Source organism: Mustela lutreola, chromosome 9 (assembly GCF_030435805.1).
Source record: "Mustela lutreola isolate mMusLut2 chromosome 9, mMusLut2.pri, whole genome shotgun sequence".
Lineage (NCBI taxonomy): Eukaryota > Metazoa > Chordata > Mammalia > Carnivora > Mustelidae > Mustela > Mustela lutreola.
Genome location: NC_081298.1, coordinates 166747 through 407588, shown reverse-complemented (window position 1 = coordinate 407588; position 240842 = coordinate 166747). Strand labels below are relative to the sequence as shown.

General features: G+C 60.1%; 13 protein-coding genes and 1 long non-coding RNA gene across 56 annotated transcripts; 7 read left to right on the top strand and 7 right to left on the bottom strand.

Annotated features, from left to right (window-relative positions):
* The first annotated feature begins 21241 nt into the window (after nucleotides 1-21241).
* On the top strand, nucleotides 21242-23035 carry ABHD16B (abhydrolase domain containing 16B). The gene has a single exon (XM_059133950.1). The coding sequence runs from the start codon at nucleotides 21623-21625 to the stop codon at nucleotides 23033-23035; it is 1413 nt and encodes a 470-aa protein (XP_058989933.1). The 5' UTR covers nucleotides 21242-21622.
* A 1653-nt stretch (nucleotides 23036-24688) lies between these two features.
* Nucleotides 24689-41837, top strand: TPD52L2 (TPD52 like 2). Of its 12 annotated transcripts, XR_009344663.1 has the most exons (10): nucleotides 24689-24847; nucleotides 27105-27250; nucleotides 29030-29178; nucleotides 29838-29897; nucleotides 34444-34545; nucleotides 37660-37686; nucleotides 38129-38208; nucleotides 38592-38633; nucleotides 39696-39744; nucleotides 39878-41837. XR_009344663.1 is itself a non-coding variant. In XM_059133951.1 (9 exons), the coding sequence occupies exons 1-9, from the start codon at nucleotides 24829-24831 to the stop codon at nucleotides 40405-40407; spliced, it is 690 nt and encodes a 229-aa protein (XP_058989934.1). In that variant the 5' UTR covers nucleotides 24689-24828; the 3' UTR covers nucleotides 40408-41837. The 12 variants fall into 12 exon arrangements, 11 of the variants coding, with proteins under 11 accessions (XP_058989934.1, XP_058989938.1, XP_058989940.1 ...); XM_059133951.1 differs by lacking the exon at nucleotides 38129-38208 and having other exon boundaries at nucleotides 40312-41837; XM_059133955.1 differs by lacking the exon at nucleotides 38129-38208.
* LOC131808058 (uncharacterized) lies at nucleotides 41254-46267 on the bottom strand. Its single transcript, XR_009344664.1, has 2 exons — nucleotides 45333-46267; nucleotides 41254-42531 (listed from the first exon to the last, which is right to left on the bottom strand). It is a non-coding gene; the product is annotated as an uncharacterized LOC131808058 (long non-coding RNA).
* A 157-nt stretch (nucleotides 46268-46424) lies between these two features.
* DNAJC5 (DnaJ heat shock protein family (Hsp40) member C5) lies at nucleotides 46425-83620 on the top strand. Of its 3 annotated transcripts, XM_059133965.1 has the most exons (8): nucleotides 46426-46561; nucleotides 69984-70138; nucleotides 79384-79501; nucleotides 80204-80417; nucleotides 81093-81264; nucleotides 81348-81419; nucleotides 81689-82195; nucleotides 82230-83620. In XM_059133965.1, the coding sequence occupies exons 3-6, from the start codon at nucleotides 79395-79397 to the stop codon at nucleotides 81356-81358; spliced, it is 504 nt and encodes a 167-aa protein (XP_058989948.1). In that variant the 5' UTR covers nucleotides 46426-46561; nucleotides 69984-70138; nucleotides 79384-79394; the 3' UTR covers nucleotides 81359-81419; nucleotides 81689-82195; nucleotides 82230-83620. The 3 variants fall into 3 exon arrangements, with proteins under 3 accessions (XP_058989947.1, XP_058989948.1, XP_058989945.1); XM_059133962.1 differs by lacking the exon at nucleotides 81348-81419; XM_059133964.1 differs by lacking the exons at nucleotides 69984-70138; nucleotides 81348-81419 and having other exon boundaries at nucleotides 46425-46561.
* A 7328-nt stretch (nucleotides 83621-90948) lies between these two features.
* Nucleotides 90949-102547, bottom strand: UCKL1 (uridine-cytidine kinase 1 like 1). 9 transcript variants are annotated; one of them, XM_059133934.1, is made up of 15 exons: nucleotides 102279-102544; nucleotides 96741-96931; nucleotides 96438-96544; nucleotides 96150-96320; nucleotides 95993-96064; nucleotides 94863-95052; nucleotides 94713-94774; nucleotides 92912-92931; nucleotides 92225-92323; nucleotides 92047-92140; nucleotides 91900-91962; nucleotides 91682-91804; nucleotides 91491-91598; nucleotides 91266-91422; nucleotides 90949-91181 (listed from the first exon to the last, which is right to left on the bottom strand). In XM_059133934.1, the coding sequence occupies exons 1-15, from the start codon at nucleotides 102389-102391 to the stop codon at nucleotides 91102-91104; spliced, it is 1650 nt and encodes a 549-aa protein (XP_058989917.1). In that variant the 5' UTR covers nucleotides 102392-102544; the 3' UTR covers nucleotides 90949-91101. The 9 variants fall into 9 exon arrangements, with proteins under 9 accessions (XP_058989917.1, XP_058989918.1, XP_058989919.1 ...); XM_059133935.1 differs by lacking the exon at nucleotides 92912-92931 and adding an exon at nucleotides 94009-94025 and having other exon boundaries at nucleotides 102279-102543; XM_059133936.1 differs by lacking the exon at nucleotides 102279-102544 and adding an exon at nucleotides 99521-100182.
* A 102-nt stretch (nucleotides 102548-102649) lies between these two features.
* Nucleotides 102650-113691, bottom strand: ZNF512B (zinc finger protein 512B). Of its 2 annotated transcripts, none has more exons than XM_059133929.1 (17): nucleotides 113584-113691; nucleotides 111599-111724; nucleotides 111138-111280; nucleotides 110664-110792; nucleotides 109759-110432; nucleotides 109450-109676; nucleotides 109265-109336; nucleotides 109019-109165; nucleotides 108730-108854; nucleotides 108566-108658; nucleotides 108263-108361; nucleotides 108012-108182; nucleotides 107676-107870; nucleotides 107327-107428; nucleotides 106981-107043; nucleotides 106424-106522; nucleotides 102650-106156 (listed from the first exon to the last, which is right to left on the bottom strand). In XM_059133929.1, exons 1-17 carry the CDS (start codon nucleotides 113687-113689, stop codon nucleotides 105905-105907), a joined length of 2823 nt encoding a protein of 940 aa, XP_058989912.1. In that variant the 5' UTR covers nucleotides 113690-113691; the 3' UTR covers nucleotides 102650-105904. The 2 variants fall into 2 exon arrangements, with proteins under 2 accessions (XP_058989912.1, XP_058989913.1); XM_059133930.1 differs by lacking the exon at nucleotides 113584-113691 and adding an exon at nucleotides 113243-113386.
* A 181-nt stretch (nucleotides 113692-113872) lies between these two features.
* Nucleotides 113873-121763, bottom strand: SAMD10 (sterile alpha motif domain containing 10). 5 transcript variants are annotated; one of them, XR_009344662.1, is made up of 6 exons: nucleotides 120252-121763; nucleotides 118200-118398; nucleotides 117951-118122; nucleotides 117570-117670; nucleotides 117196-117352; nucleotides 113873-115803 (listed from the first exon to the last, which is right to left on the bottom strand). XR_009344662.1 is itself a non-coding variant. In XM_059133941.1 (5 exons), exons 1-5 carry the CDS (start codon nucleotides 120806-120808, stop codon nucleotides 117330-117332), a joined length of 1092 nt encoding a protein of 363 aa, XP_058989924.1. In that variant the 5' UTR covers nucleotides 120809-121763; the 3' UTR covers nucleotides 115987-117329. The 5 variants fall into 5 exon arrangements, 3 of the variants coding, with proteins under 3 accessions (XP_058989924.1, XP_058989926.1, XP_058989927.1); XR_009344661.1 differs by lacking the exon at nucleotides 113873-115803 and adding an exon at nucleotides 115987-116553; XM_059133941.1 differs by lacking the exon at nucleotides 113873-115803 and having other exon boundaries at nucleotides 115987-117352; nucleotides 117530-117670.
* A 102-nt stretch (nucleotides 121764-121865) lies between these two features.
* Nucleotides 121866-161877, top strand: PRPF6 (pre-mRNA processing factor 6). Its single transcript, XM_059133928.1, has 21 exons — nucleotides 121866-122079; nucleotides 123385-123553; nucleotides 125515-125633; nucleotides 128025-128103; nucleotides 128568-128744; nucleotides 128973-129128; nucleotides 132935-133029; nucleotides 133376-133532; nucleotides 134355-134517; nucleotides 138621-138739; nucleotides 140580-140798; nucleotides 147282-147404; nucleotides 150995-151116; nucleotides 152781-152919; nucleotides 154575-154694; nucleotides 154990-155166; nucleotides 155674-155807; nucleotides 156534-156625; nucleotides 158425-158539; nucleotides 160803-160929; nucleotides 161607-161877. Exons 1-21 carry the CDS (start codon nucleotides 122009-122011, stop codon nucleotides 161757-161759), a joined length of 2826 nt encoding a protein of 941 aa, XP_058989911.1. The 5' UTR covers nucleotides 121866-122008; the 3' UTR covers nucleotides 161760-161877.
* A 140-nt stretch (nucleotides 161878-162017) lies between these two features.
* On the top strand, nucleotides 162018-166625 carry C9H20orf204 (chromosome 9 C20orf204 homolog). Of its 4 annotated transcripts, none has more exons than XM_059133945.1 (4): nucleotides 162018-164139; nucleotides 164894-164949; nucleotides 165489-166005; nucleotides 166215-166602. In XM_059133945.1, exons 3-4 carry the CDS (start codon nucleotides 165537-165539, stop codon nucleotides 166517-166519), a joined length of 774 nt encoding a protein of 257 aa, XP_058989928.1. In that variant the 5' UTR covers nucleotides 162018-164139; nucleotides 164894-164949; nucleotides 165489-165536; the 3' UTR covers nucleotides 166520-166602. The 4 variants fall into 4 exon arrangements, with proteins under 4 accessions (XP_058989928.1, XP_058989930.1, XP_058989931.1 ...); XM_059133947.1 differs by lacking the exon at nucleotides 164894-164949 and having other exon boundaries at nucleotides 165489-165764; nucleotides 165853-166005; nucleotides 166215-166448; XM_059133948.1 differs by lacking the exon at nucleotides 164894-164949 and having other exon boundaries at nucleotides 163879-164139; nucleotides 166215-166625.
* An 8659-nt stretch (nucleotides 166626-175284) lies between these two features.
* SOX18 (SRY-box transcription factor 18) lies at nucleotides 175285-177102 on the bottom strand. The gene is made up of 2 exons (XM_059133743.1): nucleotides 176620-177102; nucleotides 175285-176440 (listed from the first exon to the last, which is right to left on the bottom strand). The coding sequence occupies exons 1-2, from the start codon at nucleotides 176981-176983 to the stop codon at nucleotides 175617-175619; spliced, it is 1188 nt and encodes a 395-aa protein (XP_058989726.1). The 5' UTR covers nucleotides 176984-177102; the 3' UTR covers nucleotides 175285-175616.
* Nucleotides 177103-187911: 10809 nt separating this feature from the next.
* Nucleotides 187912-195887, top strand: TCEA2 (transcription elongation factor A2). Of its 4 annotated transcripts, none has more exons than XR_009357329.1 (10): nucleotides 187912-188153; nucleotides 191095-191157; nucleotides 191490-191595; nucleotides 192553-192643; nucleotides 193718-193848; nucleotides 194072-194128; nucleotides 194479-194633; nucleotides 194703-195234; nucleotides 195400-195471; nucleotides 195673-195887. XR_009357329.1 is itself a non-coding variant. In XM_059188214.1 (10 exons), the coding sequence occupies exons 1-10, from the start codon at nucleotides 188082-188084 to the stop codon at nucleotides 195679-195681; spliced, it is 900 nt and encodes a 299-aa protein (XP_059044197.1). In that variant the 5' UTR covers nucleotides 187912-188081; the 3' UTR covers nucleotides 195682-195887. The 4 variants fall into 4 exon arrangements, 2 of the variants coding, with proteins under 2 accessions (XP_059044197.1, XP_059044196.1); XR_009357328.1 differs by having other exon boundaries at nucleotides 194703-195280; XM_059188214.1 differs by having other exon boundaries at nucleotides 194706-194849.
* A 692-nt stretch (nucleotides 195888-196579) lies between these two features.
* RGS19 (regulator of G protein signaling 19) lies at nucleotides 196580-203828 on the bottom strand. 4 transcript variants are annotated; one of them, XM_059188226.1, is made up of 6 exons: nucleotides 203758-203779; nucleotides 200624-200721; nucleotides 200337-200458; nucleotides 197807-197881; nucleotides 197477-197711; nucleotides 196580-197387 (listed from the first exon to the last, which is right to left on the bottom strand). In XM_059188226.1, the coding sequence occupies exons 2-6, from the start codon at nucleotides 200651-200653 to the stop codon at nucleotides 197196-197198; spliced, it is 654 nt and encodes a 217-aa protein (XP_059044209.1). In that variant the 5' UTR covers nucleotides 200654-200721; nucleotides 203758-203779; the 3' UTR covers nucleotides 196580-197195. The 4 variants fall into 4 exon arrangements, with proteins under 4 accessions (XP_059044209.1, XP_059044205.1, XP_059044207.1 ...); XM_059188222.1 differs by lacking the exon at nucleotides 203758-203779 and adding an exon at nucleotides 203179-203302; XM_059188224.1 differs by lacking the exon at nucleotides 200624-200721 and having other exon boundaries at nucleotides 203758-203828.
* On the top strand, nucleotides 202875-229223 carry OPRL1 (opioid related nociceptin receptor 1). Of its 8 annotated transcripts, none has more exons than XM_059188216.1 (5): nucleotides 214338-215073; nucleotides 215304-215442; nucleotides 215594-215858; nucleotides 220348-220703; nucleotides 220801-229223. In XM_059188216.1, exons 3-5 carry the CDS (start codon nucleotides 215626-215628, stop codon nucleotides 221322-221324), a joined length of 1113 nt encoding a protein of 370 aa, XP_059044199.1. In that variant the 5' UTR covers nucleotides 214338-215073; nucleotides 215304-215442; nucleotides 215594-215625; the 3' UTR covers nucleotides 221325-229223. The 8 variants fall into 8 exon arrangements, 7 of the variants coding, with proteins under 7 accessions (XP_059044200.1, XP_059044199.1, XP_059044198.1 ...); XR_009357330.1 differs by lacking the exon at nucleotides 215304-215442 and having other exon boundaries at nucleotides 214340-215073; nucleotides 220801-223666; nucleotides 224898-229223; XM_059188215.1 differs by lacking the exon at nucleotides 215304-215442 and having other exon boundaries at nucleotides 214340-215073.
* LKAAEAR1 (LKAAEAR motif containing 1) lies at nucleotides 207230-209303 on the bottom strand. The gene is made up of 4 exons (XM_059188227.1): nucleotides 209228-209303; nucleotides 207764-208155; nucleotides 207428-207550; nucleotides 207230-207352 (listed from the first exon to the last, which is right to left on the bottom strand). The coding sequence occupies exons 2-4, from the start codon at nucleotides 208145-208147 to the stop codon at nucleotides 207293-207295; spliced, it is 567 nt and encodes a 188-aa protein (XP_059044210.1). The 5' UTR covers nucleotides 208148-208155; nucleotides 209228-209303; the 3' UTR covers nucleotides 207230-207292.
* Nucleotides 229224-240842: the final 11619 nt, after the last annotated feature.

Here is a 240842-nt window from a genome sequence, read left to right as displayed (position 1 = left end):
CCTTTCTCGGCTGCGCACCCGGCCTGGCCCACGCGCCTGTTCCTCGGGGGCGCGCGGGGCCCCGGGCCACGAGCCGTCCCCACCGCCGGATGCGCAGCCCCGCCGCGCGCGTCTCGCAAACTTCGAGACTTCCCCACCTGCTCGGGCGGCCGTGCGGACCTCGCGCCGTGCGGCGGGAAAGCGCTGTCGCGGCTCTGCCGGGGCGCGGGGCCCAGGAGGGCCGGGCGCTGCGCGCTCGCGCCGTCGGGGGACCTTGGCGCGCCCCGGGAGGGGAGCACCTCGGGGCGCGGGCCGCGCCTAACAGTGCCTGTCCCTGGGACTTTGGTTTTGCCCAACTTAGGAGCGCAGGCGGCTGCGCGCGTGGGTTCTTCCCGCCGCGCCGTCTGTCCCGTGCGGGTGCGGCCCCAGCGAAGGGCCGGGAAACAAGCTGCCTGGGCCTTACCCCACACCCATTTAAACGGTCTGGAACCGCGCTGCCCAGGATGGCCCCTGCGCGTCCCCCCTCACCGCCCGCTGTCCTCGAGCCCTCGGGCTGGCTGAATGGGAAGCGTGGCCCCGCATTCCTGGCCAGCCTGTGCGGGGCAAAGGCCACCTCGCTTCCTCTCGCGGGCGCGGCGGTGGGAAGGGAGGTGAGCCTGTGGCTGGCCGGGCGCGCAGAGGAGTCGAGCACGAGCAGGCCATCCAATGGCGAGGCCCCGCGGGCCGTCTGCGCCCTGCCTCCCCGCGGGCCCAGCGCCGCGGAATTCCTCGGGAGGTGGGAGGCGGCGGACCATTATGGATAGGCTCTCTCGGGATGTGTAAGGAGGCATTCACTGGCTGCAGCGGGAGGGCAGGCCGCGGGGGAAATTCTCCTTGAGTGAACAAGGGCGAGAGCCGCGGTCTGGCAGCCAGCGATGAAAGGCTCGGACACTCCCTCACTTCTAGCGGCGCCTGGAAATGGCTGTGCAGACACCCTCAGCCCACTCCCTTCCCGCTGCCTGCTCTGACACCGCCGGCCCGGGAGCGCCCCCCCCCCCCCAAGCCTTTCTTTGGAGGACCCTCTCAGTCACACCCGCCGGTCTGGAACCAGAGGCCGCTGCTTCCTCAGCCAGGAAGTGAAGGCTGGACACAGCCGCCCTAAGAACTGGCTGTCTCTAGGCCTCCGGGAGGGTCTGGCAGGTCGCCTGCCTCCTCCCTCTGAGGGGACAGAGGGCACTCTCTGCAGGAATCCCCCCACCTGCCTTCCTAAAACACCTTTGTTGTGGCCCATGGTGGGAAAGAGGCCAGGGAGACTGGGGAGGGCCGCCAGACTCCTGATGCGTCCCTCCCGGAGAGAGCCCCAGTCTCTCCTGAGCCGTTGCGGTTCCCTCAGACACCCTCCAAAAACAGCCTTGTAAGACACCCCAACCGCTGTCCACGCAGGAGTGGAGTGCCGCAAAGCGCGTCTCAGTCAGCGCGCAGCGGCGCTCAGTCATTGCTGAGGAGGCCTTTGTCTTGCCGGGACCACAACCCATCTCACTCGGTCTTTTGACCTTGCTAAAAAGGCTTGTTGCGTTCTGGAGTAAGTCTCTAGAGCCCTGGGACTCTGCCCAGTTCCCCTACCCAGCATCAAGGTTACTTGACCCCTGCAATCTTGCCAGTGATTGAGGGCTGAGATTCCCATCTTTTCTGCTCCAAGAACGGGCAGGGAGCCCAGTGATGAATCTGCTAACACCAAAAAGGCGACCCAAGAACAGTCCTGAAGACCCCTGACCAAGCCATGCCTGAAGCCCACCCTACCTCCAGATGGCTATTGTTCTGTGAGCTAATAACCCTTCTTACTATTTAAAAAAAAAGAAACATGGGGAGCCTGGGTGGCTCAGTCAGTTAAGCGACTGCCTTCGGCTCAGGTCATGATTCTGGACTCCCAGGATGAAGTCCCGCATCAGGCTCCTTGCTCTGCAGAGTCTGCTTCTCCCTCTGACCCTCCCCCCATCTCGTGCTCTCTCTCTCTCTCTCTCAAATAAATAAATAAAATCATTTTAAAAAATAAAAGTAAAGAAAGAAAAGAACCAACAGCAGCAAGTGTTGGTTCTCCCCTCTCCACAAGCCGGGAGAAAAAGGGAGACGAGGGGGCGCCTGGGTGGCTCAGTCGTGGAGCGTCTGGGTGGCTCAGTTGTGGAGCGTCTGCCTTCCGCTCATCGGCAGGAGGCCTGCTTCTCCCTCTCCTGCTCCCTCTGCTGCGCTCCCTCCCTCCCTGGTGTCTCTCTCTGTCAAATAAATAAATAAAATCTTAAAAAGAAAAAAAAGAAAGAAAAAGGGAGATGAAGTAGTGGATTCCCAGGAGCCCCTTCAGTGCATCAGTTCCAGGGGGACAGCCTGGCAGTCTGACCCCACTGTCACCAGTGCCCGGCACTGGCTAAGGTGCTGCCAGGGTTGGACTCCGAGTGGGCAGATGCCAGGCTGGGTTGCTCAGACCCCACTCTTGCCTGGGTGCCCTGGACCATGCAGATGGCACCTGCTGCCCCTCACCCCTGAAGCTTGCCACAGACCCTGGGACGCATCTGCTACCTGACGATCAGCTGACCCTTCCCCATGTGTGAACAGGCGGCTTCTGTGAGGGCAGCTCCGGGCCCAGGTGAGGACGAAGGCTCTGGCCTCGTCAGCATTCTGTGACCAGGGCACCCAGTATCCAGGGTCAGTGTCTGACAGGGGGCAGGGGATAGGGAGCCTTGAGCGGAAGGCTGTCCCTGGAGAAGCTGGTGGGCAAGGGAGGTTAAGAAATGGGTGATCCAGACTCTGCACTGGCCAATGCATGGAAACTCACCCACAGCCACACGTGTGAGTCGTCTGCCAGAGAGAGGCGTCAGGTCTCGTGACAGAGGGGACCTGGGAAGAATGAGCACCAGTGGGCCAGGGCTGGGGGGCTTGGGGGCCAGAGGCTAGAAGTCGGTCAGCCCCACAATACATGCCGCCCCCACCCCCCAGACCTTTGAAGGACAGCCTCAATCTGGGAGCTGTGTGGCCAGCAGGGCCCCCGCAAGGTCCTGGCACTGCCCCCCCACCCCGTGGCAGGTGCTCAGCCGGCCCCCTGCCTGTCCTCCACCCCCACTGTGTGGCTCCGGAGGGCCGAGGAGCTGGAAGGGGTCCCAGCCCCATGCCAGGTGCTCTGATGCCACCAAGAAGCAGGGACCTGCCTCCTGCAGGTTTGTTCCTGTGAGGCGTAGCCTGGAAGGAGCTTTGGGAAAGACAGGAGGGACAGCAGTATCCTTTTGCATCTCCCTTCCCAGTATCCCCTGGGCGGCCCCCTTGGCAGCGCCTTCCACACCACACCACCTGCCCCTGCCACCGCCCCATCCTCCCCGAGCTGGGTTTTCTGAGCTGTCTTCACCGCAGTCGCTAGTCGGGAGACCTTGTCTGTTTATTCCCCAACCAGTGGTGTTGCTTCACCGTCCCCATGGCAACAGCCCTGGGAGTCCTGCCCCCTCCCCCGGAACCGTCCAGAACCTGCCCCTGCCCTCTCCAAGCCCCTGCTGGAAGCCAGACAGGGAGGGAGTGAAGCAGAGGGCCAGGGCCGAGGATGCTAGGGCAGGCCCCGCCCCCTGTACGTCACCCCTGGTCCTGCGGGGGGGGGGGGGGGGAGGGGCGGGGGGGGCATGGAGCAGGCTCCAGGCTGCCGCCAGCACCACCCAGGCCAGCTCCCAGGCCTGGCTCAGCCTGTGTCTGCGGCCAGCTGGCCCTGCTCTCCTGCTGGGCCTCCCCAAGACCACCCTCCAGAGTCACCCAGGGCCAGGGGCTACCTGCCAACCCCACGGCTGCCCCACCCCAACTGTCCTCCAGGCCTGCGGCCCTGCCAAGCCCCAACTGCCGCTCCAGCTGCCACGGCCAACTGCCGCCCCATCTCCATTCCAAGTGCTCACCCCCAACCGTCCTTCCAAAACGCCACTGCCAGCTGCCAGCACCCTTCCTTCCCAAGCCCCGGCTCCCACCGCCACCCTCTGGCCGAAGACCCAGGGCTGTGAATTCCAGACCTTCCCTCCAGGACCAAGGCTGGGCCACACCTGCTGTGTTCCCTGGGAGGGGCTGGTGCCCGACAGCGGAGGCAGAGAGCCAGAGGAGCATCTGGGGGCCAAGGGCCTGGCTTACGGAGGGAAAGGCAGGGGAGAGAACAGAACCGAAGTAGAGGGAAGACAGCAGAGCCCTTGGTGCTGAGTGCCAGCTATGGCCAGACCAGCCCAAGGGTGGGTCGTCAGCCAGGGCCCGGCTGGGACAGTCCCCGGGGGCTGTCCACTGAGGGTCTGGGGACAGCTCAGCCTGACCACTGACCTTGCCCTGACCTGGCAATGGTCAGGGGGCACTTTGCCTCCCTCCCTCACCAGGCGTCTCTCTGGGGGCCACCAGCCTTCCAGAGACCCAGGTGGGCCCAGTTTCCGGGTCTCAGCTGTCGAAAGTCAGCCTGAGCTCAGAGAGGTGGCACTGGGCTCCCTCCTGCGTTCCCACCTCGGCACCCTGCACCAGCCCAGGTCCCTTTACCATCTGATTTCTGGGGGCGCCTGGGTGGCTCAGTGGGTGAAGCCTCTGCCTCTGAGTCAGGTCATGGTCTCAGGGTCCTGGGATTGAGCCCCGCATTGGGCTCTCTGCTTAGCGGGGAGCCTGCTTCCCCCACTCTCTCTGCTCATGATCTCCGCCTGTCAAATTTAAAAAAAAAAAAAAAAATCTTAAAAAAAAAAAAAAGTGTATCATCTGACTCGCAGCCCCTCCGCCAGTCGAGTCCTCCATTTCCCTGTCCCCTCTCCTTCCTGTTCATCCTGTGGTCCCTGCACCGGCGTTCTGTCCTCAGGGATGCTGCCGGGAACCCCACCCCCACGTGGGGTCGCCACAGCCCCTGCCTCCCCCCGGGGACACACAGCTAGCACCTGAGCTGACTTGGTCCTCGCCTGGCCGAGCCAGGAGGCACTCCTACCTATTGCAGGTCCAGGCTTGGGGCTGTAATTCCATCTCAGGCAGACTCTGGAAACCCAGCCTCGGGGAAGCAGCCAGCCAGCCCCGGAGCAGGGAAGGGGGCCCAAGGCCTTGGTCCCCACTGGGGAAGCGCAGCTGCTCCCTAGGGCTGCAGCCCCTGGGGCTCACATTGCAGAGGCCGCTGGCGATGCTACAGATAGCCACCTCAGCGGAAGGGGACACCTGGCTCTCTCGAGTGTCCCATCCAGGAGCTGCCAGAACAGGACACAGCGGGGGAGGTCCTGGGGAGCCGTGTTGTCTGCAGCCTGCCCAAGTTCTGTCCTAGGAGGAGAGCTGGATACCGGGCACCTTTCCTGAGCCCTGGGCGGTTGGTGGGGGGGGATTCTGCCCGGGGCCACTTGGCCCAGCAGCTGGGAGGGAAACCGGTGGCTGTGGCCCACAGGGGCCTGCAGGATGAGGGCTCTGTCCTACCTGGACAAGGTACCGGCCCCTCTCCTCCACTAGAGGAGTGTCGTCCCCTTGATGGGCGTGGAGAGGCCCCAAGCCTGCCCGCTGGCCGCCTGCTGTCCTCACCTCCCTCCTCCTCCCGTTCACTGGTCGGGCAACACTCATGGAGTATATGGAGCCCGCCGTGTGCCCAGGAGTCGGACGTCTGGGGAGCAGGACAAAGCTCCTTGGGTTCTGGGAGGGGGCAGGGCAAGGGGCGCCCCAGGGGGCTCAGTCCGTTGGGCGTCGACTCTCAGTTTTGGCTCAGGGTGTGGTCTCAGGGCGGAGAGACTGAGCCCCGCGTCAGGCTCTGTGCTCGTGCGGGGTGTGCTTGAGGCTCTGTCCATCTGCCCCTCCCCGTGCTCCCGCGCTCTCTCACATGAATGGAATTAAGTAAGAGCCTGGGTCATCTGTGCCTCGTCGGGGCTGAACCGGCTTGTACCTGTGTCTGCCCGCTGCCGTAGTCGGAGCATCCCGTACTGTTCCCTGAGGACAGACGCGGTGAGGTCGGAGCGAGCCTCCTCGGTGTCCCGTGCTGTTCCCTGAGGACGGACGCCAGAGCCTTTGTCTCCCCTCGTGCGTCCCTGTTCCCGTTTGTGTGAGTGGGCGCCGGTGGGCGTGTGCTTGTTGGGAGTGGCCGTCCAGGTCGGCGAGTGTGCGAGAGTGCCTATGAGCGCGCGTGTCCGCGAGCGCGCGTGCTGTGTGGTCTCGTGCACGTGCCTCTGTCCCCGCTGAGCAAACCCACGCGTGTGAGCCAGCCCCGTGCTGGTCGCGCGGAGCGAGAGATGGTCCGGCCCCAGCCTCAGGAGGGAGGGCAAGACGCGCGTGGGATGGGCGGGCAGGCCTGGCTGTGGCGCAGAAGAGGACAGGCTGTGGGTGACCCTCCGCGAGCCCAGCCCAGAAGCGCTCCTGGGGGGACGAAGCCATCAAAGGTCTGCCTGGGGGGCGCCTCCAGGAACTCAGTCGGTGAAGTATCAGCCTTAGGCTCAGGTCGTGGTCCTGGGGTCTTGGGATGGAGCCCAGCTCCACAGCCGGCTCCCTGCTTGTCCCTCTCCCTCTCCCCCTGTCTGTGCACCCTCTCTCAAACGGGGAAATAAAATCTTTAAAAAACTATAAAGGCCTGCCTGGGGCTCATGTGGGATGAGCCGGGCTCCAACAACCCCAGGCTGGGGCTTCTAGGCTTTCCCACAAGCTACAGGGTACCGCTGGAGACTTTTGAACAGGACACACTCGATGTACTCATGATTTCAAGAGATTTCGGGGAGGCCGAGCTGGCGTATCCTGGAGCAGGAGAGGCGATGTCTCCCCACCTGGCAGCAGGGCAGCTGCCGGCTGATGGGACAGGAAGCCAGAGGGGGCACAGACGTGGGAGCCATCTGGGGGCTGCTGGCCCAGGGTTGGGGAGAGAGGCCAGGCTGCAGGTTCCAGGAGGGGGAGGGGAGCCGTGGAGGGGAGAGGAGCTTGGTCCTTGCCAGAGGGGAAATCCCTTCCTGGCGATGACTGGGGTCAGGACAAGTCATGGGGGGGGGCGGTGGTCACCTCAGGGCACTCCCCCATCCTGTTCACTGGGGCTTGCAGTTGTGACCTGGGCTGGGCCAGGGCAGAGCCCCTTCTTCAGGGTGCCTGGGCCTGGGGCAACTCCTACAGGCTTACTTGGAGGAAAGTGAGCCCAGGCCACCGTGGTCCAGGGACCCCGTCCACTTCAGACCATCAGAGCCCATCCAGGATTCTCTCTGCAGAGTCTGTTCTCTGGGGCTCAGGGTCCCTGGCAGGATGTAGCAGGGTGCCCTCCGGCTGTGCTCAGACGGGACCAGCCCCCACCCGGAGCTGGCAAGGCTCCCTGCTGCACCCCCCGCCCCACCCCGCAGAGGCCAGCCTCCCAGTGAGTGCTCCCTGAAAGGATGAGAGGACATTTGGACATAGGGCCCCTCTGTCCATCCTTGGCGGGTCAGGCATTCTGCACCCCTGCCTGCCAGGCTGCTCGCACAGCCTCAGCCCTCCTCCCTTGCCCTCGGCCTGCAGCGGCTCTCATGACACAGGAATCCCGTGTCCACACAGCCCTGGATGAGAGAGGGCGGAGTGAGCGGGCACCCATGTGTGCGCTCGCCTCTGCCCCCACCAGCCCCACCCGCCAATGGCCCAGCCTGCAAGGGCCCGGACCTCAGGGCTCACACCCACCCCACCCCTCCGCCCCGCGCCAGGGCTCCTGAACCTGCAGGTCCCTCCACCCGACAGGCTTTCCTGCTCCTCTGCACCGGCTGGTTCTCAGCCATCCCTGCGCACTCACTCCCGATCCCGGTGGGTCCAGACGCAGCCGGCCCCTCTCCCTGGGGCAGAGGACGCTGCCCAGACAGAGCCCTGCCTCTGGGCTAATGTCTGCACTCCTCTCGGTCCCTCGGTCCCTCACGCCCTCCCTAGGCTCCATGAGGGCAGGGCCATGTTGAGGTCCCCTTATGTCCTAGAGCCTGAGGGCTCTGGGATCAGCCCAGTCAGAATGGGGATCGGCACAAGGGTCTGGTTTGGGATAAGTGCTTACTTCTCTGGGCATCAGTCTGCACCTAGAAGAACTCCCGGACAGAGCGGAGCGGGCTGAGCAGGACAGCATGGGGCCCAGAAGCAGCCGCAGAAGATGCCGTCTTGTGGGCAGCATCACCGCACAGCAGTCTAACGGACACCAGGGCAACAAGGACACGGGGTAGGGGCAGGCCAGGCAGGGGGAGCGATTGTGGGCTCTGAGGCTCCCCACCAAGGTTCAGAGTCTGGGACATCCTGTGGGCACCTCTTTCCTGCTGGGATTTGGCCTGGGGTCATCCTGGGGTGGTGTGGGAAGCCCCAAGGCTGACAGACCGGGGCGGGGGGAGAAAAGGTCATAGTGGAAGAAAGGAGTTTGCCTGGGTTCTTGCTGGGCAGTGAGGGAGAACTGTGGGTCCATATGCCTCCTCTGGGCCCCTTGCCCTCCCCCGCCCCCCCAGGTAAGCTCAGGTAGGGTCAGAGGAAAAGCCCAGGCTGAGGGGCTGCAGAGGGCTTGAGGAAAGGACCACCCCGCCTGGGGCTGGGATCCCCCTCGCTGACCGCCTCTGCCTCTGGGCCCCCAGACCCGCAGCTGTGACCACGCAGGAGGTCCCCGCCCCAGCTGCGACAGCCAGCAAGGGGCTCTGCTCCCTCCTCCCCTGGGGGTCCTAGTGCCGGGGTGGTTTTGAGAACCAGAGGCGGGAGGCCGTATCAGACCACAGGTTTTCCTGAGGAAGGAAGGGCGGGCCTGCAGGATGGAGCGCCTCCTCTGGGTGTGCCTGGCTGCTGGAGGGCGCACAGCCGCTGCCGGCCCTCCTGGGGGGAGGACAGCTTCTCCCTTGGGGGACCCTAGTCCAAGACCTAGCCTGGCCAGGACAAACGGACCCCGAAGGCTGGAGATGCCAGGGTTGGAGTTTCCGGAACCCAGGGCCAGGGCATCCCTGAAACCCTGAGCAAATTCTAGCATTTCCAAGGGAGTGTCCAGAGCGCCCCCATTGGACCCTCAGAGGCATCTGTGGCCAGCTCAAACCATAGGTCCACTCCCACGGGCACTTCAGGTTCACCAAAACTTTGTACCACAATTTGCAAAGCCCCCGTTTGTAACACTGTGAACTGGGGCGACCCAGTGGCAGTGGAGCAGGGAGGTGAAATATGGCCAGTCTGCCTTGGAACGCTGGGCAGCCACAGAGCGGAGCCACCGCAGACTCCACATGAGCAGTGCTGAGGGGCTCCCACGACACAGGGGCAGCCGGCGGAGCCAATCAGACCACGGAGCGATGGCCTTTGGAGTGGGGCCTGGGGGCTTCCCTGGGGCGGGCAACGAACGTCCTGTTTTCTTGGTCTGGGGCTAGGGACAACACGCAGCTTGTGAACGTTGATTCAGCCATACACGTCGGGTACGGGCATTTCTCTGTTTGCACATGGTACTTCAATGAAAAGTTATTAAAAAAAAAAACCCAAACCCTCTGCTGACCGCTCCCTGAGGGTGGAGTGTTCCCTGGGGCCATCTGTCCTGTCCTGCATTCCGCCTGGACCTCCAGGGACCCTCCACAGAGGGAGCAGAGAAGACAGGAGAGGGCAGCCCCTGGGGGGACATCTCGGGGTGGGGGGCACTTCCTACCCCTGGGGTCTGAGGCTCCGAGCTGGCCAGGCTCTGCCTTTCTCTAGAAGAGGGCCCACCTGGAGTAACCACAAAGGGTGGGGCCAGGCAGATGTGGGGCCCACCCTGCTGGAGCTTGACCGGCTGGCCCTGGAATGCTGGTCCGACCTAGGGCCCGCCTGCTGGGCCAGGGGTGCCTCCAGCCCCCTCCCCCCCTGCTGTGGTGCCTCTACCCCTTCCGCTTCCAGAGGCCCTGGAGCTATTTTTAACTCAGCTGAGCTGCTTCTGCAGAAGGTGGACAGAACCCCTGGCAGGGGAGTGGAGGTGGAGGCAGGAGAGAGCCAAAAGGCTGCCTTCCTCCCCCAACCCCTCCCCAGGTCTAGGCTTTCTGCGGGGCCTGGTTGTTCCTGACCTTGGAGGGAAAGCAACATTCCATTACACAAACAAGATACCCCGGAGGCCACACAGATACACACGCAGTCAGACACAGGAGCACACATGAGGACCCACGTACGGTGCTCAGGAACCTGACAGAAACGCACACAGAGACTCAGGGCACAATCTGGGGACATACAGACGTGTATCCACTCAACTGTCCCTGGAAACCTAACCCACCTGGAGATAAGCACGCGCACACGCGCACACGGCAGGCATAAGCACGATGCCCAGAGACCACTGGCTCAGGGTGCAGGGAAGTCCCAGGGGTCACGCCCATAGATCCATAGCCGGAGGAGCCAGCAGATGGGCTACTTCCCAAGTGCCGTCCCCACCCGCCTGCAGCCCACTGGGGCTCAGCCCCAGGAACCTCTTGAACCCTCCCCCAGCCTCCAGCCTAGGCCTCATTTCCCTGTGATGAATGAAGGCAGGCTCGTGGCGGTAGCTGGAGCGGAGCTGGTTCACGCCCTTCTTCCCTCACATCCTCGGCAGGGCACACACACACGCACACAGGCACACACGCGCGCGCACACACACGCACACACATGCACGCGCGCACACGCACACGCACACGCACACACGCGAGCGCTCAGGGCAGGAAACCTGTGAGCGGTGGCCTCAGAGTGAGCTCAGCCCCTTCCCCTTCCTTTTCGCTGCTCCCTGCTTCCCCTGTCCTCTCCCAGGCTTTGTTCCCCAGAGCGGCTGTCCCCCCACCCCTGCCCCGCTGGGGGAACAGAAGTCTAGTCCTGGGAAAACCCCAGGTGCTGGACTGGGGGGTCTCTGTCCCTGTAACCGTGTCCCGGGGCAGGAGGAACTGGGAGAGAAGGGGCTCAGGACCCAGTAGTGGGGGACAGCCGGCTGACTTCCAACTCCCCTCCACCCCCACACCCCCACCTCTGCCCCTAGAGGCCCCAGAGGGATGGAAGAGGGCGGGGGAGTTGGCCTGAGGACAGGACATCCTCTTGGCAGGACACAGGACGCCAGGCCGGAGGTTCCCAGCCCCCGTCAAGGCCACAGGGGGAAAAGGTCACTGGGTCCTGGGGCTCACCAGTTCCAAGACTGGCCAATGTCCTGACAGCCAGTCCAAGTTACTTCAAGTGACTCCAAGGAGAACGGCAGAGCCTGCCCCAACTGAACACCGCTGGCCCTCTGTCCAGGCCCCCCCCATAGCCAGCCAGGATGTAGAAGAGCCTATCGGCCCACCCAGGGGAGCACCAGCCCCAGGACCCCTCCTGGGGAAACCCCACAGATCACGGGGGAGACCAGCAGGCTCAGGTCGTCATTGGCACTTTCCCTGCGGGGGCTGCTGCTTTTATAGGTATGCTGCACCTCTGACCCGGGGGCCACTTCTCCAGGTGAATCCTGGGGCCCACTGCCCCACTACAGCAGAGGACTCAGCCTGGCCCTGGTCCTCCCTTGCCAGGACAGGATCCCCAGGGACAGTCTAGCCAGGGTGAAGTCCGTGGGGACCCCTTTTTCCCACACACACCCTCCTCTGAGGGCAGAAGCAGAGCCTGGTCTTCTCTGAGCTCGCCTATTGGGCTGAGATTGGCTGACGCTGTGCTCACTGCCCTGGGAGGCGAGGGTCCCAGGAGGCACCTGAGGGCAGTAGATCAGAGCACTTCCTGCCATTGGCCCACCTCAGGCCACCGGGACAGTGAGGTGGGCTGTCGCCCCAGGAGGCACCCTGGGCTTTGGCTCTCCGCCGTGGTAAATCCAGACCAGGACTCCCACCCACTGGGGGAGTCTTGGGGGGTTCTCACCACCCCTTCCACACCAGTCTCCTGGCTTCAGTCTCGTGCCCCACACAAACGCCCCTGGCCATTGCAGAGTGCTCTAGGTACCTGGGCCAGAAATGATGTCTCACCTAAAAACAGCCTATGCTTGAGTCGGGATTTGCCTCTCTTACAGAAGAGATAAAATTACCGGGGGTGCCTGGGTGGTTCAGTGGGCGAAGCCTCTGTCTTCGGCTCAAGTCATGATCTCAGGGTCCTGGGATCGAGCCCCGCATCAGGCTCTCTGCTCAGCAGGGAGCCCGGTTCCCTCTCTGCCTGCCTCTCTGCCTGCTTGTGATCTCTCTCTCTCCTTGTGTCAAAGAAATTAAAAAAAAAAAAATTCTCTTTAAAAAAAAAGTTAAAATTACCAAATGGGATTTCTTTTTAGATCTCTATCGATCAGTCTATGTATTTAGAGCTCACACGGTGGGGAGGGGCAGAGGGAGAGAGAACCTCAAGCAGACTCAGCACTGAGGATGGAACCCGAGGCGGGGCTCAATCTCAAAGCCTTGAGACCACGACCTGAGCTGAAGCCAAGACTGGGACCCTTAACCGGCAGAGCCGGTGGGCTCCTGAGCGATGGGAGGTTAAGTCTGGAGTTACCGCACGAGTAACGAGAGTTACCTCTCCCACCGAGGAAGTGATGCCTCGACCAAGAAGCCAGCCTCCCAACGCCAGCCCCTCCCACGGACCCTGCCCCATCCCCTCTGTCTCCACCTTCCTGAGGTTTTCATGGCTACACTCGGTCTTTCCATCTTTCCAAAATTTAAGCTTTACTGAAGTGTAATTTACACACACTGATATTCACCAAGTTGAAGCGGATGACTTGACGAGCTTTCACAAATGTGTGGCCGCCACCCCCGGTGTCCTGATGACATTCCCGTCATCCCGTCATCCAAAAAAGTCCTCCCCATCTCTCAGCATCCGTGGTCAACCCTCCGGCCCCGCCAGCCATCCATCTGCTTCCAACCCTAGAGTTTCTTTTATTTATTTATTTGACAGAAAGAGAGAGGGGTAGAGGGAACACAAGCAGGGGGAGTGGGAGAGGGAGAAGCAGGCTCCCCCGCAGAGCAGGGAACGTGATGTGGGGCTTGGTCCCAGGACCGAGGATCTGAACTGAAGTCAGATGCTTAACGGCTGAGCCCCCCAGGCCCCCTGTGGTTTGTTGTTTGCTGGGGGTGTGCCCGAGCCGGTCATACTTGGGCTTCTGGGCACGGCTTCTTGCAGTCCGCACAGTGCTTTCGAGATCCACTCACTCCGTGCGCATCAGGAGTTCCCACCGGTTCCTTCCATCGAAGAGGTGGACCAGAGCTTGCGTGTCCCTTTACCAGCTGACAGACATTCGGGTTTTTCTAGTTTGGGGACATTCTGAATAATGCTGCTACCAACATTTAAGGACAACGCTTCGTGTGAGCCTGTTTCGCTTCTTGTGGGTCAACTCCTAAGAGTAGGATTGCTAGGCCATTCTATGGCTCGTTTTCTGTATCTTTGTGTTTGTTTTCAGTTTGCCGCACCCAGACCGTCCGTTCCCCAAGGGCAGACACCTCGTCCACGCTGGCCACAGACAGCCGCGGACGTGAGCGGCGCTGAGCACACCTCGTGGAGAGCCTGTTCCCCACAGATGCTTGTCACTGAGCGAGGGAGGGATCGCGGATTTTGGTGACGTGATCACGGTGTTGGGTGGCAGTGATGGGAGTGGCCCTCTGGACCAGTGACGACTAGAAATGCCTCCTTTGTCCCTCTTCAGAGATGTCAGGTACCAACTCCTAAACTCACCTGGCGAGGGGTCATGGGGGCCCTCTTCAAATGCTTCATGAGCCCCTCACCTCCAAAGGTCTCCGACAGGCCATTCCCAGAGTCACACCTTGGAGCCAGCTGTCACCAAAACCCAGACCCACACTCAAGGGACTGTTTCTACCCTTCTCTCTCGGTGGCCCCCTTTCCAGCTTGCCACACAGCAGTGACATCTCATTGAGCCCCTCATTATGAGAACAGCCTTCCCCTCTCCTCGGCTTCCTTCTTATCAGGTGTGGATTTTGTACTTTCTCTCAAAAATACCAAAAGTATGAGCATTTCTGTAATCTTCCGGCATCCCCCGGAAGAGCCCCAACCACTCACTTTCTCTTTGTCCGCATGGCAGGCGCTGCTCATTGCTGGGGGAGGCCACTTGGAAGACGGCTGACACCCCAAAGTCAGGCTTGGGTGGACCCTCAGGGCTGCTGGTCCCACCATGTCCCTCCAGGGACCACTATGTACTGCCTGGTCCCCCTTCTCGGAAACTGCAGATGCCTCCGCTGGCCCTCCACAGCTCCACTGCCTTCCCCCAACATCATCTACCCACCCCACAGCCAGCCCGGGTCCACCTTCCCCAGCCCTTCCGCTACAGAGCAGTGACCTCTCTGAAATGGTTTGAGGTCATTGCCGGGACTTTCTTGCTGAGAATCTTTCAGTGACTTCTGAGAAGTGGTTTCCTTTCAAATTCCTCGCCTTAGTCTATAAAACCAGCCCTGCTCTACCCTAACCCTAGCCTCACTCCTGTTCCAGCCCTACCGCCCCCGCCCCCGTCTAAGCCACAGTGGCCTTGTCTTGCTCCTGTGATGCCAAATCCTGTCCGCCCCCAGGACCTCTCCCCGAGTCGGGTCCCCACTGAACAATCTACTTCAGCAGCTCATTCCTACCCATCTTTCTGGTCTCTACTCCTGACCCTGCTTCTGCTCCCCCCCTCCAGGTTGACAGACTGGGTGTTTGCTCCTTGAAAGGCCCTCTTTGGGTTAACCCTTTCTTTGTGCCCAGGAAACGACCTGGGAGCAAGGACGCCACAAGGGCCATGCTCAGCCCTGTTCCCACCACCGGCAAGCGGAAGACCTGTGGAATGAGTGGTTCTTGCGGGGAGGGGTGACGCCGAGAACTGCAGGGGTGAGGGTGGGGGTACAGGTCATCACCAGGTGCACAGACAGACAGATGGGAAGAACTACCTTCATCGGGCCCTCTGGTGTCCACGGCAGGAGACCAGTTCAGGCCCTGTAGGACATCGTCAGCCGGGGGAAGACGAGCCCACTCTGGTACATGAGGCCTAACCTGAGGGACCCAGAAGATTCTACCCCATGTAGGTGTGAAGGGAGCACTTGGGGCTTTCCAGGGGTCTGTGTCTGCTGACAGGAGCCTTTGCATGGGGGGTGGGGGGGAGCCATGCACCAGGGCATTTCCTGCCTAGCCTGGCTCCCCAGGGCCCAGCCCTGCAGCCCTGCTCCTTCCTCCCCCGCCCCAGGGGCTTTCCACAAAGCCTGAAGCCTGCTATTTTTAGCTGAGGGAGAAGGACCAATTCCTGGCCTCACTGGCTCCCACCACCAGAGCCTGAGTGAAACTGGGGCTAGGGTGGGGACCCCTGAGGCCAGAGAGGCAGCTTCTCCCTCCCTTGCCCCCATCAAGTCTTTGAGCCTGACTTGCACCTGAGCAACCAAGGTGCCCAGCTCGGGGAGACAGCTGAGGCCCCGGGCTCCCAGGCTGGGCTCTCTGCCCAGTGGGCAGGGGCTTGAGCCCTTGGGCGGGGTTGGCCTAGGGCCTGGGTGGGCTACTGCCCACTTCCTGGGGCCGTGCCTCATCACTTCAAAGGCTGCTGGCGGCCCTGTGGTCACTCCCTGGCTCCCACGCAGCCAGAGGGGCGGGCAGCTCACGAACCCTGGCAGCTGGGTGTCCCCCCCCACCCCCGCAGCTTCAAAGAGCTGGGGTGGGCAGCCCTGCGGTTAGTGCTGATCCCCAGGGGAGGGTGGGGGACAGGAAAGGGGGACAGCGGGGCTCTCTCTTCATCCTCCAACCCCACTGCCTTCCTGGGTGGGCTCTGTCCTGGAGCAAGGGCCGCCTGGGGGTGTGGGGTTCAGGTGGGGTCGCTCTGGAGTGCAGCCCCCATTAGAGAAACCGCAGGAACCGAGGTGGGGGGCACCTGGCTGGGTGAGGGGGGGTCACTGGGCCCTTCGTGCCCTCCCTTCTTTCCTCACTTTCTGCCTGAAGCCTGGGGGGACAGCCTGGGGGGAGGGGACAGAGGGAAACCAGGACGGCCTGTTGGGGCCAGCCCACCACAGAGGTGGGCTTGACTTCTGGCGGGCTCCCCCTGGGACAGTGGGGTAAGAGGGGTGGGCGCCTTCAGCAGACTCTGAGAACAGAGAGCGCCTTGAGCAAGGGGGGCGGGGAGGAGAGAGGAAACTTTCAGGGTCCCCTGGGGTCAGCTCCAGGACAGTTGCCGTTTTTAATCTGCGCAAGAGACTTAGAAGGAGCCCAGAGGGCTGTAACCTAGATCCGCTCACGCAGGCTCCGGAGGTGCTGACTGCGGGGGCCCAAGAACAGCCCCTCCCCCAGCTCAGAGCCACAAGGCAGAGGGCACTCTGGCCAGAGACCTGAGTTCCTGGTGGTCTTCCTTCTGCCTAGCGCACAGCGGCCTCTGACAGGGTTCTGCCCCCCCTCTGGGCTGGCCTCCCCTCACTCAACCTCCAGGCTTCCCTCCTCCTACACAGGGGTGCCAAGGTCTCCAGGGACCAGAGCTTGGCCGCAAGGGAGGGGACGGGGTTCTCCTCTCCTCTAGGGTCAGGAAAACGTCCGCTCCTGACCTGGGACCCAAGCAGAAGCCGGCTTTCAGTCCGTCCTCCTAGGCAAGTGGGAGACCCCACCACAGGAAGGCAGACCCAGGGGCCTCCCGGCAGCGCCCTCCGGCTCCCTCGGCTCCTCACCCTCGACCACCGTGACTCTTGGGGGCCAGCGACCTCCCCACCCTTTCTGTTCGCGCCCTCGGGGCGGGGGGGGGGGATAGCCCTGGCTGCCCAGGCCCCAGCCCGCACCCCACCGCGGGTCCTCCCGTCGGGGTGACTGTCGGCGACCCGGGGCGCAGGGGAGCGCTCTGCGGGGACGCCTGGACTCGCCGCAGCCCCGCTGGGAGCGGAGCCTCGCGCCCCGGGCGCGGCGGGGGGAGGGCGTCGAGCGCTCGGGCCGGGACTCGGGTCCCCCTCCGCTCTCCCGGGCCGCTGTGCGCGCGGCCGCTTCGGCTCACCGCCTCCTGGAAAACGTCCACGGGCCACGACCTGCAGGAGCCCGGAAAGGGGACCTCGGCCCCCCAGGGGAGTCCGCGAGTCGCCACAGAGGCTGGCCCCGGGAAACGCGGGCTCCGACCCCCGCGGCTTGGGGCGAGCCGGCCGGGGGGCCGTGTCCGAGCCCCCAGGCTAGGCGGTCCTTCCCCCGCCGCACTGCCGGTTTCCGGGGGCCCGCGCCGGCGAGGCAAGGTGCGGCGGACGCCGACAGCCCGAGACCCGCCTCTCAGGCGGAGGATCCCGGGGCTCTTCCGTCCATCCCACCAAGCTCGGCCCGCTTCATCGGCCCTCCCCCAGAGCCAGGGCCGGCTGGAGGAGATCCAGGCCGGAGTTTCTATCCGGCCACTACCGAGGCGGCGGGCGCCGGGGTCCCACAGGTGACGGGTCTCCAACGGGCAGCGAAAAGCAAAATGCGGGACTGGATCGCTCGACTACGGAATGGCTTCCGGCGCCGGCCTGGTCCGCGGGTCGAGATCAACCAACATTCACGAAGCTCATCTGCACGTGCGGATAAACGCTAGCAGCACAGAGCTGACCCGCGTTGCTGCAGAGACAAACTCCCTCAGCGGGCGCACAGGCCAGCACAAGCACAGAAACTCAATCTGCCCCGAGAACACACACTCCTGTCACCCAGGCAGGCAGGCTCCGGAATCACTGCGTAGGGGAAAGCACCTGGCGGCCAGGATCCCTGGACAAAGCTGCTTACAGCAGCCACCGCTGCAGAGGGGAAAGGTCTGGAAACCCACATATCCACCAACACAGGGGAGGGATACCGGGAGGAACGGGCCACCTACCAGCTAAGGGCCTATAGTGATACTCGGGAGAAAAGCAAGTTGCCTGGTAATGTATACACCATATCCACTTTTGCAAAAGCACGTGATAAAATAAGCATCCCAGTCGCGTCTGTAGGTTGTGCACATTGTAGGCAAATAGAGGAAGGTGTGCAAAGACACGTCCTGGTTAGTATCTCTGGATTCCAGGGAGGTGCCAAGGGAGGGCTAGTAACTGTCTCATATCCTGTCTCACCAGCTGCAGTGAGCCTCGTTTACATTTTGAATAACGTAACATTAACGAAATACTCACCTTACATCAACCCCGGTGCACAGGTTTGGTACAGTGGTAGAAAGCATACAGCCCTGCTCTGAGGGACTCTCCGGAGTGATACTGGGCCCATAGTGTACTATGACCCTTTCAAGTTCATGTATGCGGCCCTGGGAATCATCCCAGGCGCAGGGCCATGGCCTGCACCGTGCCAGGAGGCACTGTCCACACACTGGAGTCTGCAGAAACGGTACAGACTGGGCAGCCCCTGGAGAGCTGAGCTCCAGGGAACTCGGCCCCATCAGACCAGCCTGCTGGGCTCCTGACCCCAACCCAGACTTTACCCTGATGGTGGGGGTCCAGTGGGAGGAGAGCCCGAGAGACTGGCCCTGCTGGGAAGCAGGAAGGAGAGGGCGTGGGTGTGCACTGCTCCCCACCAACCCCACCACCCTGGAGGGCTCTGGGTAGTTCTCTGGGATTCCAGATGTTCAGCAGCTGTCTTGGCTATTTCCGCCCCTTCTCTGACCCTGTATCCGCCAGGAAGCGTCCCCTCCTGTCCTCAGGCTCTGAGCCACCCCCCACCTTCCCTGCACCCCATTTCCTGAGCAGAGGCGTTTGTGCAGACTCAGCTCCCTATCCCATCAGGGTGGCTTCGGTTTTCCCAAGGCTCAGCTCCCAGAGCCCCGGGGCTGCTGTGGTCAGCTCATGGCTGCCCCCTGGCTGGACACCCTCTGCTAGGGGCTCTGATCCCAGCCCCCACACCTCCAGCCTCTGGGACTGGTTTTTTCTCTTTCCCTCCATTCTTTCTCCAAGGTTGGCTCTGTCTGCTCCCGCAGCATAAATCAGGGCCTCCAGGGAGGCTGAGCAGAACTGGCCAGGAGGGAGCATTACCTCCGTGGGGGAGGGTGGAAGCCCTGTGGGGTGAAGGCCAGAGGTCACAGAGCCCAGCAGGCTCTGTGGGGGTGGGGGGTGTGCTCAGATGTCTGCCCGGCAGACACTGGAAGGCGAGGGGGGTTGCCTCCTCAAACTAAGACCTGATCGCTGGGATCACAGCCCCACCATCCGAGCAGATGGAGGCGGGGTAGGAGAGATCACTGCTGCTGCAGCTGGTCCAGTCTGAGGGGGCTCTTCTGGAGAGAGGAGAGCAGGAGGTCTCCCTTCCTGTCACATGCTTTCCTGGCTCAACAGGGCTGGTGGTTGGGGGCACCTGGGCTCCCATGGGCTGGAGGGCGGGGCTGGGGCAGTCAGGAGCCAGGCCAGACACAGGGCAGGGGCCCCCAGGGGCCAGCAGCTCCAGCCTGCGGATCTTTGTTCCTCAGAAGCTGGCCTCTGCTCCCCTCCAGCACAGCCACCTCCTCCAAGCTTCCCGTTCTCCTAGAGGGAGCCAAGGTCAGGTAGGCCTGACAGAAGGAAAGTCTATTTCCAAACACAAGTCTCAGAGCTCACCACACGGAGAGCCTGTCCCAGGAGGATGGGCTCCTCCAAGCCTCATTTCCCCCCGGGGTATCAAATCAAAACAAAACGGGGTGTGTCTAACGTACTTGGAGGACAATTTTCCAGGAGACCCTCGTGTTTGCCTGGATTCAGGCTGAGGACACAAGGAAGCCCTCTACTGTTGGGAGTCACTCCTATGGTCTCATGAAATGAGTCTGGAGCCTCTGGGTCTGCGCAGCCCACTCCAAGCTAGGGTAAACAGCTTTATGAAAGCTGTTCATGAGTTTATGAACGCGGTTCCTGGGAGAGTCAAGGCCCCCACCCCACTCTCTCCCAAGTTCTCCACTGCCACTCCTAACCACAGGGCCAGCGGGCACATTTCCGGACCACGACCACTAATCCCCATGGGCAACAGTTATGCCCATCCCTTGACCTAGGTGCGGTACCTTGTGGACTCCCTCCTAGGGCAGTCTCCCCACCGACCCTTCAGAGCCAAGGAAGAGGTGAGGGGGTGCAGGGCAGAGGGAACTAGAGGGGACCCTTGTCCAGGTACACCAGTGGACCCTGAGACACCCTCTTGGTCCTCAGGACCTGCTCATTGAGAAGGGCAGCCCAGCCTGGGGTAGGAGCTGGATAATCAGGAAAGTCTGGATCTCGCGGACTGGGGGGAGGGGGGCGCAGAGGGGTGACAAGGGTAGAGTCGCCAGGTTTCGCAAAAAATAACAAACCTAAAAACAGGATATCCAGTTATAGTCGAATTTCAGATAAAGATTTTTTTTTTAATATAAGTATGACCCATGCAATATCTAGGACACACTTATCCTCAAAAAGTATTTGTTTATCTGAAATTCACATATAAGTGGGCATTCTGCATTTTATCTGGAGACCCTGGTGGGAGGGACATTCAGCTCCCAATTCACTCACTCACTCAACTGACTGCTCTTGCTTCCTAACCCCCAAGGACCCTAACAGTCTCCAGCTCTGCGTCCCAAACCTGGTGGGGGCTGAGTGGGCTGACAGTGGACTCAGATGCAGAGAGGGCTTGCAGGAGCCTGGAGCTCCCTTCCCAGACTTCCAAGAACGCTCTGGGTCTCTGAGGCAGGTCTGGGGATCCAAGGGTCTGGCTAGGTTTGCTAACTCCCTGTTTCAGTTCCAGGCAACTGTTGAATGAGCCCTCAGAGCCCAGCTCTTCCCTGGCTGTAACCCTGCCCCCTTTGCCCTCAGGTGGGCTGGCCCTCTCCAGGACCCAGGAAAAAGAGGAACCTACCAAAGCCCTCCAGAAAAGAGGAAGGTACAATTTGTGGTGTGGTTTGAGTGACGAGTGGGGAGGAGGGCTTGGCCAAGGGCCAAAAATGAGGAACACTGGCCAGGCAGGACCTACCTGCAGGTCACTGCTTCTGCTGGCACCAGTGGAAAGAGGATCTAGAACAGGTGGGGAGTTTCCAGCCCGAGCTCACCCCCTCTCCTGGGAAGGAAGGTGGTGGTGGCGGCGGGGCAAGGCCATGAGCACACAGTGCCTTCGCTGCTCCAACAGCAGCCCACGGGCCAGACTCAGTTTCTCCCCTAGGCTGATAAAGCATATTGGATTTTCTGGGCCACCCCACCTTGCACTGGGAGGTCTGGAGGCACCACCCCCCAGTGGGGCCCGGGACAGGGAACTGCCACTCCCAGCCTTCTTCAGGAGACTCCCATGTCGCTGCAGACTGTCCCACAGCCTGATCCAAACAGCTGCTTCTGCCTGCTCCTAGCTCCCTTTCCCACCCACGTGGATACCTCACCAAGCGGGAAAGAGATCCACAAGTCCACGGGAAGCCCTGCGTTTTTCCCAGTGAGACCCTGGCTTCTGACCAGGAAGAGGCGAAGGCAGTAGATGTTCCAGCCTGTCCGTCCACCTTCAGTTGAGGGGGGCGGGGAGCGGTGGTTGGTAGTCAAGGTGTGATGGGAGGCAGGTGGGGTAGGGCCTGGGGAGGGTGCAGGCAGAGAAGGGTCTGGGGAGGGTGTGGCTGGGGCGGAGTCCCCTGAGTCCTGGGGGCGGGGTAGAACTTGAGGTCCACGGCGCCTGGGAGCCCTTTGTGCGCCCATCACCGGGTGTTGCCTCTTTCCCCAGCAACAATGACTCACAAAGCCAGCCCCTGCCAGGCACAGGCCGCCTCCTCTGGACCCTGGAAGGCCCAGGTCACAAAGGCCATTAGGGCCAAGCCCTGAAGAGGCATGTCCCGAGACAGCTCTGCGCGGCTCTCACCCCTGCAGCCGCCCGCGGGGCCGGGCCTGGGCCTCGAGCCGCGACCCCGGCCTGGCGACTGGGCGTCACGGCTCGCGCGGGGCGCCCCGTAGCCTCGACGCCCATGTGTGTCGTCTGCTTCGTGAAGGCGCTGGTGCACGTGTTCAAGATCTACCTGACCGCCCACTACACCTACAACTTCCGCAGCTGGCCCGTGGACTTCCGCTGGGATGACGTGCGCGCCGCCGGCGGGGGAGGCAGCGGTCACCGCGCGCTGACGTGCGCCGCGGCCGCGGCGGGCGTGTGGCTGCTGCGGGGCGCGGCTCTGGGCGGGGACGCGCCAGGGCGACCGCTGCGCGGGGCGCGCAGTCAGACGCAGTGCCTCCTGCAGCAGATCCGCGAGCTGCCGGGCCAGCTCGCCAGCTACGCGCTGGCCCACTCGCTGGGCCGCTGGCTCGTGTACCCGGGCTCCATGTTCCTGATGACTCGCGCGCTGCTGCCGCTGCTGCAGCAGGGCCAAGAGCGCCTCGTGGAGCGCTACCGCGGCCGGCGCGCCAAGCTGGTGGCCTGTGATGGCAATGAGATCGACACCATGTTCATGGATCGCCGCCAGCACCCGGGCAGCCACGGCCGCGGCCTGCGCCTGGTCATCTGCTGCGAAGGCAACGCCGGCTTCTACGAGATGGGCTGCCTGTCGGCGCCCCTGGAGGCTGGCTACTCGGTGCTGGGCTGGAACCACCCGGGCTTCGGGGGCAGCACGGGCGCGCCGTTCCCGCAGCATGACGCCAACGCGGTGGACGTGGTGGTCAAGTACGCGCTGCACCGCCTTCACTTCCCGCCCGCGCACGTGGTGGTCTACGGCTGGTCCATCGGGGGCTTCACGGCCACCTGGGCCACCATGACATACCCGGAGCTCGGTGCGCTGGTGCTCGACGCCACCTTCGACGACCTCGTGCCGCTGGCCCTGAAGGTCATGCCCCACAGCTGGAAGGGCCTCGTGGTGCGCACCGTGCGCGAGCACTTCAACCTCAACGTGGCGGAGCAGCTGTGCCGCTACCCCGGGCCGGTGCTGCTGCTGCGGCGCACGCAGGACGACGTGGTCAGCACCTCGGGCCACCTGCGCCCCCTGCCGTCCGGCGACGTGGAGGGCAACCGCGGCAACGAGCTGCTCCTGCGTCTGCTGCAGCACCGCTACCCGGTGGTGATGGCGCGGGAGGGCGTCGCGGTGGTCACGCGCTGGCTCCGCGCCGGCAGCCGGGCGCAGGAGGCCGCCTTGTATGCGCGCTACCGCGTGGACGACGAGTGGTGCCTGGCCCTGCTGCGCTCCTACCACGCGCGCCGCGAGGACGAGCGGGAGGACGGGCAGGCCTGGGGCCCGCACGGGCCCTCCTTCCCCTGGCTGGTGGGCCAGGGCCTGAGCCCGCGGCGGCGCCGGCAGCTCGCGCTGTTCCTGGCTCGCAAACACCTCAGGAATGTGGAGGCCACTCACTGCAGTCCGCTGGAGCCCGAGGACTTCCAGCTGCCCTGGAGGTTGTAGCCCTCGCCCCTGCAGCTGCTGGCAAGCGCCTCGGGGCCTTTGCGCCCCTCCAGGGCCTCGGGGCCTTTCCCTCCCGCACCCGAAAGCGGTCTAGCTGGCCCTGCCGGGGGATCCCGACCTGGTGTCTGAGGGAGGGCGAGGCAGAGCCCGGGCACCGGTGCTCGCCCTCTCCGGGGCGCCTCCCCTCCCTCCCTCCAACACTTGTGGATTCCAGCTGCTCCCAAAGAGAATGTAGACCCAGTTTATGGTAACTCTGTGTGATGGGTGCTTTGATCACTCAAAAGGATGGCGGGAACGCGGGCAGTGGGACCCCAGGAGGTGGGAGGTGCTCTTAATCCGGCCTGGGCTACAGGATGGCTCTGGGTCTGGACAGGTCACCCCTACCTGTGAAGGAACACGAGCCCTGGAAGCTTATCAGGCAAGTCTTAGCAGCCAGACCCGACCAGGAGCGTGATGCGGGGCTCTTTGCAGGGTCCCCTCTGCACCTCCACCTGCCCGGCTTCTGCAGGCAAGGACCACACGGGGAGTGACAGGGACTCACAGGGGCGTGTCCGTGTGGGCAGCCGACCCGCCGGCACGGACCGACCCTCATTTGCTCGGGGACCCTTGAGCCAGACCCGCGCCGGGCATTGCTCCTGGCTCAAGGCTGGATCCCAGAATGAGGGACAGGCCCTCGGCCCCTCTACCACCTGCCGCGAGCTGCATGAAGCGGGGACTGGGGCTCGCCCGGGTGGGCCGAGGGGGGCAGACACGGAATCGGCAGCCCCGGAGCGCACCGAGCCCAGGGCCGGCCAGAGCCAGGCAGGTGCGCGCCCGGGGGACACCGGTGCGGAGCTGAGCTCTGGGCTGCCCCCGGGGCGGAGCTCTCCGGGTTCAGGGGCTTCCCTGCCGAGGGAGGCTTGGCTGGAGAGGGGACTGCGGTCCAGCAGGGTCGGATCCTGAGGGCCGGAGCGCCATCGGAGCAGCTGCTTGCGGTGGCCGCGAGGGCCGGGCGAGGGGGGCCCGGGGGCTTGTTCCAGCGAAGCCGGGTGGCCTGGCGCCCACACACCGGTGCGTGGAGAAGCCCGGCCGACTCTTGCTCCCGCGCTGGCTGGGCGCCCCTCACCGGCTGAGGGTCGCGGACACACGACCCCCACCTCGGGGTCCTCATGTGCCAAGTGGGGGCTCCGCCTGGCTCCGCGCGCCGCCTGAGCCGGGACGGAGGAGCCCCGCGGGGCGCGGCGCGCGGGCACCGGGCGGCCTCGGGCCGGGCCGGGGACGCGCCTTTCCCCGCGTCGGCCCCACACGACTGAACGAAGAGTCCCGTGAAGCGGGCGGTCTGGGCGGCGCGTCAGCCGGGGCCCCTCTCGGCCGCGGCCGACCCCCGGCATCTCCGCGAGCGCCAACCCCACGCCCCCGCAGCGCCACGCTGGACGGTCCTCCCACTTCCCACCTTCCCCGGGCTCCCCCGAACCTTTCTACCTGGGAGTCTCGCTGGCTGAGCCGACGTGGGAGGGATTCCCTGGGAACCCGGCCGCCCTTTCCGGCCCCTCCGTCCGCAGCCTCGGCCAATCAGACCGGAGCGGCTAAGAGGGGCGGGGCCGAACAGCGCCCTCATTGGACGCCGGTGTGGGGGGCGGGAGGAAGGCGGAGCGCACGCCGGAGCGGAAGTGGGACGTCGCGTCGCTGATTACGCCACGCCGCGGCGCTGAGGCGGTTCCGCTGACGGCCGTGTACGCGGCGAGCGAGTCCCGGCGCGCCCGCTCGGCTCCGCAGCGCCGCAGGCCCCGGCCCCGACCCCGCGCGGCCCGAGCATGGACTCCGCAGGCCAAGGTACCCGCGGGCTCGGCGCCGCCGCTCCTCCGCCTGGGCCCGCCGCGTGGCTCCTCCGGCCGCCGGGCCTCGCAGCGTCCGCGGGCCGTGGCGTGCGTCGTCCGCCCCCGGCTCGGCCGCTCGGAGGACCGGCGCCCGGAAGCGGCTCCTCGTCCCCGGCGTTGCGGGTTTCGTGTCCCCGCCCGGCGCCCGCCGAGTCGGCCGGCCTCGGTCCGCACGCGGGGCCCTCGGGCGGGCGCCTGCACGGGGACGCGCCGCGGCCTCTCCCGGGGCGGGCGGCGCGCGCTCCAGGCCCGTTTCCGGAGCGGCCGGCGGGGTGGCGCGGGCCGGGTCGCGCGGGCCGGGTCGCGGCCGGGAGGGGTCCCGTCCGCCTTCGTTGCGGGCTGTTGGGGAGGGAGCCGGGCTCCTGCGTCCCGAGGGCCGCGCGGGTGACGGCGGGCCCGGTTCGTGGGCCGCCCGGGTCGGAACGCGTGGGCGCCGGTGCGTGCCGGACGCCTTTCTGCTGGCGGAGCCCGGGCTCCGGGACGCTGGGGCCTTCCCGCGGCTCGTCTGCGCGTCCGCGTTCGGTGCTCGACGGGACACCGGTGGGAGCGCGGGCGGGGCGCGGGCGGGGCGCGGGCCTGCCGGGCCCTTCTCGCTCCGAGTCACCCCTGGAGAGGGTCCCTTGTGCGGTCCGCGCGCGGACGGTCGTGCCGTGCTGGGGAGCGGGACTCGCGGGGGCGTCTGCCGCCGGCCGCGCCTCCACCCCGCTCTGTAGGCCCCTGGTGTGCGGAGGCCCCGTCCCGCGAGTGACCGTGTCTGGCCAAGCGCCCGGTCTCTGTCGGGGTCGTTTCTGTGGGCTCCGTCCGGGAGCGGTCGCCGGTGCTGTGGGAGAGAAGACCAGGCTTACGGAGAAGACGCGGCCTTGAGCGAACTGAGGAGGTTCGGCGCGGCGGGTTCGCGGGTGAAGCCGACTCATGCAGGTTGAGCTCCGCTGCTTAAAACGCAGACGTGCTTCTGCCCGAACCGGACCCAGCGCCTGGACGCGCTGACCGCCCGCCGCCTGGGGCCTGGGAGGGCAATAAGCTAGAGGGGCTCTTAGCAGATTCCAGGACTCCCGCGGTGGAGAAACGTGCCCAGAAGACACTTGACCTTCTTGACACTTTTGTGACTTTGTTTATTTTACTTACTGATTACTGATGTTTCTCACTCATTTAAGTGACCGCTACATGCGGGGCTTGAACTCATGACCCCAAGATCAAAGGCCTCATGCTCCTCGGACTGAGCCCTGGAGCTGCCCAGGCCTTTACTTGTAAACGTGCTGGACACCGTGCAGGGCCTGCTCCCGCGGCTGTGCGGCCTGTGTGTGCTGCAGGGCAGCGGTGGGTTTGCAGCTGGGACGAACTAAAGCAGACCCCTGTTTCCTTGTGCGGGATCTTGTCAACGTTTAGTGCAGACGGGAAGATGCTTCTAATTCGGAAAGAAGACGGTCACTCTGGGAACTGGAGCCTGATCTGGGTGCCGAGAAGGGGCGGAAGCAGTGTTTTCTCGGCTCCTGGCTGCGTGTTGCTGTGGAAGGAGAGTCGAGCACAGACGGTGTTTTGTTTTGTTTTGCCGGGGCTGGAGGACCAGCATGTGCTCCTTGTGTGTAATTTTAGCGTGTGCTCTGCAGATCGGTTGGTTGGAGGTGGTGCCTGTTGTGTTTACAGCTGTATTAAGTTTCTCTGCTCTAAAAATTGGGAGATCCCTTAGGTCAGACTGCTTTGTTTATAGCAAAGGTTCCAGTCTCCGGAGCGTGCGCTGTCATAGGGGGAGGCAGAGTTAGGGTCCGGCTGCCTTGTGCCAGCCTTTCTCATGCCCTGCAGTAGCACCGTGGGTGGCCTGACATGCCCTCAGCCTGATGGCGAAACCATCCCTGCAGAACCTGTTAGAGAAGAAGTGTTGGTTCTCTCCGCAGCCCCTCCATTGCCTCGTGCCCCGTCCTCTCGTCCTTGCTTTCTTCCTTGGTGGAGATCTCTTCCCTGTCGACTTCTCTGTAACTTCTTCGTTTTCTTTTTAAGATTTATTTGACAGACGGCAAGAGAGGGAACCACCAGCAGGAGGAGTGGGAGAGGGAGAAGCAGGCTTACTGCTGAGCAAGGAGCCCAGTGCGGGACTCGATCCCAGAACCCTGGGATCATGGCCTGAGCCTAAGGGAGATGCTTAACGACCGAGCCACCCAGGCGCCCCTTTCCGTAACTTCTCATTGACAATTTCTGACCTTATTTGTCTCTGGCAGATATCAACTTGAATTCTCCTAACAAAGGTCTGCTGTCCGACTCCATGACAGATGTCCCTGTCGACACAGCGGTGGCTGCCCAGACTCTTGCTGTCGAGGGTCTGACTGAGGCTGAGGAGGAGGAGCTTAGGGCTGAGCTTGCAAAGGTGCTGTGTCTTGGCCGTCTGTCTTGGGGGGACCATGAGTTCAGGCCCCCTCATTAGCCTGAGGGGGCCATAGGGCTAGCTGTGCTTTGCGGAAATTGCCCTGGGAGGTCATTCCCAGAGTCCCACAGAAACCGCTCTCTGTGGTGGCTTTGTGTGTGCTTGGCATCCCGTAGGGAGTCTGTGAGGAGAGTGTCTACACTGGGCAGCTGCTCTGAGCCCCCCATCAAGGGGAGTTTCTTTGCTGGAATTAACACTTGTTCGTTCCCAGACTCCACAAATTTATCCGTCCCTAGATCTCCATTTTCCTTTTAAAAATACTACTTCTCTAAAAAAGTGCTGCATGTGATCTTTTTAAAGTGAATCTTTTAAGAGGAAATGGTAATTAAAAGCCCAAATCTCCAAGTATAAGTTTTACTCACAGCAGCGGCCAGGAACACTTCTTTTTACCGTGTGATGCAGACTCTAATGGTGACTTGCTTGGGGTTCCTGGTCTGGTGCCTTGAATTTGCTAACATCCGAGTGTAGCCTCGGATCCGGCAGACGCTGATGCGCTGCCTGTCACAGCCCTGCTCAGTCTCCAGAGATGAGCCTGTGTTGCTGCATCCTGAGTCTAAAAAGAGCTGGCTGTGCAGATAAGCCTCACCCCCCAACCAGGTCTCAGATCAGGGGAGAGAGACCTTGCAGCTGTTTCTGAGCCGAGGGAAGGTTAGGGATTTGCCGCAAGTGGCGCAGCCAGGCTTGTGTTTAGCAGTAGGTCACTTCAGAGCTGAGCTGCAGAGTGGAGAAGCTCAGTGTCACTTAAATTCTCAGTGTGCACCTTGCCCAAGACAGCTGGATTGCACACCGTTGAGCTCTGTCGGTGGCCACACTGTGTGTGGAATGTTCTAGTCGCTGGTCGTTACTGCTGGACTAACTGGTAGCAGTCTGGCCTTAGATGACCCTGTTTATAAGTTATTTCCTGTTTCAGCTGTCTTCTGATGGAAAACCTAGTGGTGTAAGGGCTCTGAGCTACTTTTTGTTATCTTACTCCAAACCATCACTTTTTTTAAGAGAAGGACTTTTTTTTTCTTACGGCAGCTATCACACAGCAGTTGGAAATAGACCTCTGGAGCCGTTACGCTCTAGAAGACGCTGCTTTTTCAGGTCACATTTTTTTTTTATTTGAGAACCCGAGAAGGTTCAGGTCTTTATCGTCAGGATTCTTTCTGTTTCCCAATTCACACTACCTTAAGCACAAAAGAGAATTTACTTTTGGCTTGGGTGACTGCCTTTCCCAAGGCCTCAAGCAAACCTCAGGAACATACATGTGGCCATAAGGCTGTTGCTGTGTCACCTGGGTCTCTGGCCATCCGTCTGTCTGTCAGCTCTACTTATTTCCCAGTGTAGATGGAGCCTGGCTGCCAGCAGTTCTCGCTTCTGGGCCCAGACGCGGAGCCTGGAGGTAGAGGGGCCTGTCTCTTCTGACAACTGTGCCCAGTCCCAGGGGAGAGCTCTGACAGGCCTTGCCTGGTGATTCATGGGTGGGCACAGTGCCTGATAGCCCCACCAGAACCACTTGATTTGGGGGGATGGGACAGTCTTCCTGAAGAAGCTGGGGTGCTAGTACCAGATAAAAACAGAACAGTTGCGTGACGTAGCCTCTGTTCCTAAGACATTTATGTTTCTGTAAGTGGAAAGTCTGTCCACAGTTCTGGGAACCCTCTCATTGCAGTGTGTGGGGGCTGGGGCGTTCCTCACTTCCTGCAGCAGCGGTAGCTAACCAACTGTGTGCTTTTGTAGGTGGAAGAGGAAATTGTCACTTTGCGCCAGGTCCTGGCGGCCAAGGAGAGGCACTGTGCAGAGCTGAAAAGGAAGCTGGGCCTCTCTGCCTTGGAGGGCCTGAAGCAGAACCTGTCCAGGAGCTGGCATGACGTGCAGGTCTCTAACGCGTAGGTACCGGCCTGCGGCAGAGGTGCCCCTGGTGATCAGAGGGCGTTCACCAGATCGGTGCCCTTGCCACGTCAATGGGAGGTTAAGTCCTAGGGGACTCACTATGCCTGTGTGCTGGCAGCCAGCAGAGGTTCTGAGTCCTTGGTCTCGCAGCGGGTATGCGTGGGAAGAGCTCAGAGTCCACATGTTTTTAGAAGGCGGCAGGTGGATACAGTAGCTAGTCGTCCAGGCGGAAATCGAGAAGAATGTATTTCAGGGTCCAAATGTGAGAGAAAGCTCATTAGGTCCTCAATGAGACTGATTTTCCTGTGATCCCCCACCTGCTGAAGCAAACGGGAGTCCTCACGAGCAGGACGTGGTCACAGCCCCAAGACCTCTGACCAGATGTGACTCAGCTCTCTGAACTTGGGAAGTGTAGCTCCCTGGCTCTTCTGAAGTGTATCATCCAGGGTCGGACCGGCACGGTAGGAATAGGACTGGTCGGTTCTGCCGTGGGCCTCCCCGGGCCTCAAGCCGGTGCTGAGAGGAGGGGCAGACCCCGTTCTCAGGCAGGCTGGAGACCCGGCCCTCTGCCGTGCTCCGTGGGATTTCACCTGGGTTCGAAACCTTAGTTGAAATAATTGTTCTAAATAATTTACCACAGACTTTCTGTTTTTAGCTATGTGAAAACTTCTGAGAAACTTGGAGAGTGGAATGAGAAAGTGACCCAGTCAGACCTGTGAGTGCCTCTGCCGCCAGCACTTCCTCCCCTTCTCTTCCTCTTGCCGCTCCTTTCAGGGACAGGGAGGCTGTGCGCACTTGGCACAAACCTGGTTTTAGTGTTTGGGGGTATTTTATTTTTAATATACTTTTTCTTAAACACAAATGAAAGTAAAACTCTCATGAAACGGGTGCAGTCGCTGAAGGAAATCCGCTCGGCCACAGACTGCACTGAAAACCTCCATCTGGCTGGCACGGGTGCGGCCCTTAGAGGAGAGGCCTGGCGGGACTTGCGCGGCACCTCCGGCTGGTAGGCGCCCCTCAGCCTTGCGAGCGGGCAGAGTGGCTACGCACCGTTTGGGCTGATGCCGGTAGTGATTCGGGGCTTGTTTTGGTCCTCTCTGCTCTGCAGACGGGGCTCCCGCTGAGGGGGTTCTTGAGTGAGGGCTGCCATACGGGCCGTGCTGGTGGGATCTTGGGGTCGCTTTGGTCTGAGGGGCACTGAGCTCTCAGGCACGCAGAATACGAGCAGAGCAGGAAACAACACAGATGGGTCTTCGTGTCTGCTAAAGCTGTGTTTTATCTGAGCTCTTTACACAAGGAAATAGCACTTCTCTCACCTGTGCTCCAGTCGGATTCTAGTTCCTTTGAACTGAGTGGGGTCACGTTATGAGATCACGGCTTTCTGGGATTCTTTTCCATCGCTTGTCGAGGAGGAAGTGCTATGGTGTCTCCCGGAGAGACTTGGCCGGCAGGCCTTCGATCTGCCTGGAAGGGAGCAGTTGTCACAGAGCTGGTCCTCACGGCGCTGGGCTCCCAGGTCAGCTGGCTCTGTGCTCGGGGTCTCGGCAGCTTGGTGTCCCGGGGGGGGGGGGGTTGGGCGCCAGGGCACTCTGGCGGGTCCCACCGTTTGTGCGGTTTGGGGTGAGAGCAGTCCTGGGCACACTCTGCGCGCGGCGTCTTTGGGGCTGTGTCGGACGATGCCTGCTCCACGCCGCCGGCGCTCTCCAGGCTGAGGCAGCAGCTGTCACCTGTGCACTTTGGGTGCCAGGCAGGCTCATGGTGCGGACTTAACCCAAAAAGAGCCTTAGGGGACTTTGGTGCCGGTTGTAACACCAGGTGGCGTGAGGTGGCTACAGTGCTGCTTCAGATAGTTAACACCGCTGACTCCTCTGAGGAGCCTGTGGCTCTGGCATGGAAGTGGCCGGTGGGATGACCCTTCCCCTGAGGCCTCACCCCCAGCTGCGCTGGTGGAAGAGTTGGCACAGTGAAGCTCCGGGGGCTGGAGCATTTCTGCAGGGACAGCCCAGGGGGACGGTGACCCAGCTCGGGGTGGGGTGACTAAAAATATTGGCTGCTCTGCGCTCTCTGGGGCGAAGGTGCCTGGCTGGTCATCGCTGTGGGAGGCCACTGGTGGGGTATGACTGCCCCTGAGGGATCCCTGGCGACCAGACACGTGTGTGCCTCCCAAGCCGGCTGTCGTGAGGCCGTGCTGGGCAGAGGCAGTGTTGGTGCTCTCGTCCTGTCTTCCCTCGGCTGCGACACGGGCACCTCCCCGGGCTCTGTCTGCTGGGAGACAGAGCTGCAGTCATGTGCGTGTGGCACCAGGCGAACTCCATGGCCACTCGTTGGCATGTTGAGTCCTTCGGTTGCGCGTGACGGAAAGCACAGACGTAGACAGTGGCAGCTTGTCCGGCTCCTCCTTCCCGGTGTGGGGGTGCCCAGCGGTGCAGGGCTGAGTCTTTGTAGCTCACAGCCCCCCAGCAGGAGGGCCCGGTGTGGAGGACCTGGTGTGCGTCTCGCTGGACTCTCACTGTGGTCGGGGCGCTGTAAGCTTCTCTGCGGTCGGGCTCCCCCCAGAGCTGGAAGTGGGAGCAGCCCCCAAGGGAGGATCCCGGAGCGAGCACCTCCAGCAGGTGCTCCACCTGACTGATGGCGGGGCCTGGTGTTTGTCGGGATCCTGCACCTCTGGTTTCTGAAAAGGTAGGAGTGACTCTCCAGGGGGTGCTGGCCAGGGTGGCTCAGTCTAGTACTGTTGAGCAAGTCTAGGCTCGAGTTAGCTGTGTCCAGACGCAGACTCGGCCCCCGGCCCTGTCTCCGCCTGAGCGTGGCTTCCACTTCTGCATCTGCCCCGGTTTGGGGGTTCCCGTCTCCGAAGGAGTCACTTGTGACCCCTCCTTCCACCCTGTTGAGTCTCCCGCAGGGGCGCTGCCCATCACAGTGGCCCATCGCGAGGGTCCCTGCTGTCTGTCGTCTGGTGGCTGGCCCCAACCTGAGTCCCCTCAGGACCTGCTGGTCCCTGACAGTCCGCAGCCCAGGCTTGTGGTCCCTCCAGCTGCCGCTTCCCCGTGGGCACAGACACCCTGTGCCGACTTTGCCTTCAAGCCTCTGCTTCAGACTCTTGCACTGCAACAGACAGGGCCACGGGGTCTTACGTAGTCGTTGGTTCACGAGAGGTGGCTGGAAGACGTTTTCTGAGTTTGTGTTTCTGAAACTAAATAGCGCCATTAGTTACCTCGTGCTTAGTGCTTTGCCGGTAACTGCCGTGCCTGCCAGCCTGTTTCTCGCAGCAACCTGTGCTAACTCATTTTGACGTGAAAGCAGTTCGCCAGCTGGGCGTGAGGGTGAGGGGGCCCAAAGGCTCACTGCAAGGTAGGGACCCCAGAGAAGGTTCCAGAGCCCTTTATTGCCGCAGTTCCGCCGGCCCTGAGACAAAGTGTGGTACGGGTGGTGGCTCCCGGCTTAGGCTGCGTCAGGTGGGAAGGCGCCTTGGAGGGTTACAGCGGAGTGTGTGGAAACTCTCCCGAAAGGAGCATGCACTTGGGTTTCTCGTAGCGGGAACCAGCTGGGGTCGGCCCCTCTGCTGGGTGGCCTGTCCGGATCCCAGCCTCGGAGCTGTATGGGCTCCTGCATTCCTACCTGGGGTTTGTTTCCGTTCGCGCTCAGTTCTGTGAACGTTTCTGTCGCGAGCAGGTTGGGGGGGCGGGGTTTCTGGTCGTCAGATTTTGCTGAAGGTCGGATTCAGAATTAGAAGCTTTTTTAGTGTATGCCTTCAGGAAATCCAGAGCAAATCTGAGAGTAAAGATTTTATTTTATTTTAAAAATTTTTAAAGGTTTTATTTATTTGGAAGAGAGTGAGCGAGCAATGGGGAGGGGCAGCGAGAGAGAGAGAGAAGCAGGCTCCCCGCCGAGCAGGACGCCTGACGCAGGGCTCAGTCCCAGGTCCTGGGGTTAGGACCTGAGCTGAAGGCAGATGCTTAACCACTGAGCCACCCAGGTGCCCTTACAGTAAAGATTTTAGATTATTTTTTCTCCATTATTAGTATGTTTTGGGATTCATGAACCTTCTGGGAAACTAAGATAAACTCACTGTTCTAGTGACTTCAACATGTTTTCAAACTCCCTGGCTAGAAAGCACATGTTCTGAGTCCTGAGCCCTGCTGGGCACCCGAGAAGCCTGAGGCCCCACGGTGCTGTGAAGAGTGCCTGCCCAGTTGAGGGAGGCCCTCCCAGGAGTGTGCAAGGCTGGACACTCCCACACACAAGATGGGGTGGCGTGGGGGGGTCATGGCAGAACCCCACCTCGTGTGGTCAGGAGGGAGGAGAGGGAGGGGGGCAGCAGGCACTCCCAGCGGGGCGTCCCGCAGATCGCACTGGGGAGCGAATGGGAGAGGACTGCCGAGGACCTGACGTGGCCGCTGTCTGACCTTCCCCCGTGACCCGGGGACACCAGCGAGCCCTCAGAAAGTGATTTCAGACAATAGGCCGGCGTCCTGAGAGCGTGGCCATCAAGAAGCCATTTCTTTAGGGCTGCTTGGTTGGCCAGAAATGAGCCTTCGGCTTCAGGCGGCTGTGTCTGTTGTTTATGGTGGCTGGACAAGGGCTGGCAGGACCACGTATTAGCTCTCCAGGTGGCCCAGCGGTGTCCCTGCCTTCACCGTGGCCATCGCACAGACATTGAGGTCATGGACCTGTGTGTCTTCTGGGACGAACCTGCGTGCCGGTGGATGGGGCAGGAGGGCACGGAGAGGGTGGTCTGTTCTGTGATCCAAGGCTCCCCTAGGCACTGAGAACCGTGGCCTGAGGTGAAGGTCCTGCGGCGCCGAAAGGGTGTTGTGAGACCGCACGGACGGGGGTGCTCCGTGTCCACACTGTCCAGTGCACCCAGCCCCCCAGGGGCGTGGTGGAGTTTTGACATAAGAAGCTTCCCAGATTAACAGAACAAGGGGTTTTCTGTCTTCTGTCCCAGACCCAGGGCCCCTGTAGGGCTGTCTTCAGGGCGGGAGGCAGACACTCAGCGCGGCGAGAGATCAAGGGAAGTGGGCGCCTGAGCTTTAGGCGAGGTGGGAGGAGACCAGGAAACAGCTGCTTCGGATCTGGCAGGTTGAGACCTGGCCGTGCCGCTTCTGTCCCTGTGGTCCGCCCCCTCCCTGCTGGGCCAGGCACACGCTCACGAACGGCTCCTGTCTCCTTCTCTTGGGTACACTCTGGGCGCTTGGTGTTCTTGGCTTACGGTCGATGACGGCTCCTTCTTCTGGGTTGGTTCAACTGGTGTTTCTTCTCAGCTACAAGAAGACTCAAGAAACTCTCTCCCAGGCGGGACAGAAGACGTCGGCTGCCCTGTCCACCGTGGGCTCCGCCATTAGCAGAAAGCTCGGGGACATGAGGTGAGACGCTCTAGTCGCATGGGCAAGTCAGGTGAGGGTTTTAGAGCTGCTGGGGGCTCTTCAGGGGCCTAGGGCTCAGATGCATACCCCTCGGGGCCCCTTGGCAGCCACAGAGGTGGGCCCACCAGCTTGGACCAGTCGGTGCGTGGTCCCTTTTCTGTGGGCTGCCTCTTTGCCATTTCTGTGTTTCTTGGGGGAAGAGGTTGTTGTTTCTTCGGGGCAACTTCTAACGCTTGGGATCCGTGGAGTTGGGTGCTTCCCACTGAAGTTCCTCAGAGGGACGGTGGCCCCCGTTTGGTGTTAGTGTCCGGGTCGGGGGGCGTCACTCTGGGCAGGCCGGCCGGTGGGGTGGGGGTGGGGGTGGGGGTGGGGGTGGGGAAGCGTGTTGTTGCCTTGGAACGTTTGCCTGGCCCAGATCCCAGAGCGTGTGCGGCCATGGGCCAGGGGCCCCGGCTGAGTGGTCTTCCCAGGGCTGAGGAGACCTGCACGGCCATCAGAGGGCCTCTGAGCACACGTGGCAGCACCCACGCGCAGCCTGGTGGCTGTGGCTCACCCAGCCTTCCCTGGTCTGGGCTCCGGGGCTGCACCCGCCATGTCTCTGGCTCCGCTGCATTGAGCCGAGGGATTGGACCCTGGGGCCCGAGGCCACGGTGTGAATCCTGGCTCGGCCACCGCCTCGTTTGCCCTTGGCAAGGCGTCCTTCTCACGATGGTTAGAGCGAAGCGCGCACTGGCCAGCAGCTGTGCAGAGGGCTTCGTTACCGCGGCAGGCACCTGGCCGCCGCCGCCCAGCCCTGCCCTGGCCCCTGACCCACACGCAGCCCCGGTCCCCTCACTTCGGGATTCTGGACCTCGGAACGCCTCCGGGCAGCCCCCGTGCTGACAGAGCCCATGCTGAGGCCTCTGTCTTCTCACAGCGGAGAAGCACAGTGTGGTGACGCCTGTGGGCTTGGCGGGCTGAGCGCGGCATCGGGGCCTGCCCGGCTCGGAAGCCGCGCCCCTCCTACCCTCGGGTGTGCTGCCTCCCTGCCTGCTTAGGTTCGGCATTTCCTCCCCTCACAGGCCCGCCAGTTGCCTGGTGGGGCCTTGAGGTGGGGGCTGCGCGCTGGCCGCACAGCCAGGGGTGAAGGTACAGACCCTCCCCCGTTGGCTTCTGCCCGGGGCCGTGCCCCCCTTCTGTTTGTTTGATGGAATTCGTCCCCCTCTGATTTTTATTTTGAAAAATTTCAAACATTCGGAGACTCTGAACAGTCAGTCCGCGGTCCGTGTGTCTCCTCTGTGCTTGAGGAGTTCACGTGCCCACAGTGGGGGCTCTGGTCCGGCTCCTGAGTGGCTGTGGGATGGCCGGGGTTCCTCTTGGGTCAGCTTGTAGACGCAGGCCTGTCCACAGTGGCTGTGATGACTCAGGCCCCACCTGCCATGACTCCGAGCTGACGGCTGCCCGGTGGGCTTCACAGCAACCGGCCGAGACCGCGTGGGTGGGTGCCTCTAACGCACGTCGTGTGACGTTAGATGCGCCGTCACCGCTGCCCTCGGGGATGCCTGCTGTGGTTAGCCTGGGACAGACCCATCGCACGCCACTGGGGGCCAGGCCTTGCTCCCGGGGAGGGCTGCGGATTCACTGCAGGCCGTCCCCATGCCACGGGGCAAGCCATGTGCCAGGTGGTGCCTGTTCTTCGCTCAGAACGCCAGGCTGGTACCAGCACTTGAGGGAGGAGGCAGCGAGCGTCTTCGCGGCCTGCGTCAGTGCTCACTAAGCGTGTCCCCTGTCACTTCGGGCGTTGCCCTTGTTGCGTGTCCCCACTCACGGTCGAGTGCTTGCAGAGCGTTGGTGCTGCCGGGAGCCACTGTGGTGGGGCTGCCGCGGGCTCCGGCTCGGCTCGGCGTCTGTTCCTTCGTTCCCACTCTTCGTTCCCGGCATTCGCTGCTGACCCGTGGCGTGTGGCCCGTGGCCTCCCTGTTAGCACCGCGCTTCACATGCATAGGCCAGCTGGCGTGAGGGACCTGGTCCTATTCCACGTGCCCGGAGGGACTGTCCCGTTTGCTGCTGTGCCTCACCTTGGGGCTCTTTGGTTTTATTCTGCTGTGTTTTCGGGGATGCCGTGAAGTCTGGCACCTCGATGTGTCCGCTGCTTCCTTACTGTGCTGTCTCAGGTGCTGTCTGAGGCCACGGCCCGGTAGCCTCCCTGGTTTGGAGCCGAGGCTCAGAGTTTACCCCCTCCTGGAATGGAAATGAGGTGTAGGGAAGTGCCTGTGTGTTAGACGTTGGCCCCACATCGGTGTCCTCCACGGGCCTGTCTGGGAGCAGCCCTGGCCTGAGGCTTTTTGCATGCCCTGGGGCACGAGGTGGCCGGCTGGGAGAGGGCTGGACTTGGGTTCAGGCAGGGGTGGGTCTCTCTGTGGGTGACCTGTGAAGGCCCGTGCCTCCCCTAACCCTCAGACTCCCGCTCCTTCCATCTGGAGATGGCAGGCCTGCTGCCCACCCACGTGGCTGTGTTGCTTCGGAGATGATGTCCACGTTGGGGGTAAGAGGTGCTGGGCCCGGCTGCATGGAGGAGCATGTGGCCGTGTCGCCTTTGCCCATGTGTGTTTCTGGGTTGGAACCTGTCTGCGGTCCCGACGGAGCCAGAGTACAAGGTGCACGGCCCTGGGGGCGTCTCAAGTCCTGTCGCAGCACAGCGTGCAAGCCCTGGTCTGGCTGCGGCCCCAGGGAGAGCGCCGGCTGGTCTGTGGCCATGGAGGTTGTGGCGGAGCCTGGCTGACCTGAGTTCTGGGGAGTGGCACATGCAGACCCTGAGGGCGGTCCCTCAGCTCACCTCTGCCCTGCTCTGCTCTTTGTGGGTTTTCCCTCTAACTCCAGACAGAGTCACAGACACACAGTGCCTCGTCTGTGACCCAGGTGGGGTCGTGGAGGTGTGGTCATGTGCCTGTCGCGGACTTGGAGCTGGGGGAGAGGAGACAGCGTGCACGTTCTGCTCTTCCTGGTGGTGTGAGGACTGGGGGTGGTCATGGGGGTCCCTGCGTGGCCTCCCAGAACTTGATGGAGGGGCTGGGGTGGACCCTGGTCTCCCTTTCCTAACACTGCATTTCTTCTCCTCCTGCTGCTGCCTTTCAGGGTTCGTCCGTTCTCACACTCCTTTAGGTAAGACTGCTGCTGGACGTTACCTCTGGAAGGTTCTTCTCTTGATGCAGGGCAGGGTGGTGTCTGGCTGCCCGTGGGAGGCTGCGCTAGAAGGGGCAGCAGGGGGCCCGCCTGGCGTTCTGCCTGCCTGGCGCTCCTCGAGCTGTGACCGTGGGACTCCTCGCCAGCCCACAGGCCGGCCTCACTGAGCTTGTCCCGCAGCCCCCACCTCTGGGGACTCCCGAGGGGAGACCTACTCGTGCGGGAGGGTCCTGCTGACCCTCTCACTCTTGTGGTCAGTGCTGCTTTCTCCAAAATGCCGGCTCCTGGTTTCTCCTTCCCCTGAGAAGCAGTCTTGTCCCTGTGAGTTGAGACGGTCCTGTTTATCCTGGGAGAGCGGTGAGCTCACTGGGACCCCTCTGAGTGGCCCTCGCTCCGTGCCGATTCGGTCGTGCTTTTCTAGCCTGACGCCAGCGCTGCTGCCCCGTCACACCGTCATCCCGCTCGCAGGCCTGGAACCCAAATCCAGAACAACGTGTGATTGTAAATATTTTTACTTACTCGACCTGCTTGTTTCTCTTTTACCAAAAAGTCCCTTCACTTGCTGTGAGGTCAAGTAAGGACGTCTGACAGTTGTTTGTGCCGAAAGGGTTTTAAAGGCCCAGGCCTAGGTCTTCTTAGTTTCCTATTTTAAAGTTCTCCCTTAGCATTGTGTGTTTCTGGGGCAGCTTTGGAGGCCAGGGAGAGGAGCCTGGGGTTGTGTTTTCCTCCTGGTGTGGGGAGCCCTTCTGTGTGCTGTGGCCGGAGCTCACCGACCCTACAAAGGCGGGTGTCTGTGTGCACAAGCTGATGGCCGTGGTGATGGCCAGCCTGGTTCCTGTGTTAACTCCTGCTTCCTTCTCTGCTTCTCCCATGCTTCCGAGTAGCAGCTCTTCAATCCGCCACTCGATAAGTATGCCGGCCATGAGGTAACGTGCGCTCGTGCCCCGGAGCTCTCAGAGCCCGAGGGGGGCTGGGTGGGAGTGGGTGAGGCCTGCGGTTAGCCTCACACTTCCCAGATGCCTGAGCCAAGGACTGTCTTCCCCTGGCGGCCTCCTGTGGGTCAGGGGTTGCAAAGATCCCTTCTAGGCTAAAGAGCTAGTGGGGGTGAGGCCCAGAGGAGAGCATTGTACCATACGGGCTCCATCGGAAAGCTTCCAGGGCTTCCCATGGGGCTGGGCCGCGGGGGTGGGGGGCAGAGAGAATCCTGCACATATGTGGCAGCCAGGAGGCCTGAGGTCCCTCTGGGCCTATTACGGAAACTTTTATCTGCTTCTGGAGGGGAGTCCTGGTCTCCTCAGAACACCCAGAGCCGTGGCCTGTTCCTAAAACCTCCCACGGGTATGTTCTCCATGGGGAGGCAGCCGCAGAGCCCCCATCCCTGTTACGGGACACTCTGCTGTGGCTGGGGGTCCTTGCCAGGCTGCCCCTAGGGGCGCGAGATACCAGGAGGAGCTGAGCCAGAGAGGCTGGAGCTGGTTGTGGAAAGGGTGCCGGCTGGGGCTGGGGCTGGGGCTGGCCTGTTTTCTCTTCCTCTGCCGCTTCCTCGCTCCCCTGTTCCAGAATTGTCCTCGGTTTTCCTTTGCTGGACTTGTGTGGGAGGTTTGTGTCAGGAACACCTGGGACTTTTTGTGACATCTGTGTGGTACATCAGTGTGTATTTAGGGTACAGCAGAAACGCATCCCACATCCCACTTATTGCCCAGGCGAGGGGTCTGCGGTTTGCCCGTGTGAAGTCGGGGTCTCACCCGCTGGTGGCGTGCCGGTCTTCCCTTCTTGCGGTGGGCGGCTGTGGCTGGCCTTCTCTGACCTGGAGGCCTCCAGAATGACATTGTCGGGGCACATGCCCCCCTCCCTTTTGGTGTGTCCCATTGTTAATGTCTCGGGATGCAGTTGGGGGTCTTTCTGGAGGCTGGCCCTGACCCTGAGCCCTGTAGATTGAGGCACGGCCGCTTGCTCCCTACACTGACCTCTTCTCTCTCTCTTTAAAGGAACTCTGCCACCTTCAAGTCGTTTGAAGACCGAGTTGGGAACATAAAGGTAACTCTCCGGACCGTTCACTTGGCTCGTTGGGGTGGGGTGTGACGCGTCCTTTACGTAAATGAACTTGGGCACCGTAGATTCATGTGCGGTGCCAGGAACTAACGCAGGGGGTCTTGTACCTTTTCCACAGTTTCCCCAGTGATCACGTTGCGCAGTAGCACCACCGGGATAGGACAGTGACACAGTCGTGGTGCAGAGCGGTCTCATCCCCACTGCGGTCCTTCCCGGGGCTCACCTTCTGCTAGCCCTGCCCCCACCACCGCTCATCTGTCCTCCGTTGTGATGACTTGTCATTGCCAGAGTGTCCTAGGATCGGAACCATGTAGCGTGGAGCCTTGGAAGATTTGCTCTTTCTACACAGCCTAAACCCCTAGAGATACTGCCAGCCTGTTGCCCGTGTCGGGGATTTGTTCCTCTTTATTGCCCGTTGGTGTTGATGTGGTGTAGACGTCGTAGAGAGCTGAACAGCTGGGGTTCCCAGCAAGGCCTAGGGTGTGCCAGCATTGTGTGCTCTGTCTCAGGTTTTATTATTTTTTGTCTCGATTTTTTTTTCCCCACATGTAGTCTAAGGTGGTCGGTGGCAGAGCGAATGGCACTGAGAACCGGCCCTCCCCGACCGGGAGTGGCTCCAAGCCCCTGCCCGATCCCACGCCTTTCTAAGCCCATCCCAGCTTTGCCCCGCCATGGAGAAGTGCAAGCCCGCCCTCATCGCCACAGCCGAGACGCCGCAGCGGAGCCGCCCGTCAGACCCCGGGTGGATGCACCGAGCTGGCTTTGAGGAGGGTCCTGCCGTCCCATGTAGACGTGGCTGCTGTGTTCGCATGAGTTCTGCAGAACGCGGTCTTGTACGCAGATGCTTTCCACTGACGTTGGTAGATGCAGACCCCTGTGCCGCCCTTCCTGGGGTGCAGGGAGTAGACAGCGGGCCCTTTGGCGGTCTTGTTAGTTCGCGAGAGCGTGGAAGGAACGGGAGTGTGATAAGCATAAAATAAATGGTATCTCCTCAGCCTCCCCTTTCGTGACTTATAGAAGGAGTCTGCGGAAGAAAGATTCATCCAGAAAGTCATCTGATCTTCAGTTTTTATTTCAAATGCTAAATGAGAAAACTCCATTTTTTGAAACCCTCCAGCAAGAAACTGGTTATCAACAGCCGCCTAATTCTTACACTAATGATCTAGCTTTAACAAGAGCAAATTCTTTATTTTTTAAATGCAGTGAATTTTTCGACAATTTAAGCCAAGCGAAGCAGCTTTAGTCTCCGTTAGAAAACACTATTTCTTTGGACTCAAGCTGACATACAAGCCTTACATCGCAATATGCTTTATTTGTTTATAATGTTTTTTATATGAAAATAAGGGTTCTTCAGTGGGTTTTGAGCGTTATGTAGACTTCTGCGTCTAGCCCGAAGGGCAGCATGTTTGGACTGTTGGTGTGTTTTGTTCAGCTGATACACTGCATTCCAGTGTGTGAAGCTTGCTTCTCTCTCCTCAAGGACTGGGGTAGCTCCTGCCAGTCAGAGGGCTCTGGGCCTCGGGGGGTGGAGGTGGGGGTGGGCAGGAGAGGCAGAAGCCAGCACCCTCCACAGACGGCTTGGCTCCAACATGCCCGTTTGCTGCACCCTGGGGACAAGTGAGAAGCAGATGGGCCCTGCCTGCATCGGGTCGGTTGGGACTCTGCTTTCGCCTTTTCTCAGGAGCTACAAAGATCTCATTCCCATTCTGAAGCTGCCACACCCCAGCAGCCTTGTGGTCAGGGCCCCACGCATGGCGTGTGTCTGGAGGGGCAGCTCCGTGCCTTATTGGCTCCCAGCAGGCCGAGAGCGCACCGAGAGCAGAGTCCACTCCGGGAGACCGTGGTGTCCTCTGGCAAGCCGAGTGTCCGCTGGTCACTTCAGACACCCTGGGTGGACTGCGGTCTGTGCTGGCGCCATGGGAGGAACAGCATTTGGTGTTTTTTCTTCAGGGTTAGAATCACGGATGGGGTGTGGTGAGAAAGCAGGACACAACCGTAGTAACGGATTCATCTTTTCCTTCAAGTGGATAATGGGGAAATTGTCAATAAAGCATTCCTTTGGGGAAGAACCCATGTGAGCTTGTGTGGTGCGTCTCTCTCCAGTCGTGAAGGTCAGAGGAGCAGCCGATCTGCCCGCTGCGATCCTGTTGCCTTGGGCCTACGCTCTCGGGAGAGGGAGAGGCAGCCCGGAAGCAGGCGAAGCTCTTCAGTCCTGAGTGAAGACAGAGTGCGCTGAGAGAGCTGTGGTGACGGGTCTGTGGGGTGTCTGAGGAAGGGGCATAGGGAGGGTGAGAAGGAGCCGGCCAGCTTACAAGCGGGCTCAGAGCTAGGCAGCTAGAGGCCGGCAAGCCAGGCACCAGAGAGGCTGGTTGGCCGACCACATTAGCCCCGTTGAAGGGTTGGGCCTGTTCGGGAGCCACTCGGAAGTGCTGTGAGCATCGAATTTCGTTGCCTCCCACCCGAGCGGTGAGGGACAGGAAAGCTGCATGTATCCCTCAGGTGCACAGTCTCATTCAGGCGGAGGAAGGCCCCTGAGTGGGCTGCAGGCATCGTGGGAGAGTCCCGCCCCGCCCCGAGGGGCAACCTTGAGCAAACGAACCAACTGTCGGGGCAGCGCTCCTGAGTTACAGCGGCGCAGGCGCAGTGGGGACAGCAGGCGCTGGTCAGCAGGGTCGGCAAGTGGGTCAGCTGCTACAGGAGGCCTCAGTGAGTGCAGGGCTGCCGGCTAAGCGGCCTGAGCGCAGTTTGATGACTCCTTTGTTAGCACGGGGTCTGTGAGATGAACAAGTGGGTCCAGCATGTGCTCAGAAACAGGCTTGGGTTCCCCACCCGTGGCCTGCTGCCCTCTATGATGACCCTTTCTCTTTTTAAGATTTTATTTATTTGAAAGCACGAGTCGGGGAAAGGGGCAGAGGCAGAGGGAGAAGCAGACTCCCCGATGAGCAGGGAGCCAGATGATGGGGCTGATCCCGGGACCTGAGATGGTGGGGACCTGAGCCACCCAGGCGCCCCTGTGATGACTCATTACGTGTTCGTCCTACATTTCTACATGAAAAGGTGAGCAAATAAGAATGTGTATTCTCCTTCCTTTCCCCTTACTCATAAGACACAGCGCTGTGTGCTCTGCTTTCCCTTAATGCTATGCCCTGCGGTGCTCCCCACACCCACCCCTAAGGCCCTCTGGGGGAGCCCCTTTCTGCTGGCCCAGGGCTCCACATGTGTCCATTCCTGCTGTTGGGGGTGTTCTGGTGGTCAGCACTCTCACTGGGACCATCAGACTTCCCTTTGGGGTCAGAGAGCAGGCTTGCCCAGAAAAAATAGCAGGGAAGCCTAGTTACTTCACGCGGATGAGCCGCGCACCTGCACAGAGGTCCAGTCAGCTAGTGCAAAGGGTGAAAAGCACATTGACCTTCATTTACTTTGGGAATGGGTTCCATGAGGTTTTCTTGGTTTTGGCGGGGGGGTTGTTTTTTGTTTTCACGGTGTTCTTTTCTTTTTCTTTCTCTCCCCACCTTTTCTTAAAAAGTAGGCTCCATACTGGGTGTCGCAATGTGGGATTTGAACTCAAGACCCTGAGATCAAACCTGAGTTGAGAACAAGACTCGGATGCTTAGGGGCGCTGGGTGGTTCAGTGGGCTTGGGTCATGGTCCTGGGATCCTGGGACCCGAGCCCTGCATCAGGCTCTGCTCGGCAGGGAGCCTGTTTCCCTTCCTCTCTGTCTCTGCCTCTCTGCCTACTTGGGATCTCTTGTCAGGTGGATAAATAAAATCTTAAAAAAAAAAAAAAAAGATGCTTAACCAACTGAGTCACCGAGGTGCCCCACATGGTCTTCATGTATTAATATTCAAATATTCTGTGGGTAAGAATCTGTGGGGCCTTGTGAGATCAGGAATCTGATGTGGACCCAGCCCTGAAGGGCTTTGCAATTCCATTTGTTGAGGAAGACAAGGTATTGCTCTACCCAAGGGACTTGTGTGAGGTGAGCTCTGAGAGCCTGGAGGGTGGCAGCAAGTGGTGGGGTGGGTCGGAGCAAGGGCACTGCTGGGAGGAGCTGCTGTTGGAGAGGAACAGCACCTCCTTCTCCCAAGCGCCGGTTCCCTTGTCTCCGGGTGAGGATAATGAGTCGGCCTCTCCCGATCAAGGAGCGTGGACAGCACAGGGGCTGACGACAGCCACGGCCGGCATTCACAGGTACCTTTTCTGTCTTCCTTTCTCGGAACAGGTTGGTTCGCTTATTCAAAAACACACCTGTGGGGCACCTAGGTGGCTCAGTGGGTTAAGCCTTTGCCTTCGGCTCAGGTCGTGATCTCAGGGTCCTGGGATCCAGCCCCACATCAGGCTCTCTGCTCAGCGGGGAGTCTGCTCCCCACCCCCCCCCACCCCCCGCCTGCCTCTCTGCCTGCTTGTGATCTCTGTCAAATAAATAAAATCTTTAAAAATAAATAAATATACATTTTTAAAAAGATTTTATTTCTTTATTTGACAGACAGAGATCACAAGTAGGCAGAGAGGCAGAGAGAGAGAAGGAGGCAGCAGGCTCCCCGCCGAGCAGAGAATCCAATGGGGACTCCATCCCAGGATCCTGAGATCATGACCTGAGCCGAAGGCAGAGACTTATCCCACTGAGCCACCCAGGTGCCCCATAAATAAACATTTTTTAAAAAAAACTTTATTTGACTTGAGCAAGAGAGAGCACAAGCGGGGGAGAGGCAGAGGGAGAGGAAGAAGCCAGCTTACCGCCGAGGAAGGAGCCAACTCAGGGCTCTATTCCAGGACCCCCAGATCATGATCTGAGCCGAAGGCAGACGCTTAACCAAGCCCCCCAAGCGCCCCCTTTGTATACATTTAAAAAAAAAAACATTTTATTTGTTTATTTGACAGAGAAGGAACACAAGCAAGGGGAGTGAGAGAGGGAGAAGCAGGCTTCCCACTGAGCAGAGAACCTGATGTGGGGCTCAATCTCAGGACTCTGGGATAATGACCTGAGCTGCAGGCAGATGTTTAACCCACTGAGACACACAGGCACCCCCTTTGTATACATTTTTAATAACTATAGCGTTCCAGGGACGCCTGCATGGCTCTGTCGGTTAAGCAGCTGACTCGATTTTGATTGGGTCATTATTCAGGGTCACGAGATCGAGCTCCAGGTCAGGCTCTGCACTGGGCATGGAACCTGCTTAGGATTATCCCCCTCTCTCTGACCCTCCCCGCCCTTCTCTCTCCCTCTACAAAATGATTTTTTTAAAAACCCACAAAACTATACTGTTGCATTTGAGTGTGCTTACTTGTATAGTTGGGCAGGTTTTTGTTTTCACTATTATAAGAAACACCATCAAGAGCATAAACCTTTTTCTGTATCTGGGAACATTTTCTTAGGGAGGATATCCCTAAAGTGGAACTACTAGGTCAAGGTGGGGTTGGGGGAGACTCATTAAGGCCTGGCTTGCAGGCTGAAGACTGCTTCAGTCTGGTCCTGGTACCAGGTCCGTCTTATTCTCTCCTTCCGCCTGTGACTCTGGCCTGGGATCCTTCATCCTCTTGAGTGTGCAGTATTAATCTGGCCTTTTCTTACCGCCTGCTTGGTGTCCTCACCGCCGGGACACCTCCTGAGCTCTGCCACCGGCAGCCAGCCTGACGGCAGGGAGGGGTAGGAAGAGGGCCGAGGTAGCGAGGGGTCAGGCTTGTTGGCAGAGAGCCTGGGTTTTCCTCCGGTGTCTTGGGAAGCCCTGGACGTCACCAGTTTCTCGAAGAGCACGGCCAGGGGCAGGAGTGGAAGCGAGGAGGCAGAGGCGCCGACGAAAGACGTGTTCGGGTGCGTTCTGGACGGAAACTGGACACGCCCGCGGGGCCGACTCCGGGCCGGCCCCGGGTCAGCGGCAGCCCCGCTTCCGGTTACAGGGAGTGACCGCGAAAGGGGCGGGCAGGCAGCCCTCCCAGGTGGCCGACGGGGTGGCCGACGGGGTGCGCCGCGCCCCGTCCCGCCCGGGTAGGGCGCGAGGCTTGTCCACGCCGCTGTGGGGAGGCGGTTCGGGACGGCGGTCGGATGGCGGGGCGGGGAGGGGAGTCCTGTCCCGGAGCTCCCGGGACGCGCAGACGCCGGTCCCTCACGGTGGTCCGAGGAAGGGGGGCGTCGGCCTCGGGTCCCTTCCCGCCTGGCCAGGGCAGCTCCCTGTGATCAGCCTTACTACGGCGCTGAGCAAGCCCGGCGGCAGCGCGAGGCCCCGCACGCCTGCCCTCCAGGGGATCCCAGCCGCACCCGGCCGCCCCGGCGGGAGGCTCCGCCCCGCCCCTCGGCCCCGCCCCTGCCGGGCGGGAGGCTCTTCCGGCTCCGCGGAGCGAGCTCCGCCCACTGCTCCCGGGACTTCCGTTCCCGGGCTGTCACTTGGGGCTCCGCCCGCGGGCTGTCGTTCGAGGCTCCTCCCACGGAAGGCGTTGCGGGGCCTCCGCGGCTGTCAGTTTCAGCCCCGCCCCCATGTGGGCGGGGCCTCCTTCACCCCCGCCCCCGAGCCCAGCGCTCCGGGAGCGTGCGCGGCCTGCCGCGTCCGCGGCTCCGACCGCGGAGCCCACGTTCTTCCGGGGGCGCGCGCGGCCGTGCGGGTGCGTGCGTGAGCGTGCGTGAGCGTGCGCGCCCCCGCCGCCTGTGCCGGTGCTGCTCCCGCGCCCTCTGCCGCCGCAGCCGCCGCCGCTCGGGGTCCCCGAGACGCAGCCCCGGCTGAGGAGCGCGTCGGCCGGCTGCCCAGCAGCGCCGCGGAGCTGAGGAGCGGAGCCGCGGGACCGGCGGGCGGGCGGGCGGGCGGACAGGTGAGCTCGCGGCGGGCCCCGCGGGCCTCCGGTCGGGCCGGGGCGGGCCGCGCGGGCCGCCGGGTCTGCGGGGGACGCGGGGTGAGGGCCGGGGGCGCCGCGCCGGCGGCCGGAAATGGCGGCGACCCTCCCTCCGGGCCGCGGGGTGGGGGTGGGGGGCGGCCCGCAGGGCGGGGGCCGGCGAGGGCGGGGGCTTCGCGGAGCGCGGACGGTGGCGGCGGGGCCGGGTGGACGCTGCGACCCGGAGGGGGGTCGGGCGGGAAGGCGCGCCCCCCCCCCCCCCCGCCGCCGCGGTCCCGGGCCCGCGCGAGCCTCGGTCAGGGGCGACCCGAGGGGTCTGTGCGGGCCGAGCGGCCTGGAGCGGGTCGGGGCACGGCCTCCCGCAGCGGCGTGCGTTCCCCTGTGGGTGGGCAGGTGGGGCCGCATCCCGGGGGCGGGGGGGTCTCACGGGGGGCGCCGAGCTCCCTCGGTCCCTCCCCCATTCTGCCGGATCGCGGCCCGGGGGCAGGCCCGGGACGGGTGTCGCGCTTGGTTCCGCGGCGTCCTCCAGGCCCAGGAAGCCGAGTTCCCGCTTGGCTCGGACGGGGGTGTTCAACCCGCCGGTCGCGGCCCGGCGCTCCTGCGTTGCGCTAGCGCTGGACACCTTTGTCCTCAACTAGCTGCCCGTCGAGACGGACGTCCCAGCGCCAGAGATGCCGGCGCCGCGCCCTTCCCGCCGCTGCCCACCCGCGAACCCCTAGCCCGGCCTCCGGCCACTTTCCGTGGCTTTCGTGCTTCTTCCCCGTGAAGTGTCCTGCCGAGTTCAGGACGGAGCAGTGTCCGGGGCTGAAATCGGAAGCCGGACTTAAGGGCGTTGGGGACTTCATCATTTGGGGTGCGCCGTGCTCCTTCCACCTGTGTCAGGGTCCTGGGGCTCAGGGCAGCTCCTGATGGCGTGTGGCCAAAGCAACAGCTCCGGGAGCTGGTTCTGGCTGGCTGACTGTGGGGCTGATCCGTGTGATCCAGATGGCCTTGTCCCCCCAGCGGTCACTGTGGATGGTCGTTGTGGACCAGCACAGCACTGCCGGGGACATGCGTGTGGCAGGACCCTCAGAGGCCAGCCGCCTTGGCCCTGGAGTAAGCAGAGCACCGGCGCTTGTGTGGGGAGCAGACGCTCCGGCAGGCGTGTGGTGGATGCTCTGATCCTTGCCGAGGATCCCGTGTGGCCTCTGGGATGTCTGTCAGGCCTCTCCCACCCCTGCCACCAGCCTCCTACCTTTGGCCCTCTGACTCACCCTCCCCTGCCTCCGCAGCCTTCTTGCTGGTCTCTTGGCGAACTCTCCGCCCTCCCGTTGGCCGGAACACTCACTTCCTCATCCTCACACTCCGTGAAGCCAGGCCCTCCGTGACTCCGTGACTTCCCTGCATCCTCCCGTTTCCCGTCTCCCTTTCCTCCCCGATTTTCCTGCCGCGCTTGGTTATTCTGACCTTGTTTACTCTTACTGTGAGATGGGTCCGTGGGGAGGCTGCTCTGTGTAAAGAGCTGGTGCTGGCACATACCCAGGAAACACTTGTTGAAGCAATGCTGGGATGAGCCCGGTGACCACGGGGCGCTCAGTGGCTGGTCACCGGGAAGTCGTTGTGAGTGCGCACGGAGGCCCTGGGTTCTGAGGGAAGTGTGGCAAGCACCTGCCCTTTGGGAAAGGATAGCCAGGTAAACCGTCAGAGAGCTGCTCGAGACGACCCCCGAAATCTTTTTTGCAACTTCTAATTTGAATTATTTCAAAATAATTTAAATTACTTCAAATTAGATTCTTTCAAAATATTTTTAAATTTTTTAAAAAGATTTTATTTATTTGACAGAGAGCACGAGCACAAGCGGGGGAGCAGCAGGCAGAGAGAGAGGGAGAAGCAAGCTTCCGCTGAGCGGAGAGCCTGATGCGGGGCTCGATCCCAGAGACCATGACCTGAGCTGAAGGCAGAGGCTTTAACCCACGGAGCCACCCAGGCGCCCCTCAAAATAAGTTTTTAAAGTCAGATCTGGTAATAATGCTTCTAGAAATTTAGTCTTTGGTTCCTCTCTTCCCTCTTCTCCCGTACTCACCGCCCTCCACACCCCCCACCGGCAGAAGAACCCCACATGCTAGTCTTAATACTTGGTGACATTTGTTGATTAAGTGGATTGAGATGGAGTAATCTGTAAGAAGAACTCTGCGGGGTGAGCCTCAGCCCGAGACTCCTTGCTGTGAGGCTCTGCAGCAGCAGCTGAGTCCTGCCTTGTGAACTGAGGGGCTCTGCAACCCTTCTTATGCCCCTGTTAACGCAGAATGAAGGGGTTCTCTTCTTTCTAAGAGGGTGTTCCTTTTTTTTACATTCATTTATTTATTTATTTGACAGACAGAGATCACAAGCAGGCAGAGAGGCAGGCAGAGAGAGAGGAGGAAGCAGGCTCCCCACTGAGCAGAGAGCCCAACTCGGGGCTCCATGGGACCCTGAGACCATGACCTGAGCCCAAGGCAGAGGCTTAACCTGAGCCACCCAGGCGCCCCTAAGGGGGGTTGTATGAATTAAGGTGCTGTAGAGATTGAAAGGGTGCTATGTGTGTCTGAACCATTCTTGTTCTGGAGTCTTTCTGGCACGTGGGGGCACCGTGCTCAGCAGGGACCTACCCTGGAGACCAGCGCCTTGCTCAGGAACGGGAAAATTGAGGCCTTCTGTGCCAGTTACTGACAGACCGCCTACCTGCCACCACCACGGGGCACCCTAACATGCACCCCTGCTGGACGGTGCCTCTTTAGAGCCTAAACGTGAGCGGCTCACAGTGGCCCCCGGGTGCAGTGGAGGGTCAGTAGGTGTTTGTTGGGTAACAGCTAAATTGCAGTCGACTTGGGGGGTCGTGATAAGACAATTTTGTTGGGGCCCTTCAGTCGGTGAAGCGTCTGCCTTTAGCTCGGGTCATGATTCTGGGGTCCCGGGATTGAGTCCCGAATTTGGCTCACAGTCCACGGGGAGCCTGCTGCTTCCTCCCTCTGCCGCCTCTCTCCCTGCTCATGCGCACGCAAGCGTTCTCTCTGTTTCTGTCAAGTAAATAAGTAAAATCCTAGAAAAAAGAATTTTGTCTAAGGTGGGAGTTGCTCCTAAAGTCGGAGTACGGTGAGCGTGGTGCACACAGATGGGAGCACCCCTGAAAAATCCCTTAACTTCCCTGCAGCTCTGGGCTTCGCAGTGCCGCAGGCAAACAGTGGCGCACCCAGCTAGGCAGCCAGTTTTCCAGTAAAGAGACAGACCCCCGTGTCTTCTGGGGGCTGGTGTCCAGCTCCGTGACCAGTCTTTGCACAAGTGGCAAGGAGGCTCTTAGCGCTCAGTGGTGCGCTCGTGAGTCCCTGGGCACTTTGTGAGCAGCGGTTCGAGCTACAGCATTCCTCAGATGACGCCTTCGGTGCTCTGACTGGGTCGTTAGATCGGAGCCTCCTGTGCTCTAGATGTCCCCCCGTGGGTGGGCAGAGTCTGTGCTGGACTTTCCTCCTGAAGATGTAAGACTAGGGCTCACATGACAGGGGCCTCACTAAAGTGGGGGGTCACGGTACCTGCCCTGCCTGCCTTCTGGGGGAGTAGGCGGTGATAAGTGGAAAGGTGTCTCCTCAGCTCCTCCCTAATTATACGCGACAGCGGTGCTGGAAAATGGTAGCAGTTCTCTTTTATGAAAATGCTGCTCCTCGTTTACGAGCGAGAATGACTGCGCCTCTCCTGTCCCGACACCAGGGCTGCCTCTCAAATAGTGACCTCTTAGTCTGAAGAGGATTAGCCGCTGGTCGGTTACCGGTAGCTGGGAAGATTTGAGGATTAGATTGCCAGACAGCCTTCAGTTTAGATTTTGTCTCTCATCGTGCTCTGCATTGATTTTGTTTGAGAACACGGGACGTTTGCAGGCATATTGGTTAACACTGAAGCTGCAGAAATGTGTATAGCTTCTCTCTCTCTGAAGAGAGGAGGACGGAGTGAGGCCAGGTGTGGGAGGTCATCCAGTATGCCGTCTCCATCTGTTGCCTCTCTCTCTCTCGAAAGGTCTGTGTGTGCGGCACTGGGTGACTCGTTCAGTTGAGCATTGGACTCTTGATTTCGGCTTAGGTCAGGTCATGATCTCAGGGTCCTGGCATAGAGCCCCACGTCAGACTCCTCTCTCTCATCCATGAGTCTGCTGGGGATTCTCTGAGAGAGAATCAGTCTTTAAAAAAACAAAACGGGGGCGCCTGGGTGGCTCAGTGGTTAAGCCTCTGCCTTCAGCTCAGGTCATGATCTCAGGGTCCTGGGATCGAGCCCCGCATCGGGCTCTCTGCTCAGCGGGGAGCCTGTTTCCTCCTCTCTCTGCCTGCCTCTCTGCCTACTTGGGATCTCTGTCTGTCAGATAAATAAATAAAATCTTAAAAAAACAAAACAAAACACACTTATTCATTTGTTTTTTAGGGAGAGACAGAGTGTGCAGAGGGGAGGGGCAGAGAGAGAGAGAGAGAATCCTTTTTTTTTTTTTTTTTTTTTTAAAGATTTTATTTATTTGTTTGACAGAGAGAGACAGCAAGAGAGGGAACACAAGCAAGCAGGGGGAGCAGGAGAGGGGGAAGCAGGCTCCCTGCCGAGCAGGGAGCTCAATGCGGGACTCCATCCCAGAACCCTGGGACCATAACCTGAGCCGAAGGCAGAGGCTTAAGGACTGAGCCACCCAGGCGCCCCAAGAGAGAGAGAATTGTTGAACAGACTTTCCACCGAGCACAGAGCCCAGTGTGGGGCTCCATCCCAGGACCTCAGGATCATTACCTGAGCTGAAACTAAGACTCAGATGCTTAACCAGCTGAACCTCCCGGGCACCCCTTCCTTTTTAAGGACTAAACCATATACGTTAAAATTCATTTCATTCCAAAATCAGTCTGTATTGTTCATGTATCCGTAGAAATTTTTTTTAAAACTTAGTTCTGGGGGTTCTTGGCTGGCTCGGTTGGTTGCGTGTCTGCCTTTGTCTCAGGTCATGATCCTGGGGTCCTGGGATCGACACCTGTATTAGGGCTCCCTGTTCAGCAGGGGATCTGCTTCTTCCTCTCACTCTCACTCTGTGTGCTCTCTCTCTCTCTCTCTCTCAAATGAATAAATAAAATCTTTAAAAAATGAAAATAAAAAAAAACAACTTAGTCTTTGGCAGAAACCCAACTAATATTTTTAAATTATATGGTACGTTATGAGTGACTGGTGAATATTCCTTGAATCTGGATGAGTGTGATTGAACCTTACTTGTCATCATGGGCTATTTGTAATTTTATTATCTTTTTAACTTTTCTACATTGAATGTGTATCACCAGCAAATATGGTGGTTGGATGAAATGTTCAGTCAGTGTCTCCGTTGCTATGTTCTGGGAAGTTCTATGCCAAATGGCTATAAAGTTGCAGTCCTGGGAGTCAGAGGATTGGAACCTGACTTGCACCCCCATCAGCTGTGCCCGATGCTGGCTGTCTCTGGGACAGTGTCTCTGCTGCTGCCTCTTCGTGTCCCAGGGTGGTGTGGTGTAGTGAAACCTCCAGAACCCAAATCTCCTGTCCGTCTTGTAACTTTGCATTGGTTCAGGGGCTGGGGGCTGGGTTCAGTCGGTCCTGGTAGAATGGCGAGGAGGGGGCTGGAAGCGCGGAGCCCCAGCTTGCAGGCCCTGGGCGGAGAGGCTGGGCTTGGCAGAGCAGGCCTGTGCTGTCCCCTGCCTACTATGGGAGGGGATTAGCCCAGAGCAAATGTTTGGTTTTTGGCTAGGCAGTCCCACTGAATCTTTCTTATTAAATAGAGGTGTCTTGGGGCACCTGGGTGGCTCAGTTGCTGGCCCCTGTGCCTTGGGCTCAGGTCATGATATCAGGGTTCTGGGATCGAACCCTACATTGGGCTCCCTCCCTGGTGGGAAGCCTGCTGCTCCCTCTCCCACTGCTTGTTCCCTCAGTCTCTCTCTGTCAAATAAATCAGTAAAATCTTAATAAATAGTGTCTTTGGTGAGAAGGTATTTCTCTAAGATAAATAATGAAAAGTTTCTAGGTCAAAGAGTACAGACTTTGTAACTTTTGACATATGTTACAGAGTTTATATTCTCTGGGACAGTGTGTGTCTTCCTCTTCACTCACATGAGATCTTAAGGTTTTATGTTTTGGTGCTCAGTAAGCTATTGCTATAGGGTTCGATAACAGTATCTCAGTTTTTGTTTTTGTTTTTCTTTTTTTTTTTGGCCAGTTGCAATAAATTGTGCTGTGTTAAGAACTTAGTTTTAAATAAAATGAGTTTAGTTATAAAAGACCTTTTAAAAATTATGTAATTTTTTGATTTTCAAATTTAATTTTTTAATTTTAAAAAATTATGTAATTTAAAAATTATGTAAAAGCAATCAATATCTGTTTTTTAACTTAAAAAGCAGTTGTGTTCTGGCTAAAGATTTTTGCTGGGTGTATTTATCTTGTACTTTGAATCTTGAGGCTCTTCACATCTAAATCTAAAGTTCAGAATTTTCAAAAAATATATTTATTTGTTTGACAGACAGAGATCACAGGTAGGCAGAGAGGCAGGCAGAGGGAGAGGAAGAAGCAGGCTCCCCGCTGAGCAGAGAGCCTGATGCGGGGCTCGATCCCAGAACTCTGGGATCATGACCTGAGCCGAAGGCAGAGGCTTTAACCCACGGAGCCACCCAGGCGCCCCTAAAGTTCAGAATTTTTAAATGGAATCCAGTGGTCCAGTTTTATTTTGAGATGAAAATAGAAAGTCTACAACTTAAGTGTGACTGTTATCTATAAAGTTTTTCTTAACCTGTCTGAGCAAAGTTGGTACTGAAACAGTACGTTTTCTTGTGGGATTCACTTAGCGGCTCCCTTGTTCCCAAACGGCCAGTCACAAACCCTCTGTGAACAGGCCAGTTCACTGAAGGCACAGCAGCCGCAGTTCCCAGGACAGCCTTGCAAGGCAGCTGTTGCCAAATTTTATAGATAAGGAAACCGGCAGTTACGCGTGTTCTCTAGTGTAAGGTGTGCTATTGAAGACGGAGCACAAAAGATACCGTCACAAGCTAAAATAACATACACAGTTTACACCTCTTGTTTTTTTATTTTTTGAAAGATTTTATTTATTTATTTGACCGAGAGACAGCAAGAGCAGGAACACAAGCAGGGGGAGTGGGAGAGGAAAAGCAGGCCTCCCCCCGATGGAGCTCGATCCCAGGACCATGGGTTCATGACCTGAGCCGAAGGCAGATGCTCAGCGACTGAGCCCCCAAGGTGTCCCGTGGTTTACACCTTTTAAACTGCTGTTTCTGATGTGTGTTCTGTTGCACCCCTGCCTGGTTGGTAAGGCTGGTGTGTGTCTTCCCACACTTGTCTCACCTGCCTCTGCTTTTTCTTTCAGAAAAATGTACCCATGGAGGGACATCTGGGTGGCTCAGTGGGTTACACGTCTGCCTTCAGGTGGGGTCAGGTCCTGCATTGGGCTCCCCGCCTGGAGGGGAGCTTGATTCTACCTGCTGCTCCCTACTCTTCCTCCCTCTCTTGCTCTCTTGCTCTCAAATAAATAAAATCTTAATTTTTTTTTTTTTTAAAGATTTTATTTATTTGTCAGAGAGAGAGAGGGAGAGAGAGCGAGCGCAGGCAGGCAGAGTGGCAGACAGAGGCAGAGGGAGAAGCAGGCTCCCTGCCGAGCAAGGAGCCCGATGCGGGACTCGATCCCAGGACGCTGGGATCATGACCTGAGCCGAAGGCAGCCGCTTAACCAACTGAGCCACCCAGGCGTCCCTAATTTTTTGTTTTTAACCCATGGAACGCGTAACTGTAACATCCAAGGGGACCCTTGACAGCCGGTAGGTCAGTCTGTCCAGCCAGCTGTTCACGTCATCCTGTCCTCACGCAGGCCAGTGGATTGCAATGCAAAAAGGTATTAATGGCAGGGGCGTACTCTTGAACCTGTGGCAGTTTAGGAGGAATAAGCAAACCTTTATAAGTGTCTATAACTTAAACCTTTTACTTGTGACGTATTTTAAGCTCCTCACAGAGTCGTGGAGGGGAGGTATAGTTTGCTCCCCTCCTGGTCTGCATTCAGCACACGCAGCAGTGCAGTGTCGCATTGCATCTGCCCCTTCCTTGGAGAAAAACTTAGTGGTCTTCTACCTTCCGAGTGGAATGTCACAGAAGATAGTAAGGAATCTTGAAATAGACCTATGATTTTATTAATGATGTTTTTAGAATATAATATTCCTCAAGATTAAAAAAATGATGTAATAAACTGGTCGCAGTCACAGCGCTTTGCAGGGCAGTTAGGGGTAAGCCTGTCAATAAGCCAGACCCACGTGCTCCGCCCAGTAGCGGGTAGTGGCCTGTGGACTTGGTCCTGACTTCTCCCTAGGATAACGGTCCCTCTGAGGGACATCTCACCTTGGTGGCGGTTACAGGTGCAGCACAGCAACAGTTCAGTACAGCCTCGCCTAATTCAATGGCCCCCTCCCCCTGCCAAAGCCTTGAAGACAGGTCTTCCATGTATGTTTTAAATGTTTATTAGTTTATTTGTCAGAGAGACAGAGCACAAGCAGGGGGAGCGGTAGGCAGAGGGAGAAGCAGACGCCCCACTGAGCAGAGAGCCTGTTGCCGGGCTCAACCCGGGGCCCCAGGATCATGCATGACCTGAGCCGAAGGCAGGCGCTTAACCCACTGAGCCCCCCAGGTGTCCCCGGTTTTCTGTATATGTATATATTTTTTAATTTATTTATCTGAGAAAGAGAGGATAAGAGAGCAGCAGGGAGCCTGATGCAGGGCTTGATTCCAGGACCTGGGATCGTGACCTGAGCCCAAGGCAGATGCTTCATGGAAGGAGCCACCCAAGTGCGCCGCCCATAATCCGCCTGGCCCCACCCCGCCAGGGTTTCTCTAATTTTAAAAGGCAGATTAATAACATGGATTTTTTTTTTTTTTTAAGTTTAAGACGTAAAAAGAAAACACCTTTTACATCCAGTGTGCTCCATGGTGAGGAGCCTCGACGTGAGGCTCGATCTCACAACCCTGAGATCACAGGCTGAGCCGAGATCAGGACCTGGGCGCTCAGCGACTCAGCCACTTAGGCGCCCCAACAGCATCGTAAACTTTGTCTGTATATGTGTTTGTTTTTGTTAAAAGTATAGTAAAGACTTTTAATGTGGTACGCTATCCAGGTGAGGCTTAATGCCCAAGGAGGTAAGTTCTTTGTGCTTTGGGTAGGGACAGAGTGCTCCCATTTGTGAAGCAGGTAACTGAGAATCAAGTTTTACAGTGCTTGGGGGTCAGACTTGAATTTGAATGGCAACCCCACCAGTCCCCGGCAATGACCTCGAGCAGATTCCTCGGTGTTTCTGAGCCTCCGTCTTCTCTTCTGCAGATCAGAGGACTGTTACTGGGCACCGGCACCATTGCAAGCACCTCACACGGGCTCGGTCGCAGACATACCAACTAGACTGTTTCCATTTCCGTTGGACAGAGGGGAGGTGGAGATACTGAGTAGCTCGTCCCGGTTACTGAGCCCGTGAGCGGCTCAGCTGAGTTCCAGCCCAGTCAGGTGACCTCAGAGCTGCCCCCCCACCACCTGGTGGACCACATGCCGGTCCGGCAGACTTCTTAGGAACATCTGGTGATGTCTAGGACATGTGTGCCTCTAGCTGCACATGGGAGGCACCCGAAGTGGTGGCCGCCGGGTTGGTATTAGAGCCGTGACCACAGGTTCTGCCAGTTGTACCGGCCCTCTGTTTCAACGTATGCGCGTGTATTTTGGCCTCTGACATCAGGCCATCTCTCTGGGGCCACCAGCACCGTGTACCTGGTTTCAGGCTAGCTTTGTCAGGGTAGCTTGATTCTGGTCACGGCTGCAGGAAGGGGCCATTCTGAAGCCATGTCCGTCTTACGTCATCCAAGGCTGGCCATCTTGCCAGGGGACATTCACACTGAGCAGTAGGGATCACAGTGCAGGGAAGTCCTGCTGTTTCCGGCAGGTGTGTCGGGGGTGGTTCTCTTGGAGACACAGAAGGCATTGGGTCTCCTCTGTGTTTTATGAACTCTCACCCCCCGGCTTTAGGAAGCTCTTCTAGCAGGCGTTCGCTTGGTTGCCCGTCGCTCTCGGCCCTTTCTGCCGTGATACAAAGGACGTCTGCTCCTCCAGCTCTGCATGCTGATTCCGACACCCAGTTTGCAGGGAGCCTGGTGCTTCCCCGTGTGGACGAGTACCTGTGGCTTTTCTGTCCCGAGATTTTAGGTGTTGTGAGCTTAAAACATCAACAACCAACATCCTAATGCTTTTATGAGAAATATTTTATGAGAAATATTTTATGAGAAATATTTTGTCTCCCACTGTCTAGTTTCGTGTTTAGATTTGGGAATATGTTAAGGTTTTCTGGAAACTTTTGGTCTTAAGTATTGGTTCTGTCCTAGAGTCATTTTTCCCCACCGTGTGCGTGGAGGGGGACGTGCTGTCTGCAAGGCCGCAGGGTGGGAATCTCGTGCTCTGGGTGCAGGACTTGAGCTTGGTTCAGGCTGTCCTTGCCCAGCGGGATTAGAGACTCTTAGTGCCGCGCAGCTGTCCTATTGCACAGCCTCACTTTGTGTCGCCCAGATTCATTTCCCTGTCGTCCACATGTCCGAGGACGAGTGGGCAGGACCGGAGGGCAGGGTCTGAAGCGGCGTGCATTTGTTAGAGGACAGGTGCTCTCCCAGTCAGTCCACGGGTAACCTGCTTTCTGAGGAATACTTTTTTAGAGGATGTCCAGTTTTTACTCATTTAGTTGTTCATTCATTTTTTAATCTCCTCTTTTATTTATTTAATCCACATGTTTATTGTGATTTTGCTGAACTTCTGACCTCCTTTTTTTTTTTTTTTTTAGTTTTTTTTTTTCTTCCACAGGCGCCCAGGGGGTTCCCACCGCCCCCACCACACACACACCGAGGGACGCAGGGCACATGCACACGCACGGCCCGACGGGGCTGCCGGGTAGCCCCCTCCCGACGGCCGCGCAAAGACCATGGCGTGGCGCAGCGACCCCGGCCCGGGGTGCGGTGGGCGGCGGATTGACGACCTTTTCCTTTTAACTTACTGTTAAGCATTAGTTAACTAAAGAAAATCCTTACTTGGTTTCTGGACACAGTTATTTCCGGTAAAAGTAATCTAACACCCATTTACTGAATGCCCGCCTGGACTTGGGACAGTCGCTCCGTCTGTAAGTTCGAAGGTCTTTGGGGGGAGCTAGGCGTGTTCTTGCGTTTTGGCAGCTGTCAGTTTGGGAAACCCAGGTTCTGTGCAGGCGTGTGGCCCTGAGCTGAGTCTTTTCTGTTCTTCCTGAGACACCTGTCTGCCGCGGCGCGTGGCCGTCCGTGTTGTTGCTCCCTCTCCCGTCGTTCGTGAGGGTGGGGTGCTCCCTTCAGTGTAGGAGCGCACGGACAAGCTAAGTGTGGGGCTTGTTGTGGGTGCGCACTGGTCTTCCTTCTTGCGTCTCCGGTTTCAACCCATTCCCTCTCTGTGCTTTGAGGGTTGTGGGAGGTGGCCTTGAAGAAGTGACCGGTTCACTCTTGTATTCGCTTTCTTTCAAGGCTCAGCTTTTGTTGCTTTTAATTCTTCTCAGAATTAAGGAGGAGAGGGGCACCTGGGTGGCTCAAGTCTCTGCCTTCAACTCAGGTCGTGATCCCAGGGTCCTGATCGAGCCCCGCATCGGTCTCTCTGCTCAGCGGGGAGCCTGCCCCCCCCCCCCGCCCTCCTCTCTGCCTGCTTGTGATCTCTGTCTGTCAAATAAATAAATAAAATCTTAAAAAAAGAATGAAGGAGGAGAGGTAAAATCTTCTGGGGTTCCTGTATTTCCAGTGACTTTAGGACTTCTTTACACTGGAGATTCATTTTTAGCCAGGAGTAAAGAGAGAAGACCCGTGACATTGGCATCATCTGTTGACTCTTGTTTAGAATTTGACTGTATTAGTGGGGTTGGTGCCAGTTCTGTTCTGCAGTATACTGATTTTTTTTCCTTTCAGAATAGATAACAAATTCAGAGTCAGACATGCAGACTCGTGGTTTTCTGAGCTGTTTTGGGTTTCTGAGTCTGTCCCGGCACTGGCTTTGCGGTCCCTTGCCTGAGGCAGGCGCCCCCGGACCCGCCCGCTTTTTCAGTGTTCTTTGGCAGGTACTGCTGGTTCATCACAGATCTGAGAGGGAAATCCCTGGTCTTTGGAACATCCATTCTATTTTTTTCTTTCTTTTAAGATGTTATTTATTTGAGAGAGGGAAAGTGTGAGCCTGCGCGTGTTTGGGGCGGGGAGTGGGGCAGAGGAAGAGGGATAGGCAGACCCCATGGGGCTGAATCACTCCCTGAGCTGAAGCCCAGAGTTGTACGCTCGACTGACTGAGCCACCCAGGCGCCCCTGTTGTATTTCATTGCTTAGGGTTTTTATTTTTAGCAGTTTTTCTTCTGCACAGTTACCTCAAGAGCGCTTGAGGCAAGGCAGCAGTACCTTCCCAGACTTCACCCTTCCTTCCCAGAGAGGTTTGCGGGTGGTCGCCCACTACTCCTGGACTGTGTTCTGCCCCGTTGCCCGATGCGTCCCCTCACGAATCGCCTGCACCTTCCATCCCGACCAAGGCCGCAGCACCTTTGCCTCCTGTCCCCACTCTTGGCAGTCCCTGCGCGCTCCCGTCCCCGTGCGCTCCCGTCCCCGTGCGCTCCCGTCCCCGCGCGCTCCCGTCCCCGCGCGCTCCCCGTTCCTGTGCTCCCGGTTGGCTTTTTTTTTTTTTTTTAACAGTATTAACCTTTTTCTTGGCTTCTGTATTTTGAGATGCCCGTTGTGTTGTGCATTATCTTTGTGGCCTGGCATTTCCATTTGGGCACTCTGTCTTCCTGCCTCTGGCCAGACAGTGGCTCCGGAGGTTGCCTGTCCAGCCACGATCCTGGTTTGACCCACAGTAGACAGGCCGGAGGGTGCTCCTGGCACCATAGAGGCCTCTGCATCTGGGAGGAAAACCCCAGAGACTGAGAAAGGAGCTTGTGGCGCGGCTTCATACTTCTTCATGCCTTCATTGCTGAACCACAGCACCTGGCTTGCAGGCCACGAAGCCTGGGTCTGGGGACACGCGGGACAGACCGTCGACATGCGGAGGAGGTGTGGCTCACAGTACCTGCGGTGGCTTTTCCAGTCCTCCTTGCTCTCATACCAGATGCTGGTATTAAGACACACTTGTTTTCAATGCCATTATCTAATGACGTGTGTGGAAATACCAAAGAATTTGTAGCGTTCGTGAAGTGAGGCTGCCTCAGATCATCGTGGAGGTCTTCGATGCAGGATGCTGAGAATGGCAGAAAGCAGAGAGCTCCCTAGGTGGACCTCCCACGCGGGATGCGCGATTTTACATGCCAGGAGGCACCCTGCAGGGGAAAGACAGGCCGTTTGTGGGGGAGGGGGAGGGCTTTCTGGGACTTGGGGCTCTGGGTGAAGCGGTCTTTGTCTCCTGCCATGCCGTGGTAACCCCAGGTGAAGCAGACTCCTTGTGGGTGAAGGCCTTTAGAAGAAAGTGCGGGAGAATTTACTTTTGGCTTTGGGATAGAGAAGTACCTTTGAACAAAAGCAAAAAAAGGGGAACATCAGTGGCACCTGGGTGGCTCAGTGGGTTAAACCTCTGCGTTTGGCTCAGGTCATGGTCCCAGCGTCCTGGGATCGAGCTGCGTAGGGCTCTCTGCTCCGCGGGGAGCCTGCTTCCCTGCCTCTCTGCCTGCCTCTCTGCCTGCTTGTGGTCTCTGTCTGTCAAATAAATGAATAAATAAAATCTTTTAAAAAAGGGGGGGGGGACATCATGAGTTTGCAAAGATTTGTTATATTCGGTTATGTAAAATTGGGAATTTGTGAGCTCTGTTGCACAAGAGTGTGCATAGGTTAACACTGAGTGTGCACTGAAAAACGGTTTTAAGGTGGTAGGTTTTGGTTTTTACTGCACTGGGAAAAATTAAGAACTCGTGTTCATCAAAAGACACCATAATAAATGAAAAGATCTGTGAACTAGGAGAAGATTTTTGTTGGTGTTTGTAGCCAGTAAAGGACTGGTGTCCGGGAGAGAAGTCCTGTAGCCCCTTGGGCACCGACCACAGTCGCAGTGCCTGCGGGCAGACAGAAAGCAATGCTCACCGCTCCCCACACCGGGTTGAGGACTCGGCCGAGCAGGGCACCGTTCTGCCTGGCGCCTGCTGCTGCGCGTCCCTCAGGGGCGGGGTGCAGTGGCTGGTAGGGTGCTGAGTGGTGCGTCCTCTGGGGGCAGGTGGCGCGCCTCTCCCAGTAGAGACTGCCGGTTCCCTGGGAGCCCAAGTTCCACTTTTAGGTTTACTCCCGGTAGCAGTTCTTCCTAAATGGTTGTGGTGAAGGACCAGTTTCTTTAATTTCCAGTCTGTCAAAGACTGATAATACTTTGGTAAACTACAATGAAAATGACTAACTAGAAAAATAAGTGACAAACAAAACATAAAATACAAGCCCAGATTTTTTTCTTCTCTTTTATTTTTTAAAATGAACATAAAATAAACATGACTCCCCCTTTTCAGGTGTACAGTTCTCTGAGTTTAATACGTAGAGATTTGTGGAGCCCTTACCCTGCTCTGGACGTCGAGCAGGAGTCAGCAGGAGTCAGCCTCCTGCACTCAGCAGACTGGCCGTTGGCGTCACCTGAGTTGCGTACAGACCGCTTTGGTCCTTTTCATTAGAAACTTCCCGGCTCTTTTCCTGGGGCGGCCGCCCCATTTCACATCCCAGCCGCGTGACCGTTCTGGTCCCCGCTGACCCTCATCCGCCCTCGGTGTGGTCCGGTCAGTTTTTTAGCCATTCTCATAGGTGTGTAGCGATACTGTAGTTGGTTGTTTTTTTTAAAGATTTTATTTATTTGACAGGCAGAGAGAGAGGAGGAAGCAGGCTCCCCGCCGAGCAGAGAGCCGGACGCAGGACTCGATCCCAGGACCCCGAGATCATGACCTCAGCCAAAGGCAGCGGCTTAACCCACTGAGCCACCCAGGGGCCCGTGATACTGTTATTCTAATTTGCTTTTCCCAAATGAACAAAGATGTGGAGTTTTGTTTCCTGTGCTTTAGTTGGTGTTACCGTAACGGTGTGCGAACGCTTGCTGTGAAGCTCTGCTAGTCTAACTACACCCGAGCCGGCCGGCGTTAGCCTAAAATATCTTGCACAGCGGGAATTGCTCAGGGGTGTTCAGAGCAGCATTGCGATAGCAAACCCTGGGAGTGTCCCCAGCATCCTTCAGTGGAAGAAGGCATTGATAAGTTGTGGTCTGTTTACAAACTGGAGTCTCTCCAGACCGGAAACGGCGTTCGGCTACATCCAGCAGCCTGGGTGTGACCTAGAGACATGCTGAGTTTCAGAAGCAAGTCCTATAAGGTTGTATTTAGGGTTAGGCCATTTTTATAAGTTCAAGAAGTTAAAACTAAATAATGTTTAGGGAGAAACATATGAGGTAATACTTCTAGAGCAAGAGAATCATAAACATTAAGTCAGGATAAGGTACACAGGAAGCTTCGAGATTGCTGGTAATTTTCAAGGCTTCAGTTTGAAGGATAGGGTTGTGGTGTTTATCACTCTGCATTGTAAGTTCTATATTCCCAGGTGCCTGGGGGGCTCAGTCGGCGAAGCAGCTCAGGCCTTGATCTCAGGGTCATGAGTTCAAGCCCCACATTGGGCTCCACACTGGGCGCGCAGCCAACGTCAAATACAATGTAGGTGTGTGTGTTCCATGTGTTCCATTCTGTGTGTCATGTACTCCATAAAAAATGCTTACCACAAAAATAGCTTCCCTCTTAAAATGTTTTCAGATATGTCCTTCCAACGTCTCCCCAAACGGTAGGTCGGCTCAGCAGCAGCTTCTGAACGTGTGCTGAGGCCACTTCTGGGAACGCAGGAGTCCGAGTACTTGGCTGTTTTCCCTGAAGGTCTCTAAGTCTTCTGAGGAGCACGGACAGCACCTGTGCGGATAGGGTTTTTGTCTCTTTGTGTATCTTGTTCACTGATGAATCTCCAGCTTGGAGAACGGAGCGTGGCGCGTGGCCGGGGCTCTGTCAACAGCAGTGGAACAAGCGAGCAACACAGACGCACGCTCCTGGCCCGGGATGGCTCCCCAGGATGCGACCGGGCTCTGCTGTTTGTGCCGGGGAGTGGCCAGGAAAGGGTCCCCGAGTCAGGGCGATCTCCCCAGGGCTCCGTGGTCCAGGTGGGAGTAATCCATGTGGCAGGAAGCGGGGCAGGGTGTTCCTTTGTCTGTTTGTTTTAGATTCTGATGTCTTTATCTTTAACTCAAGCACACAAGAGAATCTAATCTTTTCCTTTTATATTAATATATCGTGTATTATTTGTCACAGGCGTACTGGTCTGTGATCGTCAGGCTTACACACTTCGCAGCACTCACCCCAGCCCATGCCCTCCCCAGTGTCCGTCACCAGCCACCCTCTCCCTCCCCCACCTCCCTGCAGCCCTCAGTTTGTTTTGTGAGACTGAGAGTCTCTTACGGTTGGTCTCCCTCCCGATCCCATCTTGGTTCATTTTTTCCCTCCCTTCCCCCACGGCCCCCGCCCCGCCTCTCAGATTCCTCATATGATAATTGTCTTTCTCTGACTGACTGACTTCACTCAGCCTAATACCCTCTTGTTCCAGCCACATCGCAACGGCAAGGTTTGGGGTTTTGTTCTTTTTGATGGCTGCGTAGTATTCCATTGTGTGTGTCGCGCACATCATCTCTATCCACTCATCTGCTGATGGACGTCTAGGTTGTGTCTGTAGTTTGGCTGTTGTGGACGTTGTGAAGCAGGGCCTTGTTTTAGGAGAGCGCAGGTGTTCATGTGTGACCGTCCTATGTTGGCCTAGGACAGGTGGTCCTGCCAGTCACATCCCGAGGCCCAGTGGACATGGTGGTGGGAAGATGCTGGTGGCGGGCAAGGCCTGTGTCCTAAAGAGCCCTGAAGGGCAGGTCAGGGAGCTGGGTTTTGGTGCTGCAGCCTGTTGGGAGGGTCTGAGGAGGACCTGAGGGGTGTGGTGAGGGGGGCAGACTGCGCGGCAGTGCGGAAGGACAGACTGAGGAGGGGCAAACCCCGTGTCTCCCAGAAATCCCTTCCTCCTACTGGGTTTCTGCCTCTTGTCCCTGGCAGCCTCTCGCCATGTTAGAGCTCCCTGCTCGTGTGTGTATATGCCTTCTGGTCTGCCCAGCCCTGGCGCTCCCGCCAGCAGCACAAACCAGGATGCACTACAAGGAGGCAAAATGTGCCCCTCAGTTTGTTTTTAAAGATGGGACGTTACTAAAGAAGGCCCGGCCCGGAGCCTGTGGTTTGACCTTCCCGGGGTGGGAACTGGGGGCAGACCTCTGACAGCAGCTCCTGGATTACAGCAAGTGCAGTGCAGGGAGGCCTGGCTGCTCTCTGGACCTTGACTCTGGGTCTCAGGGATGCCTTGAAACAAGTACGAACAGGTTTAGGGAGAACGACATGATGCATGTTGCTTCAGAGAGCAGATGGTGAACTCCCACGTCATCACCCCAAGGAAATACAGAGACATCTGAAGGGACTGAGCCCAGGGAGCACTGCTCACCATGTCGGCAGAGCTGGGACGTTGCTGGCAATGCTTCGTGGCTTCTGGCATGGCTTCGGCTGTGGAGCTGCCTGCCTGTGGCACCAGGGGCCAGGGAGAGGGAAGCAGGGGATACGTGGCAAGAAACTGGCAACCCTTGCTGGGGGTGCAAGCGTCAGCAGATGCCGAACCAGTGTTCATTTTTCAGTTTGTAGGGCGCAGGGTCACGTGCTTCTGGTGGTCTGTGTTTCCTGCAGGGAGAAGTGTCTGTTCCTTCTCATCACTGACGCACCTCTGCTCTTTACAGAAAACATGGACAAGGAAGTATTAAGGCAGTAACTGTTTCCAGAAGTTGAATTTTGTGATTAAAAAACCCCACAAAACTTCATGGTTTCTTTCTCTAACAGTTTTCTGCCGTATGGCCTTCCACAGCCCTTCCTGATGGGTTTCCCGATGTCACGTACATAAGAACGCACTTACAGTTTCGTTTAGTTACAAGCCTGTTCCCCCGAACACGGAGCTTTCAAGAGTGCACGCTGCCTGGCAATGGTCAGGCATTAGAACACAAACTTCTGAAATGTATGTGAAGTAGTGTAGAAATTTTAATAGTTTCTGACTCAAAATATAAAATACCAATTTGAGTGGTAGTCACGGCAGCTACGTTATTCCTTAAAGGGCCAGATGGAGTATTTTTAGGCTTTGTGGTTTCACAGCCTCTGTTGCGAGCCGCAGACGTCGCAGAAGAGCGGGATGTGGCGCTGTCCAAACCAGTCTGTAAACCTAGGCAGCCGGTCCTGGTGACTGGGGAGTTTTATGTTCCATTTGGTTTTCTTATCGTATCTAACTTGCTTTGAGAACAAATAATCTTAATTATAGATTGCTTTTTTTTTTTTTTAAGATTTTTTTAAATTTATCTGACAGATATCACAAGTAGGCAGAGAGGCAGGCAGAGAGAGAGGAGGAAGCAGGCTCCCTGCAGAGCAGAGAGCCCGATGTGGGGCTCGATCCCAGGACCCTGGGATCATGACCTGAGCCGAAGGCAGAGGCTTAACACACTGAACCACCCAGGTGCCCCAATTATAGATTGCTTTTTAAATGCAGGTAAAATTGACCTACAGTTACATGCACAGCTCTTAGTAAATTTCAGTGAGTTTTGGAGTATGTACACACTTGTGAAATCACTCCCCCAGTTTAAGTCAGAACGTCTCTGTCTTCCTGGAAGGCTCCCTTCAGTGCCCTCGAACACCTTCCTGGTTTATGTCACAATAGGCTGTTTGTCCTGTTTTTACTCTTTTAATAAATAGAATCATTTTGGGTCCAGCTTGTTTGTCTTGCATAATGTGTTTGAGGATTTTATTGGTTGTGTCTGTATGTTACCCTGTTTTTATTGGCGAGTGGTGTCCCCTACAGCACTGACCAAGCCATGATCGGTCCTTTGTTTCTGGTCATTGGTGGCGTCCACTCTCAGAGCTCATGTTGTGTCACTTAATGCTTGGGGAGGAGCCCTCAAGGCCTCTGCTCTCACTGAACGGGTCCGTGTCCTTTGACCCCACAGGCCAATGTTGGTAACTTTTGCTTTCACCACTGCTATGTATTTTCTTAAAACATGAAGGAAGAAATCGCCCTTGACCGTCACTCCTTCCTGAAGACGCGGATTTCTGTCCTGTCCCTGCAGCCTCAGTAGCTCTGGGGTTTATTGTAATTCAGATCTTCGTGGGTTCTTTTTTTTTTTTTTTTTTTTTTTTAAGATTTTATTTATTTATCAGAGAGAGAGAGGGGGGAGAAAGCAGGCAGACAGAATGGCAGGCAGAGGCAGAGGGAGAAGCAGGCTCCCTGCCGAGCAAGGAGCCCGATGCGGGACTCGATCCCAGGACGCTGGGACCATGACCTGAGCCGAAGGCAGCTGCTTAACCAACTGAGCCACCCAGGCGTCCCCGTGGGTTCTTTTAGTCTCCGTTTTTCTTTTCTTTTCTTTTCTTTTTTTTTAATTTTATTTATTTATTTGACAGACAGAGATCACGAGTAGGCAGAGAGAGAGGGAAGCGGGCTCCCCGCCGAGCAGAGAGCCTGATGCGGGACTCGATCCCAGGACCCTGGGATCATGACCTGAGCCGAAGGCAGAAGCTTAACCCACTGAGCCACCCCAGCGTCCCCAGCCACGGTAATCTTAAAACCTAAACAGGCTGCTTCTGTTGCCTGTTCCCATCAGGCCGTGTTCTAGGGGATCGCTCGCTCTCACTTCAGGGTCCTCCTTCGCCGGCGCACGCTCTGCTCTCGAATTGTGCCTCCCGTTCGTCGTTCTGTGCCCAGTGCCTGGCACGTGGGAGGCCTCAGTAAATACTGTCAAATAGGTGATCGTGGAGGATAAAAAATGTTGCATGAACCAGACGTGTGTCTTGTGAATGAAGTAACAGTCACCGGTGCCCCAGCAGGGCACATGGAAGCAGTCTGTGTCCCTTAGGCAGGGTGATGCCTTGTGCTTGCGTCGCCGTACGTAACTCTTGGTCGCAGCGGGAGACAGGTCGGGCATTCCAGGGGCACGTAGGTGTTCGATGCCGCCAGTGGACCCTTCATCTTAGCACTTGAGAAGCATGCAAAATAGGGGGTCCTGTTTCTGCGTTCCTTGATGCGGGATAGTACAGGCTAGTTGTTCCATATTACATGATCGTTCACGTTTAATTAAACTTCCAGTTGGAACAAACCATAGAATATGTTGGTGGTGTGTGTTTGGAGGGTCATGCATGAGCTGTGATGGTCTCCGGTGGGATGCTGTTTGAAGTACCCATCCGCCGCCCGTCCAAGTGTCCAGTGCCTTGGACGTGCCTACGGTGTGTTAGGGAGCCTGAGCGACAGTCAGTGAAGCAGCAGGTCACCGGTCTCCCGGCTGAGGCGGCTGTGCCCTGGGGTCCTCAGGTGTAACAGCCACTGTATCCCTTTGCAGTGAGTAGCAATCTTTTATGACTTTGGGATTTGTCTTCTGGTTTAAATTTTCCCATTTGCTGCGGTACCTCTGCAGTTTCATTGCCAGAGAAGATAGCGAATGACTCATTAACTGAAGGAAGAAGAATCTGAGGGATGACACTGGCTTTCCTTGGATGCTCTCTGTTGAAAATGCGTTTGCTTTTCCCACAGCTTTTCCAGGCGCTGTTAGGTGAGCGAGAGGGCACTCCGCTGCTGTCTGCCTCCGGTCGCCCCGTGTCGCGGCGGGTCTCCACATTACCTCCCCTTCACCGGACATGTTTATTCAGAGCATTCCTTCTTTGTGTGCCTGTCCTTGTTTTGTATTTGTGCAGACTTAATTTCGAGGAATAAAAAAGTGTCATAGTAACTAAGCCTCCACGTGTGCACGGTATGTAAACACAAGGGACCCTCCCCAAGGACCTAACTTTTTGCCATTGCTTGAGCTCCGGGCAGGCGTGGCTCCTGCTCTGTGGTTGGGTCGGGCGACGGCGGAGCACAGCTGTCCCACTCTTACCCACGCTGCGCTCTGCTGCTTCAGAGGCAGAGCTAAAAACTGGGGACCCAGCCATGGAGAGACTGTCTGGCCCACAAGACCGAAATACTTACTATCTTGCACTTTAATGAAAGCTTGCCTACGTCTGTCTGGAGTAAACCGGCCCTCGAAGACTAGGGAAACCTAAGTGGTAAGGGTCGGCCTGACTTTCCTGTGCGCAGATGCCCCCGTTCTGGTGTGTCAGTGCTTGGCTTTGAGCCAGTTGAATTAGGCCTGAGCTGCCAGGCCGCCTGCTGTGCTGTCATGTCATCAAAACAGAAAGGAGGTTTTTCACTGTGAACTTTTCTCTGATGTCAGAAAACTACAAATGATTTGAAATTGGATTGGGAGGGAGTCCATTTGGGGTGTTTGCTGGCTCTTGAGAAAATCTGGGATCAACTAGACTCTGGTTGACCAAACCCTTTTCATCTTGGTCCCTTCGACTGGCTGTGGCCAAAACAGACGGACTCACCCGCACAAGAACAACTTTCTCTTGGGCTCTGATGAGAAGGGGCTCTGTGGTAATTTTGTTGGAGAGACCCTGGTTGCAAGAGGGAAGTTAGCCCAAAGGGATGAGCTCCAGACCCCTGGTTAAAGGGCGTTGTTGGCTAGGTAGGCTGGGGTTCTCAGTATTCCCGACAGGCTAGCGCACTGAGAGTGCTTCATAAACCTGTCCTGGAGTGACTCACGACAAGAACCTTCTAGGAAGGGCAGTTATGTGGCTGCTTGCTCGTGTTCTTTTTTTTAAAGATGTTTTAGTTATTTGTTTGACAGATACACAGAGAGAGCGCACAAGCAGGGGGAGCAGCAGGCGGGGGAAGAGACAGAAGCAGGCTCCGCGCTGAGCAGGGAGCCCGATGCGGGACTCGATCCCAGGACCCTGAGATCATGACCTGAGCCGAAGGCAGACACCCAACTGACTGAGCCATCCAGGCGCCCTGCTCATGTTCTTAGAATGATAACTTTGTAAATTTTATAAACAAGATACAGAATTTTGTAAAAAGTTCAAACAATACAGAAAAGAGAGAACATGATTTAAAAAAAAAAAATCAAGCCATGGTATAGAAGTGGATGAATGTTGTACAGACAAGAAAATGTGTTAACCTCTGGTCCCTAGTTTTTCCCAGAAACAGCCAGACATGCGGCTTCCAAAGACTTCCCTCGTAGTCGGAAATAGAAGCATTTTGTTTCATTTTTCTCTGAACTTGGCATACGGGAAAATCAAGGGGGACGCTAATGCAATTGCTGTCCGCTCAGCATCCGCAGACCTACCCACGCCCTTAAAAAGGGAGGCCATTGGCACTGTCGGGCTTTAGTGTAGACAGTGCTGGCGTCCCTGGTGGGCTGGAGGGGACTCTGCCCTCTCTCTCCACTGGTGTCCTGACCTCGTTGCTGCGGGTTTGCAGTGTTTCTGTTTGCCACACTTGGTGCCACAGCTCCCAGTGCTCTTAGGTCTTGTCCTTGGGTTTCTGTGGCTTCAGCCCGTGCCCACAGATCCGTTAACCCGTGGCTTTCATTCTCCATTGCTACTTTTCCGTTGATGTCTTCACTGGCTGGGTGTTTCAACAGATCGTTTTTTCTAGAAGCTCCTTGTTCCATAAGTTCTTGTATCTATGTGAACGTTCGTCTGTGCCTGCGTCTGTGGGGACCTTGCCTGAGCGTAACGTTCTTGGGTCGGAAGTGTTCAGATGCTGCCCCGCCACCAGTCCGTGCTGCTCAGGCAGCCAGGGAATCGGCCGCTGGGCACAAGCGATGCTGTCACTTCGTTTCTTAATCTCTGCGTTTAAGGAGAAATGATTTTTTAAAAAGATTTTATTTACTTTTTCATGAGAGACAGAGAGGCAGAGGGAGAAGCAGGCTCCCTGGAGCTAGAAGCCTGACACAGGACCCTGAGCCCGAAGGCAGACGTTTAACCCACTGAGCCACCCAGGCGCCTCAGATGTGATTTTTTTATTAAGCAAGTATTAGCCTTTAAACGATTTTGGATTGGGCTGCCTGGGTGGCTCAGTGGGTTAAGGCCCCTGTCTTTGGCTCAGGTCATGATCCCGCATCGGGCTCTCTGCTCCGCGGGGAGCCTGCTCCCCGCCCCCCCCCCCACTGCCTACTTGTGATCTCTGTCTCTCGAATAAATAAAATCTTTAAAAAAAAAAAAAAGACTTCAGATATAGTTACTGGCATTCCATTGAAACTAAGAAAATTGATTCTGAATTAATTCTGTGGGTTTTTCATAGGGCGGCTCTGTCTGAGGCTGGGACATATTTGACGTTCCGTGCAGTGACATCTGAAGTCCGGCGTGCGCACTGACTGTTAAGTCATCCTGGTGATTCATAATTTAAAATGTGGACCGTTTCACAGGGGGAAACTTTGTCTTCAGTCACATGAAGTAGCTGACCGCCTTAGCTGACTGCGTTAGCTGCGTGAGCATCTCAGCGGGGGCGCTGGGCTCCGGGAAGACGGCGGTAAAGCGGCAGTAAAGCGACTGTCCCGACTATCCCGACTATCCCGATAGAGTGAGTCACATCCGTGTTTGGTTTCCCAGCGCGCGTAAAGCTGATGCCCCGGCGACACTGTTGTCTGGTAAAGGCGCAGTAGCATTTCGTGTTTGTTTGTTTGTTTAAGTAAAACCAACCGTAAGAGACTCTCAATCTCACAAAACAGACTGAGGGTTGCCTGGGGGAGGGGCAGGGTGAGGGGCAGGGCGGCTGGGTCACGACTCTGGGGAGGGGCGGGCTGTGGTGAGTGCTGTGAAGTGTGTAAGCCTGACGAGTCACAGACCTGCACCCCTGCGGCAAATAATACATGATATGTTAATAAAATAATTTTTTAAGAAGTAAAATACCTCTAAAAAAATGCTAACCATCATCTGAGCTTTTTTTTTTTTAAAGAGTTTATTTATTTATTTGTCAGAGAGAGCGAGCGAGAGCGAGCACAGGCAGGCAGAGAGGCAGGCAGAGGCAGAGGGAGAAACAGGCTCCCGGCAGAGCAAGGAGCCCGATGTGGGACTGGATCCCAGGACGCCGGGATCATGACCTGAGCCGAAGGCAGCTGCTTAACCCACTGAGCCACCCAGGCGCCCCTCATCTGAGCTTTTGAGTCAGAATCACTGATCCCAGATCCGCATGACAAATATACGAACAAAGAAAACATTTGAAATACTGCAGGAATTACCAGAATGTGACACAAAGACATTGAGTGAGCAAATGCTGTTGGGAAAGAGACTAGCTTGATGCATAGTTGCCAGGAATCTTCAGTTTGTTGAGATTAAATAAAAGCATCATCTTGAAGATGCAGTACGGAGAGGTGTGGCTGTGGTTGATTGTTTTTACGGAGCACACATAGGAGTATTAGTTCTTGGTGTCCCTGTGGATGGGGCCTGGAAGCCAGCTATTCAGTAGGCTGAGTCGTTGGGTAACTGAGAATACAGACAAAGAAATTACTGAGTGTGGTAGTTTCACGGTGCTGCGGTCCTTCTGTCATGGACTCGCTGGAGGAGGTACTTAGTCCTGGACAGTCGGCCCCATCCGTAACAGTGCCTGCTTCTGACTGAGGCCGTCTTGGCTCTGCTGGCTTCGTGCTAGCCTGGTCCCGGAGGGCCACAGAAGAAGAGGGAGACTCAGCACTGTGGGGCCTTGCTCCAGGTCACATAGCTGGGCTTAGAGTCCTCGCTTCCTGATTGTAAAACCCACGACCTCGCTCTCTCTGGGGTGGCCCTGACACTCGTTTTATTATCTGCCGTCAGCAACACCGGCACCCACTGGACTTAGGGGCCGGGTGGTTCACCTGGTGTGTCTAGGGTTAGAGTGATTCCCCTGGGTTTGGGTCCAGATCCTTCCAGCACCTCTCTGGGCGTCCGTCTCTGCGTCTGGGACGGACTGCCATCGGCCCTGCCTGGGGAGGGGAGGGCAAGCCTGGGCCCCAGGGACTGACACACTCAAGGAACCCAGTTGGGTGGTCCAGGTGGGCCGTGGCATGGAGCGGCCTGGCCCGTGGGGGCTCCCTCCTCCTTTCCATGGCGCACACTGACCTTTGCGCTCTGTGCGGTCCCTGGGCACGGACAGAAGTGGGACCTGCGTCCCAGGGGCATGTGGAGGGGCTGCTCCCATGTCTCCTGCCTTTGTTTCTTTCTTTCTTTTTATTTATTTATTTAAAGCTTTTATTTCCTTTTTTAATTTTTTTTTTTAAGATTTTATTTATTTGACAGACAGGGATCACAGGTAGGCAGAGAGGCAGGCAGAGAGAGGAGGAAGCAGGCTCCCCGCGGAGCAGAGAGCCGACTCCCGGGCTCGATCCCAGGACCCTGAGACCATGACCGGAGCTGAAGGCAGAGGCTCACCCGTCTGAGCCCCCCAGGTGCCTCCCTTTCTTTCTTTTTTAAAGATTTTATTTGTCAGAGAGACAGCGCACAAGTTGGGGAGGAGCAGAGGGGGAAGCAGGCTTCCTGCGGAGCAAGGAGCCTGATGCAGAACTCGATCGCAGGACCCCGGGATCTGACCCAAGCTAAAGGCAGCCGCCTCACCGACTAAGCCACTCGGCCGCCCCTTCCTGCCGTGGTTTCTTCTGCCGCAGGCCCAGATGGCAGCAGGTTTGATCAGAGGCTCCCTCCTCACTCACTCCTTCCCTGTTCGGTTGACGTGTGTCCTCCGATGGCTGTTTTGTTCTAGAGAGGAGGAGCATGGCTTGTCCCAGACTCTAACATTTGTGTATTCTTCTGACCTTGCACTTGGTGGATAATAGAATCTTTTCATCTGAGAAGACGAAGCTTTCTGTGCTCTCAGGCTTGACCCGGACGCCGGACGCATCACTCAGCGCGCACACCTGTGTTTTCTTGCCGATGTAGTTTTGTTCTCTCTTGTTTTTAATGGACTTTCCCCCCGGGTTGATGGACCCCTGACCTTTCACATTCCTGCCAGACCAATTTTTCTCCCGTTCTCTGCTTTCTTTGTGCTGGTTCTCTCTCTTGAAGGTACTTCCCGGGTTGGACCCTCTCTGCGCTCCGTGTCTCCACCCCCTCGGGCTGCGTCCTCGTCACCTTCCTGCTCCTGCGGCGATCGCCGGCTCTGCTCCTTGCTCCCTCTCCTTCGCAGCTCCCTTTTGGCAACAGTTTCTTTTAACTTTATAAAAGCCTCCAACCTCAGAACTTAAAAGCTTGTCATCGGGGGCGCCTGGGTGGCTCCGTGGGTGAAGTGTCTGCCTTCGGCTCAGGTCATGATCTCAGGGTCCTGGGATCGAGTCTGACATCAGGCTCCCTGTTAAGTGGGGAGCCTGCTTCTCCCTCTGCCTCTGCTGCTCCCCCTGCTTGTGCTCTCTCTCTCTCTCTGACCAATAAAATCTTAAAAAACAAAAAAGCCTTGCTATTTTTCCTCTGGGGTCATCAACTCTTTGTACTTTTTTCCTACTTGATAGACATTTTTTTTTTTAACACCTTCAGGGTTACAGAAGAGTTGGACAGAACGTACAGAGAATTCTCGCAAATTTCTTTTCTCTTCCCCCGGCCCACAGTTTTCCGTTTGCCCCATCGTTTGTATCAGAGTGGTACATTGTTAAAACTGGTGATCCTGTATTGACACATTTTTTTTTTTTAATATTTTACTTATTTATTTGAGAGAGAGAGAAAGAGAGCATGAGCAGTGGAGGGGCAGAGGCAGAGGCAGAAGCAGACACCCGTCTGAGCAGGGAGTCCGATGGGGAACTTGGTCCCAGGACCCTGAGATCATGACCTGAGGCTGAGGTGAAGGCAGGCGCCCCACCGACTGCGCCCCCCAGGTGCCCCTGTGTTGATCCATTATTTTTTTTTAATATTTTATTTATTTATTTGACAGAGATCACAAGCAGGCAGAGAGGCAGGCAGAGAGAGAGGAGGAAGCAGGCTCCCTACTGAGCAGAGAGCCCGATGCAGGACTCGATCCCAGGACCCTGAGATCACGACCTGAGCCGAAGGCAGAGGCTTAACCCACTGAGCCACCCAGGCGCCTGTATTGATCCATTATTAACCAAAGTCCATGGTTGACCTCCGTGGTCACTCGTCGTGGTGCACATTCTGTGGGATTTGACAAACATAATCACGTTTTTCTGCCGCTGTAGCGCTACCCAGAGTGGTTTTATCCCCTGCAGGTCTCTGTGCTCCTCCGTGTAATCCTCCCTCCTCCAGCCCCCAGCAACCTCCACTCCCCTTCCTGTCCCTGGAGTTTGCCTTTTCCAGAATGTCGGAGAGGTGGAGTCACACAGGGTGCAGCCTTTTCCCGGCTCAGGAGCTCGTTTCTGTCCAGCACCGAGGACTGCCCGCTGTCCGCGCGAACGCGGCTTGTGCGGTCACTCACTGAAGGACGTCAGAGCTCCTTCTGAGTTCTGGTGATGAGTACGGTGACTTATTTTTAAGCAGTAGTGGCCTAGAGTCACGGAGTGGGTCACTCAGGCGGTGTTGAATTTGGGACGAAGCCCATCGCGACGTTTTTCACGTGGTTGACCTCGGGGCCGCGTCTGCAAGTGTGACGGAGCTGGGCGCTGCCTTAGCCGGTCGTGCTCCCTTCGCAGAGCGGACAGAATGCAGAGACTGGAAGCCCTTTTTTTAGGGGCACCACTGTATTTCCTGGAAAGGTAGTTTATTTATTATTTTTTGTTAACTCTAAGGAGCAGGAAAGAGACTTGAGCTAGTCACAGCTTGCGGCTGCATGTGTTTTGGAGAAGCAGACACACCTTTAGTGTGGTTGACCCCTGAACTTGAAATCAGCACTGGCTCTGGGCCTGCTTCTGTGACTAATTATTTGTGTATTTTGGTCAATGATTTTGCATGTTTGGGCTTCCCTCTGATCTACTGGGAGGTGAAGGAGCTGGGCTGAGACCCCATCTAAGGGCTCTTCCCCACTGCTTTCTTGCTTCTGGCTTTGCTAGATCTTGCCTTGGTTGCTGGTAACAGTATGCTCTGTTATCTCTAGTTAAAGCTTCCTTTAATGGTCTAAACCTACCAAGTAACTTGAATTAGTCTAGTAATGAGATTTTAATTGCAATTTTAATTAAGATGATTATAAAGTCGCCTATAGTTGTAAGAAATGATGACACTTTGCCTGGTTTTTCCCAACGGTGACATATTGCCAAACTATAGTTTACTATGGGTGGCTCAGTCGTTAAGCGTCTGCCTTCAGCTCAGGTATGATCCTCAGGGTCCTGGGATCCAGCCCTGCGTCGAGCCCCACATCAAGCCCCACATCGTGCTCAGCAGGAGCCTGCTTTCGCTCGCCATCGCCCCCCATGTGTTCCTGCTCTTGCTATCTGTCAAATAAATAAATAAATAAAATCTTTTAAAAAAAAAAAACCAGAACAAAACTATCCTAAACAGGATACTGATGTCTTTACGATTACCAGTCCTACCCGGATCTCCTCACCTTTACGGTACTGACTCCTGCGTGCGTGGGGACCTCCGCAGGGGTAGCATCTGTGCAGCTCTGCGTGTCTACCGCTGGACTCAAGATCCTGCAGTTCTCCGTGTGCAGGCCACCCCTGTCCGACTCCCCTCGCTTCCTTGGCCCCTTGCAACCAGCAATCTGTCTTGTGTTTCTAAAATCGTATCGTACCCCAAATCCGGTCATACAGTGTGTAACCTCGTGGGCTTGGCTTTTATCTGCTCGTGCAGTTCCGTGCAGGTCCGTCCGGGCTACACACGCAGCACGGCTCTGTTTGGGTTTGCTACGTAGTGTTGCACTGTGTGCATACGTGCTGCAGTTCCAGGGTGTCCGGACTGATCCGAGTTTGGGGCTGTTACAAATAAAGCTGCTCTGAATGTCCTGTGCAGGTTTATACGTGAACATGTGTTTCCTTTTCCTTTGGCTGAGTCAGCCAGGAGCCGACCTGCTGGGTCCTGCAGCAGGTGTGTGCCAGGTCCTTTCCAGAGTTGCCTGGGGCCCTTGAAAGCTGTATCTGCTCTGCCCTCCACTTCTGGGCAACCTGTGCGGACGGCTTTGCATTCACTGGAGTTTCACGTAAGGACCCTGCCTTGTCTTTGGATCTGGCTCCTTCCATTCAGCAGCACGCCGCGTCGGTGGCGTGTGCGTGTCGGTAGCTCATTGCCTCCCCGCTGAGCAGTCGTCCGCTCTGGGGTCGACCCTTTTCTGTTTATCCGCTCACCAGTTGGCGGACATCGGGGCTGTTTCCAGACTTTGGCTGTTGTGAGTGAAGCTGCTACGAACATCGGCGTGTAAGTCTCTGTGTGGACGTGTGTGTTCCTTTCCTGTAGGTGCGCACCGCGTCCAGCGGGCGAACTGCCGCGTCCCGCACGGGGCGTGCGGTGTGCCTTGGGGGGCTCGCCCGAGCTGTTTCGGAAGCTTGTGCCGGTCTCCATTTCCAGCACGAGCGAGAGCGCGCGGTGCCTCACCCCTGCCGAGACCCAGTAGGGCTCGTGTTCTCAGCGCCGCCGCTCTGCTGGACCCGGGTTCTGCGTCTCTGAGGTGACGGGCTCAGTGTCTTCCGACGCACTCCTGACCCTCTGTGTGCCCATGTCGTGTGGCTCGTATGTGCCCTTTGTTTTGCCGAACAAACTTTGAGATCATTTTCTCAATTTTTGCAAAAAAGCCTGCTGGGATTAGAGTTAAGATTGTATTGATTCTGTAGATCAGTTTGGAGAAAATTAGGTCTTTGCTTAATATCCATGAACATGATAAAGCTCAGGTTTTTTTTTTTTTTTTTTTTTTTAGATTTTTGTTTTTCTTGGCAATGTGTTGTTTTCAATGTAGGGGTTTTGTATGTCTTTTGTTAAATTTTATTCCTAAATAATTCTGTGATTTTGGATGCTGCTGTAAATGAAACCTGTAAGTAGTACTATTTTCCAATTGTTTACTACTCTCAAATAAAAATATAGTTGCCTTAGGGGCGCCTGGGTGGCTCAGTTGTTAATCGTCTGCCTTGGGCTCAGGTCGTGACTCCAGGGTCCTGGGATCGAGCCCTGCATCCGGCTCCCTGCTCAGCGGGAGGCCTGCTTCTCCCTCTGCCCCTCCCCATCCTTGGGTTCCCTCTCTCGCTGTGTCTATCAAATAAATAAATAAAATTTTAAAGTATATATATATAGAGAGAGGGAGAGAGATAGTTGTTTTAAATATTTATATCCTGTGACCTTGCTAAATTAACTTTTTAGTTGTAGTTGGTTTTTTGTTTCATTGTTTTTGTTTTTTGTTGATCCCTTAGGGTTTTCTGTGTAAACAACCCAGTCATATCAGCCATAGGGTTTTGGTTGGATGTCCTTTATCAGACCGAGAAAGTTCCCTTCTGTTCCCAATGAATTGAGAATTTTTTATTTTTTAATTTTTTTTAAAGATTTTATTTATTTATTTGAGAGCAAGTGAGCCAAGTCCAACAGGGGAGAGACAGAGGGGGAAGCAGGCTCCCTGCTGACCAGGAAGCCCGATGGCCAGCTCCATCCCAGGGCACTGAGACCCTGACCTAAGCTGAAGGCAGACGGTCAACTGACTGAGCCGCCCCAGCGCCCTACTGACAAGTGTTACAGTCATGAGTTAGTGTTGAACTTTGCCAATGCATCGGTGAATCTTTGAGATGATCATGTGGTTTATCTCAGTTCTATAATATGGTAGACATGTTGGTTTGTTTTGAAATGTTAAATCAGGCTTGCCTTCTTGGGATAATTTCTACTCATAGATTCAGTTTGCTAATATTTTGTTAAGGATTTTTATGTCTATGCTTGTAATGGATTTTTTGGTAATGTCTTTGTGAGGTTGTGCTGGCCTCCAAAAGCAAAAGTCGCCTTCTCCTCTGTTTTTGAAGAACTTTGTCCAAGATTGATGTCTTTCTTCCTTGGATATTGGGTAGAAAAGTCATCCGGGCCTGGAACTTTGTTTGTGGGAAGGTTTTCTTTCTTTCTTTTTTTTTAAAGATGTTATTTATTTATTTGACAGACAGAGATCCCAAGTAAGCAGAGAGACAGGCGGAGAGAGGGGAGGAAGCAGGCTCTCGGCAGAGCCTGAGAGCCTGAAGCAGGCTGGATCCCAGGACCCTGGGATCATGACCTGAGGCAAAGGCAGAGGCTTTAACCCACGGAGCCACCCAGGCTCCCCTGTGGGAAGGTTTTCTATTACAGATTCAATTCTGTTAATGCGCTTAGGACTCTTCAGATTTTCTGGTTGGGTAAATTGTATTTTTCAAGGCATTTAACTGTTCCGTCTAATTGCTTGGCATAAAGTTGTCCTTAATTTTTTCTATCATCTTTTTTGTGCCTGTAGGGTCTGTAGTGATAAACCCTCTTTTTTTCCTTCCTCGTCATTGATTTCTGTTCTTTTTTTTTTTTTTTTTTTTTTGGTCAGCTGTTGATCAATTTTGTTATTGTTTTCAAAGAGCCAACTTTTGGCTTTGTTAACTTTCTTTGTTGTTTTTCTGTTTTTCATTTTGTGGATTTCTGCTCTTTATTATTCCTTCCATTTCCTTTGGGTCCTGCTGCTCTGGTGCTGTGAACTTGAATCTTAGGTCTTGGCTATATGTTATATTTTATTATTAAGTTAAAAATAACTTTTCTTATGATTTCTTCTTTGAGTTACATGTTATTTTAGCAGTGTGTTGGATGTTAAATACTTCAGGTTTTGGGGGCACCTGGGTGGCTCAGTGGGTTAAGCGTCTGACTTTAGCTCAGGTCATGATCAGGGTCCTAAGATCAAGTCCCACGTCAGGTTCTGTGCTCAGCGGGAAGCCTGCTTCTCCCTCTCCTGCTGCTGCTCCCCCTGGTTATGCTTGCTCTCTCTCTCAAATAAAAAAAAAATCTATTAATTCTATTATCTATTATCTATTATCTAAAATTCTATTAAAAAATTCTCAAGGTTTTCTTAGGTATCTTAATGTTGGGTTTCTAACTTAATTCTGCTAAGGTCAGAGAGCACACTGTGCAATGATTTCAGCCCATTAAGTTTATTGAAATTTGTTTTAAAGTCTAACATGTGGCATATCTTTGTGATTTTTTTTTAAAAAACTGTTTATGAGTGTTGGTGTCCTGTAATGTTTTTAGGGTCATCCATTTTTCTTGTTTGTTGTTGTTTGTTCATTCTGTTTTTCTCCCAGAGGGGTGCTAAGATTTTTATAGCTGCGGGTTGTCTGTTTCTCCTTTAATTCTGTCAGGACTTGGATTCAAGCATTCTGAGGCTCTGTCTTTAAAGTGTGTAGTTGGGTCTTGAGTTTTTCTCCATTCTGGTAACCTCTTTTTTTTATTGGACTTTTTAGTCTAAAGAGATCATTTTTTTCTTCTAAAAGGCTTTTTAACTGTACTTCTTGGGATTTGTTGTTGTTAAAGATTTTATTTATTTATATGACAGAGACAGCGAGAGAGGGAACATAAGCAGGGGGAGTGAGAGAGGGAGAAGCAGGCTGCCCGCGGAGCAGGGAGCCCGACGCACGGTGATCCAGTCTGGGACCATGACGTGGGCAGGCACCTAACAGCTGAGCCACCCGGGTGCCCCACTTCTTTGGATTTTTTAATTTCGAGGTTGCTCTGGAGATGGCAGTAAACCTAGTTTTTTACAGTCGGCTCAGTGTGGAAGGCCTCCAGCCCTCCACAGGAGCACTTGCAAACGTAGCCTCTGGTCTCCACGTGGGACCACTGCCCACAGCCCTTCACGTCGTAGTCGAATGTGTTGTGTCTGTGACCCGCATGGCCCCAGCCGGCGGTGTTGGGGTTGCTTGCTTCAAACAGTGTCTGCAGCAGAGGCCTTCGGCTCTGCGGTTGGACGCTTTGTCGATCCTTTTTGATGTTTTCTTTGCGGTTTTCTTACAGATCAGCCTGCCATGGCTGACCAGAGACAGCGCTCACTCTCTACCTCCGGCGAGTCCCTGTACCGTGTTCTGGGGCTGGACAAGAATGCGACCTCAGACGACATTAAAAAGTCCTATCGGTAAGAGGGTCTTGTGCCTTGTGTGGTTTGAGCTGCATTTTCCAGGAACCACTGCGTGTGTCTCCCCGACCCGGCCCGTAGGTGACTGGGACCCGTAGCTCCATCTTTGTGTGCGTCATGTGCCCCTTGTAGCTTAAAATTCTCTTATTGGTGTTTTCGTGGCAACAGAAAAGTAGCACTTTGTAGATGACACACACTATGTGCCCTGGAGCGCCCGGTCGCCCTGGGAAGCGGGTCTGAGCCTGCTCCTTCCGGCAGCCCCTCCCGTAGCCTTGGGAGACAGCTGGCCTGTGGCTTCGTGGAGTGCGCTGCAGAGAGAGACACACATCCTCGGTGATCCCTACCCTTCTAGCCACCTTCCTGTGTGTCCTTCTCACACACAGGAGACAATGGGCCTTTGGTGCACCCCTTGCCCGGCACTGCATTGGGCCAAATGCGCAGTTAGCCTGCAAGGACACTAGAGGTCAGCAGTGGGGTCTGTCCCCGAGCTGTGCGAGAGGGGGGCGCTGCGGCCCCTGGGGACTCCCTGCTCTGTGGCAGAGCCAGCAGGTTTGCCCCGAGGCAGCTGCAAAGCTTTCTTCGAACTGTGGACTGTGAACTGCTCGAAGTCTGTGGAGAGCTGGGAGGTGACCCGTATGGAGACATGTCTCCTGCACTGGGCCCTCCCTCTCATGGACGAGTGTGAAATGGTTTTGTTTGCAGGAAACTTGCCTTGAAGTATCACCCTGACAAGAACCCCGATAACCCGGAGGCTGCAGACAAGTTTAAGGAGATCAACAGTGCCCACGCCATCCTGACGGACGCCACCAAAAGGAACATCTACGACAAGTACGGCTCGCTGGGGCTCTACGTGGCTGAGCAGTTCGGGGAGGAGAACGTGAACACCTACTTCGTGCTCTCCAGTTGGTGGGCCAAGGTGAGGGGAGCAGGCGGCCCCGTGCCGCGCTCCGGGTGCTCCGGGAGAGTCTCCTGCCCGGTAGGGGTCGGGGCCTTGCAGAACCAGGACGTTTGGTCCAAGTGCTCCGTGCTCCTGAGCCTTGGTTTCCCGGCATCGGGCGCCCTGTTCCGTCACCACGTGTCAGTGCGGGGCCTGGTCTCAGCCGCAGGCGGCGCATAGCCAGCTCAGGAGCCCATGAGTGGCGACCAGAAGGCTCCGAGCAGACCCCACGGCGAGCCGGCCGTGTCGCTCGGCTCTCACGAGTCACCGTCCGTTCTTACACAGAGATTGGAAGGGACCTTTTCCGTCCCGTCGTGGGCAGATGCTCTTGTCAGTGCAGGGGAAGACTTGTCGGAAATCTCTGTGACTTGAGACACTTCGGACGTACCGTTTCTCTGTTCTTTTTTGGACACTTACCCGTGTCCTCCTCCTGCCGCAAGCACGTGTGGCCTGCGGCCGCCCTCCTGCCCGTCTTCGTAGATCCCTCTCCTCGGGGCCGGCGCGCTCTGTCACTGTCTTCCCGCCCCGGCTCCGGCAGGACAGAGGCCTCCGCGGCGGCCCCCCCACCCCTCCCCACCCCTGGGAGCCGCGCGGGGCTGGGGGGAGGCGCTCCCGGAGGCGCCCCCGCCGCAGCCAGAGCCCCTGTGCCCGCAGCTGCTCTTCGTGGTGTGCGGGGCCCTCACGTGCTGCTACTGCTGCTGCTGCCTGTGCTGCTGCTTCAACTGCTGCTGCGGGCGCTGCAAGCCCCGGGCGCCCGCGGGCGAGGACGCCGACTTCTACGTGTCCCCGGAGGACCTGGAGGCGCAGCTGCAGTCGGACGAGCGGGGTGAGTGCCGGCCGCGGGCCACCGAGTGGGCGCGGGCGGGGCGGGGCGGGCCCTGAACCCTGCCGCCCTGTCTTGTCGAACAGGAGGGCTCTGACTGTGCGGGAGTGTTTGTGGTGGCGGCAGGGACGGTTGAGGTGTGAACGTGGACACTTGAGGTAACGGTGGACGCAGGCGGCCGTCCCCACCGCGGCCGGAGGCGCCGCAGCTCCGCGGGCACCGAGTAGCGGGGGAGGGACCGAGGCGACGGAGGCAGGCCGAGCCGGGGGTGGGGAGGCCCGCAGACAGCCTCTCCCCTCCGCACCCCCCCGCCCCTGCCCCCCAGCCCCCGCCGGAGCGGCCAGGCCGCGGAGCACGGACGGTGTTGGGGCCCTGCGTGCCGTCACGGCCGCCCGCGCCGATGAGCATGCGTGTGCTTGCTTTGCAGAGGCCACAGACACGCCCGTCGTCGCACAGCCCGCGTCGGCCACGGAGACCACCCAGCTCACGGCCGACTCCCACCCCAGCTACCACACCGACGGCTTCAACTAGGCCCGGGAGTGGCCGCAGTAGAGGCTAGCCCGGCACTCGGCCACTTCACCCCTAGAGTCACGGACCGTCGTCACAGAGATGGGGAGCGCGCAGCTGCCGGCCCGCCGGGGCCCTGCCCACCTCTGTGCCCGCCTGCCTGTCGCCCCCAGCGCGTGAAGTGCGTCGCATGCGGTATTCAAAGCGGTTTAGCTCCTCCTCCTTCCATCCCTCCTTTTCTAATAGCATGTGCGGCTCTGTTCCCTGTCTGCGCTGTGGGTGCGCCGCGGCGCGGCTCTGTTACCGGACCGTGGATCTCCCTCGGGGCTTACGATTCGCTGCACCGACCAGGGCTGCACCAGGGCTGCGTGTGGGGTCCCCGCCAAGCAGCCTGGGGCAGGAAGGGTGGCTCCTTTCCCTGGTGTCGGTGGGGGCCGGAGGCAGGTGCTGCCTGGCGGGAGCTGGGAGGTCCGATCCACACCCTGTGCTTGGCAGCGGTCTGGACGCAGGCAGCGCCTCTGGACGCCGCGCCGGGAAGGAGCTGGCGTGTCCTCCCGCTTTGCCCGGTCCCGTCAGCATTTCCGTGGTGTTGGTTTGTGCGGGTCTGTTTGCCTCGGTTGCTTGGCCTTGCGGCAGAGTCTTGCCCATGGGGAGGCTCGTTGTGGAAGGTGTGGGAGGCTCTGGTGACCGCAGGGACCATATTTTCTACCTGGGCACGGCCTCGGTTTCCACGTCCCGTGGTCCTCGGGGCGCGCTCCCTCCCCCGGCGAGGCGCCGCTTCTCCCACACTCCCACCCCGTCCCCAGGCCACGAGCTGGACTGATGGGGCCACACTCCTCCGTCTCCCCACCCCTCCGGCCACCTCCACATTCCTTCAGGCCCGCCTGGCCTCCTGGTGGTCCTTCTGGGACCTCTAGGAACCCCAGATGGTAGCAGTGACCAGTGTGCTGCTGTCAGAGGGGCTGACCGTGCAGGTCGCTGGTGGAGTGCGGCTCGATCACCCCGGGAAGCCCACGTGCAGAGCCCAGCCCCCTCCGCTGAGCTTCCCAGAGCTCCTGCCCGTCCCCACCGTCCTTCGCCTGTTCCCTTCGGTCACCGTCGATGGTTCGGGCCGAGCGAGAGACGCCGGGTTCCTGGAGGAAGGACCAGCTGGACCAAAGGCATAGCCCGGTGTCCCTGGCTTGTGAGCCAGCAGCCTGACCGCAGAGCCTCCGCTCGCCGTCTCGAGCAGCGCCTTCCGTGACCCGTGGGAAGTCCGTCCTTCTTGTCTTTGACCCAGAACTTGTGGGTGGCGCCTCTGCAGGGGACGAGAAACGGGTTACGATGGGCCCGTGCTGGCCCAGAGGTCACACTGGTCCCCGCACTCCCAGCAGCCCTGGATGTGGCGTGGCTCCCTGCTGAGCCTGCACTGGTCGCCGGAGACCCAAGCGGTTTCCACAGAAGGAACCAGTGGCTGCTGGTGCGTGTCTCCTGCGTGTGTAGTAGGTGACGGACGAGGGGGACCGTGTCGGCTCAGGCGCACCAGAGCGTGTTCCCACGGCCCCCCGTTTCCACCACCACCAGCCTGCACCCTGCTCACCTGCTGGGCCCTGGCCCTTGTCTGCCACCCACAGCTGTGCGGAGCGCAGGTTCTTACCGGCCCGGAACGGGCTGTGGCGGGAGGGCAGCGTCCGTACAGGACGGGGACAGGCTCCGAGCGCAGTGCTGGGGGGCGGTGGCGGGCTGTGGCCGGTTGTAGCTGCTGCAGTGGTGGCCACTCCCAGGTCCTTGGGCAGGTTTGTGGTCCTTTGTTTGTTTGTTTTCTGTTGTTGTTTTTGGCTTTTGTTCATTAAAATAATCATGAAGACATTCAGTGAGAGAGAAAATTTGCACTATGATCTTAAATCATGCTAAAATCAGACATGATGAAAGGTAAGAAAGTCACTGACCCACCCTGGACAAGGGAGGCGGTGAGACCACAGGTCCATCTGCTGGTCAGTCCCGGCCCAGCAACAAGAACGCAGCTTCGTGATGTTTCTGAAAGTAACTTTCTGACCTGTATTTCACTGGGATGGTCAAGAACCGAGTTCAGAGCTGGGACTGGAGGTAGCAAGCCTCCCCACTGGGGGGTTCCCTGCAGTTGTGCGGTCGGGAAACCTCAAGGCCCACCACAGAGGTCCGAGCGAGTCCTCGACGGGCGGCTTCCACGCGACAGAACGGGAGGCTCGTCTGGGGACCTGGGTTCAGGGGGAGGAGCCGGTCTGGAAGGTTGTCGAACCCGGGCTCCTGTAGAATTTGTGAAAACTAAATAAATCATGACAGCCATGATAACAACGCTAAAGGTGGTGGTGGTGGTGATTGCCCAAGGCCCAGGGTCCCCAGGGCCCAGACAGGGGCCTCACACTCTCCCCACCTGGCCCTGAAGGCATTTCCACCTGGTGATTCGGACGCGGAGCCGCTTCCACAGTCAACGTCGGCGGTACTCGCTGGCCACCCCGGTTGCGTTTCCCTTTTCCTGGAGTGGTCGTGTGTTTTCCCGGTCTGGAGGAGCGCCCGTCTGCCCACCGCACGGCTGCGAGAGCCCCTGAGCCCTCACTCTAGGGCTGCCCGGAGCCCGGGCCACGTGTGGCCAGGGAGTGCTGGGCCGGTGCAGGCCGAAGCCCGTCCCGTGTCCCAAAGTGCGGGGCTCGACCCAGGAGGCCCCCAGGGCAGCCGGTGGCTGGTGGGGAGCATAGGAGGGCCTGCGGGGTGGCTGCTGGTAGCTGCTGGCCTGTCCGTTTCCGTCCTGCTCAGTGACGTGCTTGGTCTTCTCTTGTCTTCCCTTTGGCTTTCTCTGCTTTCAGACTGCTTTAGATGTTACGGCTCAGTGTGTGTGAGGCTTCGTAGTTCCCGGTCAGTGCTGTGGGGGAAGCTGCGGCCGCCGTGCGTGGGGCTTAGAGCGGGTGGCCTTTCCACGCTGGTGGCCGCCCGGTGTGGCTGTTGGGACTGTCGCCTGCGTTCTGACCGCAGCTGGGCCCGGCGGGTGAGCCGGAGCTGGAGGATGCCTGCTGCGCGGCGGGCAGTCGGGGAGACAGAGACGCGTGGCCTCCTGGCCGCTGGCCCTCGGGATGGGACAGCGAGCGAGTGGGGTGGGCGCCCGCGTGCAGGCAGAGCTCGGGGGGCCTCCCGAGGGGTGGGTGGGAGTGTGGAAGAGCGGCTGTCCGTCCGTCCGCAGCGCGCTCCATGAGCCCGTGTGACACAGGCCTCCTGCCCGTCGTTGTTACTTTGGTTGTGACGCGTCCTGTGGATTTGGCAGAAGCTCCATCTGTCCTGTCCTTCCACGCACGCCGGCAGTGTGTGCTGTGGTGCGGGCCGGGGCGGCTCTCGGCGTGTACGTGTGTGTACGTGTATATACCCTGCCGCGGGCGTGACTGCTGCTGTCCGGCGGTCTGACCCCAGACGGCCTGGGTTTCCTGAGAGTCGGGTCTCGAACAGGGTCTCGGTGGCGCACTCCTTTGCTGGGTGTGCAGAGGTGGACACCGGCCCTGCTGAGTGCCTGGGCTTTGCACGTGCTGTGGCGGCCTCGTCCTGCAGGTGGCAACTTCTCTGGCGGCAGGGTGCTGGGGCTCCTGAGGAGGGGACTGTCACAGTGCCAAGCCCATCCCGGGGGGCCCACCCGTCGGCTCACTTGACCTCCAGGGGAGTGTCCTTTTTTGACATCTGGGAGCCTTTCCCACCCTTGAAACATTAAAACCAATTTTTTGAGCCTCTGATAACAGTCAGTGACAGAGGGCATTCCAAAGGGGACTCTGCCCCGACTGGAGGTCTGGCTTGGGAGGGGGCCGCCGGGGAAGGAGGAGGGGCCACACGATGCTGTCCTTGAGGAAGGGGCTGGGCTCAGGTATAGGCAGTAGCTTTTTGTAGATTTTGTTTCCCTAGAAAATGGGACAATGTTTCAAGCTAAGTGCGAGGAGGCAGTTTACACTGAAATACATATATATATATACACACACAGATATATATATATACACACTGTTTGAAAATACTAAATGCGATGCATGGCAAGCAGCTGTCCGTGCGCTGGTTTCTGGTTTCGTCCTGTTGCTGGAATCCCACAGCGCTAGGTGGGTGTGCGTCTGACCCCAACCCCCATGTGTGCCCCAAGGGCCCGGCTGGAGGCTTAGGACGGTTCCGTGATCTCCATCCTGTATGTCTGAATGTTGACCTTAAGATAATGATAACTGTTGTAAAATAAATGTTTTCACGGCAAACCAGGCATGTGTCTCATTCAGTGACCCCGCAGAGCCCTTTTCCAGGGGAGTTGTGCACGGCGTGTTCGCAGCCCAAGTGCGGACAGAGGCCCTGCTGGGTTCCGCTTCCAGGTGCTGTCCGCGCCCCCGGCGCAGTGAGGAGAGGGTCCTGTCAGCCCGGCCGGCGTGGACCGGGTTCTGCAGCGCTCCCGGGATGCACCCTTGCTTCTCTCCCCTGGGCCGCCTGGCTGGCTGTCGGGAACTCCGCCCACCACCCCAGCCCGGGACCGTCCCCGCTGCCCACACAGCCGGGCATCACCCTCCATCCTCCGGTCACGAACGCAGGCCGCTGGGCTGCAGGGGCCCCGGGGCAGCTCGCTAGCCTGGGCCCGAGCCCTCCGCTACACAGCGGCCCTGTCCTCGGCCGGGAGCCACAAGGTGGACAAAGGGTGACGGCCGCGTCCCTCGCACCTGGGCCTGGCTCCGTGCCGAGATGTGTCCACCTCTGTGCCTGGCCCTTCAGAGGGGCTTCCTGGGATTGTCCCACTGCCTCCTCCACCCAGCGAATCAGTGTGGGGTCTACTCCTGTCCTCGTGCCTGGACTCGGCTGCCGTGTCCACCTGGGTCACGTCCGCCAGCAGCGTGTCGGGTGGGCCAGATGGAGGACGGTCATGACTCCCAGGAGCTTCTGAGAGCGTGGGGCAGGGCCTGGCCGGGGACACTGGTGGGTCACAGCCTCGGGTGTCTGGCCCCACTGACACCACCTCTGTGCCTCTGTCTTCTCTTCCTGGAGATAAATGTCTAGTGGCAGACTCGTAGGAAGTGCCGTCTCGCCTCAGGGCAGGGGTGTCCCTGGGGGTTCTGCACACGGGGGCGGATGGGGTCCTGTTGGTGGGCGGGGCCTAACCAGAGACTCGGGCCCAGGGACCCTGGCCTTAGGTGGGAGAGGCCACCCACACCCAGGAGGTTCTGTGGGTGTGACCACAAGGCCCAGGCCGCAGGTGCCACCTTCCACACCCTCTCGTACCTGGGACCCTCTGAGGTCAGGGTGCTGGGTCTTTTGTTCCCTTGACTGAACTCAGGGCAAGGCAAAAATAGTTTGAAAAAAATAAAGCAGCATAAAAGCACTCAGAATGATGCAAGAAGCACCTTGAGAGGAACCCTTCGTCTGGGACACACGAAGCAGTTGTGACTCAGAATCTCCATGAAGGAGAGTAGACAGGGCAGGCGGTGTAGACCTGCCGGCCGTCCCAGCGCCCCCTCCTGCGGCGGCCACCAGCCTGCCCGTGTGCGGCCACAGATCCTGTGTCGTTCCTGATTTTAGGATGTCTAGCCTGAAGCTGCCTCCGGTGCTGGGCCGGTGGGAGCTTTCATTCAGGGTGGGGGTTTCTCCAGGCGTCCGCCACCGAGGTCTGGTTGCCGCCCCTGCTCATGGAGGACACGGGCGCTCAGGTCTTCGCTGCTGACCAGAGCTGGACTAACCCCGGGGGCGCCGCAGGCTGCTCTCAGTGGCTGTGCTGTCTGCGGCTGGGGAGGCCCCTCTCCCCTCCTGGCCTCACCACGCGTTTCCCGTGGGGTTCTTGCAGCCACACGGAGGTCTCCAAGCCCTCATGCCAGCCATTCTGGGTGATGGGCAGCGGGACCTCGCTCCTCCCCTGACCCAGGGCCGCAACGTCTTGTATCCCTGACCTAGGGGACTGGGGGCCAACGGCGGGGTGGGGGGTGCGGCTCAGTGGCAGTTCCCGGAGATTCCCAAAGTCCTCTGCCCCACGGCCAGTCTTGGAACTCTGGGCTCCTGGCGGAGGTCCTGGTCGCCATGCGCGGACGGGGGTCTGGATGCACGGCCTCCTCCCTCTCCGCACCGCCCGTGAGGAGCGCGACCTGGGAGCCGTGGGCCACCGTGAGCCTCGCGGGGCAGGTGTTGGGGTGCGGGGGGCCCTCCCTTCGCCTCTCCAGGAGAGGCAGTGGGGGTGGGGAGTTGCCCAATGCGCGACGGGGGCAGGGGTCTGGGGACACAGGGCTCAACCTGGCCACAGTAGCCACCCCGCAGGAGACCCACGTACAGCCCCAGGGGGCCCCCCGGCACCCGAGACCAGCGCGGGCAGGACGCAGGGGGCGGCCTGCCGGGTCTGGAGGGGTCCCTGGCCGGAGCCGGAAGGGGAGGCCCCGGCAGGAAGGACCCTCCAAGTCCCGGACACTGGGCTCTCCTGCTTCAGAGGGACCTCCTGCTCCTACTCAGACCCTGCTCTGCGCCCCGGTTCCCCCACCCTCCGTCCAACTCTGGGGGTCTCCGAGGCCGCAGCCCCCTCCCCTGCGCGCTCGCTCCCAAGCGGGCCCCTCTGTCCAGGCTGAGGGTGCTCCGCCGGGCTGGGGTGGGGGCGGGGGGGGGGGTGGACATGGTGGGGGGCGGGGCCGGCGCTAGCTCCAGGCAGCCTCACTAGCCCCGGCGGTTCTTGGGCCCCCGCTGCAAGTGGGGTGGTGACCAGAGGAGCCTGAGGACGGGAGCCAGGCCCACTGGCCCGCAAGCGATCCCTGATGCGTCGTTGGAGGTGGGTGCAGCTCACCCCCAGCCCTTCCTCTGGCCCCAGCATGTGGCGGTCGGAGAGTGGGTCCCCGTGCACCTCCATGTGCAAATTACCCCTTTCTTGCTCTTCTAACCCCAGCCCAGCCCCAGTCCACCCACTCACCCCTGCCCTGCCCCTTCGCACCTCAGAATCTGCTCATACCAAACCTCCAGCCCCTCTGCGCTGAGCCTCGAAGTCCCCAGCCTCCCGCCCTCTGGCCCTGTGCTCAGGGTCCCTGCCTGGAGCAGTGGGGCCTAGAAACTCAGGCATCTTCCAGCATGTGTCCCGACTCCAGGCGGCCCACTGAGGCCCCAGGAGGGGTGGAGTCCTTCCCCTGGCCATGCCAGCCCCCAGCCCCTACGGACAGCCTGCATGGCCTGCCCCACTTGGCGTGACAACTGTATGTCCCCAGCGCTCAGTCTGGGGCTCCGTCTCCCGGCAGGGGCACACCCCAAGCTTCCCTCTCTGCCTTGTGGCGGCCGCTGCAGGGGAAGGGGTAGCACCTCACGGACTGACGAACCTGAGATTGACCCTGGAGACACCATTCTCAGGCTGGCCGGTCCTGGAGGCACTACCCAGCGACAGCAGGCAAAGCCCTCAGCAGGCCAGTGTGTTGTGGGAGCTTCTGGACCAGCGTCTAGGGTGGGCTCCAGGTCTGCACCCCACCCACCTCTTCCCCTGCCAGGCTCTGAGGCTATGTCCAGGTTGTAGCTCTGTCTTCCCTGCTCCCCTCAACTGCTCCCCCAGGTGCCTGCCCCACCCCTCCCCAACCCCCAGCGAGTAGAGTAGCCCGAGTTCCCCAGGGATGGGCTCGTCCACCCCTGGAGGGCCACGCCTAAGCCTTCTCCCCACGCTGCAGTCCCTTGATGTGTCCCGTGAGCTGTGTTGGGTGTCCCCGGGGGAGTCTTGGATCTGGCTTCCAGGCCTGTCTCTGGGACAAGGAGGCTCCCAGGGGCCGGAGCAATTGCTCCCTCCTTCCGTCGGCATCTGGAAGACCCTCTCCCAGCGCTGTTTGGAGAGTGACCCACTTCTGCCACCGCAGCGGCCTAGCAGGAAATGGGCTCAACAGGTCCCCTAGCCCGTGGCCTAGCCTCCCCCAGTTGCCTCAGATGAGCGGCCCAGAGCCGGAGGGGGCAGATCCTCTGATTCAGACCTCCTGCCTCCCCATTCTGCCCTGGGCCCCGTGTTGTCCTCCCCCAGAGGTGGTGGCTGAGTTGGGTGAGGGCCTCTGGGCCACAGTGCGTGAGACCTGTGCCTGGTGCTTGTTCATGCACGTGCATCTGTGGGTTTGGGTTATTCTTAGGGAGCTGGTCGGCCCCTGGCTGGACTCTGGGGAGGCCCCCACCCCCACCCCCGCAGCTCCTCAGTAACTGTTCCTTATTTGGAAGACCTGGCGTGACAGGAAGCCATCTTCCCAGCCTCAGGGTCCCAGCACCCCTCCCAAGCCGGTCTGGCCAGGCTCCCACCACAGGGCACCAGGACAGAGGGAGCAGGGGTTCTGGAACGTGGGGGAGGGGTCCACTCACCAGCTCCGGCAGGAGAAGTTCCTCCTGCTGACCTCTGGGCTCTGTGTGGATTCTCTGCCCCCGGTGTCTGGCCACCCCTTGGACAAGCCTCCTGCCTATGTCTGCCTGCCCTTGGCCTGGCCCCCACCGGGTGACTTCCTGTCCCCGCCCCCGCAAGCTTTTCCATGACATGGCCTTTGTTGGGGTGTGGGGGCGTGCAAGGAGACCAGACGGGCGGGAAAGAGGCAAGACCCAGGTCTGGACGACAGGGGGGTAGGGAGCCAGGACTGCCCACTCCCGGCAGCCCGGAACTCTGCACCATGCACAAACCCCCCACCCCAGGGCAGATCCGCCACAGACAGGCTGTCTGGGGGGAGCTGCAGAAGCAATAAAGGCAGAGCTGGAGGTGGGTTTCTGGTCCTGAACGGTACGGCTGGCCCGTGGACACTGTGTGGCCATCTCCCCTGCAAGTGAGGCTCCTGCCCGCAGCAGGGACAACCCGCCACTCCCTCCTACAGCCGCCCACACGCTGATTTCCGCTGGTTCCCGCACTGTGCAAACTCGCAGTGGGGGCGGGGGTGGTGGGTGGCTGCAGAGGCCGCCTCTTGAGACCCAGAGCCCTAGGTCCAGGCCAGGGGGCCACCAAGGGGCCCATCTAGCAGAACCAGGAGCTGTGGGCCCCAGCTCTACCCCCCAAATACGGACACTGAGCCCAGACTGTAGGGAAAGCCCAGTGCAGGAGCAGGAACCGCAAGTTCTGGGCCGGCTAAGGAGAGGTTCTGAGCTCCTCAACTCACTCCCTCCCCGTGTGGCCCTGCGGCCTGGGCGCTGGGGCTACTCCGCGAGCCCAGGTCTCAGGCAGGACAGCACCCGAGTGAGTGCCCCCAGCTGACCAGGCACGGCTTCCTTTTCCCAAACTTTATTTTATAAAATGTATAGAGTAGGTTACAGCGGTAACATCCTTCTTAATTAAAATCAGTTAGGACATCCTTGTGCGCAGGGCCCTGAGGCACAAGAGCCCTGGGGGTGGCACGGCGGGAAGGCTCAGGCAGGCGGCTAGCTCGCGGAGGCCACTTCCTCCTCATCACTGCCATCGGGCGCCGCGTCCGTCCCAAAGTAGCGGTCGCCGAAGTTACCTGAGGAAAGGGGTAGGCCCTTGTGGTGGGGACTCAGGCCCGGCAGGCCTGCGGGCGCCACTGCTCAGCCCCGGGCGGCCTCACCGATGCCAGGAATGATGCGGAAAAGGTCGTTGACGCGCTTGTCCACCGCCGTCGTGATGATTCTCACTCGTGGGAACGCGTAGGCCACCGAGTGGACCCCCATCTCTGCCATGAGCAGCGACAGCAGGAAGATCTTGTCCTCCGGAACGTCATGGTCCTGCGCCCGAAGGGGCCGGTCAATGCCGACCGGGCCTGCCCCCCACCCCGGCCCCCGCGGCCACTCACCAGGAGCACGCGCACCGCCATCATGGCCGCCGCGCCCGTGGATACGGTGCAGTCCGTCAGGATCACGTGGTCGTCGCTGATGTCCTTGGGCAGCCGCAGGTAGTGGAGCTGCGGGGCGCCGAGTCAGGGCCGGTCCCAACCTGGAGCTGCCCCCTCCCGCGCCCCGCGAGGCCCCGCGGCGCCGCCCGCACCTCCGGCTCCCCGGTGAGCTGGTTGGTCTGGATGAGGATGGTCCCTATGCGCACGTCCTTGCACACGGCCCGCAGCGCCGGCTCCATGGTCTCGCCCGCGCGCAGGATGGACACGCCGGTGATCTGGGGGCCCGCACGCGGGGGGCGCTGAGCCGGCCGGACCGCCCGCCTCCCCGGCCGCCCCACCCCGTGTCCCCGGGCTGCGCCCCAGCGGGTACCTGCTTCCCCGCGTAGCACTTGCCCGCGTAGTCCTGCCCCTGCGGGGTCTGCACGACGCAGTCCTGCGCACAGGCCGTGCGGCGCTGCTGAGCGCGGGGAGCCGCCGCCTGCCCCCCACCCCCACCCCGCCCGCCCCCGCCCCGCACCTGGAAGGGCAGGAAGGACAGCGCGTGCTCGATGAGCAGCCGCATCAGCCGCTTGGAGTAGAAGATGAACTCGTCGCGGCTGGTCTCCTTGTCCCTGCGGAACGCGCGGGCTGAGCGGGGCCGCCGGGCCTCCCGCCTCGCAGGGCCCCCCCCCCACCCCCGCCTGCACGGCCCTCACCTGATGATGGTGTGCATGCCCCGCACCTGCGGCGTGCTCTTGAGGACACTCAGCGTCTGGGGCAGGGGGTGGCACTGGTGCGCCGAGGCCAGCGCGGCCCTGGGAACGCAAAGTGGTTGGGGACTCAAGAAGGGGTGTCGCCTCCCGGAGCCCCGTCCTCCCACGCCGGACACTGTGTGTGGGGGCGGGGCGCACGTGATGGGGACAGAGAGGTGTGCAGGTGGGGGCCTGCCCCGGCCCGAGGACCCCCGCCGGGCGGAGGCTGAGCAGCGGCTGACCATCAGGGGAAGCGAGGGCCTGAGCCGCGAGCCTCCCCTCCGAGCCCGGAGCCCCTCCTGCGCTGGCCCGCAGGAAGCCAAAGGGGACCAGGCAGCGCGAGCGAAGGACCCTCCGCCCCCACGATGGGCGGCTGGTCCCCAACCCCAGAACCGGTCTCTCGGGAACGGCTGAGCTTCGGGGCCAAGCCTCGTCCTGACCCTTCCCCTCCAGGGCAGGCAGGGCCCCTTCACAGGGGACGCGGGCAGAGCCGGCCCCCTCCGGGGCCAGCCCCGCGGCAGCACCCCCTCCCCCGGGGCGGAGGGGGCAGGGGCGGGGCGGGGCGGGGCGGGGCGGGGCGAGCGGGAGCAGCACCCCCCGCCCCCAGCGCACACAGCACGGCAGCACCACCAGCGCGCACTCTGTCCTCACATATCCCAGCGCAGCTTCCTCTGCTCGCCAGGTGAAGAGTGTTCAGGGAGGGAACAGGGCAGGAAACCCAAGGGTTTACGAGGAAGAGAACAAAGAGAAAAAGACCGTTGAGCAGGGGGGCGAGTCCCCGGGGCCACCAGCTGGCCTGAGGGCGAGGAGAGGCAGGTGGCAGGGAAACCCGGGAGGCTTTGCCCACACCCCGCTGCCGGGCCCCACCGCGCGCCCACCAGTCCCACTTCCTGGGCTGGCCGGACCGTGGAGAGCCCGCCGCGCTTAGGTGTTCTTTCAAGTTTGCCACCCTGGAAACTTGATGCTCAAGACAAGGGCTGCCCCGGGGACCAGGCAGGGCGAGCCCTGCCGGTGCCTCCGTCTGGATGAAAGCCCAGCGGTGACTCGCGCGAGGGCAGCACGCTGCAGGGCCCGTTCCCAGGGCACCCGCTCCAGGGCTCCCAAGCGTGAACGGGACTCTCCCGTTCACAGAACCGACTCTCCGGACTCTCCCCGGTTCCACAGAAAGCCCCGGCTACAGGCAAGTCACTAGTGCGGGGCACTCTGTGGGGTGGGCGCTCCATCCGCTCTCTCCTGGGGCGTCCAGAGCTCCCCTCGGGCTCTCAGGGCCAGCGTGAGGAGGGGGTCGGGGGCTGGGGCCTCACCGTCTGGGGGCATCCAGGCTGGAGCCTAAGGTCCGGCAGAGGACCCTCTGGCTGCTGAGGGACATGCCTACTGAGCACTAACGTGGGGGGACCCAGCCGTGCTGGCTCGGGGCAGCAGTGCCCTCTGACGGCAGACCCCGTGCAGCCAGCCCCCCTTGTGGGGGACAGGCCTCCAGGGAGGTCTGACCAGGGTCCGGGCACTGTGTGATCCGGGGCAAGTGCCTTAACCTCTCTGTGCCTTTGTTTCCTCGGCTACCAGCAAAGACAGACAAAAGCAGGGTGGGGGCCACCAAGCCATCTGTCTGCCCAGGGCGGGGCGACCCCGGGGGGATGGGCGTGACACCAGAGGACCCTCCCACCTGCCCAGGTGACACCCCAAATTCCGAGCTGCCTGTGGATGCTGGAAGTGCCTCCGGCGGTGCAGACGGGTTTGGGAAGTCTTACCTGACACTGAGCTCACGCTGCGGCAGCAACACGGGGAGACACAAGGGAATGGGGGTGGCGTGTCAGCGGCGGCAGCGCGGCTCACCTCGCCGTCGCCGGACAGCACAGCCCGTTGCCACTGTGCGCCTCAACCTGCCAGGCCCACCCGCCCGGGAAAGGACCTGCCTCCGTCCCCAGGGACAGTCCCAGGTAGCCGCCCGGCACCGGAGGGTGCCCGTTCTTACGGCCCGTAGCCTGGGCACCCTCTGGATGGGGCATGACGAGCCTGGGCTCCTGGGGCCCCGTTCCTCAGGCCTCCAACACCCCCTTATGAAGCCTGCCCAGAGGGGCAGGACCCTTGGCCAGCCCAGGGCACGTAACTTCAGCTTGGGGCAACCCTCCTGGAGCGCCCCGGATGTGGAACTCAGCGCTAAAACCCCAAAGTCCCCTGAAGCTTTGGGAGGGACAGGAGCGCACCCTTCCACTCAAGGCCCAGCTCAGGCCAGGAGGCCCAGAAGGCACCCCACGCGGTCTCTGGCCCACACAGAGGGCTGGGGCTGAGCGAGCAGGCCCGGAGCACCGGACGCTGGAACAGGGCAGAGGACAATGGACACACAGGGGCGGGGGAGGGCAGACGGCGGTGCGAGCAGCAGCAGGGGAGTCGGGGAGCAGGGAGAGGGCCCGGGGGGCTGCAGGGGCCCGAGGGCCTGGCCCAGCTGGCTCACCTCCTCCAGCTGGCTGTGCATGTGCTGCACGATCAAGTCGATGGCCACCGTGTTCCCGCTCCCTGGGACAGGACGGGCAAGGAGGGTCACGCGGGGGACCAAGGCCCCTCCTGCCCACACGCCCAACGGCAGGCGGGTGTGCAGGCTCACCCCAGGGCACTACGATGTCTGCCACGCGCATCGTGGGCTGGATGTACTGGTCGAAGGCGGGTTTGACAAACTTGTTGTACTGCTTGATGACACCCTCAATGTCCCGGCCACGCTCACTGATATCCCGGCGCAGCCGCCGCACCAGACGGATGTCAGAGTCTGTGTCCACAAAGATCTTCATGTCCAGGAGCTGGACGGGGACGGCGAGGTGCTGAGCAGAGCGTGGCACCAGCCTGGGACCACACCAGGCCCACGGGGCAGCTTGCAGGTCTGGCGGGCAGTGTGCACAGTCGTGGGGAACTCAGCGGGGGCGGGCCACTGTCCACCGGGCTTCAGTCAAGGGCACTGGACGGACCCTGGCCGCACAGGTGGGAGGGAGCCGGCAGCATTTCCGTGGGGTGCCAGCTGTCCACATGCCCTTGCACGTGCCAGGGCACAGGGACTGTCCCCGCCTCACCTCCCCCACCATAGCGCTTGGGCTTGGAGAGTTGCTTGGTAGTCAACAAGGTTCCCTGAGCCTGAGCCCAAACTTACTGGCCTCAGAACGACAAGGAACAAGGACCAAAGCACAGGCCTCCCTCCTGGTTCTCAGGGCGGGTGGCAGAGGCAGCCACCCACAGCAGGGCCTGGCGGTAAGGCTGTTGCTGTGCACGCCTCTCGGGGGTCCGAAGGCACCGACCCAGGAGGCTGCCTCCATCCCAGGCAACTGCTCACACGTGCACGCCACTGTGGACTCTGACCTCAGAGAGGTCACTCTGACCGCAGCCACTGCAGGGACCTGAGAGCCGCAGAGGCGCCTCACACAAGAGGGTGAGGAAGCATGAGAACAGGTCGAGGCACTGTCCCAGGGCTTTGCACCCACAGCTGAGAGTGAGCCCCTCCGCAGGCCGCCTCCCCCCCCAGGGCACTGCACTCTGCCTGTGGGAGCGGTGGGTCTGCTCCACCCAATGTCACTGACCCACGCTCCAAGGAGCGGCCGTTCCCCACCCAACACACAGTGACTGCACCACCGGGATAGGACGGAGCGAGCGGCTCGGCCGGCTCGGAGGAGGCGAACTTAGGGTCAGAACCACGGAGAAGCAGGGACGGACATCCCCAGGAGGACCGTGAGCCTTGAGCCCCGTCCTCACCTCCAGCAACGCCTTGTCAGCAAAGGCCATGATGCCCTCGAAGATGATCACGTTTGCCCCGTACAGTGTTTTCTGCAAAGGGATGGTGCAGCCGGTCGCCCGCGGCGCCTGCTGTGCTCCCAGGCGGGCGCGCACAGCCCCAGCCCATGAGGCCTACCCAGTCCTTCTTCCGGCTGTGGGTGGTGAAGTCGTAGACGGGCACCTTGACACTCTTGCCCTGTTTCAGCTTCTTGAGGGTGGACACGATGAGGTCAAAGTCAAAGGCGTCTGGATGGTCGAAGTTGAAGTTGTTGTGGGCGGCCTGTTCCTGCTGCTGTGTGGTCAGCACCTGCGGCAGATCGGGGGCTCCGTGGGCCTCTCCACACCCTGCCGGAGACCAGGAGACCGGGGCGGGGCCTCCAGGCCCTCCGTGGGTGTGGCCTGCACTCACAGGCGCACTCCTCACCTTGTAGAAGGAGTCCATGGACAGCAAGACCACCCAGGGCACGTCTAGGGCCTCGATGATCATCCTGGCCACAGTGGTCTTCCCGGAGGCGCTGCCACCTCCCAGGCCTGCGGAAAGGGGCCCAGCGACCCTGAGCAAGAGCAGCAGGGCCGGCCCCCCAGCCTGGCTCCAGGGGTGTGCTCCCCCCACACGCCGACACTCTGCCTGCCGCGTCCCCCACCCCCCCACCTCCCCCAGCTCTCCACGACGGCACCCAGGGACCCGCGGCAGCTCCAGTCAGCAGCACCGCCCCGCCTTGCTCACCGATGGCAAAGGCCTCCTTGGACTGTGTGCCATGCTCGTTGTACCAGGGCGGCCGGCCGGCCGTGTAGATGGTGCGCTTGCTGGTGCGCAGCAGGGGCGGCTCCGACTTGCACTGGCTGGTGGTGCGCTTCCGGGGTGAGCGCCTGCCGCCCACGGCCGGGAGGAGCCTGTCCAAGGACTCGGCACTGCTGCTGCAGAGGGGAAGACACGCCTGCCTCTGCCCCAGGCCAGCCACGCCGCCATCCCCCGGGGCCCATCCCTGACGCAGGCACCCGGGCCTGGCGAGCAGCCGAAGCGGTGCGAAGGAAAGCGACCGGCAGCCCATCCACGGGCTCCTGGCCTGGGCTGGTCACTGTCCACACGCGTCCAGAGGGACAGCAAATGGCAGTGAGGGAAAGGACAACCACCCGGGGCCCCTCAGAGGGCGAGAGGCACAGCAGGGCCAGTCAGGACCCCGTCGAGGACTGTGTTCCCTCCCACAACACTCCCCGGAAGACCCGACCCCTGCCACCCTGCGGGGCGCACCGGGAGAGGCTCCCAGACAGACAGACTGCTGACCGGAAAGCCGAACAGGCTGGTGGAGGCCATGGGTGCAGGAGAGAGACCCTGGGCTCGGAGACCCGCAGAGCAGCCTCTGCTTCCTGCTGTCCCGCACATCGCAGACCAAGACGGCACACGTCCCCAGGAGCCACGACCAGGAAACCCCACCTGGCGGAGGCACTGGCAGCCCTGCACCGGCCTGCGCTGTGCCCCTCGCACCCGGTGACAGGCTGACGTCCACGTCAGCTCACAGGGGGCTCGGTGTGACTGCAGGCCCAACGCCTCAGTCCCAACAGGGACAGCTCTGAGGCGGCTCAGTCTGGCCAAGCAGCCCAGTGGGGAGCGAGCATCTGCGAGACGCCCGCCTCAGTCGGAGCGGACGGGCTGGGTCACAAGAGCCTGCTGTGGAGACGCACGCGGCCAGAACAAGCTGGAGAGCAGGCGCTCGTGGCCCCGCACAAGAGAGGGGCTGGGCTGGCCCCAGCGTCCCCTCGCGGACCCGCTCTGCAGGCATCAGAGCTCGCGGGCTCCCTGCACACACCTTCGTGTGAGTGTCCGAGCGGGACAGGACACACAGAACAAGACGCCGACACGACCGCCCCGGGCACGAGGATTTGGGACCCTGCTGCCTCGAATGTCTCATAAGCACAGACCCAGCCTGCGACACCCAGCAGCGCGAGGCCACAGGGTGCCAGGAATCCCGCCCACGAGGGCGACGCCAGCCGCCGAGGGCCATGGGGGAGCCTTCCTGCGTCTGGAACGGCCCTGGCATCTCCACCTCGGGAACGCGATGTTCCCGCTGCGCAGCCCTCCCGGAGTCCCGGCTGTTTCCCAGGGCAAGGAGGACGGTGTGCCTGTGTGTCTGGGGGTAGGAGGCAGTGGAAGGAACCTGTCAAAGCTGGAGGTGAGACAGGTCACACCAGCAGCACCTGAGAGCCGCGAGAACAGCTGTGGCCCAGTCCCAGCAGCGAGACACCAGGCATCACGGGACAGAACCACGGGGCACCATCCCGGGGGACAGGCGACACAGGGCCGTCGTGGCTCCGTGCTGTCAGGACAGCAACAGACGTAACTGGCCAGTCTGTGTGCTCGGGGTCACCTGTGCAGCTCTGGAGTCAGGCACTGCCACCCAGAAGTGGGGGGGGGGGGACTCTGCCCAGCATGGAGCTGCCCCGGGGGTGCCCCCACATTCCTGCTCAGTTAAGCCGGAGATGAACACGGCAGGGGTGGGGGCAGGAGGGAATGCGCAGGGGCGTCTCCAGGCACTGGAAACACTCCTCTGACGACACAGGGCCTGCAGGCCTCGGGGCTCCCCAAGGCACTGACCTCCTGGCGGCAGCAGGAGGGCTCCATGGTGGCCCTGGAGGTGACGGGGCGGGGGGGGCAGAAAACGAAGTCCAGCCCCCCGCTCCCCTCCCCTGTGCCTTCTGGTTGAAAACTCTGATGTGGACAACCCGGCTTGCAAAGGAGGGGCCTCAGCAGCTCACACGTCCCTCACAGCCGGCCGCCGAGCAGTTGCAGTCCGCCACGGGCCCTGCTTCTCACCCCAGGGCAGTGGCCCGGCCTCTCCAACAGGAAACTCTGAATCCTTATTTGTGAGTGTTCCTTGTCCTGCGGAGCCAGTGACGGCCACGACCACTGACGACTTCTGAGGCTCCTGCTGCCGACCGCCCGGGGCAGACACTGTCCCCGGGAAGAGCGCCCATGCGCCAGGAAGAGCGGAAAGTAGGCCAGAGAGAGCTTTGCCAGAAACCCGCCCCATCTGGGGCGTGTGATGGGTCTGAACCGTGTCAGGCTGGGTATGCAGCCAAGCCCAGCTCCACTGCCTTTTCCAAAGCCCCGGCTCTCTCTGGGAGCGAGGGAGGAAGCCTCGCTGTGACCTCAGAGCAAGCCTCACCCCATGTTCTCACGACACGACCTTGGAAATGGGAATGTCGCACCCAAGATCTCCTTTCCCAATCCCCAGGTGGACGACGTGCGTCTGGTTACGGCGACAAAAGGTAACTTCAAACCGAAGGATTAGGGGCCACAACGGACAGAGACTCGCCTGTAACAGACAGCCCCAAGCAAAACGAGCCCCTCCTGGGGCCAGCCCAGCCTGGGCCCTCCAGAGCACCCACCTGGCCTGCTGGACTCCTGAGGTCGATTAGACACAGGACGCATGGGGCTGCGAGCGGCCAAGACCCAGCAGAGGCAGTCGCCTCGCCATGGCCACCGGAGACCACACACCTGCCACTCACCTGCCTTCTGCTCCAAGGGCCCAGCACCCCGAGATCCTGATGCCAGGGTAAGCTGGGGGGCTGCTCATGTCTGGGTCACGGGACAGCGGACAGCAGGGTGATCCCAGGTGTGTACAGGAACACCTCCACTGTGTCCCTCAGGCCCACAGTAGCCCCCCAGGACAGCTCAGGGGCCACCTGAACTGCCCCCCCATGGGTGGGCAGGCGGCCCCGCAGATGAGGAGCTAGGGTACGGGCTGCAAGAGCCCCGTGCAGAAGGAAAAGGACCCACCGCCGCCTCAGAGGCTGAGGCCACAGGCATTAAGAGGCTCAGCTGGCTGGGGGCTGTGAGCTCTCCTGGTATTAATAGCACTGACCCTGCCGGAAAGAACACGGCTGTGGGGCCCTGGCCGAGCTCAGGCCAGCCCTGGGTGTGAACTGCCCCTCCTGTGCGCCTGCGGGTATGCTGCTGGCCCAGGCTTGCTGGGGACCGTGGTGCACCTCCCCCAGAACACCGGGGCAAGAATCTCCAGACCCCAGGCCGGCTTGGGACTGGAGGACCAACCCCCTCCTCACCCTCCGCGGGAGGAAAACCCGGAAACCCTCTGGCAGCCAAGCCTTGCTGACTGTCACACCCTCGGCCCCAAGGTGCCTTCTAGAGGCATAAACAACCTGAAACTCTAGCAGCCCGCCCCTCCCTCCCTCCAGGGGTAGGCTCCAGCCGGTCCCCAAGGCCACGTGGAGCTCAGCGTCAGCCCCGGGACACAGCCGGTCTCCAGCCTGGCAGCAGGAGGGAGAATGGGTTCAGCCAGAGTGTCGAGGGTCGAGGGTCTGCGTCCCTAAGTCCCCGGCCTCCTTCCCAGCTTTCCTCCCAACGACATGGAGGCTCAGGGAAGAGAAAATTCCATGTGGGGTTCCCACACCCGAAGAGGGGCCATTCCTGGACGCTGCCTCAGGAGCAGCCTCTCCCGGCCGCCCAGGTAAGAAGGGTGAGTCTGCCTCCCTGTCCAGAGGCACCTGGAGCGGGACAGAACTCTCCATCTTTGCCCACAAGAGCTTGGCCCCCAGGACACTTCGGAGGTGGGAGCCGTCCCGGGCAGGGCAGCACAGCTGGCCACTGGTGCCCGACGCGCTGCCAGCTTTAGGGAAGTTTGCCGGATGAGTAAGTAGAGGCCAGAGGGAGGAGGGAGGTGCTGATCCACTGGGCCCCGGCCCCAGGAACCCCAGACGAGCTCAGGGCCAGAGAGGTATCAGGGCTTTCTCAGGACAGATGAGAAACTGGGGGGGCTGGGAGGCTACAGCCCTACAGGGGCTCAAACAGGCTCCAGAGACTTGCATGACCCCTCCCCCACCCCCCTGGAAACCTGCCTGCAGAATCGGCTTGATCCTGTGTTCTGGACGGGTCCGGTCGGCCTCCGTCCACCGCCACAGCTTCAGACCCATCTCCACCTGGACTGCACCAGGAGACTGCCTGAGGGGCTCACCGTCCTCCCCCAAACGCTCACTTATCTGCCAGCCTGCCCAGCGCTAAGGTGTCCGAGGTCCCTGACCCTCTAGGGAGCAAACAGATGAAACACAACCGGCGCGGCGGACGGAGCACACGGATGCAGCCGCTGTCGTGGGCACCTACACCCGGATGTGACCAGACCAGCTCTGGGGCCCGCGGGGGGCGTGTGGGGCCTGTGGGGCAGCGCTCAGGATACCAGCACTGGGGAGTAACCGGGACGCCCAGAGGCAGTGCCAGGACGGACGCCCTCGGGGCCTCTGGAGAAGCACGCCAGAGTCCACAGTGCCGCTGCCGGGCCCTGGCTCCCTTCCTGGGACCTCTGGCTCCCCGGGTCCCATGACAGGCACGTGTGCCCACTCGCTGGCTCCGCACACGGGGTGGGGACTCGACGCAGCGCCCACCGGCCCATGTCTTCAGGGAGTGCTTCTCTCCAGGGCGCCTCCCGCCTTGCCCTCTCCGATCTGGGGCTGACTCAGCCTGGCCGAGCCGCTCAGGGCTGCGAGACTCAGCCACCCCGGGCCACCATCTAGTCGCTCTGGGCCGGGAAGGTGTGCACCCCTCTGGGCGCCCCTCGCTCGGTCCTCTCCCTGCGCACACAGCGGCGCCCCGGCCCCCAGACCATCCTGGCGGAGCCCAGGTACACAGCACCTCTGCCTCGGAGAGGTCCTCCAGGTCCCCCCGACCCCGGGGCTGTCGCGAGCCTTCCTCCGGGGCAGTTCCCACCCAGAGGCAGGAGCCCGCTCCCTCTGGGCCCCTTCCACCTCCCCCGCTGGGGCGACGGGTGGGGTCACCGGCGGGGTCACCGGCGGGGGTCAAGGCGGGGGTCACGGACGGGGTCACGGGCGGCTCCGGCCCCGCTCCGCCCTCCCACTCTAGGCTCGTGCAGAGCCTCCACCGAGCCTCGAGGCGCGGCCCCACCGGGGGCAGGGGGCAGGCCGAAGGCACCCGGATTCAGCCGTGGCGCTGGCGAGGAGCAGAGCGGAGGCAGGGCCGGCCCCCCGCGGAGCGCCAGGTCACGCTCCCGCCCCTCGGGACCGACACCGAAGCCACCTCCGGAGAAGCCGCTCTGTCCGCAGGCTTGGCCGCGAGCGCGGGCCCCCGGGCGCGGCGGTGCACGCTCGGTGTCCCCGCCCGGCCGGGACCCTCCCACGGCGGGCGCCCGCCGCCCTCGCGCGCCCAGAGCCCCGCCGGCCAGCGAGCGCCCCACGGCCCCGCGGCGGACGCGAGGGGGCGTGCGCGGCCCCCAGCCCGAGCTCGGCGCGCCGCGCCTACCGGTCCTCGCACGCGGTCTCGCTCCTCTCCGGCGGCCGGTCGGGCCCGTCTCCGGCCGCAGCGGGCGCCGGAGGCAAGCGGGGCGCCTCGCCAGGGACCGGGGGCGCCGCCATGGAGCTCCGAGGCCTCGCCGCAGGCGGCCGGCCGCGGGGCGGGGCTCTGGGGCCGGCCGCGCAGGCCTTCGGGAGTCGTAGTTCCGGGCTTCGCACCACGCGCTGACTGGCGCGCCCGGCAAACTACCAGCCCCACAAGGCCGTACGGCTGTGCATGCCGGGACTCGTAGTCCGGCCTCACGCGCCCCGGGCGGGCGTCCTGCGCGGGGAAGGACTCCCACCCCGAGCCTGAGCACAAACTCAGCCGCACAAAGCCTCTGGAAAAAAGTCAATAAACATTTATTTGATACAGTCATATTTAACACATACAGTTGGTGGCCCACCCCGCACCACTCGGGGCCGGGGAGGCGGGGACGGGGACCGGGGACAAGATGGTCACAAGGCGGGCAGGGCCCGAGCTCACCGTCAAAACATCTTGCAGATAAACACTTTGTAGATAGAATATATATGTATATATATGGTTACAAGTGATAGCTGGAACCTCTCTTTCAAAATGCACTTATGTACGGAGAACTGGCATCAAGAAACCCAAAACACAGGGATGTGTGGCTGTCGGGCCAGAGGCGCGGGCCAGGCCCCCTGAACCCCAGGCCTCCAGGGCAAGCCACCTGGGGCCCACCGACCTGGACACGCCGGGACAGCCCTGCCCTCCACGGGCCAGGGTGCCCCCGTTCTCTCCCTTCTGATCCAGAGGGACAGGACGGGGGCCACGGCTGGGCCACTGGTCACGCCAGGAATACACCCTCATCTGCCTTTGCACAAGCAAACAAACGTGCACCCTGCTTCTGTGTTAAGTGTCAGCCCCTTGAGTCGGCCCCTTCCTGTTCTCAGGGCAGGGTGGGGAGGGGGTGGGCTGGGCCAGAGGTAGATCTTCAGAAAGGGACCTGGCACTGTGCCCTGGGCTTCAGTTTTGGGCAGGGTCCATGCCCACCATGCCCGGGGGTGGGGGGTGGGAGCTGCCGCTCCAGCCCCTCTCACTGAAGGTGTCAATCAAGGCTGCTGAGCGCCGCCCCCCCCCAGGGCTCTGCCCCTTTTGGAGGCGGGCTCTGTGGACCAGCTCACCACTGCCGCTTGCCCGAGCATAGGAAGCAGGAAAGGAAGAAGGGAGAGGGGTCCAACCCAACAGCCACATTTGGCAGCAGCTCCCCACACCCACTTTAAAGACAAAGAAGGGGGTTAAAGTGCTAAACATCAAGTTACCCAGGACCCCACCTCCTCCCACGTGGCACAGCTGGGTTCCCAAACCAGGGCCCATCTGTGGACCCAGGGGGTGACCTGGAAACTCACCCCCTAGCAAAAAACCAGCCCCCCACTCCCCAAGGGCCAAGTACCTGAGAGGCTGGGGTGGGCGGCTGTCCCCAGCATAGATGTTGAGGTCCAACCTCCTCCAGCCATTGGTGACAAGGACAAAACGCACCTGGGGCTCCTGGCAGCACCTGTACCCCCTTCCCTGCCCCAGGCTGCCCCTGCAGTGGCTGCCTAACCCCACCTCTGCCCCCACCAGCTGTATGCCATCGTGACACCCAGGTACACGAGAAAGAAAACCCTTCTGCCCACGCAATTCAAAGCCCTGCCCAAGCTGCCCGCCCCTGACCTTTGACACTGATCACACCTGCCAGCCCAGACCTCGCCCTTTAATCAAATCAAGGTGAGTGTGATTGGGGGTTAGTTCATGTCTCTACACCCCCTCCCTAGCACATCAGGCCAGGGTTGCCCAAGTCAGAGCCTTTGGGCCACAGGAAGAAGCTGGACACAGGCAGCACGATGGACCCCAAAGGTCCCCTGGAACCTGTTTCCCTACTGCAGAGCTAGGAGAGCTGAGCCCGACTGGGAGCTCCTCCTCTCCTGGATCTAGGTGAGGACAGGAGCTGGGGGTCGGGGGGCAGAGAGGTGCCCAGTAAGCACTGCCTCCCTGAGCAGAGGAGAGACACCCCCTTAGCCCCCAGATCTACCGTCGGCACCAGGAAACCCTTAGCACCAAAATGTCAGATTGTTGTGTTTTTGTATAAAAAACAGAATTAAAAAAAAGGTTGTTACTTAAGCAACAAGACTGGCATCCACTACACCCAGGAGACACACGCACACAGGCAAATATCAAAATTCACATCGTCCAGGATCAGCCAGACCAAGCCCTCAGCCCACCCCCACCCCCCAGTGGGAAACAGCTTCTTGTCTAAACCCAGTGGCTCTGAGTACCTTCCTCCTCCCTACGATGCCAAAGTTGGAAGGTGGGGCCCAGGGAGGAAACCAGAGGCAGTGTGGCCACCAACTCTGGGTGCCCTGAACTCCAGCCTGAACCCCGGTCAACCGGCAGACCTCGCCATCCCCTCTGGGGCCCAACACAAGAGCTGCAGAGCTGCCGCCAACACAACATGACCTTGGCCAAGTTCTTTCCCTGGCCTTCAGCTCTCATATCAAAAGACCACACAACCAGAAACAAAAGGGCAGGTAAAAAATGGGGAACGGGACTCCCACGGGAGCCACAAGCCAACCCAGACCAGCAGACAGAAGGCTGATTCCCGCAGGGATCACTCCTCAAAACTGGCCCCACTTCCACACCCCACATGCCTGTGGGCCCCAGACTGACCTCAGAGCTTAGACTGGCCCATCCCTAACCCACTGGACTGCCCCAACCTAGACCAGTGGTGTTGGCGAAGCTGGAGAGCGGAGGCAAAGCTGTGCCCCACGTGGCCCCCTCACCCGTTGCCCATGCGGTCCCGCAGGTCAGACCAGAACCCCCCCTCGCCCCAGGCAGGGAGCACCCATGAAGCCGGGATGGCAGAGAGTCCTCTCCATTAAGGGGGCCGCCTCCACCCACCAAGACAGACAGGGGCCAGCAGCACCGGGGCCTGAGCACAGCAAAGGGTTGCGGGGGAGGGAGCCGGAGAGGTAGAGAACAGAGCGGAGGGACCAGAGGCGGGAGGACAAGGGAGGCCACCCTGGGGCAAGCCGTCAGGTCAGCACGGTAGCAGCCAGACTCAGGGTCTGTCCTGGGAGGTAGCTGGGGGTCCCGGGGTCCAGTGTCGGGTAGAGAGGGGAGCCTGCTCAGGTGCCCTCATCAGCCCAGAGCCACGGGTCTCCGATGACCCCCAAGGCCTGGGCCTGAAAAAGCAGATGGGAACAGAGCTCCCGTGGTGAAGGCCATCTGCCCGCCCCGCGCTGCCCCGTGGCCCTGGGCCTGAGCTGCGGACCCTCCTCCTGCCCCCCAGGGCCCCCGGCTCCGCCAGGCCCACGAACACCCCTCCAGCCTCCCCGCTATCGCACGTCTGCCGCCGCCGCGGGCCATCCCTCGAGGAACCTACCCATGTGTGCCCTACGCAGCCTGCACAGGGGAAGGGCCACCTTCAGGAAGGAGAGGGACTGGCTGCCTCCGCCGGACAGATGAATAGGCAGGGGTGGGGGGTGGAGAACAGGAGGACAGGAGGTGCTGGAGCTGGCTACCCCCACCCTCAACAGAGTGGGCTTGGCGCCCAGTGAGGGGACCAGGCCCCACCCGCCGGCCAGCCACCATGCTCACTTCTCAGGAGCCTTGCTGGCTCCCACCTTCCGGCCAGTGGAGCCCCGGGCCCCCTTGTCTCTGCCTCCTGGGGGCCAGTCATCCCGACGGGGGGGCATCTTGGGTGCGGGCTCCTCCGGGGTCCGCTCCTTGGGCTTTCGGCCTCGCTTCTTCCCGCCCGCCAGACTCTTCTTCTCCTCCTTCTTGGGCGCCAGGGAGTCCTGGCTCCTGTGTTTGGGAAGTGGGTCTGCCGAAGTCCGAAACCAGTTCTGGAAGGAGAAACAGCACGAATGCAGACCCTGCGACAGGAGGGTGCCGAGCCCTGGGGCAGGGCAGGCCCCGGCGCTAGGGTGGCTGGGCGGCACAGCTCCCGCCCAAAGGGGCACCTCCTGCCCGGGCTGCCGGGGGAGGGGCACCCAAGCTTCTCCGCTCCTCCAGGGAAGCCGGGAGCCCCCTCTCAACCCGGGCTGCCACCGCCACCCCCTCCCAGCCTCGCCCAGGCCCTGTAGGCACTGCAGGGCTACGGCCCGTCCCACCTCCGCGTGGGTCTTGAGAATGTGGTACTTGACGCCACTCTCAGAGCTGAACTCCTTCGGACACAACAGACAGCAGTACTTCCCCACCAGGTGGTCTCCCTGCAAGGCAAGGACAGGCCGGCCCCCCAGAGATTGGACCCCGCCCCCAACACCTGAAGACCAGAAGCTCCAGAGAGCTTCAGGGACCCTGGAGTCGCCCCCACTACGGGAAGGGAAGGGATGTAGAGCGTCTGGGAAGAGGCAGGTGCCCCAGGGAGGAGTTGCAGCCTTTGCCTGAGGGCCCCTCGCCTCAAGCCCAGGTCAAGGTGCCCATTACACCTTGACAGACGTGGAGCCCCTGTGGGCAGAACAACTGGGAGTGGACTGACTCACGGACCGGGCTGGAGAACCCTGGGCCAGGTTGGCCATCAGGCACTAGCCAGTCCCTGGGCTCCCGAAGGAGGCAGCGGCGGCTGCCCCGTGGGGGCAGGGTCACACTCACAAGGTGGGGGGACCTCTAGGGGCTGGCTGGGAGTGCCGAGCACCCCATCACCCTGAGAAAGGGCCTGGAAACTGACCTTGCTGCAGCTGGCGAGATGGGCCTTAAGTCCGGACACACTGGAGTAGATGGCTTCGCAGCACTGGGGACAGGAGGCAACCATGGGAGAGGGTCTCCCAGCAGATGCCCCCACACAAGCACACATGCACCCCTTGCCCAGGGGACACGGGGCTCCTCTGGGGAAGCACGGGGCTTGACCCCAGGAATCTGCGGGTATGGGCAGGTAGGACTTCTCCTCCGAAGGACCCTGCAGGGGCCCAGGGACCAGAGGTAAGCCACCGTGGAGGGCCTCTACCCGGGGCCACACCTGGGCTCTTCGTCCTCGAGTCCCAGTGTCCCTACCCCACCAGCCTGCCCCAACTCACATCATTGGGGCAGTTCACATGACCTTTCTCCTTGACTTCATTCTTCCACGCCTCTAGCAGCTGGGGGTTGAGCGTGGGGAGGCCGGGCCGAGTGTAGTTGAGCTGTAAACACAGGTGTGCACTGCGGTGAGCCCCGCCCGCCGGGGACGGGGGTCCCCGAGGGCCAGCCCAGAGCTGGCCCAGATACCCAAGCTGTTCTGAGGACCTCAACTGTGCCCTCCACAAATGGGAGACTTCAACCTGGACAGTCGGTCAATGCCCCAGATCACAGGCAAGGCTGTCACAGGGGACCCGGAGCTCCGTCACGTCCTGCTCAGAGACGGGGGTTGGGGGCCTGGCGGCCGCTCACCCGGGCAGTCTCGGGTACCAGATCATCCTTCACCCGCCGCTTGGTCCAGTCCCGAGCCAGTTCGTCCTCCGCGATCTCCTGCAGGTGGAACACGGCCACCTGGGCAGACGTGCGGCGGACACGGCCGCTGGGGGTCCGCTCGACCCCCAGCAAGTCCTCCGTCTCAGGGGGCTTGTCCTCAGGCTCCTCAGGTGGCTGTAGCACAGGGAGGCTGGGGTGAGCCACGGGGCCTATGGGCCACGCGTGGCAAACACAGAGGCCCCGTGGTCCCAGGCTCACAAGTTCTCATGCACGCTGCCGCCCCCGCAAGGGAGGAGTCAACCGGGGGCTGCTCACCGGGGCCGTGTGCTCTGAGCGCATGTGGTAATCGTGTCCAGCCTTGGAGCGGTAGGTCTTTCCGCAGTGGGTACAAGGAAAGGAGGGGCTGTCCACCTCACAGGGCGGCTTCCCGCAGCGTCGCTGGTGGTACTGGTAGCCCATGAGGCTGGAGAAGGCAGCCCCGCAGCCCTGGGGTCGGGTGAGGGTAAGCAGCCAGAGAGGCTGGGCCTCGGCCCACACATGCGCCCCACCCCCGCTGTCCGACTGACCTCCTGGGGGCAGCGCAGCCTCCCCATCTGCTTCAGCACCTTGCGCAACCGCTCACGCTCCTCCTGCTCGCTCCCCTCCGAGGCCTCGGCGTCCGAGGGCTGGGGGGCAGGCCCAGCCTTAATATCCCCCCCCCAGGGCCCCAGTCCCTGCCCCGGGGATCAGGGCCACCGATGCCCACGGTCAGGCACGGGGACCACTGAGCTCTGTGGCCCCGTGGTGATGAGCAGCCAGCAGGCGGGGGCGGGGGCAGGGGGTGGGCTGGGACGGACGTGGGGGCCGGGGATCGGCGGGCCCGGGCGTACCTTGGCGCTGTGCTCGGCCATGGTGTGGTAGTTGAGGCCGGCCTTCGACTTGAACTGTTTCCGGCAGTGCTGACACTTGAGAGCGTCCTGCAGCTGCAGACACGTCCCTGCCGTGAGACATGCACTCTGAGCGCCCCCCGCCCGGGACCCCGGGGTGGCCTTACCTTCTGACACACTTCCATGTGCTTCTTGAGCCCCACGAGGGTCTTTCGGGTGACCACGCTGCAGGTGGGGCAGACGGCCTCCCCCCGTTCGTGGATGGCCCGCTGCCACTGCTCCTCAGGGCCACCTGTGGGGCAGGGCCAGGGCCTCAGGGACTGGTGGGGGCTCCCTGATGCCCTGGATGCCAAGCACAGGACCCACGGTCCATGCTCAGCCCCCAGTCCCTGGGGTCCAGGATCTGCCCCAGAGTCGAGATCTGTCCTGGGCCCCGCCTCCCGGCAGCCCCCCGACCTGGAGCTGCGTGGGCCGCGGGGGCCGGCGCGTCCTTGCCGACAGTGCTAGCGGGAGCCAGCACCTTCTTCCGCACGTCCTCAGGGCCCGGCCCCTCCTGCTTCTTGACACGGTGCATGCGGGATTTGTCCTCTGCCTTGGCTAGGCCTGCGTGCGCACACACAGGAGAGGGCAACTGTGAGCCACAGGTGCAGTCACACTTGTGTGTGCACCCAGGCCCAGAAGCCCAACTGGCCATGGCCCTACCTTTGAGTCCGAAGGTCCCTGAGATGGATGGCTGCTCCCCCGTAAACTTCTTGGGCGTTTTCTGTTTCCTTCCTGACTCGGGGGAGAGAAGACAGGGGCCAAGGTTCTGGTCAAATAACCATCGGGAGGCCTGGGCCAGTCGATGGCCGCCCTACCCAGCCCCTGCCCCCCGGCTCTCCTCTTACTGTGCTTTGTGCGTTCCACTCCCTCTTCAGGTGGGGACATGGGGCCCGGGGCCCTCGGGGCTTCCTTGCTCCCCAAGAGCCTGCTGCCCAGAGAGAGGGGGCCACCGCCGGGGTCTGTGCTCAGGGGGCAGGCTGAGCTGTGGCCTGCGGTGGAGGCGCCGGACTCTCCGTTCTCCGGCCTCGCCTGCTTCGGCAGAATGGGGCACACGTCCGGGCTGTCCGCGGCCCTGCAGGGAGCGGGCTGGTGAGGGGCAGGAGGGCCCCCTTTGGGCCCTGGTGCCACCTCCAACCCAGGAGGAGAGCCCGTACCTTTTCTTACCACTGCTCCTCCCGGTGGCTCGAGCTCTGTTCTCAGACTTGGTGAGCAGCACCATTTTGCAAGGTGGTGTGTGTCTGCTGATGGCAATGGGCCGGCTGACCGTCACGGGCTTACTGACCACAATGGGCCTGCTGACCGTCACTGGCTTCGTGACTGGCACAGGTTTTGTAACCGTCACAAGCTTTGTCATTGGCACCGGTTTGTTGATGGTCACCGGTTTGGTCACCGGCACGGATTTGGTGACTGACACTGGCTTATTGAGAGTCACTGGCTTGGGGACCGGCACAGGCCTGCTGACCGTGACAGCCTTGGTGACCGGCACAGGCCTGCTGACCGTGACAGCCTTGGTGACCGGCACAGGCCTGCTGACCGTCACCGGCTTGGTGACCGGCACAGGCCTACTGACGGTCACCGGCTTGCTGATGCCGATGGGTTTGCTGACACCCACAGGTTTGCCAATAGTGACAGGTTTGCTCACTCCAATTGGCTTGCTGACCCCAACGGGCCGGCTGATGGTGACTGGCCGGCTCACTGGCCCAGGCTTGGGCGCAGGCAAGGGTCGGTCCGTGTGGTTCCAAATGCGGTGCTTCTCCAGCTGGGTCTTGGAGGTGAAGGCGGCCTCGCAGAAGGGGCAGGGAAAGGTCAGCCTTTCTGGGATGGCGCCCTGAAGAAAAAGGGCAGGCATGGGGGCGGCCGGAGGCTACTGCCCACACACACCCTACGTAGGCATGGGGGCGGCCGGAGGCTACTGCACCCTACGCAGGCAGGGCGGGCGGCCGGAGGCTACTGCCCACACACACCCTACGCAGGCATGGGGCGGCCGGAGGCTACTGCACCCTACGCAGGCAGGGCGGGTTCCAGGCCTCCTCCTCCTGCCTGCCCCATGGCCCCTTACCCCTTGGCACCGCTGGTAGTGGTACTTGAGCCCGTAGATGCTGGGGAATTCCAGCCAGCAGCCGGAGTTCGGACACTTCACTCTCGAGTGTGCCTTGAATTCGTCTTTCCACTGGTTCATCAGGGAGAGCTGGGCATGGAAAAGGCGAGTCTGCTGACCCTTCAGCCAGCTGGGCCTCTACCAAGCCAAGCCCCAGACCCAGCACCCTCCCCAGGCCTGCAGGGCAGACAGGCGGCAGAAGCCCCTCCAGCTCAGGACCGCAGCGAGATTCAGGCCACTCCGAGCAGCTATGGTTTACTGGGCCAGCTCTCAAAGCCCCATGGACGTGGTCCACTAGGTCCCAGGCCACACCATGAAGCCTTAAAGCATGGAGGGACCCTCTGCCGCAGGTGGGGAGGGCGTGGGGCTGGATGCACGGCAAGCTGTGTGAGGCGGATCCCAGCACGAGTCCCACCCGGCCTTCAGGGAGCTCACGGGAATGTCTCGGAGGGCCTGGTTCTCAGCTTTCGGACGCCCCTTCTTCTTCCCTTCGGTCCTGTCACTGGCTGGACTTCCCGGGTCAAAGCACAGTGGGGCCTGGCTGGACACTGTCTGCCCACCCCGGGCCACCGGCATCCCTGCAACACATTATGTGCCAAGATCTGGAAGCTGTGCTTCCCACAGCCTTGCCTGCCACCCAAGGGGCTGGTCAGGCCTGGAGTAAGCCCTGCTTCTCCCATTGTGAAGCATGGGGAGTGGGAGATTGTGGTCATCCTAGGACAAGAATTTAGAGGCCCAGGCTACCCCCACCCTGGGAAGGCCCTCAGGTGCCCAGGCAGCTCAGCTGAGTACCCAGGAGCTGGACCACTGGGGAGCTGGGAGCCAGTGAGGGATCCCACACCCAGGACTGGCTGCCTGTGATCGCCTAGACTTGACCTTGGCCTGACCCCTCTTACCCAACTTTGGTGGGTCGTGGAGCACAGGAAGTCGGACCTCATTTCGACCTCCATCCTTCCCAGGTCCACTCCTGGTGGACCCTGGGAGCCGGCGGCCTCCTCCAACGCAGAAGGGATCAGTCATCTCTGCACAGCAAGTGGACAGACTCGTGAGGCCTACCAGGCCCGGGTCAGGACTTGAAATGGGCTGGCCCTGAGCACCGCCCCCAGACAGGCCCCTCTGTGGCTCAGGAGAGCAGTGCCTGCCCGTCTGTGTATTTGGCCACATGGGAAAGCAGATGGTGGAGGCTTCTGGTTTAGGGGAGGGGCTGCCCAGATGAGGTCCCCCCATATTAAGCAGGAGGCACAATCAGCCTGGAAGCATCTAACCCTGACCCTCATCAGCTCCCACAGACTTCCCTTGTCCCCAGACACACAGTCCCAGAGAGTGCCAAGGATCACACCTGCTACTGGACGAGGGGTGGTCCCTACAGAGGTGGAAGGTTCAGGAGGAAAGAGGTGAAGAGCCAAGTATGACTCCAGTACGGCCGCGGGCCCAAATGCTGTGCTGGCTGAGGACCCTGGACACCTTCCTCCACAGCTTCACCCAGACCGGAGGCAATGCCTCCCCACCTGGGGGGCACCCCCCAATGCTTCTTTGCAGGACACAGATGGAAAATGGCCAAGATGGGCATTGAGGACCCCTAGCCTACTCCCTCAATCAGCGACTTCCCAAGGGGCGTGTGGGGCAGATCAAGGACAGAGCACCCTGTAAGCACCCAGGTCTGGTCCCCATGCCAGCCAAGCCATCCCACGGACCCTCTTCTCAACCTTGTCTCCAACAGGAATCCCTCAGCCAACCCCCTCCCTGGCTGACCTCCATCCCACCTCCCCACTTAAAAGCCTCCCTGGCCCCCACCTACAGGCCCACCAGTACCACTCCTCCAGAGACCGCCAACCTTTGGCCACAGCGAACACCCCACTGCCCAAGGCTGGGCCTCCATAGGCCTGTTTTGCTGGGGGACCACATACCCTGAGAGCTAGGGGGAGGGACTCTGAGCTTAGGTCCTACTCGATCCTCCCACAGGGACACCCAAAGCCACAGGAAGGGGGTTGGGGACAGTTGCGTGGACGGGGGTCCCTCCTCTGGCAGTTCCCAGAGAAGATGGGAAAGCACTCCAGGCCTAGAGGCTGAGGTCAAGGTAAGGGCAGTCACTGCCCGCCACCTCCTAACCCTGGGTGGAGGTACGGGTCTCCCGGCCCTAAGCAAAGTTCTCTTAAGTCCTCACACGGAGACTTGTAAAGGACACCTGCCAGCCTCCGATCACCCCAGCCCCTGAGGACTCCAGCAGCCTGGGGTGTGGGCGCCTGCCAAGAACCCACTTTCCAGTTTCCAGCTTGGGAGGAGAATTCAGAGTTGGGGGGCTGGGACCAGGGCTGCCCCAGGAGACAGACACCCTCTTTCTACCCAAGACCTGTCACTTGAACAACAGGAGGAAAAGGGATTGCACCCTGCCTCCGGGCCGGACAGGGTCGCCGAGGTGGGACCCTCGCAGGGGGAGGGGGCGCCCCAAGCAACGCCGGCGGCAGGACCGCGGCCCAGGCTGGGCGCACGGGTGAGGCTGGCCAGGGAACGCACACCTGGAGGCCGGCCCTGCCACCCACCTGTCACCTGCGGCCCGGGTGCGGGGCTCCGGCCTGGCCCCGAAAGGGTCCGATCGCGGGCCCGGGGGGGGCGAGGGGGGGCGAAGGCAGTGAACCAAAATGGCGACTTTTTCTGGAGAAGGAGGAGGCAGGAGCGCGGCGCCGGCGCGGGGCGCGGCGCTGGGCGTGGGGGGTGGGGGGTGGGGCGGGGGTGTCCGGGCGCCGCAGGGGGCGGTGGGCGGCGGGCGGGGGCTCCGGGCCCGGCACCCCCCCCCACCGACCTGTGCGCGGGGTCAGGGTCGGGAACGCGGCCGAGCGAAGGCTGCCCCGGGGTCCGGCCCGGGGCGCGGCCGGGGGCTTACCTGCGGCGCCCAGCGGGACGGCGGCCGGGGCGGGGGCCGGGGCCGGGGCGCTGGGCGCGGGGCGCGGGGTCCGGGCGGCGCAGGCTGCGCGCCGCGCTGCGCACATGCGCGCTCCCGCCCCTCCCACCTTTGACAGTTTTACTGTGGGGGGGAGGGGGCGAACTCTCGCGGTATCCGTGCGGCCGCTCCGCGACGGGGAGGAACGGCGGGGAGGGAGGGGGCCCGTCGGCCGACCCCTCCCCGGCCCCCGGCCCCCGGCCCCCGGCCCCCAGCTCGGGGGCCGTGGTCGGCTGCGGCTCCAGTGCCAAGTGGCCAGTTATGCCGCCCCGTAGGGCAGGGGACGGTTTTCAGACAGTGGGGTAAACTGAGGCACTACAGGGGTGTTGGGAACTGCCCAAAGCCCAGTGTACCCGGACTGAAGCGAGCAGATGCCTCTAGGTGCTGGCTCTGGGAAGCTGCAGCCATGGAGACCACCGTCCTCTGGGAGCCGAACCCCTGGCCCTTGGGAGCCCTGCGACTGCAGAGCAGGATCTGGGGGGTCTTCCAGCGAGCCCCGTGACCACCTCTGTCTGTGGCCACAGTCAGGGCACCGCCCGGTTCCTAGCAGTGCTAGGCAGTTTGAGGCCATGGACCCTATTGGGGCTACTGACCATTGGAGCAGCCTCCGTGTGCTTCCGGTGGCGGTGAGCCTAGATCAGTTGTGCTTTGCTCCGCAGGGCCCCAGAACCCAGGCCTGGGAGGGCACCCCGGTATCGGGTCTGGGGGAAATGGGGCCCCAACCCTACCAGGAGTTGGAAAAAAACGGAGCAGGGGAAGAGGTACTAGGTGGGACATGGTTACAGTGTGCACTGCCTTCTCCAAGTGTCTCCCACCCCCTATTCCAATCCCCACTTCACCCCTGTCTGCCCTGGAACAGGTTGGGTGCATTGCTAGGGGGCAGAGCACAAAAGGTCAGATTAGGCTCTGCCTCTCCTCACAGGACTCTTGCTTCCCTAGTGGCCAGCACAGAGTGCTCCAGGAGAGAGGGGTGGGGGCCCTCTGTGGAGGACTCAGGAGGTTGGACCTTCCTGGAAAATCAGAACCAGAGAAAGGCCCATGTGACCCCAGGAGGAAGAGGGAGGGCCGTCCTTCCCTTACTGAGCATGCCCACACTGGGGGCAGGACATGCAGGATTTGGGGAGGGGTCAGTTCACGCAGGAGATGCAGATAGCTTTCTTGTCACCTTTCCCCGAGTAAGTCTGCACAGCCACGTGTGTAACCATGCCCAGTAGTAGGTGTGTGTCTGAGTGACCACATGTGCTGGGCTGTGTCCTGTGTGGACACCTGATGTCAGGGTATGTCTGTGTGTCCTGCACTAGGAGAGAAGGACGCCTGTTAGTATGTTAGTATCTGGATGACCAGACGCAAGACATGTGCGGGGGCGGGGGGGACTCCTGTGTCTTAGCAGGTGTGTCTAGGCCACAGCGTGTCTGGATGTAGGGCACTGTGTGCTGTGCTCCGAGTGTGTTTTGTACGTTAGGGGGTCACTGCATCAGGGCGTCCTGTGGTTCTGGACACCGGCGTCCCTGTGTTTCTGTGTCCAGACTCCAGGGGTCAGTGTATGCCTCTCTGTTACCGCGTGTCTGGTTGCTGTGCGGATACCTGTGTCGGGGGTGTTGGGACCTGTTTCTTATGTCAGAGCGTTACCCTGTGCAGGGCGCTTAATGGGGACCCTGGAAGGTTGCCATGTCACATCCCTGGAACCCATGAATATGACCTTATTTGGAAAAGCAGGTCTTTGCAGATCTGCTGAAGGGAAGGGTCTTGAGGTGAGAAGACCGTCCTGGATTGTCCAGGTGGGCCTTAAATCCCGTGACAGGTCTCCCCGGGGGAGGGAGATTTGACAGAGGCAGAAGGGGACGTGAGCACAGAGGCTGGGCTGCAGTGACACGCCAGAGCCCAGGAATCCCTGGGGCAGCCGCCAGAAGCTGGGAGAGGTGAGGAAGGCTCCACCCTGTGCTCCAGGAGGCAGTGTGACCCTGGTGGGTTTCAGACCAGTGGCCTGCGTGGCCGGAACAGAATCCGTTTCCGCTGTGAGAAGCTTCCCGGTTGTGGTCCTTTGTTCTGGCGGCCTCGGGAAAGTAACGCACCTGTGTCCGTGCGTCTGGGTGCAGTCCGCAAGGTGCAGTCCGCAAGGCCGAGCCCAGGGTTCCAGCCTCTGCCTCTCCTCCCCACCTGGTCCTGAGGTCAACAGGTGCCTGGTCAAGATGCGACACCACTGCCCCCTAGTGGCCCTGCGGAGGGACCTGAACTGGGCCCTGGGCACTTCCTGCCCCAATGCCAACCAGGGCCCCTCCCGCTCCCTCCCAGGGTTCTTCCCACTCTCAAACACCCAGCTGGCTGGAGCCGAACACACACTTGGGGCACTTGAGAACTGGGTTTATTTCTGGTCTTTTTATCAGAATATAAAAAAGCGCAAAACAAAGAAGACAAGACAAGAGCATGGGGGCATGGGGGCAAGACAAAGGAGGAAGAAGGTGGGGGCAGTGATAGGAAAGGCCCTCCGGAAAACACAACGTTGTGATGGCACAGGGTGGGCTGGGACAATCAGGGTGGCCAGACAGGACACGGGGGCTTCCTGGATGGGCCTACAGGATGGAGGGCACCAGGCCAGTCGTCCAGATTCCACTCAGGGCCTGCACGAACCAGCCTCCCACCTGGAGGCCAGCTCAGGGCACAGAGAAGAGGCTGGGGGCTCAGCCTCATGTGTCCCCGAGATTTTCAGAGTTCCTGAGGGCGGGGGAAGGCAAAGGAGCCAGAGGGTGGGGGGCTGTCAGGACCACCCTCCCTGTCCCTCTCCGGACGGCACCAGGCCCAAACCATGGGCCCCCTGGCCCATGGAGTAGTGGCTCAGGCGCTGGCTGGGTCTCTGGTGGGTGGGTGTGGGGGATGCAGGCCTCAGGACTGTCTCTTCTGTGAATTCGGATTTTCCTGGGAACGGAGCAGTGAGAATACACATGCTCCCAAATGTGGGAGGAACGGGAGGCGGGTTCCCAAACCTAAGGCCGCAACCCAGCTGAGCCCAGTCCCAGCTGTGGGGCCCTCGTGGTGCTGAGTAAGGTTCCAGGCGCCTAAGCAGTCCCCAACCTCTCTCACTTCGGTTCCTGGGAGTGGACAGGGGTGTGGTGAGGGTCTCAGAAATCACGAGGGGGCCTTCTTGGCAGCAGCAGCTGCTGCTATCTGGATGGGGGGGCACGCGCCAGAGGGAGCCTCCAGTTTATCCCCCTTGTGCCGGCAATCCTCTAGGTGCTGGGTTAGGGTGTAGAACTAGACAAATGGGCAGACAGACAGACCTCTCGCCCTGGGGGAGGGCAGGATGCCCAAAGGAAGTGTGACTCAGCAGGCAATAGGGGCACAGGCATGGGTGTGGGTTAGGGGAATATAAATAATAGACTCCCTGGGGGGCTGGGGGGGTCACCAGACCCTGCTCTGGCTCCAGGTAGCTCCCCCGCATGCTGCCAGCAGCACAAAGGGTGGATTTGGGCTCAGGTTCCCAGGAAGGACCACACCCAAGCAGCCCCCACCTGCTCACAGCCCAGAATGTACAACCAGAGATGGCAATCCTGGTCCCACCTGTCCACTGGGCTGGGCTCAGCCCCTGGCGCCTCTGGCGGGGTCCGAGAGGGGCTGTGGGCCAGCTCTGCATCGCCCTTGCCACAGGCTCTGGTCACAGTGCTGGGGTCTGGGGTTCGAGCCTCAGGCAGCGGCTAGGACGTGTTTCCGAAGGAGGCTATGGGGTGGATGGGGGTGAGGAGAGGTGCAGATCGCTGGCACCTCCCCTCTGCCCTGGGCACAGGACGGCTCTTGCTGGCGTCCTACAGCTGCTCCCTCCCCCCACCCAGGTCAGCCCACCTGGCGCACAGAGGGCCTCCCCCTCCGCGTCTCTCTGCCCCTCCGCCCCACTGACCTTGGCTGAGCAGCTGCAGGCTCCGCCCCTCCTCGCGCACCTGCAGACGCAGCAGCTGCTGCAGCACCTCTTGCCGCTGGGCCTCCTGCGCCAGCCCCATCCGCTGCAGCTTCTCCCCGTTCAGCCGCAGCAGTGCCCGGCCTGAGAGCGAGCCAAGGTCAGCGTCGGAGGGGCAGAGAGAAAGGGGAGGAGGACCCAGACAGACCCGAGGACCCGAGGACGGAGAAGGAGACACAGAAAGGACAGGGAAGGAGGCGGAGAGGCACCAGGAAGGCAGGCGGGGGCCGGGGCGGAGGGAAGCCAGGAGAACAGAGGAACACACCGGGGAGAAGGGACAGCCCTAGAAGGAGGGGTTGGCCCCGCAGGAAACAGAGGGGAGCGGGAACAAGGGCTGCCTCCCCTCCCCAGCCCTTAAGGGCACCTGTGATGGCATGCTGGGAGAAGGCCTCCACATAGACGAGGTAGTTGTGGGGACAGTGCTTCTTGAGCCACTTGCACACGTCCTGCTGACTCCACAGGACCACAGGCCTTGTCAGGCCACCCAGGGAGGGGCTTGTGTGGTACAGGCCGTAGTGGTCGGAGTACAGCCGGGCCTGTGGATGAGACGGGCAGCAGCTGCGGTGAGGGGGTGGGAAAGGCAGGGGCTGAGGTGGGTATGGTGGGTGGGTACCTGGGGGGCTTCCGCGCCCGGCTGCTGCAGGAGCTTGACTGGCCGGCCACCGGCGGCCCTCTGGCTACGGGAATCATGCCACGTGAGGCTGGTGCCTGGCGTCCGAGGCAGGTGGCAGGGGATGCTCTCAGCAGATACCGTGTGTTCCAGGAGGGTTCGGCAGAAGCTCAAATGGGCAGCGGCTGCAGAGCATGGGTGCCTGATCAGAGCGGTTGGGGCAGAGCCAGACAATCACCTCTCTGCACACCAGCTCCCCGCTCAACACACCCTCCAACAGAGGAGAGCCACTTTCTCAATTAGAGGGTCCCAAGCCCCCAAAGGTGGAAAGGAAGCGTGCAAGAGGTGTCTTTAGTACCGCACGCAGTCCGAACACCACAAACTAGGAGCCTCTTTCCTCGTCCGAGTGCATCGCCCATATTCTGAGGAGTGGGCTGGATTCGGCTGCGATTACAGAGCCAGTGTGCCTATCAGGGAGCGCAAGACCCACAGCCTGGTGAGGGGCTATCCTGAGACAGGCCTCATGTCACCCTTGCTTTCGGCTGACACAGGCTGAACCAGATCAGGGTCAGGGAACCAGACCAGGCTCCTATGTCCCAGGAGATCCTGCATGATGGTGACCGTCTGAGTACGCTGCCTGCCCATCACCATGGAACCAGTCTCTGCAGCCACACCTGGTGTCTGAGGCTCGGCTCCTGCCCTGCTGTACTCATCTGCCAACCCATCCACGAGGAGCCTGAATGAACTCTGGGCAAGCCGGCAGCCAAGATTCCTGCTCTTCTCCTGGCCACAGGGCCCTTGGCCCAGGACGGCTTCTGTGCATGGTGGGTGTCCAGTGGGCACGGGCTGCTCTGTGCAGGGGTGCAGGGCCCAAGCGCAGGCTCGGGGAGCCACAGTGACACCTTGGCCCTCTCTTCCCACACAAACTTCTTGATACTCCTCAAGTTGCAGTTTTCGCATCATTCCTGTGCATGGCGCTCACACGGGTCCCAGGAGGACAGACACCTGAATGGTCACTTCCCAGCCCCTGCACAGGTCTTGGCAGGCGGGAGGTGTCCAGAAACATTGTGGATGGATGGGTGGTTGGAGAAGGGCTCTGTGTGGTGTCCACCAGTCAGCAGAGCCTGGCAGAGGGTGGAAGACAAGTGCAGGCTTGCCTTCATCTCTACGGTATCTAGGTTCCAACTCAGCAGGCAGAAGCAGGTTCCTGGCCAGGGCCCTGGCCTCACTGGCTCTCAGCCGTACAATGAGAGACAACCCCCCCCTCCATGGACACACCCCAAACCCCCAACTGAGGGCAGGGTTTGGGGATGTGCCCAGGAGGTCTCAGTAATGGGGAAAACGCATTACTCCCCCTTACCCCCTAAGATTTCTTGGACTTAGCACCCCTCTTCTTTCTAGCAACCTCAGGGAATTGAAGGAGCGCGGGTGACTCTAAATTTGAGGTCCTGGGTCAAACAGTAGGTGCGGCTGGTGTGGTCGCTGCCCGGATGTGGCTTCTAAAATCGTAGGAAAAGACTTATTCTAAGCTGGCATCTTTCAGGGCACAGGTTCCTGAGCCACTTGGCCTCACATCGCAGGGCCTCGCGGAGCGGGTCCGGGCCAAGGCAGGAGCGTGAAGCTCTGGGCGAACCAGTGGGACGCCGCCGCGCGCGCTTCACCTGTCCCGGTCCAGCCGGGCCCCGCCCATTCCCTGCCGGTGCTCGGAGTCGGATCTCCCTCTTTCCGTCTGCCGGCGCGTCCTTCCGTCCCTCCCTCTTAGTCCCAACGTCAGAATTCCAGCATAAAATGGGGCGGGGGCGCCCAAGCCCGGCTGCGGCCTCGACCCTCTCGCGGCCCCACTGCAAGAGCTAGCCAAGGATGTGCTGATCCCCAAGGCCTGAGGCCACCCCCCCCACCTCAAGACAAAGACACCAGGGAGCCCGTTCGGCCAGGACGCGCCCCCCACCCCACGCCAAGCCGCAGCTTGGAGTCGGCCAGATCCCGCCCCCGCCCCTCTCGGTTCCCGAGGCCCCAACCCGCGATATTCCCGCGCCCTGGTCCAGCCCTGCTCACCGTCCACATCCCGGCACTCCCCGAAGCCGGCACGCACAGCCCCGGCGCGGCCTCGCGGGGGGCTCAGCTTGGTCCTCAGCTCCGTGAACATGGGGCCCAAGGATTCCGGGCCCGAGCACACACGCCCCTCGGCGGGCGCAAGGCGGCCGGTATGGCCGGCGGGGAACGCGCGCCGCTGCCCCGCCCCAGCCGGCCCCGCGCCTGAGCCGGTCCCCGCGCCCGGCGAGTCTGCGCGGCGAGGCACCTGCCCGTGAGCCCTGAGAGCCAGGCGCGCTCCGGGAGCTCCGAGGTGTGTCGGCGGCGCGCAGGTCTGCGTATGCAAAGGGTGTCTGCCCGGGTAAGGGGCGACCTCGCACACCTGCGCACGGCTTCAAGGACAAGTGACTCTGGGCACCGTTAGGGGGTCCAGACGTCTGGAGGGGCCTCCGAGGCAAGGAAATAAGGACGTGATCTTCCCCGCGGGGAGGGAGGAGGCAGGAGAGGAGCGTCCTGCCTGCTCCTGGGAGGGTCTGTCCACCGGGGCCCAGGGTCAATGGCCAGACCGGCCCCTCAACCATTTCCCCCCTTTCTCCTCCCTCAGCTTACGGACTCACCCCTCCCCGTTCACGCGCTCTCCAGAGCTCTCGCCCTCAAACGCGCGCTTGCTTCCCTAGACCCCCCGCCCCAACCAGGCAGGGTCTCCCCCTTCCCGCTGCGGCCCGGACTCTGGCCGCCCGGGGCCACCGGAGGCGGCCCTGAAAGCCGCTCGGCTGGGAATGGGGGGAGCGAGGAGCCCCACGGAGGCCGCAGCAGGCCGGAGGGATGTGTCGGCTCCAGGGCTCCTCGCGAGGGGCTCGGAAGGCCGGGGCGGTCGCGCGGCGGGAGGAGCGGAGGTGCACGGAGACGCGTGTCCACCCGGGGCAGGCGCACAGGCCGTCCGACCGGCACCGAGCCCGCGACACACTCGAGAGCCAGCTCCGGCGTCCGCCCGCCGCCCGCATTTACTTATCCCCGCAACTCGCCTTCCAGGGGCTGCACCTCCGCCCTCCCCGCCACGTTCAGCGTCTGGCGGCGGCGGCGGCCGAGCCTGGCCCGGAACCCGGGCCCGAGCCGCGGCTCCGCAATCTGGGCGCCGAGGGCTCGAGCCCGCACACCGGGGCCCCCGCAGACGGGTGCGCGCGCAGTCACGACACGCACACCCGCGGCAGCCGTCCACGGCCGCACAGCGGAGCGGCTCCGCCCGGACGGCTTAGGGCCAGCCCCGGGGCCAGCACAACTCCGAGGGGAGGCGAACGGCTACGCCTGATTCCGAAGGGTCCTGGGCGGCGGGGGTGCCGGGGGGGGGCACAGGTCCCGCTCGCAGGGGGTACGTGCACGCAGTACGGGCGCGCAGGGAGGACGGCGGCCCCGGGCTCAGCGCTGAGGCCCCGCAGGGTTTGCCCGCAGGCTCTGCCCCGCAGGCTTTCTCCCGGGGGCTGCAGCTCCTGCACGTCTCCAGCAGGGCCGCCCGCACCCCTCCCCGCGGGCGGGAGCCTCGCGCATGCGCCTGTCCCATCCCCTCGCCGCCGTCGCGGCCGGAAGTCGCTCTTCAGGAACTTCCGCCCGGGGACAGCAGGGTGGGCGGGGCCTCGTGCGCCCCGCGAGTTCTGCTTCCGGGTCGCGGGTGACGCTGGTCCCGCCGGCGCTTCCTGCTGAGAAACCGGGGTGGTCGGTGGTCTTCAGCCCGCGGCCGCGGCTTCCGTCCGGTCCCTTCCCGGCCCCTCGTCATCACCGGCGCCATGAACAAGAAGAAGAAGCCGTTCCTGGGCATGCCCGCGCCGCTGGGCTACGTGCCGGGGCTGGGCCGGGGGTGAGGCCTGGGGCGCGCGGCGGGGCGGGGGCGGGGGCGGGGGCGCGCGGCGGGCGGGGCTCGCTCCCCGCGCTCGTCCGGGGGAGGCCGCGCGGTGCCCCCGGGAGGAGGAGCGCGGGCGCGGCCTTGGGGCTGCGCGCCGGAGCCGAGGATGCTCGGCGTCAGCCGCCTTCGGCCTCTGGGACGCGAGTGGCGACTCCTCGGGCGGTGGCGGAGCCCGTGGGCGCCCGCGTCGGCCGAAGCGCGAGCCGTGCCCCGCCGGCGCTGCTGCCCGTCCTGCGGCGCGCAGAGAAACGCTCGGCCCCGGCAGGCCGGGTGTGCGGGGCCGGGTGTGCGGGGCCGGGTGTGCGGGGCCGGGTCTCCGGGGCCGGGCGCGCGCAGGCTACCGTAAACTGTCGAATAAATGAGCGGCCACCGTCGTTCTGTCTGTCTGGTCATTGGTTTGTTGAGGACGAGCCCCGGGCTTCCTTGGGGGGTGTGGTGTCCGCCTCTGTGGGGAACACACGGTCTCGCTTGCGGACACCGTCTTCGCCGGGGACTGCGTGCCTAAGTCCACGGCGGGGAGCCGCCGCCGTCGGGGGATGCGCTGTGGGGCCGCAGCGGCCGAGCCCCCTGGGTAGAAGAGCTGCGTTTCGGGATGCAGAAGCCTGGAGGCTCGGAGGAGCTGACGTCTCGTGTGCTGGGTAGCTGAGGAGGAAAGGCCCGCGTGGAGAGGAGGCGGGACTCGGGAAGAGTTTGTGTGAGCGGAGTGTTCGGGGAGTGGGGTCGGCGCGGCCAGAGCTGCAGCAGAGGCTGAGGCCTCCACGAGCCCTGGCCGGAGCTGGGCTGAAGCAGCCGGAAGGCCGGAGGCAGGGTGGCGGCTGGGTTCCCAGCTGTGGGGGGGTCCAGGTTTGGGGAGGGTGGACTCCGCAGAGCGTGAGGACGGATGGCGGGAGGAGGAGGGCAAGGGGGGCAGAGCTGAGGCTGCCGTGGTGCTGGGACGGCCCCGCAGCCGCCAGCTGAGACGACCCGGGGCCCTGCCGGTCGAACACAGGAAAGGGGTTCCCACGGGGCCGCCGGGGGAGATGATCCGCAGGTCGTCAGAAGTGGGAGACTGGACGTTGGGAGGAGAGAGGGCCGGTGCCCTGGTGAATCTGTTAAGGAGAGTGTGGGGCGTGCGCTCCTCAGGGTCGGTCACGAGTTTCTCACCGCGAGAGAACATGCTGGTAATGTTGGAGTTTCTGGGCGACGTTAGGGAAGGACTGTGGAGGGGAGAGCAAAGGAGCGAGGTCACCAGGTGAGTGGGTGTCTTGGGGTCTCCTGCAGTGCCACTGGCTTTACCACCCGGTCAGACATTGGGCCCGCCCGCGATGCAAATGACCCTGTGGATGACCGCCACGCGCCCCCAGGCAAGAGGACCGTCGGGGACCAGATGAAGAAAAGCCAGGCAGCCGACGACGATGACGAGGATCTGAACGACACCAACTATGATGAGGTGACTTGCAGGGCGCCCCAGCCAGGCCTCAGGACGCCGACCAGCCCCTTAACCAGTGTGCTCGGGGAGGCGGGCGCGTCTGGGGTCTCAGCCTGTCTCCAGGGTGTCTTCAGCAGAGTGGGAGAGGGGAGCAGGGAGTCGGGGAAAGAAAAGTGCATGTTCTTTCTTCGGGAGAGATGCTCTGGCCCTCGGGTTTTGTCTCGGCGGGTCCTCGATGCAATTCCGAGTGGCGTTAGTGACGACACTTGATGCGTTTTGTCTCCGCACACACTCTGACGTCACTGGGGTTTGGGCATTGAGGTCTTCTTCAGACGTGTTCCGACAGAAGTTCTGCTCAGAGATAAAGATTTTTAAAATTTCAATTTGGGAATGATTTAAAACTTCCAGGGGGATTGCAAAAATAGTATAGGCGATTCCTGCACACCCTCCACAGGCTTCTCGTCTTCTGTGACATCAGTACAGCTACTGACGTGGCAAGGTCATCTGCTCCGTAGGCCTTCCTGAATTCCACCGGTGTTTGGCTGGTGCCGTTTCTCATCCAGGACCCTGCATCACATGTACTTGTGTCTCTTAGTCTCCTCCCATTGGGTAGCCCCTCCATCTCTCATGCCCATGACACCTTTTTTTTAAAGGTTTATTTTTATTATTTTTAGAGAAAGAGAGTGCATGCGTACACACAGTTGGCAGGGACAGACGGAGAAGGAGAGAGGATCTTTTAAAATTTTTTGTTATATTAGTCACCATAAAGTACATTATTAATTTTTAACATAATGTTCCCTGATTCATTGTTTGCATATTCCTTGGACCCAGTGCTCCATGCGATCCGTGCCCTCCTTAATACCCACCACCAGGCTCACTCGTCCACCCCCCCCAACCCTCTGTTGGATTCCCAGAGTCCATAGTCCCCTCGAGCTTCCACTCCCCCTCTGGTCCTCCCCACCCCCAGCTTTTTCCCTTCCTTCTCTGAAGTCCTCCTGCTACTCCTTATGTTATGCAAATAAGCGAAACCCTATGATGATTGTTTTTCCCTGCTTGGCTTATTTCACCCAGCACAGTCTCTAGTCCCATCCGTGTTGGTGCAGATGGCAGGTGTTCATCCTTTCTGATGGCAGAGTAATATTCCTCGCATACGTGAACCACAGCTTTATCCATCTGTCTGTTGAAGGGCGTCTCAGCTCCTTCCACAGTTTGGCTCTCGTGGACATGGCTGCTACGAGCATTGCCGTGCGTGTGCCCCTTTTCCCTCCGTTGGTATCTTCGGGGCAAATACCCATAGAACGAGTGCTCGCTTGTAGGGTAGCTGTATTTTTAACGTTTTGAGGTACCTCCACGCTGTTTGGCAAAGTGGATGCACCCCCTTGCATTCCGACAGTGTGAGAGTGCTCCCCTTTTTGGGGAGAGGGAATCTTAAGCAGATCCTTAATCAGATCCCGCAGCCCGATGTGGGGCTCCATCTCATGATCCTGACAGCATGACCTGAGCCAAAATCAAGAGTCAGATGCTCGACCAGCCGAGCCACCCAGGTGCCCCTAACACACACACACACACACACACACCCGCCCTCTGGCGCATCTGTAGAACACTGGTGAGTCATTTTGCTTTCCTTCATTTGGGGTTGTCTGATTGGAAACAATTACTCAGCAAGCATTTTCTAACGAGAAGTGTTCTTTTTTTTTTTTTTTTTTTTTTTTAAAGATTTTATTTATTTATTTGACAGAGATCACAAGTAGGCAGAGAGGCAGGCAGAGAGAGAGAGAGGAGGAAGCAGGCTCCCTGCTGAGCAGAGAGCCCGATGCGGGGCTCGATCCTGCGACCCTGAGATCATGACCTGAGCTGAAGGCAGAGGCTTTAACCCACTGAACCACTCAGACACCCCGAGAAGTGTTCTTTGTTTCTGCTCGAGGGGATTGAGGGGATTGTGTTGGAGGAAAAGCTGACCCTCGGTGTTGTTTTGTGCTTAGTTTAATGGCTATGCTGGGAGTCTCTTCTCAAGTGGGCCCTATGAAAAAGACGACGAGGAAGCAGATGCTATTTATGCAGCTCTAGATAAAAGGATGGATGAAAGAAGAAAAGAAAGAAGGTAAGAGAAATTAGTGCCCTTTACACTATGATTACCCAACTTCATTTATCTGCCATTTTTAAAATACATTTTTTAAAAGAAGATTTTACTTATTTTGAGCGTGAGAGAGAACATGAGAGAGCACAAGTGAGGGAGAGGGAGGCTGAGCGGGACCCGGCGCGGGCGTGGTCCCAGGACCCTGAGATCACAAGGCAAACGCTTAACTGACTAAGTAAGCCCCCAGGTGCCCCTATTTTATTATATTATTTTATCTTATCTTATTTTATTTTAAGTGGGCTCCACACCCAGCATGGAGCCCAGTATGGGGCTCAAACTTACACCCCTGAGATCAAGACCTGAGCTGAAATCAAGAGCCAGACAGTTAACTGACTGAGCCACCCAGGTGCCCCTGTCTATTTATTTGTAAAGATTTTATTCTTTTTTATTCTTAATATTTTATTTATTTATTTGACAGAGAGACAGCGAGAGAGAAAGCACCAACAGGGGAGCAGGAGAGGGGGAAGCAGGCTTTCCGCTGAGCAGGGAGCCTGATGTGGGGCTCGATGCCCGGACCCTGGGATCATGACCTGAGCCAAAGGCAGATGCTTAACCACTGAGCCACCCAGGCGCCTCATAATTATTTTATTTTATTATATTTTTTAAAAGATTTTATTTATTTATTTGACAGACAGAGATTACAAGTAGGCAGAGAGGCAGGCGGTGGGGGCGGGGAGGAAGCAGGCTCCCCGCTGAGCGGAGAGCCCGATGTGGGACTCCATCCCAGCACCCTGGGATCATGACCTGAGCCGAAGGCAAAGGCTTTAACCCACTGAGCCACCCAGGCGCCCCAATCATTTTACTTTTAAGTAATCTATACACCTGTGGGGCTCAAACTTCCATCCCTGAGATCAAGAGTTACATGTTCTCCTGATGAGCCAGCCGGATACCCCTATATTTATCCAACTTTAAAAGATAGTCTTGCTTTGGTATATTTCAGACATGGACAAAGTTGCATAGTATGTGTGTCTGCTCAGCTCTCAGGCAACCTGGATCTCGGTTTGTGGCAGCCTCACTTGGAGAAACACCAGGCTACTGGAGAGTAATCTTAGGTACTAGAGTGGAGAGCTTAAGATCTCTGTGGCTTTCCAGAAAGGGATGGAATTTGGAGGATTATTCTGACCACAAGTGAGGATTACTGTCTTGAGATGGGTGTAGTAGTCTTGGTTAATGTGTATTAAGTAATTAGGAAGTTCAGTGAAGATGACAAATGAATATGTAAATCCTCGCAGGCAGGGCTTATGTCTTGAGAATGTCATTCCACAGATCCATGTTGGGACACACCTGTGCGGATTTAGGCTGGGCTGGTGGGGACAGACTGTAGTGAGCTGGAGGGGGCAGGCGTCCTCTGTCTTTGGGGGCCTGCTTAAGAGAAGACTATTCGCGGTGCTCATGTTTATCTGTGGGGCTCTCAGGTGGGCGTCTTGCACTGAACTTTGGTCTAGCAACAATTTTTTAAAAAGATTTTATTTACTTACTTATTTGAGCAAGAGAGCACGTGCAGAAGTGAGGGTTGAGGGGTGGGGCAGAGGGAGAGGGAGAAGCGGACTGCCCGGCGAGCAGGGAGGCCGACACAGGCCCGGTTCCAGGACTCTGAGATCGTGACCTGAGCCAAAGGCAGACATTTAACTGATTGAGCCACCCAGGGGCCCCTGAGGTTTAGCAAGTTTGTTTATTGCTGTTACCTTAGCTCCCGGAGCGGTGTTTATCTTCTCCAAGCACGTCATTCGTCCCAGTACGTTCATATTCCTGGTATTTTCCTTTTACCTTATGGGAGAAAACGTAAATCTTAATGTTAGGAACCATTAGCTGTATAGGTCACAGTAACCCACAGATTTCCTGTGAGTGCCTAGACCTGGTCTTCTATCACCAGAACACAGTAGCTCTCCATCCCTGAAGACCAGTCGCGGGGGTGATGAGACAGCCCGTTAGTTCGGCACGAGAAGCAGAGAGCTGTCTGGAGAGGCACACAGACTGCTTGGAAGCGGCAGAGGCAGTGACAGGCAGAAAGTCAGATGGGCAGCTGGGGTAGAGGGTCAGCTTTCCGGAATCTTCTTAAGGTGGCCCTACGTTTGGAATTTTGTAGAAGTTTAAAGCTATAAATACACTCACGTTCAAATCCAAGTATGTGTATCAGAGTAAGACAGCTTGTTTTTGTTTTAGTGAGTCTCCGCCTGCTTCCGTTTGGTGGATGACCGAGTAAGTGTGGTTGTGGATGTGCGTCTCGCTGCCTCCGACACAGCTGCTGAGTGCGCGGGGCTGCGCTTCTGGTGATTTAATTACGTGTAATGAAATGACTTTTTCTTAGAATGGATTTCCAGTATCTCTAACGCACACACACATTTTACTTCCTAGGGAGCAAAGGGAGAAAGAAGAAATTGAGAAATACCGTATGGAACGCCCCAAAATCCAACAGCAGTTCTCAGACCTCAAAGTAGGTGGATGGATAGCATGCACCTAACCTACTCAGCAGAGAATTGGGTAGAATTGATGAGACTTTACTAACTTTGCTTTTTTGGTCTTTATTAAATTCAGATGGCAGAGGAAGGTTCCTGCCTTTGTGTGTTTAACTTTGTGTTATGTGTGCAAAGAATGTCCCTTCTCCCTCCACTGAAAAAAAATGAGACATTTGAACTTACTTTCTTAGTAACTTTAACTCTATTTGTACATAAAGTTTTCCGCACTGTATCTTCTGGGCTTTGACAGAACAGTTTACATTTGAATGAAGTAGAGCAGATCCAACAAATTGAATTTCGAAGTGAAGTAGATCATTTCTGCATCAAAATTCTTTCTAAACCATGACAGTTTGGAGGTTAGGGGTCAAGGAGAGCATAGTTTTTCTTGTGCATATGAAATCTTGCCAGAGAATAAATGTTTTGGGGGGGCAAATGTTTCCAGAGGAAGTTAGCAGAAGTCACAGAAGAAGAGTGGCTGAGCATTCCTGAGGTCGGCGATGCTAGAAACAAGCGTCAGCGGAACCCGCGCTATGAGAAGCTGACTCCTGTTCCCGACAGTTTCTTTGCCAAACATTTGCAGACTGGAGAGAACCATACTTCAGTGGATCCCCGACAAACTGTGAGCATCGGAAGAGGAGGCAAATAGGTCTTTAGTTTGGTTAGGTGGGTGGTAGTGGGAGCCATGGGTGGTGGTAGAGTGAGTGTGTCTGTAGTTGAGAAGCTGGGCTGTGTGGAGACTGTGCGGCCCCAGGTCTGTCAGGCTACCATGGAAAGATGGCAGAGTTGATAGGATTCTTCTGCATGAAGATGCAATCCAGTGTTTTTTGTCCTCCGCTCCCACCCCCAGCAATTTGGAGGTCTTAACACACCCTATCCAGGCGGACTGAACACTCCATACCCCGGTGGGATGACACCTGGATTGATGACGCCTGGCACCGGTGACCTGGACATGAGGAAGATAGGCCAAGCACGGAACACGCTGATGGACATGAGGCTGAGCCAGGTGGGTCCTGTCACGTGACATCATCCTGCAAAGTAGGACGTTTTCTGATGGTAAAACTGATCTTCTGTCAGTGGAAAATCCATCTTTCCAAGTCCTTTATCACAAGATAGCAGACCTGTGATGATGTCGTTTCTTGTCCCATCGTAAAGATCGGCAGGACCCCGCATGCAGACGGGTGTGTGTGTCCGCCCCCAGCTCCTGCATGGGTGCGGTGTGGCCCGTGTGGCACTCCCGCCTCCCTCTTGGGGCTTGAGGACTGTTGCCACTGACAGAGGGCAGCCTGGCAGGCAGGCTGAATGAAGGCGCTGAGGACAGGCCGCGGGCCCGCTGTTGCTGAAGCTTAGTCCTTCCGGCCTTGACGCAGAAATCAAGTGCACGTGTGCGTCCACCGTGGACTGTCTCTCAGCCATAGGAAAGAGTGAGATCTTGTCATTTACAGCAGTATGGGCGGGCCCAGAAGGTGTTAGAGTGAAACTGTCAGAAAAAGTCAAGTACCATATGACGTGATTGATGAAGAAATCCACCAACCGAAAACCAGACTCTGCAACACAGAGAACAGATGGGTGGTTGCCCAGGTGGTGGAGGGCGTTTGGAAGCGGGTTAGAAAGTACTAACCTCCGCTTACAGAGCCGTCAGGGAGATGAAAAGGGCAGTGTAGGGAGTATGGTCCGCAACGTGATGTGTGGTGACCACGCTTATGGGGCGAACACCGAGTGATGTGTATGAAGCTGTCGAACCATTGTTCATTGTACGCTAATTATACTCCAGTAAAAAACGTTAGGTGCACGTAACTTCTGCCTGCACTTGAATGAATAGTTCAGTTCTCTAGAAGACCCTTTCTAATTATGACATGCACACCAGAAGCCATGAAGCCAAAGACTTTAACATTTGCTTCGGATAGGGCGCCTGGGTAGCTCAGTGCGTTAAGCCGCTGCCTTCGGCTCGGGTAGTGATCTCAGGGTCCTGGGATCGAGTCCCGCATCAGGCTCTCTGCTCGGCAGGGAGCCTGCTTCCCTCTCTCTCTCTCTCTCTCTGCCTGCCTCTCTGCCTACTTGTGGTCTCTGTCTGTCAAATAAATAAATCTTAAAAAAAAAAAATTGTTTTGGATACAAGTTAAAAACTCGTGTGTAGTAGAAAGCCCTGTAAGGTCAGACAGAGAAACGGGGAACAAGAGTGCTCGTACGCTGGACCGCCAGTGGTGGCCGTGTGCGTGAGCTCTGCGTGCACACGAGATGCCTTTGCACACACTTCCGGGATTCCCAGGGCTGCTTACTCACACCACTAGGGCATGAAGTGGGTGTGCAGTGGGAGCTTCGTGATGAATTACTTTAAGAAAAGCTTTCACCTGGACGTGGAAAGGTAGTGTAGTATTCAGCCATTACTGTTTGAGGCAGTGGGAAACTTGTACATTTTAATTGAACTTTTACTCTACTTGAATTTTTTATGGTGAGCAAACATTTTATAATAAAAACGAGTAGCTTGTAAATTTAAAAACTGCATGTTTTTATGTTCCTGGCTGTGTGCTTTGTCAGTTGGAAAGTAGTTCACTGTTTATGGGTATCATGATTTAATCTGTGATAGACTTTTTGGGTTTTTACTTTTTTTGCTATGACAGTATTTTGGTGAACCTCTCGTGATTCTATCATTTAAGTAAACATTGTTATAGTATCTTTAAAGTGGAATTAATGGATTTTTTTTTTTTTCACTTAAATACTAAATTGTCTCTTGGCATTTCAGAGTCTGCAAGTGCTGAGTTGAGGGCATCCCTTCTCTTGTCCTCATGGATCTGAGGGCAGACTCCTGTCCCCACCCCTCTAACAAGCAAGCTCGTTTTGGGTTTTGTTAGTGGTGAGGTCGAGCATCTTTCCTCGTATGTTAGTCAGTCTTTGGCAGTTCTGTGACAAGCTTTTTTTTGGTCATTTGCTCTGTCCATTTCCCTCCTAAGTTTGTTTTGATAAAACTTGCCATTTCTTTTGCATGTGTCTTCATAGCTGTTACTCTTCTAGACTTGTTTGTGCAATGTAAAAAAGAACTTCTTCATTTCTTTTAAGATTTTTTTTTAAAGATTTTATTTATTTATTTGACAGAGATCACAAGTAGGCAGAGAGGCAGGCAGAGAGAGAGGAGGAAGCAGGCTCCCCGCTGAGCAGAGAGCCTGACACGGGACTCGATCCCAGGACCCTGGGATCATGACCTGAGCTGAAGGCAGAGGCTTAACCCTCTGAGCCACCCACGCGCCCCTCTTTTAAGATTTTGTTTGATGCCAAACAAAAGGAGATGGCGAGGTAGGGAGCACAAGCAGGGGGAGCTGGAGAGGGAGAAGCCAGAGGGCTACTGCTCAGTATACCTAGAGCATGTGACTCTTGATCTAAGGGTCCTGAGTTCAAGCCCCATGTTGGGCACAGAAGTTACTTGGGGCGGGGATGGGCGGGAACAGAGCCCAGAAATATGGTCGACTGATCTAGGACAGAGGAGCAGAGGCAACGTGACAGAGCAAGGACGGCCTCTTCTGCAAACGGTGCTTTACGTCCCCGTGCAGACTCACACCCTCTGCTGCTCTGGTGACTGAGCCGGCCAGGCGCCCCTTGCTCTCTCCTCTCCCACCGCTGTGTTTGTCTAGTGTTTCAGCGTCACGCAAGCTGTCTTGGTCTCCATGGCTCTGCAGTAGGTCTTGACGTCGGGTGGCAGTAGCCCTCTGGCTTTCTGCTGCTCCGGGGTCGCCTTAGCTCTGGCAGGTCTTGGTTTCTCTGTGGAAGCGCTAGAATCAGTTTGTCGCTATCCGCAGAATGGCTTGCTGGCATCTTACTGGGATTGCGTGGGCTCTGCAGATGAGGATGGGAAGAACAGACATCTTCATGGTGTGAAGTCTTCCTGTCCAGGAACATGGACCGTCTCTTCGTTCATCTGCTGCTTTGATTTCTTTGATCAGAGTTTTGGAGATCTCGTGGAGATCCTATGTGTTTGTTAGATTAATACGTTAAGCATTTCGTGTTTTTGGTGCTAATGTAAATGATGACTGTGTTTTTAATTTCAGATTCATTTTATTCATTGTTGGTGTATAAGAAAATGGCTTTTGGGGCACTTGGGTGGCTCAGTGGGTTAAGCCGCTGCCTTCGGCTCAGGTCATGATCTCAGGGTCCTGGGATCGAGCCCCACATCGGGCTCTCTGCTCGGTGGGGAGCCTGCTTCCCCCTCTCTCTCTGCCTGCCTCTCTGCCTGCTTGTGATCTCTGTCTGTCAAATAAATAAATAAAAATCTTTTTAAAAAATGACTTTTCTATGTCCACCTTCTGTTCTGTAGCCTTACTAAAATCGTTTCTATGTTGATTCTTCGGGTTTTCGACGTCAACAGTTACCTGCAGACAGAGCTTTCTCTTTTCCACCCCAGTCTGTGCCGCTTCCTCCTCTTGTTGCCGTAGGGCCGAGCACTCTCTGCCCATGCTCGGTTTGTGGGCTTTTTGAAGTTTATTATCGTGGTGATTTTAAGACTCACAGCCGGAGGGAATGGTATAATGAATTGCTGTTTGATAATCTTTTACTTTATAATTTCTAGGTTTCACTCATTTTAAGTAGACTTAAGTATTTTTTGTGGGGTCTTTATGATTTCTTCTTTTAAAATGTATATCTTTGTCTTATAGATATGAAATTTGTGATCACAAACTGTTGTCTGAGTTCCGGTTTTCCTACTTTTACAGTGTCTATGTTCACTGGGGATCAGAATTGTGGGCGGGGTTCCGGGACCTCTGGACACGTGGTTTTGGGCATCTTTGACTCTCTGCAATGCCCTTGGCTTGGCCTGTGTTGTAGGTGTCTGACTCGGTGAGTGGGCAGACTGTGGTAGACCCCAAAGGCTACCTGACAGACTTGAACTCCATGATCCCGACCCACGGAGGGGACATCAAGTGAGTGCTCTGTGGCACCGGTGGGGTTGGGCGGGGCTCGGGTTGCCTAGAATATGTTGGATTTTATTTGAAAGATAAGCAGCCAAAATGGGATGGGGGTATTCTAAGAAATACACAGTGAAGTGGGTTTATCCTGCACTTATCTCTGTGTGCGTTGTGGGTACTGACTGTGTTGTGAATGATAGTCCGAGTCCATGTGCATGCTGAGCTAACCATGTCTTCCACTGTTAACTTCTATCACTTCAACATCAGATCTGATAGTTGCTATGTTGGTGCCTGCGTTCTGGGGCTGGGCGCGTCCTCAGCAGTGTGGCGGCCGACCCTGTCTGCTTTCTCGCCCTTGCAGTGACATCAAGAAGGCACGGCTGCTCCTCAAGTCTGTTCGGGAGACGAACCCTCATCACCCACCAGCCTGGATTGCATCAGCCCGCCTGGAAGAAGTCACCGGGAAGCTGCAAGTAGCGCGAAACCTCATCATGAAGGGGACAGAGATGTGCCCCAAGGTAAGGCCTGAGTTAGAGCATTTTCCTGGAAGGCGGCATAGTGCCAGCCCCTCGAGGGACCCTGGGTGGCTGTAGTAGGCGGGACACCCGTGGGATGTGAACTTAGGTAGACTCGCCTGTCTGCCTTTTGGTGTTGGAACTGCAGACAGTACGACAGTCAAGAGGAAAGAGGGGGAAAAGCGGGGAAAGGCTTTTCCTGCTTACTTTCACTTAGAGTGAAGGCCCACCTACGATTAGTTTAATGCCAGGATAACCTTAACAAGAAGGCTAAATTGGTCAGCTTTTCTGGCCCACCTAATGTAAGAAACGTGAAGATTAATGTAAGTCTTAGGAGACCATTCCAGCACTTTTTTGGGAGGTAGAGTGACTAGATAAGCTTTGAAAAGTGCTCTGATAACCTCTAAAGGCCCCTCTCTGTTGTGCAGCCTGGGGTGCCCTTGGCAGTGGAAGATACCCTCTCCGAATACTTATGCCAGGACATCGGGCCTCAGTGAGGACTTCCCAGGGCATTGCACAGCCGTGTGCTGATAGGTTTCTGTTTTGTCATTGGTTGACCTGTCACCCTGAAGCACAGTCTGTGTGCTTCTCTCATGGTGCTGTTGTGTGTCTCCCCGACTTGGGGACACAGAGGTGCTGTAGCCGCAGTGCCAAGTAGTGACATTACCGGGGTCTCTGGTGCAGGTGTACGCGAGGCCAAGCTGGCGGGCTTTGGTGTGATTGTAAACCTGGAAACATGGTCCGACGAGCCCGCCCCGTCCCTGAGGCTCAGTCTCAGCCTCCACCTCGCACCTCCACTTCCTGTTCCTTTGTTTTGCCCCACAGAGTGAAGATGTCTGGCTGGAAGCAGCCAGGTTGCAGCCTGGGGACACAGCCAAAGCTGTGGTGGCCCAAGCTGTCCGTCACCTCCCACAGTCTGTTAGGATCTACATCAGAGCAGCAGAGCTGGAAACGGACATTCGTGCCAAGAAGCGGGTTCTTCGGAAAGGTGAGCCTCCGTGGGGACGGCGTCAGCGGCAGGTGCCTCTGGGGCTGTGGTCCCCAGACGTCTAGTCCCCAGGACCGTGTAGTAGATGGTGCTCTCGAGTTCGTTCTAGAGCAGATGGGGGGGAGAGGGTCGACGAGGAGGAAACCTGTGCAGATGGCGTATTCTGCTTGGACTTGGGGTGTGGGTCAGATAAGGTACATCGTGTGGGATAGGGGGCAGTTTCCAGTGAGGGCTCCAGCTCTCGTTTGTAAGTTGTGTGTTTGAGTAAAACATTAGAGGGGTATGACATCTGGCCATGCGCGTGTTTTCACACATGGTTTCTTTGTTGGACAGAGGCCAGGCGGAGTCCCCCTTGCGTGTGACCCTGACCGTGTGTGCTTGTGTGCATTCGTTCAAGCGTGTGTTTCTCTCCTGGGTCTGGTTTCCTGATTGCAGCCCTATGACCCATTAAATACTCAGAGCCAGTCTCTTAAAATGCGGCCAGGAACAGAAAGTTAGCACGGTCTTGGTTTATAGAAATCATCTTATATTGGGTCACCTGGATGGCTCGGTCAGTTGGGCATCCAACTTCTGGTTTTGACTCAGGTCATGATCTCGTGATCGTGGGGTCCAGCCCTGCCGTGCGTGGGGAGTCTGCCTCAGATTCGTTCTTCCTCTCTGTTTGTTTCCTCTCTCCCTCCTTCTCTCTCTCTCGAGTAGATAAATTAATAAAATCTTAAAAAGGAACGAAATCAACTTCTCTTTTTTCAGTCAGAAAAATAGTTCTTTAATGACAAACACATTAAATTCTGGGTAATTAGCATTATTTATTTAGGAAAGCTCTCCTGAGTCTCGCCTGCCACAGTCTCATGATGAATGGTCAGCATGTCTTTGGGGCCACGCCTTTTTCACCACCAGATTACCTGGGTTCATGTCCAGCTGGCTTCACATTTGGAGAGGGGAGTGGGCTCGGAGGGGGGCTGTGAGCAGTGTTGAGTGATGACTTTTCCAGGACGTCCCAGATCTCTGGGGCAGTGGCTGTCCTGGCTCTGTTTCCGTTAGAGAGCCGTGTTGAGGTAGAAAGAACCCCGAGTCCCCGAGCCAGCCTCTGTCCCTGCCCCTGTCCTTAGAGTACTTCTAGAAACAGCATTCTTTTTTCAGGTGCCTGGGGCAAAGCCAGGTGCTGCCTCATTTAGTGCTTCACTTAGTTCTTGGTGAAAACAGCTACTTCCAGCAGTGACTTAGGACGCCCTGCCAGCCCTTAGTCGCTGGCATGTGAGCTCCAGGTCTCAGTTGGATGCTGCTGACATCTTAGTCCTTTGTTGGGAGAACTTGAGCTTGGGATGCTAGTTTGACACCTGAAGAGGCTGAGTGACCTTGAGCAGGAAACCTGACCTCTAAGCTGCAGTGTCCTTACCTATAATGGCACACATGGGCCTGTGGCTGGACCATTGGCTGCTTCCTGTCAGTTCACCTCACCACAATAAGGCACGAAGCTCTGTGTTACTCTGTAATTAATACAGTCCTCTAAAAGGGAGGTTATTTTACCTCCAAACCCCGTATTGTGGTGTGCAAAGCATAGCAGCCTCCAGCAGCTCTCGGTGTTGGGTCACCGTGAGCACACAGCACCTGAGTGTCTTCCCTGCCAGGGCGGGGGTGGGGGGGGCTGGAGGTCGTGGCTGAGCCCCTCCTCTGCTGGCAGGTAGATCTGGTTCAGACTGGTCCTTCCCATCTGGGCTGCCCCTTCCGCACCAGTGCGTGGACCCTGTCCAGGTAGCCTTGCAACATGGTAGCTGCCTCCCGAAAGACTCTGGGTCGGCGCTGGGCACGAGCTGGGTCGGCGCTGGGTTGGCCAGCAGCACCGGGCTGTACCTTCAGTGCTGGGATTGCCGAGGGGTCACCAGCACAGGAGTTCCCACTGTTTCCGGAAAAGTGGAGACACAGGTTCCTTGGTGTCATACCCATCTCTGGGTGAAGTTAGTGACTCTGTAAGTTCCGTCCCACGGGCACGTTCTGTACCCTGGAGGCTGAATTCCGGAGTTTACTTCCATTGATAACCCCGTGTTCGCAGAGAAGGAAGGTAGAGGCGGAGTCGGGAACACGCGTCTGCAGAAGCAGCAGGACACGGGCAGTCCTGAGCCCTCGTTTCTCTGGCCGTTCCTGGGCCGGCGGTTGGCACCTTCTGCTAGCCCCTACCTGATCAGGGCTCTGTCCGTGGACCGGGGGCTCAGACTATTGTTCCTGCACGGGCTCTGTCCTCAGTGCTCTTGCTTTCTTGGGCTGCTGCACTGTGTGAACTAACCCTTAGGAGTGGGAATCTGGAGCCAGTGCTTGGGACTCTCTGGGCTCTCGTCCCCCAGGACACCGTGGCAGCTCAGCCTCAGAGAGTCCAGACCCCGCTCTCCAGCCAGGGCCGGTGCACTGGCGTCAGAAGACGGAGAGGCGGGCGCCTGCCTCTGCGTTCAGTGTGGCACCGCCGGGGCTCTGCGCCGCAGGGGGCGAATCTTCCCTGACAGCAGAGCTCCCAGGTCAACACAGAGGCGGGAGCCAGCTCTCCCACTGGGTTCTGCTGTGTGGCCTGGGGAGCGCTTGGGTGGCACTGCTTTTTCCCCGACCTGTGTGAACCACCACTGTAGGGTTTTGTTTTGTTTTGGCGTCCTGTAAGGTCGAGGCCCGTTGCTTCAGGGTGTTTCTCCGGCGGTGTTCTGACTGCTCAGTGCTGTCCTACTGTTCTGCTAGGCCTTGGCTCCACATGATGGGGCTGTGGAAGGCCAGGCCCTCCGATGGCCGGAACCCTTTGCTGCACATCTTCTGTGTGAGGAAAGTTTCTTGAACACATGATGGGGGTGTGGTGCTGGCTGAGGTCTGTAGGCAGGGAAGGCGCCAACCCAGGAAGAGCTGGGCCCTGCCCCTCCAGGTGGAATGGGTCCAGGATATCAGCCTAGTCCGGGGACTGACTAGGGAACAATTCTCTGGGCAGGGACTTGGCTCAGCGGCATCATTGGGTCACCCTTGGGAGGATTCCATGAACCCCGAGTGGCCCTTGTGGTCCTGCTCCGTGTGCACAGCCCCATGGCACGGGTGGGGGCCACGTGTGCCCTGAGGCCCGGCAGCTGCTGGGGCCGGAGAGGGAGGCTTGGCGTATCACATCCTGGCTTCATCCAGGTGTCCTCAGAGGCCCTGTTCTGTCCCTGATTTCATGCGAGAAACTTTGTGGGTCTACAGGCTCTGCATTATTAAATCTTAGGTCTGTTTTCCACATGCTTGGCCCTTGCGTTTTTGAGAAATAGGAGCCCTTTGGGGTCTGCCTTAGAGGTGCTCTGGCTTCCTGATGGTGACCTAAGCTGGGCTGTTCTCTGTCCGCCCACCCCCGCCAGGGGCTCACTAGGGGGCCTGGCCTCGCTCTCCCTAAGGCTCACGTTGCAGAGCTCTGTGTTTATCTGCCTTTTGGGGGCTTTTTGGTGAATTGTGTGTGAAGAAAGGGCTCTGTTGCTTAAACCAAGGTTTGGAAGTTTCTGGATTGCAGAAAGTGGTAGCTTTTCGGGGTGTCTGTCCCCCTTCCCTGATGTTCCTCCATATGCTGGCTGCCTCTGGGCCACCAAGGGAATCCACCTGCTTGGCTGCCGTCAGCATGATGTCACCACACAGTGCACCTCGGGGACCGTGAAGGAGCTGGTGCCCAGCCAGCCCTCCGATGCACGCCACCCTGGAGAGATGCATATCCCAGGGCCACTTCTGTTTTCTTTTCCTGTGATTTCTACACACTCCCACACAACCTGCCTGGCCTTCACGTGAAGGGGGTTGCCTTCTTGTGGTTGCGTGGCTTTGTTTTGTGACATTGAGTTTCAAGCCTGAGTGGGAGCAGAGACATTGCACAGCCCCTGTGTCACCTCCTGTCGCCTGCTGTGCCTCCGCCTTGGTTACGATTCAGGGTGTTCCGCTTTGGTCTTGGTTGTGTCTGCCCCACATGTGAGGGGACCCGTATAAAGGGCAGGTGGACAGCCTGGCCCGGTGCCAAGGAAGGGGTCTTCTGACCCTGCTGGCCGGAGTGTCCTCTGGGACTTGAGCGTCTTGCATCTGCTTCTGCTTTTCTGTGACCTGGTTTCTTGTCGGACCTTTCCTAGCCCTTGAACATGTTCCAAACTCCGTCCGCTTGTGGAAGGCGGCCGTTGAGCTCGAGGAGCCCGAAGATGCTAGAATCATGCTCAGCCGCGCCGTGGAGTGCTGCCCCACCAGCGTGGAGGTGAGTCTGCGGGCCCTGCCCGAGTCCGAGTGCGGCATCCACAGTGGCATCAGCGGAGCACTGAACTGTGATTTCTGGTCCCGTGAGGCAGCGGGAAGTCACAGGAGGCCATCGTGAAACACAGCTGCCCAGCACAGTGACCGGCTGGCTTTGGCCCGTCGCGCTTCTGGTGGACGTGCAGAATGGAAGCTTAGCCTCTCTCGGGCCACTCCAGAGCTCTCTGTGCGGAGCAGTCTTTTTCAGGGGCCAGTCCCACGTCAACTCAGTTTGTAAGTGGGACCTGAACAGTGGAGGTGAATAGGAAATACCGATCGATCTTTCTCTCATCCCAGCATGAGCTTGGCTCGTTGCCTCAAAGCTGGTTGGATTTCTTTCTTTTTTTCTTTTCTTTTTTTTTTAATTTTTAAATTTTTTTTTTTTTTTTTTTAAAGATTTTATTTATTTATTTGACAGAGAGAAATTACAAGTACACTGAGAGGCAGGCAGAGAGAGAGAGAGAGAGAGGAGGAAGCAGGCTCCCTGCTGAGCAGAGAGCCTGATGCGGGACTCGATCCCAGGACCCTGAGATCATGACCTGAGCCGAAGGCAGTGGCTTAACCCACTGAGCCACCCAGGCGCCCCTTAATTTTTAAATTTTATTTATTTATTTTTAAGATTTTATTTATTTGGGCTCCTGGGTGGCTCAGTGGGTTAAAGCCTCTGCCTTCGGCTCAGGTCATGATCCCAGGGTCCTGGGATCGAGCCCCGCATTGGGCTCTCTGCTCTGCAGGGAGCCTGCTTCCTCCTCTCTCTGCCTGCCTCTCTGCCTACTTCTTATCTCTGTCAAATAAATAAATGAAATCTTTTAAAAAAAAGAGAGATTTTATTTATTTATTTGACAGAGAGAGAGAGAGAGACACCACAATAGGCAGAGAGGCAGACAGAGGGCGGGGCGGGGGAGCAGACTCCCCGCTGAGCAGAGAGCCCAATGGGGGGCTCGATCCCAGGACCCTGAGATCATAACCTGAGCCGAAGGCAGAGGCTTTACCCACTGAGCCACGCAGGCGCCCCGGGTTGGATTTCTTTAGTTTCAAACATTCAGGTTCACGACATTCTGTGCAGTGATTTTTAGAGTTGGTTTTATGATATCCATTATGTCCTTAATTATCCTCAGAGGTATTGTGAAATTCTCCAAGCAAAATTAATCTTTATTTATGTAAAAGTGAATAGAGCCCATACACATTTTTGGTGATGAGACGTTGCAGAATCAACAGCTAGGGAGTTCAACCCCAGAACGCTGAACACCCCTGTGTCCTTGTGAAGTCAGCAGTCGCGTCCTGCTTCTGCTCTGTCCAGCACCTGGAGTGGGTCTGCCGTGCTGTGTACGGGTAACCAACTGCTGTCTGAAACCTGTGACTGAGAATCTGTCAACGTCTCGTGTTCACCAGAGTCACTAAGTCAGAAACATAGCGAACAGTTACCAGAGCAGTGAAAATGTGGTACACATTTGTGGATTCTGTTGAAAGGATCCACGAGAGCTGTTAGAAAGGGGCACCCGGGTGGTTCAGTCGGTTAACTGTCCGACTCTTGGTTTCAGCTCAGGTCATGATTTCAGGGTCACGAGATTGAGCCCCACGTTGGGCTCTGTGCTCGGCGTGGAGTCTGCTTGAGGTTTTCCCTTCTCCTTCTGCCCCTCCCGCCCTACTTTCTTTCTTGCTGCTCTCAAGTAAGTAAGATCTAAAAGAAAGGGAAGGAAGGAAGGATTTTGTGGAAGTGCTGTGGGCCAGTGGTCGGTTCACCATTTGATCTGGCGGTTGTGCTGAGTACTGTCCTCTCATTTGCTGGTGTTCCGTCCACACAGCTGTGGCTCGCTCTGGCGAGGCTAGAGACCTATGAGAACGCCCGCAAGGTCTTGAATAAGGCCCGTGAGAACATCCCTACTGACCGCCACATCTGGATCACGGCCGCCAAGCTGGAGGAGGCCAACGGGAACACGCAGATGGTAGAGAAGATCATTGACCGAGCCATCACCTCTCTGCGGGCCAACGGCGTGGAGATCAACCGTGAGCAGTGGATCCAGGTGAGGTCAGGCGGTGGGGGTCCCCCCTGCGAGCAGGTGTCCTGGTGTCTGCTTTGAAAATGCACGTTGGGTTCTCTCCTAGGGTAGGGGCTGCTGGATAGTACCTGAGGGTTTGCATGCTGGGGAAGCAGGCATGTGTGGCTTTTCCTTATGTGAGCATGACCTTGGTTTTGGTAGAGTTGGCACTTTGATTACATCTTGGGGTTGGATGCTCTAAAGAATTTTCTGTGTATGGGCACTGGGGAGTAGTACCACTTTGCGAGTAGAAATAATACAATGTAAGGAGAACAATAGGCCCGTGGCTAGTGTCTGGAGATCTTCTGATCCAGCCTCCAGGACAGGTGACCTTTCCTGCCTTCCACTTGCACCCTGTGAGCTCTCTGGGCCTGGGCCCCCCGTCTCCTGGGGGGGGCCCTGCCTGAAGTATAGTCCGCCGAGGGCAAAGTGCTTCTTCACAGTGATCTGCTCCCTTCCACCATGAAGGGCCCTACAGAGCAAGGCTCCTTGCTTCACCTACTGCCCCTTGGCCATGGGAAGATGGTCTCAGGCCTCCTGCACCCCGCCACACATCGGATTACCATTCTCGGAACAGCCCCCAAGCTGAACTGTTCCCATTGGGGGCAGGAGGGCCTCAAGTGGTGCTGCTGTATTCCTGGGGTCCCTTTGGATCAGAGCCCCTACTCTTTCCTCTTTCTCTTATGGGTATTAAGCCACTTGGCCCCTTTCTGTGTTTAGGCAACTTTTTTTTTTTTTATCCTGAATGCAAGGCCTTGCATGTTCCTCTAAAATTTAATCATTGAGATTCAGCCCCTTGATGTGTTTGGTGTTTTTAGCCGCGTGGTTACCCGTGGTTACGTGTGGTTACGCGTGGTTATGGTTTTGATGCCTCCTCCCTTTGTGCAGACCCACCTGTCCAGCCAGTGTCTTCTTTCTTCTGCTGAGACTGGTGCTTCTTGCCCTGCAGGTCCGATGGTAGATTCTTCCAGCTCTTACGAGGTCATCTTTGTTTTTGAAAGATATTTTCCCTGGGTATAGAATTTAGGTTGACATTCCTTTTTTTGGAGTACTTCAGAGGTACACCTCTGCTGTCTTCTCTGTTATTTCCCAGAAGAACTCCCTCATCTTGGGGCGCCTGGGGGGCTCAGTCAGTGAAGCGTCTGCCTTCGGCTCGGGTCATGATCTCAGGGTCCTGGAATTGAGCCCTGCATCGGGCTCCCTGCTCAGCGGGGAGCCTGCTTCTCCCTCTGCCTCCACGCGCCCTGCTTGTGTTCCTTTTTGTCAAATAAATAAATAAAATCTTTTTTTGTTCTTTAAGATTTTATTTGTTTATTTGACAGAGATCACAAGTAGGCAGAGAGGCAGGCAGAGAGAGGGGGGAAGCAGGCTCTCTGCTCAGCATTTGCGGGGCTTGATGCGGGGCTTGATCCCAGGACCCTGAGATCACGACCTGAGCCGAAGGCAGAGGCTTTCACCCATTGAGCCACCCAGGCGCCCCTGTAAGTGGAATTTTAATGTCATTTTTAGTTAGTTCATTGTTGGTGTATGGAAATATGGTCACTTTCTGAATATTGAGCTTATATTCTATAACCTTGATGAAATTTAAATCATAATAGATTTCATGGATTCTCTAGGATTTTCTATATACGAGGTGATGCCATCTGCCTATATAATCTCACTTCTTCCTGCCTGCGCACCCTCCCCGCCCCCACCCCTGCGATTCTGAATGCCTTTTTGTTTCTTGTCTAATTGTCTTGGGTTAGAACCTCTGGTGAAGTGTTGACCTCAGGTGGGGACAGCCAACATCTTTGTCTCCTTCCTGATCTTAGGAGGAAGTATCTAGGTTCTCCAGTTGAATATCGTGTTGGTTCTGGAGCTCATTGATGCTCTGGTCATGTTTTAAAGACTTATTCTTTTTCCTCACCATTTTATTTTGGATCACTTCTGTGGGTTTGTTCTCAAAGTGTGAGCTGCTGTTCATCTTGTTTAGGGGGGTTTCCACCTCAGATCTTGTCTTTTTCATTTTTAGGAATTTAATTTTGGTCTTTTAAAAATGTCTCTCCCAGGGCGCCTGGGTGGCTCAGTCAGCTGAGTGTCCAACTCTTGGCTTCAGCTCAGGTGAGGATCTCAGGGTCCTGGGATCAAGTCCCACCTCGGGCTCGTGCTCAGCGCGGGGTCGGCCTGATTTTCCCTCTCCCTTCGCCCCTCCTCCCACTTGGGCTCTCTCTCTCATGTTCTCTCTTCCTAAAAATAACAAATCCTTTAAAAAACCTGTTTCTCATTTTTAACATGAAATGTTAGATTTTTTTGCTGCTTCTGCTTGATGTTTTGAGCACATGGAATGCAGTGATCTCAGCTGTTTTAGTGCCCTAGTCTCCGGACTCTTGACGCCTCTGTCAGGCTGGGATCGATTCTGTTGGATACATTTCCTTTCATTCCAAGTTGCGTTTTCTTGTTTCTTTGTATGACTGGTGATCTTTGATTTGTTGCCAGACACGGTGAGTTTTCCCTTGGTGGGTGCTAGGCATCTTGGCACCCTGTAAATGCCCTAGACTCCTCTGTTGGAGTGCAGCTGTGTTTCTGGACCTTTGACCCTTTGGCTTTTGCTTCGGAGCTTTGCTGGTTTGAGCCCCAGCAGTAGTGGGTTTGGGACAGTCAGGGATAGTCGGCCAATGGAGGTCTGTGCACTCTCTGTGCACTCTGCCCAGTGACCTGTTTCTCCTGGGGGTTTCCGGTCTGGCTGGTGGAAACAGGCACTGTTCCTGGTTCCGTGTGATCTCCGAGGGTTGCGCTGATCCTCGGGGGTTCTTTCCAAGCACTCATGCTGTGTTGGCGCTCCGTGAACGCTCCCGGGCGGCCCTCTGCAGAGCCCCGCGCCAGCGTCCTCCCCTGCGCCTCCTCTCTGGTGCTTGGTCCTGTGTACTGGTTGCTCCTTGCGCTTCTGGGGCTGGGCTCTGCCTCCTCCACCGGCGCTGCCTGGGTTCCCCTCCCTGCACTGTGGCCTGGATGGCCTCTGGGCTGTGTGCTGGAGCCACAGGGGCTCCTCTGGTCTGTTCCTGGGTCTCAGCCCTCACACCCCTTTGCTACCCACACCCAGTGTCTCAGCAACCCCCATTTCAGGATATTGTCTGGGGCGGTGGTTGTCTCAGGAGCAGGGAGTTCAGCTGGGTCAGCAGAGTCTCCGGTCCTCTGAGGGCTTTTGGAGGCTGCTGGTGCCCCTGCCAGGGCGTGCCGCTCCAGCTCTCTGAGGCCTTCTTGGTCTCCCTTGAGCCCTGGGAACGTGTTGCACAGGGTAGAGCTGAGAGTCCTGTGTTCCCAGAGATGCCCACCTGTCAGTTCCCGGTCCTAGCCCCCCTTTAGGGGTGTGTTTGCTTGGCCACAGCACGTCTATTTCTTCTGCCATCTGTGTTTCCATGTGGCCAGGACGGGCGATTACAAGAGGTGACCATGGCTGTCCCCCCCCCCCCCCCGCCTCGCTGGCTCTCAGACCGGCCTCCTGCAAACCCTTCGTTAGTGACCATGGCTGTCCCTCCCCCCCCGCTGGCTCTCAGACCGGCCTCCTGCAAACCCTTTGTTAGGACACAGCCAGTGCAGTAAACAGCAGCATGAGCTGGAATTTTTTTAAACTTTCTTCAGATTTCATGTTTTGCTTCTACTTGCTTCTACTAAAATGTGATGAAAAGGGTCTGTCTGAACGTAGGATGGTTTTACTGCAGTCGTTTTAAGGTCAGTACTCACTTCAGCGTGTGCTGTCCTGCCGAGTATGTGGCTCTCAGGTGTTTCAAGTCCTGAGCAAGTCCCCGTTTACTGCGCACCATGGTGTGCCGGACTCTGCTGAACGCGTCGCCCCTTGCCTTTGTGCTTCCGGTTGCCCGTTGTGTGCAGAGCCCGGCCCAGGCCCACCACCTGCTGCGGCCAGGAGCCTCCCCGGCAGCTCCGGTCCAGCCCGCCTGCGCCCTCCAGCCGTGTCTGTGTGTCGTCCTTCTGTCTAGAGGCGCCTCTCCTTCCGCCTCCTCTACTGCTCTCCTCCTCTCGTAGCCTAGATCTCCTGGTAGTTTGGCCCTCAGCCCCCTTTTGAGACTTTTCTGTGCTTGCTCCTGTGGTGGTCTCCTCTTCCCGCATTGTCAGGAGCACGACTTCCACGCCAGGATCCCCCACATGTGGACTGTGCTCTGGGCGTTCCCCGTGTTCTGGATCATTCCCCTGCTGCCCTGCGTCCCCCCGGAACATGGGACAATACCGCAGCCTGGGGTGTCTGGGAGCATCCCCTTCTTCACCCACAAACTCTGCCAGTCCCGGCCGAGGTCACCGTGGTGAGCAGTTTGCGTCGGCCTTCCCGTCTGTCCCTGGTCCGGGTACTGCTTGTCACCCGCTGCGGCCGTCCTCGGCCAGGCACAGCCTCCTCTGGACGTGGCGGTGATTCCCGAGGCCCATCCCTGCTGATGCTGCACACCACAGTCAGGGCCGTCCTTTTATTTTTTAATTTTTTCCGAAGATCTTATTTGTTTGGGAGGGAGAGAGGACACCAGCATCCAAGGAGCGGGGCTGAGGCGGAGGCGGAGCCCCCGCTGAGCAGGGAGCTCGGGGCGGGACTCGATCCTAGGACCTTGGGGTCAGGACCGAGCCGAAGACAGTCCCCCAACCAGCTGAGTCACCCAGGCGCCCTTGGGGCGGTCCTTTTAAAATAAGATCGATCATGTAACTCATTCCCCAGTTTAAAAGTCGCTGGGTGCCTCCCTGCCGCTGCAGTAGAACCCAGAGCTCTTGTTGTGGCCTGCGGGCCTGGGGTTGGGGCTCGGGGCCATCGCCCCACTAACGTGCCACAAGGCTGCCTTGCTCACTACTGGCCTGCCCATGCTTTCTCCTCAGGTCTTTGCCGCTGGCTCTGCTCTCTGCTTGAGGCCGTAGGGCCCCAGGGACCTCCAGGTGGGGCTTCTGTGGCCCCTTTCACATAGAGGTCTGACCACGGTCACCTCTGGGTCAGGACGTCCAGCATGTCTCCTGCACCGTTTCCCTGACCATGTATCGTAAATCTCTTGTCAGGAGGTAGAAGAGGGTGGTTTCTACCCTTTCCTGTTGCAAAGAGTGCTATGAAAGTGTCCCGCTATGGAGGCGGTTTTGCACATATGGAAACATATTTTTAAGAGGAATTACTTAAAGTGGCATTGCTAGGTCAATGTATATACTTTTTTTTTTTTTTTTAATGATTTTATTTATTCATTTGACAGAGTGAGAGATCACAAGTAGGCAGAGGGAGAGAGGAGGAAGCAGGCTCCCTCTCCCGAGCAGAGAGCCCGTTGCAGGGCTCAATCCCAGGACCCTGGGATCATGACCTGAGCCAAAGGCAGAGGCTTAACCCGCTGAGCTGCCCAGGCACACCTGTACTACTTACTTTGATGGCGAACATGAAATTGCCCTCTGGGGGCTGTCCATGTGCACTCCTCAGTCGTGTGGGAGTGTCTGTGTCCCCACCTCAGCCATACACGTGTTGGCATGCGTTTTTGTGTTGCTGATGTGATGTGTATAAAATGGTACTTAAGAAAAATAGGGGGGCGCCTGGGTGGCTCAGTGGGTTAAGCCTCTGCCTTCTGGCTCAGGTCATGATCCCAGGGTCCTGGGATCGAGCCCCGCATCAGGCTCTCTGCTCAGCGGGGAGGCTGCTTCCCCCTCTCTCTCTGCCTGCCTCTCTGCCTGCTTGTGATCTCTGTCCGTCAGATAAATAAATAAAATCTAAAAAAAAATAAAATAATAAGAACAGCTTCTTCTCTCATGTTTAAAAGTCACTTATAGTTTTGTTTTCTGGAGAACTGTGTGTTTCATGTCCTTTGACCGATTGCATTTTGGTCCTTCCCTGGCTGATGTACAAGAGGCTTCAGTGACATTTCTGCGTCTCAGCTGTAGACCCACAGCTGTGCTGTCTGCACGTCCTGAGACCTGCTTCCCAAAGTCCAGTCCTGGGGCCACCCGCCCGCCTGCCTGATGGGTCCCTCTGGGTTTCTCTCTTAGCATCCGTGTGCCAGGCTCTCCCCCTCACACCCCCGTCTGTTCTGGTTAGACCGTTTCTTTCTTTTGTCCATTTTGAATCCTGAGTTCAGACCAGCAGACACAAATGTTAGTGAGCTCGTCTTGATTCCTCTTCCTTGGGAAGTTTCTTTTCTTTGTAAGAACCTGCCAGCCCCTGAGCCATCCGCTACGGTACTTCGTACACAGTAGGTGCTCACGTAATGTTTGTTGAGCAGATAGAGGAGCTTTGGCAAGTCCTCGGGTATTTGGCGCTTATCTGCTGGGTGGCAGGGGCGGGTACGCGGTGACTGAGCAGACCCTGGTGGCTGGGCTGTGGCAGTCTGGCAGGCATCGGAGTCTTGTGCGCACCTGCCCGCCCGCACTGCGGAGGCCCTCTGGGTCCTCCGCCCGCAGGCTAGCACGCCCCCTCATCCTCGTCGGGCACCTGTGGCTCTGGGCTACCGCTCTGTGTCCCTCTTTCAGGACGCCGAGGAGTGCGACAAGGCTGGGAGTGTGGCCACCTGCCAGGCCGTCATGCGCGCTGTGATTGGCATTGGGATCGAGGAGGAAGACCGGAAGCACACGTGGATGGAAGATGCTGACAGCGTGAGTCCTGCTCCCAGCCGGGGCCGTGTGTGGGGCGCGGGCCGCCAAGAGTGCTTCTGAGCTGCTGACGTTTGAGTGTAGCTGCGGCTGTAGGAATCGAGTTTTCTCTTCCCCCGGCTCTGCCTGGGAGCCACTCTTCGCACACCTCCGACGTGCAGCCGTCTGGGCGGGCAGACGCTGTGCCGCAAAGAGCTGGTGTGGAGCGGGAGCCCGCAGAGCTCTCACCGCTGTCTCCCGTCCCCTGCGCCGTGGCTTCTGTTGTAGACTGCAGCTCGGAGAACAGTTGGCATAAGGAACTCTCGCCTGCTTTGAGATTCTTTCCTTAGAATAGGCTTCCAGAGAAGAGAGCATGGGGTCAAAATCAATATACATTTTAGGTACTTCGTGCCTTAATTGTGGCTTCCTTATTTTTTACCCTGTTACTTTGAAATAATTTTAGATTTACAGGGAAGTCACGAAACTGTCCGAAGAATTCTTACATGCCCTTCACGCAGACTCCCCCACATTTGACCACTTTGCCATGTCTGCCTTCTCCAGCCATACTCACACACCCACATCTCCCGAGTATGTGAGAGCGTGCTGCAGAGGCCGTGGCCCCTTTCCTCTAAGTCCAGTGTGTGCTAGAGGATGTTTTCTCACACAGTCTCAGCACAACTGGCAGAATCGAAATCATGTGGGTATCGTACAGTTAAGTAGTTTGCAGACCTTCTCCAAATGTCATCCATCGCCCTCCTGGGCGTCCTGTTAGCAGAAGGAAAGGCCCCGCTGTGCTGTGGCATGGTAGCTGCCCAGGGGGACGCCGTCAGGCCTCCAAGGCCCGATACCTGCAGGGGGCTCTGGTCTGCCTTTGTTTCTCATGAGACTGGCTTTTGTCGGGACAGGCCAGTGACGCCGTGGAGTGCCCCTGATGTAGGTCTCCGTGACGTTTCCGCACTGTGGGGTTGAGGCTTGCATCTCGGCAGGACGTTGGGTCCTCCTGGCCGTGTTGGAAGGTTAGGTGCCCCTTCAGCGCCAGCCAGCTCAAGTGGCGTCTGTCAGATTTCTCCACTGGAAGGTTGCTCTTCTTGTCCTTTGTAATTAATAGGTGCTTTGTGGGGAGACACTCTGAGACTAAACTTCCTGTTTCTTGTCAAACTTTGACCTACTAGTTTGTAGGTCCGTTAATGAGGTTTTCGTCCTGTATTGGTTACTACTGTGGTATTTGCCAAGCGGTGCTTTTCTAAGTAGTGTGTCTTCTACATAGCGTTAGTGTTTATCCGTTGGAATTCTGCGGTCAGGAAGAGCTTTCCTCTGCTCCAGGTTCACTGGGTATTTGCTCCCTTACGTTAGCAGAGACGAAGGATCCTGGCTCCGTTCTGCGGCTTTGCCCTGCCTGCTGGCCTCCCCTGTGTGGAGCTCACCTAACCGCCTCTCGAAGGCTATGCGTGCCTTGACCCCGAGCACAGGGGCCGGCCGCGACGTCCTTTTCTGGGGCCTGTGACCGACGTACGGACTTGTGCACAGTGAATACACTCTTGGTTCTTTAGCGAGTGCAAGACACAGGCCAACGATGATTTTTAAATGCTTCTCACGATGGAACAGTCAAGACGCAAAGTAGAAAGAACCCCATAACACACACGTTCAGTCTGTGCATTGGAGGAAAACCCTGAACGGCGCAAGAGAGTCCCAGTCCCTGGTGGTTGAGCTCCTTTTTATCCTGCGTGTGGCGTCAAACGCTCCACTTCCTTTGATTTTCCGTGTTGTCCTTGACAGCATCAGAGGCCCAGGGAGTCCGGGGTGGGGGACGTCGCCCTGCGGATGTCGGACTGTGAGAGCAGAAGCCCACGAGCCGCTGCAGACTTCTCTTTGTTGGCTCTTGTTTGTGTCCCGGAGCGAGCACAGCTGTCACAGGGCCGCGGGCTTCCGGAGGGAGAGTGGAGTCTCTGTGTTCGAAGCTCCGAGCGTTTTCCTGGTACTCCACCCCTCGGGGACTGGCCCAGGTCACCCACACCCAGGACCCTGGGCAGGTTGTCACGTGATCCTGGCGGCTGAACTAACTGCCCTCAGGATCTTGGTCAGAAGCCACAGGGAGGGGTGTAGACCCGTCTGTGTGGGGTCTCACCCTCACTTTTCCAGGCGCTGCTGGTCAGGACATGCCCAAGACAGGGCCCTTCCTGGTTTCTGTGGTGGTTGAGTCAGATTGAGGCCATGTGGCCAAGGAGCAACCCGGTCTGAACAAGGAGGTCTTAGCTGTGTCCCTGCTCTTTGAGTCCTCCACACCCATTTCCACGCTGGCGGTCTTTGAGCAGCAGGAGGCCTGCTTGCGGCTCTCGGCGAGGACGCGGCTGTCCATCTGGGTGGTGGCCTCAGGGGCGGCCTGTCTGGGTCTGTCTGTGCCATTCTGATGATCACTGTTGCAAAACTTTGTTTCTGACGTGCTTCCTAGTGGCTTTTCGCTTACCTCAAGATACAAAACCCCTTTTGGTACGAGAGTGCTTCCTGCGTGTGCACCGCGTGGAAGAGCCGCGTGCTGGCCTGTCTCCTGTGTGAGGCTCCGCGACCCCAGCTGTCAGCCTGTCCCAGCGGTGTCCCTGGGTTGTGACCATCTAGAGACGTGATCACCACAGATAGTGCCTGGTTCGTGTGTTGCTTGATGCTTACCAGGGAATAAAGTCATTCTTGAGTGACACGTGTTTATGGTAGGTCTGTTTGAGTGGATGGGTTCGTTCTTTTTTAAGCTGCGTTTTTTTTTGTTTTTTTTTTTTTAAATTTTGTTTACTTATTTGACAGTGCCACAGCGAGAGAGGGAACACAAGCAGGGGGAGTGGGAGAGGGAGAAGCCGGCTCCCACTGAGCCAGGCAGCCCGATGTGGGGCTCACGATCAGGACCTGAGCCAAAGGCAGATGCTTAACCCACTGAGCCCCCCAGGCACCCCTGTGCTGCATTTTTTATTGTGTTAAAATACACGTGTCCTGGGGCGCCTGGGGGGCTCAGTCAGACATCTGCCTTCGGCTCAGGTCCTGACCCCAGGGTCCTGGGATCCGAGTCCTACATCAGGCTCCCTGCTTCTCCCACACCCTCTGTCCCACCACCCCACTCATTTGCTCTCTCTCCCAAATAGATAAACAAAATCTTAAAAAAAAAAAAGTACACCTCCCCCCAGCCCCCCGGCCGCGTGTGGCTTGGGGGCTCCAGAGGGCTATGGAGCAGCCGGAACCCGCGTCCGCTCGTGCTCCCGTATGTAGGCGCTTGCTCTGTCTCTGTGACCGCCCGTGTTACAAATTGCTCAGGAGCGTATCTTGTGTCACGGAAGCGCTGTGCTACACCTCGTTTTGGTGAAGGAGCCCGTGTGTGTGGTCTGTGGTCATACAGCTGGCCTCCCCCGCTGGCGGCTGGTGCTGCTGTCCCCCCACAGCGGCTCCCACGGTGGCCCTGGGTGTTTCCCGTGCCCGTCTTCCCGGGCGTCCTTCTCCCGGACCGGGTTTCTCGTTGGTCCTCCCGTGCTGTGACTTCGAGCAGATGCCATCGGGCCTCCTGCTCGGCCGCCTGGGCCTCCTGCTCGGCCGCCTGAGCTGGGCCGGCCTCTCTCACGCCCGTCTCTCCGCCCTAGTGTGTGGCCCACAGCGCGCTGGAGTGTGCACGAGCCGTCTACGCCTACGCCCTGCAGGTGTTCCCCAGCAAGAAGAGCGTGTGGCTGCGGGCTGCGTACTTCGAGAAGAACCACGGCACCAGGTACACGGTGGGGCCCCCGGTGCGGGCGGGCCCTCCACCCCTGCGCGCCCACGGAGCTTCTGACCCCGGCTGGGGCCGAGCTGAACGTAACCCTCACGTCCCCAGAGGCGGACGAGGGCCTCCCTCTGCGATCCGGTTCTCTGCGGTGAGGGGTGGAGGCTTCTGCGGCCCTGGAGGCTGGGCCCTTCTGGCCCCTTCTGTGATAGGGTCCTCACTGCTGTGTAGCTGAGAGTCTGAGCCACCGAGGGTGTCTCTCCATGGCCGTGCCTGCCGCCAAGCTGGTGGATGCCTGGCGGCCAGGGGGTGCCTGGGACAAGGCAGGGGCCCGAAGCCCCTTGTCTGCGCCAGCACCGGCTCCAGCAGTGTGGGCGGCATGGCGTCTGCGCCCGGGCAGGCATGGTTTTCATTTAAAGCTGTGCTGACTGGGGGTTTGGGCTTGTTTTGTGCTCTGAGGAGGTCCTTGACAGTTTTTTCTAATTGTATTCTTTAATTGAAAAAAGCTTTGGGTCCGCCTTATTGGCCGTAGCTGCCGATTAAATTAGGTGTTGCAATTTCTGGTGTTCAGGGGTGCCTCTCTGGGGCACCAGGCCCCTGTCGCTGTGTGCACCCTCTGCCCTCTGCAGCTCTTCCCTGAGCTCGGGTGCTTCGCAGTGGGCAGGCCTCGCTGATTTCTGCAGGCTTCTGCTGGGAGCCCACCGAGGCCCCGCTTTTTTCCTTTCCTGGCGTTGCCGAATCTCAGTCTGCTCAGGGTGTCTGTCCCTGGGGTGTCGCTGAGGCGCCTGTCTCCTCCCCACTCCCACCATCTGCTTGGGTGGTTGAGAATTAACTCGTCTGGGGATGCGTTGAGATGACTCCTGGCTCACCCCTGTGCAAGTTCACCTGGGACATGCCAGGTCCGAGCAGGGCCTCTCCTGGCCCCGTGGTCTGTGGGTGTGTGCCTCCCCGCACTGCTTCCCTTGGTCCTGGGCTCAGGGCACTTCCCTCGCCGCCCCCGGCACCCTTCCCATCTGGTGGACTCCCGGAACGGAATGGCGCGAGGCGGCAGAGCGCTCCCAGTCTGTGGGCCTGGTTCTGGTGTTGTCTGGGAAGCACGGTGTCCTCCGCGGGCTTCACTCCACACAGAGCGAGTCCGTCCTCTTGCCCTCGAGGCCCCAGCGGCCACCAGTGCCGGCGCTGCAGCAAAGGGCCGGCGGCTGTGTGAGCGCCAGGGGCTTCGCACCGGGTAGCCGGGCTGGCGTCGTCTCGCTCGGCAGTGACCGAAGGAACTGCTTTCCGGTCAGACAGTTTCTTTGGATGCCGAAGAGAGGGTTCGGGGTCATAATCTTTATCGGCGGATCTGTGGTTATAGATGAAAAGAGGTCTCCTGTCACCCGGACCGTGAAGTCACCCTTCTCCTCAGGACACCCGACCATAAAAGGGCCCCCGAGAAGTCCCTCCATCGGGCTTTGCCCTGTAACAATGCCTTGCTTTGTAGCACCCTCTTGAGTAGTTACTTTGAGAGCCTTTATGGAGAGAGAAGATCTCCCCACCCTCTCGCCATCGTAAAACCCGGTGAATCATTGACCGCACCGAACTTTGGAGCAGGAACTCCCTTCTCAGCACCCCCGCTGAGGCCGTGAGCACCCCGCGTGCCCTGGTGGTGACTGTGGCCCCCTGTCTTCCAGGGAGTCCCTGGAGGCGCTGCTGCAGAGGGCTGTGGCCCATTGCCCCAAAGCGGAGGTGCTGTGGCTTATGGGCGCCAAGTCCAAGTGGCTGGCGGGGGATGTACCTGCGGCGAGGAGCATCCTGGCTCTGGCCTTCCAGGTGGGTTGGGGCGCCAGCTGGGCCGCAGGGGGAGTGTGCACTTGAACCCCGACCCAGGGCCTGTCGGGGACTGAGGGCTCCAGAGAGCACGTGACCCAAAGCCCTCCCCCTGCTCTTCAGTGGGAGCTGGCCTAAGAGAGGGGATGTGTATGGTCAGGATGCACCCAACTTGGGGTGCTCTACAGGCAGCTGGGGTCCCAGGGCTCCCAAGAGTGGGAGAACAGCCAGCTGGTGGACCTGCCTCTCAGTCATGGCTGCTCACTGGAACCACAGGCTACACGTCCCAGAACGTAGAACGTGGGGCCAACAGGCGGCATTCTCCAGTGAGTGGAGCAGTCACCGGAGACCGCCGTTCCCCACAGAAGAGCACAGTGATGACCTCTTTCCTGCGTGGAAGCGCGGTTGTTGGTCCCTACACTCTGCCCACGGGCCACTGGGTGCAGCCGGGCCCCTCAGGCAGGTGGAGCTGCGCCCGGACAGCTGTGCCCGGCCGGGCTCGTGGCGGCTAAGGGCATGAGCTCAGTGTCCGCAGTTTGCAGCCGCACTGAAGTCCTCGAGGTTCTCATTCCTGGAGAGTTACTATTCAGTGTTCTGGTAGTGTGAGGAAGGTACGACACAGCGATCCACACTTCTGTCGCTCACTCGGTGCTCACAGCTTGCGTTTGTTTTTTTTAAAGATTTTATTTATTTATTTGACGGACAGAGATCACAAGTAGGCAGAGAGGCAGGCAGAGAGAGAGGGGGAGGCAGGCTCCCCGCGGAGCAGAGAGCCGGATGCGGGGCTCGATCCCAGGACCCTGGGATCACAACCTGAGCTGAAGGCAGAGGCTTTAACCCACTGAGCCACCCAGACGCCCCTACAGTTTGTGTTTTTATAAACTGCTGAGTCCAGCGTGAATGTCCATTTGTTGTTGCAACCCTGGCGAGCATGAGAATGATATTTGTCCTTCCTTGAGTAAAGGCCAAGAGAGGGGCCTGGCCTGTGTCTGGCCTTTGACTTTCTGCTGTCCTTTGGAGGACAGCTACGTGTTGAGATTCCTGCTCACAGCTTCTCCTGCCTTATGCCTGGACGCTGCTGCTTGTCCCCAGTACCCCCCTCCGGGTGGCTCCCCTTTTCTTGCTGGTCCCCCTGGGGCTGCCTGCCAGGTCTGTGATGCAGTCAGGCAAGTGTGGCTGGTGGGTGGCTGTGCTTTCTGGAGGCCGTGAGGACCCCACTCCTGGGTCTGCTGGATTCTGCATGTGGCCCAGTCCTAGCCCGTGGGAGCCATCCACACTGTCCGTGATCCCTGGGCATCCTTCCTTCCTGCTCCCCTGGACGCACTGCGATGGCCAGTGCCTTGTCACCAGGCTTGGGAGGGGGTAGGTGTGGCAGATGCACACCGGTGGTTTCGAGAGGCCCCTGGGAAAACGGCTTTGCCACTATCAGTGTTGTTGCCTGGGCGCCTGCAAAGTGGGCTGGCTTGCATTCAGGTAGGTCATCGTTTTGGGGCCAGACCCGACTTTGTCTTCTGTTAGCCCTGGAGAAGGTTGGATCAGAGCGTCCCGCAACAGAGCGAGGCCCAGCCCAGGCCCAGGCTGCCTGCTCTTGATCAAGTGTGACCTAGCCCTGCTCCTGTGTGCGGGTCCCTCCTGACACTGCTGCCCTCTCCCTCCAGGCCAACCCCAACAGCGAGGAGATCTGGCTGGCCGCCGTGAAGCTGGAGTCTGAGAACAACGAATACGAGCGAGCCCGGCGTCTGCTGGCCAAGGCGCGGAGTAGCGCGCCCACTGCCCGGGTGAGCGGCCTGTGGCCTCAGGAGGGTGTGAGGTGCCCGCTGAGGCCACGGTACTGTAGTCTTGGTGGTTCACCCTGGACTTTGAGATGCGATGCAGGGCACGGGAAGCCGCTCACAAAGGTCTGTGGGGCACGGCGGGGCCGATGGCGTTTGAGGGGAGCCGTGGCGTGAAGCCAGGGTCATCCCAGCGGGGGGCGCCTGGCCGGGCCGGGCCCTGCGTGGGAGGTGACCGTGCCGTCCAGACACGCGGTGGGTGCGGGGACGGGGGCCGTCTGACGGCGGGCCTGCCGCGCAGGTGTTCATGAAGTCCGTGAAGCTGGAGTGGGTGCTGGGGAACCTCACGGCGGCCCAGGAGCTGTGTGAGGAGGCTCTGAAGCACTATGAGGACTTCCCCAAGCTGTGGATGATGAAGGGGCAGATCGAGGAGCAAGAAGAGCTGCCGGAGAAGGCTCGGGAGGCCTACGGCCAGGGGGTGAGCCTGGGGCTCGGGAGGCCCACGGCCAGGGGGTGAGCCTGGGGCTCGGGCTGCCCCTCAGAACTGGCCCTTGCAGACAGGACCCTGGGCTCCAGGGTGCCGTCCGTCTCCCCTGGTGTGGGAATGGGAGGCCCGGGGCTCAGTGACTCGCTTGGGCCCCAGCCAGGAGAGTGGTAGCAGGGCGAGACCTAGAACCCCTGGAACCCTCACTCAGGCCTATGTGTCTCCTGCGAAACTTCGTGCCCTGCATGCAGGGAAGCGTGGGTCGCACCACACTTAACGTAAGGGCTGCCGTGTACACTCCCCGTATGCACGCATGCACATGCCCCGGCAATGCACTTAAAGCCCCACACCCAGGCATGAAACGGGCAGGTCTCTGTGGATGTAAGCGCGTGCCCCCCGACACACACGCAACCCATCCCAGCCCAAGGGGCTGGCCGTAGCTCTCACAACCCCTCCTTGACACCCACCGAGCCCACTTCTGCTTGTCTTTGTTGTCTGTAGTTGAAGAAATGTCCGCACTCCACCCCTCTGTGGCTCCTGCTTTCTCGGCTGGAGGAGAAGGTTGGGCAGCTGACCCGAGCTCGGGCCATCCTGGAGAAGTCGCGCCTGAAGAACCCAAAGAACCCAGGCCTGTGGTGCGTCCCGGCGGCCCCACGGCCTCCGATGGGCCATCGGCCCACAGTTGCTCCTGCGCTGCAGTGTTTCCGGCTTGGGCCCAGGGGAAGGGGGGCAGGTGCTGGCTGTGAGGAGGCTCAGTTCCTGCCTTGGGAGCGCTCGGCCTGGACACTCAGACTGGTCTGTGGAGAGTTGGGTGCTCTGGCAGAAGGTGCCCAGGGGAGCCAGGAGCTAACAATGGGGGAGCCGACTGGATGCGGCCAGGGAGGCAGACCCCACAGCAGAGGGGAGGTGTAGAGGAGGCTTTAAGGAGCCAACAGGAGGTCAGGCGAGGATGGCCTTCGGCTGTGCTCACGGAGAGGGCTTGTGTAGGGCTCATAATGTCAGGGCTGGGGCCTGGCGGTTCCCAAAGGAGACCCCAGAAAGATGGGCAGGTTCTGGACACCGCTGATGTGGTGCTCCCCATCCCGGCGACGACGGCATGCCGGCCGGACCCTCGTCCTGCACGTTTCCTCGCGCCTGCGTGATGTCGAGCTCCCAGGCCTTGGCTGTGGCGGTGGCCGCCGAGGGCCCTCATGGGGGGGGGGGGGGGCACCAGTGCCTCGCTTCTCTGGCGGGAGAGCTCCACCTGGCCGGGCTGGGAGCCCCAGCCCCAGGGCGTCCCGGGAACTTCGGAACTGCAGCTGGGCTTGTCCTGAGGCTGCACGCGTGGGTGCCCGACCATCTCTGTGGGCCCCGTTTCTCAGGCTGGAGTCCGTCAGGCTGGAGTACCGTGCGGGGCTGAAGAACATCGCGAACACGCTGATGGCCAAGGCGCTGCAGGAGTGCCCCAGCTCCGGTAAGCGGCCCCCTGGCTCCCGGGCCGGCCCGGCGGCGGCATTTCCTGAGGGAGCAGGGTTCAGGCTCAGAAATGTTCGTGAAGTGTGTCGTCGGTCAAAGTTCCAGCTCTCCGTGCTCTTGCAGACCCGATCCTTGTCTCCAGTGCTCGGCAGGGGGACTTTGACTTCCTGTTCTGAAGCGCCCCATTGCTTTTTCTTCTGAAACCGAATTTCCATGATCTCACCCTGCATCTAAATGTACCTGTAGCATGAACGCATTTGGAGTTCAAAAAAGATACTAAAAATCATCTGTAGGGGCCCCTGGCTCAGTCAGTTTAGCTTCTGACTCTTTTTTTTTTTTTTTTTTTTTTTAAAGATTTTATTTATCTATTTGACAGAGAGAGATCATAAGTAGGCAGAGAGGCAGGCAGAGAGAGAGAGAGGGGGAAGCAGGCTCCCTGCTGAGCAGAGAGCCCGATGCGGGACTCAATCCCAGGACCCCGAGATCATGACCTGAGCCGAAGGCAGCGGCTTAACCCACTGAGCCACCCAGGCGCCCCTAGCTTCTGACTCTTGACCTCGGGTTGTGAGTTCAAGCCCTACAGTGGGTCTAGAGATTACTCAAAAGTAATTTTTTAAAAAATCCACTGTAAGTCCACTACTGAGAAATTGTTGCTTTTAGCTTATTTGTGCTATTACAGTGTGTGTTACTGTATACAACGGAAGTTCTTTTATGTTTAGTGTTGTGCCTTGTTTTAAAAACTGAAAGTTTTGTTTTAAGATTTTATTTATTGGGCGCCTGGGTGGCTCAGTGGGTTAAGCCGCTGCCTTCGGCTCAGGTCATGATCTCAGGGTCCTGGGATCGAGTCCCGCATCGGGCTCTCTGCTCAGCAGGGAGCCTGCTTCCTCCTCTCTCTCTCTCTGCCTGCCTCTCTGCCTACTTGTGATCTCTCTCTGTCAAATAAATAAATAAAATCTTTAAAAAAAAAAAAAAAAAAAAGATTTTATTTATTTTGGGGAGCCTGGGTGGCTCAGTGGGTTAAGCCTCTGCCTTCAGCTCAGGTCATGATCTCAGGGTTCTGGGATTGAGCCCCGCATCGGGCTCTCTGCTCAGCGGGGAGCCTGCTTCCTCCTCTCTCTCTGCTGCCTGCCTCTCTGCCTACTTGTGATCTCTGTCTGTCAAATAAGTAAATAAAATTTAAAAAAAAATTTTTATTTGTTTTAAGATTTGAGACAGCGAGAGGCAAAGAGAGCACAAGCAGGAGGGCGGGCTGGAAGCAGAGGGAGAAGCAGACTCCTGAAGTTGGGGCTCAGTCCCAGGATCTTGAGATCATGACCTGAGCTAAAGACAGCTGCTTAACTGACTGAGCCACCCAAATCTTCAAGAAAGTAAATTTTTTAGTGGCTTCATAAAATGTACCCATGTGGGTATACCAGAACTATACCACTCCCCCGTCGGTCCGTTTGAATCTTTACTAGCATTTCTGCTTGTTTTGTCGTGGTGAACCCCCGGATGTGGAATTACAGAGTTGGCGGGAGTGAATCTCACAGGTCTGGAGCTCGTCCAGCCCAGTCACTGCCGGAGAGTTGTCGGGCCTGTGCCCTCGGGGCTGCTGTGCGGCGGGCGGGCAGGGCAGCCTGTGTGGCTCTCTCTAGGCAGGCCCGGTGGGCAGACATGTGGGAAGACCTAGCCGCAGTCTGAGGACACCCCGGGTTAGGGTCTTGGCCAACCCCTCTTGGGGTAGCCTGCTCGTGGACAGGTCGCTCCTGACAGCAGAGGCGGGGTCCGAGTGGTGGTGTCCTTGTGTCTGAATTGCAGGTGTCCTGTGGTCGGAAGCCATCTTTCTTGAGGCAAGGCCCCAGAGGAAGACCAAGAGCGTGGATGCCCTGAAGAAGTGTGAGCACGACCCCCACGTCCTCCTGGCTGTGGCCAAGTGAGTGGGGGGTTCCTCGGGGGGTGGCTGAGCCTTGGGACCTGATGGAACCTCTTAGAGTCCTTGGCCACCAGAGCTCCATGATAAAGCACTTTTTCTTTGACCCAGAGCAGCCCTGTCTGTGGGCAGAGGCCATGCAGCCCTGTGCTGACCCGATGGCGGAGGCCGACCCTGACCACGAACGGGCAGCTTCCTCTGGGCCCGGCCTCCTTCCTTCCATCCTGACCCTTCTGATGGGACGGGCACTTTTAAAGTGGCACTTCACGCCTGCACTGTCCTGAGTTGTAGGAGACAAACCTGCTCACGATGGTCCACACAGAATTGAAGTAATAAGCGGAGCAAGGGGCTCTGGGCGGGTTTTCTCGTGGGAGGGAGAAAGCAGAGAGCTTCACCTTGGTGATCTCAAGGACGGTCCAGGGTCTGTCTGTCAGGCCCAGTCAGTCTGCCTGGGGGCGCAGAGATGCATGGACTGGAGACCATCGTTCCTCCGGGGTGCATGAGCCTGAGAGCAAGAGGAGTGACCCCAGTGACCCCACTCCATCAGCTCGAGTGTCCAGGGCTGGGTCAGGAGCGTCCTGGGGAGCCATTTGGTGTGCAGGGCAGGGCCTTGGGAAGATCTAGTGACATTGTGGCTGGTGCTTGGGGGGCCTGAGAGCCGGGTGGGGGTTGGGTATGTTCAGAGGAGGCTGGGAGGTGACTGGTTGGTTTGAGGTGGACGGTCATCAGGAAGAGCCTTGACTGGGCTCCCAGGACTGCTGCTCCGGCCTCACCTCGGGGAGGCAGCACGTGTGGCCCTGGAGCTCCCGCGTGCTGCCGTCGCCCAGAGCCAGAGTCTGGCCTACCCCAGGGGAATATACGGGCCCTACTCCCTCGGGTCCTGCAGGGCATGTCGCCAGCCGCTGCGAGGCTGAGGGCACCGCGCCTGGAGGCTTCCCACCCACCAGCTCCTAAGGCCCAGCCTGAGCCCGCTGGGGACCCCTCCCTCCTGCCTGTGCTTCCGCCTCCGGGAGTGACTGTTATGTATGACTCCCTGATAGGGCGGCCATAAACCCTCGTAAAAGGCTTTGCAAAGTCAATAAGTCACTCCTTGCTGTTCTTAGGTTGCTGTTCTGAGTACCTGCTATCAGGGTTTGTGCTCTTTAAGTCATAGTTTATCTAACATCGAGCAATTAAGAATACCACAAGGCTTAAAAAACAATCAAGCTATCAGGGCACAAAATCACTCTGTGTTGTAACTGAGGCTGTTCCAAGCAGCTGCCTGACCCTCGGGCTGGTGGTGCGGGTGGTGCCGGGTGCTGCTCTGGGGCCTGTGGCTATGGGGCCAGAGGGGCTTGAGGAACAGCCCCCTGGAGCTCCGGGCAGTCAGAGGGTCACCCCGCTCCCCCTCCTGCCTGCACTGGCATGTTGGGAGGGTGCTCACGGGTCCTCGTTTGGTTTCCGAACTTCCTCGCTCGTGGCTTCTAGCATGGGCTTGGTTTTCGGATGTCCGCGTCTGCTGCGGGTTCAGGTACCTGGGGCTGACCCAAGGCCTGTCTTGTCAGGTGGGCTGGGTCCTGCCGGAGGCGGCCAGAGGTGGGCAGAATGACCCCGAAGGTGTCCATTGACGAGCAGGTTGAAACTTCACTTTCTCTGATCAAAGCCTTAATTTAGGTTTTTGTCAGGTTTACGTTGATCCTCTAGTGTTTCATCCAGAGGAAGGTAATGACTTACAGGAACCAAGTTCTTTTTTTTTTTTTTTAAAGATTTTATTTATTTATTTGACAGGGAGAGATTACAAGTAGGCAGAGAGGCAGGCAGAGAGAGAGAGGAGGAAGCAGGCTCCCTGCTGAGCAGAGAGCCCGATGTGGGACTCGATCCCAGGACCCTGAGATCATGACCTGAGCCGAAGGCAGCGGCTTAACCCACTGAGCCACCCAGGCGCCCCAGGAACCAAGTTCTTGTGTGTGGGTTTTTTAAGAAATAGCTGTTTAGACCCCTGAAGGACGGCTGAAGGTTAGTGACTTGGAGCGACCCCCAGGGAGCCAGGCAGGCGCCATTCCTCAGCCCTCCTGTTGGGAGCCTGGGGGCTCGCCAGGGAGAGGGGCAGAGTCTGCTGGCCACCACAGGCCCTGGGCTCGCCGTCTGCCTCTCGCACGGGCGAGCTGTAGCCAGAGGAGGCCAGGGCTGGGCCGTGCCCGGGCCCTCTGTGGCTTACGCTGGCCAGCACCGCTCAGGCACCCAGACGACACCACTTACGGGTCCCCGCACCGATGCTTCCGGACAGGCTGTTCTGGAGTGAGCGGAAGATCACCAAGGCCAGGGAGTGGTTCCACCGCACGGTCAAGATCGACTCGGACCTGGGGGACGCTTGGGCCTTCTTCTACAAGTTTGAGCTGCAGCATGGTACAGAGGTGAGGCGCCGCGCACGGTGGCCAGCGACTGGAGTGTAGCCTCACAGTAGCAATGGGGGTGGTGTTCAGGCCCTAAAGATTCACCTCGTGCCCCAGCGAGTTTTGTCCTACACATGAGCCCGGGGGCAGCGTGCTGGGAAGCCTAGGCAGCAGCCACTCGTCCCCACCGCTCCCAGCACTAAACGCTGTCAAAGCTGTGCTCGTGGGGGTGGGGGATAGGCTGTCCTGGGGTCCCCACAGGAGGTGCCGGTGCCGCTCTGGGGCCTGTGGCTATGGGGCCAGAGGGGCTTGAGGAACAGCCCCCTGGAGCTCCGGGCAGTCAGAGGGTCACCCTGCTCCCCCTCCTGCCTGTACTGGCGTGTTGGGAGGGTGCTCACGGGTCCTCGTGGAGCTGTGCCACGTGGGATCGGGGCAGCGCCTTATGCAGAGAAGGCAGGCTCGGGGCAATTGGGCATGGCACAGACATGGGCTGGACTTGGCTCCGCCCGTGTGTGCTGAAATCAGCTCTGGGGAGGGTCCATGTGGTGGGGCTTGCCCCCTGGCGGAGGGACCATCTCGATGAACACACGGGAAAGATGGCTCTGCCCCCAGCCAGGCCCGTGCCTGTGGAGCTGGGTGAGCGTGGTGGGCCGCGCAGGGGGCTTGCCTGACTCGCATGCCCGCTGGTCCCGGCCCAGGAGCAGCGAGAGGAGGTGAGGAGGCGCTGTGAGAACGCCGAGCCCCGGCACGGGGAGCTGTGGTGCGCTGTGTCCAAGGACATCGCCAACTGGCAGAGGAAGATCGGGGAGATCCTCGTGCTGGTGGCGGCCCACATCAGGAACACCTTCTGATGGTCCTTCCAGGCCCTGTGGCCGCGGCCCTTGGGGCAGCACGTGCAGGAGCACGGAGTGGTGGGGCCCTGAGCTGTCTGTCCTGCTCTTTAATTAAAAGTTTTCCAGGTAGTGTGTCCGGGTTGGTGCCCTGCAGGTTTTCTCCGCGCCGCCTCCCCCCACGAGCAGACTCAGGTTTGCGACCCCAGTCGGCTCACTGAGGTTCTTGTTTTCACGGGGGCCACTTGCAGACGGCCTCTGTCCCTCAGAGGAAGCTGTGTGCCTCCCTGGGAGAAGGGGCTGAGCACATCCCGTTCTGGGAGCAGCTGGGACAGGCTCTCCTGGGGACTCATTTGTCCCCTTTGGGTGGGGGGCACCCTGCAGGTCTGCCCTCCAGGGTAGGTAACTTTCCTAAGCGATGCAGACACCAGGCCCCACTTCTAACATGCCTTCCACAGTGTGTTGCTGAGGGTAACTGTGAGGCCCCTCGGGTGTGTGCTGAAGGGAAATGTTACCAGGACGCGATTTTCTCACTTGCATGTGGATGAGTTTTTGCTGATTTATAATCAGCAGTTTAGCTCTGAAGCGCGTAGAACCGCGCATATCTCTGGGTTGAAAGATGCGTGACCTGGGGGGCTCAGCGTGTTCTCACTGCGAATGCTGTGTGAGGACCAAGGCCTTGCTCGGGCTCTGGACCCTGAGTGTGTGTCCATCTGGAAACCAGCGGATTCTCTTAGAAGGGTGCAGACATGTGGCCAGAGGCTGTGGGTTGCCGGGAGGCCGTGGGCCGGGGAGAGGAGATGCTGGTTGTTCTGTACAGGGTGGGGAAGAGTCGCGGGCGGCTGCTCCCCCATGTTCATGCGAGAAGATGGCCCCTGGCTGACGTGGATGAGGGGGCCCGTGGTGGGGCTCAGGCACGACCCATGGCTCAGCCCTCCCCGGGTGGCCCGGGTTGGGGAGCGCTTGCCTTGACATTGCTCCTGAGGCACACGCACCTTTGCCTGGAGAGCGCAGGCCCTGCTGGGTCCACCGCTGATGTGCTGGGAGCCCAAGGACGCCACCAGCCCAGAGTGGGCAGCAGACCACCCGTGTGGCCTGGGTCCCCCTCATAGACTGTGGGTGGGAGACGCCTCCTCTTCTTCTCAGCCCGAGGAGGGCCAGGCCTGAGAAGCCATGTGGGGAGGCTCACAGGGTCTTCACGGGGACTGAGACTCCTTCCGTCTCCTGGAGGAGGTGAGGGGGACCCTGCCTGTTACACTGAAGACGGGGTCCTGAAGCTTTGGAGACCTTGAAGACCGGCCAGTTCCTACACAGACATAGAAGCCAGGGCCCTGGCAGAAACCGTGACTCGGCCACGGTCGTGGGGGTGGCTGGCACCCTTCTGTGCCCTGAGATGGACATGGCTTCTCCCCCACACCCCTCTGAGCTCACTGTCAGGTGAGGCCTTCTGCAGAGTCCTTGGAAAGTTCCATTGCGTCTGGACCATCCGGTGTGAATGTCGTCTTCTCCTTTGGACGGGGGTCGTTTGCTCTGAAGTACTGAGACCACTTTCCTCCCCGGGAAAAAAACAGACCTTGGGTTTTCTGTAGCTGACACTTCTTCAGTTCCAGCTCAGGGCACGCTGGCTTCTGGAGGCTGCCCTTGGTCTGCGGTGCGGGCTGGAGGGATGACCAGCTGGGCACCGCCACGCAGGGGTGTGGTGGCCCAGCTCTGGGAGAGCCTTTTTTGGCAAGCGGCCACGACTGCCCCCAGCAGAAGACCCCGTCAGCCCAGGAGAGCTGAGCGGCAGGAGGAGCCTGGGACATGCCACACCTGGGACCTGCGGGGGCCGGTGTCTGTGTCGGGGGCCGGGGCTTAGGCCCACCTCCCCTCCTGCCGGCAGCCAGGTTCCCAGGAGGCAGCACCTACTGACCGCCGAGGAAGGCCGCCGTGGAGGGCTGCACAGGCCCTTGGCCTCTTCTGGCTGCCCGCCCCCACCCCCTGCAGCTGGGCCCTGCTCTGCCCACCAGACACCCCACCGCTACCTCAGCGGAGCGTATCTTCCCGGGGCTGGTGGCTTAGTCCGAGACCCACTGGGTGGGAAGAGAGCCCGCAGCTGCCGGGCTCCAGGGGCAGGTTCACTGAAGAAGCAGTTGGATAGGAGGTGGGGGAGGGAGGGGAGGGCTGGGATCCTGGGGCCTCCCTCCCGCTCCCTCCCTCCTGTGCTCCGGGGAGCCAACTTCAAAAGCCGCCTCTGCCTGCCGCCAGCCGCCCTGCCGCAGCCTGTCCTGGGAAGCCCTGCTGGCCAGGCCGGGAGCAGGAGGCCCTGGAGCGGCAGCCGCACCCCCTACCTGAGGACCCAGGGTCATGTGGAAGGCCCACCGCCGGGAGTGAGGGCGGGCCTCGCCCCGAGAGGCCCATGGTGAGCTGCGCTGGGCAGTCGAGGGGGCTCACCCACGGCTGCACTGCGGAGGGTTGGGGAGGGAGTGCAGCCTGAGGGAGGCTCTGTGACCCTCTGTGCCCTCCTGGGAAATCCCCCTCGGTTCCGGTCCCCTCGGCCTGCCAGACCTGGCCCTGGGTGCTCTTGCCTGTTGTTCCTGGTGGGGGTGGGGGGCGTGGGGAAGGACGGGGTCTCCTGGCCCCCCAGGTCAGCCTCCTGGTGCCATGGGCGCATGGCTCTCCCTTCAGCACCCACAGCTCTGGCTTTGGCTGGGACCTCTGACCGGCTGGGCATGCCTGAGGGCAGCCTGGAGGAGGGGCTGGGACAGATAGAGTCTGCTCCTCCTGCCAGGCCACCCCCCGGGGCTCTGCCGATGGGGTGCTGCTCAGTCAGGCTCACCCCTGGGCCGGGAAGCGGAGTCGAGTCCTGCGTCTCACTGGCTTCGCAGGATTAATTTTCCAGTGGCTGTTGGACTCTTGCCTGGGGGCCTAAGGGTGGGTGTGTGGCCCGGGGTCTGGGAACTAACTGCTCTCTGAGTTTGGTGCTTGGGGTTCTGGGTGGGGGCGGGCTTCTCCCCCAGCCAGGCCCTTCTGGAGGGGGAGGCCTGGAGAAAGGTGGTGGGGCCACAATGCGGCCCCTTCCTCCCTTGCCTCTGGGGGTTTCCCCAAGCCTTCCCCTCCCAAAGGGGTGTGGCCTTGAGCTCTGAGCCCTCAGCCTTGTCCTGGTTGGGCTGCAGGTGCAGGGGTACCCGGTTTCCCATGGCTGTGAGAGCTGGTTGTGACGGATCTGTTGGTGAGCAGTGGGAGTAGGTCAGTTCTGCCCCTGCTCTGGGGACCCCCAAGTGAGCCGAGCTCTGGGGAGCAGGGGCTGCTCATCTGGAAGAGAGCCTGGCTCTGCTGGGGGTTGTGTTGGGAAGTGTGGGGATGAGTTCAGGCATGGCCCGGGGAGAGGCTGTCACTAGACCGAGGTCAGCCCTGCCCCGCAGCCTTGCAGGCTCTTGGCCCTGTGCTTCTGCCTCTGGAGCCCCTGTCCCCTCCTGGCTCAGTGGGCCTGCCTTCCCAGCGCCCTGCCCCGCGCCCATATCATCCACCCCACCCATCTCTGCATGAGCGCTGAGCTGTCTGGTGTGCAGGCCCCACTGCCTGCCTGTCCTGCTAGATCCATGCCTAGTCCTGAATGGCACAGTGACAGCTCCGTTGTAGACCAGCTCTGAGACCCCAGGGGATGGCTGTCTTGGGGGACTGTCCGAAGCAAAGTGCCTGAGGGGTGGCCAGAGGGGAGGCCCCCTGCACAGGCCCAGGCGCCCCACCCTGACGCCGAGTCCCTTCCAGGTGCCTCCCAAGCCTGCGCTCTGGGCAATCCTGCTGGCTCTGCTGGGAATGGCGCCAGGCCAGTCGGGGCTCCGCACCTGCAGCGTCCCTGACGTGCTCCGCCACTACCGCGCCGTCATCTTTGAGGACTTGCAGGCAGCTGTGAGGCAGGCTGGGCCAGGGGCAGAGTGGCCGGGGCCAGGCTCCCCACACCTCCCTTTCATTCACAAAAACCTGACTGGAGCTGCGCGCCCGGGATGGCGGGGCCTGGGGGGGGCGGTCTGCAGTGCCCAGAAGGTACGGAGTCCACGCCCCCAGTCCTGCCCTCCGGGGGCCTCCCCACAGGGCTCTCCCCAGCCCCCACTTGCCTCCCTCCCTTCCCCAGGAGCACGGTATCCTACTGTCTATCGCGTCCCTGGGTCGGACCCTGCGCAGGGTGGTGGCCCGGGGCCGCCGCGGGGCCCTGGAGAAGGCAGCGTGGACCGTCGCCATGCGCACCGAGGCGGTGATGCGGCGCCACTGCGGGACGCTGAGCCAGGTGCGTGGGCCCACAGCCGGGTCCCTCCCCTTCCACGGGCGCCCCCCCCCCCCGCCGCACCGCGCCTCCCGTGGCACAGTGACAGCTCCGTTGTCCCAGACGGGGGCACCGTCTGGGAGCTCCAGGGGCCAGACGCGAGCCTGGGGGTGGGGGTGGGGGCGGGGACGGCGGGGACCGTGGGCGCTCGCTGACCGTCCCGTCCCCGACAGCGGAGCCGGCGGCCCAAGACGCGCCCTCCCCGGAGTCGCCGCGGCCGGAGGCGGCTCCTCGTGCGCGCCCTGGACGCCGTCGCCACCTGCTGGGAGAAACTCTTCGCGCTGCGGGCGGCGGCCCCCGGGGGTCCCTAGCGCGCGTCCTGCGCGGGCCCAGGAGCAGCCGGCGGGGCTGCGGGGCCTGGGCTCGGGCTTCGTTTGCGGCCGAGCGCGGTCCCTCCCTCCGGTGGGCCCCGCGCGGGGTCCCGGCCCCTCCCGCGCCGCGGCCAGCGCTCCTCCGAGGGCCCGAGACCTGGAGATGATGCCCCCGGACGCCAGGCCAGGACTCAATAAACTGCTGGTGCTGCGACCGGTCGTCTTCCTTCGCCCCCGCATCTGCGGCCGCGGGGAGGGGGCGCTGGGGGCCGCGCGGCACCCGCCCGCGGAGCCGGCCCGCGCCCCGCACCTGCGCGAGGACCGCGGCGCTGCGCTCCCGGCCTTGGGCAGCAGGGGGCGGTCGGGACGCCCCTTCCCGGCGGTCGGCCCGGGCGGACGCGGGGTGCGGGTGGGGGTGGGGGCTCCGGCGGGCCCTGAAATGTCCGGTATCCGTCCTGCTCCGCTCTGGAGTGGGGGAAGGGGCGGACACGGAGGGGAAGAGAAGGCCGAGCTTTGTGAATTCAGAGCAAAACAACCGGATAAAGGAAACAGGCCTGAAGGGAAGCCGGAGCCGCTGGCCCTGGCTGCAAGTGGGGCCAGGCCGTTTCCTGCGGCCCCGGGAGGGCCGGCCACCGCCCCCTCTCTGGACGCGGACAGGCTGGTCAGGGTTCCACTCTTGTGCTCTGGGACCGTATGTTTGCCTGGCAGGGTCCGGGGCTGACCCTGGACGCCCCCAGCCACAGACGCAGAGACGGGGGTGTGCACGGCCCCCTCCCCAATCACACCCGATGGGGAGGGAGAGAGGGTCAGCTAGAGAGAGCCCCTGGCCAAGGAGGACGCCTGGTGGACCCAACACCCATCACACTCTTCTGTGGATGCTGGACGGACCCAGCAGGCACCAGAGCAGGCCTTGCCTCTGGGGTACCCTGGCAGAGCAGAGACAAGCGGGGGGTTCAGAAGGCCGCAGTGGCGGGGCAGTCCCCACTAGCACAATGTGAAGAGCTGGACTAGCTGACCTGGACCCAGCTCCCCGCTGCACACGTGTGAGCACATTCAGTCTGTGCGACAGAACAAGGGTCCCTGATGAGACCCAGGCCCTGGGAGGTCATCCCTTGTCCCAAAGCCTTAAGAGCTGGGCAAGACCCAGGCCCGGAGCACGGTTACGGCCCATGTGCGCCCTGTGCGCGGGGCGGGGAGCCAAGCTTCCCAGACCTCAGGGGACCGCCAGTCGCCTGCCACCACAGTGTGAAGCTGCCCTGGGGGCCCCGTCGCGGTGAGGGGTGCACCTACGGTGCAGGTACCCTGTGCCCCGTGGAGCATTCCACGGCTCAGGTGTCTGCAGCCCGCGCTCTGTGAGTGTGCCATGGTCTGGAGCTCGAGGCCGCGGGAGGAGGCTCAGTCGGGCTGAGAAAGCAGCCCAGGGCTGGAGGGTCTAAGCGGAGGGCGGGTGCTGGAATCCAGATCATGAAAGAACCCTATAGCTTGCACGGACATGGAATGTGGGGTTTGGGGCCGTGTGGTGGAGGTGGGGCCAAAGGAGGTGGTTTGGACTGGGGCGGGTGAGGAGTGACCCAGGCAATGCCAGGGTCCTGGCCCGAGTGCCTGGGTGTGTCCTCGTGTGGGCTTGGAGAGGCCTGACGGAGGAGCGGACGTGGGTGTTGTGGCCCCCTTCGCTGGACTCCTCTGCCCTTGCCTGCATGTCGGGGTGGCAGGAAAAGTCCCAGTTTGGTTGGAGCATCAGTTAGGGGGCCACCAAGTTGAGGGCGGAAGGTCAGTAAGAGAGTGTAAGGGTGTGGGTGTAGGAACAGGAGGGGGACAGGCTCTCCATGGAGGCCCCCACCCTGCTCCTGTTTGCCAACAGTCTCCCTGCACCGACGTCCGGCCCAGACCCAGAGCCTGAGGCGACAGCATTCCTCTCCAAGTGGCATCAGAGCACAACTTCTGGGGCGTCAGGCCTACTGTCCACCCACGGTTCCCCCTTCCCACTGCTGAGAGCAACCAGGCCGTTCCTGGGAGGGGTGGGTGGCGAGGGGGCAGCCCCTCCATCTGCCAAGGCTGAGCAACAGCTGGGGTGGGGGGCAGCAGGAAAGGGAGCAGAGGCCTCAGAGTTTAAGGGACACAATCCTGAGTCCTAGACCACGACCCTGTGAACGGGCACACTGACCCTACTGTTCTCCCTGGAGGCTCCTACCAGAACCCGTGTGTGTGTGTGTGTGTGTGTGTGTGTGTGTGAGTGTGTGAGTGTGCACGCATGGGTGTGCTGAGGGGCTGGCCATGAGGATGGACACACAGGTGCATGTGTCCTGGACCTGGCCCAGCCCCCCTGCCTGGCAGAGCCCCCCTCTTCCAGGCAGCCCTCCTGAAGTCTAACTCTGGTTTGCCCTGGCAAGGTGAACTTGTTGGGGCAGGGACTGGAGGCCTGTAGCCTGAGCCCCCAGTGTCACACCTGACGTGTTCTCAGCGTGAGCCCCGATCCCCACCCGACCCTGCCCTCCTGGCCTTTCGCTCCAGTGAGCAGCCTCCATGCCCGGCGGAGACCCACACGTCGTCTTGCCAACCGCTTGATAACAGGCCAGCATCGTAGGTGTGGAGACCGAGACCCTTTTCCCCAAATCGCACACCATCTGTATCAGCGTCCTGGGGCTGCTGTGACGGTCACAAATGGTGTGGCTTAGCACAGTAGAGATTTCTTCCCTCGTGGTCCAGAGGCCCGAAGTCATTGTCACGGGCTGGAAGTCAGGCTGTCGTCAGGCTGTGCTCCCTCCTGGGCCATATCCAGCCCGGCTTCCCACAGCCACGGCAGGCTCCCTCCTCCACGGAGCCTTTTCCTTCTGGGTTTGTGTGTGTGTGTGTGTGAAGATTATATTTATTTATTTGACAGAGAGACATAGTGAGAGACGGAACACAGGCAGGGGGAGTGGGAGAGGGAGAAGTTCCTGCTGAGCAGGGAGCCCCAAGCAGGGCTCTATCCCAGGACCCCAGGATCATGACCTGAGCCAAAGGCAGACGCTTCACCAACTGAGTCCTCCGGGGGTCCCAGCCTCCTCCTTAGAAGGCTCTTTGCCCACAGGCTACAGGCAACCTGCGTGAACCAGGATGATCTCAAGATCCCGAGACACACCTACCAAGAGCCTTTTTTCTATATAAGCCCCGACCCACGGGCGCTGGGAGGTGGCCCTCTCTCTCCTGGGGCCACCATCCCACCATGGCCATGTTGTGGCTCACATAGGATGGCAGCAAGTTGGGCTTCTGGCTCCTGGGACAAAGTCCACTGGCCCAGGGTGAGGGTATCCCAGCCAGAGCAGGCCTGGGGGCAGGAGGAGAGCCACCGTGACCTGCCAAGACACAGAGAGCAGAGGGCCAGCCAGGGTTGCTTGCTCAGACCCCATGCTGTTTGCTTGTGTGTTCGGCTCTGAGACCCTCCTTGTGGCCCATCACGGCACAGAACCGCAGGCTGGATCGGACCAGAGCCAGCAGAGGTGCAGGGACACAGACCGGGACAAAGCTGTGCAGCGCGCCCCTCCTTGCCGCCGTCTGGGGCAGGCTCCTGGTCGGCTCGGGGGCTTCAGCCGTGGCATCCCCTCTGGTCTAGCGCCTTCTCAGCTGCTTCCAGGGAGGTGGGGGCTGGGTCCCTGAAGGAGGGGCCGTGCCAGGGTGGGAGATGGGGCTGCGGGGCACAGGCCAGGGTTGTGCAACTTCCTGAAGCCAGGGAGCCAGACCCCCCGTGTGCAGCGCCAGAAGGAGGGGGGGCCAGGCCGACTTTGAAGGGGAGCCTGTGTCCCGCAGCCTCCCCAGACGGGGAGCTTTTGAAAGAACATCTGGAACATGGGCGCCTGGCAAACCCTGCCCTGGATTGGAAAACCAAACGTTCATCCCGCCTCTGCCACTTGTGTGTTCCCCGCCCTGACCACCCGCTCCTCTCTCCCCGCCCCCTTCCCCACCTCTGCCTCTCTGCAGGCGCCAAAGACCACATGGGGGGTCCATCCAGCCCCGCGTGCTGACCCTTCAGAGGCCCCTCCCTCCTCCACGTGCCTCCCTCAGGGGTCCCTCCATCGGCCTGGCCGGTGAAGCAAGGGGAGGTGGTGGGAAAGCCGAGCATCGCCCGCGCCCAGACCCTGGGCAGATGCGCTTCCCGTGCGCCTCGGGACAGGATGGGAGCTCGCCGGGCCCTGCACCTGGCGCTGGGCGCCAAGGGGGCGTGGGCTCACGCTCTGGCCAGAGGAAGCATCTGCGGCCAGAGCTGAAGGGTGCGCTGGCCTGGCCGGCACTGGGCCCCTGCGTGTGAGACCGCGGGTGGGCCCCCGGCCTGCAGGTGTGCAAGGAGGCGGCCTGGGCCAGCTGGAGTTGGTGCGGGAACAAACACGTCCCGGGCTCCAGGAAGCAAAGCCAGTGCTCAGGGCTGGGGGGAGGGGGGTGCCAGGTGCTGGAGCCCATTGTCCCTGCCGGCAGCCTGCAGGACCCTGGGGGGCTCCCAGGGTCAGTCCCCATCCTGTCCCCTCCCGAGGAAAAGACCCGGCTTTGTAAACACAGACGAAAACAACCACCATTATCCCTCCAACCCCAGCGAAGCCCACCTCCACGGCCTTCCTTCTGAAGAACCAGCAGGGGTTAACGCTTGCTGGGGGAAGTGAGTCCTTGTTTGGGGGGAAATGGGCAGGTCAGGACCTGGGAAGGGGAATGTATTGTGGGGGAGGTGGGTCAGCTTGGGATTGGACGCTGGTCCCTGGGTCACCTCTGGGCTGTGGCTGGGATTTTTTGGTCGGTTTTAAGTTCATATTTTATTTTATAGTAATGGCTCCATCCAATATGGGGCTTGAGCTCACGACCCCGAGATGGAGAGGGGCAGGCTCTTCCCGCTGAGCCCGCTGGGTACCCCGAGCTGTGTCTCGAGGGGACCTCTGCTCACGTCTGTGCAGCGGCAACAGTCTGGCTCCGTGGGGTCCTGCCCCTAGAGCCCACTTGGGACCCTTGTCCCCTGAGGGGAGGTGGCTGGGGCTCCTCGCCAGGTGCGCAGTTCCCGTCCTCCAGTGCACCGGGCCTGTGCGGGGCGTGAGGCCAGGGGTCCCCAGCTGGGGCCCAAGATAAGCGCCGCACCCGGCGTCCACTTCCTGCACCTCCTTGCATTGCCGCCGCCGCGCACCCCTTCCTGTTTTCTCGGCGCGTAGGCTGGCAGGAGCGTGGAGTGCGAGGCGGGGTCCTGGGGCACAGGTTTGGGTAGTGAGGGTTGGGCCGGGGTGGTGGGGCATGAGGCAGGGTCATGGAGACAGGGCTGTGTCCTGGGGGACAGAGTGGGACCCCAGGAGACATGTGGAGGGTGGGGAGCTCCCACCGCGCCGAGCCAGCGGAACCCCACCTGGTGTCCACGCGGGCTCCAGGTGGGGAGGGAGCCCAGGAGGCATGTGCACACAATGAGGAGGAGCCTTGGCGTTCCCACGGCTCTCGCCAATCCTGGGCCAGGGATTCCCACACACCTGGCCGAGACCCTCTGTGGACTGGAGCCTGGTCCTTGGGGCCCCTCCTCAGGCTGGGGCAGGAGTGGGGCAGGATGTGGGGAGGACTCAGACTGAGGCTTGGGCTGGGCTGTCGGGTTTGCAGGTCAGCTGCTCCGGACCCCCCTTCTGGGGGCAGCTGCGGTAGCATAGGGCTCTGATGTGCTTAGCCCACCTGCCCACACGTATAAATGTGTGCAACTTTCATGAAAACACACATGTCACGCAAAACCGCTGTGCCCGACGGCCGGCACGGTCTGGTCACGCAGAGGGGTACAGTTCAGCCTCGCAACGGAGTGGAAGACACGACACCACGGACGAGCCTTGAAGATGTCGCACTCTTAATGCACGTTCGGTTTCGTTTCTGTGCCACGTGCCAAACAGGCCGGTCCACAGAGAAGGGGGTGGGGGGCCCGGAGGGCTGCGTGTGGCCACTCACCCCGGAGGGCTTCTTGTCGAGGCGAACGTTGGGAGGAGAGGCGTGGAGGCCACGTGGCCTTACAGCTCTGTCTCCAAGGGCGGACTCCAGCGCGAAGCTGCCCGGACTCGGAGTCCCGGGCAGGACTTGTACGGTGTGGCTCAGCGGCTGACTGTCCTGGTGTGTGTCCAGCGGAGAGGAGCGTGCTGTAGGTCCATCCTTGCCCATGCTGGGGTGGGGCATCCGAGCTCAGCCTGGGCCCTGATGTGTCTCCTGGTAGGCTGTGCGGCTGGAGGTGTGTGTGGTGTCCCCAGGTGTGTCTACTGGAGAGAGGGTGCCCCTAACCCGTTCCGTGCCCCCGCCTCCCTGACTTCCTCCCCTGGGCTGTTTGCTGGGGAGGGCACGACACCTGGGCCCGGCTGGGACCTGGGCGTGGGAGCTGTAGCCCGTGCCAGCCAGGGCTGCTGGGACTTCCCGCCAGGCCCTAGGCCAGAGTCTGTTCCTGGCCAGCCTGACTCAGCGGGGGCTGGGGGTGGGGACTTCCCTTCTCTGACCCTCCAGGAGGCAGGTGGGTGGAGCCAGGAGGGTGAGCGGTGGGAAACCTGACCCAGGGCTGGAGCCCCCAAGGCCCCAGGGGCTGTGTCCTACACAGGGGCAGGTGGGGGGGGCACTGCTCCCTCCTGAGGGGGCCAAGTCAGGCCCCTCAGAGAGGGCCCCAGGCAGGGCGCTGGGCCGGGGTCCTTCGAGGAGACCCCTCCCCGCCCTCCTGTGCCAGCCCACCACCGTGGAGGAGCTGCTATTGGAAACAGCTGCTCTCTGTGGGAGGCCCTCTCCTGTTCCCATTCTGCTCCTGGACTCCTCCAGCCCCTGGCCATGGGGCCTGCTCTAAAGTGGGCCCCCCACTGCCCTCCCATGGGGGGAGGGGTTTCCAGGTGTCAAGCTCTCTGCCTTCTCCCTACTGAGCAATGGTTCCTGCTGTCCCCCTGGGGGGCACCCTTGTGGCTCCCCCGCATCCCACTGACCCCACCGGCCCTGGAAGGTGGGACCTTCTGGGTGGGGCGGTCTGAGGAGCCCAGAATGGGGGAGGGGAGACTATGACTCCAGCCTGTGCCAGGAAACAGGGGAGACACAGCTGGCCATGTCTGCTCATCTGCGGTGTCTCTGCGGTGGACAACAGGTGGGATGGGGGACAGTGGTTCAGCCGAGGCCGGAGGTCCTCAGTGGGGCTTGTTCACACAACGGGACAATCTGGACTGGTGCTGCCTCCTCTCTGCCCTGGCCAGTGGGTGCAGCATGTGGAGGGGAGGTCCACACCTGGGTCAGAGGCTCCTGGGTCCCCACAGTGGGGCATGCTTTGGCTCAGCCAACGCAGGACGCTAGGGGTCGGGTCAGCTGTCCCACCACTAAGGGGTGGGCCCAGAGCAGAGCAGGAGGCCACAAGAGCTGGTGACCTACACTCATGGGCCCTGCACGTTGGTCTCCACACACAAGCCGAGGACTCGGCACTGCGGCCTCAGTGCCCTCCCCTCCAAGCCCACGACAGACGTGGCTGGACCGGCCCCACCTTTGTGCCTCCGTGTCCCTGCCAGGCACCATACTTATTATGCATACTCGGAAGGAGCCTTGTCCTTGGCGTCCTGTGGACTGTATGTGTCCCCCCACCACCCTGGGTGTCTCTCTGCACTTATGAGTTCATCTCCTGCCTTGTCTGGTTCTGTTCCTTCATGCCTCTGGCTCTGTCTTTGGATTTTCTGGACCAGCTGCTGATGGGGTGGGCCTGGGGGGCTCAGGTACAGCGGTCCCCAGGCTCTGTCTGCTTGGTGGGGAGCTCTGGCCAGTCAATGCCAGAGGTGACGTCACTGCCCCCGAGAGGCTGGATACCTGTAAAAACAGTCCCACAGCCTGTTCACCGCCCCCGCCACACACACACACACACACACACACACACACACACACTGAGGCAGCAGCACCAGATGTGGGGACACACACACACCCAGCCGCAGACTCGGGACAGACACACACAGACGCACAAGGTCACGTGGTCATCCTCATGGATGCCCCCATGGTCACAAGGTCACAGCCATGCTGGGAGACTTCTGCACACACTGGGTAGCCGGCTTGCTGGCCGTCCTGGAGCACAGGCAGGGTCCGGAGAACCCCGTGACTCCCACACACACGGGACACTGAGCTGTGAGTGACCTTTCCACATCAGGGTGTCCGCGATCAGCTCCCCATGAGGGACTGGGGACCAAGGAATCTGGAGAGAGGGGTGTCCAGTTCTGCTGCAAGTGGGGGAGGGTTCATGGGAGAGGCCTGAGCCTCCCTGCTCGGTCGTTGACCTGTCCCTAGTAGAGCCTGGGGAGGTTTCTGTGGGGAGCAGCATGGCCATGGTGCTGCTGCCCCCTCTGGGGACTCTGGTTTAAAAATGACAGACGGGGGCTCCAGGGTGCCATGTCTGTTACAGCTGTCACAGGCCAACCCCCTTGGAGAGGACAGACCTGAGCAGTAGTGCCTGGGTTTGAAGAAAGTTTTAGTTATGTATTTATTTATTTTTATTTTATGTATGTATGTATGTATGTAGTTATTTACACCTGGCATTTTAAAGAGAGAGGATGACGAAACACGGGTGGGGTGGGGGGGATTTCCGACCCCTTTTAGGCTTCAGTTAAAATGGGGTGTGGGACAGGAGGGGAATGCAAGTCTGGGAGGGTGGGGAGCGCCCACACCTCATGCGTCCACCAGCTCCATCTGCCGGCTAGCCTGGAAGGTTGGAGAAGTGGGTGCTTTGGGACCCAAGCTGGGGGGGCTCTGTGGGGGAAGGGCACGGCCAGGATCATTAAGTGACCCGCTCCCCCCTCCCCCAACGACCACAGGTGTTCAGAGGAGAGAGCCAGTCACTTTATTGTGGCCTCGCCTGGCTCAGGGGGCGACCCAGCTCCTGCTCCTGCTTTAAGGCAGACAAATAGTGGTACTCTTCATATTTAAAGAGCCTCGCTACATGGGTGCTTTTGGTCACTGAAACCCCTTGGAAGAAAAAGTTTAAAAGTTTAATTAAAAATTAAATATATTGTATTAAGTATATAAAAAAGGCGAAGTAAAAAATACAGCCTGGTTCTAGAAAATACACTGCCAGAAAAGAATGAGACGCTTCAAGAACTGCCCTGGCCGGGCCAGCCAACAGGTCCTAGGCCTGGGCTTCCTGGAAGAGCCCCAGGACGGGCGGGAACCGCCCTTGCAGGGCGCCCCCGGCGCGGCCGAGCCCTGCGCCTGCGAGAGGGACAGAGCGGGGGTGCACAGCAATACCGTCGCGCCCGCGGCGGGGAGCAAGCGGGGCGCGGGCCCGGGGCCGCCGGCCGCCTAGCCCGAGATGCAGGCGCTGTAGTAGACCGCGCTGCTGGCGTCGGACAGCGCGGCGATCAGGCTGCTCTCCTCGGGGCAGGACATGGCCCGCGGGCCCAGCTTGGCCAGCGCCACGTGGTACGGGAGCCCGGCGGCGTCGGGCCGAGTCCGGCTGCAGTTGAGGTACTGGTCGAACTCGGTGAGGTCCACGTCGGCCCACAGGTCGGCGGCGGGGCCCAGCGTCTCGGCGGCCTCGGGCGGGGGGGCCTCGGGCGGCGGCGACAGCGGGCCGGGGTACGGGCCCGGTGCGGGCGCGCCCAGGGCGCCGTAGTAGAGGCCGGAGAGCGGCGCAGCGGGCGCGGTCCTGAGCGCCTCGGCCAAGGGCGCACCGTAGCAGCCGCCGGGGTCCCGGGGCAACTCGGAGGGGGCGTAGGGCGCGCGGAAGGCTCGCAGCGCGCAGTCCTCGGGCGCCGCGGGCGGCGGGAAGAAGGCGGCCTCCCCGGGCTCCAGGCCGTCCAGCGGCGAGCGCTCGGGCGTGGGCAGCCCCAGGCCGTCGAACTCGGCGCCCAGCGGCGGCAGCTCGCGGAAGGCGCGCGCCGGGCCAGGCGCCGCGGGGAAGGGCTCGGGCGGCGGCGGCGGCGGCGGGGGCGGCGGGGGCGGCGGGGGCGCCAGGCCCGGGAGCAGGAGGCCGGGCTCCAGCCGCCGGGCCTTGCGCGCCTGCTTCTTGCGGCGCGGCCGGTACTTGTAGTTGGGGTGGTCCCGCAGGTGCTGCACCCGCAGCCGTTCCGCCTCCTCCACGAAGGGCCGCTTCTCCGCCGCGCTCAGCTCCTTCCACGCCTTGCCTGCGGGGCGGCGGGCGCGGGTCAGCTGCCGTCGGGCGGGCGCGGGACCCCGGGCGCGCACCGCGAGGGTGGGGCGCGGCCCCCTCCCCCGCCCGCCCCGGCCCAGCCCCGCTCCGGGTCCCCCCGCGCCGCCCCCCGCCCCGCGCCCGCCCCGCGCCCGCCGCCCCCGAGCCCCTCACCCAGCATCTTGCTGAGCACCGCGTTGTGCAGGTCCGGGTTCTGCTGCGCCAGCCGCTTGCGCTCGTCCTTCGCCCACACCATGAAGGCGTTCATGGGCCGCCGGATGCGCGACTCGTCGGCCGCCGGGCGCTCCCCGCGGCCGGCCGGGCTGAGGCCATAGCGCCCCGGCTCGGGGCTGCGCGGCGGGCTGCGCGGCGGGCTGGGCGGCGAGGCGGGGGCGGCGGGCGCGGCGAGGGCGGCGGCGGCGGCGGCGGCGGGGAGGCCGCGCGGCTCAGCGGCGGCCCCGGGTCCCGGGGCCCATGCACAGTCGCGGCGGGCGGGCGGGTCGTCCTGTGCGCCGTAGCCGGGCGGCGATCTCTGCATTCCAGCTGGGCGCGGCCTGGGCGGAACGGAGCGCGGGAGCGCGGCGGCCGGACAGCGGGCACTCGCGGGGCGGGCGCGGAGGGCGCGGCGGGCGGCGGCGGAGACGGCGGTGGCCGCGAGCCGGGTGGGCGCCCAGATATAGCGGCGCGGGGCCAATCGGCGGCGGGCCGGGCGGGGCGGGGCGGGCTGGGGCCGCCCCCTCCCCGGGGGCTCCCTTTCTTCTCCGACCCGGCGGATTCCACCGCAGCCTCCTCCGCGCAGCGGGCCCCCCGCGCCCTCTCTGAGCGAGGGACCCCCCCCCAGCCGCCTCACCCTGAGCGCGAACGGGCGGCTCCCGTGGGCTGGAGCTGGGGAAGGGGCATCCTCATTGGGGCTGTCCGGCTCTCAGAGACGAGCTGCCGTCCCCACCCACGGAGTCAGACCCCCGGACCGTCTCGGGGGGAGGGCGGTCGCCCCCTCATGAAATCACACTGGGAGGGGGACAGGGGCGTATTTTAACCCATGTTCTTGGGAGGCTTCCCAAGAAGCCTTGGGGTCTAGCTCAAAAGAAGGGGGCACCCTGGAAAAAGTTCCCTGTCTCTGCGGGGAGCGTGTCCTGGGTAACCGCAGCGCATCACGTCCCCAACCCTACACTCACATGTGGAATTTTCACCACTGGGGGCTCTGAGGCCCCCTGTTTGTCCGTGGGGCTCAAGAAGACAGAATTGGCGTTCCCTGCCTCACTAGCAGAGCCCACTCCAGACGGGGAGAACCTGAGCGCTGGACACCCTGGACCCACAGCCGAGTGAAGGGAAACCAGAGGGCGTGGGGACCTCCACCGAAGGTGCAGAGTCCCAGGCCTTGCTCCCCCTCCCGCGGTCTGCTGGGGTGAGGGGCTGGGACCGGCTGCACCTGGCCACCGCCCTGCTGGGCTCCCACCTGGCCAAGCAGTAGAGTGAGGCCAGAACCAGGGTTGGGGGAGGGGGAGGGCAAGGGGGGCCTCCCCTGGGCCTGGGTGGGTTTCCAGGGGCGCTTCCCGCCTCGCCTCTTCCAAGTCTGGGAGGGGCCTGGGCTCCAGGAACTGGGGGGTCTGAAGGGTCTCCCCTAGGACTGTTGCCCTGCTGAGGCTGGGATGAGTGTGCAGCCCAGGATCTGTGTGGCCCTGCTCCGCTCCCCACCGAGTGCTGGGAGCTCCACATTTCAGGGCCCAGGTATCGGTGACCCTGGGCTTATGTGGCCAGAGGCTCTCAGTCCCCTGGCCCTTTTAGTGCTGTGAATGGGGAGCGTCCTCCAGCCCCACCCCACCGGCAGCTCCTGAGCTGCCCCCAGGAGCCCTCCTGGTTTGAGGAAAGACCAGCGCCCCCACAGAGGTCCCTCAGCCTGAGGGCTGCTGGGTGTCCATCCTGTCTCCGCCTAGGGTTCTGTCATGGAAGGCCTCGTCTGACAGCTGGAGGAGTGAAGCCCTGGGTGTCCCAGACTGGTTTCGAGATCCCTGAGACCCCACAGCCCCATTCACCACGTAGAACTGGGCTGATGTACTGGGGGCCGTCAAGGCACCAAGGTGTGGATTCTCTGGGTCTAGGGGAGAGCTCAGCTTTTTCCAGGAGGCAGGGGAGGGTGGGGGGCCCTGGGGTGGGCAGGTGCACAGTCCTCTCCCAGTGGGGCCAGCTCCGGCCTGGCCAGTGTCAGTGGGTGGACTGGGCACCAGGGCTGGGAGCAGGACTCCTGGCTGAAGAGACGGCCCAAGAAGCCAGCACCTGCTGGAGACGGCCCTTACCCTTCCAGGTGCGCTCCGAGCTCACCGGCGCCTGGCTTAGCCTGGCCGGGAGCTGGTCTGGGTTGGTGGTCCCTGGGGCTTGGGAGGGAGCCTTGAGGGTCCTCCACTGCAATCTCCCCCGACATTAGGATGGATCTAGGCTGATCCGGCATCACCTGACCACAGCCTCGGTCCCCCCAGCTCCCCTCCAACCCCCCGGCCCCAGGAGAGCCACCTTGCCCAGCACCAGCCAGCGACCCTCCCTCTTGGCAGAGCTGTGCTGCTCAGGTGTCCAGCTGTCCTGTCCTGTGGGCTGAGGCTGGGCAGGGCAAGAGGAGAGCCTCCTGGGGTGGCTCCTTGCCTCTTCGGAGTCAGGCTGTCTTTCCGTGGGTGCGCATGCTGCCCTGCTCAGGGTGAGGACGGTGGTTCTGACCCACTGGCCAGATGGGAAGACAGTGGGGGGTGGGAACTGCAGTCGGGGTGGCCCTGCCCCTAGAGCCCCGGGCTGGGGGACACACACACACACACACACACACACCCCATCTATGCAAGGGCTGGTGGGGGGGTGTGGTCAGTGGTGCCTGGGGGAGGGGCGTAAGATGTGTGTGTCTGCGTGCTTGTGTGTGGTCTGTGTGTGTCTGTGTGACAGGGAAGGTCTGTGTCTGTCTGCTGGAGCGTCTAGCGCTGGAGTCTGCCCACGGCCTTAGGAGCCAGGTGGCGGCCGAACTCTGCCACAAGAGGGGGTCCCACAGGGTAGAATGAGGGTCCTGCTCAGTGAAACGCTCACCCTCAACACCCACCAAGGGGGCGGTCCCCAACAGCACAGCTCCATCCAAAGTGGGGGTGATTCGTGAGTCTGGGCCATTTCTGTGTGTCTAGAGCCCACCTTGGGCTGGCCTGGCCCAGGTTGGCTCCTGCCCACCCTTATGGGGGCCCTTTGTGCAGCCCCCGGTGCCCCAGACAGAAAAGTGGAATAGAGGGGCATGCTTTCTCTGCAATGTGGGGCCGGGCTGAGTGCTGAGTGGACACTGCCCTCCCTGGCCTCCCACCGCGCCCTCGATGAGCCAGGACCAGACCCCCAGGCTCTGGGTGAAGCCTGCAAAGGATGCTGGGCAGCTCCCCTCAGTGGCTCTGGGTGGGGGATTGGCTGGGCTCTGGGAGTGGCAGACCTCCCAGGCGCTGCCCGGGGCACAGACCTCACAAGCTCCCACCCGCCTGGCCCCGGCTGCTGCAGGAGCGGGAGTCTGGGACCAATTACTGAGTCCCTCGGGGCCGGACCCTCCTTCTGTTGGAAGGTGGGGGTAGGGTCCCTGTCCGACACAGGTCCAGGTAGAGGGGAATCTTCTGTGTCCTGAGACCTTGGCTTGGAGCCGGACTGCTCGGTGCGAATCCCACCTCGGGGTCCTTGAGACCAGGAGGCTCTGGGCCTGGCCCTCATCCTGTTGCTCTTTTTTCAGACCCTGCTGCAAGGGCTGGGGTTGAGGGTGGGGAAGGCAAGGTGCCGGGTCAGCCTTGACTTCTGCCCAGGGGTCCGGGCTTCAGAGGGAACTGCCCAACGGCCTAGAAGTATAGGCGCGCATGTCCCTCCCCAAGCGACAGGCCGGTCCAGGTGGACTCTGGGACTCGTGCCCCGCCGTGAGCCTTCTGGCTCTCAGCCCCAGGATGCTGGGCCTGGTGTGGCGGGGCTCCCAAACACTGTGGGCCTTGCTCCTGAGAAGGGGGGCGGGGGGCAGGCGTGGGTGCTGGGCTCAGCGGCAGCAGCTGTCACAAGGGTCAGGCTTGGCGGCGGCGGGGACCCGGGTCTCGGGCCCAGCTAGGTGTTTTGGGAACTAGGGTGTCAGTAGTCTCGTGGGGGTGTCAGACTGGCTGAGGGTCTGGAGCAGAGGGGACATGGTGTGGTCGCTGTGGGCCTTTGGGTGTGTGTGGGGGGGACGGAGGCCAGCGGGACGGAACAGGACGGGGCTCCTTCGGGAGAAGGGGTGCAGGGCCGTGTGGGTTTGAGGAGGGAGGCGTGGGTCGCCTGTGGCAGGAGGCATTCGCGGGATGCCCCAGGGCGTCCAGGGCTGTTGGTGTAGAAGAGAGGCTGTTGCTCCCGAGTGGGGCCGCTGGATGCAGCGAGCCCCGGGGCGGCGTGGGGTGGCCCTGTGGGTCCTGGGGGTTTCGGCAAGCTGTGTGGGCCCGCGGGCGCAGCAGGGGCTCCATGGGAACCAGGCTCTAGGTTTCCGTGGCAACAGCAGGGCGGGGCCAGGAAACACGGCTCAGGAAGGAAGGCCACAGCTGTGAGGAGGGAGCCGGCGGCCTGGCAGAGCAGGCGCCAGACACTCTGTCTGTCCAGTCGTCCGGAGGGCCCGGAGCCCCTGCCCTAAGCCCTGCCTCCCCCCGGCCCTGCAGACCCCCCGATCTGCGCCCGGGGCCCCTGCGACCATGGCTGTCTTTATTCCAGGCAGCGCGCCCGGGATCTGGGTGGGCAGGTGTCCTAGTCCTGCAGGAGCTGGGCCCCACTCTCCTCAGGGGCTTTTGGAGGAGCAGAGGTGGGGCTGTGTGGGTGTCCCGGGCAGTGCCCCCCCTGACCTCCCTGCCTGGGCTGGCCCGGCCTCTTTTGCTCTCCTGCCAGGCTCTCGTGACAGTCCTCAGCTGCCCTGGGAACGGTGCAGAGAAGGATCGGAGCCCCCAGTGGGCCCTGCAGCTTGTGTTTCTTTTCTGCTGCTGCCCTAGCTTTGTGACAAGCGGCTTTGATGGCCCAACCAGCTGGGACTGCCAAAGGGGCTGGGGGGCAGGTCTGTGTTCTTGGGGACCACCCATCCCTTCTCATTCATTCGTACATTATTGAGTGCCTGCTGTGAACTCAGCTCTGTTCTAGGAGACAGTGAACAAAACAGACCCAAGTCCTTGCCTGGGGAAGGGGGCTCCTGTTCTGCTGGACAGGGACAGTCAATAAATCCAGAAACAAGGCAAAGTATGGGGTGCCAGGCTGCAGAGTGTGCTCTGGAGAACGGTGGTGCTGCCGGCTGTGGGGGAGGGAGGGGCCATGTCACGGGTACGCATGGCCTGTCACTCTGTGACGTAACTTTGGAGACAACCCCAGAAGGGAATGTGTACAAGAGATGAGGTGATACCTGGAAAAGAGTGTTGTACACAGTGGGAGCTGCATGTGCAAAGGCCCTGGGGCAGTGAGGTGTTCTGATATAGGGGAAGAGCAGGGAGTGCAGAAGGGAGGGGAGAAGGAGCTGTGTGAGGCCTGGGGGGGTCTAGGTCTTTTTCTCTGAGGGAGAGTTGATGACTTAGGAGGGTTTTGAGCAGAGGAGGGTGTGATGTGACTTCGCTTTCTACAGTCTCAGCAGAGCTGCTGTGTGGAGATGGACCTGGGCAGCTCAGGAAGGAGTGGATGGGGTCTGCTCCTGGCTGCCCGTGGAAGGCCGCCTCCCTGGGGAGTTGCCAGGAGGGCATGGGGGCAGTGCGCGCAGACCCACGGAGAGGCTACGGCAGGGGCCTGTGGTTTGGTGCCCTGGGAGTCAGATCTCTTCTTTTCACCCGCAGCCCCGGACCCCCCCACTCCCACTCCCCCACCCCCGCCCCTGGGCCCCTGGGGATGGGGAGGGTGGAGTGGCCGCCAGGCTGGCGGGCAGGGCAGGGAGGGCTGCGTTTCTGGGAATTGTGTGGGGGAAGCACATTGTTCGAGCCTGGAGCAGGCGGCCAGGGCTGCTGCTGGCCTCTAGGGGATGCCTCCTGGCTCCCCCAAGTACTGCCTCTGGGGGAGGGAACTGGGACTGGGCCAGGGCTCTGGGCCGGCCTGGGGACTTTCCTGAAGATGCTACTGTGGGTGGGCAGCTCTTCCCACTCTGCAGACTGAGAAACTGAGGCCCCAGGAAGGGCTGCGGCAGTGGCGGATCTGCTAGCGCCTAGGACGGGGCGGGGGGTGGGGAGGGGCTCCTGCCGGATCTCAGTCCCTGGTCACTGCCCTGCCTGACCTCAGAGGCCAGGATCTGAGGGAAGCTGCCGTGGGGTTGGCTGGGGTCACAGTCCTACACAGCCCCTGTGGCGGTGGCCGTGCTGGGCTGGAGGGTCTGGGGGGCGAGCAAAAGCAGCTGGGTGCCCAGGCCCGGGGGAGAGCTGCCTCAAGGTAGCAGGGGATGGGTGGGGGCTTCTGGGGCCACGGGAAGCGAGGTGGGGCTCTGTGTGAGCGCGGCAGCTTGGGCCTTCCCACCGAGGCCCCTGCCTCAGCCAGAAAGGAAGCGCGGATGCGACCGGCTTGGGTCATGGCCGGCCTGGGGCGGGCAGGGGGTGGGGGACACAAATAGAAAAATAAATGGCCTGAGCTTCCGATGTTTCCGGACTGAGGGTGGGGGAGGGGCAGGCCTCTGGGCCAAAGGTGTGGTCCAGCCTGTGGGTCCTGGACCTTGGCGGTGTGGCTGGGGTGTTCCCAGGCTGCTGTCAAGGATGTCTCCCCCTCAGAGGCCCCAGGACAGGGCCCGGCTTCCCACAGAGGACGCTCCTGAGGGCAGGTCCGTGTACTTCTCTCCTCTGGGGGCTGCCCCGTGGGACCATCGTGGGCACGGAGGGAAGGCGCCTGGCGGTGGGCCTGTGGAGTGTCCAGGAGAGCACTCTGGAGTAAGGCAGGGGGAGGGTCTCCCATCTCCCGGGGGCTCCTCCTCTGCTCCTGGCAGACCTCTCTTCACCTCTGACCTCTAATCAGGAGCCCCTGGGTCTCCGCCCATACATCTACATTTTCATGGCTCGGGCTCCCAAGCTGGTGGCAAGGCCCTGCCTTGACTCCCCATCACCTCATCAGGGCCACCTGGCTCTCAGCTCTCTGTCCCCCACCCACCCCTTCCTCTGCCCCGACCCTTCTCAGCAGGAGAGGCTGCGGGTCCTCCGCGGAGGGCCCCATCGGGTGCTGGGAGGGTCGCGCCTCAGGCCTTCAGCCCAGAGCAACAGGGAAGTCAGTTCTGAGTTGGCCTCCCTGGGCGTGGGGGTGGGGCCTGTCTTTGGGGCTCCCTTGCTGGGTGGTGGCTGGTAAACGTGGGTCCCTTCCTGCCCCTCCCCCGCCTGCTGTTGATTTCTCCTCCCTTCACGAGACACACATTTACTGAGCAGCTCTTAGGTGTCCCGGGCTGAGAACGTGGCAGGGGGTGGAGGGGAGGCCTTGTTCTCCCAGCAGAGCAGTCCTTGGGAGACAGACACCTGGCGGGCAGTCCAAGGTGGTTCCGAGCGTCCGAGCGTGAGGACCGCAGGCACGGCCGTTGTGTGTGCCTGTGAGCAACTTTGTCTCCCCGGGGGCTGCGGTTGCATGTGGGGGTCAGAAAGGAAATGACGTTCTTCGTTGGCAGAGGGGTCGGGGTAGGGTCTGGAAGGCCGGAGCCCTGCGGAGGGCCCAAGTGGGGTACAGTGGGTTTGCATAAGCCCTCTCGAGGAGAAGCCCATGGTTTTGATGCTGCCCTCTGGGAGCAGATTTCAGAGCGTACCGGCTGGTCAGGGCCCCCCCCCCCCGGCAGCTTCTTGGAGGAGGAAGTTCCCAAGGTCAGGTAGGGTCCATGAGGGGTCTGGGGCAGGCTGCGAACGTCCTGAGCAAGGTTCCCAGGGTCATGGACTCATGGGGGCCTCCAGACCAGTACTTTGACGGTGGAATACTGAGTTTTGGGGTTGGTGGGTGCTGCCCCAGCTTTAGCCCTGGTGAGGGTGGGAGCCCCCGCAGCTCCCACCCATGGGGGGCCTCTCTGTCCTACTGGGTCCGCTTCACAGTTGTGGCCAGAATGGACTGCACCTCCCTAGGGGGAGGGCGGTGGACACCGGGCCGGCCAGCTGGTCTGTGGCTCCCGCCCGCCACCTAGAGGCCACTGCTCATCATGGGACACACAGGCTATGCCCCTGGGTCATCCTACCCAAACCCGGGGCTTCCCATTCATGCTGCCTGGGGCCCTACCCCCTCCACGCAGGGCTTGACCTGCCAGGTTTCAGGGCTCCTGTCTCAGGGGAACAGCTGTGGCCCCCAGCTCTCCAGCTTGGAAGTACCCTGCCTCCTCTGCCCCGTACCCCCGATTTGTTCTGTTGACTCCCTCTTTCCCGTCACCTGCCCTGCCTGGGGCCAGGCTCCTGGGACACTCCCTAACAGCCCCCAGCCCAGCCCTCTGTGGGCCTGGCTCTTGCAGGGCGTCCCCACCTCCTGGCCATCGCCCTGCTGAGGCCCCAGTGTCTCTGTCTCCATTTGTCTCCAATCTCAGTGGAGATCCACGGAGGGGACATGCTGGGCTCCTTAGGAGGTCTGTCGCTAGAGGCCCCGGAGGTGGACCCCATCTGGTTTCTCCTGGAGGACAAAGGGTCCTAGGCAGCCAGGCCAGGATCTCCACTCTGGCGGAAGGGCTCTAGTCCTCCCTCTCCTCCAAGTCCTCACTTTGGGGCCATGTAATGGGGCAGTGCAGGAAGGAAAGCTTGTAGGGTTACAAGGGACACCAGTTACAGTGAAACACAGGTATTTAAATATTTCCTAAAATGTTCGATATAGGGGCGCCTGGGTGGCTCAGTGGGTTAAGCCACTGCCTTCGGCTCAGGTCATGATCTCAGGGTCCTGGGATCAAGTCCCGCATCGGGCTCTCTGCTCAGCGGGGAGCCTGCTTCCTCCTCTCTCTCTCTGCCTGCCTCTCTGCCTACTTGTGATCTCTCTCTGTCAAATAAATAAATAAAATCTTTAAAAAAAAAAAAAATAAAATAAAATGTTCGATATAGAAAAGCAAACAACAAAAAAGTGTGATATAGAAACCCGAGCACTTTAAAAAATGTATTTTACTTATTTATTTGACAGAGAGAGACACAGGGAGAGAGGGAACACAAGCGGGGGGAGAGTCAGGCAGAGGGAGAAGCAGGCTTACTGCCAAGCAGGGAGCCTGATGCGGGACTTGATCCCAGGAGCCTGGGATCATGACCTGAGCTGAAGGCAGATGCTTCACTGACTGAGCCGCCCAGGCGCCCTTAAGAGTCTTCATTTTTAACCAGCTCCCTTGGTCATGCTTTAGTTACATCTTTGTGGCTTAAACCATTCAACCAGCCCCACAGAGAGGCATTCCTTATACTAAGTCCCTTGCACAGACAGTGGGACCGTAGGTCACCAGCAGGTGCTCCCAGGCAGGGTCAAGGGTGAAGCCCCACACTGGTTTCCCAGGCTGTCTACCTGCCTGCTCTCCTCCCCAGCACCTGGTGCTCACCTGTCCAGTGGAGATCAGGTGGGGACTGACCTTGAGGCTGGGCCTGACAATGACCTGCCCGAGGGTGGCTGTGCTGATAGCCCAGACCCTGCCTCGATCGAGGCCTTGGCCAAGGTCCAGTGTCTGGCACGAACCCTCTTGAGAACCAGGTGATGCTTCTGAGAGGCCTGTGCTGATCTCTCGGACTCCAGTTTGAGGGACCTTAAGCTGTTTTGAGTGCTCTTGGACATACACCTGCCTGCTCAGGAGTGTAGAGGCTGAGTGGTCTGTCGGCCCTCCCTCCCCTGTGGTCCAGGCTTTGTCAGAAGCTATGGCTGAGCTCAGCATCCCAGGGTGCTGGGTTGTGGTGGCTGGAGGTCTTCAGCACCACCAGGGGTTGCTCTAAGAAATCCCCTGAATCAGCTCACCCCTGTCTTCTCAGAGGCCTGGCTGGGGAGCCTCCATGGACACGTCCTTGTGGGGAATGGGGGGCCAGGGTGAATTTCTGAGGTGCTATTCTCTGGGATTCTTGTTGGTGTCTGTTGTGCAGGAGCCCAGCGAGCTCCCCGTTCTCACCAGTCACTGCTTGTGCAGAGCAGGGCTGGAGGGTGCACAGCTCCAGCTTCCTTGTGTTCCTGGTGTGGCCAGACCCTCAGAGGCTGCACACAGGTTCAGACCATGGGATTCTGGCCATAAGGACTTGCTTGGTTGGGAGGGTCAGAGCTATGGCGCCAGAGCACAGTGAGGGGCAGAACCAGAGCTGGTCTGGAAACGTGGTGATGTGTTCACCATCACAGGGCCTCTGTCCTGGAAAACCTTTGCTCCCTCTTAGGAATTCCGTGCTTTTCCCTTATGATTACTAAGGAATCTCAGAAGTAACCCTGTTTTCCTTTTCACTCTGGCTGCTGGAAAGCTCAGTCATAATCAACTTAACACCCCCGAGAGTCCAAGGCCTGGTCAGCCGACTGGTCATCCCATCTACCACCCGGTCTCACAGCTACTTGGCCTGAATTTCTGGGGCTGTGTGGCTCACAGCACTATAGACATCAGTGCCCTGGCTCGTACCCTCCCCCAGAGCTGTGCCCTGTCCAGCAAACCGCCCAGCATGGCATCACTGAATGCGCGGCAGATATGCGCAGGGGATGCTGGATCTGCCCCTTCTGCCGCGCCCCGCAGGCCTCTACCTGCAGCGGCCGGCCCTCCAGCTAGGTGCAGGCTGGCCATTCCCAGGGACCGCCCCCAGCAAAGGTGACCACTGATTGCTCGTGCGGTGTCCCCTGACCTGTTCTCAGCGCGTGGTGTTTATCAAATGACCGCATGTGAACAGCGCCGCGGGGCAGACATTTCACGGTCGCGGACACAGAGACACCGAGGGGTCAAGGGACTGTCTGAAGCACGGAGCCCGGGATTCGCGAAGGAGCGGACGCCGCAGGCGGCCCGGGACTTGCTCTCACGGCCTCTCCGAGTCCCCCGGCTCCCTCGGACCCCGCATCCCGCGACTGCCCCCTCCCACCTGCGGGCGCCACGCACCAGCGCTCAGAGACCAGCATCGAGGCCAGAGCGCGCAGGGGGTCCGCGCGGCCTCGGGGCGCGGCGTGGGGGTCGCGAGCTCTCCCGCAGGGTCCCGCGGCAGCGGAAGGTGGAAGAAGAGGGCGCCACGCGGGCGGGGGCAGGCGACGGACCCGAACGCGCCTCTGCGGGTGCTACGCCGTCGGACCGCCGGCCGCTCCGGGGTCGGAGCCGGGGAGGAGGGGTCGCGGGCGCACAAACCCGGGGTCGCGCCCGCCCGGCACGCTCCTTCGGCCTCGGTGCGACCGCAGCGCCCCCAGCCAGCTCCCGGGCTCGCGCGGGCGCTTGTGGGACTGCGAGTCCTGCGGCCCCGTCGGTCCCCGGCGACCGCCCGCGGCGGGACTACATTTCCCAGGAAGCCATGCGACTCCGCGTGGCTTCTGGGAGTTGTGGTCCAGCGCGGGGCGAGCGCGCGCGAGGCGGGAGGCCGCGGGAACTCCATGTCCCACGATGCAGCGCGGCGACCGCGGGGGCCGGGGGTTTGAACGGAGGGTCTCCCGACCGCGGCGGGGCTGCGTCGTCTGCGACGGGTGCGGGCGACGGCGTCGGCCGGGGCAGGGGTCCAGGCCCCGAGGCTGAGGCTGGCGCGGCGGGCGCTGGGGGCCCTGCCCCCGAGGCGATGATGGGCAAGGAAGAGGAGATTGCGCGGATCGCCCGGAGGCTGGACAAGATGGTGACCAAGAAGAGTGCGGTGAGGGGCGCGGGCCGCCAGGACCCCGGGACCCCCGCCCCGCCGACCCCCGCCGAGCCTGCCGAGCCCCCTTCAGGGTCGGGGAGACCACCCGAGGGGCAGGACGAGACCCCGCCCCAGCAGAGACTCCCGGGACGTGGGGAGACCCCCGTCGGTGGCCGAGACCCCTGCCCTTGGGCCAGCCCTGCCCTTCACTCCCGCACCCGCGGCTGAGGCCGCAGTCGGGCCTGGACCCGGTCCCGGGAGCCGCGCTCTCTGGACGCAGACCCCAGCTACCAGGCCGAGAGCCCGCAGACCTGAGATCCGTCTCCCTCCGGGCCCCCTAACTCCAGGCCGCCCCCGCCCCCAGCCCTGCCGGAGCCGGCCCGCGGACGCGTTCTGGGTGCCGCCCTCCAGGCCCTGCCGTCGCCCCAGCCCGTGCAGACCTTCCGTCCTGGCTGCTCCGCCCTCCGGGCCTCCTTCGGTCTCAGCCTGGGCGTCCTCGCAGCTCATCCCGCCCCCGCCCCCAGGACTCTCCGCGGAGCCCCGACCCCGACTCTGAGCCTCCTGTCCCGCCCTAGGCCTCCCACATCCTTTCTGAGCCTGCGGGAGTTCGGGGTGGGAGACTGGACGCCCCTGCCCGCCCCCTCCCCGCCCCCCACCCCAGCTGCTGCGCGTCCCTCCCCTCGGGTCTGCCTGGGGCTGTGGCCCTCAGCGTCCCCCTTCACAGGCAGGCCAGGGCCTTTCTCGGCGGAGCGGCCCCCTTTTACCCTGTATCTGTCCCCGCCCTACAAGAACCAGGTTTCCCTAATAAATTCTTTCCCTTCCTAGCCAGGACTCAGCCGGCAGCAACTGGGGAATGAATGGGTAGTTTTGTAGAGAGACCCCTGGGGTAGACCCCTGGGAGTGCCGTGGGGAGAGCCGCCGTCCAGCTGTGCCCACTGTGCTGCCTGGCATCTGGGTCCTTGGCCAGTGAGTCTTTGGGGGAGGCTGTGCTGTGGTCTCTAAGAGGAACCAGGCAGATGGGGTTCCAACGTCAGCCCCTTCTCAGCTTTGAGATTCTGACAATCTACCTGGCCTCCCATGGACGCATCTTTGGTGGGTGGTACCTGCCTTTGGGATGTTGGGAGGGGTCCTGGCCGGCTCCCTGAGAGGCTCTGTAAACACAGCCTTCTCCCCCCAAGACTGGGGGCAACTGGTTAGGGTGGTGGAGGGGCTCCATCATGGGCTTGAGATGCTGGGCGGCCCCTCCAGGACTGTCTGCTTGCTCTGGGCTCTGAGTGGTTTTTTGGGTTAAGCAGGCTTTTCATGGGTCCTTGTTGACTAGGTTCTGGACAGGGTTTGACACTGGGACCTAAAAGGGGGCTGGTTCCCCTCATTCGTTCAGCAAACGGCAGCCCCTACAGACAGACACACACACACACACACACACACTCTCTCTCTCTCTGAGTTCATGCCCCTGGGAGGCCGTGGGCAGCACAGAGCGGGGGTGGGGGGGAGCAACCCTGAGCCGTATCCAGAGGTGACCAGAGAAAGAAGCTGCTGCTTCTCTTGAAGGAGACAACATCCCCCAGGTGGGGTCAGAGCTGGGTCCGTGCAGGGCTGGGCGGGGGCAGGTGGCGCTGGGGGAGGGTGTGTCCAGGCAGAAGCAAGGAGCATGAGGAGGGGGAGCTGAGCACCCTCTGGGCCCGGAAGGCGCCTGGGGTTTGAGGGTGCTGTGGTGCGGGCAGAGAGAGAGCTACCAAAAGTTCCAGTGCCTGGGAGGCTCTGTGGGGATCTGGGACCCGTGACTGGGAAGTCAGGAGTGGTGTTTCTGCCAGTGGTCTGGCGCCCACAGAAAACTGATCAGTGAGCAGCCCTGTCTTTGGCTCTGATGACCATCTTTTTTTCTCTGAGGAGGTCACTTCAGGGCTGGACTCTGTGCAGCCTGAGGGGCAGAGCCTGCTGGGGGTGACGTGGGGGGCGGGGTTAGAGCATAGATACCACCCCGAAGGGGAATGGGGCAGGGCCAGCCCTGCCCACAGCCTGGGCTGCAAGATGTGCGGGTCTCACAACCTTGGGTGGCTGGGTCAGGTTATTTCTGCCCCCTTCACGTCAAGGGAAAGACCCACACATGAAAACCCGTGTGTTATGAAGAGAAGCCTCTGTGAAGAAGGCAAGAAGGGAGGCGGCTGGAGGTGTTGTGTGGGGTGTGGTCATCGCTTGAAGTCGAAGGGGCTTTGCCAAGAAGGTGTCCTTTGAATAAACTTTGAAAGAAGGAGGACAAATCTGTAGGTCTTTGGGAGGTGTTTCTGGCAGCAGGGGCAGCAGGTGCAAAGGTCCTGAGGTGAGCCGCTTGGCACACTTGAGGGACCTTAAGCTGAGCCTGGAATGGAGAGAGCAGCCCATTTGTGTGTGGCCTTGGTGTGGGGGAGGGCTTTGAAGAAACAGATGTGGGGTGGGAGGAGGCAAGGAGGGGACGGTGGCTGGCCCGAGGGTTAGGGCAGGGCCTGGAGGGATTGATGAAGCTTGGGGCCGTGGGACAGGAGTCCGCGTGTGGATGTGATGGCAGTAGCGCTTGGCCTCTGCAGGGGATACTGACCTTGCCGGGTTGACCCCTCTCAGCTGGTGGGTGATCCGCTTCAGGGAGAAGCTGCCCAGCCCACCACAAGGGACAGGACACTGGATGGGGCAGTGAGTGCCCCTGGGGCCACACCTTCCCCTGGGTGCGACCCTCCTGCTGGGGAGGGACTGCGGTCCTTGGGGCTGTTTCCTGCAGCCGTCGCTTGGTCAGTGACCCAAAGTCCTGGGACTGAGTTTGCCAAGCCGCTTTCCGTCTCCTTCTGGCCCTCTCTGGGCATCTGACCCCAGGTGGATCTCCAGATTGTTGCTCCTTGTGCCCCCCGCCTTCTTTTATAGGAGGCAGGGGCTCTGGCCACAGAAACCTCGAAGTCATTTATGCAGGTCCCCCTTCTCCTTCCAGGAGGGAGCCGTGGACCTGCTGCGGGAACTGAAAGCCATGCCCGTCACACTGAACCTGCTGCAGGTAGGGCTGGGCGCGCCCCCTGCCTGGGACAGCTCCCGGGTACCTGGCAGGGCTTGCTGGCCCCTGCCTCGGGGCCTTGGTTGGTACAAACGTCTGTCCTGGAGGACACCGTCCGTGCCTCTGTCTGTTGCTCAGGAAGACAAAGGGGCACCTAAGGATAACCCACCGTGTTTCTCGCTGATGCTCCTGGGCTCCTCATGGGACAGAAGCCCTCAGAAAGGGTATCCACTGCACAAGCTGGTCCCCGTTCCCTGCCCCATGGGAGCCTTGGAGGGTCTGTGAGGAGGGTGTGATTGCCCCCCACCCCCCAGCCCAGGCTGCTTGTTTTGCAGTCTACACGGGTTGGCATGTCTGTCAACGCCCTGCGGAAGCAGAGCTCTGATGAGGAGGTCATCGCGCTGGCCAAGTCTCTGATCAAGTCCTGGAAGAAGCTCCTGGGTGCGGGTCAGGCGGCATGGGCCGGGAGCTGGGGCCCCTTGCTGGTCAGCACTGTGTAGGGTGCGGGTAGTGCTGTTCCTGAGCCAGGGCCACCTGGGAGTGGGGTGTTCCGGAACTGGTCCGGGACGGCTTGGGGCTAGGACACCAGGGGAGCCATCGAAAAGCTCGAAAAGAATGCTGAAGGTAGTAGCAGGAGTGCACTTGAGGGTGGCCAGGGGCCCTGGAGGGACCTGAGTGGGGAGGTCACACAGAGAGAGGGGGTCAGCGCAGCTAGAGGGCAGGGGCCAGAGGAGTTGGGGAGAGAGGGAGGGGAGACAGCTGGGGTGGGAAGACGCCCACCCGGCGACCCTGAGGGCCCCACCCCTTCCCAGCCTGTCTTGGGCTTGGTCCAGCCCTTGTGGAATAGAGCTTGGTGTCCTGGGTCTGTCTTTAGTCCTGAGTGGCTGGTGTGTTGGGCAAGTGTGTTCTGTGGTGCGGGGGCTGCGCCTCGTCCTCAGGGACGGTCCCCCAGCATTGCCTCGGGTTTCAGGAGCCTTGTGAACGGCGGTTCACTGTGACCCCCAGGGCCCAGTGGGGGAGGGACCACGCCTGGTCTGTTTCCAAGTTCAAACACTCCGTCTGTGGGGGCTGACAGGGGACTCTGGACTCAAGGGTCACTTCGGGCCGATGGCTGTGCTGTCTGCTGAGACGGCAGACCCCCGAGAGGCCTCCCGGGCTGGGTGAGGGGTAGGAAAGGGGTGTGGGGCTGTCTTGGGACCTTCTGAGGAGGGAGGACAGACGGCCCCAGGTGCAGAAGTCTCAACAGCTAGGGTCCCAGGTGGGTTGAGGGTGGGGGTGCTAGAGCTGGTGATGTGACCAGGGCTGTGCCGTGGGGGCAGATCTGCCCCCCTCCCTAGCCTGGCCCTGCCCTCCGGTTCTGCACCCCTAGCCAGCCGCCTCCTTTCCTGGCACTTGCAGACGCCTCTGATGCCAAAGCCAGGGAGCAGAGCAGGGGCGGGCCTCTCCCCCCATCGTCCTCGAAGGAGCCCCCCGAGGCCAAGGATCCCAGGTAGCGCACCTGGAAGACTGCTGCTTGCCTTCCTGCTCCTGCCCCCACCCCTGTCCCTCCTGCTCAGCAGATGGAAGGGCAGGTTTCCCTGTGCCCTGGGGCTGCTGAGACCATTGACATGGACACTTCTCAGAGGGAACTTTCCCTGGGGGGGCTGTGCCTGGCCTGGGGGGCCTCTTGCTGCTCCCTTCTCTTCCAGAGCTCCTCCGGACCCTGTGTCTTTCCAGCCCCAACCATCTGCAGGGTCAGGCTGTGTCTACCCTCTGCAGCTGTCCCCAAGCTCCACATCTGTGTCCTGGGGTCTCCTCACTGGCCAGCTCTGGCTGAGCAGCCCCCTTAGCTGGAGTCACACTGCTGCTGAACCCCTTTCCCCCTTGGGTGCCCCAGGCTGCGAGTTCTGGGGGCCCTGAGGCCTCGCTGCTGCGGCCCCAGGGAGGGCAGTCATGGAGACCGGGGTTCCTCATGCGGCCGGGCTATGGCCCATAGGCTGCTTTGCCTTTGACCCCACGGGGCAGAAGTGGCAGGAGACCAGCCAAGGCTGATCTCTAGATTCCGAGTAGCTGTGCAGGGCTGTGGGCTTATCTGCCCGTCAGCACCTGTTCCCTCCAGGAGACCCTTGCTCCCCCTGACTTGTGGGGCTCACGAGATGCAGGGGTGTGAGGGGGAGGGCTGGTGGATGCAGTTGTCAGGCAGCTTGTGGGGAGTGCCCAGCCCATCCAGGGGCATCTCTGCTGGATGGGGCCACCTGTGGTCTGGGCGACCCCCGACTCCATCTGCCTTTCCCTGGATTGGCGCCTGGTCTTGAGTGGTGTGGCCCTGTGTTCTGGCCTCATGGAGGGCAGGGACCCGCTCTCCCCACCTGGGAAGTCCCACCCGCTGGGCTTTCCTGCCTCTGGCCAGCTGGGCAGACCCCTGGGGCATGGTGGGCTGGAGTCGGGAGGCGGGGGGTGGGGCAGGACCACGGGCTGCTGTCAAGGTAAGAAGGAACAGGGATTGTGGCTGTCCTGTTGGCTTTTCTGGGACCCATGTGTCCCCGGGGTGCACACGGCCCGAGGGGGGCCTGTCTCTCTCCAGCCGCAAGAGGCCAGAGCTACCCAGGATGCCGTCGGCACCGAGGATCACCACGTTCCCACCAGCGCCAGTCACATGCGACGCCGTGCGCAACAAGTGCCGGGAGATGCTGGCTGCAGCTCTGCGGACGGACCGTGAGCGCCTCCAACACGCACCTGGGGTCCTGCGGTAGACTGGACGAAGCCTGCCCGGGGGACAGCCTTCTCCCCTAGCTCACTGCAGCTGAGCCCGGGCTGGGAGGGGGTGGGCAGGGGGCCTTTTGGTCCAGCAGAGCACCTGGGTCCTGGGCCTCGGGGGCTGGGTGGCTGGCAGAGGGGGTGCGGCTGGGGGGCCATTAGTCCGGGCTGTCTCTCGCAGATGACCACATGGCTGTTGGCGCGGACTGCGAGGGCCTGTCGGCCCAGATTGAGGAATATATCCTTTATGCGGGGGCTTGGAACCCAGGGCTTTCTGGTGGAGTCAGGACAGCCGGACTCGCTCCCCGGGGACCGTGCCAGGGGGTGGGTCGGTTGACCGGGAGGGCCCTCCCTGGATCTGCTGAGGGACTGAGTCCACCGGGGCATGGGTCCCCCAGGGCTTTGCAGCTACAGCTGGGCCTGAGTCCAGTGGGGACCCCCACTCAGCAGCCTCTCCCCTCGCTGCCAGGCGCGGGGGGCAGACTGTGTTGCTGGGCCCCTTCCCCTCGCTGGCCCCCCTTGGCTGGCCCCATGGGCGGGTGGAAGGCAGCCACACTAGGCTCTGGACAGGTCCTTAAACGCCTGCACGCATCTTCCGGGATGTGGGAAACACGGACATGAAGTACAAAAACCGTGTGCGGAGCCGCATCTCCAACCTCAAGGACGCTAAGAACCCTGACCTGCGGCGGAACGTTCTGTGTGGCGCCATCACACCCCAGCAGATCGCGGTCATGACATCAGAGGTGAGTCCCGCTGGAGGGGTGTGGGGCCCCCCCCCGCGCACTGTGGTGAGTACGTGGTGACTTGTCCAGGAGATGGCCAGTGATGAGCTGAAGGAGATCCGGAAGGCGATGACCAAGGAGGCTATCCGGGAGCACCAGATGGCCCGCACGGGGGGCACTCAGACGGACCTGTTCACCTGCGGAAAGTGCAGGAGGAAGAACTGTACCTACACGCAGGTGTGCCCCGGCCCCTCCGTCATGCTCCAGCAGCCTGTGCCTGCCCCTGGGGCGGGGGGTGAGGTCCGCTGACCGCTGGACACATGCATAGTGAAAGGCACAGGGCTGCAGAGTCACCTTGGGGACCTCCTCCTTTGCCCGGCACCCCTGGTCCCCCGCAAGCAGCATTTCGGGGGTGGTTTGCTCTGGGCACTAAAACTGGGGGACGTGGCCTCCCCCAGCATGGGGAGCGCCCAGGGGATGTTGTTGCTGGCCAACAACATGGGGGGGTGTGCTGTGCTGCCTGGACAATGCTCGGACCCGTGGAGGTGGACAGTGACGTGGACTTCAAGATGCAACTGGGCCCCCTGCTAAGCGACTGGAGTCGCTGCGGCAGCCTCGGCAGGTCGGCCAGGGGGGCGGAGGGTCTCCCATGCCAGCACCGCTCAAGGGTACGGCAGCCTCCCTGCGTTGGGACTCAAGGGAAGACCTGTACCTCGGGGCCTCCTGCTCCAAGTGGCTTGAGTCCCTGGGGTTGGGGGTGGCCCCCTCACCATAGCCCTCCCGGCAGGTGCAGACGCGCAGCTCTGATGAGCCCATGACCACCTTCGTTGTCTGCAATGAGTGTGGAAATCGCTGGAAGGTAGGTGGGCGGGCCTTTTCTGAAGGTGGGTGTCTCCATCCTCCCAGGTGTGGGACCCCTGTGACGGGGGGATGGGGGACAGCCCTGCTCCACCAGCCTCCTGGGGCTTCAGAGGAGGTGGGTGGAGACCCCAGGCCTGCTGCTCGCCCTGCGGGGGTCATGGTCTGCACGGGGCTGACCGCACTCATCCACCCCGTGCAGTTCTGCTGAGCCTTGGGATGTGCGTGAAGCCTCAGGCTGCGGCCAGCACAGTGCCGCGGCCTCCCCGTGTCCTCTGTCGACAGTCACCGCTTCTCGGCAGCCGCCCTGTGCCCACCTGAACTTCCCCAGAGGGCTGCGCACCCTGCTCCCCAACCTTGCCTGCGGTATACCTTTCTTCCTCTTTCCCCCAAATTATTAAATGTTTCTGTTTGCCATTCTGATGTTTCTGACCCTTGGTTCTGGTGGACCATGCACAGTCGGGCTGTGACCTGGGTCCTCTGGCCCCACTGTCTGGCCCTCCCCCGCTCCACGGGAGGGGGATGGCAACTCTTCTCCTTGGGATCAGGTGACACTCAGGTTTGGTTCTACTGAACAGAGATGGAGGGAAGAGCCCTCGGGCCTCAGAACATGGGGGGCGGACTCTGCCTGGGTGTGCCCATGGAGAAGGGGCAGCTGCTGGGGGTACACAGCGTGGGCATGCACACACACGGGATCGGGGGGAGGGGGCCTTAGGTAGAGGACCCAGGGCCTCCCAAACTTCCCCAGGCACTACAGCTCTGGGCCCAGGGCTTATAGGCAGGAGGCTGCATCTGGGTCCCCAGCCTTTCTCAAGGACTTGTCCTCACCCTGACCCTCTGCTCCTGATGATGGAACGGATGGGGTGGGCCCTGGACCTGCTGCAGGTCTGAGTCCCTGTGCCTCCCAGAAATTCGGGCGATGGGGCGGCAAGCGCGTGTGCCTTGTGGAGGCTGCCCCTGTCAGCACCCCGCCCTCGCCTTGGCCCCCTCACTGGCCCATGGGTGAGCGCAGCTGCCCAGCGGGGCCTGGTCTCCTCTACTCCCTGCACCGGTCTGGGACAACCCATCATTCTTGAATCTCCCCCAATGCGAAAAGAAAGGAGAGAACGTTTGCTTTAAAAATATCTTCAATAATAAGATCCTATTTTGGATGAAGAAGGAATGGAGATAAATATGAAAACATCTTTTTCTTTTTTGATAAAATACAGTAAAGACATGTTTCCAGGTTTAAACTTCATGAAAATATAAAAAAGAAACTGGCTCTTGTTGCTTTGAGCCTAGTTCTGAGGTTCTGGGTCTGATCTGGGCGCAGACAGCTCGAGTCAGAGGGTCTCCTCGTGTCCCAACTAGACGACACAGAGGCTCTGCTTCCCATCAGAGGCATTTTTCAAGGTCCCCGGCTGCCGGGGAGGAGGCCCCCCCATGAAGCCGCTGGGTCCGTGAGCACTCCTGGGAGGGTCCTTCTCCCCCAGCAGGAGCCCCGGGCCCGCCAGCAGGAAGCCGGTTGGGGAGGGGCTGCTTGGTCCCAGAGGCCCTCACACCTGCCTCTCAGCAGGACCTTAGGGTACCATGTCCCTTGCGTCGGGAGGGCGCTCCAGTCTGGGACTGCCCCCACGGGTGCTGGGCCCCCGTGGCCGTGCCGGACGCCTGCTGGCACAGGTTTGTGCAGGTAACCGAGTCCTTTCCTGCCGGCTGGGTCGGTGCCGCTGCGCGTGGGTGAGCAGCCTAGGCCTCGCTGGAGGACTGGGAGCTGCCCCGGAGCAGCAGGGCACGGTAGGTGGGGGAGCTGAGGAAGCGGGGGTAGGAGTCCCGGTGCATGAGCGTGTAGATCTGCAGCTGGGCGTCATCGAAGGTGTGTGCCGACGGCTCCTGCATCTTCTTGTTGATGCCTTCGCGCACGCGCGAGTCCAGGCTCACCTGCGGAACGGGATGCCGGCGTCAGGGGCCCTGGAGGTGTCCCCGCCCCCGCCCCCCCAGCCCCGCCCTGGGCCGCCATGGCGGTGCACCTCTTTGGGGGACAGAATGGACACGTAGTCCTCATAGATGAGCCGGGCCTTCTCGTCCACCACGTGCTGGTTGGCCTCAGCCTTGAGCTCCTCACAGGCCAGCCAGAAGAGCATGTTCTCCTCGCTGTACTCCGTGCGCAGAAACTCCCGGAACACGCTGCGGCCCGCCGGGCTGTGCATCAGCTTGTCGAACGACTGCGCCCAGCTCCGCACCTCCTCGGGGCTCGGCGTGGCGCTGTGGGCATTCCCCGCCAGGCCAGGTCAGGCCTGCACCCCCCCACCCCGCCCCGTCCCCCAGACACGCGCGCGCACGCGGCCGGCCACACCTACCATGCCTCGCAGCCCGGGAGAGGCTGCAGCTTGTTCTCCCGGGAGACCCGCCACGCTCGCCGCTGCTCTTCAGCCCTGCCCGCAGAGAGAGGGGGCTCTGGCCTCCGCGGTCCACCGGCGCTGGGTGCGCGCGCGCACGCACGCCCCCACGGCACGGACACGCGGGCGCACCCACACGGCACAGACGCGCGCACACGCACCCACCCATGTAACGGACACGCGCGCGCACCCACCCGCGGCACAGACACGCACCCACATGGCACAGACACACGCGCGCGCACGCACCCACGGCACAGACGCGCGCGCACGCACCCACCCGCGGCACGGACACGCGCGCGCACCCACCCACCCACGGCACGGACACGCACCCACATGGCACAGACACACGCGCACGCACCCACGACACAGACGCGCGCGCACACACCCATGGCACGGACACACGCACGCGCGCACGTACACACGGCACAGACGTGCGCACCCACACACTCACGGCATGGACACGCGCACGCAGCCACCCACGGCAAGGACACGCGCGTGCACCCACCCACACGGCACAGACGCGCACGCACACACCCACCCACGGCACAGACACGCACCCACATGGCACAGACACACGCGCACGCACGCACCCACGGCACAGACACGCGCGCGCGCCTACCCACGGCACGGACACGCGCACGCACGCACCCATGGCCCAGACACCCGCGCGCACGCACCCACCCACGGCACGGACACACGCTCGCACTCACGGTACGGACACGCGCACGCAGCCGCCCACGGCACAGACGCGCGCGCACGTACCCACGGTACGGACACGCGCACGCAGCCGCCCACGGCACAGACACGCGCACGCACCCGCCCACGGCACGGACACGCCCACGCACGCACCCACGGCACAGACGCGCGCGCACCCACCAACGGCACAGACACGCGCGCGCACCCATGGCACAGACACGCGCGCGCACGCACCCGCCTGCGGCACAGACACGCGCGCACCCACCCACGGCACAGACGCTCGCACCCACAGGGCAAGGGGAGCTCAGCTTCTGCGTGAAGCCCCTGCAGGAGGGCCGCTCCGCAGTCCGCTCCTGTCCCACCCGCCGGAAGGGCTGAGCCTTCAAGCACCCGCATCTTCACTCGGGGTTGTGTGTGTCCGCAGTACCCAAGTATTTACATAGCAGGGAGACTCCCTGAAACTACATTGTGTTTATTTATTTACTGCGTTAAGAAAAAAGATTTCATTGATTTATTTGAGAGAGAGCACAAGCAGGGGAGGAGCCCGCGGAGAGGGAGAAGCAGACTCCCCGCTGAGCAGCAGACCAACGCGGGGCTCAAACCCAGGGCAGCCGGGATCGCGCCCTGAGCCTGAGGCAGATGCTTCTCCAACCGAGCCCCCCAGACGCCCCCAAACTACATCATGTTTAAAGGGTCCCTAAAGTAACAGCGTCTTTCTTTCTTAAGATACACGTTTTTGGTATGTTGGCATCAGGGCACAGCCCTGCCTCCAGCCAGAACTCCCTCCACGGCCCCCGCATGTCTAACAGACATCTCAAACCCAAACAGCCAGACAGACTCCGTTCCTCTCTTACCCTGCCTGCTAGACCCCAAACTCTCCCTCGGTCCCACAGGCAAAGTCTCAGTGCGTCCTGATTTTTCGTGGCCACCCCTCTCCCATCTTGCGCGTGAGTTGCTCACTGGTCAGCCCATACCCCTTTGAGGGGCACCTGGGAGCCTCCGTCGGTGAAGTGTCTGCCTTGGGCTCAGGTCGTGATCCCGGGGTCCTGGGCCTGAGCCCCATAGCAGGCTCTCGGCTCAGTGGGGGGTCTGCTTCTCCCTCTGCCTCCCCCCACTTGTGCCCATGCTCTCTCTCTCTCTCGGTCTCAAATAAATAAAATCTTAAAAAAAACCATCCCCCTTTGAGTCCCCACAGCACTGTCCACTCAACCCCCATGGGCTGAAAGCCTGGATAGGGCTAGGCCTCTGTCAAGTGAAAACTCCCAACAGCTTCTCTGCAGGCGGACAGAACCCCCTTACCACCTGGAGGCCCCACCCCCGCCCTCTGGCAGGCTGCTCTCGAAGCTCATCCCCATCATCCCCAGGCCAGGTCCCTGCTCACTCTCGCTTCACCTAACATTGTGTAGGACAGGCTTCTGTCTCGTCCCTCTGTGGGACCCCAGGGCCAGCTGAGGCTGTGTCCCAGCGGCGTCTGCATGTGCTGCGTAAATGGACAGATGTGGCACACCCGGTGGACTGGCCAGGTGCCTGCACACGGACACACCCTCGGGCGCTCGACGCCTGAAAGCCACACATGCAGAGGGGTCTGGGCACTGGCCCCTGGTCAGCAGGGCCCAGGAGCCCTTGAATAAGAGCTGTGGGGGGCAAGGCCTCCTGCCTTCAGGTGATGCCTCAGAGGCCATCTGAGGGTTTGGGGGCAGGCCCTCAGCCCCACATCTGCACAGCTCGCCCCCCCGGCCCTGCCCCCCCAAGTTCCCACGTTCCAGGGTCGCCCCCTTCCCCAGACTCCACGTACCAGGAACAGCCACAACAGCAGCACCAGCACAAGCAGCAGGGGTTGCGGCTGGGGACAGCCGGGGGGGCTGCATCATGACTGGACATCGAGGGGGGCTGGTCTGCCTCCTGCGGCCCTACGTGCTGGTGACATGGAAGCTTCCTCAGCTCCAGGCCAGAGCCGCGGCCCACACACCTTTCCCCCGACTCCCCTGGGTGGGCAACCCCCACCTCCCAGCCTCCCAACTCTCTGCTCCCCCCGCCCCCGTTCCCACAAGAGGGGCAGAGGCAGGGGTGGAGGTGGTGCACCTGCTTCTCAGTCTCATGTGGGGTGGGCATGGGTGGGAGGAGGAGGTCGCCCGGGCTCCGTGGTGCTGGCGCCAGGACCGTCACCACAGCCTGGGAGTCTGAGAAGAGAGGTGGAGGTTCTCGCTGAGAACCTGGGACTGTAGCCTCCACTTGTCCTGGAGTCTCTCCCTCCTTCCCAGACCCCTGGGGGCCTGCTCCCCTGCCCCCCACTCTGTTCAGGCTCCTCCACCAGCGCCGTGAGCAGGGACAGGGCCGGTGAGGAGGGGCCCTGACAAGATCTCCACAGGAGGCTCCGGGACACCCCCATTTGCCCCGTCCCTGGGAAGCCGGAAGTCTGGGTTCCTCTTTCTTGGTTTCCGGCTCCTGGCCCCTCCCAAGGGGACTGGGGGCCCCACTGGTCTGGGGCTCTCAGGTTAATGCATGAGGGTGGTGGCCGGACATTTGGACCCCCTCCCCAGCTCCCTCCATTCTGGGTTTTCTGCAGTGGGTGGGGGCAGGGGGAGGGTTGCTCCCCATGGGGAGTGCCTGTCTGCAGGTCACTAGGCCTGCAGCATGGAGAGGAGTGGGCCAGGACTTTCCCAGGGTGTGGGAAATGCAGCAGGGCGTGGGGGAGGAGGGCCATGAACCCCCTAGCCATGAGCCCATGGCTTCTGTCTTCTAGATCCTGAGCCCTAGGTCCTGGGCCCTGCTTCCAGGACTCAACCCCCAGCTGGTGCCTGACCACGCCCAGGGGCTCCCAGCCTCCCTCCCCCCCACCCCCACCAGGCTGTGGAAACCAATGCGACCTGGGGTGCCAGTGGTGGAGGGGCGTGGGGGGTAGCAAGGGGTTGGGGTGTCCTGCTCCCTGAGTCAGAGATGTGGGATTGCTGGAGAAGGTGAGGGTCAGCATTCTTTTCAGTATCTGTACCCATGTTTCAGAGTGGAGGCATGCAGGGGGCCCTGGGCCCTGGAGTCCCAAGACAGGGTGAGGAGCTTGACCCTCCCACCTCCATCCCCCCATGAGGCCAACCACAGATCCCAGAGTCTCCACCATGAGGAGGGAGTCAATCAGTGCCCTGGGGGCAGTTTTGAATGCTTTCCCACCACGGCCCCTGCCTGTGCCCCTGCCTGTGCCCACCTCGGCCTAAGTGAGGACACACAGAGCCCGGGGGCTCCCCTGCACAGCGGACAAGGACCTTCCTGAGCCAGCTGGTCCTGCCCTCACCCATCTGGGTGCCTGGAGGCTCACGACTTGCTCTCACTTTATTTTCTCTTGTCATTACCATCCTCCCTGCTGTCCCCACCCCGCAGCTTGTGGACTTTCAATCCCCATTTGGGCCATGTTGGCTTCTCGGGGTCTCCCAGGGTACGAGGGAAGGCAGGAGGAGCTCTAGGACAGGCACCACGGCTGGGCAGGTCTTGGGACTGTCTCAGGTCTCTGGGCAGCAGGGACACCGGGACGGCGTGTACACCGGAGCGCCCCTGTCTCCAGGGCCTGGGCACGCAGAGGCCCTGCCCTGTGTAGGGTCCCCTGGGGCTGAGGCCCCTGACCAGCTAGCTACCTGACTTCCCCTGAGATCCTGGGCGAGGGGACCCTCAAACTGGGTCCCAGAGACACTGGGCAGGCAGATGGGGAAGCAGCAGCTGACAGCTTGCCTTTCCCTCAGGGGTCAAGCTTCTCGGGGAAAGGAAGGGGTGTGGCAACCTCTGGTCTGGCAGCTGGGCAGAAAACTGCTCTTCCTCCTCTGCACCCCCCACCCACTGTGAGTGGGGGCAGGGCCTGTCCCCTCTCCCCCCAGCACCCCAAGACTCAGCTCTGAATTAGAGGAGGGGCCCTGTCTGGGAGTGCAGATCCAGGGGGGCCCCAGGGCTGGAGGCTGCATTTGGGGTCCGTGTCTTCTGCGCCTCTTGCAGGCCTGGACTAGCTCCCTGCGCCCTCCTCAGGCTGGCTGGGGTTCTCTGGCCGCCCACTCTCTCTTGAGGGGCTACAGGGTCTGAACTGGGGTTTCTGCCCCCCATCCTGGCATTTGGGAGGTGAAGCATTCCTCTTTCCCAGCCCCTTGGGGGCTTTGGCCCCCAAGTCTGGGATGGGAGAGGCTGGACAGGCAGCAAGCCTGGCCTCTGGGGACAGAGGTTCCCTTGGGGGCAGCTGGTACTCTCCGCAGAAGGAAAAAGAACGTCCCTGAGCCCGCCCAGTCCAAAAAAAGAAGAAAATGTGACAATCCCAGAAAAAAATGCCATAACCTTTGGGTGGAGGGCTGACAGAGGGGCTCCTTTCTTTGATTCTGATGGTACTCAGTACCCTTGAGGTCTGCTGCCCCCCATTTGATTGGTGGGGGGAGCCCCAGCCTGACTCCTCCAAGGCAGGCCAGGTCTTTCTAACCCTGGTGACCCTTGCCTCCCCCCCCCCCCCCCCCCCCGCTTCTGCAGTGGTGGGCGCAACCTATTTCTCTCTTCCTCCTGCTGCTGGCAAGGTTTGGCCTGGTAGAGCTTGTCTCCTTCTTCAGGGGCCCCTTTCTCTAGCCTCTGACGCCCCCACCCCTGTCTCAAGGAACTCGCCATGGCGCCCCACTCACCATCGACCCAAAGGCGAGGTGGGGGCGGGATGTGCCAGGTTCCCTCTGGGCCCCACCCTGGCTGCCGAAGGGGCGTGCACTGCAGCAGCAGGGACTCGACTCGGACGGCAGGAGGTACTCCTGCGGCGTTCTGGAGGGAGGCCGGCGCCGGGAGCCCCCGATCAGCTGGGGTCGGGGGCGCAGCGCCTCCCCTGCGCCTTGCAGGGTGAGTGGCTGCCAGATCCAAAGGGATGGGGGTGGGGGTGGACAGGGTGTCCCGCCTCGGCCCCTCCCCACCAGGCTGGGGTGGGGGGGCGGGAGACGCGGAAACGGGGGTTCTTCCGGCCCCCCCTTTGAGCAATCACTTCCCCAGGCTCTGAGCCGCAGAAAAAGGGGAACCGGGTTGCAGCACCCCCTCCCCCACGCGCGGGGGACTGGCTCCAGTCCCGCCACGGCCCAGGGTCCACGTGGACCCCGCGGCTGGAGTCCTTGGGGTGCGGATCCCGGCGCCAGCTCCCGCGGCTCCCGCCCCGTACGGCCCCGGGGCCCGGAGGGGCATGGCCGCCGTCCTCGGCGCCGCGCGCGCGCGCGCGCACTCACCGACCGCGCTCCCGAGCCGCTCGCGCCGCCGCCGCTGGCCCGCGCGCCCCGAGGTCCGGCTGGATCGTCGGGGAGGGGGCGCAGGGTGCAGTGCGCAGGCGCCTCGGCTGCACTTCCCCAAAGCGCGGGGACGGGACTTCCTCGGGCGGGGAGGCGCCCGGCCCGCCCTGCCAGGCGCGCCCCGCCCCGCGCTCGGCTGGCCTCAGTCCCCACCCGCCCCCTCCCCAGCACCCGGCAGATCCGTCGGGGCGCCCAGGTCCCCACCATCGCCTAGGGTAGCCCGTGGAGATGAGGGGCTAAAAACGGGGTCTCTGGACCCAGGACGGCCTGAGCTGGGACTGGAATAGACGGGGGTGTGGCCGTGTCCCCCACTCTATTCAGGGGGGCCAGTCCAGCTTTGCCATTCTTGTGGGTGTTCATGAGACTCTGGTCCAGTGCCTGACCCCAAGAGCCCTCAAGCCTCAGGGGTCCCTCCAGGCCCAGCCCTAAGCGTCTCTACGACTGTGGACTCGCGCCTGTAAAGTGGGGTTAAGCCTATGCCGGCTCCGTGCTCGAGGGGGCTTCCCCAGGAAAGGGGGTCTAATGCCGAGGTCCGATGCCGAGGGTATGGGTTCCTACGTCCGGAGTCACCGAATGTTCCTGTCTGCGGGGCAGGCTGAGTCTCTTCCGAAGCCTCCAGTTGCCCCACTATGTCTTCAAGTTTAAAGCCACACCCTCCCGTTTTTGCCACGATGCCCTGTCCCTTCTCTCTGGCTGACCCTCCTGATACTTTATGACCCATTACAGCTGTCAGTTAGCTTTCTTATCCCAGCATGCTTTGGGCCAGTGTCAGCGTGGCGGTGACCCTGCCCTGGAAACATCTGCAGAGGGTCTGTGCCCCCGGCCTTGCACCATGAGCATCGCCCGGCCCTTTGCAGGCCCTCCGCCCGGTGGGCTCCTGATGCCCGAGGCCGGCTCACAGAATGCCTTTCAGTTGCACAAGTCGATATGCACGCTTTTCTCAGAACTCAAGGTGACCAGGGAAGTGGTGATTTTACATGTGCTCATTCATTCAGCAATTATCTGGGTGTTCCCTGTGCGGCCGACTGAGGGCCCCAGCAGCGAGCGAGACCGACCCGCCCTGGGGCAGACAAGAAACAGGCTGGCAGACTGGGTTAGGGGTCAGGAGGGCTAAGGAGAACCTTGGAGCAGAGGAGGGAGGCATCACTCAGCAAAGGAGAGCGTTGGAGAACGGCCAGGCAGGGGCCTTGGGAGAGGGGAGGCCAAGCTGGAGGAGAGTGTGTGACAAGGTCAGAGAGGTGAGGGGGCCTTGCAGGCTGACGTGCCTCCTGGTGCTGTGAGCCCCGGGGGCCTTGGCCAGCATGACCACAAGACTCTCTGGCTGCCGGGCCAACAGCAAGGCCAGAGCAAAGACTGGAAGTCTGTCCAGCCGGTGGGCGGCTGATTCTTGTTTAGCCTAGGTCACCATCCTGAGAGACCGGTCCTACAGAGCCAGGCCACAGCTGTGCCCCGACGAACAGCCAGGATGCTCCCAGAGCCTGCTGTGGTGTCTCCACCGCCCCCCGAGAAATGTGAGGCCAGCTGATCATGGGGCAGCTCAGCAGCACACTCCGAGGCCCACTCATGCTACTCTCTACTGCCCTGCCCTGCCTCTCAGCCCTCCATACGCCACACCTTCTGTGGCCACTCACCCGTGTCCTCTGGCCACTCGGGCCTGCCCTCCATTCCCCTCACCCCAGCTATCCTGGTGGTCCTGCGTCTTCTCTGGTGAGTCTGTCTCTGCCCAGAGCATACCCATCTTCCAGGGCGGGGAGCCCAGACGGGCTGAGCAGGGAGTTGTTGCAGGTTGTGTGACAGGTGCGGTGGCCGTGGCATTCGACACCGGGACCCTCTGTCCAGAGCATGAGCCTGATCACAGGCCCAGGAATCCAGCCAACCTGGAACAGTACTCAGGATGCTGGGCTCTGGCCTGCAGGCTTTGCTCTCCCATAGCAGAAGCCTCTTCTGGCCCCACGGAAATGACCTCAGCCACCTGCCCTGGCCTCCTCTGCAGACCTAGGGCCCCCCTCCCTGTGTGGGGCTCAAAGGGCCCGCCTGCCATGTGTCGGCTCAGTGCCGGGTACAGAGCTGCCCTCGGCCACCCTCTGGCTGGTCTTCTCCGTGGGGTTCTGTGTGATCGCCCAAGGCAGGGGGACCACACCCTTGTGGAGCCCTCACTGTGCTCACTCATGGCTCAGGTGAGACCCTCAAGATCTTGGTTTTAAAGACAAAGAAATGGAGACTCAGAGAAGTGATGGAATGAGGTCTGCATTTACCAAACAGACAGAACGGTCCTAGGTGGTCAGTACATGCCCAAGAGACAGAGTGCTGGGGTCCTGGAGGGTCAGGGCTGGCCGTTATCCTTTTCATGACAGAGAGAAGGCCTCCCTCTCCCTGGTGATTTGTTTTCAGCGCAGGCCCCCTCCTCTGCCCCTGCTCCTCCTTCCCCAGCTCTGCTCAACCACGCCCCTCCCCTCTGCAGCCCGCATAGCTCTCCCCTTCGTCCTAGACCTGCACTGACCGAGGCCGGGGCAGCAGCAGCACAGAAAGGGTGAAGGGTCAGGTACGGGGGAGAAGGGCTTCCTGAGGGCCACTCAGCAGGCTTCCCTGGCCCCCTGGGGGGAGTTGTCTCAATCCTGTCAGGCCCCACCACTGTGGCCATCTAAGGACTAGGAGGGAAGAAAGGTGAGACATGGCCAAGTTCTAGGCTCAAAAATTGTGTGTCAGCGAGAAGAGTAAGTTCTCTACAGGAAAATCTGTCTACCAAGTTCAGTGCTTGGAGCCTCCGCAGGAGGAGGGTGTGTCAGAACGGGACATGGGTGGTTTCCTTCCCCTATATGTGCGTCTGTGCGTAAGGGGCACAGGGCAGAGCTGCGGAGGTTGTTCAGGATGAAAAGGTGATTTTCTGTCTGGAGAAGCAGGGGCCTTCCTGAGTCGGTCTCCCGTTCCCCAGTCTTCCCCACCATGGTCCCCCGGAGGACCCTGGGGCACAGCTGGCTTCAAATGCCACCTTAGGCTTGTGCAGTCCCTCGTCCTGCCCAGAATGTCATCCTCCTCTCTGACCCCTGAAGGAATAACCTACAATGTGGGGTCCCAGGTGGGCCCCACTTTCTCCCTGAGCTTGTTCTTCGCTGCTGGGGTTGGGACAGTGGTTGGCCCAGTTCTTACTCCTGTTCCCTCAGACAAGGGGCTGTCCGAGACCCGCAGGGCACCAGGTTGCCTGATTGGGGCAGCGCGGGATTTGAGGGGTTACCAGCGTGCGATGTTGATCCGAACCTGCCCCTCCTTCTACCTTGTCGGACCCCCCTCCCCTCCTCCCGCGTCGGCGCCATGTATCCAGATGTCTGTGACGTCGGATGCCAGGGAGGCTGCAGCCACACTGTCCCTTTCCTTCTCGGGGAGCCTGGAGAGAGGCAGCGTAACGACCAGGGGACGCTTGGACAATGAGAACTTTATGTGGGAAGGTGGGGCGCGTTGGCACACTGTGGGGTCCCAGTCAACGGGGGAAGATGCTGCCATCAACTTTCTCCTCCAGGATGGTCTCCACGCGCCTCCTCTGCGGGTGAAAGGGGCTGGGGCCAGGGGTGCGGAGAGGAGGGCGGGGAACCCCCCTTCCCGGGCCTCAGCGTACCTCTTGCCGGTCCAGGGGGTCGGGGATGCGCGTCGGCTTCAGCCGCGGCGGCAGGAACAGCTCCAGCCGGATGGCGGCGCGCGCGGACTTCTGCTGCAGGACGAGGAGCGCGATCTCCTCCGCCTGCGGGTCGGGGCGGGGGTCAGGGCTGTTTCCGAGTCTACGCCTCCGTCTGCTTTGCTCCGCCCGCCCCTCCTGCGGGGCGCCCGGGCCGGCCCCTCCCGCCGTTTGACCCCCCCCCCCCTTTCCTCCGAGGACCAGGCCGGGTCTCCCCGCCCCGCCCGCACCCCAGCCTTCCCGCCCGTGCGCCCCTTCCTTCCGGGCTCCGGGCCTCACTCGCATGCGGATGTAGCGCAGCCGCAGGGCCCGGATCCGTCCTCGGGCCTCGGCCGCCTTGAGGACGCCGAGGAGCAGGTCCTGGCGCGCCGCGGGCAGCTCGAGGGACTGCGTCCAGCCGCGCAGGTCGGGCATGCGGTACCCCAGCTCCACTGACTCGCGGGGGAAGATGGACGCGGCCGCGCCCACGTCCTCCAGCAGGTCCCCGAAGAGCATGTGACGACGACGCTGCGCGGGGCGCATGGCCGCCAGCCCCTCCAGCGACACGGCCCAACCCGGCTTGGGGGGCTCCGCCGCGGGCGGCCCCTTGGCTCGCTCCTCACGGGACCCCTTTCCCGCTCGCTCCCACGGGCCCCTGCGCCCGGCCTCCTTCCGCGCCTGCATCCTGGGCCCTGCGGGGGGAGAGTGAGTCCCACTGGGCACCTGCCAGCCCCTCTGGCCTGGCGGCTCTCCATTCCCCGCGGCTGGCTTGAGGTTCCGCACCTCCAGCCTCTGCGCCTTTTTTTTTTTTTTTTTTTTCTTTAAGATTTATTTATTTGAGAGCGCACGGGCGCGCGCAACGGGAGCAAGAGGCAGAGGGAGGGAGACTCTCAAGCAGATTCCCGCGCTGAGCCGGGAGCCCCACGCGCATCCGCTCACGACCTCAGCAGAAATCAAGAGTCGGTTGCTGGACCCACGGTGCCCCAGACTCTGCACCTTTGGCCGAGCCTAGCACACGTCCTATTTATCCTTGCAGTCAGCCAGAAATTTCTGATTCACTTAATTTCACAAAATTCCCTTTCTGCCCACGGGCTGCTTCTCTGTCCCCTGAGAAAATGCTGAGACCCCTGAGTTGACCTCCAGCCCTACACAGGAGTGGAGGCCAGTGTTAGACTGATGTGAGTGAGGCTTGGTGGACCCTTCCCCACAATTCTGGGACCCTTGATGTGCCCCAGGCCCCTATGTCTGTGGTTGCCAGTCCGTCAGCGCACCCCCAGACCCCTGGAACCCGAGGGCTGCTATAGTCTAGGGGCTGGAGATGGAGGGGGTGTGCGAGTGTTTGTATGTTCTTGTATGGGTCCATCTGTGCGTCTGTGGAAGGTCCTACATGTGTTCCAGGGGCGCTGAAAGCGGAATGGTCAGCTGGCTTGCTGCCTAAGGTGAGGTGGGGGTGGGATAATGGGGGACCCCGCCCTCCTAGCCTGTCCCTGTCTGGGTCAGGATGCAGGAAGGGAGAGCAGAGCCCAGGGTGGTGACAGACCAGTTAGGTCCCACGAGTGGGGAGAGGGAAATCCCCCTAGGGTCCTGGGTCAGTCCTGCAGGGCCCCTTCCCAGCCCAGGGCACCTCCGGCCCCAGTCCCTGGGCCACATCCTGGCCCACTGTGCGCGGGAGGCAGAGCCACAGCATGGCATCTACTGGCGGCCAGCTCCCTTCCCCCACCCCATTCTTAGCTACCCCTCCATCCCCTTCTGTACACCCCATACTTTCCACTTTCTAGGGTCTGAGCCTCCAACAGAGCCCTGACTCCCTGGGGCTTGTTGACACGGTTGCCTGGCAACCAGGAATCCCACTCCCTCCGCGGGGGGGGGGGGGGGGGAACAGGTGGGGGAGGGGGAGCCAGGCTATCCCTGGGGAGGGAAGGGCATGAGCCCAGGGGTGGTGGTGGTGGTGGTGGCGGTGGGGTGTCCAGGTCCTCAGAGGGTGCCTCCTTTCCAGGGGCAAAATGTCTACAGCTGTCCGGGTCCCTTCCAGACCAGAGGAAGTGACTGTCAGCTTTTCCAGCCCCATGCCCTTTCTTGGCGCCCCGGGGAGCCCCAAACGCCACACTCTCAGGGGATCTGTGGGGCCAGCTTCCTGGCTGGAGAGGTCTTGGGGGGGCTAGTTTTGGGGGCAGAGGGCGTAGCTTATGAGACCTTCCTGTCTGATAGGTTTTTCCTGATGCTTGAGCCAAAAGGGTTCCCATAGCCGCTATTGTTCAGAGGAAAGGGAAACGGGCAGAGCTCAGGACCCCTCACCTCTTCCAGGGCAAGTTTGGGGTCTCGGGGGGTCCTGCAAGTTCCCAGAGCCAGATTTTGCTGAACCCAGAATTTCTGGGTCCTGGGTGCTGGGACCTAGATTTCTGTGGTCTGTGCGTATTTGTTAAGGCTGTACTGTTTTATAACCAATTCACTTATCAGGGTATTAATTCCGGACCTCTCATGTGCTCGTCAGTGTTCTAGAATTCATGAAGGCCTATGCTTGTGCTGCAGGTTGCGCCATAATCTGTTGGTGCACGGGGGGCCTCCAGGACCCCCTCATAACTGTCTCCGTTCTATGGCATGTCTCCTTTGTCAGAGCAATGGTGCCTTTGGGGGCTTAGGACCTCCACCCCTGAGGAGGGAACTGTCCTGGCTTTGGGGGTGGGGTATCAGCGGAGCTTCTGGCCTTTGTGTCCCTTTATCGCAGAGCCTGCGCCAGTCCCGAGCTCCACAGAATGAATGACTGTCCACCCTTCCAGCCCCCAAACCTTGGCACAAGCTGTTCGCAGGTGCTACCCATTCCTGCCCAGGATGTGCCTTTGGGGTGTGGCCTGGGCCTTGGGATTCAGCACCAACCCTGGGGCTTGTTGAAGACAAAGGTCTCTGGGATCCAGAAGCAATGAGGGCTTAGGGAGTCTCACCTAGCTGGCAGCCTCCTCCAGGCAGGCCTCCTGGAGACATATAGCCCAGGCAGGGGCTGCTTCTGGCTGAACTCTGTGCTCCCATGGTGGTGAGTTTTGGGAGATGGAGGTCTGGGCTCTCTGCTCAGCTTCCCAGGTCTGGCCCAGGAGGCCTCACGGAAGGGGAATTGCTTGCTGGCTCCTGGCAGTAGGGTGGGTTTTATAGGGCAAGTTGAGGCATGCTTTCCTACAAGAAGGGACTCGTAACTTTCCCTCTGTTTTTGCAGGGTTGAAAAACTTTGGTACCCCTCCTCCCTACCCTCATTGGCTTGGTGCCCACACGGCTCCGATCCTGCAAGAAGCCTCTTCCAGCTCCTTCCCACACCTTGCCGGTGGTGGAGGCGCCGCCCGTGTTTTTCAAGGGCTGATGGAGATGCTGAGAGCTAAAGGCATGTTGATGGCCCCAGAGCCTGCAAATAAAACGCCAAAATAAAATTCAAAGCTTTATGAAGTGACTACAGAGTTTAACATTATATTGAAAAGTCACACACAGCTCCATCTTCCTCTTGCCTTAATTATATAACTATGGTAAAGCTAAACTCAAACAAATTTATTATGATGAAACTCAGAATTGTTAAAGCCCTTTTACTTTTTTTTCAATACTTATTTATTTATCTATTTGACAGACAGAGATCACAAGTAGGCAGAGAGGCAGGCAGGGGTGGGTGGGGGGAGAGGAAGCAGGCTCCCTGAGCAGAGAGCCGACTCTGGGGCTCGATCCAAAGACCCTGGGATCATGACCCCAGCCAAAGGCAGAGGCTTTAACCCACTGAGCCATCCGGGCGCCCTGCCCTTTTACTTTTTAACAGCACAAATGGGCTGGGGCTGACCTGCCCTGGCGTGGCTGCTCTGTGTCTTCCGGTGACTGTACCGGGACCCCTGAGCACAGCGCAGCGATGGGGAAGCAAGCTGAGGCAGAGGGGAGGGACAGCGTGCCTGCCTGTGGCCGCGAGTGGTGGTGCTCCCTTGCCCTGACTCACTAGGCAAGAGTAAAGTGCACTCGCCCCACTTTGTGGGTGTAAATCTCTCTGGGACCCAGGTCTGGCCACAAATGCCATGACTCCCGAGTGCAGCCCAGGCAGCTCAAGCCAGGGTTTATGGACACGCATTCTGGGCTCATTCAGGTGAGCTTTGGGCTGTCCCTGGCTTCCCTGTGATATGGGAAGCAAAGGCCAATGAAAAATGAAATGTCCTTACTGATGACGTTCGCGAACCCAGGTGAGGTCCGGTGGGCTGAGGTCCGGTGGGCTGAGGTCCGGAGCCGATGACCCAGAAGGAATTCTTGAGACATCTTGGGTGCAAAATGGTGGTTTATTAAAGCCCGGGGACAGGACCCGTGGGCAGGAAGAGCTGCTGCCCCGGGCTGTGAGGGGTGGCAGGTTCTGTACCCTGCGGCTGGGGGAAGGGGAGGGAAGGGAGGTTTCGGGGAGTTTTCACATGCTGAAGAGGGCCTGCAAGGTGCCTGGGTGGGGGTGGTGGGGAGGCCTTGCCCTAGTGGCTTGATCTTTAGGTCAGGCACTAACATCAAGATAGCTGGGAGATCCTTGGTGGGGTGTTATGATTCTGCGATCATTCACATTCCCTTCTACCTCAGCCTCCCCCGGTTTATGGTGGGAGGAAGACATGAGGGCTTGCGGAACGGAGAGTTATTTGCCTCTGGAACTTTGTGCTGTTGAGAAGGGAACCTCCGTGTTTGTAGTTCTCAGGACATCTGTAGAGCAAGGGAGACTGCTGTCCCGCAGGACTGCGATCTCTGCAAGTCAACTGTCTGTTCATCGTCTATGGCAGTCAGGGCTGCCCGAGGAACGCTACACAGATTACGGAGGGGAGCGGGTGGAGAGGGGGTGCAAGGCGCCAGCTTCTGCTTTGTCTTCAGCCAGCCTCCTGCTCCCTCATCACTTACTACTTAAAACCCACGGACAAACCCTTGACCTTCCTCTGGGAGCTCAGTGCTCCCGGTTGACACTTCACTAAGAGCGAAAGGCGATCTTAACCAACATCCTGGGGTCCTGTGAATCTACTTTTTTTCCTTGAGAGAGAGAGATAAAAAGGGGGTGGGCAAGTACAGTGGGTGGGGGTGGCGGGAGGGACAGAGGGAGAGAGGGAGAGGAGGGCCCCAAGCAGGCTGTATACTCAGCCCAGAGCATTACATGGGACTCGATCTCACGATCCTGAGATCACGACCTGAATGGAAATCAAGAGTCGGATGCTTAACCGACTGAGCCCCCCGGGCACGCCTGAGTCTACTTTAACATATAAAAATTCCTTTGGAAACTTCCTTTATCTCTACTCCCCAAAGGTATGTCGGCAGTCATACGCTTGGCGGCGTATGACCCACCAGTATACACTGGAAAGGTCCCGTGACTGAGGGTTTACTAGACAGTAATGATACTGTTTTCCTAACAGTAGCTAACCCCCTCAGTGTCCTGGAAACCTTGCTTCTGAAACACCTCAGAGGCTTGTGCTGTCCCTAACCCTCCCACTTAAAAGTGTATAATCGGCCTGTCCTCACAAGCCCCGTGCAGCTCTCTGTGCCCACGGGTCTTGTCCCTGTGCACTAATAAACACACCTTCTTCCACTGAAGAATTCTTTCTTGGCCGTCGGCTCCGAACCCTAACATTTCCACATCACAGGTGCGTTTTGTTTGGCCTGCATGGGACACAAGTGCTCTCTCAGAACTTGTCCCTTGCTGTCTCCTGTGAGACACCTGTGTTCGGTGTCTCAGCATGGCTGCTCGGGGGTCCAGAGAAGCCTGGGCTGCATCCTCTGTGCTGCCGGCCCCCTCCGTGGGGTCCCTTTACTGCTCAGGGAGTACAGTCAGCCTCCGAGCCTGGCCACTCACGGGCCGGGTGACTGAGACTGTCCTGGGAGGGACCAGGGATCTGCCTCTGGCTATCCTTTGTGCCAGGCCCACTGGGTGCACTCCCATGGGCCTTTCCAGACCAGCCTCACGGCCCCCTCTTGCCCTGGTCTGGGCCTGAGCGGGGAGCCACTGAAGGCCACCATGGGACGCAGCTCCGTGGGCTCCTGCCAGGGAGGGGAGGCTGCGGAGGCTAAGCCTCCTCGGGCTCCTGAGGTCAGCAGGATCCTGCTTCTGGCTTCGTCTGGAGGGTGTGGGGGCACGTGTGTTTCTCCTGGGGGTCCGGAAGTCTTCATCTGTGTGTCTCCCTGCTCTTGCCCTGCCACTCGTGTGCCTCAAGTGCTTGTTGGTATGGGTTCACGTGTGTGTGGCTCATGTGTTTGTGCCTGTGAGTGTGTGTGGGCATTTCCGAACCCACGTTTGTGTGTTCAGTCATGTGTCTGTTTCGGCATCTTAATGTGTGTTTGTGGGCGTGTGAGCCTGTGTGTCCCTGCATGTCCCGAGGGCGTGTCTCCGTGGTTGTGCCCTGGGTCTCCATGCTGTCCCTGAACCTGCTACAGTGAAGATGCAGAGGAAAGTCCTGGGGGACAGCTTGGGATGCTGAGTCCTAGGGCATCTGCCTGCTCCGTGGTCTCCTGATTTGCCAGGTATCCTAGCAACGCTGCTGCCAGTCACCTAGCAACCAGGTCCCCATCCTTGGAGATGGCTGCTCCAGGCAGGGTCTAGGCTCTGTGAGTAGAGCCTGTGCAGGAAGAAGGACCTCATGACTTGGAGGCTGGTGACTCAGCTAAGGGGTCACCCACACAGCATGTGACCCCAGTGCCAGGAAGGAGGCAGCTCCATGGGAGCTGTTCAGCTGCACGGGTGCTAGGGGCCCAGGCTGTGAGGAGATGAAGCTCAGGGGTCGCTTTGGGAACCCAGCTAGGGCAGAGACACCCTTGGTGTGTCTCAAAGTGGCAGACGGATCTGGGTTTCACAACACGGAGGGGTAACGCTCCCGCCTGCAGAAAGCTGATGCTGATGGCGGTGACCTCCATGCAGGGACAGATGAGCCTCCACCGTGGACCTGTGGAGTGCACAGTGGGCACACAGGGTGCACTGTGGAGTCGAGGCACCCTGCTGGTCCAAGAGCCTCGGACCCACTTAGCGCTGGCCAGGCAGGCGTCCTGCTGCGCACACACCCTCCTCTTGGCCTGCCCCTGCTCTGCCGGGGACACCGCTGAGGGGCCCTTTCTGGGCCAACCGGGGCTGGTCTGGGTCCACCCGAGGCAGTGTCTCTGTGTGGTAGACGAGGCCCCGCCTCTGTGTCCCGGTCTGTGTGTCTTGTGGGCGTCCCCCTGACTCTCTGTCCCCTGTCCCTGTGTCCTTGTGCGTATGTCTAACCCTCGACTCAGTTCCCGTGTGGATCTGCGTCCCTGTGTCCGTGTGTGGGAGCTGCTCTCTCTGTCGCTCATCCCGCAGTGTGCGCTCAAAGGACATCCAGTGCGGGGGCGGGGGGGGGGGCGGCGACCCCCCCTTCCCTGCGGCCCCTCACCCCGCCCTCAGGGCCCCTCCTCCTCGGGAGCGGCAGGCTCCGCCCCATCCCCCAGCTCCGCGCCAGGCTGCGGCGTCTGGTCTGGCATCTGCTGGGAAGCAGCTCCCGCCGCAGCCCGGTGCAGCCCCGCAGCCCCGCGCGGACCTGCGGCTGGTCGGGCAGTGGCATCCCAGACCCGCACCGGCGGGGCTGAGGGTTAGAGCCGCCACAGCCTCGGCTCCCACGGAGGTTGCTAAGGTAAGGCCTAAGCTGCAGGGGAGCGGGGGTCGGGGGTCTGGAGTCTGGGGTCCGGTGTGGACAGACTGCAGCCCTCGGGCAGGACTGGGGAGGGGCAGGAGGGAGTCGTGTCCTGTGTCCCACGGGTTTCTGGGTGTGTCTCTGCCCCTTTTGTGTCTGTGTGTGCCCGAGGTCAGGTCTGGACGTTTCTGTGGGTGGTGTGCACACATGGCTATCTGTGTGCCCCTGAGCCACTGTGGGTGGACACGTGTGTCGGTGTGTGACTGTGTGACTACACACGCAAGTCCCATGCAGGAGACTGTCGGCCACGCGAGAGCGCCTCCTCATCTGCACACACGCGTCTAGACACATCCCTGTCTGTGCACACAGGTCTGCTTGTCTCCATGGTTTCTGCGTGTGTGTGTGTGCCTCTGCGTCCGTGGCTGTGGAGGGGGGTGGCGGGGGCTGCACACCCTGTGCTTGGAGGCCTCCAGGCTGGGAGGGGTCAGGTGCTGTGGTCATGTGTCCCTGTTCCCTCCAGGCACAAGGTGGCTTTGCACACAGGGAGGCAGAATGGAGTCCCTCTTCCCTGCTCCCTTCTGGGAGGTCCTCTACAGTGGCCACCTGCAGGGCAACCTGTCCCTCCTGAGCCCCAACCACAGCCTGCTGCCCCCCCACCTTCTGCTCAACACCAGCCACGCCGCATTCCTGCCCCTTGGGCTCAAGGTCACCATTGTGGGGCTTTACCTGGCTGTCTGCATTGGGGGACTCCTGGGGAACTGCCTCGTCATGTATGTCATCCTCAGGTAGGCTGGGGACCCCCCCCCCCCCGCGCCGCTACACAGGGGAAGCAGGCAGGGGGCTGTGTTGGGTGGGCCTGCCGGGTAGAGGTTCTGCACTGTCCCGTTCAATTTCTGGTCATCCTGTCGGGTGGCGTCAGGGGCAAGGTCGGTCTGAGGCCCTGGGTACTCATGTCTTCACGGCGGGGGCACAGGACTAGGGGGAGAAGGAAAGGGAGGGTCTTGCTCACCCTGGTCCTGGTAGGTGGGGGGGGTGTAGCCGTGTCCCCGATCGAATGTCCCCCTGACTCCTGACAGATCACACCCCCTGACGCGGGGGCCCAGCTCCTCGTCCAGCCATTGTGGGAAGATCGCATGGATCTCACCGTGACCCTGAGAGGCAGCTCTGGCTCAGCAGGTTCCCAGCTGGTGCTGGGGCTTTGCCCGAAGCCCCTCCCCTTCGGCTCCGGCGGGGTCTGGGTCGACTCCAGCATGTGCTGGTGCTTAGACTGGGAAAGCCTGGGGGATCAGAAGGGCTGGCCATCATAGGAACAGCATGGGGACATTGTGAGGACGGGAGTGCATGTGTGCGTGTGTGTGCATGGATACACGTAGGTACAAGCATGCACACACAGGTGAGCACACAGATCTGTGAAGTGCACACATGTAGGTGGGTACACAACAGTGCACGCACATACATGTGTGTCTGCACATGTGCATGGGTGAGAGTGTCCACACATGAGTTAGCGTGCGGAGCTTTGTGCCTGTGCACATACATGTGTACCTTATAGCCGGGCACGTGTGTACAAGCACACACATGCAAGTGCGCCCCCGCACACACCAGTGTGAGTGCCCACGTGTGTAAAACCAGTGTGTGAGTGGACACATGCAAGGTGTGTGTTGGTGTGTAAGGTGCACATGCTTATGCAGGAGGCAGGGAAGAGCAGCTGTCTGTCTGTAGTGCTGAACCCCAGGGGACCGGGCTCCCATGGCCCTCTGTGGCTGGGGGGTGTGCTGCAGGTGACAAGTGTCCCAGCCTGTGGTGGTCTGTTTCACCCTTCCTGCCATCACCGCTTCTCTGCCTCTCTCCTCTGCCGTGGGGCATCCACACTCAGAGCCGCATCGTCGTCCTTATCAGAGCAGACAGGGAAGGTCCCCGAGACACTGATGGGCAGGGACAAGCCTGTGTGTCAGAACGATGTATTCTGACCCCGCGGACTGGGATCGGCTGCCCCAAGGCACCACTTGCAAGCCCTGCTCTTGTTTTTTTTTTTTTTTTTTTTTTTTTTAAGCCCTGCTTTTCTTAAGAGACTTTATTATTATTTTTTAAAGATTTTATTTATGGGGCGCCTGGGTGGCTCAGTGGGTTTAAGCCTCTGTCTTCAGCTCAGGTCTTGATCCCAGGGTCCTGGGATCAAGCCCCACATCCGGCTCTCCGCTCAGTGTGGAGCCTCTCCCCGCCGTCCCCCCCCCCGCCTGCCTCTCTGCCTACTTGTGATCTCTCCCTCTCTGTCAAATAAATAAATAAAATCTTAAAAAACACCTGAAACTACATTAACACAACCTGGTCCCCCCAAGTCCATAGTTGACACTACGGCTCGTGCGTGGTGTACATTCTGTGAGTTTTGACAAATACGTACTGACATGTGCGCATCACACAGAATAGTCTCACTGCCCCGAGACCGCTCCATGCTCTGCTTTCTCACCGCCCCCCGCCCCCAGCCCTGGCAACCACAGGGCTTTCGCTGTCTCCATTGCTCTGCCTTCTCCAGAAGGTCATGTAGTGGAATGGTACACTGCAGCTTTCTCAGACGGCTTCTTCCACTTAGTGATTTCCATTTAAGCTTCCTCCATGTGCTCTCATGGCTTACTAGCTCATTTCTTTTTTTTTTAAGATTTTTAAAATTTATTCATGAGAGAGATAGAGGGAGAGAGAAAGGACATAAGTGAAGGGCTGGGCAGAGGCAGAGGGAGAAGCAGACTCCCCACTGAGCAGGGAGCCCAATGCAGGACTCGATCCCAGGACCCCGGGATCATGCCCTGAGCCGAAGGCAGACGCTTCACCGACTGAGCCATCCAGGCACCCCCAATATCTCGTTTTTAAAATCTCTGAATATTGCACCATTTTCTGGACCTACCACAGCTCGCTCGTCACTCACTGCAGGACGTGGCGGCTTCTAAGTTCTGGCGGTTATGAACATAGCTGCTAACATCTGCGTGCAAGGTCTTTTTTTGGTGTAGATGTAAGTTTTCAGCTCCTTTGGGTAAAAATCAAGGAGTGTGTTTAGCTTGGTAAGAGACCACCAAACCGTCTTCCAAGGCGGCTGTGCCATGTTGCTTCCCCCAGCGACAGCGACGGTTCCTGCTGCGCCGCATGCTCGCCGGCCGGAGGTACCAGCGCTCGAGGTTTTGCCTGTTCCAGGAGTCTGCGGTAGTAGCTCCCTGTTCTAATTGGTGAGGTGTCTGGTACGTCTTTGGCTTTTTTTTTTTTTTTTTTTTTTGAGAGAGAGAGAGAGACCCGGGGAGGGGCAGAGAGAGAGACTCTCCAGCAGACCCGGCTCTGAGCAGGGAGCTCCAGATGGGGCTCAATCCTGGGACCCTGAGATCAGGACCTGAGCCCAAACCAGAAGTCAGATGCTTAACTGATCGAGGCCCCCAGGCACCCCAGGTTTTCTGTTTTCTTATTGTTGAGTTTTAACGGTTTTTTTTTTTTGCATATTTTTGACAGCAGTCCTCTCTCAGATGTGTCTGTGTCTTCTGGTTCTCTTGATCCGCTTTTTGACCAGCTCTTTTTTTTTTTTTTTTAAAGATTTTATTTATGGGGCACCTGGCTGGTGGTGGATTAATTAATCCAGTGGATTAAAGCCTCTGCCTTCAGCTCAGGTCCTGATCCCAGGGTCCTGGGATCGAGCCCCGTGTCCGGCTCTCTGGTCGGCGGGGATCCTGCTTCCCCCTCTCTCTCTGCCTGCCTCTCTGCCAACTTGTGATCTCTGTCAAATAAATAAAAGAAATCTTAAAAAAAAAAAAAGAAAAAAATGAATCTCTTAAAGATTTTATTTATTTATTTGACAGAGAGAGATCACAAGTCGTCAGAGAGGCAGGGGGAAGCAGGCTCCCCGCCGAGCAGAGAGCCCAGTGCGGGGCTCGATCCCAGGACCCCAAGACCACGACCTGAGCCAAAGGCAGAGGCTTAACCCACTGAGCCGCCATGTGTCCCTGCCTGCTCTTTTTTTTTTTTTTTTTTTTTTAAAGATTTTATTTATTTATTTGACAGAGACTACAAGTAGACAGAGGCAGGCAGATAGAGAGGAAGGGAAGCAGGCCCCCCGCTGAGCAGAGAGCCTGATGTGGGACTCGATCCCAGGACCCTGAGATCATGACCTGAGCCAAAGGCAGTGGCTTAACCCACTGAGCCACCCAGGTGCCCCCCCTGCCTGCTCTTTTTAAGACCACTTAGATCCTCTGGGTCAAAGTGTCCTCCTATACAGAGTGTGGACCAGTATAGCCTTTTATAAAATCTTAAATCTTATAAAATCTTAAATGACAATGAAATCCATGTGGCGAGCTTGGCTCAGGTGTCTGCTATTGTGGTCCTTGTGCTGTTGTTTGGTCATAATTCAGGTCTGTTCGTGCTGATTACAAACCTTTCTCTAAGACGCAGAACTGACCCAGATCCTCTTATAGTAGGTTCAGTGACATGGAGCCTCGTCACCTCTGGTGCCGCTGCTGCCAACACGGTCATCCCCGCCGTCACTCGCCCCAGCTCTGCGACCTCATCTCCACGACCTCACTGCTGTCTCCACCTCCACCCACACAGTCACCACCCCACCCACCCCCCACTTCCACCCCTCACACTTATGACCCCCCACCATCACCAATATTATTACTATTAATTTAGTCAACAGATATTTATTAAGCAGCCGTAATGTTCCCAGACCTGTTCCTTGGGTACAGCCAGACCACATTCGCTCCTCTCCCATTCCTGTCACCATTTCCCGTCTCTATCTGCAGACCACAACATGGGCTGTGATGGCCGCGCATGGCCTCTTACAGACTTTGGAGCCCTTAGAGATCTCTGGTGTGTGTGAGGCCAACCTTGCAGTGCGTGAAGGGCTTTAGGGGGACCGGCAAGGGAGGAGGAAGGCTCTTCTTCTCAGGAGTCCTACCTCTGTGGTCCCACGTGGATGTGTGCCCCGGTACCCTCAGGAGTCCTACCTCTGTGGTCCCACGTGGATGTGTGCCCCGGTACCTTCAGGAGTCCTACCTCTGTGGTCCCACGTGGATGTGTGCCCCGGTACCTCCATGTCCAGTCTTTGGGTCTGGAACCCTTTTGTGTGTGCTGGGAGGACTGCTTGCTCCCCAGCTCCACGCCCTTATGCTGGGCCCAGGAACCTGCATTTTGACAAGGGCCTCAGACTGGGAGCTCCTCACGGCGGCAATAAGAAGGACTCTGGGCTTTGCTGCCAGGTCCGGCCATGGGCACTGGATGAAGCCTTCCTTTCCCTGTCCTCTGCAGACACACCAAGATGAAGACGGCCACCAACATCTACATCTTTAACCTGGCCCTGGCAGACACTTTGGTGCTGCTGACACTGCCCTTCCAGGGCACGGATGTCCTCCTGGGCTTCTGGCCATTTGGAAATGCCCTGTGCAAGACAGTCATTGCCATCGACTATTACAACATGTTCACCAGCACCTTCACCTTGACCGCCATGAGTGTGGACCGCTATGTGGCCATCTGCCACCCCATCCGAGCTCTCGATGTCCGGACGTCCAGCAAGGCTCAGGCTGTCAACGTGGCCATCTGGGCTCTGGCGTCCGTGGTCGGTGTTCCTGTTGCCATCATGGGCTCGGCGCAGGTCGAGGATGAAGGTCAGGGGTGGCCCCCTTCCCCGGTGGTCTTTTGTTGCCTGGGTCGCAGAGCGTCCTTCCGGGTCCACCCACCCTGACCCTGGTTTTCTCCCTGCAGAGGTCGAGTGTCTGGTGGAGATCCCCGCCCCACAGGACTACTGGGGCCCCGTGTTTGCCGTCTGCATCTTCCTCTTCTCCTTCATCATCCCCGTGCTTGTCATCTCCGTCTGCTACAGCCTCATGATCCGGCGGCTGCGTGGCGTGCGCCTGCTGTCCGGCTCCCGCGAGAAAGACCGGAACCTGCGGCGCATCACGCGGCTGGTGCTGGTGGTGGTGGCCGTGTTTGTGGGCTGCTGGACGCCTGTGCAGGTCTTCGTGCTGGCACAAGGCCTGGGGGTGCAGCCGGGCAGCGAGGCTGCCGTGGCTGTCCTGCGCTTCTGCACGGCGCTCGGCTACGTCAACAGCTGCCTCAACCCCATCCTCTACGCCTTCTTGGATGAGAATTTCAAGGCCTGCTTCCGAAAGTTCTGCTGTGCCCCGGCCCTGCGCCGGGAGACGCAGGTGTCCGACCGTGTGCGCAGCATTGCCAAGGACGTGGCCCTTGCCTGCAAGACTTCTGAGACAGTACCACGGCCTGCATGACTAGGCGTGGACCTGCCCATGGTGCCCGTCAGCCCGCAGAGCCCATCAACACCCAACACGGAGCTCACCCAGGTCACTGCTCTTTAGGCTGACCCTGAACCTGGTTCCTGGGCATTGCCGGACTTGCAGACTTCTGCGTGGCCTCAGAGGGCCTGGTGACATCATGGAACAGGTCATATGGTAGCCGCCCTCCTAGTAAGTAGCAGAGAGGCGACACCTGCCATGAGTGTGCCCGGCCAGAGCCCCTGCCAACACCATAACCCTGATGGGACTCTGCTGGCCTCTCCCCCACGGCGCCCTGCGGGCTCTGGGTATGGGCCACCTGCTGCCTGTGCCATGTGCTCTCTGCGGGGGGCCCTGCAACCCCTCCTTGGGGTTTGGAGCTGCCGATGCGGACTTGCCTGGGCCTCAAGTGTCATTACTTCCCCGTCCCCCACGCCCGCCTCTGAGAGGCTTCTGAGGGGCTTTTTGCTCCTGAAGCACAAAGAACCGTCAACCACATATGTGGCTGTCCAGGGGTGTGGCCTGAAGGGACAGCGGGCTGCTCGGTCACCTTAGGCCACTTTTTCATTCTGGAAACAGCCCCGGAGCCCTGGTCTTGGCTGCACAGTGCTGGAGGGGAGGGGCGCCCTGCTGTGCTCTGTCCCTGGGTCCTCCGCGGCTCTCTTGAAATCAGAGGTCAGCAGTTTTGCAGCCGACAGGCCCTGCACCCTGTTTGGACCCTTGTGGACCTGGAAGCGGAGTGGCCGTGGGGACGGACTCTGCTCTGCCTCTCTGGCGACTGGCCCGTGTCACTGACAAACCTCCAGGGCTCTTGGGGGCGGGGGGCGAGCTTCCCGCTGCCACTGTGAGAGGGGTCTGGAGCCGGAACACCGTGGCCGGGGAGGAGCTCCCTGCTGCGGGCCCCGGAGCAGGTGGGGAGCTGCCGTCTTCCTGCTCTGAGGTGGGGAGCTGCCATCTGGCGAATTTGCAGACACTCTTTCCTGTAGATAAACTATGGAAACCCAGCACCGGAAGAGACCATCCTGCCTCCACCCGTGAGCGGAGCCGCTGACCTCAGCCAGGTGGTCTGGGCTCCTGCAGGGAACAGGAAGCACTGACTTTCGGCTGGCTTCTCCTGCTTCAGGGAGCCCCAGCTCTGGGGTTCGTTCCTGGGGGGGTGGAGCCGTCCAGCGGGGCGTGCTGGTGGGACTGTCGCTTCGCTATTTATGCATGCGGCCTGTGCCGTTTCCCCCACACGGAACCAACCCGAATCTTGTCTCCAGGGGTCATTGGGGCCACCATAAACCCCTTCCCACTGAGCAGGTGTTTCTGACTCCCGTGGGGTGGGCCTCTGGGGTAAAGAGTCCTCCACCTGCTCTGGGCTCCTCACTTGGCCGGGCTCTGTCTTCATGGGATGTTCCCCTTGGAGGCTGCCAGGCTGTGACCTCCAGAAGGTGTGGTTTCGTGATGCACTGGAGGTCTGTTTCCTTTCCTTCAGCACAAATAGCTCCTCCTTGAACAACCAGCTACAGCACCTACATCCTGCCCCCGCGGCTAGAGGCTCCCTGCGGGTCGGGGTGGGGTGTGCTCTTCCCACGGGGCCCCACGTTTCTCTCACCCTACTGAGCCCCTGCCGACCGCTCCCTGCCCCAGCCCTCCCCCCTTCCTTGAGCAGACCCAGCAGAGTTTGGAAGATGAACAGAACAGCCTCCATTGGTGGCCCTGAGATGGGGACATGCCTCCGGCTCTGGTGTGGACCCAGTTTGGTCCAGGTTGACCCTTGGGGTGGGTGACCCTCTCAGAAAGAGGGACATCAGAGGGAGTGCGAGGGCAAGCTCGGGGGGGGGGGGAGTGTTTGGCCCCTGCAGAGGGGCTGGTGTGCACTTTCACACCAACCTTAACGATGGGCACTTGGCTGTTCAAACAGACACTTAGCATCATGGGGAAGTTTGGGAATGAGGGGCCTACGGCAGCGGGTGCCTGAGGAGTGCTGGGGAGACGTGCGGTGGGGCGGGGGGGAGCGCGGGTGGTGGGGGTACCCTAACCTGCTCGCCCCGCCCCGCAGTGAGCATCTGCAGGGAGATGGGCCCTGAAGGGTCAGGTGCATTGGGTGGAGTGAGGAGCCTGCCCCTGCCGCCCCCCCTCCACTCCCCTCCTGTTCCCACGGCTTCTCAGGCTCGGGCGCCCTGTTCTCTCACTCATTTGTACCCGCTCACACCTCGGATGGGCATTGAGAGCCCCCGCTCCTCTCCTCAAGAAGCTTCCAGGGACGGGCAGTGCGGAGGCCGTAATGAGGGCTGCTGCTGCAGAGGAATGACCGCACTGCGGGGAGCAGGACTCAGAGCCTTCCAGGGAGAGATGTGAGTGTGAGTGATGGTTTAGCAAATGTCCACAGGCCCTGTGCATGGGCTGGGCTTGGGGACTTGCTCCTAATGAACAGAATGTGGCACGTGGCCTCCAGGACAGTCTTGAATGGCATCCAGGTCTCCTCTGGCCTCTCCCTGCCCACCTGCTCGCCCCCTGGGGCCAGCCGCCAGGGAGTGAGGTTGCCCCAGCAGCCCTGGGGGGAGTCTGGATGCTGAGGACCTGAGGTCTCCTGCCGCAGGCCGTGCGCGGGGACCTCCTTGGAAGCAGCACCTGTGGCCCTCATCCAGCCTTCAGGCGACCAGAGCCTCAGCCGCAGGCCTGACCCTAACCTCAGGAGAGGGTCTGAGCTAGAACCATTCCAAAACTGCTCCCGAATCCTTGGCCCATGGGAGCTATGAGACAAGGTTTCAAGCCGATAGATTCTGGGGAAGTTTGTTACACGGCCACGGAGCACGGTGTTGTCAGGAGGAGAAGGGGCGAGAGAGTGTTTGAATTGTATCAGGCTGAGAGGAGAGAGGTCAGAGGGATGCGTGCGGGTCTGAGCTCCGAGGACACACGTGACTAGGGACACTGGAATGTAGGACAGGTAGTGGCCATGCACCTTGGGGTGACCTCATGGGTGGTGAATGGTGGGTGGAGTGTGGCAGGGGACGGACTGCTCCGAGCTCCCCGCCGTGAGGACGACAGCTGGTCTGGGCCCCGGGAGCTCTGGAAGGTATTGAGAGGTGCCAGTGACCACAGGTAGCACGGCCTGAACCCCAGGCATAGAACCAGCTGGGAGCCATGGCGCCAAGGCTGGGGATCCTGGCCAAGGCCTACTAGGGGACTTGTCCCCTCTTCCCAACTCCTGGAAGAAAATGGTCTCTGAGTGGCCAGCCCCTCAGTGTCCCCTCCCTGCCCCTGGAGGCTCAGCGTGGAGCTCCTGCTGGAAGAATCTAGGCCCCAGGCCACACCCAGGGAGAAAGGGGTCCAGATGCCAGCCCATCCACGTAATAGATGTCCTTTCTAGACTGTGGGTGTCCAGAGGTCCTAGCAGAAGGGCCCTGGGTCCTAGAGCAGGATTTGAGGGGGCCACAGCAGGGGGAGGTCAAGAGAGGTCACAAGAGGGGCACAGGTTTCCTGGTGAAATGCCATCCAAGTTTCCAGCGATGAGTGTGCAATTCGTGGCCGCCTTTGCGGACTGAGTCTGTGGCTTTGCAGTAACATGTGGCTTTCCTGTCCCAGGTGTTCCCACTTTGATCATCTGTTCGTACTGTCTGGGGAGGAGCCAGCCTGAGCGTCCCCTCGAAGAGATCACAGTTTGGGTTTCTTTCCTCCAGATCACGGCTGTCAAGGAGGGTGGGGAAGGGGCATCCGGGGAGGTTGGTTGTCTGTCTGTGCTTCCGCCGGTGAGTAGAGTCGGGATGTCTGTTGTGCCAAGAGCTTTGGCCGGGGTCAGAGTGGTGGGGTGGGGGCAGGACTTGTACCCCGCAGCCTCTCACCCAGGGGCTGTCCAGGTGGCCGACTTGGACAGGGACAGGCTCACAGTTGTCTCTGCAGGTGTGGTGGCTAACCTTCGTAGTCTTTCTCTCTCTGCTTGGAGAAGGCGATGATGGGATGTGAGCAAGTGGGGCCTTCCTCCGAAGGGACAGCACTTGTCCTAAGATATCCCGGGGCGCTGGTGGGAGGGGTGCTCGGGCCGCTGGACACCAGCACGTGCTCTGGAAGGTGTTCCGGAAGCTCTCACCAGGAAGGGTAGAGGAGAGTGTTGGGATGCGAGTCGGCACAGCTCCTCAGCTCCTGGGCTGGAGACCGGTGATGGCACAGGAGACTCGGACGGCCAGGGACGGCTGAGGCAGGTGTGCGCTCAGGGTCACGAGGGAGGCCAGTTGGAAGGGCGTCCAGCAGAGCAGGCCCATGGCCAGCACAGCCAGAACCAGGCCGGTCGTCTTCTGCTCGGCCTTGCCCAGAGCTTTGGTTGTGGAGTGAAGTTGCGGGGCCCACAGCCGATGAGGCAGGTCCACACAGAGCACACAGAGGATACCGCAAAGCCCAGGACCAGCATGTGGATGCAGCCTTGAACCAGGCTCTCTCAGGCTTTGGGGAGCTCAGCCTGCAGCTCGTGGCCTGCAGCTGGTTGCTGTGGACCACAGCAAGGGCACCATGATGGTGACCTCGACCCAGACACAGGCTGATCTTTGTCCAGGAGGGTGTGCCGGGGCCCGGGGCGGGACCTCGTGGCGGCCAGCATCCTGGGTGGTGGTCCACACTCACAGTAGCCAGGAAGTAGGTGCTGTAGAAGAGAATCTGGACAGCCGGCACCCGTTTGCAGAGCGGCTCCCTGAAAGGCTGGGGCAGCAGTGGTGGCCCCATGACGAGGGCGGGCAGCACCAGCACCAAGAGACTGACGGCAACAGCCAGGTTCAGGATGGACACATGGGTCACCGTCCTTCTGCTGGGCCCCCTCAGGATCACGTGGAGAGAGCTGTGTCGCCTGTCAGCACATGGTAGTGGATCAGGGAGTACACGGCCGGCAGCAGCTCAGGAGGGTGGCGTTGGGCCTGGTGCCATCGTCCTGAGTGTGGTTGGTGCCTGTTGTGGCCTGGAACGGGGAGCCTCTGCGTTCAGGGGGACCCAGGCCAGCAGCCTGCATCCTGAGGTGCGACCCGGGGCCGGCTGGCAATGCCTGGGAGTGGGGAGGCTGGGTAGGGGCCTCCTGGGGCTGGGTTCGGAGAGACAAAGAGACATTTGGTCTTTGACTCTGAGCTTAGCACAGCAGCCCCTCATGCTCTCCGGCAGAGGCCGTGGCCATTTTGCCTTCCCCTGTCCTGCCCGCCACCCACATGTAATCTACATGGGATCAAGGCGGTGCCCATGCAAACACACCTCCCAGGCTCACCGTTCCCCCCTCAAATCCAGGGGTCCTGAAGCCAGAGCCCTCCCAGTCACAGCCCTGTGGGACCACTGCTCTTCGCCCCACTGACCTATCTGATGACATGTGACCAGAAGTTGGTGACCCCGGTGGTTGTGTGCAGGAGGCCAGTGCCGGCTGGGGCAGTGGTGGTGGAGGGAGGTGACGCCCACTGATGGGCTCTCGCCAGGGTCCCTGTCAGCTCTCTGCCGTCCGGGGAGCTTTTAGGACATGCCTGGGCAGCAGCCTCAGTGCGGCTGGCTTCCCAGTGAGTCTCCAGCCTGGCGGCAGCTGGTACCAGCACAAAGGAGCCGTGAAGGAGGGAGGCGGACTCGCTGGTTGACTTGGAGCGCTGGGAAGCAGTGGGGGCAGGAGCTGTGGTAGTACCTATCGTCATCCCCAGGGTCCCCGTGGTGCTCAAGGGCCTGGGTGGATTCTCCAGCCAGCGGCCCTGGGGTGTGTGTGTGTGTGTGCGCGTGTGTGCGTGTTCCTGTGCGTGCATGTTCCTGTGTGCGTGTTCCTGTGTGTGTTCCTGTGTGTGCGTGTTCCTGTGTGTGTGTTCCTGTGTGTGTGCGCACGTGCATGTTCCTGTGTGCGTGTTCCCGTGTGTGTTCCTGTGTGTGCGTGCGTGTTCCTGTGTGTGGGGGGGTGTGCAGTGCGGGGTCTCTGGAGTGCCCGGGCCTGTTGGCAGTCGGAAGGGGCCATGTCTGCGTGCCCCACCGAGCACATCTGTGCCTCCGTCTGTGGGTCTCTGTGGACTTGGGCACCCTTATCTGTGTAAAAGTGTGTGCACCTGTGCGTGTGCAAGTGTGTTCGTATGTGCATGCGGTTTCTGGGGGAAGCTCTGTCCCTGTGTTTGGGGTCTCGGTATAGGTCCCAGCTGCATAGAGGGATCTGAGGGTCTGGACGTCTTTGTGTGGAAGCAGAATTTCTTGCTCACAGACAACCCAGCTCCTCTCTCTCTCATTGTGTTTTTTTGGTCGAGAGAAGAACATGTGCGTGGGCAGCAACCACACAGGCGGTGGATGTCTGCGGAGAGACGTCTGCCTCTCGTCCACCTCCTGGTCCCTCCGTGAGCTGCCCGCTGCCACCAGCCACTCTCACAGTCTTGTTCACTGATACCCAGACCCCGGGGTTGCTGCAGATCTGGAAGTTTCCTCTGCATGATTCTGCGGAGACACGGCTGCCTGCGGCTGGCACAGGGTCTCCCACGCTCGCCCCTGCCTTCTCCCCTCACCAGCACCCCAGTCTCGTGTTCCCAGGGCCTGAGTCAGGATAGGAGCCCAGGTAGTTGCCCCAGCACCCCGAGGCCACCAGGCCTGAGGCCGTGACCAGGGCACCAGCCTCCCATGCTGTGGGCCTAGAGAGGGGCACAGCGGGGTGTGGGGGGCCTGCAAGCCTCAGCCAGGGCTCCCGCCGCCGCCCTAGGGCTGAGAGCCTGCACCCAACAGGGGACCCTTCAGGTTAGACCTGCTGCCTGTCCTGGAGGACCCCGGGCCTCCCCCGTGGGCCTTCACTCACCTTCCTGCGGGAAATGTGGGCCTGGGTTTCTGGGGCGTGTAGGGCCCTGTGGCTAGAACTTCGGGGCAATTTACTGTCCCCCACGAACACCCTCAGATTTCACAGATTATTTTTACAAAAAGGTGTGTTTGTTTATATGAGAGAGACCCTGTGAGCAGGGTGGAGGCAGAGGGAGAGGGAGTTTTTTAAGCAGACTCCATGCTGTGTGCGGAGCTGTGCCGGGCTTGAGCTCACGACCCTGAGGTCATGACGCTGAGATCATGACCCGAGCTAAAACCAGGAGTGGACGCTGAACCGACTTTACCCCCTGAGGAACCCCGATGTCACAGATTTGAATGAGGAGATTCTCTTTGAGACAGGAGGGAGCCTGGTCCTTCCTGCTTCTCTGAACCCTGGGTACCCAGGGCGAGGGGCGCTCTGTGGCCTGGGTGCGCTCCGGGCTGAGAACCAGCAAGGCCAGGGCTGGAAGTCTGAGGACTAGGCTTGTGGGCGGCTCCTTCCTACAGTCTGGGGCTGGACTTCTTGATTTGGGGATTCTTGTGGGGGTGGGGCTAGGGTTATTTCACGGCTCCCGAACACCAGACGCAGGACGGAGAGAGGGTTGGGACCTAGGGCGCGCACGGCCCTGTTCCCCTGGCTGTACAGCCAGTGCTGGGCTGTGCTGAGCGGCTGGCCACTCTGGGCTTGCTTGTGGGCCTTCCCTGGGAGGGGTGCGCCCTGGGGTCTCCGTTCCCTGATCACCTTAGGAGGGGCCAGGGCTCTGTGTGCCCTCTGGCCAGCGTGGAGCCGATCAGTGTCCTGTCTTGCCCTGAGCACCAGGACTGGGGTGGGGGTTCCTCCCAGCACGGTCTGCCCCTGAGGGCACCTGCGGCTTTGCCCCTTCGCAGCAAGACACCAAGCACCGCCCCAACTTTCTCTGGGCCAGGTAGTCTTTCTAAAGTCCTTGGGAGGGGGAAGAGCCCAGGGTCAGAAGGAGAAGAACCCTCACGGGGCTCCCTCCGAGGCTACCCTGAGTCCGGGTTTCACCCCCCCAGTGTCTGGCGGGGTCTGGGACTCTGAGTCCCTCCCAGACAGGCTCTCTGCTCTCCTGAGTCTGTCCTGGGGGCTGGCCCGGCTTCCCTTTAGCCTGTTACATCTGAAGTGGGATGGGGGGCAGGAAGAGGGGAGGGTGGGGGGCCCAGCGGCAGCAGGGGCTGGAGGGGAACGGGGGTCCCGGCTGTGGGTGCCCAGGACCCCCGGGAGCCGGCTCCGACCTGGCAGGGGCAATGAATCCCAGAGGCTTCTTCCCAGCCTCAGGAGCCCCACAGGGACACTGTGGCCCAGGGCCCCGAGCCCCAGCCCCGACTCCCCCAGCCCTTCATCTGCTCTGTGGGCTGGCACTGGGGAGGGTCAGCCTGTGCAATTGATTTCCATTTTCAGAAATGAGTCAGGCGGGGCACTTCCCGCCAGTGGAGAGGAGCCCTGGAGGAGGGAGCCGTGGAAGGCGGTGTGCGTCCTGCTAGGTGTTGGTGAGCCCAGGTTCGCGCATCGCTGTGTGCGACGGTTCACGTGTTTGGGGAAGCAGATCCAGAGACCCCAGGGGTGGTCTTGCCCCCTCAGAGCAGAGCAGGGGCAGGGAGGGGCATGGCCCAGCATGGCAGGCAGGGGGAGTCGGGACCCTCGCAGACAGAGCCGGAGCAGAGGGGCGGGGGGTGAGAGGAGCAGAGCGGGGTGGGCCAGGCTGGCTGCCCGCTAAGTGTGGGGCTCGGCCAGAGGCCCTCACCTCCACAGCTTTATTCTCACGGTCGTTTGTGTGTGGCAGTCACTTTCCACCCTGACTAAACCGGTTGACTTGGGTCTCCGCATGTGCACACGCACACACTGATACGGGCACCTGCGGACACGCGCACAGACACATGAACACACGGAGACACACGCTTATGCACATGCATGGCTTCCCTGTGCCCTGTCTCAGCCCTGTGCAGGCAGGCCTGGGGGGTGTGGGGGGGCCGTGTCCTGCTGGCTGGAGTCCAGGCCTGTCCGCTCTCCTGCCTCCCCCTCACTGGTTCACCAGGAGCAGGGACAGCGCGAGCTTGAGACCCCTCAGGGGAAATGCTGCTGAGAGTGCCTGGGTCTTGGTGGCTCTCAGTGGGTAACCGGGGAGCATAGCTCACTGGAAATGGGCAAGTGACTCAGGGCCCATTTCCCTACGATGGGAACCAGGTTTTCCCTCTTCTCCAGGGAAGCAGAGAGAGCTCTGGGTTTAGGAAATGGAGGGGGGCTCCTCTCCTACAGGACCCCCCCCCCCCCAGCCCTGGGCGCCCAGCTGCTTCCCTTCCTCCAACAGCCAGTGGGCCCTGAGCTGTGCCCAGGACGACATGGCTCGGGGGTTCCTGAACCTGCTCAAGGAAGGTGAGAGAGGCTTGGGGTAGCCAGACAGGGGTTCCACAGGGGCTTTTGCTCAGTCTGCTCTCAATAACCCCCACGCTGTGGAAGGGAAGCATCAGGACAGCCTGAGCTGTGGTCTAGGACGAGGCACGCTATGGGGAAACAGAGCAGAGGGTCTTGTGTGTGTGTGGCGCATAGAGGGCCACAGGGGTGGGAGAGGCCTGTGGGGAGGAAGGGGCCATGGGCTTTGTCTGCCCTACTGGGGGTACTGGGGGTACTGGCTCTTGTCTGTGTGGAAGTTTGGAGGGGGGAGGATGGTCCTGCCGGGTCCTCAGAGGGAGAGGGTCTGGGGGTGAGGGGCGGAGAGGACCAAGGAGGCTGGGGGGTCCTTTGCAGGAACCCTGCCCTGGGGGTCTGTCGGGGCAGCCAGGACAGAGGACAGGACAACATCCAGAGTGCGGCTGGCTGTGGGTGGCACCAACCCCACCTGAGGCCTTTGGGAAGCAGGGTTTGAGGCAGCGTTGGCCGGGCCTTGAGGCTGCTTGCTCATGGCCTGCCTGGGCTCTGGCACCTGCCCTGCCCCACGTGCCCATCCCCTGCCCCCTCCAGACACAAGCTGAAAAACACCCAAGCAGGATGGAGGCCGATGGCCCCCAAGGCAGCCCAGGCCCTTCTCGGCCTGGGAGGCTCATTGGGGCTGATGCTTCCCGTCCCCCAGCAGCTCGGAGCGGGAGGTGGGGGGCCTCACGTGGAGCCACAGACCGGAGGCTTCTTGGTGTGACTTTTCCCTTCTTGCTGCCCAGGCTCCAACAACCAGAAACAGGCCCTAATCGGTGGGAACTGGGGGCCCGCCTGAGTTTGTGGGTGGTCTCCCAGGTGGGCTTGGCACACTTGGGGAAGGCAGTGGAGGGATGTCTGCTCCTGGCCTCCAGCAGAGCTTCTGAGAGTCCAGGGAGGGCGGGGGGAGGGGGCGGCCCGATGTGTCTCTGGAGGAGGGGGTCACAGGCATACTGTGTATGTAAACATGCGCGTGGGGGCTGGGAGACCGCGGATGTGTCTGACTCCCTCCACCCGGGCCTGGAATGGCCCAGCACCCTGGGCCAGAGAGGGACTCAGGAACAGGCCGTCCGTCCACACTTTGATGCAAAGGTCAGTGGGCAGGCAAAGCTGGTCTGGGCTTATAACATTGCTGCAGAGCCACGATTCAGGCCATAAGGCCAGGGCGAGGGAGGACCTGGAGGTGGACAGGGCTCGTCCCTCCGTGTGGGGCTCCTGCCACACAGCTCAGCTTGATTCTGGTCCCTGGGGGGTGTGGGCAGCGGCTTTTCCCACAGGTGTGGCCAGACGTGCTGACCTTGAACCCGGCTCTCTGTGAGCCGGTGATGCGGGGTTGGGGTATGTTGGAGGAGTGAGGCCAGGGGGACACAGCCCTCCCGTCTCCCAGGGCCTCCCCAACTCCTGGGCAGGGGAGGACAAGCCGAGCCGGCAGCTGGTAGGCCAGAGTGGCGGGTCCTGCTAGGAAAGGTTGCCCCTTCCCACCTGCCTGGCACCGACCCCAAGCTCAGACGATGGAGCCCGGCCTGAGCCTGATGGAGAAGCTTTGCTGACCCTGGGGCCCTGTACCACGCCCACTGCCCACACCGGCCCCACAGTGCCTGTTGTCTTCACATCCAGACAGTGGGGTGCGGCTGTCTGGGATGGTCCCCGAGGCCGGGCACTGGCGAGGGGCCATCTCCGGCGGGAAGGGCATTGGTGATAGGGCCCGGTGGACAGGGCAGGCCTGGGGCCCCGGGTCCCATGCTCGCTGCCCCGCCTCCTCCTGCACAGGTGCCGGCGACACGCGTGTGCTCCCTGGCCCGTGTTCACGGCATCTCGCTCGGCCTTGCTCATGTTCACACGTGACCGGTGGAGATTTTCCCGTGCCCCACTCTGGGTCAGCGCGCGGCCGCAGTGAGTGTTCCTGCTCCTGAGTCTCCCCTGTCCCCCTGGGGAGACATTTTCCAGGGTCTCCACTTCCACCGTCACCTTCTCTTCAGTCTCTGTGGCTGGTGCATGGGGTCCTGCCATGGTGGAGACCAGCGGGCCAGGGGTCTGCCCGGCTCCAAGGCAGGGGGCACTGTGGGTGCTGGGAGGGGGCTTGAGGGGCTGTGCCCGGGTCCAGGGGAAGCAGTCCAGAGTTGGGGTGGTGCGGGCGAGGGGGCAGGGCTCAGCTGGGAGCCGTTGGAGCCGGCTCCGGCCTCTCCCTCCCAGTCCTTGTCCTCCGTACCAGCCCTGTTGTTTGTGCCACGAGTTGGTGTTGGCTGCTGAAGGGAGGGTGCCCCGGGAGTGGAGGGGGGCCTCAGCCTGCTGACCCCGGCCACGGCCCTGCCCCGCCTTGGGCCTCCTGCTGGTGGGGCTGCCCTGGACTCTGCTTTTAGTTCACTGGTCCCTCTGCCGGCCCAAGGGACAGACACTGATACTGGCGTGCTGTGCGTGTGCCAAGCCCCAGCCTGAGGGCTGAGCCCCAAGGAGGCTGCCACTTAGGTTGGGCTGGGCCAGGGCCTTGGTCCAGGGCATATGGGGGGCTTCTTGCTACTACCCTGGCAGTGGTCAGGAGAAGGGGCGGAGGCGGGATCCCCAGACCCAGCTGAAGACAGGCCAGCTTGGGGATGGGGGATGGAGGCGGTGAGGGGCCCAGAGGCCCAGTGTCAGGGCAGAGGCTCTGGTGCAGCTTTGTGGCAGCCTCCTGCCCAGATCAGACAGGCCAGCCTGGGGATGGGGGATGGAGGCGGTGAGGGGCCCGCAGGGTTCCCTTCTTGGATGCAGAGTCCCTGCAAGTGCTACCCTGGGCTCTGTCTCTGTCCTGTTACTGGACTCGAGGCCTGTGGTGTTGTTAGTATGTCCTCGGGGCTCTGTTAAGACAGCATTTCTGTCTTACCCGGCCTCTTCCTGAAGCTCCAGGAGCTGCCAGGTCTGTGTGCCCCACACCTGCCCTGGGTGAGTCAGCAAGGGCCCAGCTGCCACCCACCTATGAGCTTTTCAGTCACCGTGACAACCCTAGCCAGACAGGTCACACCTGGTGTCCAGGTTAGTTGTGCCCTCTTAAGAGCCTGTGGCCCTGTGGCTTTCAACATCCCACTCACAGGAAGGAGGGTGACCAGTCCCCCTCTCCCAAGAGGGCCTCTCAGATTAGCTCTGTACAACGCATGAGGGGCAGCCATTTTCCCGAAGGCTGGGGGTGATGGGCAGGAGCCCAGGTGGGCTTTGTGCAAAGCAGCCCAAGCCTGACACCCAGTGGCTGGTTCTGAGCACTGCCGGAGAGAAGACAGGACAGCTGGCCAAGCACGGTGACCCCAGCCCCTGGTACCCTTCCTAAAGAATAACCTGGACAGGCCCTAAGGAGGTCTCAATGGTGGGAGCCAGGCCTGGTGGCAGGACTGCTTGTGGTTCATCCAACACGTTCGTGAGCGTCCCGGTTGGGGGTTGCGTGTTCCTGAAGATTCAGGGACACGTAGGTCTCACCCCCCACCTCGGAAGTTCCATTCTGGGGTGGTCTTCATCGTGCTAGTGGCTTGCCTTTGATGCATCCACACTGGTGGGGTCACGGGGCTTCCTAGAGAGGTGGCGTCTTGGCTGTGCTTCTAGGGCTGGGTCGCAGTACCTGGGGAGGGAGGGGGGAGGCTGAGGGCAGGCCCGAGAACATTGATGGGTCTCTGTCTGTGGGCGTTGGGGCTGCAGAGAGTTTCAGGCAGAGGAGGAATGTGTCCGCATTTGTGTCTCGAAGCAATCATTCTGGCTGGTGGATGGGAGGTGGACAGAGGGCTGAGGATGGCCGTAGGTGGCCACTGAGAACCGGAGCCTCTGAGATTCCAGGCTGGTGGGGGAGGGGGGCCCTGGCAGGCAGGGCCTAGGGACTGGGCTGACTTAGAGGGGAGCTGTCAGGTCGGGTACAGAGGGACCCACGGGGAGGGGCCATGTGTTGTGTGTGTGTGTGTGTGCAGTGTGTGGCGTGTGCCCCATGTGGTGGACACACGGTGTGTGGTGTGTGCATGCGTGTGCAGCAGCTGGAGCTCGGCTTTCGGCCTCGGCTAATTTTTTCAGTCCTTCTCTACTTGGCAACCAGACAGATTTTTCTAAAATTCAGTAGGATTATGTCATTTCTGTCTCTAAAATATTTAAGAACTACTCATTAGATTACTTGTGAATGAGATGATGTGATGGTGTCTGGAATTTGCTTCAAGATCTTGCTGTCGGTGTGGACGTAGGGCGCCTGGCGCTGACCTTCGTTAGAGCTCAGTGACACGCGTGGGCAATCCTGGTGTTTCTACTTCCGTGTATGCCTGGAATTTTGTCAGGAGAAGCTGTAAGTCAAAAGACTTTGTAATGTCAAAAAAAAAAAATTGCCGGGTGTCCTGTTGGCTCTCCCTTCCAGATTTTCTGTCTTTCATTATCTTTGAACTATTTTACAGCTCTGTAATTGCAGAAAATTGATTGCAATGCAAACGTTTCTTGTTCATTGAAATGCAAATTAATTTTGTCTGGTGGAAAGCAGCTGATGGTTGCTTTTTGGGTAGTGACCAGTGGTGCATCTCCCTACAAATTTGGTGATGGCCTGTGTGTGTGTTTGTGTTTTGAGTTTCCCTTCGAAGTGGGTTGTAACGTTTTTTTGGTTTCTTCATCAGTGAGTGTTGTGGGTTGAGTTGTGTCCTTAAAAAGATCATGCTGAAGTCCTAAACCCAGCCCCTGTGAATGTGACCTTATTCGGAAGTTAGGTCTTTACAGATGTGATTAGCTGAGATGAGCTCATGTGGGAGTCAAATCCTCGTTGGAAGAGGGAAATTTGCCCGCAGACACGGAATGCACAGCGAGAGTGCCTAGAGTGCCGGGGTACGCCCCGGGAGATGGGGCTGATGCCCTGGAGGCCGCGAGGCTGGGAGTAGTGACGCAGGTGCTCACCCAGAGGCCTTGGACAGAGTGTGTGGCTGACAGCTCGGTTCTGCAGTTCTGGCTCCCAGAACTGTGAAAGAATAAGGTTCTGTTGATTGCAGTCCCCTGAGGACCCCTACCTCTCCCCGTCTGCGGCCAGAAATGCGCCTCTGGATCTCCCGTGCTGTGTGCTGTTCTCACTGCTGGGCTCTTTCCCTCTCCAGGAGCCCCAGACGGAGGGGTCAGGCCTATAGGCGACGAGGCAGGTAGAGGAGGTCATGGAGATCAGCTCGTACTTCTTCCTAAAGGCAGTGGGAGGCATTTGGGGAAAAAAAAATGCAAAAGACAAAAACCAAATCATTCTAAAAATGTTCAAGAATAAAGTTTTGAAGGTAACTCATGATCCTTATGTCCAAGATTTTGTTTTACTTTCTTTCATTTTTTTTTGAAGATTTTATGTATTTGTTAGAGAGAAAGAGTGAGAACACACAAGCAGGGGGAGGGACAGAGGGAGAAGCAGGCTCCCCGCTGAGCACAGAGCCCTACTCAGGACTCCATCCCAGGACCCCGGAATCAGGAGCCCCCTTAGTCTGAATGTCAGGAGTTGTAAGTCCTGGGGCCTAGAACAGGGTGCATAGCTCAGTGGGCGACTTGCTTCTGGAGGCCCGGTGACCACCCAGGGGAGGGCAGGGGTCGGGTCTTGAAGGTGGAGCCTTAGCAGTCTGTCCTGGATTGCTGACCCTCACCCGTCCATCCACCAGTGACAGTGGAAGTGGCTCTGGCTGTCGTGGCTCCAGACGTATGCGTGTGTGTGTGTGTGTGTGTGTGTGTACGTGCTTGTAGACACAAGGTGCAGGCACCCTGGGACCCAAGCCCTGGGGGGGTGAAGTGCAGGTGCATCGCAGTGTAGACACATGGGGGTGAGCACGCTCTGCTCTGTGCGCTGCAAGATGGAGGCATTGGGGGTGGTGCAGGGAGGACCGTCTGCCATGTAGATGCCCGCAGTGGAGACGCTGGGACAGAGGCTGGCCTCAGCAGGGACGGTGCTGGCCTCAGCACACTGCTGTTCTGAGGCATCTGGCTGCACCTGGAGGTGGGGTGAGGGGCCACGAGGGCCGTGGCTGGACGACCCACCAGATGAGGCTGAGCCTCCAGCCGGAGCCCCGGTCAGCATGCTGTGGTGGGGGTCGTGTCCTCTCTGACATCACGGTTTGTCCTCGTGGCCCCCAGCCCAGGCTCTGTCCCGGTCGAGCCCTGAGGCCCTGGGGGGGAGGTTGTCAGGCCACGTTTCTCTCTGGGGTCCCTGGGTCACTGGTCTTGGTCCACAGCCATGCTGGAAAGGGCCCAGCACTTTCTGCACTAGCCTCTGGGGCTGGGAGCAACCTCAGGACCCCAGTGTGCAGGCAGGGCGGGGGCCTGCAGCCTGGGCTTTCTTTACTTGTTATTTTTTAAAAAGACTTTATTTATTTATTTATTTGAAAGAGAGAGAGAGAGAGCGAGCCCGCGTGGGGTGCGGAGGCAGAGGGAGAGGGAGGACCCTGGGTTCATGTATCACTCACTGAACCACTCAGGGGCCCCTCTTTCTTCATTTTTAACTGAAGCCTGAGTAGCACACAGATGTGTTCAGACCCGGTGGCCCCGTGAGCCCCTGCAGAGAGCAGGGATCACCCAGGATGTGGCCCCGGAGTACGAGCTCCCCAGGTTTTAGCAGGGCCCCCAGCCTGAGTTTCCTCCTCATCTGCCAGACGGTGGCAGAGTCTGCTCGCGTTTGCCAGGACAGCTGCCTAGAACCCTTGGGGGAGGAACCCCATCTGTGGGGAGCTGGGAGTCGGCAGAAGCTCCCAGGAGACTCTCAGAGGGGCGGGCATCCCAAGGGAGGACCAGACGACTCTTGCACCAGACCCCGATCTCCCAACATTCAGAATCACTTGGGGCCCCCCAATCCCAGACCCCAGGATCAGAACCCCTGGGATTGGCTACAGGACTGGGAATTTAAAAATGTATATATAAATATTTTAATACATTTTGTTTTCTTTTTGGAGGAGGGGGAATAGGTCATGCACACAGATGGCTCAAACAGAAAAAGGCACCAGGGAGGGACACGGTAAGGAGGAAACCGCCCCCCCCCCCCCACTTCTCAGCCACAGAGAGCGATCAGTTCTGCTCCGCAACACACACATGCGCGCGCACATACACGTACACGCTTCCGTGGAGCCTGTCCACATGGCCTGGTGTCCATGAGAGGCCCCACAGCGTCTATGGTGCTGCCTGGCTGTTGTGGATGGACGTTTGGGTGTTTCTGACCTTTTCTTTGTGGACAGCGGTGCCAGTGATGCCTAGTTTCAGGCTGGGCTCCTGGTGGTGCTGGGCAGGAGTGCACAGCTGGAACTTCGAAGGATCTGTTGTCGGGCCGCCCTCCTCGGAGCTGGCCCCGGGCCCCGCCCGCAGCAGTGCGAGGTGCCCTGTTCGCTGTCTCTCTGCGGGTCTGTGCCAAGAAGCCTTTGGATCCTGGCCAGTCTGAGGGGTTTGAGAGAGAAGCCCCGTGGTTTGAGAGTGCGTCTCTCCTTTAGGATTCAAGTTGAACAAATTTTCATATGTCTAAAAATTATAGTTTCTCCTTCTTCTTCTTCTTTTTTTTTTTAAAGATTTATTTATTTATTTGACAGAGAGAGATTGCAAGGAGGCAGAGAGAGAGGGAAGCAGGCTCCCCGCTGAGCAGAGAGCTTGATGCGGGGCTCGATCCCAGGACCCTGAGACCATGACCTGAGCCGAAGGCAGAGGCTTAACCCACGGAGCCACCCAGGCTCCCTGAGCCCTCAATTTCTAACAGTCAAAGCAAGCATTCAAGGAACTATCAAAGCAAAGCACCAAAAATAACTGTTTTAAGAATTTGGCTTTTTTAAAAATATTTTTAAAAATTTCTGTTTGTGGAGCGCCTGGGTGGCTCAGTGGGTTAAGCCTCTGCCTTCGGCTCAGGTCATGATCCCAGGGGCCTGGGATCGAGTCCCGCATTGGGCTCTCTGCTCAGCGAGGAGCCTGCGTCTCCTCATCTCTCTCTCTGTCTGTCTCTCTGCCTATTTGTGATCTCTCTCTCTGTCAAATAAATAAATAAAATCTTTAGGGGCGCCTGGGTGGCTCAGTGGGTTAAGCCGCTGCCTTCGGCTCAGGTCATGATCTCAGGGTCCTGGGATCGAGTCCCACATCGGGCTCTCTGCTCAGCAGGGAGCCTGCTTCCTGCTCTCTCTCTCTCTCTCTCTCTCTCTCTGCCAGTCTCTCTACCTACCTGTGATCTCTCTCTGTCAAATAAATAAATAAATAAATCTTTGAAAAAAAAAATCTTTAATAAAATTTCTGTTTGTTTATTTATTTGAGAGGCAGAGGGAGAGGGAGAGAATCTCAAGCGACTCCTTGCTGAGCACTTAGCCTGACGCGGGGCTTGATCCCACGACCTTGAGATCAGGACCTGAGCCGAAACCAAGAGTCAGACGCTTAACTGACTGAGCCCCCCAGGCGCCCCTTGGCTTTTTTCCCCCAAAGTGTGCAAATAGTCATCCTGAGGAAAATTACCAATGTTTTGGACTTTGCTACACCAATTTATAGTTTAATATTGTTGAATTTTATGTCAAGAAACACAACTTTTGGGCAAGGGCTTGACCCCTTGCTGAGTGGATGAGGGAACACGGGAGCAGCACGGCGCACTCACGGGCCTGTGGGTCCTCCTCTGGGAGGAGGCTGGGGTCCCCGGTTCACACTGGTGGCCTCCCCTGCACTGCTCATTCCCATGACCCTGCTCCATGCACAGCCCAGCATCACCCTCCCACCACCCCGGGGAGGCCCTGAGAGCTCCGCGGAGACAGCCCGGAGCTGGAGAGGCCAATCATGGCTTTGTCCAGAGGCTCCCCTGCCCCCACCCCCGGCCCATGGTCAGCTCATCCCACACAGATCCATCTTCCCCTTGGCCTCCAGGGTCTCCTAACCCCGATCCCATCTCGTATCCTGGAGGCTTGGTCCAAGTCCCCTGGGAGCTCCTCAAAGAGCCCCTTCCCAAGTCTATGTGTTGGTTCAATAGCTGGTTTGCCATCTGGGCTACACACGCCTAGCGTCCAGCCTGTCCCGCTCTTCCTGTCTCCCTCCGCCCAGAGCTGCGGTGCACGTGTGAGCCACCTGCCTCCTGGCCGCTGGCTGAGGGACCTCGCAGGATATTGGAACTGGGCTGTGTGTTCTCACCCACCAGTCTCAGCTCCTGTAGGGCGGCCTTCTCTGGCCCCTTTCAGGTCTAAGGGCAGACCCCATTTTACCCCAGATGGTCCCCCCGCCCACACCTTAATCCCCTTGTTCAGCTCTCCTCGGTTTCCAGCTGGAGCGTGACACATGTCTCCTACCTGGACCCTGATCGACACAGACCTCTAATTTGCATTTCATACCAAAATAAATCCTAAATGGACCAAAGATGCAGACGTTTAAATAGAACCATAAAAGTACTAGAAAAAAGCATATGAAGAATATTATGAGCTCTCAAAGCCCAAATTATAAAAAATTAATCATTTCACGCAGTAAAAATATTTCTACAAGGCAAAACTACTTTAAACAAAGACAAAAGTCAAATGAAAAATATTTGCAAGTATTTAGGGATAAAGCCTTACTGTGCAAAAAGGCCATACAAATCAGTAAGACAAAATTCAACAACCCCTCCAAAAATGGGTCAAGAATTAAATAATTTATAGAAGAAGGAGAAACTAGGGGCACCTGGGTGGCTCAGTGGGTTAAGCCTCTGCCTTCAGCTCAGGTCATGATCTCAGGTCATGATCGAGCCCCTCATCGGGCTCTCTGCTCAGCGGGGAGCCTGCTTCCGCCTCTCTCGCTGCCTGCCTCTCTGCCTACTTGTGATCGCTCTCTCTCTGTCAAATAAATAAATAAAATCTTAAAAAAAAAAAGTTCAGGGCTTCGGTAGGAGGGGTCCCTGTGGGTGGAGCCTGGACCGTGCAGACCTGGGAGAGGTGAGTGGGAGTTCTCGTGCAGCTCCGGCTGCCCGAGGAAGGGCTTGGTGCGGGAGGAGCAGGAGCCAGAGGGTCCCTGAGGCCGGCAACGAGCTGGGCTCGGGCAGCAGGCCCAAGGTGTGCTAGGGGTGGCCCCCACGGTCCGTGGCTAGGTCAGAGGGGGACGTTGGGGAGATGTGGAAAGCTGGCAGGATACTCCTCTTGGGGTACCTGGTAAAAGGGGTCCGGGATCCACAGGACGCCCCCGCCCCACCAGGCTGTCGATGCGAGGGCAGAGAGGCTTTGCTAGTGGCAGCTGGGTCTGGGGACCCCACAGGCGCCCAGGCAGGTACCGTGTGGAAGGGGCTGTGGGGCTGACCTGCTCCCTGCCTGACCCTCTGGTCCGCCACCCTGGTTTGCTTGAATGAGGGGGTTTCGGGGACTCTCAGTTTTAAAAATCAGGGCCGTCTGGAAAGCCTTGGCGAGGCAGCCACCCTGCCTGTACGTCTT

What these genes read in the sequence shown, in the direction of transcription:
- SAMD10 (XM_059133941.1), bottom strand. Translation starts at nt 120,808, where the DNA reads ATGGTTGAGGGGCCGGTCTGGCCATTGACCCTGGGCCCCGGTGGACAG. An exon ending in CGGGCGCGGAAGCCCCCCAG is followed by an intron (nt 118,123 to 118,199) that starts GTACCCACCCAC and finishes TCTCATCCACAG; the next exon opens with GCCCGGCTGTACTCCGACCA. An exon ending in CCTGCAGCTGCTCAGCCAAG is followed by an intron (nt 117,353 to 117,529) that starts GTCAGTGGGGCG and finishes TCCACCCCATAG; the next exon opens with CCTCCTTCGGAAACACGTCC.
- UCKL1 (XM_059133931.1), bottom strand. Translation starts at nt 97,065, where the DNA reads ATGGGCTGCCGGTCGCTTTCCTTCGCACCGCTTCGGCTGCTCGCCAGG. An exon ending in TGCACAGCCAGCTGGAGGAG is followed by an intron (nt 92,932 to 94,712) that starts GTGAGCCAGCTG and finishes CCTGGCGAGCAG; the next exon opens with AGGAAGCTGCGCTGGGATAT. An exon ending in AGTGCTACGCGGGGAAGCAG is followed by an intron (nt 91,805 to 91,899) that starts GTACCCGCTGGG and finishes GCGGGCCCCCAG; the next exon opens with ATCACCGGCGTGTCCATCCT.
- RGS19 (XM_059188226.1), bottom strand. Translation starts at nt 200,653, where the DNA reads ATGCCCACCCCACATGAGACTGAGAAGCAG. An exon ending in CACATGAGACTGAGAAGCAG is followed by an intron (nt 200,459 to 200,623) that starts GTGCACCACCTC and finishes CCATGTCACCAG; the next exon opens with CACGTAGGGCCGCAGGAGGC. An exon ending in TGCTGTTGTGGCTGTTCCTG is followed by an intron (nt 197,882 to 200,336) that starts GTACGTGGAGTC and finishes CTCTGCGGGCAG; the next exon opens with GGCTGAAGAGCAGCGGCGAG.
- OPRL1 (XM_059188216.1), top strand. Translation starts at nt 215,626, where the DNA reads ATGGAGTCCCTCTTCCCTGCTCCCTTCTGGGAGGTCCTCTACAGTGGC. An exon ending in GTCATGTATGTCATCCTCAG is followed by an intron (nt 215,859 to 220,347) that starts GTAGGCTGGGGA and finishes TGTCCTCTGCAG; the next exon opens with ACACACCAAGATGAAGACGG. An exon ending in GGCGCAGGTCGAGGATGAAG is followed by an intron (nt 220,704 to 220,800) that starts GTCAGGGGTGGC and finishes TTCTCCCTGCAG; the next exon opens with AGGTCGAGTGTCTGGTGGAG.
- DNAJC5 (XM_059133964.1), top strand. Translation starts at nt 79,395, where the DNA reads ATGGCTGACCAGAGACAGCGCTCACTCTCTACCTCCGGCGAGTCCCTG. An exon ending in GACATTAAAAAGTCCTATCG is followed by an intron (nt 79,502 to 80,203) that starts GTAAGAGGGTCT and finishes TTTTGTTTGCAG; the next exon opens with GAAACTTGCCTTGAAGTATC. An exon ending in TCTCCAGTTGGTGGGCCAAG is followed by an intron (nt 80,418 to 81,092) that starts GTGAGGGGAGCA and finishes CTGTGCCCGCAG; the next exon opens with CTGCTCTTCGTGGTGTGCGG.
- C9H20orf204 (XM_059133948.1), top strand. An exon ending in ACTGCGGGACGCTGAGCCAG is followed by an intron (nt 166,006 to 166,214) that starts GTGCGTGGGCCC and finishes CGTCCCCGACAG; the next exon opens with CGGAGCCGGCGGCCCAAGAC.
- LKAAEAR1 (XM_059188227.1), bottom strand. Translation starts at nt 208,147, where the DNA reads ATGCAGGCGCGGAAGGAGGCCGGGCGCAGGGGCCCGTGGGAGCGAGCG. An exon ending in TGCGCTACATCCGCATGCGA is followed by an intron (nt 207,551 to 207,763) that starts GTGAGGCCCGGA and finishes CCCGACCCGCAG; the next exon opens with GCGGAGGAGATCGCGCTCCT. An exon ending in ACCCCCTGGACCGGCAAGAG is followed by an intron (nt 207,353 to 207,427) that starts GTACGCTGAGGC and finishes TTTCACCCGCAG; the next exon opens with AGGAGGCGCGTGGAGACCAT.
- TCEA2 (XM_059188213.1), top strand. Translation starts at nt 188,082, where the DNA reads ATGATGGGCAAGGAAGAGGAGATTGCGCGGATCGCCCGGAGGCTGGAC. An exon ending in TCACACTGAACCTGCTGCAG is followed by an intron (nt 191,158 to 191,489) that starts GTAGGGCTGGGC and finishes CTTGTTTTGCAG; the next exon opens with TCTACACGGGTTGGCATGTC. An exon ending in AGAACTGTACCTACACGCAG is followed by an intron (nt 194,850 to 195,399) that starts GTGTGCCCCGGC and finishes CCCTCCCGGCAG; the next exon opens with GTGCAGACGCGCAGCTCTGA.
- SOX18 (XM_059133743.1), bottom strand. Translation starts at nt 176,983, where the DNA reads ATGCAGAGATCGCCGCCCGGCTACGGCGCACAGGACGACCCGCCCGCC. An exon ending in GGTGCTCAGCAAGATGCTGG is followed by an intron (nt 176,441 to 176,619) that starts GTGAGGGGCTCG and finishes GCCGCCCCGCAG; the next exon opens with GCAAGGCGTGGAAGGAGCTG.
- ZNF512B (XM_059133929.1), bottom strand. Translation starts at nt 113,689, where the DNA reads ATGTGCGCAGCGCGGCGCGCAGCCTGCGCCGCCCGGACCCCGCGCCCC. An exon ending in ACTACCAGCGGTGCCAAGGG is followed by an intron (nt 110,433 to 110,663) that starts GTAAGGGGCCAT and finishes CTTTTTCTTCAG; the next exon opens with GGCGCCATCCCAGAAAGGCT. An exon ending in AGTGGAACGCACAAAGCACA is followed by an intron (nt 109,337 to 109,449) that starts GTAAGAGGAGAG and finishes CCCCCGAGTCAG; the next exon opens with GAAGGAAACAGAAAACGCCC.
- ABHD16B (XM_059133950.1), top strand. Translation starts at nt 21,623, where the DNA reads ATGTGTGTCGTCTGCTTCGTGAAGGCGCTGGTGCACGTGTTCAAGATC.
- TPD52L2 (XM_059133951.1), top strand. An exon ending in TTAGGGCTGAGCTTGCAAAG is followed by an intron (nt 27,251 to 29,029) that starts GTGCTGTGTCTT and finishes GTGCTTTTGTAG; the next exon opens with GTGGAAGAGGAAATTGTCAC. An exon ending in ACCGAGTTGGGAACATAAAG is followed by an intron (nt 39,745 to 40,311) that starts GTAACTCTCCGG and finishes CCCCACATGTAG; the next exon opens with TCTAAGGTGGTCGGTGGCAG.
- PRPF6 (XM_059133928.1), top strand. Translation starts at nt 122,009, where the DNA reads ATGAACAAGAAGAAGAAGCCGTTCCTGGGCATGCCCGCGCCGCTGGGC. An exon ending in ACCCACGGAGGGGACATCAA is followed by an intron (nt 133,030 to 133,375) that starts GTGAGTGCTCTG and finishes TCGCCCTTGCAG; the next exon opens with TGACATCAAGAAGGCACGGC. An exon ending in TCCTGGCTCTGGCCTTCCAG is followed by an intron (nt 152,920 to 154,574) that starts GTGGGTTGGGGC and finishes CTCTCCCTCCAG; the next exon opens with GCCAACCCCAACAGCGAGGA.